The 265,729-nt window shown below is 39.9% G+C and overlaps 9 protein-coding genes across 18 annotated transcripts; 6 read left to right on the plus strand and 3 right to left on the minus strand.

Annotated features, from left to right (window-relative positions):
• Positions 1–1,402: 1,402 nt before the first annotated feature.
• Positions 1,403–72,534, minus strand: dner (delta/notch-like EGF repeat containing). The gene is made up of 13 exons (XM_042486073.1): positions 71,880–72,534; positions 34,968–35,315; positions 34,739–34,836; positions 26,685–26,848; positions 23,903–24,051; positions 22,411–22,564; positions 21,080–21,193; positions 13,422–13,655; positions 6,446–6,568; positions 6,129–6,242; positions 4,948–5,079; positions 4,580–4,826; positions 1,403–2,664 (listed from the first exon to the last, which is right to left on the minus strand). Exons 1-13 carry the CDS (start codon positions 72,288–72,290, stop codon positions 2,553–2,555), a joined length of 2,400 nt encoding a protein of 799 aa, XP_042342007.1. The 5' UTR covers positions 72,291–72,534; the 3' UTR covers positions 1,403–2,552.
• Positions 72,535–77,562: 5,028 nt separating this feature from the next.
• Positions 77,563–108,318, minus strand: trip12 (thyroid hormone receptor interactor 12). Of its 5 annotated transcripts, none has more exons than XM_042486030.1 (42): positions 108,236–108,318; positions 104,931–105,077; positions 104,390–104,515; positions 102,904–103,691; positions 98,195–98,300; positions 97,248–97,384; positions 96,160–96,243; positions 95,857–95,952; positions 95,623–95,774; positions 95,380–95,415; positions 95,188–95,283; positions 94,997–95,089; positions 94,741–94,902; positions 93,236–93,304; positions 92,938–93,103; positions 91,845–91,962; positions 91,218–91,374; positions 90,747–90,900; positions 90,020–90,248; positions 89,699–89,817; positions 89,015–89,222; positions 87,878–87,978; positions 87,479–87,653; positions 87,166–87,307; positions 86,729–86,920; positions 86,489–86,640; positions 86,236–86,393; positions 85,611–85,684; positions 85,215–85,414; positions 84,291–84,418; positions 83,985–84,136; positions 83,688–83,830; positions 83,372–83,528; positions 83,027–83,125; positions 82,808–82,922; positions 82,338–82,492; positions 80,963–81,127; positions 80,592–80,756; positions 80,373–80,486; positions 80,159–80,253; positions 79,962–80,065; positions 77,563–79,047 (listed from the first exon to the last, which is right to left on the minus strand). In XM_042486030.1, the coding sequence occupies exons 2-42, from the start codon at positions 105,026–105,028 to the stop codon at positions 78,851–78,853; spliced, it is 6,177 nt and encodes a 2,058-aa protein (XP_042341964.1). In that variant the 5' UTR covers positions 105,029–105,077; positions 108,236–108,318; the 3' UTR covers positions 77,563–78,850. The 5 variants fall into 5 exon arrangements, with proteins under 5 accessions (XP_042341964.1, XP_042341963.1, XP_042341967.1 ...); XM_042486029.1 differs by lacking the exon at positions 108,236–108,318 and adding an exon at positions 108,070–108,204; XM_042486033.1 differs by lacking the exon at positions 108,236–108,318 and adding an exon at positions 107,744–107,787.
• Positions 108,319–108,650: 332 nt separating this feature from the next.
• fbxo36a (F-box protein 36a) lies at positions 108,651–111,391 on the plus strand. Its single transcript, XM_042486199.1, has 4 exons — positions 108,651–108,746; positions 110,562–110,670; positions 110,866–111,038; positions 111,216–111,391. Exons 1-4 carry the CDS (start codon positions 108,651–108,653, stop codon positions 111,363–111,365), a joined length of 528 nt encoding a protein of 175 aa, XP_042342133.1. The 3' UTR covers positions 111,366–111,391.
• A 649-nt stretch (positions 111,392–112,040) lies between these two features.
• Positions 112,041–122,836, plus strand: zbtb38 (zinc finger and BTB domain containing 38). Of its 6 annotated transcripts, XM_042486624.1 has the most exons (4): positions 112,041–112,260; positions 112,817–113,097; positions 118,364–118,500; positions 118,599–122,836. In XM_042486624.1, the coding sequence occupies exon 4, from the start codon at positions 118,599–118,601 to the stop codon at positions 122,271–122,273; it is 3,675 nt and encodes a 1,224-aa protein (XP_042342558.1). In that variant the 5' UTR covers positions 112,041–112,260; positions 112,817–113,097; positions 118,364–118,500; the 3' UTR covers positions 122,274–122,836. The 6 variants fall into 6 exon arrangements, with proteins under 6 accessions (XP_042342558.1, XP_042342559.1, XP_042342556.1 ...); XM_042486625.1 differs by having other exon boundaries at positions 112,661–113,097; positions 118,364–122,836; XM_042486622.1 differs by having other exon boundaries at positions 118,364–122,836.
• A 3,598-nt stretch (positions 122,837–126,434) lies between these two features.
• Positions 126,435–159,605, plus strand: rasa2 (RAS p21 protein activator 2). Its single transcript, XM_042486996.1, has 24 exons — positions 126,435–126,499; positions 130,768–130,891; positions 137,340–137,443; positions 137,528–137,622; positions 139,615–139,691; positions 142,244–142,327; positions 143,753–143,825; positions 143,904–143,980; positions 144,509–144,610; positions 148,167–148,320; positions 148,477–148,625; positions 149,212–149,326; positions 149,910–149,984; positions 150,201–150,324; positions 151,118–151,224; positions 151,323–151,406; positions 151,578–151,655; positions 151,762–151,835; positions 152,137–152,243; positions 154,572–154,654; positions 155,506–155,714; positions 156,365–156,468; positions 157,618–157,798; positions 158,660–159,605. The coding sequence occupies exons 1-24, from the start codon at positions 126,442–126,444 to the stop codon at positions 158,688–158,690; spliced, it is 2,469 nt and encodes an 822-aa protein (XP_042342930.1). The 5' UTR covers positions 126,435–126,441; the 3' UTR covers positions 158,691–159,605.
• Positions 159,606–168,833: 9,228 nt separating this feature from the next.
• Positions 168,834–191,119, minus strand: LOC121942747 (transmembrane protein 255B). The gene is made up of 9 exons (XM_042485990.1): positions 191,045–191,119; positions 189,728–189,867; positions 189,004–189,066; positions 184,422–184,511; positions 182,087–182,167; positions 181,900–181,985; positions 181,621–181,780; positions 172,190–172,297; positions 168,834–169,123 (listed from the first exon to the last, which is right to left on the minus strand). Exons 1-9 carry the CDS (start codon positions 191,106–191,108, stop codon positions 168,974–168,976), a joined length of 942 nt encoding a protein of 313 aa, XP_042341924.1. The 5' UTR covers positions 191,109–191,119; the 3' UTR covers positions 168,834–168,973.
• Positions 191,120–195,101: 3,982 nt separating this feature from the next.
• Positions 195,102–197,238, plus strand: rnf7 (ring finger protein 7). The gene is made up of 3 exons (XM_042487053.1): positions 195,102–195,306; positions 195,448–195,495; positions 196,746–197,238. Exons 1-3 carry the CDS (start codon positions 195,141–195,143, stop codon positions 196,862–196,864), a joined length of 333 nt encoding a protein of 110 aa, XP_042342987.1. The 5' UTR covers positions 195,102–195,140; the 3' UTR covers positions 196,865–197,238.
• Positions 197,239–200,354: 3,116 nt separating this feature from the next.
• grk7b (G protein-coupled receptor kinase 7b) lies at positions 200,355–204,901 on the plus strand. Its single transcript, XM_042487103.1, has 4 exons — positions 200,355–200,954; positions 201,610–202,047; positions 202,937–203,208; positions 204,574–204,901. The coding sequence occupies exons 1-4, from the start codon at positions 200,355–200,357 to the stop codon at positions 204,899–204,901; spliced, it is 1,638 nt and encodes a 545-aa protein (XP_042343037.1).
• A 48,325-nt stretch (positions 204,902–253,226) lies between these two features.
• On the plus strand, positions 253,227–256,272 carry fzd9b (frizzled class receptor 9b). The gene is made up of 2 exons (XM_042487266.1): positions 253,227–255,629; positions 256,186–256,272. The coding sequence occupies exon 1, from the start codon at positions 253,717–253,719 to the stop codon at positions 255,472–255,474; it is 1,758 nt and encodes a 585-aa protein (XP_042343200.1). The 5' UTR covers positions 253,227–253,716; the 3' UTR covers positions 255,475–255,629; positions 256,186–256,272.
• Positions 256,273–265,729: the final 9,457 nt, after the last annotated feature.

The following is a 265,729-nucleotide window of genomic DNA, read 5'->3' on the forward strand; positions in this document are numbered from 1 at the left end:
TAACTATTGGGTAGTAATTCTGTGTATTTTCTGAAAAGCGATACTAATTTGTAATGAAACTACACAGTTGGTTTAAGCCCAGTGAGAAGCCTTGAAAGAGACGATGTGTTTTGAGAGCTGTGTCGAGCCAGACAGGGAATACTCTGAGCCTCCAGGGCAAACAGAGGGCAAAGGTCACACACACAGACTCCAAAGCAGACCATAAGCAAAGGTGAGAGCCATCAATAACATCTGGTACTCCTGCGATATATGTGTGTGTGTTTGTGTGCACACATGATATATGTAGAGCAACATGACTCCGCAGTCTGAGGCTGTATTTAGAGATGTTTACATGGGGAACATCTGGATAAAGCCTGAGGTCACTGAGGTTGTTCTCATTACAAACACTCCATAAAAGGACTTTCCCACGGCAGACGCTGCAGTCTGGTGGGTATGACCTTGGGACACTGCAGAAAGATCAGTGGTGGACAAAGTATTCAGATCCTTTACATAAGTAAAAGTACTAATACTACATGGTGTGATGCATGCATTCAAAAACAAACAAACAAACAACATTCCTATAGAATTGTTTTGTTGACCTTGACTTATCTTTGGAGCTGTATGCAGATCTGAAGACCCTCTCCTGTGTCTTCCTGTGGCTTTGACAAAAAATTAAACGGAAATGAATAATGGCTATTTTTTTTGTTTTTTACATTTTGATTTTTCAGTTATTATTGTTGTACACCTAAAAGGACTTTAAATTTTTTTTTGTAACATTTCGTCAACTAAAATGTGATTCCTACATCTACAGCCTGGTGCCTTCTCCTTTTTCTGAACTTCAATAACTGGTGGCTAGTCTTGAGTGTAGCCATACTAACTATGGACTCCAAATCTAAAAAAGTAAAAGTCTCGGAGAAAAACAGAGAATTTTAGTGTCTTGACAGATTTGTTTGCTTTCACCAACAGTGGCGTGAAGTTTAAGTACAAAATTATCATCTATAGCCCACTGCAGAGTAGCCACCTTGCAATAAAACATATTAATGAATGCTCACGCAGACCCATTAGAAAAGTTGATTGGATAATTTAGACTTGATAAGCCTTAATATGTTCAAACATGCTTTGCGTCATCATGCTTTTTTTTTCCTTTTTCTGATAGTTACTGCTGCAAACCCCCTTGTTCAAAACAATCTTGCTTGCAATTGTTATTGATTGAGTAGTGATGATTCAGCATGCATAAGTGAAAAAAACATTTTCGGTCATGTACAAAAAAACCCAGTTACCACTATTTACAGTCGTCACTGCAGGGAACAATAACGTACTTTTAGGCAGAATTCACATGAGACAGCAGGCGAGCACTGTAGATTATGTTCACTTGAATCTTTATTGTTTACATCATTCAACAGAGATAATAGTAATCATGTGGTTGCTGTGTTTCAAATGAGAGAAAAATAATGTGAGGATTAGCTGAGCCTAAAACACTGCTTGACCTTGAGAGGAACAACACAGCTGCACGGACAGTTTTCCATTGGCAGGACACAGAAGCACATATATTCTGGAGTAGATATCGTTCCTCTCAGTCTCCCCGTCCTCCCTCGTCTCCACCCTGAAGCCAGCAAAGAAAACTCTCACCCAGAAACTATTCAACACTGTCTATACTAGAGGTGAATTTGTACACTGGCATAAACAGGTACACTGAGTAAAACCAACTATTTTTCTGTCCACTGAGCAATATACCTACCTATTCTCCTAAATATCACTGAAATACATACAGTAGGATGGTAGGGTCACAGAATTCCAGTAAACCCACTTTCTTTTCTATTCATACACCATTGAGAAACTTGCATGTAAATAACAGGACAATATGTATTTTAAAAATGAAAAATTCTGTGACTAGTATTTTATACGTGTGTGTATTTCATCTACTAACCACAAATTACCCAAAGAAAATATTTGGCACAATCTTGACAGCGAGAAATACAACTGCAATGAAAAGAAACCAAGTACAAAGGGTTTTAAAATAACGCAGAGAGAACATCTAATCTAACCATGCACGAAGTAAGGCAACCTACTGCAGATTTTGTCTTTTAGATATAGAAAAAGATACAGTGTATGCACAAAGAGGAGTGCACCTATTTCTACCACACCTGTAAGGACTGCTGTCAGCACTGTCTGCTGAGTTTACAAATTTAGGCTCGTGGGTTTCTGGCCCTGCCGACAGACAGACAGTCTGGTGCAGACTAAAGTCATTGCTCTTGTACAGCAGAGGTTACTGGTGGTGTCGCTCATCATCAATAACTTAATGCAATGAATGCTCTTATGCTACAATAAAGCCTTATCGTGGACTTTGACAGGAAAATAGATGTATCAAATTCCAGATTTGTTCTTTTGAAACTACAGAGTATGTTTTTTTTTTCTTCACTTTACATTCAATTTTATTTTGCTGTTATTTTTTTTCTTAAGAAATACTTCAAGATTTATGCTGACTTTCTGTATATATATGTATATACTGTATGTGTGTGTATGCAGATGTGTACATGTGTGTACAGCTCGTGACGTGTTGCGATGGTTGTGTTTTACAAATCCTTCGTCTTGATGAGGGTAACCAAGGGCTTGTCGTCAGGACTGTAGTCTTCATAGGCGATGGGAGTAGCATCGTACATGGCAGGCCTGGACTTCTTGCCAAATCTGGTACGAAATCAGAAACACAAACAGTGCGTCAGTACTGCATCATTAAATATAGTTTGGCAATGTAGTCCCTCTTTTGTTGGTACAGGTATAGTGATAGGGTAGATGGATAGATGGATTTATTTGACAAAATAAAAAAAAAAAATACATGACAGGATGTTCACAATGGCAAACTCCATATTAGGTATTTAAAATGCAAGATAAGAATACACAAAAAGCCTTTTTTTCACCATTGTTTGTTTTTTTTTTTTCATCTTCTATCGCAGTACAAGATGGCAGATTGAATACCAACGTGTAAAGCATGAATGACATTAAACTTAAAAAACACAAACAGACAATAAGACATTTATATAGCTGCAACTGTTTCTTGAGATCTGATTTAAAACCTCCCTCAGCTGGGTTTAGTTTAAGTGATATCAGCTGCTTGTTCCACTAACATGTGGCTGTGTATGAAAAAGTTTTCCGCCAAAAACATATTTCAGATGTCATAGTAATTAAATTTGTTAGACAGCCCCTCCAGGTGCTGGAGTGGCTGTTTTTTTATTACCAGGTTAAGATATTCAGATAGGGAGGTGCAGATTTGTTCACAATGTTGTGGGAAATACTTTGCACCACCCTTTTATCCACAGTGGCAAACAAACATGATCTTTTATTAAAAGGGCATTTTAGTGCTTAATGTTACACTCTGTAAAGTTAAGGGGCCTGAGATATACTCGGTTTGAGCTTAAAACCACTGGATCCAGTAATGCAACTCAATATTGTGTTTTTGTTAGACCCTCCCTGCCTATTAAAGGTCTAGTGTTGGCATCTAGCAGTCAGGTTGCGTAACTGAAACTTCTCCGATGTGCAAAGTGTGTAGCGGAGCTACGGTTGCCAACGTGAAAGCACAAATGGCTCGATCCAGAGCCAGCGTTTGGTTTGTCCATTCTGGACCACCGTAGAACAACATGGCAGATTCTGTGAAAGAGGACCTGATCTGTACGCCGACATAAACGGCTCATTCTGAGGTAACAAAATGACAACGATTCTTATTTTCAGATGATCATAACCAATGAAAACATAGTTATGAATATTATATTCAATTTCTGCCAATAGATGGCCCTAAATTCTACACACGGGACCTTTAAATGCCCCTGTGTTTTTAACATCCACAGTTTGTAAATAAGTCTTCCAGCCAGAACTGAGAATATAACCCGCAGAGAAAGCTCCTCCAGAGTAACAGAGCTGTTTTCAGAGACTGAGTCGTACTCTCCATGACTTCTAAACTGAGTATGGAAACAGCAGTTGACTCACTCGCCTATTTCTGAGTTTTCGACTGTATGACATGGACCACAAGCTCCGGAAAAAAGGGATTCAGGGGATCTTAAGTTAAAATTGTGAGTAATAACTGACACTTATTGGTAAAATTGGTGGAATTATCCCTAAAAAGTGCACCACCACATAAAAACTTACATAAAGCTGTTAGGGACATTAAGCTACCACAACACATTGCCTTTCACAAGCATCTAAACATTTACACTTGAACAAACTGGTGCGATTTCTTTCAAAAACACGGAAAATAAAGGCAATGAGCAACTTGGTAAGAAATGTTCCACAAATTGCAAAAAATAAGTGTATTTTAAAAAATTATTATTTTTTAAAAAAAAAAATCCAATCTAATCTAATTTACATTATGTTAGAGAATTATTATAATTTTAAAGCATTTTTTTACTTCCAAATTCTGTTTGTCTTTTTTTCTGCTTGTTTTTGTTTTTTAATTTTTAATTTTCAGGTAATTTTCTTTTTTTTTTTTGGGTCATTTCTTCTTCTGTTGCTCATTGCCTTCTTCTCATGTTTTTGAAAGGAATCAAGCCAAACTACTCAGGTTTCAAAGGGTTAAGACTTTAATCAATATACAACAAACCCTGGCACTGACCTGGCGTGGCGGATGGAGGCGATGGCATTGCTGAACTCGCTGTCAATACTGCGGCAGTTGTAGAACTCCTGGTAGGCGTGGCGTGACGAGCCCTGGTACTCAATGCGGCTGATGCGGCAGATGCCCACGATGAGAATGATGAGCATGAGGACGAAGGCCACACACAGCGCTCCGATGATGATGTAGAGGGAGTGGCGGGGCATGTTGGTCAGCGTGTCCTCAGTGTGTGCTGGCTTCCACTGCAGGTCTGAGACACACACACACACACACACACACACACACACACACACACACAGAGGCATGTGGCTTTCCGCATGTCAGACTTTAGATTAATAGCTGAGCAGAAGTTCTCCGACATGCTGACTTACGGATCTCACAGCCGGGCCCCACCCACCCAGGTTGACAGTGACAGGTGAAGCCGTTTGACTGGTCAATGCAGGTGCCTCCATGGTGACAGGGGTTGCTCTCGCACTCGTTGATATCGACCTCACACTTCTCCCCTAAGTGGACAGGTAAGGTTGCGTTCAATAACAAGCAGAGCAACAAAGCTGGGGAGCAGAAACTGAGGCCGGTATTGTGACTCCTGATGAAATTGTTTTCGAACACTTTAGGGTTTAACAGCAAAGTGCAGAGATGTAACGTGTTACAGTTTATCACAAACTGTAAAGGATGGACAACTCATGTTATTCTATGTTAAAGGGACACTTCAAAATGAAACTATAGATTGTAGATCAACAATATACAATAAACAATATAGATTGTTTTGGTGTGAGTTGGAGATATCAATCCTCTCTCCAGTATAATGGAACTAGTTGGCATTTGGCTTGTGGCGTCAACAAAAAAATCAATTTGAAAATCTGAACAGCAATGCCTCTTTCCAGAAATCATTGCCCGATTGTTACCAAACTCCACCCACCAACCATATCACAGCACAGAAGGAAGCGTGCATCTACTCGTGGATGAGAGGCACCTGCAAGTGATTGCACGAGATGTAAACATTAAAGGCGTCCTCCTCGGCTGAGCTGTAACGTGAGTTCGCTCAGTGGTGCTTGGTGAGCTAGCAGTAGATGAACACCACCTTCTGCGCAGTGATACGGTTGGTAGGTGTAGTGTAGAAAATAGTTCCTACGTTAAACTGCTCACAATAAGGTCTGTGGGTTGTCTTGAGTAACAGGGTCATGATTTCTGGGAAGAGACACTGCTGTTTAGTTTTTCAAATGTATTTTTTAAGCGCTTGAGCACCACAAGCTGAATGCCATCTAGTTCTATAATTCCAGAGGAGGCAGACATCTCTACAACTGATACCTCCAACACTTGGCTACTCACACCGAAACAATCGAGATCGATAAAAGCACTACAGGTTATGTAATTCAGGGGTGAAGTGTCCCTTTCAGCATGAATGCAGTTTTTTTTTTTTTTTTTTTTGAAATTCAATCTATTACAAGCATCATTTACCATAGCGTCCAGCTTTTCTAACTATATCATGTGAGTCATACTAACAGACAGTTAGTCTGTTAGTGTTCAGTCTGATTATGGGACCAGTGCTCACCCAGGTATCCAGGGGGGCAGACACAGGAAACGTTCAGCCCTGAACTCTCGCAGTGGCCTCCATTCTGGCAGTGAATTTTCAGACACGGATCCTTGTAGATTTCACAGTGTCTGCCTGCACAACACACACACACACACACACACACACACACACACACACACACACACACACACACACACACACACACACACACAGAGAGAACATGTCCTATAAAACCGTAACACGTGATAGTCTATATAGAAGTAAAGCAAATTTACATATGTGCGCCTGCATCTGAAAATAATCCCTCACTCACTCATACATGTGTACATACTTACCTTCAAACTGTGGTGTGCAGACACACTCATAGGCATTGATGAGGTCCCTGCAGGTGGCGTAATTTTGGCAGGGGGCGGACAGACACTCATTGTACTCCTCTTCACAGTAAAGGCCATGGTAGCCTTAATAAGACAAGAAAACACATAAATTGCACCCCAGGTGATGTTTCCACCTTTATTTATCTAGAAAGGGTTTTGCTGGAAATTGAAGCTCTTCAAATGTGATCTGCTTTAGCCAATTTTAGCCTCATGTAGTGTCGCATTGGATGGTGCTTTGGGACTTGCATGTCTGTTAAACTACTAAAATCATGAACTTTAACCCTCTGAAACCTGGACTGGCATTAGTTTTCTTGTGCTATGTTCAGACACCTTCCACAAGCATTTAAACCTTTGAAACCTTAGCAAATTGGTTTGATTTCTGTTGAAAATGTGGCTAAGAGGACCCCACTGGTAATATTGCTCTGTAACTTACCTATTTTATTTTTGTGACTGGCTATTGTCGACTAATTATGTGGCAGCGGAGGCAGGAATACCCCCCCACGTTTTTTGTACATTGTTATGTTATATTAACATGTTATACTAACTGTTCTTGCTCGCTTTAAACCATGCCAGAACCTTCTACAAGCGAACCTGTGCTTATCTATGGACTCTATCTGTCCTGGGCTTTTAGTAAATCCAGGCTTTAAGTGAAAACTGTCTCCACCTGTGCTACCTCAGTGCACTTATTTATGTTACCGCATCACATTAATATGAGGAGAGTGGATTCTGGAGGGGACTGACACCTGATCCACAATTTGAGTTTATCCTTCTCTGAACTTTGATGCCTGGACGATGGATGTCTCTTTTTATTCTGGTCTAAAACAAAAAAACTGGAATGCCACTTGCTTCAGTTTTTTCTAAACGATGTAATGCTGTACTTGTTTGTTCATTCCAAATAAACATACAATTTAAAAAAAAGAAAATGTGGCTAAGAGGGCATCAAGCAACAGGGAAAGAGATATCCCGCAGATTCCAAGAAATCAGGAAAAGCTGACCAGACGATGAACTGAAAATAAATGAAAAAAAGAGAGTGAGAAAATGATTAGATACTTGCCCAGTAAACTAAATAACTGTAATTATACATTACATATCTTATTTATTTACATGTTAAGCTCTTTTTTGCAGGTAATTTCTTTGTTTCTTTTAGTTTTTTTTGTTTTTTTTTTAAAATCTGCTACTTTTTAGGTTATTTTAGGTTACTTGGCTAATTGCCTTCACCCAATGTTTTACGGGGTTAATGATCATGAAAATTATGATTAGTGAAACCTTTGTCTTTCTGTGTGTGTGTGTGTGTGTGTGTGTGTGTGTGTGTGTGTGTGTGTGTGTGTGTGTCTCACCTTGTTCATCTGTAAAGAGATTAAACATGCGTGCAGGTGTCTGTATGTATCATATTACTGGCATATTACTTTCATCACGGAGCTCCTACATTAATTTTCTTTACAACTGATCCAATGTAAAAAATCAGACAAAAATACAATTACGCTTTGTTCAGTATGTGTATGAATATATTGTGAGCCCAATATTTTGCCACTGAGTTTCGATGGCATTGGGCAGAAGGCCAAATGGCATGCAGTGCACTTAGTTTTCCATAGGATGGCAGCTGTGTACTGAGGCAGAATAAGTCTGCGACATCAGAAAACACGGTCACTGCATGAGTAACAGACCATCGATTACTCTTCTGTTTCTGCAATATTCATTAGTGGAAAAGTCAAAAATGAAGCGTAATGTAAAGATTGCATCTGTTTTATTAACGTTACCTGCCAGGCTTTGGGATCTAGTTATATACACGGCACGACACTGAGGCCTTTATTTCAAACACCACACGTACAGTCGATCTGGGTCCTGGCGTACTGTGTAAAGCACATCCTGGGCTTTCTAATGATGTAATACACAAAGAGGTGTGACCTACAGAGCGTACCTTCTTTTTCAAAATGGGAACAATTGCAGCAAGTTATCGAATTTATAAAGATATATTGTTTCTCTTCTTAATAAGGATGTTTTTTTTTATTTGTTTATGAGAGTCTTCACTATATTATATCAAGTTTTTAAAAGTGTCAGTTAATTTAAGCCTTTGAAAATACACATTTTAACCCCTGTCCAAAGGGACTTGATCCGTCTCATTTTCAACCGTTTTCTATCCTTCAGGAAACAGAGCAATGAGTGCAGCACAAAGACTGTTCAAAGTAATCAAGAAAGCATAAGATGTAGATTACCTGTATTGCAAACAGGTATTCTGATCCCTGTCCACTACAATGAACATGTTATAAAACATAAATCAATGGCATCTTTGCTAAAAAATTCTTTTCATTATGTTTCTTATATCCCAATTAATTAACCCTTTGACACTTGAATTGACATCACTTTACTTGTGCTGCTTTTAGATGCCTTTCAAAAATATTTAAACCTTTGAAGCCTGAGGGAATTTGTGCTATTTCTTTCAAAAAATGGGAAAAAAACAAGAAGCAATTTAGTAAGAAATGTTCCACAAATTGCAAGAAATTAGCAGATTTAGAGAAAAAGCTGTGGAAAAATGCGCAAGGAAAAAAGGAAAAGCTGGGGAAAAACTATATCTGTAATTATTATAATTACATGTTAAAATTATTCTACAAAATGATAATGTTTGATGATGATGATAAGCTAATGATAAGCAGATTTCCTAAGTCTTGTTTGCATTGTCTGTTTGTATCTTACTTACTTTTTCTTTTAAAAAAAATTCACATCATTTTCTTTTACTTCTTTCCTTTTTTTCTATTTTTAGGTCATATCGTCTTTGCTGATTGCCTTTTTCCCATGTTTTTTTTTTAAGAAAACTAGGTTCAGGTTTCACAGGTTTAAATAAAAAAAAAAAAAAAATAATAATTTTCCTTGCGGGTCTCAGGTGGAGATACAACTTTTGGAAACAGGAACTGAAGGATAGAGTGAACGTCAGTATTTGTTTTGTAAGTCACTCCCTGTGTATTTAAATCTTCAGTAATTAGGCTGACAAATCGTTGAAATGTATGTGAATGCACATATCGTTTGATTTATCTTCATGTACCTGCTCACCCTTCGAGCTGCATTACATAGAAATGCTCCACTCTCACCAAAATCACCAGAAGACCAATGTCTCTCGAGTCCTTACATGAGTAGCAGTCTGTTTTCATTAGCTCCTCTCCCTCTTTGACGACCTATCTCAATTGGGTCCCAGTGCTGACAAAGTTTCAGCAAACCCTCCCTGGGCCTTAGCTAACGTGTGTTTGGAAAAGGAGAGAGGGGGAATTAATGAGGAGCCCAGTTAGAGCCTCCGGGGTCCTCTCTGTGAAATGCCAGTGAAATGTCAAGTGCCTTTCCAAGACTCAGTCTGCTTTCTGTAGGCTGGCTGCTGCGCTGGCAGCCTCTCATGTGAGCGGGATTACAGGAAACTGGAGGACGGATCATTCTACATATCAGCACCCCGACAGCCTTCTTTCACACAGCCAGCAGGCATTTACACCATGTACACTTATTAACACATAAGCACACTGTATTTGTGAGAACACACACACACACACACACACACACACACACACACACACACACACACACACACACACACACACCAACTGGCATCCTGATGAGGTGGAGAAAAGGCCCATTTTTGTCCAAAACGTGTGTATGTGTGTGTAAAGTCTGCAATGTTGATTACAAATCACCAATTTTACCTGACTGAATGAGACATTTGATTGGATGGTAGCATCTGCTCAACCAGCGTAGTCACAGACACAGACAATTGATTGGGCGCCCATGACCTCCCTTAACACACACACACACACACACACACACACACACACACACACACACACACACACACACACACACACACACACACACACACACACGTGGGGCAACCGCTTCACCATGGCAACCAGACAACAGAGGATGAAAAGCGAATGAGGTAAGGTAAATGGCAGGAAGATAAAGATGAGGGAGGACAAAGGGACAAGCAGAAGAAGAAAAAAATATCAAAGAAATGCAAAATAGAAAAAAATAAGACTGAGGCTGTTGGAAAGAAAATATAGATATCTGAATAATTGGAAAACGACGGATGACTGCTCTGCACACCAGGACACAGCGAGAGTGAAAACATTTGAATAAACAAGAACAATGTGACTTGTGGAGGGATTATCAATTCAAGCAATAACTCTTATTATTCACATTTTTAGGAAACTGGCTTCAGGCTTGAAAAAAAGCTGTAAAAAAGCTCATACATTGTTCAAAGTCCTAATCAATATGTGAAAGTACAGCGGTGTAGCAATTTGTTTGTGTCCTGCAGAGACTAATCTCAAAATATTATTTGTTTATTTAACCTTCACTTTACCAGAACAGAAAAAAACCTAACTCCTGAGATTAAAAATCTCTTTTTTAAGAGTGTCATGGCTAAGACAGTAAGCAACATAAGTTACAGGCAGACAACACACAACAAAAAATACAAAATCGAAATATACAACTCCAAAACAAGCAATGAACAACGCAAAAAGAACAAAAAATGAAGTTACTACAAAGAAGGACTAAAATGTATATTAATATGCGTTATAAGTGAACAAAAAAAGAGAAAAATTAAAATTAAAACACCAGCTAAGACGCACTCTGACATTAACATGTAGAAGATGATGATGGTCTGGAGGAACCTACGAATGCAGCTTCAAGTCTCTCTGCAGAGGAATCCACATACATGAAGCTGCATACATAAAGGCTCCGCACGAACCCTAGGTATATGAAATATGTCTATAGCATCCTGACACACTCATAGCCGTACTGCAAAAGAGAAAACACTGGAAGCTACAGTTGAGGCTGGCGATGCGTGAGAATGGTGAATGGTGATTGGCTTAAATATTCGACTGACAGACGGTATAAACAGAGAGCGCCGGGGCAAAGTGTCAAATTATGTTTATGGGCCACTGGGAAAGTCATCTATCTCACCATCCCAGCTAGGTAATTGCAAGACAATGGATAATGATAAGTCATCATTCCACTCAATTGATTTCATCACAGAGGCATCGGTGCGAGCGCCATGATCGTCTCGTCTAAAAATAACTCATCAGTCAGCCCGACGATATTTACTGCTACTGTGATTCTGAGCCGATGCTAAACGTCACCGTCTTTTTACTTATCACGAAACTTTATGTGCTGGTGGTGAAGACAGATTTAGACAGCGGTGAATTCAGAACAAGATCCAGACGCTACAGTATCTTATAGTTATGGACGGGAGTATCTGGCCAAAGGGGTCTGAGGGCTCAGGGGTCCCAAATGCATTAACTAGCTAGTAGTATGACTTTGAGGTACTTGTCCTTTACTTGAGTATTTTGTTTTCATACTTTTACTCCACTACGTTTCAGAGGGAAATATTGTGCTTTTTACTTCACTACATTTATCTGACAGCTTTTCTAACTTTTTTTGCATTAAAATAATAATAAGAGTTTTATGAAACATGATGTTTTGTTATAAATTAAATTACCACAGTTACCCAAGTACAGCTGCCATGATTAGTTGATTTATTTATCAGTCGATTCACAGAAAATGAATTGCCAATTGTTTTGATAATCTTTTTTTTTTCAATCATTTTGAGTTTTGGTGGGTGTTTAGTTTTTAAAAAAACAATTTTTTAGTTTTTTGGATTTTCTTCTTTTTTTCATACATTTGAGTTTCAGAGTGTTTTTTCTACTTTATATATTTCATATATATATATATTTTAAGATTTGTCTGCATGACTATATTTACTTACTTTTACCTAAGTACCATTTTCAATGCAGGAATTTTGCTTGTAACAGAGTATTTTCACAGGGTGGTATTTGTTCTTTTACTGAAGTAAAGGATCTGAATACTTCTTCCACTACTGCTAACAATGGTGGTAAATCAAAAAAGTAAGAATAACGTGATCTTTGCATTTTGGCTCTTGATCCTTAAATATTAAATATCTGTTCAATATCAAGGCTGATCAGATTTCTTTTCTGCTTGACAAACATATAACCTGCACCACAGTTGTTGCTTTTTTTAAATTCTTTTGAAGGTTTTTGCATAATGTTTGCAGAGAGGGGTGTCAGGGTGGATCAGTTGTGGCAGGACAATTTTGACAGGCTTATCTCAACACGAACAAAACACTTCAGTTCTGCATCTTTTCTTTCAACCAACAGAACAAATCTATTCTGAAATATACCAGAAGAGAAAATGAAAGATGCACGACAACCACAAGTGACGCTGAGGGGTAGCTGCTGTAGCAGTAAGGAGAACATCAGGATCAGGTAAGTGACTGATTATTGTGATGGATTAATGAAGGGGCCTAACATGTTGGGGCCAATGTCAACCAAGATGAGAGTCAGAGCGACCTAAAAGTAACAACTACAAAGAAACACAACAAGACCACAAAGAGGCACAAAATACCTACAAAGAGATGCAAAACAGCTGCAAAGAGACACGCTATTACTATTAAAAGAGGGAAAACAACCTAAAAGAGACAAAAATGAGAATTAAAGAGAGAGACACAAAATGACCGCAAAACCACAGAGAGACGTGTAACGATACAGAGATGCAAAACAACAACAAACAATACTAAACAACTATAAAGTTTTTGGGTTTGTCTACGTAGAAGACGTGGTGGTTGTCTCATAATCTGCTCACAAACACAAAACTGTATCTTGAATATAAATTTGGATTCGGTACAGTGACATAGTTATTTCTCTTTAGCTAAGAGAAAATTTGCAGTTATGGTCCAAGGATTCATAAAATAATTTAAATTTGCAGGGACATGCTCCTTTTACTAAACTGCTCCACAAATATCTGAATCTAGGTAAGCTGTCCCACCTCTAATTGACTTTGGCTAAATTTGGCTCTTGATGCCAATGACGCCTTGACAGTTGACCACAGCACCCTTAACCTTCCGCTAAAAGCACCAATCACTGAGATGACTGACACTGCAGCTCACCTGGGACACACAGACACCTGTAGCTGTTACCCACGCTGCGGCAGACCCCGTGGGCGCAGGGGTTTAGGGCACAGAAGTCCACCAGCTGGGCACATGTAGGGCCGGTGAAGCCCGCTGTGCAGCTGCATCCGAACCCCAGGGGGCCGGGGCCCTGGGCGTAGCATGTCCCATTATTGTGACAGGGGCTGGAAGCACACGGGTCCACCTTCTGCTCACATGTAGCACCCTGGTAGCCTGTGAGAGGGAGAGGCAGAGACAAGGGACAGAGAGGGAATATAGAATTAATAATGCAAAACCAACACAAAAATGATAATAGTCCTGATATTCCTGGAAGAAAATAGACCCACTGGAAAGCTGGCCGTACCCTTGATATTATTTCTCAGTGTCCTAGGAAAACATTAAACAACACATAGAGCAAAATGCTGAGGTGCAAGCACAGGCCCATTGCCAATTCTGCAGGCAAAAGTCAGATGAAACTCCTCTCAAGTTTTGGTCATTTTAAAGCTTTAAATGAAGCTACTTGTAACGAGGCGGGCAGAGTGGCACAGCAGGGGTTGTGCTAATGCAAATCAGGTGGTGCAGTGCGATATGTGACATCCATTTTGGTATGAATTTGCACCTGCTCTTGTGCCCACAAAGACTGCCTCTTAATGCAGATAAGCTCACAAAGAAATGTTTGCGGTTTTAGCTGTCAGAGGAGCACACAAAGACCTCCTCACTTCATTGTTTGTTTGTTTTTTACTTTGATTTTTAAAAAAATCATTTACACAAACATTTAAATGCACATTAAAATATGATTTTTATGCTTTTAAGGTGGAGTTTGTACTAAAATAAATGACTTTTTCCAGTAATGTCACCAACAGCTGCTTGTAGTTTATTTGAGAGTATGAATCTGTGCAACCGTCTGAGGGCAGCAGCAATGTGTTTGTTGCATCTGCAGCCTCTTAGGGCCACTTCACTTAAGTTTTATGCCGTGCACAAATGCATCATTCAGTGTGGAGACCTTAATCGAATCTCATGACACAGCAAGAAGAGGTAAGAAATTTGTACACAAAATGTGAGCAACTTCTGACACATTTTCTTTTCACACAGCCAGTACAATAATTTTACATAGATTCAAAGTTGTACAGCACAGAACCTTAGGATGAAATTCACTATTTTTCTCGAAACAAAAAAAACAAAAACATTCTCTGGAAAAGCAAAGAATTATCTTATATAATGTACACAAGTCAATTATATAGAAAGTGCATGTAATATTTAGACTTTTCATCAAATTATTTTTCTTATGCACTTATTTCAGCCTATAAGTTCTTCAACTCATTTCTCACAGATCCTGATTATGGTTTATAAAGGAAAAGTTTGCTATTTTATTTTGGGGAAATACACCAAATCACATTACATCATTTGTCAGGAGCTGAGAGAGATAAGTCAACACCACCTGTGGGAGGGGGTTCTGGTTTAACTGTATGAAGCACTTTGTGTTTCAGTCTGTTTGAATGAAAAGTGCTAGACAAATAAAATGTGAATGACTGATTTACTGAATTCTGGGGAAGTTACATGCTTTGATAGAGCCAAGCTAGCTGTTTCCCCCTACTTCCAGTCTTTATGCTAAGCTAACAGCCTGTTTGCTCTAGAGTCTTATTTTAATGGACAGGCATGAAAGTGGGATGGATGTTCTCATGTAACTCTCAGGAAAATGCAAATTCTTTTCTTTAAGCCTCACGACTGCCCGCTTTTGTAGAAGCAGATCTGCGGAGAGTGACAGCGCTGATCAAAGATAATATGCAGAGAAAAAAAACAGCAAGCGGTTTAGTTATGTTATCATCCACCACCCAAAATCACCATCTAATGTTCTTTCTTTTATGCCGTCCTCCTTGTTAGAGACAGAAGCAGACAGTGAAAGCAGCTTGTTGCTGCTGGAGGAAAATGGTTCTGTGAGTTTTGTGAAGACCAGTTCTCATTGTGGGGTTACTTGTTTTGTGTTTCTTCTCCACGTCCTCTCATTAACGTGAGAGCCTCTGCTACTCTCACCTACTCCTCATCTAAAAATAGCTTCCTCCCTCTTTTCTTCGCCCCTTCTCCTCCTCTGTCTTCACCTCCCCAAGAGAGCTGCTATTGTACTGCAGAGTGGAGAAAGACTCTACGCACACACGCCTCGCTGTGAAAAAGTGTGCGTGGGTCCTCTGATTTACAGTAACACTGTAGTAAATCCCCGTGCTGACTGCACCGACGTGCACACTCCATTGAGCTAATGAAGAGATCTCTCTCAAGCATCCATTGATCTGCAAGACTTTATTTCACTGTGTGGGGAGGACATTTATCATCGAGCAGCAGAGAGGCAGGCATCCTGCTCCTCTGCCTCCTTCCAAGCTCCCTCATCTCTTCTACCTTTCTATCATATGCTCGAAAACACACAGATGCTAGCAGCCCACACAGACACACACGACACACGCTCTCGCACAGATTTAATGTTATGATTTCTATTTGTTCTGTCACGGCTTAATCCCCCGCTTTTCCTCTGTGGTCTTTGCTCCACGTAAGAACCTCTGCATCTTTAGCTCGACATTTTCTCTTTGTTTGTCTAAACAGATATCTGTCAAATACGGCAAACAAACACACACTGTGACAGGGGACCTGGCAACACAGACGAGTCTGTTGGTTCTTGCTGCTGGCATTCAAACCTGCCAACATTAAAGCAGTTAACAGTTTAAATTTAGCTGGCCCGCTCACTCCCCCGCCCTGCTTTTCTGACTGGAGGCAGTCACAGTACTGACACTCACACATCCTCTCCTGTCAGTGTGTGTGTGTGTGTGTGTGTGTGTGTGTGTGTGTGTGTGTGTAAGTGAAAGAAAGTTAATATAAGTGTGTTAATCTCTGTTAAGGAGTCAGAGTGCAAAATTAATGTGAGCACATCTTTGAAATTCGTATTGTTAATAGTATTCATGAGATTTGACTTCATCATCGCTTTGAAGTAAAAGTAAAAACTGGAAGGCAGGCTGAGACTAAAAACATTTCAGCCCATTCTCATTCCCATCTCGTCAAATACTCGGTGCGCAGAATCAGCCGCGTTGTTATCATACACCGGCGGACGGCCGAACGTCACCGGCCACATCGACCTGATACACGGACAGGCGCCATCGCTTGAGAACGTGGCCGAACGGTACCTGTCGTGTGCGCATGATATACAGAATGGTGTGCGGTTAAACTGCTGCCAGTAACGACGTAATACAAGGAGTCCAGGCATTGAATGCCATGTGCTTGTGTTGTCTAAACATAACCATGTACAGCGTCATTTCACCATGTGCATTTGTTTACATCACAGTAGCAGCATCCCCGAACATAAAGAGCAGACGCAGTAGGATACCTAGAGTGTAATATGTACATGCAGAGGTTATTGTTTCTGGCGAACAGTAATTATGGTTCGTTCTTTCAGCACTGGATTGTGTTAATATGTTGACAGGCTAACTAATGTTGGTCTACCAGTTTCCCTTTTGAATGACAAATACAGACTCCCTACCCCACTGCTATATTTGTCTACTTACATGTTCACTACTTCATTTCATTAAAGCAGGATTCATATTACTGTTGCATTGGTGGGTTTGTCTTGTACTGGCAGGCGTAGTTTGTGGGGGCGTTTCGTGTAGGCATCAAACAGAGTGTGGCTGCAGTTTAGGTACATGTCTCACTCAAGTGAACATTATATTGTAAGATTGTCTAATTTAGTGAAAAAACAACTGGAATTCATGTAAGTGCAAATGTTTTGCTAATAATTTAAATTCTTCGACTGAATATTTTGCTGATACGTTCAGTATAAACATTTTTATAACTTGCCATATCAATTAATTAGCAACATTTCGTTATTATGTTAATAGAAAACTTAATTTGCTTGGCATTATAATTCCTCAGAAAGTATTTGCTGTTTTAAATTAGGTTATTAACGCAATTTCATAGACACAGGGCTGGAATGTCTGTTTCTGCAGTTGTTTGTGTCATATACATTTCTATTTACAGTTAAAATGTGAACATGTCAACATGAATGGCTAGGAGCTCTGATTAACCCCTAAAAACCTGATCAAACTGGCTTACTCTCCTTTAAAAACACGGGAGGAAGGCAATTAGTACCTACACAAGAAATTACCCCAAATTAGCAAGGAATTAGTAAAAAGTTACAAGAGCATTACCTGAAAATTAGCACACAAGAAAAAAAAATAGAAATGGTAAAAAAAGAAAAAACAAACAAACTAGAAAATGGCTTGAAAAAAGTGCTAAATATGTAAATGTAATTAACTTTAAATACAGAATTATAATAAAATAATTATTTTCTGATACTTCTGTCTCTCTCATTTTTTCTGTCTTTTTTAAAAACTAATTTTCAGTTAATTTTCTTGTTAGCTTTTCCTAATTTCATGCAGTTTGCTTTTTTAGCCATGTTTTCAAAAAAAAAAATGAAGCCAAAAGACTTGTGAAAGGCAGCTGAATGCAACGAGAGAAACAGGTTTCAAAGGGTTTAGGTGATGTTACGAATATTTTTTTATAATGTGGTTGGGTAGTGGTTCTCACACTTCTTCCTGAATAGCTGAAATCTGGGAAATCAGTGCAGCCATACTATAGTTTATTTATTTGTTTGTCTCTTTGGTCTTTGGTTGTTTTTTCTCTCTGGAAATCTTTTGCTTTTTGAGATATGCTGCTGACAGGGAAACAAACAGGAGTGAAAATATTACCTTCTCTCCCTGCAGGGTGAATAAACATCCCTGCCTCCCTTGTGATGTAGCAAATAAAAATGCAGCTTTTGCTCTCATAGTTGGCCCAGTGATCACACAGTTGATGCGTTTCTGATGACAGCTGCTACAGTTGTCATGCCATCCATCATTCTATTTATTGCGTCTGTCTGTGCAGGACGATTGTGAGAAAACTCGGAGGTGATTTATGGGAGGTGGGAGGGTGGATGTGTATCTAGCCTCTGTGCATGATCATTTGGCTGTTTAAGTGTGCTTACATTTCTTTAACTGCATTAGGAGGACATAATGTACAAATGAAGTCATAATCATAACATACTGTGTAGCATCCTACTCTTTTCTGTATTTGACAAACATGAGCAAACAGACTGAAAAGAACTCGTGACTTCTGCTCCAAACAAAGAGACAAGGACTTGGTCCTGGGGGAAATGAATGCAGGAGGAACCACAGAGAACAAACTTTGTATTCTCCTTTGTTTTTGTTATCTCTCCCCACTCTACATACTGAAAGATTTAACACAAACATAATGCACTCATGGACTCTGAGTGTTAATGAAATCCTTTTTTTTTGATACAAGATGAAATGTTTTCTTATACTTGAAAACTTTACATTACTGTTGAGGATCTTTTTCAGCATCCACAAAAAAAATCATTCAAACATCATTCTGAATGAAAAACCTCTCTTCTGCTTTTGATTACTTGCCCAGAGGCTGTGTTTTCACAGAGACATTTAAATCATCCTCCTCTGATGTGTTCATTGCACATCTCTTCTCCTCTCTGTGTGCTTCTCTAACACACAAAAACTTGTTTTTGTCACTAAGGAGGACATTAAAATGACTTGCATGCTTTTATGCATTTATTTACGGGAGTCCTATTCCAACCTTAACAACAAACGCTATATTTTTTTCTGATTTTTTTATCTTGGAACAGACAAAACATGCACTGGTGTCATCTAGCAGTCACATAAACATTTACCTGTACCCCGTCCTTCCTCTAAACTGTCCCCTGACTGAACCTGAGTCCCCACAATGCACAATGTGCCTGACTGAAAAGATTTATGAAAAGGAGGATTTTTCTTCAGGCAGTGTGTATTTTTCTGCTAGAGTGTGTTCAGCATTCACATTCAGTTATTGACTGAAAATTTATTAAATACTGTGTCCTATACCAAAAAATTCCTTTTCGATGGATTTCCCATTTTAAGTTTGTATGAGTGGAGCTCTACTTTTTTCTTTGTCGGTTTTGTGCCCTGTCTTAAAAAAATTCAGTGTTTATTCCACATTACCAAAATATTTCACACGACTTTCACTGCTACAACATGAAATACATCATTTTCTCAGCTTTGAATTGACTGACTCTCAATAGCATTACAGTGTTCATTAGAAAAAATAAATTATTTATTTTATTTTATTTTTTATGCTTCCTTGTTAGCTCCTGTGACATCTTAAAATATCTCCTGCTACATGTAAATAAATGCAGACAAGTATTTTTTCTGAAGTTCCCTCAAACAAAGAATACTCTAATAACCTCAATACATTTTTAAAGCCTTCTTCTGATAAAATCTCCTTGCACTAATCAAAAGGTGCCGGCATCTTTCTCACCACTTTTCTCCTATTTTTATTTTAAGTTACTACACAAGTGGTGGATTATGAATTCCAAGATCTTGTTTTTTTTGGCAGCTGCAAAATAACAATACAGTCAGGTGTTGTGTGAATGAGACCTCCTCCAGATTTACAATGAACTAACTGCTGGGAGTTGTACCTGGAACAATGAAACAACCTTCCTGCCAGCTTTTCAACCCATCAGCTGTTTCTATATTTATGTGTCGAGGTCCATTGTTAGCTAATGTTTTCCCTGTGTTTATTATGTGTGTGTGTGTGTGTGTGTGTCTGTAAACACTGTTGCTGGTACATTGTGTATATTAAACGCAAACTAGTGCACTCTTGTTGAGAAATGCTGTTTCGGCAGAAGTTTTGCGGTCACAGATTTCCCCGGAGAGGCTGATGCAGGTCGCTGAGGCTATGAAGACTAATTAGAATAGAGGAGGAAGGTTTAAATTAAGCATCTCAGTGGCACAGATACTGTTTAACACGCAGCAGACACAGAGAGTATAAAAACTGGAATTATACAGCTGAAAAATACACACAGTATTGCAGGATTCCTATAATATTTCCATTTGGATGTCCCCATTGTTTTCTCTGCAAAGAAATACAAACATCACAAGCTGTGGAAGGAGGATTTGGCAGAGTTTCTTGCGTTATACGTTTATGTATTTTATTAATTTCCTGTCCAGATGATTTCTTTTTTTTCCACAACAAATAACTGAAAATTTTAAGATAACTATGCTGTGCAATCACTTCTAATTTAAACATACAAAGCAATTATTTCTGTCATTCTCACCACCATACATCAACATGTCATGGGACGGGCTGGGATGGGACAGGATGGGACTGGATGGGAGGGGACAGCATTTTTTTTGCATTTTTGGATTGATACATGAACACCAACTTCGTATTTTTTAATCATATTAATTATTATTAAACTACTAGAATAATAAAATCAACTGATTTTCTAGTCCACTAGATGCATTTTGCTGCAATAAAAATGACTTAAGTGAGACAAACAGATTGGAAACTTTATCTTATTAAATAAAACTGATGTTGACAATCACAAATAATCACAATGTATGTTATTGCATTACTCAGTATTGCACAAAATGTTTAAAATCACAATAATATTGTATATTGGCCTTAAAAATTGTAATAATATCGTATTATGGGGACCCTGATGACCCTATAATTCATCCTGAGGGAAATCATTGTGCAGCCACAGCAGTACAAAGTAGGAAGGAGTGCAAATATATAGAGTGCAACTATAAAATATCAATAAAGGTGCAAGTAAAATGATCAATAATCTGGGCTCTTACCTTCGGGACAGTAGCATCTGGGCCCAGCCAGGCTGCTGAAGCAAGTGGCTCCATTCTTGCAGGGCTGAGAGAGGCAGTGGTCAACCAGCAACTGGCAGCGCTCCCCTTCATAACCTGAAAAACACACCGTATGCAATCAGTGTTTGATATATTTCATTATATTTGGTAAAAATCGTTGGCTGTACACTGCAGTGGTTTGCACTGTCGCCTCATAGCAAGACGGTGCCAGGTTTTAACACACAAGCCAGCTGGGGCCCACTTGTATGGAGTTAGCGTGTGCTCCTCGCAATAGCGTGGGTTTTCTTTGGGCTCTCTGGCCTCCTCCCACAGCCCAAAAACATGCAGGTAATTCGGTGACTACATTAAATTGCCTGTAGATGTGAATGTGAGCCTGAACGGTTGTCTGTCTCTCTGTGTCACCTCTGTGATAGTCTGTCCAGTGTGTACCGCGGCTCTCACCCAGTGTCAGTTGAGATAGGCAATGCAAATTTTTAAATTTTTTTTTTGTTATTTTACCTGTACAAAATGACTGGTGTATGTCTCTAATGTAAGATGCATCAGAAACAAATTGCAGTTTAACATTTGTCCCCCTCATGGTTTATTTATGTATATTTTGATCCAATATTTAGTTTAAAGAATGTATCTATTGATTTTTATCTGTTTTAGTTTTTTAACACTCCAAAGGATGTTCATGTTCATGTGGTTAAAATTTTATGAAATTTTTTTCACTTTTCATTTAAACCAAAAAAAGTAAATACAACAAAGAAATACAGTAAATATTTGTCCGTCTAAAACAAAGATTTTTTTGTGACCCTAAGGAAGTATGCAGTGGCCAGTAATGGGAATCTAAAGAAAAACAATAGTAATGTGAAAAAAAGGGAAAAGAGTCATTTATGTCTAAAAAATGCACTAATGTGAGCCACCTACTTAAACTAAACTGACTTACAATCTGTTTGTATTTTTTCCCCATGTTTTTCTCTGATCAGCAGCACACACAGGGCTTGTTAGCACAGTTCCTTAATGGGAAGTGACAATCACTGGTCACCTCTGACATTTACCCTCGTACCAGAGACCCTCGCTCAAGTCTCTGTCCTAAAATAAATCTGAAGAGGTCAAAAGCTCAATATGCTCTCTGTTCCTGTGCTCTTACTGTGATATTTTCTAAAGCAAAGAATTATGGGCTCAGTTTTTACGTCTAAGCAGCTCTAATCAGACTGACCAAAACCAAAAAGTCGAGCTGAGACTCCTCATGAACCCATATGTGAGGCAGTACATCACAAACAGCCCTAAAATAAACACCACCTGCATATTAAACACATGGACACACACACCTGGTGGGCAGGTGCATGTAAAGTTGCGTCCTTCACCCCCCTGCCTAACGTCGGTGCAGGTGCCGTTGTTGCGACAAGGTCGGCGGTGGCAGGCATCGAATTCCTCACAGAAGATCCCGGTGTAGCCGTCTTCGCACTCGCAGAAGAAGGTACTCTGCAAGACACATACACACAAATTTCACGTCAAGTTGATGAGCCTTGAAGGTGAAACGACGGGTGATAGCGTTAAAAGGAGGAGAAACTTGTGAAACAGAATTAATGAGATTGCAGATTGTAAAATAACTCAGTGACATAACAATGCTATAAACAAGCAGCAATGACACGGTTTGGTTTGCTCAAATAAGGAGGGGGTGGGGGGTGGGGGGTAATGTAAAAGTGAAAACACAACCTCCGTCTCCACAATTTTGTTAACTCAGTGGAACCTGAGCAAAGTGGTTTGATTTCTTAAAAAAAAAAAAAAAAACATGCAGAGAAGGCATTGAGCAACTTAAAAACAGATGGCCAAAAAAAAGCAAGAAAATGAGAAAAGTAAAACAAAACAAACAAAAAAAAAACGGAACAAAACATTTTTTTCAGTAACATAATTAAATTATAAAATGATAAAGATATTTTTAGAAATATCTAAAACTAATTTTCAGGCCATTTTTTTTGTCACGTATTTTGCATTTTGTGGGACATCTATTGTCGGACATGACCTTTCTTCCGCATGTTTTTGAAAGAAACCAAACCTATTTGCTCAGGGTACAAAGGGTTAATTTGCCTGTAAGAGGCATCTAAACACAGCGCAAGAAAACTGATGTTCAACCAGGTTTTGAAGGGTTAATTTTCAATCTCTCTTAGTAGAAGGCATACATGTAGAGGGTCTCATGAGTCTCAGGTGGTTTCTCCTTCTCCTGCAGCGTGTTTTTTCTCTGTCTCAAAACGTGCAGCTACACCAGACCATCGACCCGCATGCACTTTTCACCATCAGATAATGAATGAAACTATAAATCCCCACCATTTAAAATTGATCATGTTGCACTGCTGTAATTTGTGGTGCTGTTCTGTGTTGGTCTGTACTGTTCTAGCTTTTTTTCTGCTAAGTAAAAACCCAGGGAGAAGTTTTTTCTGCTATGCTTTTGTGTATTATGATCAAAAGCTGCTTGCATCAATGGACGCAATGCTGTAGCTGCACTGATAATATTAGGTTATAATAATAATAAAGACTTTGCTTTTGCTAATTTTGCAGTTCCACTATTATTATGTTACTAGGTTGTTGAAACCAACAAATGATGAAAATAAACACGACTGAATGAAGATGCTTTATATTAATAAATATCTGGATGATGCAGTTTTAATGAAAATATGTTGCCTCACCACCAAATTTCTATTTGAGGGCTGGTGGCCTCGTTAACATTTCATAATCAAGTATAAAATAATACAGCAGACTTTTTCAGCTTTATTCACACTGATGCTCAATGTTGTCTCGATAAGAAAAAACATTATTTCTCACCTCAGAGGGCTGTGTGATACATTTGCCTTTCCCGGAGCACTGAGGGTCACTGAAGCTGCTGCCAGGCTCCACACAGCTGCTGGCTTTCACCGTCAGGTTGAGTCGCAGGGTGACCTCCGGGGCTGTGGGGGCGCCCACACGCAACACACCTGTCACAGAAGAATTGAGGGTCTTAAACTATTCATATAGTGTTTTTTTCTGTTATATTTCAGGAATATGCACTGCATAAGCAAATATTGTTAAATAAGTGATCACCACGTCTTTGGAAATGTATTTTGTTTTTAGCCATGCTAGTGGCCCGGCTCCTGGGATGGCAAATTCGGTTTGTCATCACTGTCTTATCAAATACTGAGTTCATTGAAATTAAATTTTGTACAGACATTCATGGTCCCCAGAGAATGAACCCTACAGACTTATGGTTTTCAAATGAAAAACTTAACAGATTAAATAAATTACATGATATTTCGGTCATTCATGTCACTCTCATGATGAAATTGTCACTTTGACTTTTCCATTTACATTTTCTTTAGGTCCAAAGTGACATAAATTTAAGGGCAGGGCTGCGTCAGAGACGGGCTCTCTGCAAGGCATCACCACAATTCATGACTCAGAGACCACTGGTCAGATCCAGCCTCTAATTCAAATATGGTCACTTCTGCCTACAAAAAAAAAAACCAAAAACAAAAAAAAAACAAGATGGCGACAGCTGAAATGCCTAACTCCATGTTTGAAAATGGCAGTCCACAATCCAGTGGGTGATGTCACGTAGCTACATTATTTATACAGTCTATGGGTAAACATGATACCTGTCGTAGACTGTCGTTAACAAATGTTTTAGGGACAGATTTTCAATGATTCCCTGCCTGTGAAGTACCTTGCTGCCAAAAAAAAAAATAAAAATAAAAATAACCCCCATGTGGCTAAAGGTGTCCAGAACAGAAGTGGTGCTGGAAGCTTTTCACTACGACCAAAAATAGAGTGTGTGCCTCTCAGTCTTGTCTCTCCGGGTCTATAAGTTCAGACCATCTCTTATTATATCTTCAATCAAAGCTGACAGCTACATGGGCGCTTGGATAAAAATAGCCCCATAGTGAATATTAACAGCCATTTTTTAGAGCCCGATCTGATCCAATGAGCTGTGAGTCCACCAATGACGACACACTGACAATGCAGTTTCCCCAGCCAATCAGGGGGCAGCCATAAAACGACTCGTGCTCCTCTGTCACTCCTGACCGGATGACATCAAATGTTGGACCTGCAGAGTCACCGCTCCATCAAATTGTGAGAGCACATTGCCAACATTCAGACACAGTGACGTGTGAAGAGAGAGGGAAGTGCAATGTCACCGCTCCTCCCTCCTTACTGATGCTTTGCATGCGTCTTCTTCTCACAATTTGACCTTCACTCTTCCCTCCTTCTGCATCCTCCGTCCTCTCTAATCCCTTTCTGTCTTGTCATCTCTTCTTCCCCGTCTGTCTCCCTCCTTATCTGACTCTTCCTCTATCCCACCCTCCATTATCCTTGCTCCCCTCTGATTTAACTCCCCAATGTCATCTCCCTGTGGTCCCCCCTCTCTCAGGCGATGCGGAGGCTGTGCTGCCACAGTTAGAAGACGTGTCAAGGTCACAAGACAGGCAGCATAGTGAAACAACATCAGGTATGTTGAGCACACACAGAGGTCAACAAGCCTTTCAGTCTGATAGTGGGACTCTAATTACCCCCCCTCCGACACGCAGTGGTGTGAATACTCGTTCACAAAATCTGTGTGTGTGTGTGTGTGTGTGTGTGTTTGAGGCTCAGTATGAAAATACAGATGGAATATCAGCATAAATATCTGTTTGTTTTTTTTTAAATATGCAAATAAAACATTCTGACTCATAAATGCAAATATTATACGACTCTCCCCAATGTCATGTCAGGAAAAAAGGCTGTAAATACAATTTATTTAAATTCATTAATACTCAGATGTTTTTTGGCTCAGTTGTAAATGAGCTATTTGGAGGTATTTCAAACAACATTTCCTGTTTAGCTTCTCTACGGTTGTTGGATGAACGATCACACAAATTAAATGGAAAAAGAGAGATAATTAAAGTATAATTAAAATGATAAATTGTGGGTATGGTTAAGAATTTCAGTTTCGCTAATGAGCTTTTATAAACCCGACAGCCTCTCACCCATTTGTTTACAACAAGGGCGTGGGTTTCACTCATAGACTGTGTAAATAATGGACGTAGCTACCACGATGTCGCCTATTGGTGAAGCCTTGAGTTAGGCATTTCATCGGTCGCCATCTTGGTCTTTTCGGAGGCAGAGGTGACCGTATTTGGACAAGAGGGTGACAGCTGCTTGTCACTCAAAACAGCCCGCCCTCAAATAATGCATAACTTAAAGCTTAAGTAAAATGTTAACTTATATTATTTTAACATTTATTGTGAAAGGACATTAGCTATTGAGACCAAAACATTTAGAGGTCCTCAGGAATTCTGAGCATCAAAAACGTATTTTCCTGCATTCTGGTAAATTTTTATGCATTATTTTTGATTTTCTGTATCAGTTTAGGAGGAAATGTCTTTGAGTCTGTCAAAATAAAAGTCCTACTAATTTCATATTTGTATTGGTGACAGAACGAATACACATGTACTAATTGTTGAGGGGGACATGTCTGGCGGGTCTCCTAAAAATCTACACTTATGGTTTTCAATGTAAAAAAGTAAGTCTGATGTGATTTACATCTGATGAAAACTGATTCATTTGCTTGTGTAGGACACTGGAATCGTCTTACTGAGGAAGTAGTTCTGTCCAAGAGGTAACGAGTGGTCTGGCACCACCAGTCCGTCAGGGGCCTGCAGGAACGACATCGTAGTGCCGTTCAAAATGGAGGAACGGAGGAAGCCCTCTTCATTCACGCGCCACAGCACCGGAGCTCCACTGGCATTCACCACCACCCTAGTTGGAGGGACAAAGTAGGAGGGAGAAGGATGGGGGACAAAGACATTTAAACATGGACTTTCTGTTGTGGACTTTCTCTGAAGATGTCTCAAACCACATTTTTTTTTTAAAAAGGCAATGAGCAACCAAAGAAAAAAATACCACAAATATAGCAATGACTAATTAATTGCTAATTTTGTGGTATTTATAAGTAAAAGAAAATGACCTGAAAAAATAAATACATGATAACAATTCGGACACATAATTTAAAATATTTAATTATGATAATTATAAAAATAGCTTTCCTCACTTTCTTCATCTTCTTCCTCATGTTATTATTATTGTTATTAATTAATTTATTAATGTATTACTTTTATTTTTTTGGCTTTGGCCTTGATGCAACAAAGTACTGCAGGTTTGAGTCCAAACTGTGGCCGCTGCAGCGAGGACGCAGCCTAAGTACACGGCACTCTGCTCTACTAGGTGAGCTACCGGGTGCCCCTAATTTTTCACCTTTTGTGGAATATTTCTTAATAAGTTGCTTATTTCCCTCGTGGTTATGAAGGAAATCACACCAATATGCTCAAGGTTCAAAGGTTGAAATACTTGTGAAAAAAGTCTGAAAGCAGAGCAAGAAATGTGACGATGCTCCAGCTTTTGTACTTCAGATTTGCAATACTGCTTAAATAATGAATGGTACCAGAAAAGGATACATTGACTGCACAAAATAATAGAAACACAATCCATAAACGGCACCATTATTATTTTGTACATCCAGTGAACACTTGATTTGTCTTAAACAGCATTAAAATATCAACAGAATCAATACCAAAGTTAAGAAAAATCCTTCAAATGAACTTCTCTTCTTCTAATCCTTCTTTGAGTCAAAGTAAGAAGCTTAATAAAATATCACGCACTATCCTCTACTCGTGTCGGTCAGCAGCTCCTCAGCAGGCTGACAGTGTCATCTCTTACTAGTAGATTAATTATTGATGACCACAGGACGGTCCTTCTGTTTATTAATCCAACCTGGCATCACAAGCAGGTCTGATGAGTAATGGCAGCCGGGGGTTTGACTCAGTGGGGTGACGTTGCTTCCTGTGGAAACACTGTGACCCTCATGAACGTGAGCTGTGAAATACAGCCAGGGTGGTCGGAGGCTTTCATCCATCAGGACCTCAAACAGTTTGTACAAAATAGGCACAAACTAAGACAGAACAACAGACGAGCTAAGAAAGCAGCAGGTTCAACATGAAGAGAGACAAATAGAAATAACAGGGTGCAAAGTGTATCGATACTGTATTAAAATACTGATTACAAGATTGCTTTGCATTTATAAAGCCCTATTCCAGTGTATTTGTATAATATTTGGTATTTTTCAAAGTCAGTCCCCAAAACAATGTTGATAAAGTCACACTATTCACCATTTTTTTAAACAAATATCTTAATTTTGAGCTCAAAGTTGAAAACTAATGTTGCTAAAATGGGACAGGCTTTAATGCTGCTGCAAGGTAATGCTCTTTATGTTGGTACGACTTCCAAACACTGCCATGAAGAAGTGATCATTCATTCATTCATTCATTCATTATTCATAACTGCTTCTGCTATCCAGGGTTGTAGGAGGACAACACAGCTGACTTTGGGCAAGAGCCAGGTTACATCCTGGACAGATCTCCAGACTATTACAAGGCTGACACAAACAGACTGACAACCATACGCTCACTGTACCCCTAATAAACCGCACCTGCATGTCTTTGGGTCTTTGGACTGTGGGAGGAAGCCGGAGAACAAACAGACAAACTCCACACGAAGGGGCTCCCAGGTGACCGGCAGGTTTGGACACTGAACCCCCTTGATGTGACAGTGGTAGCCACTGCTGCACAAACCAAAAAAGCAATCAACTGGCACATAGTCACGAAATAGAGCGCCTCGGGGAAGACGTTTTTCTGTAGGCAAACCTGGAGGCTAATGTCGCCCTGGTTCCCTCATCAAAAAGCCTATGGGATTTTTCCATTGGATTCTGGATCACTGCAGAAAATGAGCTCTGTGGTAAACTAACGTTTATGATACCTACACGTTTTGTTGAGCAAGATAATCCTCACAAATTAACACGACTTTCAGGATTTTTTTGAGGTCAAAATGCAATTGCCAGAAGTGAAAAGTTATTGTTAGGCTATAAACAAACTACATTACAGGCACATCTGACTTTGCGAAGAGGGAATCAGAAGTGCTGAAATGTTAACAGTTTTTGGGGTTTTGGTATTTATTACTGGGGTTCTCCATTTACTGACTTCATTCATGATCCCTGTGAGTTAACCCTCTTCTGCTCTGGGCACTAGATGGGGATTCTTTCAATGCCAACCCTGTGGTTGTCAAGAGGTTGGTGAGCAGTATTCACTTAATCTGATATAATACCTCTAATACGGCAATTGATACATTTAGGTAAAGAAACTATGCTTATTAGACATAAGTTTTTCAAACAGACAAAATTAGTTTCTCTATCTGGATGCCTTATGCAGACTCAAAAGGATGATCTTGAGGAGACTTATGACTGCGTCTGTAAACATTTGAGCAGAGCAGCGCAGTCTCCTGCTGGGCAAAATGAGAAGAACAATGCAAGCCATGTTTGCTGCCAGAGACACTAAGCTCCAACAGCTGCCAGCCCGCTGAGGAGCAAACACCAGAGGCGTGCCGAGTTACCACGCTTATGAACGAGAGGCGGTCGGGCACAGTGTCAGCCAGGGCAGTAAGAGATGCCGAACAGTTTCAATGAGGCTCCTTGCTAATTAAATGCTTTCAAACATGCCTCTAACCTCACTCCCACATCTGAATAATCAGTTTCATATTAACAAAAACAAATAAAAAAATCTGTGATTATCCTCTCAGCCTTTGCGTGTCTGTTTTAATGACTGCTTGCAAAGCTAAAAAAATAATCATCATTATTAACTCTACAGCACTTTCCATCCAAAGAGCTGCAGCTGAAAGTGCTTAGCAGATTTAAAATAACTGACGCATGACTTGTGTTAAAAATTTTAAGGGACAGTTCATCCCAAATCAAAAACACATATTTTGTCTCTTATCTGTCATGCTTTTTACCAATCTAGACTGTTTTGGTGTGAGTTGCTGAGTATTGCAGGTATAGAGATGTCTGTCTGCTGTCAAATATAATGGAACTAAGTGGCACTCAGCTTGTGATGCTCAAAGTGCAAAAAAACTCACATTTAAAAAACTCAACAGTAATGTCTCTTTCCAGAAATCACCACCCCATTTCTCAAGATAATTTACAGACCTTGTTGTGAGGAGTTTTATGTAGGAAATGTTTTCTCTCTACCAAATAACACCTGCCAACCATATCACGGCGAAAAGTAATCATAATAAACTATATTTGTATTGCACCTTTCATACAAGAAATGCAACCCACCGTTCAATACAAGAAAGATATTATATGCACCAAGTGCTTCACTTGAAAAGAAATATATGACAAAGACATAACAAAACTTCAATACATTAGAATGTATCTTTACATGGATAAAACCCACATGATAAAATTAGCAAACGTACGATTATAAAAGGATAAAAACTGAATACACAGAATGCATAATATTTGTATTGAAACTACATTTTCAACTACCTTATTGATGAAGGGGAGGTTGGGTATTGGCCTATAGTTTGTTAGTGCATTACTGTCTAGGTTGGGTTTCTTTAGTAAGGGTTTTACACCAGCTGTCTTGGAAAAATGCCTGTTTGGAGAAATGTTTTTATAGTCTTCAGGACATGACTTGAAACACTGTTGAACACCCTCTTTAGAAATGCTGTTGTCACAGGGTCAGTGCATGAGGTGGAGGAGTTACAGTCGGTGACAGTCTTGCAAAAATCCTGTAATGTGATACAGGTGAATTTCCCCATGGTTACATCTGTTTTACAAGGTTTGCCGAGGTCATCTGCGTTTACATCAGCAGTAATGCTGGCTCTAATTGAAGTTATTTTGTTATTGAAGAACAATGCAAGTTCTTTACAATCTGATGCAGATCACTGTGGTCGAGTTGGGGCAACGTCGAGTAGCTGGTCAATAGTGGAGAAAAATATTCTAGAGTTTCCAGCATTCTCCGTAATCATCTTGGAGCAGTAATCTTTTCTTGCCAGACATATTGCTTTGTTGTGGGCAGTTATGGCTTCTTTGTATATATTACAGTGAACTATGAGCCTAGTTTTCCTCCTGTGTGCATCGACTCATGGACAAGGCTCAGGATTGTGACAGCGTGAGATGTTAACATTAATGGCGTCCTCCTTGGCTGAGCTGTAATGTTAGCTACCTTAATCAAGCAGTCAAAGCACACCTTCTGTGCAGTGATACGGTTGGTGGGTGTAGTTTGGTAGAAAGACAATAGTTCCTACATAAAACTGCTAGTAACAAGTGCTTTCTAGTTACATTATATTCAAGAGAAGGCAGACATCTCTTCGGCCAATATCTCCAACTTACACCAAAACAACCTAGATTAATGAATAGCGTGACAGGTAAGAGTAAAAATTGTATTTTTGATTTGGGAGTGAACTGTCCCTTTAAATGTGTTTCTTAAAATGGAAAATTAATAATTAGATAACTGGAATCACACAAGTGGAAAAACATACGAGTGTTAGCCACAAGCTGTTTATTTTGTTATGAAAAATGAAACACTCGCACCAACCTCGCCCTGCACTCCTGTAGAAATTAGATAATGACTATTTAGATTTTTCCTTATATAAGCAAACTTCAGACCTTCAGAAAAGGCACCATTAGGAATTATTTTTAGGTTGTGTTCATGAGTGAGCGCAAGTTAGAGCGTCACAGGTGAATCGGCACAAGCTGAAGAGGGAGCTGAGCTTGAAGGTGAAGCTGTGAGCAGTGACCGAAATAATAAGAAGGTGGACAGGCTACTCGGAGCTGAAATGAGTTTTCCTTTGCAGTGCGTCTGGGCTTAGCCCGAGGGACGACACAGGGAGCTCAGATTTCAGAGGAACTACTGCCACTTCAAGCTGAAATGAGCCATGTGCTATATCAAGAGATAGTTATTTAAAATGATGCTCACATTTTATGTGTGGTAGGAAAATGGAATTCCTTGTTTAATTTTATATTTTTTCAGCAGTTTTATTTCATTTCTCATAAAAGCTGATTTAGTTGCTTGTCAGTTAGTATAAACTCAACTCAAAGCTTTTGAACTAATTAGACTATTATTTAAAACTATGTTCTCATGAGTGATATTCAGCATCAGTGTTGATAATGCTACATAAAATGCTTGTATCAGTAATCACCTGCAGCAGTTTAACAAGCTCTCTCTCTCCAGCCCCTCTAGGATTCAAGAGCTTTACTACATTATTATCAGCCTCTTAATCGATGTCACTTTCGGATCACTGCTTCTTTTCAAAGTGTTGCATGCGTGTTTGTTCATAAGTGTCCTTCACTGCCTGCGTTCAGGTGTTGTGTGCAATTATACAGTATGAAAACAAAGCAGCAGCAGTTGATTAACTCGCAGTTCCCAGTGTGCAATCGTGATCAGGGCCCTGAGTCGTGCCTACCATCTATAATGAGGGGCAACATCGAGGACATCCAACGTTCACCTTGACCACAACCTCTGCATTATTCAATGACCCTTATTTACAGAGCTACTGCAACTCTGTTCATGTGCAAACATAATCTGAAAACACGGAGCACACCTGCAGGGGTGTAATACAGGCGATACAGCGTCACAGGTCCCAGAGGTGAAGAGATTCAAAAGGAGAGTTATTAGTCATAAATGACAAAAACTAAAAGCTATGTTAAGTTACCAACGTAAGTTGCTGCATGGAGGGTATGCAGATAAAATGCTGAGCAAAGTAAGTTCTATTTTTTTCCTTATGGCAAACAATAGCCTAAAATGTACTGCTCTGTTTTTATTCTTGCTGATTAGGATCTAAAAAAGCAGGGCAGATTCTATTAATTAAGGCAGTTGGTAGGTTAGGTTTGCGTCCAGCACCAAGCTGTAAACCACTGTATCACACTGGCAGCTTCAGGTAAAATTTTTCATGTGTACACTTCTACATCAAAAAGGTAATTCCACTTTCAAACTATATAGTTTAGACTGTAACAATAAGCGGAGACATAAAATGTCAGTACACAAGCGGCCAAGACGTAATCACATCACCAAACCGAGTTGTGATTTAGAGTCATAAATAGACTATTGGGAATTTCCCACTTGGTGAAAGTAAATACACGAGTGTCAACATAATGTAAGAACATAAGATTTTCTTTTGGTGCTAACATTACTTTTTATAAAAACTCTTTTTAAAGGAATACTTACCCCAAAACAACCCTTTGTTTATCAGTTACTGACTCTGTGGTACACTGAATTCATCAAGAAAACTGTTCATCTTGCATGCCTCTCAAAAAGCAACACTATATCAGAACTTCTGTTTACAAACTTTCACACAACTTGTGCAGTATAATACAAGTCTAATTTATCCGGTCATATGCTCAGTACTTCCTAAACAGACAGCCCTTTCCTATGAAGAACTGAACTGAAAGTGAAACTTATACTGTACTTGCTCTCTTCAAAGCCAGAGTCCATTAACAAAAGCACAAATTGTACCTCACTGAACACAGGAGCTTTGCATAATTGTGTGACTTTGCTGAATCCAAACAAACCCTATAAACACCAAAGTAACACAATAACACAAACCAAATAACCGACTGAGGCTTCAATAGACCAGCAGCTCCAGTGCTTATTGAGTTAAAATTATTGTTTTTGTCAACAGAGTCTGGTTTTGAAGACAGCATAGATAAATGGAACAACTGGATAAACTTGTATTATACTGCATGATTTGTGTGAGAATTTGTAAACTGGTGTTTTGATATAGTTTTGCTGTTGTTAAATGCCATTTGATTTAGGTTAATCAAGAATTATCTCCTGTGGATTCTTTATTCCCTGCCGAGGCATGTGAGAAAATCAGTTTTCTTCACACACAAGTGTTTTCAGCTGTTCTGGCTGATTACACCTCTGATAAGGTTGGAGTTGGGCAAAGCTATGCTTGTAATTATTCCACATAATAATAGAAATATTTACAGTTTAACACCCAACAAGTGTAAGAACAGGAGAGTCACACAGAGCTCCATCAAGCACAGTGTGTACACACAGACACAGTCCTTAAAAGCTGTCCAATTAAGTGAAAACACCTGTTTTTGCAGGGTAACATGGTGTTCGCCTTAAAATATCAAAAATTCACTTTCTGATTAATGAAGTTTGACACTTTTTTTCCTTCTTTTTTTTGTTTTTTGGCACGACTCTGGTTTAATATTTGAATCTACTGTAATTACTGTTAATCCAAGGAAGTACGATACAGACCCAGAGCCACCTTTCAAGCTTAAAGAAAGTGTTTAGTGACAATGTGGAAAACTGGCCTCTAGACCCTCAAGCTTGCTGAGGGACAATTAGTTTGTCGAAATTTGATTTATATATTTTATCCAAATTTGCCAGGGATCAGGTACCACTAAAATACAAATCAAAAAACATGGTCAAGGAGAAGCCCAGTGTCGAATTCTCGTATTAATACCTGTATTATTTCAGTTGATAGTGTAGTCACATGATGTGTATTCCTTTGTGATTTTAATTAAATTACCTCAAACTGACAAACCTGTAGCAGGATAGTATTAAACTAAAGCAATATTGGTTAGTTTCTGGGTCCCTGGACAAAATATTATGAAGCTGCCATCTGTAGTCTGCTGTCTAAACTGCAACAGATGTGTAGCAACAGGCACAGGATTAACAAAATGCAAAGAGAGTTGAAGAAACTGGGGCTAAACAGGGGCCCAAAACTTCATTTTGCCCAGGGGCCCCAGTCTGGTTTAACTGGCCCTGCTGTAGGGGAACAGCGGTCTGCCAAAATAGTTTCTCTTACTTTACAGCGGTCTCTTCAGGCACTTCCAGAGACAAAGTCAAAGTTCCTGACGTCAGCTCACACAGCTCAGGACTCACACAGTGCAGACCCTCCGTCACCTGAAAATCACACACACACACACACACACACACACACACACACACACACACACACACATCAACAATCAACATGTCATGCATTTGAAAGACAAACCCACGGGAGCTTAAATTTAGTAAGGAAGTCATCTCACCCTGTCTGCCTCCCACGGCACCACCAGCAGCCTCTGCCCGGGTTTGGGTTGCCATGGCTGCAGGGTGGGTGGTGGCGGCGGCGTTGTGGTGGAGGGGATGGTGGTTGGCTGTGGCTGCTGAGTGGCGGCTGCAGTGGTGGAGGCGACGGGGGTGGCCAGCTCGGGGGCGGAGGGGGTGGCGGGGTCCCAGTCAGCAGCCGGCAGGTCCAATAGGATCTGATCGCACCTCTCCCCCTCGTAGCCCTCAGTGCACTCGCAGGTGTAGGCCGGCTCCCCCTCCTCTCCACCGTCACTCCGGCTGCAGTTTCCATGGAGACAGGGGCTGCTCGCACACGGGTCTGTGAAAAACTGAAAGAACAGAGAAAATAAATATAAACAGAAAGACACAGAACAAAAACATCATTATCTAACTGTGTTTTCCACCTCTGTCACCCTGCCTGCACTGCTGTCCTCTGTCCACACCAGGGGTGTTACAAGCCATCAATCTGGATTCATATTTCGATTTAATGATCAACGATGCAATTTAATCAATGCAAAGTAAAAACATTGATCCGAATCATCCTCTTTAGGATACGCCTTTATTTTGAAATTCTGTGTCACTGTCAAACAGCAGCAGACAGATGGCAAATAGCCAATACAGAGACGATGAGGATAATGTTATAAATCAGCTGTGAGGAAATATTTTGGATTTCAGAGAAAATACCGACTGTCAACTGACAAAGCACACGCCGTATGTAAACACAGAATCTCACTCTGCTAACTCCTTCCTACAGCATCATTAGCGTCTTTGTTTCAGCAGTGTTAGGCTGAAACAATGTTCATGCAGGCTGAAATTCAATGTGCGGTTTTGTCGGGAGATGCGGTAACTAAATCAAGCAGTGAATAAGAAAAAGTATATATAAAATACATGTAAATTGCCAAGCTATTGGTAGAGATAAAGTCTGCTAGTCGCTAAGCTAATTTATGCAATGTGAAAGTGTTTAAGCTAATACTGTGACTGGCCAAAAAACAAGTGTTTCGTCTGTGTGAAACACCATATCCTGAATACAACCATTACATTTCATGGATAAGCCTCATAAACAAGTTATTCATGTACTTTTAACCGCACTGAATATGATATTGTGATGAAACTGGCGATTTGCACCCCTGGTCGCTGTCTGATTACCTGCTTTGTGACACGCTGAAAACTAAAAATGTGAACTTTTGATCCTGCTTCATTTGAAGTGCTGTGAATAGTGTGACCTTAGAACAGTGTGATGAATGAGAAAGTGGAGTTTACACTCTTACTGATCGTTTCCTCTCTCATGCTACTCAGCTACTTTTATTGCCCTCTGACTCAGCTTCCCTTTTAACACCCTCCTCTCATTTATTTTATTACATTTTGTCTCTGCGTTCCTAATGAATTGTTGCAAGTCTGCATTTCTTCCTCTTTTGCTCCATTTTTTTCATTCTTTCACACACACAGATTACAGAATGAACGTACACATACCTGCACACACACATTTCGTCCCCAAACAAATTTTCCCTCGTCATACAGCAATGAAAAAATCAGCCCTGACAACCTCCTTCATGCTGGTTTCCCCCCCCATCAATAATTGATCATATTTGGGGAGAAACATTCCAGTATAGATGCTGAAGGTGAAAAAGGACAAAGCTGAGCTTATGAAGCTTACTGCCCGACACCGTGCTGCCTTTTGCTTGGTTTTCAGAGTCTTCTTAGGCTTAAGAACGTCTATAATCCTGCTGCCTTTTTTTTTTTGGCAAATTCCCTGAGACTAACTCAGGTATCTGCAGCTCCAGCTGTCTGATTTAAATGTGTTCAGATAACAGTTTTAATAAAACCCAGAGAAAAACAAAAAGCCACGCAGGCTGAAGAGAAGGGGAACAGAAGGATGGTAATGATGCTCGAATCAAATCCCCCGCTGCATAGAGACGTGCATGTGAGCATGTGAACGTGCATATGTGTGTCTGCGTGAAACAGCGAGTGGCAGAACAACAGAGCGTCATTAACAGTCCGCTCTCTCCACGACCGAGTCACAGCTCATTAGTGCTAATCTCTCACAGGTTTTTTACTCGCGATGCCTCTATCAAACTTTCTCTCTGCTCTGAAGCACAGCAGTCCCAGTCGTCCCGGAAGGCCACTCTCCGGTTCTTACACAGTCTGCTGCTCTTATCTGCACTCAAACGGCACCAGGGATTGAGTTTATCAACTTTTACAGAACAGCAGCGTTGGCGTGTCTGGGTTAGAGGAGGCATTAGAGTCAAGCTCATGACCTTTTTCATCCGTCACTCCTGATTCTCTTCCATCCTAACAGGCTCCGTCCAGACTGCACAGAAAGTGCTCTAACAAAGGACAGCAGGGAGCACGACAGGGATTATTAATACTTTGTAGCCTTTTGTACGTAACAAACTATTTTTTTGTTTTACTTTTTATGTGTGTTGGGAAAAAAATAACATCTATAAATTCACATTCACTGCACACTTCTTTTCCTCCCTTCCCCCTACCTATCCTTCATCACACACTTGCGCATAATAGCCAAAACGTTAAGAAATAATACATAAACACACACACACTACTACAAATTATTTTATCTGCATTTAGAGTTTCAGTGTGAGTTACAAAAGGCTGCCAAGCATCAAATAATTGCTGAGTTGACCCCTTTAGAGTACATCAAATCCTCTCTAGTTGGACATAGTACATGACCTCTCTCAACCAGGGTCCGAATACAGGTGGCAGCGGCTCTTTACATTTAAGAAATGTCATCCCTCTCGCTAAAAGAGTACAGAAAGCTATCATGTTGGTTTATAGCTCAGCTAAGCTGATATTTCGAGTCACTCCTAACAGGGCCATAGATGGACATGGTTCTTAGGGATTTAAAGATAAATTCCCAAATACTGCTCAGGTCTCTTCCTCTACAAAATGATCAAACCAGGTGATTCAAACCAGAGAAAGCACTAAATAAAGCAGTTTCATGTTACAAAACATTGTTTCTCTGACGTTCGTGGAATGATGGGAGCCGCTGCTTGCCGTCAGCTGTAAGGCAGTGGGGAAAAACAGCGCATTTCGTGGCTTCTGAGCGAACTGTGGCCTGTTGGAAACTCACTGGAGACCTGCTTCAGGATCACATAGATAAACTGGAATAAACAACCAGCAGGCTGAGAGGACAAATGATCACTGAGTGAGTATTTTTGTCACATAACGCTGTGTTTTAGCCAACAAAATAATAGCTTTTGGCTGTGGCGTTATAAACAGCCTCCAGGCGCTGTACAGTAAAGCATGTTGGTTGTTGAAAACGCTGTAGTGATATTAGCTTCATGACTTTTTTTACTCTGATGTTCTGGTCGAACAGTGAAATAGGTTGTTTCAGACGCCTTTACCTTTTGTAAACAAAGTTGGAGATGTTGGAGATGCCCTCCTCCAAGTGCTTGGCAGGTTTGGGGAGTATTTGGGGGGTTGAACATCAGAAGCTCGTATACAATGCGTCTGTGTACATGTAGTTAATGTACAAAGGGCTGTGCAGGAAGACAAACTCAGATTCTCAGTCGCAGTGAGGAATTCATTGCTTCAGTTGACTGCATTCACTATCAACACTAATTGAATATCCAATTAAAATATGGTGAATTTCTCCTTTAAGGAAGTTTTTACCAGGAGCTGAATTATCGGCAGAGGTCTCTTCCTCTCTGAAACAAACAGACCTGGAGATTTAAACACATAAAAGTACTGAATAATGCAGTTTCATGTTTAAAGATTTCCAACGCTCTCGCTGCGGAGGGGATGACACTAAGATGTGAAAACATGAAAGGCCCTTTCTAGCGTCAGTGTTTGTCTGTTCTGGGCTACTGTAGAAACATGGAGGTGCAACATGGCGGACTCTGTGGATAAGACTCGCTGCCTTTGTAGATAGAAATGGCTCATTGTAAGGTTACAAAAACGTGATTCTTATTAACGTGATTACAAACAAAAGAAAACATACTTTTATTCCATTTCTGCAAATATATCCTCCTAAATCCTACACACTGTCATCAACGCACTTTCATTAACGTACCGTCATTCACTGGCCCCAGCACTTCAGTATTAGAGGGCTGCTGCTTTTCTCTGTATGATATTTCCTTAAAATATAATGACTTAAGATACGGTGATTGGTTGACATCTTGTCACCTCGGGCTCTGAGAAACTCTGAGGGACATTTTTACTTTTTTTCTGACATTTTATAGAAACTTAACTTATTTATTCAACAAAGCATGCTCATTATAGTGACATTTCTTTGGGCTAACTGGCCTCCTTTGATTGTTGTGGCTACTCTTAATTCAACTGTATTACATTCAAATGATTAAATATCAAAAACTGTCATTTAAATCAGTAATAGATTTAGAGTGTCACAAATTTTTTAAGGCCTAACATACCATGGTCTACACCAGGGATACTCAATTTGTTTTGCTCGTGGGCCACATTTCTAGGTTTTTAGGGGCGTCTGTAGGATTTTGGGAAGTTTGTAGGACTTTCGTACATTTCTAGGACTTTAGGATGTTTCTAGGATTTAAGGACAATAGGGGCTTAGTTAGGACCTCTGTCGGGGGTGCGGAGGATCCTCCACCGGCACTTTTTTTGATAAACAAACTCTATTTTGATGCTGTTTTATGCACTCTGGCACCTTATGTATACTAAAAGTACAAAAAAGTAAGTTGAGAATCACAGGTATTTTCAGTTAATCGTCTAATTGGGTTTATTTTCAGGACATCGGAGATGTGTGGCCTGATAACTTAAACTTTTATCACTCCTATTTGTGAGATGGGGAGCTCATATAATCCCCGGGTAAACTGAGAACAGCTTTGTGTGTGTGTAGAGCCCTTAAAAATGTTGTTTATCACCCAGCCCTAACTTCCAAGTTGGTGGCATTATTATTCAGAGTTTATGGTGCCATCTATGGTGCTTGGTGCCATTAGTATTCACATACTTAGACACATCTTCCTGCATGATCTCGCTTGTTACTCTCTGGCACCAAACCGCTCATATGCCGCGGGCCCTGGCAACCATGCGAATCAATTTCTTCTAAGCAGCTGATAATAACTCACATTAGTCCCTTTATCTATATTCCCACATGGACCAACAAGCAGAACAAAGAGATCCTCTCAGGCCAAATTAAATGCTTCACAAGGTGCTGTGATGTATTTGCTCATTTAGGATGGCCACCCTGAGGAGGAAGGATCAATACAGCTGGATGGACGGAAACAGCAACGCTACTTAAACTATTAGCATCATCAATTTAACTTGGTGGAGGAGTCTGTTGCTGCAAACATGCAAGCACACACACACACACACACACACACACACACACACACACACACTGTGGTAGGTAGACACATTGATGCAACATGAAGACATTCATATGCATCTTTGCACGTTGTGTTTTAATTGGACTCGATTTCCGGGATGAAGCAGACACACAGCATTGAAAGCTTAAAAGAAACCCACAGTGTGGAAAGCTATCAACATTTCAGCTGTGGGATTATCCATTTGTGACATAAATTAAACTTGGAACTCTGAAATGGATAATTCAATTTAGCAGAATAAACTAAACTCACTAAATTACATCTCTGTCTCCACACAGTTAGATAACACTGAAAGTGGTGGTTAACACATGAAGACGTAAATGTGAACGTAAATGAAGACGTAAGACTCATACAAAAGGCTGACTAGGCCCAGTGAGGATGCAACTGGACATTGTTAAGAGTGTAAAATGCTCTTTTGTTTCAAAAAACGGTTTCAAAGTTGACAACATAAATATTCTTGATGGGTTGATGTGTTTTTCCTGTCAAAATGTTTTGCAGTGTGAATGACATCAGCTGACAGAAAGTAAATACATGAACCCAAGCTGCCCAACACATACGGAAATGTTATATATGTATACACTAAATTTCATTTTTTATTCATTAATGTTCTTTAGCCACCTACGCTTTTAAGGGTCATGGGTGGGGGGGCTTTAGCCTATCCCAGCTGACATTAGGCAAGAGGCGGGGGAGACACACAACCAATCACACTCAAATACACACCTACAGGCAATTTAGAGTCACCACTTCACCTAAACTGCACATCTCTGGAGGAAGCTGGAGTCACAGAGACCACGCAAACTACACACAGAAGGGCCCCAGCTGACCACCATATACGTCAAATATACAGCACTGTGCAGTGTCTTTATTAAGATACAAACAAAGAGCGTGTACAACGCATTAAAACACACACACACACACACACACACACACACACACACACACACAAATCAGAACAAAATGGCTTTTCAATATTTAATGTGACATCCCTTGCACCTCTTGGGGAGACTATCTTGAAGTTTTGTTAAATAATCTTCTGGCATATTATACAAAGCCTGCTTCAGCACTTCCCAAAGGTCTTCTTCAGACGTGGGCTGTTTCTTTATTCCTTTCTCTGTCCAGGTGATCCCGCACTGCCTCTATAATGTTCAGATCTGGACTGTGTGGCGGCCACTTTATCATTGGCCCAGTTTTATCAGCTGTTTTTTTTCTCCAAATATGATTTCACTGAATTAGAAATGTGCTTGGTTTTCTTGCCAAATATACACCCTGAAAAAGGGCGGCCGAAATGTCCGTGTTGCAATAATTAAAAAAAGAAAAAAAAAAGAAAAGCTATAATCGGAGTGCTGTCCTATTTTTCACTGCATTGATATCCACTTTGAAGATTCAGCACCCACTCTCAAAAAATGTAATTGCGAGTGAGCGTGTTGAATTTTACTCTCTGCTGTGATCTATATTTTGTGTATTTTGTGTTCATTTTTATGTGCTTTTAAATAAATTCCAAGTTAAAAAAAATTAAAAATAAAATATATGGTAGAAATAAACCATATAAAAATCTTCATATGGATATTTTTTCGTAAATGTCATAAACTTATATTGTCATACTGTATATCCAGAGGATGTATGTGATAATAATATATCGCCTTATAGGCTACATCTGCAGGAAAAATCTGGAATTCCTCTGAAACGGTCCAAAACAGCTGAAGGCTCAGCTGCACAGTAAACGCTGAGCGTGCAAAAACAGCCAAGAAAACTGAGCAATGCTTGTTTTAGGAGGCTGTTTATCTGTGCTCCTGACATCCTCAGACAATTAACAAATGTAACGGTGATGTGGTGTCACCTTTTTGCAACATGACAGGAAAGGAAATATTTATACTCTAAGGATGCTTCCAACAGATCTGATGCAATGTGTCACTGAGCTGTCGCTTTATTTATGAAGAAAACTTGAAAATGCAAACACATTAATGTTGTTAAATTTCAGGTTTGCTTCAACACAGTCACACAGTGACATTCATAAGGGCTGAAAATGAAAAGTTCTGCTCTTTAAGACTTTATTCTGCTTGTCTAATTTCCTCAGGAGATTTTTGTAATGTGATTTTTCAATAGGTTTTTAGTCCGTGTACAGGATGTTGAGTGAAACACGAAAAAACAGGATTATGTCTGTATTGAAGCACTCAAACAAACACACATGAACAGTAAATTAATAATGAATTAATATTTTCTTGGGTATAAATTCTGCGTTTCTTTCAAGAAAACTTCTATTATCCATATCTGTTTTATATGTGTGAAATCTGTAAGATCAGTTACATGTTTGTTACTGTTGTGTTTAAAGCGTTAAAGAGCAGTCCGCTGGGCTGCAGAGTTAGTAATTAATGAGACAAACCTTTCATAGGAAGTTGAGATAGGAAGACTGGCAGAAGTGTCCTTGAGCAAGTCATTAAAGTAAATCCCAACTAGCTCAGCAGATCTAAAGTCGCCCTCTGACCTCTGAGAGTTAAAAGAGAATTTCTCCACACAGATTAATAAATGTTTTAAAACTGCCTTCTGGCTTCATTATATTACTTTATTCAGAGAGTGAGTAGAGTTATAATGCAGCCTGCAGAAGGTTTAAACTGTGATAATACAAAGTAAGTGGGTGGTGATGATAAACAGAAGGATTTATTTGAAAAGGTGATGCACTGAGGGAAAAGCAAAGCAACGTATGAGGATTTATCTATTACTGAACGCCTGGTGACTCTACAAACTGTTGTGGCTGCCAGTTTATGAGAATTAAAAAACAAAAACAGCAGACTTGTTTGTAGCATGACCATAACTGAGCAGTGTGTAATCCTTCAAGTAAAGCTGAAGAAAGATTATTAGGAGTAGAGAGTTTTCTCGTGTGGATCAGCTCAGGGAAAGGCTAAATGCTGCATGTGTAAAAACAGCACCAAAGATATGTTTTGCTGGTCAGTTATTAGCCGGAGGCTGCATCGCGAATTTTAAAGGAGTTCTTTTGTAAAAGGCTTTTGTCACCATTTAAATGGATACGTGTGCCAAAATTAAAATGGAAAAATCCTACAGCATGCAATATCTCAGGCCAGAGATACTCAACTTTACCACTTTTACAAAATGACAGGAGGCCAGGGGCAGAAGCCCCATACATGTTTTTAGGATTTTAGGGCGTTTCTAGGACTTAAGGACACTTCTCGGATTTTAGGACGCTTCTCAGATTTTATTATGTTTCAAGGATTTTAGGTAGTTTCTAGCACTTTATGGATGTTTCTAGGATTTTAGGACATTGTGGGCATGCAGGGAATCTCTCACTGGCATTTTGTTTTGTTTTTTTTTTTTTGTTAAACAAGCTCTATTTTGCTGCTTTGTTCACTCTGGCACCTTATGTATATAAACAATTTCCAGTGTGAATCACTTTATTTTTACTGCAAATTAGAAAATGGCTGGGGGGCCATTAGACATCCTGTCGGGGGCCAGATTTGGCCCACATGCTGTATGTTGAGTATCACTGTCTTGACAATAGTGTGCTTCCAACATTGTAGAGACAGTCTGGGGGAAATTATTTCTTGTTTCAACCAAACAATAACCCCATACACAAAGAGATGTCTATGATGCCACTGTTGTCCCTGTTCTGTCCATAGACTGTATATAAAGATGGACAACATGACAATTGGGCCACTGGGTTTCCCTGTTTACTGTGAAAGAAAGTGACTGACCTGCACAGAGCCCTGACCTCAACCCCATCCACCAGCTTTGAGATAAACTACTAAACCGACAGAGACCGCCAGTCCTTATTGCCTAACATGATTGTCACGAGTGATTTTTTGGCTGAATGGGGACAAATCCCTGAAAAAAAAGGTCCATCCTATGACATTTATACCCCAGTTTTGTACAGATGAAGTAAGAGACCTTAAACTCGCTATATGTGGCAAATTGACAAAGTCAGAGATCGGCTGTTGCACATAGTGGAGCATTTAGCAGCAAAAGAGGCAGCTATTTCCCTAAGGAGGTGGTGGAGACCAAAAACAGAGCAAAAGGGAGGTGAATATTGTACTTATAGATTCACTAAATGGCTGTAAACAGGAGTCAAAATCAATGATAATGTTGCTCTGACTACACTGGATGCATAAACAGTTAACAAGCAACTGGTGCAAACAAAATCACCGCATCAACTTAAAAGGTCAGGGTTGTGTTTACACTTACACTTTTACACCACCATTGCCCCCCAAAATGACCAAGTTATTGTAGTGTAGTGAGTAGACAGCAGCCAGGTTTTCAAATCTTGTGTTTAGCCTTCTCAGCGGACTGGAAGCTGTTAACTGCATATTAATGGTCGTGCTTCTGGAATAAGATGGTCAACAAACATGGGCGCAATGTTTGGGACTTCCCTTCGTTTAAGTCACTTTAAGAACTTCATTTTACTTGAAGAAACTTTGCTCTGAACAGGTGGATCAGCAGCTCAGTTCAACAAGCTCCTGTGAAGCTACAACCGTGATGGAGCTTGTGCCGTCAGCTGTTTCATAACAGCAGTTAACTGAGCGCTTCATTTCACCAGTTTATCAGCCACTTACTGTTTATGGGAGGCTCATTTTGAGCGGTAGGTCATAATTCTGCAGGGGTTCATTTTAATGACCCAATCGTTCAGCTAATCACACACATAAAATTAGTTGGAAGGGCAGTGATGACTCACACTGCATATGGAAAAAAACTGAGGTGCACATGTGAAATAAACGATAAATTTAATAGAGTTACAAACTAAAAGAAATTTTAAATTTAAGGTAGCATAACAGAGGAAGATACAGACATCTGCACAAGGACACTGATACACACACACACACACACACACACACACACACACACAATAACAGGAACCAGTACAAATCTCAAACGATCACGCAGGTTGCCTGAAATTTTTCTACAGCCCCTTTATAACGATCAAGATGTGTTGCCATGGCTACAGTAGCTAGGTAACATGAGCGCAATTAGCACACAGTACTACACACAGAGTGTGTGTAGAGTGTGTATGTCTGTTTTCACACCCCCATCGCACCTGTTCCCTGCACACACACAGTATCAATATTTGCCCAAAGAGTCCCATCATGCTGCAGAGAGACAATCCATCTTATAATCCACTTACTTCCTCGTCTGGGCTGTTTATCACCATTTTGCCTCCCTCTGTCAGGGTGATAACACCCCCAGCTGTGGAGGGAGAATAGATCCAGATAGCATTTGCTTAATCACTCTCTCATGAAAACACTCGCTCGCAAGTAAGGAAAATATCTCTGCAGGAGTTCAGAGAGGATAAATTTGTCTCGTGAAGCCCAAACGGAGATGAAGGAACACAGTCTGGTTATCAAAAACATCATCATTAGAGTGCATTTGCTGTAATGTAGTGATTCTGCAGCTTGTAAATGAGCAAAAATGTAATGAGAATTATTTCCAAAGAGAGTCTACATTGTTCAAAGTTTAGTATGGCTATGTCAAGTGGTAGGCATAGTGATTTGCCTTAAGAAAACATTGCTCTTCCTAACATACAGCGAGCGGTCTGTAGCGGACAGAGTGGTAAAACTGACCAGATATACGATGAACAACAGCAAAAGGAGCCTGTCAAGCCCCGAAAAAAACCTTAGCGATGGCTTACTGTTGTTCTGAAAACAGGTTCGAGGTGCGCAAAGCTTCTTAAATATACTTTCCTATGAAAAGTAATGCGCCAAAATATCCTACCTTATCATGAGCAAGTTATTTTCACTTAACCCATGTACTTGGGGAGATTGCAGGACTTTCCCCAAAGCTTCAGTTTGTAACTTTTTATAAAGTATAGTAGTACATATGGATAGGACTCACAATGGCCCCACAATACGATATAATCGCAACACTTCATGATACAATAGTATTACAATATCAATAATTATCATTGCAAACTTAAATTTAAATATATGCCCATCTATTGTGATTTATTATCTAATTTTCCACTGTGAATTAAGGACAAAGTTTGTCAACAACGGTTTTTGTCTAAAGTTTTTATCATGCCTCAATCATTTTTATTGCAGCAAAATGTATCTAGTGGACTGAAAAAGTGATTTTATTTGAACATAGAGGATAAACCATTTTTCTAATGAAAAAAAAAACATCTGTGTATTGACACATTGATATTGCCTCTCAAAATATCACAATACTATTGCTGTATCGATTTACCCATACTCCTTACATATAGCATGTAAAGAATTTGCTCTGGCCGGTGGGTCGTGCTTGGTTTTGGCTTGCCTGTTTTCAACATGACAGCCGGGTCACAGATATTCTCATTGTCCAGCTAAGCAATATACTAAAATATGTTTCGGAAAACAACAGGCGAGAAAAAGGCAATGCAGTAAAAGAATCTCGAATCATATTTGATCAGCGCCGCTGAGAAATGCCAGAAGGATCAGTGAAAACACTGCTGGGAACCTGAAACTTGGTGTGTTAGGGCATGTTAATCAGCGTATGCACAGCTGCATGTGAAGTGGAATATTCATTATCATTAACTATGTAAACAACTAATTGTCTTTTTTATAATAATTACAAAAAAAGAATATTTTGTGCAGCGTAGTCACTGAGATACACATAAGTTAAAGATAATTACTAATGATGCTATTTCATATAAAATAGGCTAGCCAATTAACTGAAAATGGAGAACCATGACTTTCCAGTACCAGCGTTTTAGGTTATGATACTGCAGTCTGACTATCAGCAGCAACTTCATGTGACGTGTTGACAAGGGTTTTATATTTCATATTTTACTAATGAGAAATGCATTTAAAAATTGATGTGTCTGATGTAGATCCATCTTCTTCTTAAGACGGGGTGTGTGTTTGTCAAGCATTCGCGGTTTGCTGAATGCAAGGCTACTGAGAGAAACTGGAGCATCTCTCTGCATTGCATAATCTCAGAGGAGCAGAACAAATATGAGGAAATATACGGGTGGAGAGAAAGTATAACCCCGCAACATACAGATCATGTACCTCACAACACACACAGCTATAACCACATTATTCTCCATGGATCGATAGCTGTGAAACACACTGCATCACCATGGTTAGGGAGCTACAACCACAACTATGTGACTGTAACAGCCAGGGAACAAATACTGTGTAATTATATAATCAATCACACAGCAATTAGCTAGATGAACCAAATTAAACTTTCATATAGCCAGCAGTAATTTTTATCTCGAATGTGCAGCGCTTAATGAGCACCCGCAATCCAGCTAAAACAAAATATTTAATTCATGATAGTGACAAAATAATTCTTGAAAATCATCCCTCAATAGAGTCATTTTCCACCCGCAGTATTCTCTCCAGTCTGCTCCCAGGAGGTTTGAGCCCTGGGATGCAATCTGATTATATAAATAACCACAAAAATAAAGATCCGGGAATGAAGTCAATACTTTCACAAAAGTATAAAACTTGCCACCAGTACATAATTAACTGTACTAATCAAGTGAAAAAATTCATACTGTGGAGATATCAGCTTTTATATAGCCACAGGAATGTGTGGAAGTACAGTACACAACTCTTTGAGTTTGTGTCTTTGGATCCAGACAATATAAGTCCCAGGAAATGTTGCACTTTCCCCCAGTGTATCCCTGATTTATGAGTCGAGTGACTCAGGGATTCAAACGCAGCCGAGCAGGAGAAGTGCACTGACTGAAGCACAGGACTGTACAAATAAACCGATGACAGAGGAATCGACAAAGCAGAGAACTGGTAGAGACGGTAGATGAGGAAAAACAAATAATTACACAATTGTTTTGTATGGATTTGCTCTTGTAGACAGTTATGTCTCGTACAGTAAAGTGACTGTAATCAGAGGAACAAGCTCAGTTCTCACATCATGATGCAAGACTGTGTAAAACATTTCTATCCTTTGCAGAAAAACTGATGGTTTTTGTTCACAGGCCATGGCTGCAAGAGGATCAACATTTTTGCAAGTGAGTCTAATCTCTGCTACTTTTCATAATAAAAAAAAGGCTGATGGAAACCCAGCTGAGTAACTGCCTAAGTGTCAAATAAAATTGAAAGACTTGATGAGTCACAGGCACTGTGAATATTTTAGGATCTGGCTGCTGGCTGGATTTAATTTCAAACTCTGGTAATAACACCTTTGCTTAGTTTTGTACTGTACTGTAGAGAAGATAGTTAAATTGTTAGGAGGTTGTTGTCGTCTTCCTGTACTAAAAGGCCTAATTTACTTCAGCCCAAAGCCAGTGGCTCATAAGGGTGGCAAAAAACTATGTAGTTAAGGAATCGCATATACTTTGATTCTTATTTATAGTTAAAGTCACTAATTATCTAATGTTTATAGTCTCATGCTGACACAGTTAAAATTCTGAGTTTCACAACAAATCTGTTTTAATGTGTTATTTATCTTAGTGTCTGATGCCTTCTCCCAAAATACTTTTCACAACCAAACTGCACTTTGAAAGCAAAAATATATATATACATTAAAAACATTAGAGGGCAGGCTGATAGTGCCGTAACCTCGAAATGGACAAAAGATCAAACTTGGCTACTGAGAAAGGAACTGTATTTACAGACCATTAGACATAAAAGGAAACACTGGAATAAAGCTCTTATTGGGATACTGTATATTTCTGGTTATCAGAAATACCAGCAAATACAAACCATACTGCGACAAGGCTCTGATACACAATTAACCACCTTCACAAAATGAAATATGAAGCCAGTTTGAGTAGTCTGAGATGCAAGGATGTAGGTTTCTATGTAACATTCACAGAGGACAGGACCCATATGAGAGAGCCCTCAAACAGTAAATTCTGAGCGCTTAGTCTCCTGTTTTTTTAGTGTTTTTGTTCTTATGCACCAATTTGTGCACTTCCTCCATTCATTTTGTGTAAATGTCAAAATAAAAGTCCATTGTTACTTTTATGATTTTTATTGCGGGGGATAAATGCACATATTCTAAATAACGTCAGTGGACTTCCTTGTCCACATATGATGCCACAACCAACACTGGGATGCCAACAAAAGCCTGGATGTCAGGATTAGGCAACAAAAGCATGTGGATACCAATGCTGGGATGTTAACAAAAGTAGGTATAAAGAAAAAAACATCATGACATGGCGGTACATTCATACGGGAAGCAAACACCAGAATCTCAGGTGATAGTCCAACTCCTTATATTACGTCATTAACAGCAGCATTTCAACCTGACGCCATCCTGTGGTGTATTATACAGCCGTAACAGGTTCTGTCTGGCTGCGCTGTCAACTAACTCTGCCTGTCCACGTACAGTATCACACTGCCATGCCAGATGCTATCTGGTCAACCAGCGGTGTATCATAACACCACGAAAGGTTCAGTCTGGCTGCATTACAAAGCGCAAAAGGTGTCTTTTAGCATTGGTGTCTGAGGCTGAAATCACTGACAAAGCTGTTTTGGACTGAAGATGGGCTTGGTGAGATGTTTGTGTTGACATAGAGCAAATTAGTGTTTTGCACCAACATGTTCTTAATCCAAACTTATTTGTCAGTGACCTTCCACATAAACATATTATGTTTTAGGCATCCTTGTGCATCAGCTGATTACGCTCCGGGATGCCGCTACAGTGATGTCAACAAATGCATGTTTTGGGATGACGCAACGCGGTCCGTATGTTCACACAACGACGAGTTTGGAGCGAGTGACCGGTTTGTCATGGCACTGATTCCAAATGTCCTGTTATTTTCCCACAATCCCGAGAGAGAAAAATCACGTGAAATGGAGACTCCAGTAATGTGGGTGTTAAGTAAGATTGTCTGTCTACACAATATTAGCCCTGTGATTTTCTAGCAACCTGTCCGGGATATGTTTTTGCTAGGATTTTACTGAAATAGGCTCCGTTACAAATTCCTGAACAAGTCAGTGTGTGGTTGTTAAGTCCTGACACACTTTGTGTTTTTTGAAGCTTTTCAAATAAAAAGGTATTCACCTGTCTTACGCCTTCAACTGCATCAAGTCAATGAAATTTAAAGACAGGGAAACGCAGTGTATGGAGCTTCTGGTTTAGCATTTAAGCAGTATCAAGTCAGTATCCCAGACAGACATTATTGTTGTTATGATTTATTACACCCGTCAGTCAGAGAACCACCCAGCATTAAACCCCTCATGATCCAGACTCTTCACTTCTGCTGTCAGCACAGACACAACTTTAAGACACCATTGTCGATACTCTACCAGAGACTGTTTTCCATTTCCATCAGCGTCATGAACGGAGGAGCAGGTGATTGGTAGGATGTCAGAAAACTTTTATTATTACTTAGCAGATTCTTTGCGACTTTTACTTTGCTTTAAGCCTTTATCTGTCACAGTTAGTAAAACTGAGACATTATTTTTGGACAAAGACGAAGGACGCAGACAGTCTCATCTTTCCAAAACATTTTAATCTTTTCAGCCAGAATGTGAAACTGAATAACTGTGTTTTTGTTTTGGAACGCGGGAACATTAAAAAATATTGATGCTCTTGTCATATGAAGAACCAACAGAAACAGACCACTGACCCATTTTTGGGGCTGCGCCTTAGTAAAGAAACAAAACAGTGTAAAAAGTCCTTAGGCTTTTGTCTGTTCAGTGCAAAGCAGAGGGACACGAATGAAATCATCAACTAAGAAGAGACTGACAGCTGTCAAGTGACATTAAGAGTGGAGGTGTAAACAAGGCTGTTCAGATAAAAAAAAGTTTCAGCTACTTCAAGAAAACCAAATTACTTATATATTGTAGTAAAAAACATAAGTAAAGGAACACAAAGTGAGACAAGTGAGACAAAGAAGTGTGTAAAAAAATGTGACCAGCAGACACTTTAATGTTCTCACTGGGAAATTCAGAACTGAATGTTTTTTTGATGTTGTTGCTTTTTGAGTACGATTTGTAATATCAGAGTATTGTGAAATCAAAAAAGGTACAAAGAGAAAATGAAAAGAAAAATGATCCACATGTACTCAAATATTTTTCGCCAAGTTTTTCTGGTGATCCTGTGACAGTATCTTTTAAAATAAAAAAAATATAATATAATTATTCTACTGCACTGATCTCCTTTTACTCTCATCAATAAGAAACAAAATTGTTTTCAGTATCTTCACTTGTATGTGTTCCAAAAAGCTGCAGCCGGTTTTAACGTGTATTTGTTCATGCTTTAACCATATTAGGTGTGAAATGAAACTGGGATGAGGATTGTCAGCTGTCAGTCCTGATTCCTGTGAGATGATTGACGAGTCTCAGGCAGAGCTAAAGCAGGAAGAGGTGGTGATCTCACTGAATGCAACCAGAGGTTAAAGCTGGATTTAATGACTACCTGTGTGACAGGGATCGCTCAATGTGACAAACTCACTGAGAATTGCAGTTCTCCTTAGCTCTATGAAGCATTTTTGAATCTCAAAATTCTGCGAGACGATTACAAATGAATGCTTATGTTGTTGCCTGTCTGCTGTTGGCTGAGACGGCCCTGTAAAAAAACTTGGTGATAATTTGACTATGCTGTATTTTCAGCTGATTTCAATGCCCCTAATCATGGGCTGACTGTGAGACAATGGGCCCCTGAGCTCAGACATGCAGAGGGCCCCACCACCTCTGCTGTGTAGGAGCAAGAAACACAGGTTTAAAAGTTGTTTTGCCCGTTTTATGTCACATTGTAGTCGTGCATTTCTCCATTGTTTTTTGTCTCTTTGTGTTCATTTTGAGTCTCTGTATTTGCTCATTTTGAGTGTCTGTATTTGCTTTGTGTCTCTTTATCATACCTCTCGAACAGGAAACAGTTTGTCACCATCGTCAACCCACCCCCAGCCCCTGTCAACCAAGGTGTGCCTCAAGGCTCTGTGCTCGGTCCCCTCCTCTTTATAATCTACATGCTCCCTCTTGGGCAAATCATCGGACAACATGCAGTTTCCACTCCTACGCTGATGACACCTTATCTGTGGACATGCTCAAAAAACTCTTCAAGCGCCATCTGTTCACCACAGCCTACAACCTCACCTAACTCTGCATCCCTACCAGTCACTTGTCTGTACCTCTGTTCAGTTTGTTTGTTTGTTTGTTTGTTTGCTCGTTTTTGTTACATTTTTTATTGAATTGTGTAGAGCCTCCTTGGGTTTCTTGAAAGGCGCTATATTAATCTAAGTTATTATTATGATTATTTGTAGTAATTTTGTTTCTTTATGTAGTTATTTTGAGTCTCTTTGTTATCATTTTGTGTCTCTTTGCAGCTGTTTTGCATCTCTTTGTAGTTGTTTTGTGTCTCTTTGTTGGCATTTTGAGTCTCAACTTGTCTCTTCAGGGATTTTTTTATTGAGCCAGTTCTCCTGTACGGTGTTTTTTCCATATGCTCACAGTCACCAATAAAAATAAACTAAGGATAACTAACATAGCCAGCAAACTCATAGGTATTTCTACCTCTAAGTTTTCATCCCTGAGCTACAAAGTATTTACTATCACCCAGATCATCCACACCACCTGTACTTCATCCCCCTCCCTCCTGGATGTAGGTATAAACTTCCCATGTGCAGAAAGGCCTGTGTCAGTAAGAGTCAATTGCCTATTTACACATCCAACAGATACAGAGCAACATAAGCAATGATTTGGAGGTTTGTTTTTGGCAACTTGCTGAATGTAAATCAAATATTCACTTTCCTTTAAGCTCTGTTTTTGGTCTTCTCAAACTCCCAAGTGATATATCTGGAGCTTAATACTCCTTTAGTGTCTTACTTTGTCTGTCCTTTGGTGCAGGGTAGGTAATATACAACTGAAAACAGATGCTGATGAGAGCAGAAATAGCAAACCAAAGTAGAAATGTTAATGGAAATTAAAAAAATTAGCTGAAAGATGCTATAAATACATTAATTATCCTTACTTAAAACATATGTCTTTCTTTATTCTAACCATCCAGTCTTATGTAAAGACTGGACAAAGAGCCGGATAACAGATATTCAAAGATGATGAAAACATCACGTTGCTTATAAAGCCAAGCTCCCATAAAGTTTGTGCAGCCTCATAAAAGCAAATTATTACTTATAGCAAAGCTCGGAGGAGTGCAGCAGGACAAAGATGGATTACCATCATTCACTCACTCCTACGAGCTGCCCAGTACCACTAAACAGACTTGCTCAAGGGTACTGAAAGTACACCTTTACTGCAACTAGAGGAAGAATTACATCCCTGTTACAGATTTTCCAAAACATTTCTTTAATATCCTGGCTGTCACTGTACTCATTACTGTATCAGACTGAGCTGTGCCATGCTTATTGATGAGTTGCCATCTTTCAGACAGCAAGAGAGACTGAAAAAGAGTCAGGACACAATATTTGTTCATCATCTGCTAAAAATGAAACCATGCATTCCAAAAAAGGATAAATTATTGTTGTAAAAAAATTGGCTCCCAGAATTTGTATTGTCCTCTCTTGCACAGTAGGCCTACATTTCCAAAAATCATATCCCAAATCATTCTAGGATAAAAATCAATCTCCAACCATCTGCTTCATATTCATCCAAGTTGTTGTAGCATCCAGTAACACAGGACGATGCTTCTGTCGTGGCCAGAAAGTGTGTTTTTGTCAGCAAGCCTTTAATGTTATCTATTTCTGCACATCAAAGTGCCTGCCGCCCCTCCTTCTCTCTAAAACTTCCCCATCACTTCCTGGCCCAGAGGCTTCAAAGAGCAACTCCTCTTTCAAAATGTGGATCCACGAAGCCTACACAAACATGGCCGAGCACCTTGCTAAAATTCAATCTCGCCTTGATGCATAAATAGATGTAAATGGAGGAGTAATGGAAAGATGGATGGGAAAATATGCTAATGAGGTGAAACTGTCCTTCCTGCTAATAATTTCCCATCTGAATAATACATCCCCCGTTCATACACATCTTTACTTTTTGGTTATCATACTTTATTGGAGCTTCATTCTGTCCGTCACTCAAAAGCTAACACACAGCCGCAGGACACTTTCTTTTCTTCATGAGGGTCTCGGTGCTGTCATCAAACAAATGACATTAAATAACCTCCCATGATTGCTCAACATCATCCCTCAAAAGACAATTACCTCTTAACTCTGCCGAATGCCAAAATCGACAGATATAGAGGAGGACTGATGCAAGAAATGAGAGGAGGAGGAGAAGAAGAGTAAGGAGAATACTAAGTGAGAGGAGAATGATTTAAGAGAGGAGGTGCTGCAAGGCTCTATTTATACCTATCCAAGTGGAGCCGGGGCTGCAGGGGACTAGGGCGTCTCTTCTCGAGGGCTGGGACACAGTTGTCTGTCTTCTTATTCTATCAGACGGGAACTAAAATGGATCAGGAGCTTTCAGGCTCTTTGTGAATTTATCAGAAGCTGCTCTTGCAGCAGATGCACTGACAGATAGACAGTTTTTTTGCTTGGTATTACATCTTTCCTATGCAGCTTTTTCACATTACAATGACAGCTAGTCTGTCGGCTCGATACTCCAGTTATTCTTGATTAGCCGCGACTTTAATATCAGCTCTGTGTCAGTGTTGAGACTACAGTATTTTTAGCTGTCACAAGTAGAACAGATTGCATCACTTGAAATATTAGGCACTTTTCTGCAGTGAGATATAACCCCTCTGTATTTAAACTATTCCTCCTTTAACTTGTAGCTTGGAGCCGGACATGCAATATGAAATATTACACATTTAAACAGACCCTAAAAAAGACTTAAAGCTGTACTTGCTAACTAAGTTTTCATTATTTTCAACTAAATGTGCTTTAGTTCACTATCTATTTGGGACCAAAGCATACAGAGTTGTGACATGCGACACAAGTTGGAAATGAGAAGACTCACACTGATAAGACACAGCAAACAAAATCAAACAGTAAACAGCAAACAAACAAAAAACAGCTGTCTTCACACAAGCAAAATGGCTTACATCAAAAAAATAAGGAAAAGAAAGCACACAACTACTCAACAATGTTATGTGATCGGCAATTTATGCATATCTGTGCCCCAGTTCTAGACTTCTTGTGAGTTCAAAACAGTTTTTGAGTATGGTGTGTGACCCCACTAAAAGAGTGGAAACTTAAATTGTATTCCTGCAATTTACTACTAAACATGGATAAAATAAAATCGTAAAGACAAAGATTAAAACAGAACAAACAAAGAGAACGGCGAATTTCAAAAGAGCAGAGCAGAGGTGGAGACATCCTGACTTTAGTTTGCAGCTGTGTTGTAGTCGATAACACCTAAACTGAGACCAAGTCATGACCAACACCAGAGTGTATCCAGCTCACACCTGATCAGTGAGTCCCACACTGCATGACACACTTACAATAAAATGTCAAAAACACAAACTACAGGCACTCCTTAAACTGATCTGAAAGAACAGCACAGTCCCATAAAAAACACCCACAGAAAACAAATGAGGAGTCTTCTTCATTCACCTCTTTTATTGTCATTCTGTATTTATGTGTTTACATAGGCGCACCATTAAAAAATGTCTTGATAAAATGATCAAAAGGCACTGCAGAGGTATGTGTGGGGATTTTCCTTTGTTTTCTATAAGCAAGCAAAAACAAACACTAAAATCAACCTTCAACAGCCCTCCTTTGCACAGGGTGATACATAAACAAATCTCACCTCCTCTTTGTCTGAGACCGGGACAAGACTAAGTGAAAATGTGGTTGAGTTAAAGACAAGACCGAGACCTTCAAAAAGTGGTCTTGAGACCCATCTTGAGTACTACAATGATGGGTTGTAGTATGGATCAAACCGCAGAAACACTGGATCCTACACTTCCCATAATGCCACTCAATAGTCGCTATCATTAGATAAATGTCACTGACATTTTGTTACTGAAAAGTACACATGCTAATGTTGGCAATAGCCAACACCACCACCACAAACGACAAAAAAACCCAAAAAACATCACTTAACTGTGCTGTCAGCTTTAATAGCCTCTTGTTGAGACCCCCACAAAAATCAAATCTTTGTCCCATTATCTCTGTCTGCCAATCACAGGTGCGCCATATCATACAAATCACTGTCATAGGTGACTGAAGAAACTGACTCCACAGCATTTCACCTAACAGGTTCATCGACAGCCTGGAAAATCTCGTAAACACAACTTTTTACACTTTGATCTGACACAGGTGGGTTAGGTGGGTTTCTGTTAGCCCTCAAATTGTGCAAATTAAAACTGTGAATGCAAAACACTCTATTGGAAACACATACATTTTTTTTTTAAACTCCCATTTATCACAAAAAAGTTTTTACGCTTGCATGAGGTGTTATTTCAGGTGATTCCAAAAGGCCATATTTTGCAAAACTGCAGTGGAAACACTTTTTTTGCTTTTATAGGTCACATGTGCATTACACCCTGAAGAAGGCGCAAGCCAAGACGCGTTGCTGTATTTTTAATGTCTATAGCCCTATAAATTAAATGCCTTTTATGCTTTGAAAACCGTCCTGAGTGCCTGGATCTGGATCTTTTACACTACAGTTTTTTTGGTTACAAGTTCCTGCCTTTTTTAAAAAATATTTGATATATTTTTGCTGTCGTTAAGTGTGGTCCCAACTTACTTCTCCTAACTCAACACCACGTGTCAGCGACTAAATCTATTTGATTAATTTATTTCTGTCCTATCTGCCAGCCTGCGACGTGGCGTGATACAGGGCGACGCAGTGCAACAATTTCAGCAGCACTTTTGTCACAAGTTACCCTCAATAACACTGTTGTGAATATGAACAATGAAGAATTAAGTTCTCGCACATATTTTCAGTGGTTATGTCTCTGAGTATGCTCAGAGTGAACTAATGACAGGTATGTGGTTTGTTTACATGTTGTGACGGAGTTACATTTTAATGGTTGCAGTGTGGACAGAGTGCATGCGATGTGACACGACGGAGTGTGATATCTGACACTCGTGTCCAATTAGGACACAGTGATAAACAATGTTTGCTGATTTTGGATTCTTTACTCATCGGATGCATGTGAGAAAAATAAAGTTTACTTCGCTGATTCAAAGTAACACTGCATGCACAATAGATATAAAAATGGTCATTTTGTTGGCGAAGTATTTCCTTTAAAACACAATCCATGCATAATGTGACAGAGTCATGGTCATGGTGAGGGTTTGTCACCCACAGTATTATTTGACAAATGAGTCGGATTACATCTCTCTCTGACAGTGACAGGCAGCTGTGGTCTGACAGCGGACGTTTGTATGTGTGTGTGTGTGTGTGTGTGTGTGTGTCACTCATACATTATATATCAAGGCCACTGCAGCAACAACACCACTGGCTCAGCAGCTGTAGTTTCTGTATTTTCTCTGCCGCTGCCTTCTCTAAAACATTAAATCAGACGCAGCCTCTGCTGTGCAACACAGAACACTTAATGATTTGGATGGAAGCCCTCCTCTTGGCTTTTAAGCTGTCGCTCTGTATGACATGCTGTTTCATCATTACTTTCTGCATAAAAACTTACAACCCACTGCGATCCGACTTAGTGAGAAGCAGGAGCATTAATAGTTATACAAAATAGTAAATTTTGTGTAACAGGTTTGGATATGGGGTTATGTGTGGTTTATGGTTTGCGTGTTAAAGGGGCAAATTATGGTATAAATAAATGTCTCTCTGCAGGAGAAAAACACTATAATACAAAATAAAAGTCCACCTCTCAGGCCACAGCTGGTAGAGATGGATGTCATTCTGTGTAGTAATCTACGAGCTCACTGCTCGCTCTGACCTACATACACAGAAGGTTTCTTGCACAACAAGATATCCTCTGTATGAAAAAAGGTGACACCTACTGCTGACACCATTAAATGGGCGCCGGCATGAAAGCAAAACAGTTTCTGGAGCTATATCAAAGACATGACGAGGCGTCTTGAGGCTTTTGTTGCCTCTTGAAAACTGAGTGATTTTCAGGTCACTTTTTATTGTTTTAAAAAGGTCTGTCGCAGATGTTAAAATAAGCAAAATCCCTCTTTGCTTCGTGTCAAGCTACAAATGGGTCTGGATCTGGTCCTGCTGCCACAGGGAATTAGTCACCGAAAAATTGGAAGTGGAACACCGTGTTCCGATTGTCACCTAAAAATCTGTAAATTATCACCACTCACTTAACCTGCCTCTCAGAAAGTCGAATAACAGCATGAGGGCTACGGTGCACAAAATGATTCTGTAAAAAACTCGACCGCACAAAAGGAGAAATATAGAAAACACGTCAGACCTCCTACTGACTTCTTTGTGCCTAATGTGGCCCACATGATTTGTTCCATTCCCATCTCTGAATCAAAAAAAAAAAGTCACACAGGAAGTAGCTGACATTTTCCCGTTGATCTTTTGGCTCCCCTCATCCTTGCACTGTTGCCATGGAGACCCCAGAAGAGGCATGGGGGCATAGCAATGGAAACTGGGGCTTGTAGTGGGAGGTGACACTGGACATGTATCATCGCTGTCCTTTCATCGGCTTTCTCCCTGAAGAGGAGGACGAATGTTTTTAGACGCCACAACAGTGAAGACGCAGCTTTTCATTGTGTTTAAGGAGTTCAAGATCTTCTCCAACAACGCCTACAAAAACATGTTCGAAAGATGACAGAAGGAGGGAGAACGACGATAGAAGGGATGATCCAAATCAATACCGAAAATGACTCAGGGGATTCTTTTCTGAACATAGCTGTAATGTGTTAATTTAAAGGATTCAATGTGTTTCCATTTGTCCAAATAAAATAGATGTGAATGATAATACTGTACTAAGATGACAGTTTTAAAGCACATTTAAATGATACTGTTGCAAATCAACAAATTGTATGAAAAGACTAAAACAAAAAGTTTTAATCCCAATCTCATTGTTGTCTGATTCTTTCTGTGGCACACAACAAAAACGCCACGCTCTAACTGAAGATGTCTAAAAACAAGTCACAAATGTTTAGTTTCATTATTTAAAAGTAGGGGTTGAAAGATTGTCGGCCTGGTTGAGGAACTTTTACTTTTCAAAACCTCACGGAGTTATTTGCATTTATTCATTTTTTTAATTACATTTTTTCTTGACTTTATTTTTTTAAAATGCTGTATATGATGCTGAAAGTTTAAGTTTTCATTAAACATTTGCCAAAAGCATTTAAACAAAGTTTTTTGTTGGAGTTTGTTGTATTCCAATTTGTAAATATTGACAGTATGATTTTCATTTTTATTGTAAATGTATATCGGTTCAAAATATCGGTCATCGGTCTCATTAACTACCAACAATTGGTATCGGCGCTGAAAAACCAATGTCAGTCGACCCCTATATAAAAAAGGCTCAGTATTCTCCTAAGATAACCGGGCACTGTAGTTTTTAGCAAACACTCTCAAACTAAAACTGGAGGAAACAGTTCATTTATCAGGGATTAGTGGTGGATTGACATGTTTGTTGTACTAGTCAGCGGCAGAGCAGTGTATTTGGGAGTGATTCAAAATAAATTACATGCTCAGTGTAATGACAGAACATGTCACCGGTGCAACAGTGTGACTCTTTTGGGACTTTTTAATAGCTTTTGGACAACAATGGAGCTCAATGGCACAGAGGAATAAGCTATAGATGCTTATGGCACATTCACACTTGAATACATTAAAATAATCTCCGAACACACAAACATTTTAGCATTGTTTCAAAATAAATCTCCATTCTATTACATCTAAAAAAAAAAAAAAAAAAACGCTTTTAACATGACCATTCACGTACACTGATCATGTGCTCATAGGTGTAAAACAGATAGCAAATTGTCTAATCTGCAGTTGGTAGTGTAGTTGCAGAAAGTACTACGGAGATTTTATTGCTTGGATTGACGATGAAGTGAAGTGTTACTGTAAGTTACATACGAGTTTAAGGCGGTCAAGGCGGCGGAACAGATTGGGAGTCCTTACAAAGCAGATACAGGGACATATCAGAGCAGTACCAGGAGCATTATCAGTCCCCAGATGAAGCCCTGGCAATGAGAAAGGGGCACAAAAAGTATGTAGACCGAGCAACAAGGTGAACTGATAACACCCAGTCACGAAGTGAAAGTGGGTTTCTGCATCACTGTTTCCAAATGTCTCCGATTTCGTCCACACAATACGGGGTAATACATTATTTTCCAACTAAAAGCATTTTCAAAAGGTCTCCATTTTCAGGCTTCCATAATGCAAGAGAAGTATGGAGGTAAACTGAAACGTAGCAATAACCATGCATTTTAAAATGAAAATGTATTTGTGTGGAAGAGGCCTTAGCCTCAGGATAAACACACAATAATAGTTAGCAAGATCAAGTCAAGTCTTTGTTGTTTTTTTGTTGTTTTTTGTGCTTATTTTACTCTAAGACAAAGATTTGGTGTTAAAATCTGTTTAATAAGGCATGGTGCACACTATGCCTGGTGAGATCTGCTAAGTTGTTGTGATTCAGTGAAATTATTGGAGTTCAATATTTGTAGTGGGGTTGAATTACAGTTTATTTTTAAAAAGTTTCACCACTTTCATGAAATATTGGGAACATTTTCAAAAAGCCAAGAGAGGGCAATCTCATAAATGTGTAAACCCCCGCTGATAAACAGCGATGGACTGCTGATCAGTGAAGATTGATGTGATCAGAGCGGAGCTGTTGGAGGCGGATGAATCAGCGGGGGACTTTGCTCCAGACAGGATCGATTTCTCCAGGCAGCGAGCTCCGCTCTCCCCCACAGCTCAAAGAAAATGCTTAATGCACGTCACTGCTCATAAGTTACCCACACACTGAATATATGACATAACTGAATCTGAATTTAATGTACAATACATGCCAGTAATTTAGTTTTATTTGAACATTATGAATTCCATGTGCATGTTTGTGTTACCCCTCCTTCCACTATGTTAATAATTGCGTTTTACAAAAACTCAATTTTGGCTGAACTTCATTATTTCAGGCTAAATTTTTACTTTTTGATGAATACATTTCCAGCACAATCCCCAGCAGACAGACAAATTTTCCACAGCGTCTCTCCTATCAACTGGCAGACAGGCCCAGCTGTTAATACGAGCTAATCTGTTTCGAACGCCTGAGGCTGGTGACTGCGCCTTGCTTCTCTCTCTGTCGGAGATGCTCTGCTGGTCCTGAAGGGATTTTTTTGGGATTAAGCTGGCATTTATTGTCTACAGCTAAGAGAAAATGTTCGCGACACATAACAGTTCACACACATACACACACACCGCAGCATGCTGGCTTGTCTCCCAGTTGGCTTCATTAAATAACATATTGTCAGATCAACTTAACTGACAAGTTGTGTGAGTGCCTGTGTGAGGAGGAGACAGCAGGAGTCAGTTCTGCATCTGTTACTGAGTCACCGTGTTTTGGAAGGAAGACGGGCAACAGAGCAGAGGACGATACACACACTAACTCTGCTGTCAGCCCCTCCTCTGCACACCCGAACACACTTCTATGGATCTGTGTCTGTTTCCTCCAACCCTAACCAACTGCAGTGCCTCACCAAGACCTAACCCAGCCTCTAACCCCAACCATGGAGGGAAACACTTCCCAAAAAAGGGGACAGGCCACCTCAGAATTTTCCACTTTGCAATAATCCCACTTACAGCTGATCGTGGAATATCTAGGAGGGAAGAAATTTCACAAACTTACTTATTGCAACGGTGGCATCCTTTTACAGTACTACACTCGAATTGAGCAAGCTCTTTAGAACGACTCATTCTTTCACAAATGTTTGTAAAGACAGACTGCATGGCTAGGTGCTTGATTTTATACATCTGTGGCAATGGGACTGAATAAAACACCTACATTCAGTGATTAAGAGGTGTGACCCAATACTTTTGTCCATATAGTGTATGTTATATATCTATATTTATTGATTTTTGCAACACTTGCTTTTGTTTTAATTTCATTTTCTCTCATTATATTTATACTACACACAAATACACCAAAGCATATTCCTTGTATGTGAAAACCTACTTGGCAATAAACTGATTCTGGTTGAGATTCTGATTGTTTGCACTGCAAATATGCAGAAGCACACACACACACAAACACACACAACATTCACGCAGAGAATTAAGAGTTTTTTTAAACCCAGGAGTCAGAGCATTAAAAGCATAGACACAGTGCAGTGTTTGTACAGGTTAGTTCTGTACTGGACAAGAGCTTAGACTAGAGACAGACAGAACCTGAGCTGTATAAGCAGTGATGCAAAAGCCGAGCTTAGGAAAAAGAGTAAACCAACTACAAAGTCAATGAATACGAATCTTTAAACTGAATTAAAGGAAGTGATTTTAAATCAGCAAAGTGTTTCATAATTTGCAACTCTAACACACACGCACAAGAACACCTCCTGACACATACACTCATGTTGACAGCAACGACAACGAGACCGATCATTAGAAGTGACACCACAATGATGGTGTCAGAGCAGAGGGTTATTATAGGGGTGAATTGCCGCTGAGTAAGAGCGGCTCTGCCCTTTCTTACATTAAACTGCAGATGGTGACACAACTCGCTGCTCCATTAAAGATATAAATAGCAACGAGGGCAGACAAAAAGCAATAAAAAAAACACCTAAACTAAACCACTGGGAGAAATGTAATGACTTTTTTCCTATTCAGGACAGACAAGGGGAAGTTTCACCACCAGACTCAAGACAAATGAAAGAGCCAATGACACAGAGATCGTGATGATTGGTGGCAATTAAAAAAAGAAATAGAAGCTGGATGCGTGAGCAGTCAGGAGTGCTTTAAAAATGCAGGAACTGATTAGACTGTATTCAAGGAAATAAGAAAAAAGAAGCAGAGATGAAACATGACTGTAGTCTGACATATTTTATTATTTTTCCTGAGTTGCTGCAGAGCTGTGTGTACTGTACACACTGCCTTCAAAATGAATTCTGTGCTGTTCTGTAACCAACTGTTTTGTGAATAATATTTTCTATTGCCTTTCACTGTCTCATGGTTAGACAGTACATATGACATTTTTATTTTTAGGGATTAGTGTGAGTTGTACTGTAACCTAATATATAAACTTAGTCTACAGTTGTGCAATATAGCAGCTCTGTAAAGATGTACTTCTGCTGAGCTAAATGCTGACTTCAGCAGGCGAAAAGCCAACTCCTTTTTTTCCACGTTCACACGTTTGCAAGGGTCCGTGCGTACATTTATGTGCAGCCCATTTTTTTGGGACCACGTGGACTTTACACATAGCAAGTGCACCACCTGTGCATGCAACAATTACAAAATAAAGTCTTTAGCTCCACACTCCAGTGTAGTCCAAAACACTGCAAACCGCTGCACATCGGCGCGAGTTTTCAGTTGAATATTACATTGAATATTATTATTTATAACATGCAGTTGTTTAGCAGGTATAATATTTACCATGTTCAACATCTTAGTTTGATAGGATCTGCCTGACTGTACAAAGTGATAATACGACTTGATGACGGCACTACATTAAAAAGTTAAGGGATCACATCGCAATTCATGAGTGATGATGACTATTCCTTAAAAGTCCATCCAGTAATGCTGTATTTCGCTCTTACCCGCAAATGTGAATCTTACGGTGGTGCCAGAATAAAAAGTCAGGGGATCACCAAATTCAGTAGTATTCATCCTCTGGGAACAAAGACTGCCTGTACAAAAGTTCACTTCAATCTATCCCACAGTTGTGGTTAAAAAATGTGGACTCACTGACCAGCATCTCTGGCACTTCTCTTCTAGTGAGGCTAAAAAATGTTGACCAAAATTGATATTGAATCCAAACGCCACTTAACAAGCTCCCCTGCTCAAATGCATCAAGCGAAACTAACTTGAATATATGACTTTCAGCTGCCATAATGGACACTGTTACTGTGACCATAGTGATCAATATGCAGAGCATGAGCCCTCGGTGTTGAGCCACTCAGGTCCTCTGCAGACCATCATCAATATGTATCAGGCCTCACTAACCCATCATACCACCGCCTCCTCACGCGCTTTCCGCAGATCAAAAGGCCGAGTGATGTGTGATATGGAAATTACAAAAGTGATTGGCCGCGGGCCCTCCCGCTCAAAGGCAGCACGGTCCGCCTCGTAACATCTAAGGACATCAACATGAATAGTGATAGCTCAGTGATAATAGCTCAAAGGAGTCTCTTTTTTAGAAATGATGGTTAGCTGTTGTATCACAGGTAGCGGCAGGGTTATAAGCAGCCTGTTACCAAAGTGACTTGACAAGCTTTCACTTGAGCCACCCTCAGGCCAAAGACACATTTCCCCTCATGCTGAACTGCTTCGATTTTCATGATCCCACATATTTTCCTGTGGCTCCAAACAAACTCATATTTAGCTCATCAACATTTTCTGCCCAGCAAAAGTATATAGTATAATGTAATGAACATTGCAGCCTCTAAGGGCTGCTACTATAGCTTTATATAAAGTTTTCAATTTCCTTAACAGTGATGTCATTATCAGTACTGCATGGTGTTTGAAGTGCAGTGAGAAAAACAGTAATGTTGCGGTCGTGAAAAAATAAAATTAAACATTGAATTGCCTCTCTGTTCAGATAATGAAGGGGGAAGCAAAACAGAATAAATAAGTATCTGACAGTGTAAAAGCCAATTAGACATTTATTCATTATCTGTAATCTGTAATCCTGATACAGGGTTGCAGGAAAGAGTCAATTTGAAAATTAGAAATTTATTTGTCAAATCAGTTAATGTCGAATATTTTCTGGTTCCAGTCTCTCAAATATGTGAGAATTTACTACTTTTTTTCGGTTTTGTATTTATTTTGAGTAATATTAATTGATAATGATTACTAGAGACTACCTGCGTGCTCAGTCCACAACAATCTTGAACTCAACCCTATTTTGAACCGAGACAGCTACACATCTGTGAAGTTTCGTGACTGACAAAATCTGCCCACAGATAGACGCACAGACGGAGAAACAGACACAGACATATAGACACTAGGCAAATTTCTCGAAAAATTGTTTGCTGCAGCCCTAACTGATTTTAGAAGTACTGAAACAAAACAAAAAAACACTGTTGCAAGAGCTGAAATTGCCTTTTTGGGGGAACACCACCCCAGACCATATGGATGATCTCCTGATCAACGACACTGGTGAGTTTAAGAGAAATGCTTCAATGAACAGTGCAAAAACAAGTCCTTCGAAGAATCCATTGACACACACACACACACACACACACACACACACACACACACACACAACATGTCGTATATGTGCACTTTATATAAGTAGAACCATGTTTCTTGTGGCTTGTATCTCTCCTCTGACTGACAAGCCAGGGATATCAAAGAGACCAAAGGCTGGTGATGAGCTTTGAGCTCTGCCTAATTGGATGCAGCTCAGGCTGTATCTGTAGCAGCAGAGTGAACAGCCTTGGGAGATGAGTGCTGACCGCCACACACACACACACACACACACTGCCTGTCCTCACAATTACAATGAAACAGCTTCAGGACGTGGCTCTGTGTCCTCTCACCATGTCCTGTCATGAAGTTTGGTTTTTTTTTGTAATCCAACAATTTGTGTATCGGGCAATGGTTACATCTCCAACTGGGAAAGAACATTTATTTACCATATTCATTTTTTCCTTCTTCACTGCACATTTTAAACTGGCTGCATTGCAAGTGAAAGGATCTCAGATGTACGTAAATAGCAAGTTTCACGCTGGGTTCTACACCTTAACGTGTAATTAACATCTTTAGTCTGCTGTTGCATCTTGTGAAAAATAAAAAAAGCTGCAAAGAGTGAGATCATTTAACTTGTTTCCAAAGCAAATCGGGTTATTTCAAGAATCTGGCTAAAGTGCATCTAGTGTTATGATACTGAGGCGGTGCATTATATGTCAACAAACTGTCACTCTAGCCGAGTTCATAAAACATACGGAACTGCATCAAAAACAAGAAGCCTACAATGAACTTGGATTTAAGAGTCATCACCATCATCTTAGATAGACATTAATCCCGCAGATGATGGCAGATATAAACACAACAAATTAGGCAACAAGATCAAAGGAATATTTTGACATTTTGGGAAATACTACCTTGTTTTCATCCCAACTCATTGGGATTGTCAATGGAACTGCAAGCCAAAATATGACACCCTAGGTACCCTTCTGCATCAGTTTCGGATGTTCACGGGCTGTGTGTCAAAACGCTTGTTATGTCTTTTAAAATACATTTCCATGTTCTGAGGAAATTTACAGTTTCTGCTTGTTACATGAATACAGTCTTTTTCAAAATCAACTTCTATTGTAGGTAAAACATTTCGTTTTGGGGTTAAATGCCTTTAGTTTAGGCAACAAAAGCCCGTGGTTAGGTTTAGAAAAATCATCATGTTTTGAATTACTGAGGTAATATGTCACTGACGTGGCATGCTACAAAATCATTGTAATTAAAATGACTCCACTGGCTTTTGGTTTCACACAGGAAACGCTGTCAAGTGAAAGTCCAGAGTTTGCTTGACCCATTCAACTCTTCTTCTGCCCTCCCTGTATGGTCTTTATTGCAGTTTACTCTAGAGTAGTTGCTGGTGGTGTCACAACTTGCTGCTGCCCGGTGGGTATCATATTGCTGCAAACAGAGTGCCCCAGGACTGCTGTTTTTCTGTAGGCCAACCCGGAAACGAATGCCGTCCTTGTTCCTTCATCAAAAATCCTATGGGATTTTTCCATTAAACTTTGGATCATTGCAGAAAATAAATTCTGTGGTAAATAAAAGTTTGTGATACTTACACAATTTGTTCAGAAAGACACACAAACACTGGTTTGCTGGACTACATTGAAAGCATTGTGCTCAGTAAGGTGATCTGACGTTAACGTATCAACGAAACTGATAGCAGTGGCACCCCCATTTTATTCTTTGTGTATGTTTAAACTGAAAAACCAATGCATATAAAGTTTTTCAGAAAAAAAAGCTATTGATACGCTAAAACAAACTACACTACAGTTGCATCGCCAACCCTACGAGGCTGTAAAGCCATGTTCAGCACGGTTCGGTGTGATGACGTTCTGCAGCCTTTTATAGTCACTTGTTAGCAGCTGTCTTTTTAAAGACATATTAAAGCTTCAAAGTCTGCAAGTGGAGAATTTACTGACGTGCTTTTTGTCGTAGAACATAACTCGAAAGTCTCTTCAGCTTATGTTACCCACAGACCTTATTTCAGGCTTCCAACCAAAAACTTGTTCAAAAAAACCATTGACTTTGTGACGAGAGTGCTGAAATGCTAATTCATTTATGGCTTTTAGTATTTGTGACTGGGTTTTCTATGGTTCTCTGTGCGTTGGTGCCTGACGCTGACATCACTGACAAAGCAGAGTTGGCAGTGAAAACAGACTGGAAATATAGTTATTAGCTTTCTTTTTGAGAGTTAAACGAGGAGATCAATGTCAAACAGGTACAAATCTTCTCATCTAACTCTCAAACTCTCTAAATATCAAACTACTCCTTTAATATGTTTTTCCACAGAGCCACTGGTGAGGAAGGGATAAGGGGAAACATCCAAAAATCCCAGTGAGCTATAGCCTCAAGACTTTTAGATGCTTATAAAAGAGTAAAACACAGGAAACTGTGAGTGAGAGGGCACCTGTACGTGTTGAGAGAGGAAACAGTGTTGAGCTGAGATCTAAAAACCATCATCACAAGGATCAAAAAGCCTCCAGTTCATCACAGCTCCGACACACTCTGTGCGAGCTTATTAAGCCGAAGCAGAACTATCAGCTGCAGGAACAGCTAAATTACTTCTGTGCTTCCTTAGAGATATCACCTCTTTCACCACCGTTAGTCCCACATCCCCTCTCCAAATAACTATAAAATAAAAAATGCATCTCGTGTTCATAATGCCAGGGCTGTAAACTTCAGTCTGCAAATTCTGCTATGATCCACTGCTTTCATATAGCTGAATGGCTGAGCAACCGAGCAAGAGCGCCTTGGACTTGCTTCATGACAGATGGCTGTTTTGCGTTGCCACAGCCCTATTGTGTTGTAGAGCAAGTTACCAAATCCATCAGGGCGCACAACAGGCCTTTCAATAATGAATAAGCCAGAGGGTGAGAAGCTAATAACTCAGAGAAAGGCCAGTGGCAGTAAATTCCAACAGGACAGCTTACAGGCGGCCGTCCAGAAAAGGTGCAGGCTGATATTAAAACTCGGCCAGTTAAACAAGTAGTTTGTGCCCGCTGCTGTGGTTTGCATTAGGCTGCTTTGATTTCTGCAGTTTAAAACACAAGCCGGGGGAGGGGGTTAGTCACAAAGCAGGATTAGCAGCTTCACCAAATAATTTTTAAAAAGTTACGCTGAAATCAACAGGCATTAATCCTAAACCTACAAGTAAGTCAATTTAAGTTTAGTTTTAAAGATTCTGCTTGTTTTTTGCTTTTATCCTGCTTTGAGTACAGCGCTGCAGGTTTGACACACAATTTAAGAGGAGAGAGGAGTTCATGACACTTGCTTACAACATAATTTCTTCACTAAGCTTGACTTTACTCTCTTCAAGAAGACTTCCTTCTCACTCTTCTCTTTCATTTTCCCCCAGACTCTTTCTCCCCTTTTCCCCATTTAACTAATTTCTCCTCCTTCCTTCCTTCCTTCCTTCCATGCCATTTCTTTCTTCGATCTCTCTTCCTCCTTTCTTGCTGGACCATCTGTGTTGTGACGCATGCAGAGGACAGGGAATGCAAACCAGCACCGCGCTCAGCCAATCAGGTCATTTACCAAATCTCAATTGACTGCCGCTCCAGTTTCCATGGAGAAGACACAACCAGCGGGAGGGGTCTGAGGCAAAAATCAATAATTCCCCCCGGGGCCCGGCTCTGGGCCTGTGCTGGACCTGTGATTTGGTGCATAAGAGGGATAAAACGGGAGTGGATGTTGTTTTCTCGAGACTTCGCAGCAGAGGAGGACAGTGGGCAGTGTGCTCAAGGAGAGATGCTTTTATTGCTCCTCTTAGCATGAAAAACATGAAAATTGTGTGAATGTATTGTCCAACCTCAGCCGAGGCTGTGTGACAACATCGTCCTCTGTGGTTTGTGTGGAGCACAGAGCGCAGTGAAGTGAAGCAGGCTGCAGAGGTAACAAACTGCAGCTGCTTTCTATTCTGAGACATGAAACCAGGACAGCCAAGGAGACAGCGAGCAGGTCCATGGCTAAATGCTCCAATAAATGCCAGCACACCACCAGCATGCTCACCTGGACATATAAGTCAGCATGAACGCACGAGATAGGCAAATACAATGTATAGACATCATTACAAGGGGGGGGATATGGCTGCCACCTGTTGGTGATTCTGCTAAAGTTCACCCAGTCACCTTGCCGTTTCCCTCTGTGATGCTGCAGCAGACTCATTTATCCTCTCTACTGCTGGCGGACGCTCTCATTCACCCCAGTATGACTCAGAGGCCTGGCTGCCCATTGAGCCTAATGCAGGCGAGACTGAGCCACAGTCTGTTTGTTGTAAAGCTCAAATGAATTACACGCAGCCCAGCAGAAGAGCGGCTTTACGTGGACATCAATAAAGTGCTGAATCAACATGAGAAAGGGCTGTTTCAGAGCTTTAAATGTCCTTGAATAGAGAGATGTGTAGAAACGATGCATGAGGAAGAACAAAGGTGCTTAAGTCAACTTTGCAGTAAAGTGTAAACTAAGATATACATCAGCCTAACTGTCCCTTCCCAAATAATTTCTCAGTGATGGAAAACATCATCATATGGAGTAACAAGAGCTCAAACACAGTCCAGTAAGGTGATAAAACACAGACTGTATAAAACAATGGTTTATACTAATGTGATTTTATAAATTGGTTTTCTGGACTTTTTGAAGCCTCAAATTTGAAATTTTGGCTGTTGCCATCTTGGATTTTTGGAGCCAGAAGTGTACAGAGGTTGCAAAAAACAGGCTTTAAAAATGAACAGAATGGTCATACCAGAAAAAAACTGAATGTCCAACTCCTTAGAAACACCTTTAGTGTAACCAAGTGTTTAACATGACTTTTTTAGATGTCAAAAACGTTATAATTAACTTTGATGAGCTGAAAACACACTAAAACAGCGACAGCTATGGCTAATATCTATGAATCGTGGGTTACAGCATGGCTATATTACCTATCCAACATTGTAACTCAAAGCAGGCACGTCCTTAATTATGGATAACAATGAGAATTAATAAAATGTAAACGGATGAGTTATTTAAAAATTCACAATCCTGCAGCTATAAAGACCAACACCTTTTTCTGTGCCAGGCTGAAAACATATTTCAGGGCATTTTATCATGGGGGTGTACAGAGAGTGACTTGTTTTGGAGCCAGCATCAAGTGGCCATTAGAGGAACTACAGTTTTTGGCACTTCCAAATTGGCTTCATTTTTCAGCCCTTCAGGTTGCTGCTTGGATACAACTACAATAATCCTGCAAGTGTAATATTTGACTTTTAGCGATATATGCTTTTTTCCAAGGACTCTGCTGAAAATTTGGGGTCTCCTGATTCAACATGATACTTGGCAGAACACAGAGACACCCAAGGGAGCAGAATGCACAGAGGAAAAAATAAATAAATCTGAGGTCAAATATGCATTTTTCACTTCCATCAAACAAAACTGTGTATCAAATACCTAAACCAAATCTAAACATGGTGAAGGCCACGAGAAGCAGTTGAGAACACAAAAAAATTTAGTAAGTCCCTTTGATGACCAAATCTACCTTTGATTTTTGTGTTAAGTTTATGATGATCTGTTATTTAAATGATGCTATCGTGCTGAATAATATTCAAAGAGACCGGTTTAATTGGTAAGCTTCACCCGGACAGACATAAATAACTTTAAGAATATGAAATAATGCAGAATCTGCAACAGAAAACCACTCATCATGACTGTCCAGATATTCCGATTAATGAATGCAGAGTGGAGACTGGCGCCCGGATCTGATTCACCCCAACTTGAGTTTTTATCTTACATACAAATAAGAGGACAGCATAGGAATGCAATTAAGATAAGCACAGGGTTTACTCTAACTTCGTCCTTCTTTAGTTTGCACAAAACTATGGGGTTGGGGGTGTATATCCAAAATACTCATCAACTAACACAGTACATGGTTATACACTCACACACACATTTACAGTTTTCACTTGCATCTCACTGCTGCCGCTCTTCCCTCCTGTTGCCACAGCAACGCAGCACTCGTCTCCGTGTCTCAGTGACAGCACATGCTCCCATTAAAAAGACATCGGAGAACAGCAAAGAGCAAGAGATGCGCTCACACACGCCGTCATTCACTGTATTGCTCGCATGCAAACCAAAAACAACAGACTGGATGCACAAACACCAAACACCTACCGAGGTGAACCCGCAGGATGAAGATCATGAATAATGAATGATAATGGATCCCGGGGACTCTAATTTGCTCAGTACAAAACAAAAAGAAACCCACATTACTGTCGAAATACAAATAATGAGCTAAAGCAGCTCTTTATCCAATGCTTGATGAAGTAATTAACACATGAAGCAACCCTGACATCTACTCCGTCTTAGTTCTCGACTCCACGCTCACTCAGCGTCTGTCCTCTCAAGCAAAAACCAAACACACTTTGCTCCGCATTAATCCTTTGTTCATACAGGTAGATGACATTAAATGTTTCCATACCTCACAGTTGCGTCCGGTGAAGCCCTGGCTGCACGTACAGGTGTACTCCCAGGTGTCCTCTGGCCTGCCGGTGGATGGCAGGACCAGGCAGAACCCCCCGTTGAGGCAGGGTCGTCCCTCGCAGGGGTCCGGACGCGGTGTGGCCTGGGTCGGGGTGGGCTCGGCCGGGGCAGGGGTGTCCGGGGCCAGCTGGAAAGCAGAGGGGACAGCTCCAATGCTGCTACTGCCGCTGCTGCCCAGGAGCAGGAGGAGGAGAACCAGAGGGGGGGTGAAGCTCCGTGAGATCTTTGTGGGACGGCAGCAGGGAACTGCCGGCACACTGCACACACTCATCCTCATACTCTGGCGTCTTCTTCTTTTTTTGTTGTGTCTTTCTCCTGTTTCCTCAGAGCTCGAGCAGCTGCTTTTCATGGAGCAGCGGAGAGGTATGTGAGCGACAGTGTGTGTGTGTGTGTGTGTGTGTGAGTGAGAGAGAGAGAGAAAGGCTGTTAGAGGATGTAGAGCCTGAGCTGTGCGCAGGCAGAATGACTGAGAGTAGACTGGCTGATGGTGTGGAGGCTGAGGGAGAGAAGGTGGGGATGCGGGAGGAGAAGGGGAGGGTTCTCGGCTCTTTCCCGTCTCCGAGTCACAGTGACGATGATAGCTGACGACACCGCCCCCTCGCACCACCCCCACCTCCCACATTAAACCACCACCTTCACACACACTCCCTCTCCTCTCTCATTCCTGGCTTCTCACACACACACTGTGCAGAGTAGCAGGAGAGCTCTGCACCCTCCTCATTTAGAGTCTCATCATCCATAACCTCTCCTTGGAGCCAAGGTGGGAGGGAGGAGGCTGTAGTTGGGGAAGTCAGAGGAGGAGGCGATGGTTGTGGTGGAGAAAATCCTCATCAGCTTTGCCAAAGATTAGCAGCTTTCCGGTGATAACAGACGGTATTATCACAAAGGAGATGATGCACTCCAGGTCTGAAAATAGCAGAATGATGCTGATAGAGGCACTCAAAAGGTGGTTCGAAACAAAAATGTCCAAAATTATTCACAAAACAGATCCCTATAGAAGCAGTGTATGTATGGATTGTGCTGTCCCAAAGGTCAGAGATCAGCAGCTCTCATTTACAGGGTCCCATCACGTGGCAAGCAAAGTCGAAATAAACGTACGGGTTATACATTTCCATGATGAGTCAAACTTAATTTATATGGGATTGAATCACATATTTGGAGTTGCCGGTTAGGTTATTATGAATTCTGGATTTTCCCTGGAGTACACAAAGTCCTTAATCTGATATAATGCTCCTTTGTTACCCAGCAGTGGGTGGTCACTGAGTTTTTTGTTTGACTTATTAACCATTTACAAATCAGTACCAGTTTCACATGTTGAATTCACCAGTCAATAGTAGTTTGAGTTAGTTTCACCTGAGTTATTCAGGGAATACAAATATACACTGAACAAAAAATTACACACAACTCTTATGTTTTTGCTCACATTTTTCACAGGTTTAAGTTAATAATCTAAGACTTTTTTATGCACTCAACAGGTATATTTCTATTAAATTTTGTTCAAAATGTATTAATATCCATATTGGTGAGCACTTCTCCTTTTCCAACATAATCTATCCACCTGACAGGATTGGCATATCAAGATCGAGATGATTAAACAGCATAATTACTACACAAGTGTGAAATGGGACGGTCACAATAAAAGGTCACTCTAAAATGTGCAGTTTCATCACACAACACAATGACAGCGATCTCCAAAGTTTTGATCGAGTGTGCCATTGGCATTCTGACTGCAGGACTGTCCACCAGAGCTGTTGCACTTGACGTGACGGTTCATTTAACGACTATAAGCCTCTTCCAATGCAATTTCCATGAATTTGGCAGTACACCCAATTGGCCTCACCACCGCAGCCACCAAATCAGCCACCATAGTTCAGTTTCACTTCTGCTACTTCACCATTGGATGGCACTAAAATCCTACACACTAGACCTTAAACTCAGACTACAGAACTACTACAAATGTTTGCACAAAACAAGGATTTTGGATGCTGTCCATTCTCTCCAATATTGGCATGTTAAGACAGTAACTCTGAATGGTCAGTATGAACATAAGGATGATTACAGCAAGCAGAAACTGACTGATTCAGCTTCGCTGTCGAAAGGACAGATACAGGAAATCTTTCCTGCCACAAGCCATCCACCTGTACAATAACTCACCTCTGTCTGCGCTTTAAACTCCGGTCTTAGCTCCATGTCACTCTACACTGCTGACTTTATTTTTATTTATATTTATTCAGATACTGTTCCGCACTTTACACATGTATATATGTAGATATGTACAGTCTCTTAGTTTTTTTTTTAGGTTTTTTTAAGCATATTCCTTTATATTCTATTAATAATGTGTGCTCTTTATTCTCTGTTCTTACTGTATGGTGCTGCTACATCCCAATTTTTCAGTTTTGAGATCAATAAAGTATATCTATCTATCTATCTATTTATTTACTTGTTTATTTGACAGAGACAAATGCACAACACATTGCTTTATAAAAATACAAAGTAGATGTTTTTTTATCTTTTGGGTCAAGACAGAAAAACTAAGCCCATTCTCTATTTGTCTAACATGTCCCCAAAATTATTAAAATGCAGTATTGAAGGGATAATTCACTCTGATAGAAAAAACATACATACTTTTCCTTTAAACTGTAGTGATATGTATAGATTACTTCGGCGTGAATTGCTGTGTTGGAGATGTCTGCCTTCTTTCAAATATAATAAAGCTAGATTGCCTTCAGCTTAAAAAAAGTATATCATTGGTGCAAGGTGATTATTATTACCGCGCATGAGGAAGCGTGCGTCTACTCATGGAAAAGAGGCTCGTGCCCCTGACAGCTAACATGTAAACATTAATGGCGTCCTCCTAGCTTAACAGTAATATCAGCTAGCTCAGTGATGCCAGGTGAGCTAGCAGTAGCTGTACGCTTCCTTCTGTATAATTGTGTTAAAGAGAGTAATGTGGTAATTACATATACTGACCTGAGACAAAACAGAGTTTTTTAAAAAAGTTAACACCGACACAATAAACGACACACCCAACAAAAACTACCTTACCTTTTCAGTATGAAGCAGAAGTTTTAGCAGTGAACAAAAAAAAAGAAGAAAAAAAGAAATTTTAGGAGTCCTTGTCTTTGTCTGTATCACATCTCAAGGGCTGCTGTGAGATTTACAGCCTCAATTTATGACATTTGAGTAGCTGCAAGTTTCAGAGTTGCTAATGAGATGTCGACCTCGCGCTCTCTGGCCTCAGTTTTCACGAGCTGTCCCGCCGTCCAAGCAGTCACGTCACAGCCTCCCGTCAGCTCACCTGGCTCAGGTACTGCAGCTGACTGCACTCACAGACACTGCTGATGGTTGTGATAATCACCAGCAACACACAGCATGTACACCAGTGACACTCAACTGCAGGCCCGCGTGCAGTGGCGTCATTACGCTCGAGGCCTCAGCCCCTAAAGTTTTAGAAATAGCTCCGCATCAGGGGCGTATCCAGGGAGCGGCCTGGGGTGGCACAAGCCCACCCCTGAAATCTGATTGGCCACCCCATTATGTATGGCTATCTGTCCAGCCAGCTTGAACTTTTCAAAGAGTAAACTAAAATATTGTTTATAGATGCAATTCAGCCTTAAATCTGACAGGTAGTATTGTGTCAGAGTAGTGTCCGGCTTGACTTATTGTACATTCAAATAAACTGATCAAACTGTCGAAAAGTTTGTTCACACAGGCTTATTCATTTTAATTTTTTGGTACTTTAATTGTGTTGGCACTTTATACTGGTTATTGTACAATTTACTTTAGGAGGAAATTTCTGTAATAAAGTAAGGAAGCGTTATTTTACTTTTGTGTGGTGTCATTCTGATTGGTAGGCCTATTTATCATTTAAAGTCAAACATAAACAGGAATGTAAGACACTACAATGTTAGTAATTAAAGTAGGTATGGGGAGAGGAGACAGAAATTGTAAATTAAAGCTATGCTGACAAATGTGCCCCCAGCAGCACCCATATTTCATGCCACTCCTGCATAAGTCAGTGCCCCACTTGGGTAAAACTGAAAAAAAAAAAAAAAAAAGTCTGGACACACCTCTGCTCCGCATCTAAATATGTAGGCTACATATGCTTTTTTTTTTTTGTTTGTTTTTTTGAAAAAAAGCCCTGGATCTCATAATTTGTCACTCCGTTTTTACTTGTTCTTGAATAAACATACTTAGTTACATTTGACCATTGTTACCACAAATACATGAAATTAATTATTTTTCCAACTCTAGTCAATACATTTTTCATGACAGCAGTTGTAAAGTATTGTTTCTACTCAATACTAATTACCAATATTTTTTATTAACATGACATTTTATTATTAATCTGGAATTTTAAAAAAAAGATAAAAATAGCAGAGTTTATAAAAAGCATGAAAATAGAGCTTGATTATTAAAAAGAATTTGCAGGCAGGTATCCGCACAACCCGCCCTACAGAGGACCCCGGTCTGCAGGCCAAAAAGAGTGCTGGGTGGCCCACCTACCATTTTCTAATTCACAATTAAAAAAATTAATTCACAATGGGATTTTTATGTGTGTGTGTGTGTAAATAAGATGCCAGATTGCATTTTAAAAAGCAGCTCGTTTATATAAAAAAGTGCCAGGGGTAGGGTTGCAACAGTTTGAGATTTTCACGATATGATAACCATCTCAGAATATATCACAGTATTACAGAATTATGATAATCAGACAGAATGACACCTAATGGAATGAAAACAGAAGGGTTAGTTTTGATTAAACAGATTTTTTCACTATAATTAAGATTTGAAACATTTTTTTTAATGAAAGTGTGTGTAAAAAGTGTCCCTTTTGAAAATAATTAAAGGTGAGATTCTCTGTCCAGTTTTATTTATTTACTTTGTTAATGTCGTAGATAAGCAAATATACACGGCATGATAATTGTCAACTTTCATATCACAGTATACCTTAAAACAGGTATATTGCTGCAACCCTAGCCAGGGGAGGATCCCTCTGACAGAGGTCTGGGCTAAACCGCAGATCAAATCTTAAGACACACTCCTGCTTACACCTGACCCGTGCAGGTACTCTTAAAAAGATGAGTGAGGAAAGCAAATGTAGAAAGCAAGTCGAGCATCTGTGATGTTGACCACTGAGAATCTCCTAAGAAAAAGTTGATTTTTTTTCTTTTTGTTCACCATAGAGACCAGTACAATCATTCTGTTTGTCTCAGAAATTCAGTTTTGGCCATCACAGTAAAGTATTCCAGGAATCAGAGTATTGATCATTTTTGCAACACCCACACACATTTTATGTAATGTTGAGTCCAACGCTAAGCTCTCTCGTATTTAAGAGTCTAGAAACACAGCGGAGGGTTAAGATTCAGCTCAGAGGGCGAGAGCTGTTAAACCCTGCTGAGATCTAAAGAGCAGCATTCCAGGTAAATCAAATAAACCACCTTTGTTTCTGTCTCCATGCCAACTACCTTAAACCTGCCCACAGTTGAGGACTGAGGTATCAAGATTTACCCTAAATTAACTTTAACTGATTAATAAATCCACTCTAACAGGACCAGCTGTGAAGGATTCACAAGAGCAACACGGCAAAGCGATGGAGGGATGGATAAATAAATGAACAAAGATGAGTCAAACAGTTACTTTATTTATGTTCAGGTAAAAACATGAACCTGATGCAGTAAATTATTGCAGATCTTAGAAACCAGCACATGAACGATTGGGCCAGGAGAACATACAGTGGCGCCCTCCCCTGGCCACAGACTGCAGGTGCACACCACGGTTTGTTCCAAGCCAGCAGTGCAAAGAAAAAATAATAATAATCAACTACAGCAAGAAATAAAGACAATATAGAAAATTAAAAAAAAAAGGTAAAGCAGACATTCCCACCTCAAACAGGGTGTGAAACTGCATATAAACTTTATTCCATAAATGAACTTGAAATGCTATCTGGCCATGAAACGATAAAATGAGACCAGCCAAATTTTGTGCCCAGCTACATTATGTGTTGAGGGTTGCTTAGAGCTTGGTCTACCAAGATAACCCTACACATCAGGTAGGACCCAACAGAAAGACACTAACTCTATCAAAATAAGAGCAAAACAAAATTTACCTGATCAACACATTGGTTACATCTCTTCATTTTGAGCTAAAGCTCTCTATAATAAAGGAGGCCAGAACACAATCTCAACTTGGGTAGAGGGGAAAGAAAAAAAAAAAAAAAGATAATATGCGCTCATCACTACCCGCATTCAACCAACTGCAACTCTCGTTTTCCACAACTTGAAGCAAAGACACACAGGGGGGGGAAGCCGAACCAAAATGCAACACACAAACTGGGGCCAATATAATACAGAACAAAATGCAAACAGATGAACTGAGGGGAAGAGACATGAGAACAAAGAGCTATTCTATCAAATGTGTAGAATGAGCAAAGTCTGCAAATTTGTCTGTACAAATGATCTTTGGAGCTAAAGTAAACCTAGTTGCGCGAGGGACCCCCCCCCCCCAGCCCCCCCTTCCCGCCCCGACACCCAGTGACGTTGTCCACCACTCTGGAGAGGAGACATCCCTTTTTTAAATATCACATAGCAATGCAATTTAAAATGTCACCCAGATGTTTTCATCTTTTTTTAACATTACTCAACTACTGATATAAGTTTTACTCTCTCTTTTTTTAATATTTTAAGTTCTGTGAGTCATGGAACACCTTTCCATTTTTTTATTTTTTATATTTTTTTTGAGAGACCGGGGCAGCAAATATATATTTAAAGTCTTAATTTTTCTGCAAGCTGCTTTCTCTAACAAGAAGGCTGTACATGTAGCCTTAATGTATGTGGTTACAAAAAAACTAAGAAGGAAGTCATGTTTTCATCAGTCGCTGTAGAAGGCATTTGAATGTGAGATGTGGAGAGATCAGGAAAGGTGGAAAGACTGCTGCCCCTCGCGGGCCGCAATCAACAGTTTCTCTCGCATGATCTCTATGCTGGAGTAGTCAGGCAGCTTCAGGTAGTTGACACAGGTCATGACTGAGGGGAGGAAGTCATCCGGGTTCTCCGTCGACTCGAACGTCTTCCTCACAATCGTCAGAGGGGGGTTCAGGCTCCGGAAACCTGAGACACGAGATCAGCAACAGGTGTCAGTCAGGCACAGATATAGTAGACAGGCAAGGCTTCATGTTTTACAGTCACATGGGCTAAAAAAACATCTATTTTGGCTGAGGATGCCAGTTTTGATTTACTTAGCTTTTGAAAGAAAAAATGGCCAAATGACATCAAATTAAGGAGGCCTTTCCTTTCAGTCCGACACTCATAGCCTCACTAAGCTTTAAAAATGCAATTCCTCACCCTATCCATTTAGAAGTGGTTAAATTTTGATATTTTACAATATAAATGTCTTGTCATTTACTTTATTTTCTGTTAGCTATGCTGTCACACAGCAAGCTAGCCACATTAACATGTGAAAGGAGCCCACAGTCCATTGGTTTCCACCATAATGTTAGCCTTGGCCAATCGGCAATACACACTCTCGCCGCCACCAGGATGCCATTTCTGCAGAAGCACCGGGGTCACCCTCTGGTCTTCCAACAGGTAAGACGGGTGATTGAGAGACTTCATTCTGAGCACCAAAACTCTTAAGCATTGTGCAACAGTGTGAGCACCGTAAGCACCACTATCTGTGCTGACACTGCTAACAGTATTAACGGTGATAACAAAAAGTTTCCACAGCAGGTCGGCATGGCATTACTAGTAGTATTCACCGAATGAGCAGCACAGCTAGCAAGCTCATGCCAAACCTGAGTGGTGCCTAAACTAAGTAGAATTCATTTATATACCAATGAGCGTAACCGGTAAGAAGTATTCTCTGCCATTAAATGATTAATGGTTAACAGCTGACATCCCCAATTTTGCCTGCTATATTATTTAAAGTCAAGGATCTGAGTATGTGTGTAGACATGTCTGTTTAGCAATCTGACCTGCTCTGATGCATTTGATGAGTTTATGTTTGCGTGTGTTCAGTAACTCACCACCGACAGGCAGTCTGGGGCTTCCTGTGACAAACTGAAGAAAGAGTCTCTGCTGCTCGGCGTCGAAGCTGCTCAACACCTCGAACAGGAACCGTACGGCACGGCTGCAAAAACATGGGAGAAAATACACATCAAATGTCTGTTTTCTTATACTGACATTGTGTCATGTGGGGGCTGAAATCAGAATTTGATCATGCCTGTCATGTGTGTAGCCGTGGTCCGGTCGACAGCACTCCATCAGCGTTTTGACGTCCCACGTCTCTGATTTACTGCCACACAGCAACTGGTCAAGCTTGAGCAGGAGAAGAGAGATGCCATTAAATAAATGGTAAATTGCCATTATGAATGAAAGGAATGAAAAATGAAAAAAATGACAAAAATTAAGGATAAAAAAACAGAAAATTTGCTCACCTCCTCTGGATAAAAATACTGCAGGTGATGCAAGGGGAAGACTGACTCAAACCCTTCCCTAAACGACTCAAATTGTCTGGAAACGCCTTCATTTAGAGTCCAGTACACCACCAACTGGAAGGAGGGAAAAAATGATTAATCTTACGAGGAATAACATCAAGACAGACAAATGATTAAAAACAGAATGAGAATTTAAAAAAGAAAAACTTTATCACATACCCTGAGGTACTCCTCCAGGTTGTAGATCGTGACTGGGACGTCTTTGCCGCCCTTTTTCAGCTCAATGTTTGGGAATCCTGGAAGGGTGAAGTCCAAACCCAGGTCCTCCACTGAGCAGCCGTTCATGTTGAGGCTCTCCAGTGCCTGCTGTAGGGTCTCCCTCGTCTGTTTCAAAAAATACAGACAGTTTAACAGAGATAGACAGAAAAACAGTTAGCGAGACTTGCTTTGAATGTGACATCAGTCTACATGGTGACTGATGTCGGACTTTTAGAGGACAATGCTTTTATGAAACCTGGGACACCACCAGGAGACCCCAGGAACACTGGTACCAGTGCATTAAAACAAAAGTCCTCTGTGCTGTGCTTCACCTGTGATCGATCCTGTTCCAGCCTCTTCTTCTGGCGGATAATATCCTCCAAGTGCTGGATGGACTTCGCCACACCGGGGTCGATGTTCACCAGGTCATGGGAGCTTATAGACATCTCGTGCCGGAGCATCCACTTATAAAATGGCAGCCCCAAGGGCAGGTCCAGCTGGGGAGAAGAGCAGGAGGAGAGTAGTTCACAAACTCAGGTAAAATTAAAGACATATTTGGCAACACAGGTATATGAAAACATTTTGGGGCATTTTCACATTTGGTATGATTGTAACACCCGTTAACATCTTGCTTTTTAACACAACAACCTGGTGAATGTACTAGTTTCAGCTCTTTAACCAACGAGATGCCATGACACGCTGCCGCTGATTACCGTCTGTCTCTTTCTAAGCAGCGCTTAAACATCGATCCAAATTAGTCTGCAAAGAGAGACTGAAACAGTAAGAAAAAGCCTATTTAAAGAAAAGTAACTACCATAAAGTTCTCAAGGACCGGCATCCATGCTGGTCTCTGCTCTTAACCTGTTTTTCGGTCTGTTGGTGACGTCAAACAGACACACCAAAACAACCCACACACATGTATTCGCCTGCTGCAGTGCCATGTAAAGAGCTGCGCTCTCCCGGCAATGGGAAAGCAGTCTAAAGCCTATTTTTAGCAGATTTCTCTGTTTGAAAAACCTGTATGCATGCGCAAATATTTTACAGGGGTATATATGTGTGTGTGCTTGTCTAGCAGTGGTACTTGGCTTTTACTAAACTAATATAGAAAATAAAATAGACCAGACACCGAAACCATTGCTGCAGTTAAGCGCTGCAGCAGTAACTTATGCCTGCTGTCTGACGTTGACCCTGGCAGCTGTAACAACCTTTTGCCTGCCTTTCCATTTTATTACCCATGGCCGTGCAGTTCAAATGATGAGATTGAGCGGCACTTCTGTGAAATTATTTTGCAACTTGACTTGTTGATGGCTATTTGCATTAAATAGCGGTGCGTTGTGTTTGGTACAGTTGGATACATCAGGTGTGAAAAACCCAGTTCACATAAACCATACTCAACACCACCTTGTCAGCTGGACTTGGGCATAGACTGATGCACAGTGCCCATGTACAGTACACAGAGTTTAGTGATAATCAAACAAACCCACTTTGAAACCACGTGTACTTGGATCTGGGCCAGTGTACCTGATGGCAAAGCCTTCTTAAATGCTGCAACATGTAAAAGACCGCTTCTTTTGATATTAACAATGTATTTGACTGCCACTGAGCGGACACTACAGCACGTCTCAATACAAATAATTTACAGCTTTGCTGCTCAGTTGAAAATATGAGTCTATTAACAAAGATAGGACAGAAAACAGAGGTCGTTACCAATCTGAAGTCCATAATGGCTTTGGCCATTAGCTTTCCTAAGAAACGGAACTTCATTTTGATTTTGGCTATGTGTGCTGGTTTGGTTGTCCTGCCGAAGGGAACAGCAAACAGTCCTCTAGAGCTGAACATGTACTTGGTTCCCTCTTGACTTCCTGTTGGGGCAGAGACAAAAGTATGGTCAGTGTAAGTCAGATAAACTCACTGCATATACTTTCACACAGGCATTTATATTTACACTGAATGCAATCATATTCAGAGTGAAAAATTGTCTGATCATGGCCCATCAGTGAGGACCTCCATCAAGTAAATTTTATTTTTAATTTCTGACCAAGAATAAATAATCTGAAACGTGATCAGTGTGGGACAAGGAATACTCTATCAGTTAATTTCAATGTCCCATGTGTGTAAGTGACAAAACATGGGAAATTTTTTTTAATCACATCCAGTGTGTGTTTGAGAGTTTATACCTTTAGGATTGGCCAGCGTGACCTCTTCGCCTCTCCACAGGCCGAGATCAGCCCGCTGTAGCTCCTGAGACACCAGAGCGTAGAACTCTAGAGTGGGGCCGAGACCTGTGCCGACCTAGAAGACGAAAAATAATTAGAATTGTTTTTCCAAAACACTGGAGTGAAAAGCATTTTACTGCACCAAATGTACAAGTCATGATTCACAGGGGCCAAAGGTACCTCATTCTCATACTGAATCTCCAACATTGCCCTGGAGCTGCCAAGGTCCTGCATTACAGACTCGGCCTGTTTTAGCAGCTCGTCGCGGTTTATCGTCCTCTGTAAACACAAGACAAGGGAGGAAAAAAATGAGGTTCAGGCCAGGTGAGAAAAAAAGTTTACAGAGCAATCATTAAAAACAAAAAAAAGGTATCAAAATGTTAAAATTTCAAAAAGAAAAGGGGCAGAACACAAATTAAACTCCATTCAGATACAGGTCAAACTGTTAGTACAGAAACTGTGCGCACAACAGTAGACTCCATAAGATGTAAAACTTGAACAGTTCAATATGGCAACACAATGTACCTTCTTCCTGTCGAGACGTGGTGCAACTCTGCTGTCCTGAGAATCTGATTGGTTGATCTCAGGGTTTGTGTCCAGTAGGCGTTGCATGGCTCTGTCGCGGTCGAAGGCAGTAACGTAGAATAACATCTGCCGGGTGTCGAAAGGGAAGAAGAAAGGACTGTAGAGAGAGAGAGAGGAAAAGAGAATAACGTATGTCAGAACCAAGTCATATTAGCCAAACATCAACACCAATGTCAGTTTTGTAGACAAGATTAACAATACAGGTGAAAGATCAAATTCCAATTCCTCATTTTGACCTGAAGTATGAAGCATTTACCAAGTCTTTCCAAGCTCAATGAGCCAAGTGGGGATGTTCCCCGTCATGATGACCAGCGGGTCTTGTAGCTGACGGTTAGCTTTGGCTGTCAGCTTACTGTTAATGAACTCACTGGTAGGGATAATTTCCTTACACACAGCATTCTGCAAAACAACCAAAAAAATTCATGTTACTGATACATTTTATATTACGTGACTCCCTTCACAGTTGTAAGATAAAAAGGTTCAGACTTTTACAGAAAAAAAAAGACTTGAAATCACAGACTTCCTCTTGTAATTGTTTAGGAAAGAGACTTACTTCATACAAGTAGAACCAGTATCTACTGATGGAGTGCAGGACCCTCAGCAGCAGGTTGACCTCTAAAGAGGGGTCATCAAAGGTTATGGTCTCTGGTGGCTCCGAAGTGAGGTATGTCTCTAAGGGATTGGTGACACTGGGACACACACCATCTGGAAGTGATAGGAATCAACAGTGGTGATAAAAGTCGACAGATTCAGACTTGCAAGTAATAATATGATGAGAAGTACTGGACCAGCAGCTGGAGCTTTTACAGCTAATAAGCGACGTTGAAGCTAGTTCGAGGAGTTGCTCTCGCATTCTCACCATGCCACAGCTCATCCTGCTTCTTGGCGTTGCGAGGTGAGGTTTTGGTGGGAGCAGTCTGGGCTCGGCCCCTCTTTCCACCAACAGCGTCTTTGCTGCCGTCCTCGTCCTCTCTCACAGGCTTATACCTGTCAGGAAAACAAGATGGGACATTTTATCTCTGTGTGCTTTGATGAGCATATAATTCAGCTTTTACACGAGAAACCTCACATTACCTTTGTGACAAGACTCTGGATATGAGAACAGTTTAAGGAGTATCAGTACCAAGGCTAATAATAATTTATAATTCTAACTGGTGATGAGCACATGTGTTTATCACATCCTGTGTACTTCATACTTTACTATCTAGTATATCTCAAAAACTTGGCAGACTTATCTGAATGGCTATTCACTAATAGCGTAACTGATGAGATTACACGATTTTTATTTGTCTGACCCTTCCAGGGCAAACTAATATCAGTGTTTTCCATTAATAACAAAGACTATGGCGGGCACTATTGTCTAATTTGTCCTGCTGTAGTCTCAATGGAGCTGGACTGTTAATTAAGAGCTGTATTAAAACACCTTCGGGTAATTTAACACGCCGTAGAGGCAGAGAAGCGCAGCAGAACGTCAGGCGCATTAAAAGTGAAACTAGTGGTCTTACTTTGGTCCTATTATAAAACAGTGTTCTGTGGTTCATTTGAATTTGAAGGATTTTTAGGCACTTTCTTAAAAAGGGTCTATTTTCAAGGTATTCCAGTACTTCATTTTTCCCCTTAAAAATTCAAGCACTTCGAGGACCTTATGCAGTCTTGTCTCAGAGACAAGAGATGTGTGGGGATTGGAAAGTTTTCAGATGCAGACACATTAAGAGAAGCAAGAATGAGAAAAAAAAAGTATACGTAAATACCAGTCGTGAGTTTTTCGACAAAAGATTTTTACCATATTGTGTGCGTTTTGGTCCAGATGCCAGCTCTCCCAAGTGGGTTTGCCTCATCATCCGTCGACTCTCTTTCTTCTTCTGCCTGAAGACTGTACTGCCGTACAGCCTGGTATACGGTCATGTTGTACGGTAGCAGGTGGTCGCCAATGTAAAATTGTAGTCTGTGACGCACACTGCCAGAGTTCAGGAACTGCGCCGCCTGGGTAACCAATAAATATCACACATGGTTAACTGATAATACTGAGATTATAGCAGGATTTAGCTCTCAACACACATCAGCACAGAATTAATAGTTTGATAAACCGGAAATACTCCAGTGTGCGCTGGATGTCTGCCTCTGAAGTGTGGAAAGATTTTAAAAAATTGTATTATTTGACATGAACGACATCACATACCAGTGATTCATCGATTTCATCATCTGACCCATCGTCATCACTGTCTTCGTCTTCTTCTCTGATTCGGCCATACCCTATACAAACAAGATTTAGAGTTAGCAGCACAATTAAAGGAACACAGAAAAACTATTTTTAATGAAGTATTTTACTGCTGGCATGATAGTCTGTTCATAAAACTGGGCGGTCTTTACAGCAGAAACACAAATATCACTTCTAAAAAGGTCTCGCCTCCTCTGTGCTGCTGCCTGCATCTCCCTGCACCAAAGAGTAGCTTAAAAGTCAAGAGCACTCACTCCATAGCAAAATCTGGGGATCAAATTATCCCCAGAAGTACACTGCAAAGAAAAAAAATGACTGCTCGACTTGAAGCAATCTCAGCTGACTGTGGGTTCTCTGACTGATGATTACGATCTCCAATTTTTAAGTGGCATAGATACTTCCCACACTATTATAATATAAAGCTGGTGGAAAATCGGCAAAGTGTCACTTTAAGAAAGACAACTTTTAGCATTTGGACATTCTGGAGGAAAAACAGGTGCAACAGGAAAAATCCCTGTTTAAAGGAGCTGCTGGTGGCCGCTTCTGTCTTAAAGGAGGCATGTGGTAGTGCACGTCAGTCCCTCACCTCTGACAACAAGATATCTCTCGATGGCTTGCACCAGGGCCAGGGGGTCTATCTTCACAGGGCCGCCTTTCCACTGTTTAACATTAGTGCAATCTGGGTGTCTCTGCAGCTGACACTTGAGCTGATGCGTATTGAAGAACTTCAGTGCCTGAGAGCCCCTGGAGAGACAAATTTAAAAATATCAGCCTATATGGTTTCATAACTGATTAAAAGTGAAGTTATTTTGATCAAAACAAATAATAAAGCCACAGACCTGCTGCCATTGCCGTTGCCACTGGGGAAATCATGCACTTTAACAGGGAACTGCTCCATTTGGCTCAGGCAGCTGTTCATTTTGTGCACCAGTCCCAGGTAGGGACCATTCTCTGCTGGGTCCAGGCGACCTACAGGCTCCATTCCTGGAACCTGCAAACCAAACGTGTGGAAAAAAGAGATATAAAATAAATTCTGAATATTTAGACGGCCAAAGATAAAACATGCTCTAGTCTCTTACCGGACAGCCAGCAAACACATGAAGGAACCTCTTGAGTCGCACATCACGGCTCAGCAAGTCCCTGTCGGTGCTGGAGGTCAGGTAGACCAGGAGCTGCTTCACCAGCCCACTGTGCTGGATCTCAAACGACGACACATCAGATTCTGATACAATACTGGAGATCTCCACCAGGCACTCCATACCACCGTCCACCTGGGAAACAGCAACATAACACATCATTAGCAAAATGTCTCAGTGCTGGTGTTTAACTTTGTACATGTAATTTTTGCTAAATTAATACATATTTAGTTTCTATATTTCTGCTACAAAAGTACTACAAAAATGACAACTTTAAGGACAATATCAACAACAGCAATACATCAGCAAAATGTCCTTATGTTTGTTAAAAATTTTATGTTCTGCTTTGCTGTTCAATAATGGCAGAGTGGATGTTTTACCTGCAGGCTGAGCTGCTCAGTGGCTGTGCAAAGTCTCTGGAGTACATTCAGTGCAGGGTTACTGCCATCCAAATTTTCAGAGTTGAAGTAGCGCTCCACAAACTTACTCGCCTGTTCTTTGATCCAGGATTTTATTTTGTCCCTGCAAACCAATAAAAACACATTTTCCTGATTACATATGAAGTCCACAAATCACTCATCACATCATCTCATTCTACTTCAACACTTAACGTCAATCACAAGAAAAAGCCTGAAGTTTGGACAATACAGGAGTGAAAAATAGGGAAACTTTCATCTTTAACTTTCACCTTACCTGTTATTTGAAATTGAGTCCTTGGGAGGCGCCCTTGCCAGGCCACTCACCCCCGCTGTGCGTGAGGGCTCTGAGTTGGCATTGTTGGTCTGGGCACCCAGCTTGCCCCAGGTTTTGGGATTAAGACTGGCCAAGAAAGATGATTTGGGTGACTGAGTACTGGTAGGGCTCTTGGCTGTAAAGAACCCAAAACGTAGATTAGCAGGGTTTCTATAGGTATCTATAGGTTCAGAATATATCCAAGACCACAAAATGCATTTTTAATCCATGACCACTCAAATGTGTTTCAGGGAATCTAATAAATCTGACAAATGTTGAAAAAATGCCACAAGTTACTCAAAAAGTGTCCAGTGGGTATCTTTAAACATCACACACAAAGTGAGTGACATCTTAACTTACCCTGATTGTCTACTTTATCATCATCTCTTGGGGGAGAGTATTTGGGCCTTCTGGGCCCTCTTTTAGGCAACCGTTTCCTTTTTAGGACATCACTTAACCGCCTGGATGGAAGAGAAAATAATTACTATGACAGTGATGTTGATTGTTTTTTAATGTAGTGAGTCCCTGGGACCCACTGGTGGTTATCTGAGTGGGTCCCCAAATAAAATGAGTGTTTTGTTTTTTTTGACAAATTGTAAACCCATGTATGATGTTATATGGTTATAATTATGGTTACACTCTGCATGTTGAAAATGTTTCTCAAAGTCAAATAAACAAAATTCTAAATCTAAACTTAATTTCCAAATACTAATGCCACATCTTGAGTCAAGTAAAGAAAGCAACAAAATCATCTGCCAAGTATAAAGTAGTTTTCCACACATTTTACCAGATCAGAAAATCAATATATTTTTTAAGACTAACTATCTATATTAAAATGAACATTTTGTCATATACATAATTATATTTTTTTTTGTGATTCAGTCCATAATAGTTTAAATAAGCTACTCAATAAATTTAATATCTATAATATTTGTATTAACAAAATGGGATCTCACGGCGTGCCCCGTGGACGGCAAAATTGGTTCATCATCGACATGAGTCAATAATACAGCATTAATCAGTTAATTTACCAAGATTGCAGCTGTCATTGCGAGATCTAATCTGTGCTGGATAGATGTGTGCAGATGGTAAGAAAATGGTAAATGGTGGATTATTTACTTCTTTTGTTTGTTTTTTCTTCTTCTATGTATTCATCACTGATTTTTTTGTTTACAATGTAGAATTATCAGTGAAAAAAATAGGTTGCGTCCCGTAGTAAATTTACTGCGTATTTTTGGATTTCAATGCGCCACAGATGCAGGACACATACCTATCAACAATACAGCTTTAACGCTCTTTCAGGGGGGGGGGTTAAGAGCAAATGTGTTTGTCTCATCCATTACAATAAAAATTAATATGCATACATACATGAGTATACATTTAGCATATTGTACATTATTAATGCATGTATTAAGCAATTCATGTATGCTACCGTTTTAGTTCACAAGAGAATTTGTAAACAAACTGTAAACAGAGGGTGCATGGCCACATACTCACCCCTGTGGGCTGAGGTCCAGTGAGTCGTCCATGCTGTGCTGGAAGCTGGGCGAGCCCAGATCAGGAGTTGCATTATTAGCAGATGTTGTGGATGCAGTGCTGATGGTGGTAGTGCACAAACTGGCGGTGCCACTAGGGCAAGCCTTTGGGGGACTGGTGACTAGAAAGCTCTCAGACTCTGAAAGGTTCTTCACCTGGTGCATCACACCTGGAAGAGAAAGGAGAGAGGCCGGCATTAGAAATTTTTCAGAAGCCCTCAAAAAAAGAGAGATCTGTCTGAGGACTTTGGATAGATGTAAAACGCACGCAATAAGAGGAATAAAGCATTGGATAAGAGATAGAGGAAAACACTGGCAGAAACACATCTGACTGTCAAAATGACATTTAAACTACAGAAGACCTTCTGCCTAATGAGGGCTTTAGATAGAGAGGGCATTATTGTCTACAGTGGAATGGGATCTCCAGTTGAACAAAAAAAATGATTGTCAGCAACTAAAGCTTCAAGGATTTCAATGTGAATAAACTGCAGCTTTCAGCCATTTAATATCTCACCAAAGATTTCCTAAAAAATGACCTCCTATACATTTTATACGATTCTCAGGCAAACACTTGTTTGCTCCCCAGAGTGTATGACCGACAGTAATTCCTGGTGGTAACTGAGTTTTCAGTGGGTTTATGCACTACCTTCTCTTCTGAAATAGACACTGAAGACATCAGGCAGCTTCTGCATGAGGATCTCAGCCATCTGCAGAGAGCCCACTACAATCTTCAGGTCCTGGCTGGATAGCATGGAGGCAATGTGACTGCAGAAAAAAAAAGAAGACATAAAAAAGCAGACAAAAGTCAGTTTGCACTCAACTCAAGTCAGTGTCACAAGTGAGTATCTGGTGTTTCTGAAATACTTCTACTTTTTTTTTAAAGAAGTTATTACCCTCCATTAAAACAACCTACACTTCCTGCTTTAATCTCTGTGTTAAAAGTAGCCCACAGCCCAGGCAGTGTTACCTGGACACAGCATGGTTCCTCAGCACATCCTTCAACAGCTCTGCATCAGCAAAGTAGATGATCCTGAGGATGGCTCTAAGGCACTTGTGTCTGACGGCAGGGCCGGCTGATGAGCTGTACACCTCATACAAGACCCCAAATAGAGTTTTGATAAAGCACTTTGCCAGCTCAGGGTCCTCCTTCATCAACTGGGCTCGTGCATCTTCTCGACGGACCTCCTGGTGACTCCCTGGAGACAGATGGGGACAGGTCGGGTTTATTTCCTTAGATACACACGCACACAATCAAAAAAGACACGGTAACAAACTGACTGCAGCTTGCTCCTCCGTCTTAAATAAAAGCAGTGTAATCTGCTTTCCACACACACACACACACACACACACACACACACACACACACACACACACACACAAAAAAGTTGGCAAAGTAGCAAGAATCTGGGTGACAAGTCTACTGGCTTATACTCAGTAAAGGCATGGCAGTTTAGCTGATTATATAAATACTTCAGTTAACAATAATTATCTTTTATGCATTTTGCCATAAAACTGGGTCAGTTTTGGAGATGTAACTGTTGTGAGTCCAAGCCAATTACAGCTGCCATCCTACTCTGTACAGCAGGCTAAAAAAACACTGTAAAGTGCTTATGGCCCCTCTTTTATTTTAAGATAAAATACAATACACCGTCATCTCTACACAAATCTCTATAATTTGAAAAGATCTGTATTACCTGTATTAGGGTTGGCAAGAGGATTTGGTTTCCTCTGGATACCACGTGCTGTTCCTGTGTCTTCATTGATCTGCTGCATAGAGTTAAAGTCAATTGTGTACACACGGCCCAGGGTTGACAAGCTGATCTCATCCTCCCCGTTCTGGTGTGCTGTCTGCAGGGGCAAGATAATCAACAGATCAGCATCCCATACAGATCAGCCCCGCATATTTGCTTGTGTGTGTGTGTGTGTGTGTGTGTGTGTGTGTAATCATATTGAGAGATGCTGACATACTATAAATAGACTGAATGTTGTCAAGATATGTAATGCAATATTTTAATATATAAAATCCATTTTTCATCCTTCAAATAGTTGTCTTGAAGTATGAGAAAGGTTCAGAATGACTGACTAGAATATATTCTAATATTTATATAATACTGATGATATGCATTGTGATTCAACAATACAGAATGTGGGTAATGCATTTGTACCTCAATGATGCGGCTGTCAATGCGGTTGTATGGATGCCACAGTCCCCGGTCATCTCTCCACTGCCAGATTGCTCCCTCTGTCGTCTGGGCACTGCCCTTCTTCAGCATTACATCAACTGCAAAAATGCCCTCTCTAGGCAGGCAGGGCATCAGTTCACTGTAAGAAGAAGAGTGGTTTGAAAAAGCTACAAAAATCTGTAAAATCTAAATTCAGTTTAATTGTTGTCATGTGAAACAGGTTTGGTTTTTCTTTTAACAACTTTACTCAAGTGACAGTTTCCCCTTCAACTGTCTGCTGCAGCAAAACAGCTGTATCTGTGGTTGAAGGTCTGGGAGAAGTAGGACTAACATTTGTGACACTGTTGTAGGCCCCACATCAGAGTATACTTGATAGAGTTTTGTAAATTGTGCAGGGGACCATGTAAGTCCATTCAAAAAGCTTCTAAATGTTGTCATAAAGTAGTTATTAGAATTTTTTAATTCAGTAGCCAGCATTTCTTGCTGCCAACACAATTTAAAAGGGTAAGTGCCCTCAAATCCCCCCAAAATTGTAATATTTTTGCTGTATTTTCCAACATGACCTTAACCCATACCACACTTAAAAGAAGTCAGGCAAATAAATGTTACCATATGAGGGAGGTCAGTTCATAGAGCTCCTGGGGGCTCCGGGGTACCAGTTCAATCTGCTCCTGGCAGCTGCCATTTGATGCACCACACAAGAGGAAACGCAGAGTTTCTGCTATGTCTGTTTAGAAAAGGTAACACAAACACATTTCTATTTTTAGTTACCCTGTTGCATCCTCAACATGTAATATTCTTTCACAACTGCTGAAAGTCTGTTAAACCTGTATGCAAAACAAAGTTGAGAGGCCGTCAATGCAATGTGAGTTGATGTGAGCACAGATTAATGGAGTCTAGATGGTGAATATTAAGTCACAGATTTGTCAGCACAAGCTAAAAATGTTTTGAGGTGTGCTGTTGGCAAAGCTATGGCATGTGCACACGGAAACACACAGCTGATTGGTGTTGTTAGCTAGCTACAAGCTAAATTTTGTAGTGTCACAGAATCTCATTACAGACTGTACATATGCCTGAAATATTGCTATATATGTTTTACTACAATTGTGAAGGTGTCCAATACGTGAACTCATTACAGAACTGAAAAACAACTGAACAGTGTACATTTACTCAGGTTTCACTCAAATCAAACCAGGTCACTGACATTTCTGACATAATAGGGGTCAACACCTAAAATGTAAATAGTTCATTAGAGTGCCATAACCAATGAATAAGGAAGTCATTTTGTAATCTCTATTTTGCAGCCTCATTTCTCCTTAGGGAGAATAGGACACAATCAAATGTGATGTTTTAATTACTACAACACACAAAGAGAGGTTACACCCGTGTTATCATTTATTTTGTTTATAAGGACCACAGCTAATAATATGTTGATTGACAGCAAGATAACATGAATCAGTTTGCGTGCAAAGCTTACTCAAACAGTGGGCAGGACATCGGTGTTCCAGTGGGACTGGTTGGTTTAACAACATTATTAATGATTTGCATCTACTAGTAACTATTTAATTTAGTCAGTACAACAAGTGTTGTGAGTACACACTGTATTCCTGTATACAAGTATGCATGGCAGTAATGACAGGGTGTAAGTCATAAATGAGTGTCAAGGGTGTGACCAATTGATGTGTGTGTGAGGTTTACTCACTCTGTTTCATGAGCTGGACCGCCAGGCAGGGGCAGTTAGAGCACATCAAGGAAAACATACGCACAACCATGATAAACATCCCCGAGCTGAGCACAGGAGGGGTCACTACCAGCAGCTGCTGTATGTTGGTCAACAGGTCCCGTGACGCAACCTCCTGCAGCAGGTTCTGTTGATTTAAATGCATGTATGCACATTAGCTGAGGAGTTAGGTGGCAAACAGCGGGGATAATACAGAAATGGAAAACAAAACAAAAATAGGAACATGTTGCTGTGTCTTAAAAACAATTGTGGTACAAACCTCCTCGTGTTGAAAGTTGTCCACCAGTCTGGCGAAACAGAGGCAAGTGCTTTCGACTGACTTTTTATCCTAAAAGGATAATAAATAAATATAGCCATTAGTTAATCTCTACAATATGTTACATTTACAGAAATGACTGAAAGAACATACTATCTGAAGCACCACTGTATGGGTATTATGATACAGAGAATTTATTATTTTATTATTTTTGTGCTTATAAAAATCAGGCTGCGTGACTTATAATCTGTTTCAGCATCAATACATTGCAGTAGCTTGTACTGCTATGAAATTATGGCAATAGGTACTTCTCAGACACTGAGAATAATGTGCTTTTATACTGGGACAACAAGCTAAATTCTGTACAAATAAAACATGACTCATCTAATGATTGACCAACACACTATAAAAGTTGCACAACTTCTCTAAAAAAATACTTTTCTGTTTACAAATTGTCTACAGTTAGAAAAGCATGTTTTTCCCCTAAAGTCAATCACTTATCTTTTTCTATTACTGTTTATAGAGAGTAACACAAAACCTAGGTACTTTTTTCATTTCTGTTGCAAATCTCCTGCATCAATATGAAAGTGATTTGGAACAAAATCAAAACAAAAAGATGTGTCGTTGACATGATCTTTGCTCTGTCATGAGCTGCACTGAAGCACAAAATATGCACAATTTCACTGTCTGAATTTCTAGAATACTTTCTAAAAACACCAAGTATGGATGGTCAACATGTTTTTACAATTTTTAAATGTATATGTTTATAATATCCATTTGGATTAATTATTTAATCAGAAAAGGTACCCTTACCAAGCCATGTTTAAGTCGCAATTTGTTGGTCGACAAAATTGGATTTGGCTGTTCAATATAAACAGCCATCAATGTTATATGGCAAATAAGGCAAGTTAGCCCCCCATGTAAATGCAGGCTAACTGTGCAAATGATGAATTTGAAATCTACAACATTTTTTGCCATCAATAGATATCAAACAAAAAACAGAAACTATATCATATTATGTTGCTGTGAGGTGTTAATTCCACACTTCTAAGAAGAAGGCAGAAGATAACTATTTTGGAGCCTAGCTGGGAAAAACCTGTCTTCTTCTGTTTCTCTCAGATGCAGCCTGTACCTGTCCAAGACATCTTCATCAAGCAGACAGGACAAAGTAATGTAGTGTAATGATTTTACCCCAAAGTGTGAAAGCGAGAAGCGCTGAATCCGCAGCTAATTCTGAGGACACTGCACACTGACTGACAACCCCACACCCTCAAAAAACGACTGCTCAACTTGAAGAATGTCAGGTCGACTGAGGGGTCTGCGATTATCAACTCTACTCTTTGACTATCAGTGGGCAGCCTGAGCTGAACACTGTTTTAAGAAAATCTAATTATGAGTAAATGAGTTTATTTTCAATACTATCAAGATCAACCGCATTTGAGGCAAATTCCTGCCGTGATGGTGATGCATTTTATAGTTCTTTATTTTCTGACATACGGTAAACGCACCTGGTGTGTGAGTCTCTGAGTCAGCAGCGGCAGAGAATCAGCAACAAAGTGGAACTCATCTGGAGTGATGCTCTGGCAGCAGTTGGCTGCGATGGCCAGAGCGTTCCTCTGAGCATTGATGCTGAAGAACTCTAGGTAGAGGAGGCAGTCAGCGAGCCCACCCTGTTACGGATGAAATGATAACATTGTTGTGGTGAATAATTGTGGCTAACCAGGACAGGACGATTTAAGGGTATGACAATAACACAAAACTCACAGCCTGCAAAATGGCTTTGCTGTGTCGCCTTGACAACATCTCCAGGGCAGTCAGGGCCTGCTCTGCTACGTCAATGAACTGGATAACCTGAAGCTGCACACAAGAAGGTGGAACAATGCATTAGCATATCAAAAGGCCGACATTGCGAATAAGCAAACGATTAGGGACAGATAGAGAGCACAGTGTCTTACCTTCTCCAGGAAGACAGGAATAGCATCGACCACCACAGCAGAGGATCGAGGGAGCGCCTCCATCATATATGTGAGTGCACGAGAGGCATGATTCATCTGTGTATGGAGAAAAAGCATGTAGAGTGGCTTTACAAAACAGAATGACTCACCCAAAGTCAACTACATAAAGCAATACAACATCATCATACTCACAATATCAAAGTTATGCTCCATTTGTAACAGTGTAATCTGTGAAAGAAAGTTGAAAGTATGAATATGGAATCAGATTAGTGGAAAATCAAATGTCATTGAACAAAAAAAAAATTCTTCATGAAAATGTATGTTTTTCATATTGCACAAAACAAACCCAGCTAATTAATGTGTAGGTGAGGCATGGGACACACAGAGCAGCCAAGAATAACATGGAGATTAATGACCAGACAGAACAGGACTAACCAAAGCAGGAACCACACTCTTGACAGGGAATCCACCAAGCGTCTCCTCATTGCCCATCACCAGCAGCTGGCACATCTCGATAGCAGCTTGGAGCTGCTGAGACTCGTCACCTGTGGCCTGAAGGCCTTGTAGTAGCTGCTGAGCCTTGGAGCCTGCAGACAGGGTTTGCAACAGTTATTGGGGGCTTACTGTATGTGAAGAACCCTGATGTAAAGGTAAGAAGGCTGTACTCACTTGCTCCACTGCCAATGGTCCTGTGAAACAGCTGTGACATGCGGGGCCCCAGGGGCCCAAAAAGATGTGGGGGGAGACCCCTGGCCTCCAGTAAGGCTAAAGTGCCAAAGACAAAAATCAAAGTTTAGAGAGCACCTATACATAGGTTAAACTGTTTAAGCCTTTATAACGGAGGGCATACCACTCAAAGTGCTATAAATTATATTTATTTACTCATTTATTTATGCCCAAAAATATAGTTAGATGGTCTGATCGTGAACATTAGCAGGGCTGAATGGAATTTCTGAGATGGGATTTATATACCTTGAAGCCTTCCCATTTCAGAGTCATCAGATTCACTCTCTCCAGACGTGGTCATGCCCACTGCTCCAGCAACAGAGCTTGAAGCTGAACACAGAAACAATAAAAAATCAAAATTCATAGTTTAAGTTAAAACAGTAGAAAAAGAAATCAGTCTTTTAACTTGATTAGGCCATGAAAAAAAGCTTTTAAACCCCTTTGGGCTTAAGGAGATTTAATCCCCACACAATTTAAGTAGACATTTATTGATGATCCATATATATTAATGAATATAAAAAGGATAGACGCTCTACTGTCAAACAAGAATTGAACAAGACTAGAGCTGTGCTCCAAACTGTCCCCTATCACGGATACAGTGCACTATATAGTGTGTTCGCCATTTTGTAGTGGTGTTCGAGTCTGACAAAGTCTGACTTAACCTGAAAATGAAACAAAATAGTCTGTATAAGTCTAAAGAAGTCACTTTCTACTGCTGAATATTTGGCTGTTTGTTCATTCAGACACTTTGGTGCTGTGAGGAGAAACTCCACTCTGTTTGTCTGTCTGTCTCACTGCGCTGCTATTGGACCATCAGCTGTCTGTGTGGCACGACCTAATCCAGCACTGTAACACATTATATTCACTTCAATTTCAAACAGTGTCTGATTTTTTTTCTTTTCTTTATAATGGCAGCGGCAACTGTTCTGACACTGTGACATGTATCAGTTAATAAGTTCAAATAAATGTGGGCTCGTGTCTTACAGACAGGGCTGTTCCTCAACCAAACTGATGAGGTTTTCCTCTCTCTCTCCTATGTCCAAAAATGATGGCTCGTTAGGTTGCTATTTTTCCAACATGCTGCCATGTTACATGGGTTACAGAGAATGAGGAATAACTTTACAGTAATACAGGACTATCAGCATCTGTCAGCATGTTCACCGTGCCCGCGCCTATTTAATTTGAAAGAACAACAGCCTAAAGGGAAACCGCTACGTCACATCCACAGTCACACTGACCAATGGTGCAAACTCTATCACTCACTCACAGACAACCCCATGTCGAGCACTGCAATCGCATGCTGCGGTCCAGCCAATAAGTTGCATGACACCTACCGGAAGCCCCTTGTGATGCCTCATCAGTGCGAGCGGCTGATGAGTTGGCCCCATCCTGGTTGTTGTCGGAGTCGGCCATTTTCTCTTGTCGGCGAGCGTCGGCTGCCCCGCGCTTGCCCAGGCCTGAGCCCCGCCGACTGTCATACAAGGAAAAATACATGGTATGAGTGACAGCAGAGTAATCACAGAGTACAGCACATTCACTGGTGCCCCTCTTATTAATATGAATACAGAGCAGTGGTTCTCCTGGATATTTTTATACTTGATGTTAAGGATTTTAAGACTGTAAAGTTGGTCAAACAAAAGCATGACCTAAGATCCATCAAGACTTCTGTGGGACCTTTTTTTATCATTTCTGATGGATAAAGGTCCATTCAGTGAAGTCCAGTCTTCTGTGAACTTTATGTCATTGTCCATATAGCTGATATATTCATTAAGAATTAAACTTTATATAATGATTATGACACGTGGGTCACCCCATGGCTCTCTCTAGGACTTTTGAGTATAATGGGAGAGATGAATGTGAGTGACCGTCTAAACAATAGCCTCACTCAATTTGTTTTGTGAAATAGCTTCATCAACTCATCATCTTGCCTGAAAAGCTAGTTAGCATGCTGTGATGGCTGTTGGGATTGCTTGTGTGGAGTGGAGTTTTACATAAAAAACAATAGCCAAATTTCTCACATCCTATAAAACCTAAATATTGTGCAACTTTTATTGTGTCTTCTTAAGCAAAGGCAACTGTCTCTGGGTCAAGCATGGATAGTAACTGGTAAATGGACTTTCGCTTGTTTAGCACCAATTTTAGTCTACCGATCATTCAAAGCGCTTTTTCACTCCATGTCACATTCAACCAGTCAGACACACATTCATACATATCATACATAAATACATGCACATCAATATTTACACAACAGTCTAAATTAGGTCATCACTGTAATGTGTACCTGGTGCTGGCACAGGAGCCCGTGGTCTTCTGGCGTGTGCTCCGCCGAAAGCTGGGGAGCTCTGCTGGAGGAGACTCGCTGCGCTTCTTAGTGGATTTCCTCAAACCTACGGTGATAAAAATCAACTTATAACCAACCTGTGGACTGGGCACCAATACTGGTTTCAGGTACTTTTGACTGGGATAATTTCCAAAACAGCATAAATCAAAACCAGTTCATGTCTAGGCCAGATGATATAAAACATGTCATTTACCTACAATAGCTATCACAGGCATCCACAACAGGTTTCAGAGAATATTTTGGTTGAATCACAAAACACAAGAGAATACGATGAGTATCTTATTCTGGCTATGGTACCTCATTAGAAAGCCTCCCTCAATAACATTATTATTGCTCACAAGTCTGTGAAAAATTCAATACAGCTGTTAGAGCAAAGACTGATGAGTGTTACTTTTCAATACAGTTAAGGCTCCAGTGTTGCCCGTTTAGAGCCCTGTAACACTGACTAGATGGGTATTAATAGTAACCCAATGATGGCCCTATGACAGGACAACCTTCATGCTAGATCTGTGACTCATAATTCAGAAGTACAAAAATAAACATTGAGAAAGTTAAGACCAAATGAATTAAAGATATAAGAATTACTTCCATTTAGTACTTTATTTGATTTTACCTCTGAATTATACCAGGCCAAATATGAATCCCTCACACACATCACAAGTTTCCCAGAGCTTCTTAAAAGTTAAAACTATCTAAAGCCACTCCATGCAATAATCAATATTTCCCTATTGTTTGGGTGGCAGCAACATCAAGTCAACATGATCAAAAAGCATGGTGCAGTCTGAAGTCATACAGACTCACAAGCAAACTGCAATGTATATACATACTCACCATTATAGCTGAAATTGGCAAAATCTATGTGTTAAAATATATCACAGACTGACAGATGAAAATATGTTGAGAGAGATGAAGTTTTTTCCTCTTGACAGAAACAGCTTATGAGTCCTTTGCTGCCTTCAAACACTACCCTGGTCAGCTGGTGGGCCAACAAGCTAAGCCAACTTAGGAGGGGTCTCTCCATTTGGGCCCAGGGCCCATGGCACAGAGCCCACCTCCGTTTCTATCCTTTCACCTACCAAGAAAAGCCTGACCCCACACTGACCTGCACAGCTCACACTAGGGGTGTGCGATATGACGATATAAGATCGTGAAGAATCAGAATGTGTCCACGATCCGCCATTATGGAGAGATCGTTGCATCGTGCTACAGTGCACATCCTAGCTGTTGTAGTTCTACGGTCACACACGCGACACAGATGCTGTAAAGTTATTCCTCATTCTCTGTAAGCAGTGTAACATTGCAGCGTGGTGAAAATAGCAAGACAGCTAACGAGCCATCCGCGGTCTTTCTGTCAGTTTTGGAGGGAGGAGAGAGAGGATCACCTCATCGGTTTGTTTGAGGAACAGCCGTGTCTGTAAAACACGAGCCCTTCAGTTATTTAAAGTAATTAACTGACAGCCTACATGTTACAGTGTCAGAATGGGTGGTGCAGCCATTATAAAGACAAGAAGAAAATCATGAAACTGAACTGAATATGCCGTATGCTGTACAGTGTTGGACCAGGCGTTGCTGCAATGACAGTTTCTCCAATTCTCCATTTGTTTATCAGCGGTGATAAGACAATTCACAAACTATTGGTATCAGCAGAGCTTGGCTCTGATGGCGGCTGCGAGCAGTGCAGTCTCCGCCAATAGCACGGGGACATTCATCCCCAGGTCCAAGCAGAGCTGCAGAGGGAGGATTTGTTAATGATCAGCGGTACAGCTCCAGAGAAAGCAGCTCCCCTCCACTGTGTGACTGTGTCCAATATTATAAGTCTATTATTCTGCATTTTAACATGTTTCAAGGTTGCCTGCTCCTGACATTTGACACACGCTTTCACTGTCAGTTCCACACTCTACTGACACCAGAGGTAATTGAACGCCAAAATACTGCCACAGCAGAGGTTTTGAACAATCATGTAATGCAGTGAAGTACTAAGTGTAGAATACAGCTGAATTATTTGACAACCGAGCAGTGTTTCATTTTCGCGGATCAAACAGCTGATCTACCGACAGCGCAGCACGGTTAGAGAGAGATAGACAAACAGCAGAACTTCTCCTCACAGCACCAAAGTGTCTGAATCAACCAACAGACAAATATTTAGATGTGGATATAAGAAATTAAAGATATAAGTTAACCTCTAGTAATATTCCTGACCAGTTATACATGTTGCTGTACACCTCCAGTCTCTTCAGAATCTCCCCAGTGAGTAAGAAGCTCAATTTTGAGCCGTGAAACCCCTTTAGCATTGTTAACTGTGTTTTCACTGTTAACTCTGTTTGCACCATTAGCAGTCTCAACACAGCGAGTGGTGCTAACAAAGTAAACAATTCTTAAGAGGTTTTGCAGCTCAAAATCAATCTGATTACTCACTGGGGTTATCTGAGGGGAGACTGTGGGGTGGCCACCATGTTTCCACAGCAACACTGTCTCTCCACAGGGAGAAGCAGCGCCACTAGCCAGCTCCCACTGCACCCAAGTGATGGGCAGTGCAAAGTGGCCAAGGCTAGCTAACCAGTAGGTGGTGGGCACTATGTTTCCACATATTTATGCAGCTAGTAGGCTGTCTGTCAGCAAAGTCAACAGAAAATAAAAGGTAAGACATTGCCAACATTAAAACATTACATTCCAACCTCTCTAAATGGGGTGCTAAACCAAACAGACTTTAAACTGACATCTTAGACAAACACCAGAATACATCTTAAGGAGCTTAAAATGCTAATCACACACACCATGACTGCATCAAAAGAAACTAACTGCAATTTTATTTCATAACTCAAGAATCTCGCACTCATAGGATGCATCATGGATGCAGCCCTTGAATTAATGGTCCTGTCGCAAGACTAAATATCAGGGTTAACACCACTTCTCTAAAACGTCTTTCTGAATTTGTCTACCATACAAGCGAAACCAAACATTTGCTTCACACTGACAATTGAGCAACCAGCAGTATTTATGTATTTAGCTATTCTCAAGTTTCAGGGCTCGTGGTACTTAAGTCTGAAATATGAGCCAGTTCACCAGCTCAGTGAAGCCCACACTCAGCACATAGGAACTAGATACGATGGTCAACAAATACATGCTATATTGTATGTTGTATTTCTGCATGATGCATGTATATTCTGTGAGTTACATAAATGTCTGATGTCTGTGTATGAAATAGTTTCCTATTTACTACATGGTGAACTATATTTACTGTACCATCAAATATGCCACAAGGGAAGAAAAAAAGTTATGACCATGACATGTTAACCAATTTCAACCAACAGCCCCAGAATACAATGCATCAGAATTTCATAGATGCTAAAATTAAGGCTATGCCTATTTTATCAGAAGTTAAGCATTTACCTGTATGGTTTACCTCTGTGGTGGATGTGTGCTGTAACGCGCCTCAAACGGGCAACAGTTACACCAAATATGTTTGTATCCAGCTACGGATGGAGATCCTTCAGTTGTATTAATATTGATACTATTATCGAGACTCCTTAACAAGCCGAGTCCTTCTCGATAACACTAACAATACTTTTCTATTATTTGGTGGAAAGACAAGGCGACAATACATTTTTAACAGAACTGGTTTTACTGTCACTTGCAGTCACCTTTTTAGTGATTAGGAAATAAATTCTTGTATTTTAATTTAAATACTTACTGTGAAAAATCTTGGCATCAGTGATTTTAATTATGTATTCTAAGATGATTACAGCTCATGATAGGACAATAAACAGGTTATAATTCCATTTCTACCATCCCATTTTAGATTGCTGGGAAACAAGTTTCTCATCCAAACAACTGTATTATTGAGGTTTCTCACCAAAACATTTTTCTCTTTTTCTTGACGTTACATTTGAACACATTATTTTGACATTTTATTTACCTTTAGCTAATAGTCATGTTACTGCGTCAACCTTGAATACATCACAGCTAACTAGCTCTTGCCGATTTCAACTCGGACTTCACTGGATTATTATTTTTAACTGACAGGACTTGCTACAAAGTTTGGACAAGCTTACCGCTGCTGTGTGTGGATGATGATGCCGGCTGTGGAGCAGCAGCTGACAGAGTTGAAGCACTTTTGTTTTTAAACCGAAGACATTCGAAGGTCCCGCATTTAGGTTTAATATGATGAAGCTACAATGTATGTATGCGGACCAGTGATTGAATTTAAATGATGTGACTCGACTTGAGATGTAATGTTATGTTATGTTATGTTATAAGACCCACGGGACATGATAGCAGTATTGATAAGCTTAAACGTTATTGATTTTCAGGTTTTGAAAAAAGCAGAACCAGGTCCTCAATAGAACCGGGTTTCGATCCCTACACCAAACTGAGTGAGGTATTGTAAGTGACGCTGTTTGGATCATAGGCCCTGTGACATTTAATCCAAGAGGTGTAACCTTCTTGAAAGCACATGTGCTGACCCTCTACAAGCCAATCATAACCATGTTTAAACCCCACAATCTTTTCATGCAGTTACAGCCCCCGTTAGACCAAACCCTTGCAGACACTTCCTTCACCCTACACAGTTAAAGAGAAGTCAGCTCAGACCTAGAATAAGCTTTTCAATTATCAACAAAGGGGATCCATACACAGGTAATGTGACTCACTTGCTAGTTTAGCTTGTAATCCTGAAGGCCCAGGTTTGGAGGTCTCAGTTTTGGAGGATCCGGGCAAGGACAGTTTGGGTTTTGGCAGGTTGACTTTGGGGTTGAAGCGTGCTGCCCACTCAAACTTTGAAGAGCTGGCGGCTTTGGCCTGCTCCTTGTCACGGGTACTACGACGTGGGGAGGGGCTTGAGGCTGAGCGAGAGCGTCGTGCCTTGGTCTGATCTTTTCCCTGTTTGACTCGGGCGCCCTGCGTGGTGGCACTGTTGGTGCCTGTGGTGGAGGAAGAGGAAGAGGTGGAAGCAGAGGAAGAGGAGTCCGTCACGTTGCTACACCCAGCTTTGGCTGAGGCGGCCGATTTAGACGCCAGCTTGGTGGGTTTTGCAGTTCTGCCCTCGGTACGATTGGGGAGGGACCCAGCGGTGCTACTTAGACCGGGGAGCAAGTCCGCTTTCTTCCGTTTCTGGATTGGTGAGGCCCCAGCGGCCCCGCTTTTTTTGCTCTGGCCTCGACCTGACGATGCAGGTGGTTCTGAAGCAAGTGACCTCTTCTTGGACTTTGCTGGGCCTTTCTTGGTCTCTGAGGTATTGTCTCTGGGTGGTGGGAGGGATTTGGGCTTCTTGGCTGGGGTCGGTCCAAAGGTACTAATTTGGTCAGGAGCTTCACTTCGCTTCAGCCCTCGGGTGCCTTCACTCTTTGACTGGTGGCCTGGTCGCTCTTGTTCAGATGTCCCTGCAGCCTCTGGCTCGTCTTGCAACACAAATGAAGCCACGGACAGAGTAAGACCGCTTCTGCCAAGGAGCAAGAGGGACAACAAAACACCATCTCGTAAAACTTCTCAAACCTTCAAAAAAGAAAAATTACAATGCCAAATTCATTGTTCTCATTCAGATTTCGGCTGCATTCACATGGAATCAGGCAGACGCCGGACAACAGATGGAAAACAGCTTTGGAACAACACAGGGAAACAAAAAGTCTAATGGAATGGCGGGACAATCAAACAAAACATATATGACTATATGTTGCTTTGGCAATGCTGTATTGTTTACAAAGAACTGAAAAAAATATATTAAATAAGATGACTTTCTATTTACATAATGTCAGGTAGTTGCCCAGATTGTCAGTGTTTTCTCCTTGTGTGAAGGAGCTACAGGACATCCCGCTGTAAATCCTGTTGCGGAGAACGGCAAAAAGTTGTAATTACAATTACAACTTTGCACAGCAATGCTGTTTACCGTTATCGTTATTTTCTGCTGGCCTCACCTAATTTTATCATCCTGCTCTTGTCCACTAAGATGAAATACGATTTACCAACCCCCTCATTTCATGTGAATGCAGCATTAGAACAAAACCCAAACGGCGTACAATACTGTATGTTTTTCTTTACTGTAAATGTGACTTAGTAGGACACAACTGGATAAAGATCAAACCCTACATACACACATGCGCGCACACACACACAATAAGCACCAATAGAGAGGAGGGGTACCTTCTTGAGCTGTGCCCTCTGGACTGGCCAGTGGCTGAGCTGGCTGTGGCTTTGGAAGCCTTAGAATTAGGTCTTCTACTTTCAGGTGGGGAATTTGCTTTATGTTTTACCTGCTCTGACTGCAACCTGTAAGGTTGGAAATTAAAGAGCAAGAGATAGTGTGGGTTTCTTTAATCAAGCCACATAAAAAAGATTCTTGATCAATCCCAAAATCAATTTGGTTGTCAGCATCTACATATCCTTTGATCAACATGTCTGGAGTGGCAAGAAAAACAGCTAAAACAATTAATCCGCATTTGACTATGATAAAAGAACACAAGATAAGCTTTCCTTTTAATCAAAGAAGCTAATAAAATCATTTTGCATTTAGCAATAATACAAATTAACTACAGACAAACACCTCCCATGAATTTTGCAGAAATATCCCTCTACAAAGCACCCCTCATTTGTTGCTCCCAACTAATGTTCCCCAAAAACCATGACAAGTGCCTCTTACTTTGGATTGTGATTTTAACTAAAACTGGACAGTAGGTGATCTTACCTTCCCGCGACTGTGTGGTCTTGTGGCTGGGCCGCAGCAGTGTTCCTCTGTGAACGGCGCAGTGACCCCCCTGGATTGGAATTAGGCCGGTTGGACATTGGCACCTCTCTCCTGAAGGGACATACCCTTTCTAGACACTACCATTCACTGTAATAAAAGAGAGGAAGAAACCACATAAGAATAATGACAAACGCTATCTACTCTTTCTAACAACTACTGGGTTGTCCATGGTTTAAAATGAGTCGCTGTGTTGTAGGTGACAGCTGATGGACCGTTTGCATCATCACGCTCACCTCTCTAGCCCATTTGAGATGATGAGGGGAAGGCCTGTCTCATCAATTTTAGTAAGATTGTACATCACAGGATACAAACTCCCACCAGAAAACAACTGACAAATCCTATTACTTAAACAACCTATCATGTAGGGGCAAAAGCAGGGTACCACAAAGACCATGAGCAAGGAACCAGGGGATGCACTTTTGATGCAATGGAAAAAAATGTGGACTTCAGTTTAGACTTCAAATAATTTTATAAGCTATATATACAGTACATTTCAATAATCAAAATATTTCCTAAAATCAATAATATGCTTCCTCAAACAAACAAACCTCTCTCACTTTCTCCTGTCTGCAAAAAAATGTACACTTATGTGAACCACTTAAAGTAAACCACTAAATGACCTTTAATCATTTACTCTTACTGTCTGTATCAAGTGATAATAAAACAGTTTGAAGAGACGGCACTTACAGAAAGTCCACTGTTTTGTTCCATAAGTATAGTTTTGCCTATAATAAAAAGCTGTATTCTATGAATACGGTATACTTAGCTTTTTTCTAATATACATTTGGATGTGTGGCCCAATAACGGGAGCTAAACTAGTCAGCTAAATACATCCAATAACAATCTTCAGATTATTACTTTACATTAATAATACAACTGCCCAAGGATTTGAATAATAATGAGCAAGGTCATAGACAGATCAAAATAAGCATATAATTAAGGAGATGAGACTGTAAGTCACACAAACCACACAGAGAGAGACTTCAGACTCAAAATCTTTTTAAAAAATATCAGCAGTAACTGATACTTTTGAAAATGACCATAACATTTGGCTTGATACCTTATCAACAGAAGGTAAGTTGTACTGATAACGTTGGTCAGTGTGTGAAAAATTATCTTTTACATATAAAATAGTATAATCTATATGTAAATCTCATGAGTCAATGGCATGTGGATACTAACAACAGCAGTAATTGATATAATTTGAACACAAACACAGTAGGATGATTTGATGCACAAAGACTACTGAGTCGCGGCCTAAATACTTTAAGCCATCTAGAAACGAATGATCACTAATAAATCTAATTAGTAGGGGTTTATATCATAATATCAGTCATCATAAAAATACGCCACACTTGGCAAGCTCACAGGGCCATTTTAGGCCTGCACTGACAGTGCATCCTAGTCTTTGTTTATTCGTCCATTCTGACAACTGGTGCACCACACTCGCGTATAATGTGATTAGTTAGGCACATCAGATGATCGGGAGCTTGAAACACTCACCGACACTAACTTTCTTCTACTACATCACTTTACAAACACGCAAGGGTCCAGTTTTTACACCAATGATTTACAGAGGCCTGCATTTCTGACGTAGTTCTCTACCACAGCCGACTAGCATGTTTAGCCACTCATATCCTAGCAAGTCCCATACATTTTGACAGTAGCTTAGTCGCATACGTATCTGTACAAAAAACTCCCACATTCCAAAAGCGAAGGTTGAAACATCTGATTATTGACTATTACAATAAGAAAATACTAAAAAGCTAGTAATTACATACCAGAGACTCGTAAGGTAAAGTTACGTTGGCTAACGTAGCAGTGGTTACATGGAAATGCGTAGTTGGCGTACCGGCGTGTCAACCTCTTTAGCTCCCTGAGTAAACGCACTGCCAAATTCAAACAGCTACCTTGTTTACACCTTGTTTTATGAAATGGCGCTTTTTACTGAACGGCCAAGACGAGCCCCATTGAGGGGCAAACAACAATTAGCCTGCGTTCATCTAAGATTAGCTTCAAATCGAAAATGGCAGCATCGGCTGGACCGTCTTTCGCAAGGGGTTTAATGTAATATAGCTAGCAGGCTACCAGTAAACCAGCGTAAGCTAACTTGGTATTCTGACTGCCATGACACACTGATCTGTGTTTGGCTGACGATCAAGTTTAAAGAAAAACATATACAAGTCTCGCACACAAGTTGTCTCACGTTCTGTACTATTGACGAGATGATCGAGTCCAAAATACACAACTGTCAAGCCTAAAGGCTACCAGACAGATCCAAGTATCACTATTCTTAGCAACTGTCAACGGAAATGTTAAGTACACAAGTAGAGCTAACTAACGTTAGCTAGCTATCAGGATCACTAATGTTTTCTAAGCCAATGGGCCAATGCCTGCCTCCCACTACAGCGCTAGCTAGCCTGTTAGCTAATGTTAGCCAGACAGAAACAAGTAGACTACTAACAAGCAACGTGTCAACAAAGTACACCCCTCCTTTTTAGGTAAAACGTACCAAAAAACGTCAAGCATCTTATTTACCTAAGCACCTTGGCAAGAGTGACAAGTCTCTCGGCTAATTATTAGCGAGCTAATGCTAGGTTAGCCAAATAAGATAGCAAATGTTTCGTCAATGACCGTTCACTCGCAAACACAAGGCTGACAAAAATAAACACTAGGCTATTAGCTAGACGGGCTATTGTCACTGGCTTCTGTAGGTTGAGCTAGCTATCCCGTTGACAAAAAAAATCACTGACCTTAACAATACCGAATTAGCTACTGCAGGGCAGTCACGTAGATGACGTTAAGCGTTGTCAAATCAAACAAGAGCGTTTTAGCTATAACCAGCTAACCTTGGCATGCAAGCTAATTAATATTAGCAATCCTTGTTGTCGCTGGTTTACGCTCTGCCAGCTCGACATGATGGCAATGGTATCTCTTTGACAAACAACATCTTCGTTACAACTCACAGATTCAGCCTTCTGGGAACAATTTTGTCAAATTTTAGGATTAATTTCTCAAGTTGTCTAGCTAGCAGTTAGCACGTCAGCGCTAGCTAGCGAAAAGAAATGGCCTCTGATACCTTTTAGACACAAAAAACAGGCAAGCAGGAACGGGATTCGAGATCTTTTCGCAACACTGAATGATAATTCCTCCGATGTATTTCGATACTGAATAATCTCGAAGGTCCACGAGACTGTTGGCTGAGATGTCACTCAAAATTTCTACCTTTTGTATAATGTTGTTACCTATTTGTTCCAGTGTTGTAGTTGTAACAGACAGTGCACCAGCTCCTCTTTTCTCTCTCTACCACTGCTAGTTTCACATCAGCTGAGGGGCCTACAACTGCAATATACATCCGCGTGATTCATCCGCTCAGGGACTAGCTGACGCTACCTCTGATTTTGGCTGTCTGCTCCTTTTTTCGCAAACAATGTCGCTGCGAGTTTTGCTCTGTAAATTTGTGATTATAAAGTCAATTGACAAAAGGCGCTATATTCAAAGGTAATGACTGAAAGACTTCAGTCATTGGTAACATTAGCTTGTGAAAATATTAAGTATCAATCCGCTGGGTCGTGACCCCCCCCTCCTCCCCCCACCAGTTAGTAAATACTGTTATTTAAGTTGCTTTTTGGTCGTCATGGTTACAATTTTACATCCAAAATGGCCTGTTTGCTTGGGGAGCATCTTTTTAAAATTAGCGGTCAAGGCCCACCTCCTTCAAAAGATTTTTTCCAACTTCTTATTACCAAAACTGAGGTTGAGTATTTACAAAAGTTTCTATTTAATCTCAAAGAATATCTTTGAACTGAACTGTGTAACTAATCAATAACTGAGGCTATCTTAATTTTTACCTTTACAGTTTGTGAGCTAGCTAACGTTAGCTTTACATAACAACCGCACTGCTCTACTATTATATAATTTGTAGACTACTTCATGGCAAGTTGAACAAAGATTAATGTACCATCCAGTAAAATTTTACATTTTATGCTTTATTCTCACTGCGTGAAAAAACTTTGCAAACATCTGCCTTTTTAATGCAATGGGAATTTGTACAATCAGTATTCACACCTGGGTCAAATGACTTGGCAGTAGACATAGGTTTTTATGATCTCCGGTGCCAATTGGCACTGATTAGGAACACACAACACCTGGGTGAGCGTGCTAATTTCAGCTCTTTAACCAGCGGGATGCAATGACGCTCCAAAATAGCCTGCACCAAGTTTGAAAGAGAGACTGAATAAGTAAGATATACATAAAGAGAAGTAACCACCGTTGAGTTTTCACAGTCCTCTGTCCATGCTTCTTTCTACTGTTTCCCTGCTCTCTGGTCTGTCTGTGACGTTGCATGGACACATCAAAACAAACAGAAAGGCACGCTTGTCTGTTATAGAGCTGTGTACACAGCTCCGCTCTACTGGTAATAGGAAAGCAGTCTGGCCTATTTTTGGCAGGTCTAGTATGTATGAAAAACTTGCACACACACGCTAATTTTTGTGGAAAAGCGGTACTAAATTGAGTGATAAAGTAAACAGTGAATTGATGTTGAAATTATATAGTAACATATGATTAGCCAAAACATTAAAACCACTGGTGGGTGAAATTAATAATATTAAGCGTCTCATTACATTGTATTGTTCTGCTGGGAAACCTTGGGTTCTGGCATTCACATGGATTCTACTTGACACGTCTCACCTACCCAAACACCACTGCAGACCAAGTACCCCCTTATGGCAATGGCACTCCCGGATGGCAGTGATTCAGTAGTATAATGCACTGCACCGCAAAAACTGCTCAACAATTGCCCGAGGAACATGGCCTGAGGAACATAACAGAGAGCCTGGCCTCCAAGTTCCCCAGATCGAGGTGATGTACCCCAGAGGTCCTACGTCCATGCCTCAAGAGGTCAGAGGTCCTACTGTAGATTGGACATGGCTCTAATCTGTTGAGGTCTAAACTGAGGCCGTCTAGGGGGTGTCCTGTGGTGTCTGGTACCAGGGCATCTGCAGTGGAACCTTTGAGTCCTGTGGGTTGCGAGGTGGGGTACCAGCACATCCTAACAGCCCATGGATGCTCAATTGGATTGGGATCTAGAGAATTTAGAGACCATGTTGATGCCTAAAGCTCTTTGTTACATTCCTCGGGCAATTCCTGAGCAGTTTTACGGGGTATCATGGTGCATTGTCCTGCTGGGGGGGACCACTGGCATTCCCGAAGAGGGCTACTTGGTCTGCAATGGTGTTTGGGTGAGATGTGTAAAGTGGCAGCCACATAAATGCCAGTACCATATCCAAGGTTTCCCAACACAATTGAATTGTAAATGATATGATGAATGTTATTTACTTCTCCCAGCAGTGGTTTTAATGTTTTGACTGATTGGTGTATATGACTTGTAAAATTAATCAATGAAAAAAAAAAAGGATCCATTATGCTTCAGGTCATTTGTCATTACAGATATTATTATACACAACCTAAACTGTCCTTTGGATATGCATGCATGTTAAGGTTCTGCTGGAATAAATTCATAATATCTTCACTCTTTCCTCAATGTTTATTTTATTTCTCGAACTTTAGGTAATATGGAGCAGATGGCAGATTTCTGTGCAGCATGTTGGCCGGGCCACTGCACCTGAAGAGCTCAAGATATCCCATCATGACTTCCTAGATCATAAAACATTACAGCGTAAGAGTTCTTCATCAGAATTGCAACCTAATCACTACCTAGTAGCCTTACATTATGTCTGTGATACTGAAAATCTTTTCACTTGTCCTTTATTTTGTTTGTTGAAGTGTTACAGTACTTTGTTCTGCCTCAGTGTTTTTTAATGGAAACCTATCATTTGACATCTAGACTGTGCTTTCCACCCCTCATCTGTAGGACAAATTGGAGCTGTTTTCGGGCAGAGGATCCTGGAATACACAAGATCACTTTGTCAAGGAAAGCTTGATTACCTGGAGCGCTTGCCTGATGACATATTGCTCCAAATCCTGTCCTACCTGGAGCTGAAAGATATAGCACAGCTAGCACAAGTTTCAAAGAGATTCAGAAAGGTGAGAGCTTCTAATAATGAGAATTTCACAACAGTACAGTAGTTTCCATATTAGATGACACAGAAATGGTGTTATTTTCTATTTTGCTCTTTGTGCTCAAATGTATGTGTAGAGTGAGAACCAAAACTGTTAATCTGCAGTGTTTTGTCATCTTGTGCTCTGATTGAACTCTGCCAGGTCTGCAACTCCGAGAGGTTTTGGGAGCAGTATGTGAGGAATCGCTGTGCTGACTTTAACAGTGACATGGAGAACATAGCAAATGCCAGGAGCTGGAAGATACTGTTTTATGACTTTCTCCACACCAGTGGGAGTAAGAAGCAGCAGTGACGCAACTGATCAGTTTTTTGACTGTGTCAAAACAACTATAATACATATGCTTTCACAGTGACTCAATAATTGGTATTCATTTTATACTTTGTGAAACAAGAGTTAGTGTTTTTAGTGAGGTTTAGTGTTCTTAAGTTTAAAATTTACACTTCAGATATGTGATCTACAAAAGAATTTATATTTCAATAGTTTTAAAGTGCCAAACCTTCTTCAAAAAAAGCCAGTATTTTTATGTGTTGCTGCTTTCTTGTTAAACTTTGAATAACAACAATCACCACCAGTATTTAATGGGATGATGCTGTTACTTGAAAGTTATGCATGTTACAAAGAGTTCAGTGTTAATGATAAATTCAATTTGCAAACCGTGAAATACAGCAGTGGCCCATCTTGTTTACTGAAGGATAAACGTGTACAACATGTTTTAAAATGGCTTGTTACCAAGCAAATGTCAATACTTAAGCAACAGGAGTCATGCTGACATCATATCAAGGTCAATGGTCAATTTCAACACACACTTCCTGTTTACATTTGCCAGAGAACTGTTCTTGCGCCCTCTGCTGAAGGCCCTCGGCAGTCATCGCTGTCTCTGCCTCCAGACCAGCCTGTGTTTGAATATGGTCTCTGTGCTGTGTTCGCTTGTGCAGCCAGCAGAGGGAGCAACATGGCAATGAAAACTAGAGTCAGATGATGGGAGGAGGAGGATCAAGCAAATAAACCCTTGGGTAACGTGTGCAAAACAAGTGCTGTAATTCTGGTCACCATATCCAGGCCTAAAGACTACAACACACTTTTCCTGGATTGAAACCTTGTACAAATCTACTGTAGGGGCATCTGTCACACCGGTCCTACCTCACCTGAAACCTGTGCAAGCAAGCTACAGTAACGTAAGACAAAGGTATGCACTGGCTTTTTCTTTCTGTTTCTACTTAAGTGGATCAGGGACAACATATTGTACATATTGTATACCACAATACTGTCCTTGTTTCTTACTGTCACTTAAGGATGACAAAATAGAAACACAAACATTTCAATGTCCTGTGTTAAGGGATGAGATGAATGTGTCCTTTTCCAGTATGTTATTTTCCATTAATGTTGAAACTTCCCTCAATGTTAAATATTTGTCCATCCAAATGATAGCTGGGTGTTGGAATGATCTGACATAACCGCATACAGCCTTGACTGGTAGCTACTATGGCCTATTATTAGCCACTGAACACTGGATACCGCCTTCTCAGCTGAGTCTGGTCTAGGAGGAAAAATATTCATTACGTAACAATAAAGGGTCTGTCTCCCAGACCCACTTCCTGAATACCACAGCAGCAACTAGGCCCCAAGCCGAGGCAGAGCGGAAGCCTCATCCATTTGTTTGCTGGAGCAGTGTAAAGCGGTGCCGGTTGTTTCCTGCTTATCCCTTGCCTCCACACATTCACCACGCCACCCCTCCTTCACAGCTCCTCTTTGTGGGTCAGTGATGCAGCGGGAGTGACGCAGCAGTGGCAGCAGCCTCCAGAAGACAACTATACACAGCAGGAACAGGGAGCCTCTGCCAGAACTGGTCCACAGGCAACTTCCAGACAGCAGTGAAGAGGGAAGATGGTGAAGGCCTGATCTAGGCCAAAGAGAGAACCGGAGCGGGCGGTCACTGTCCTTTCCTCCTCCTAAACAAACACCAGAGAGACTTCCACAGTGGCAGAGACAGGCCCGGCAAGACCTTCCGCACAGAGACATTTTGGTAGGCAACTCAAAGTATGAGTGCATGTTACGGCAGTAACATAAGTGCTACCAGGGATGAGTGTCTTTGTATGCTACGAGTGTGAATGTTTGAGAATGAGGTTGAGGCCTACTCAGCCTTGTAGGGCGGTCTGTGCCTCCCTGCTGATCTGCGTCTCTACAGGGCGCAGCTGAGCCTACTGAGCATCAGAGGCCAGGATATTTTGTCCTGTGGTTTTGAACACATACTAGCTGTGATAACAAGGGTGGGTGACAAGGTGCTGCTTACAAATATTTCATATAATCTACATCATGGAGTAATATCTAAGTAGGGGCAATGACTTATTTGTCGTTTTGATTCCATTTAAGCTTGAGATCTTGCGTATTTATAAAAGGAACAGCTTCCCAATTCTTCAATAAACATGAATAATGGTTTCCAATCCTGTGAACTGCAAAGCGCATTTGCCAGATTATGGATACTAGGGATGACCTCAGCAGTTAAAAATATAATGGTTAAAATGGTCCACTATGTTTTGCCTTTAAAATGATTAAAACCATAAATTTGATTGGCTTAACACAAATGCATTTTGCATTTCAGCATGCAGTTCAGACTGTACATACAAATTAATGGTTGTTTTATGTTAGGACTAAAGAAAGACCACGAGGTAGATGGCTGCACGAAAAAAACAATAGTTTAGAATAATTTGTCTGCCCGCCGTCAAAACCTGCATTCACTTCGTCATTGGAGTAAGCACGGACATACAAATTACAAATGTTATAAAAAAAGAATATTCTCTTTAAATATCACTGATTTTCCTTCCCTGCTCCAGAAAAAAACCCAAATACACTGCAGTCAATAAAACCCCTCCAACTTCTGTCTTTAAATATAACAGCACTACTTATAGTTCACAAGAATTTGGGGGCTTATTAGTTAATTTTACTTCTTGGTATGTTTTCTACTACTGCGTATTTAAGCACTTGATATCTCTTTTTATGTTTTTTTGTTGTCACACCAACATGATCCATAGCAGAGGAAGTCTTAAAGTTTAACTGCCTGACATTGTGGTGCACTGGCTGCTCCCCCAGGCTAATGTGGGGTCCTCGAGGAAGCAGATCTTGCCTATGGCACTAAAAATAGATGGCTGAGCCTGTGGTTAATTTTGTATTTGTTAAACAAATATAACATGATGTACCAAACTCAGAAAAGGGAACAGGACAATAGAACAGCTAATATCTAGGTTGATCATTGAGTCTAATTTAAGAGGCTGAAATATAGACTGTCCACGAATAGCACATTGCCTTCCTTTAGGGCATTTAGTGTGTGCTCGCATAATGATATGGCACCTGCTATTTCGTCTTTTGAAATTAAAAGTGCATAAAATTAAAAAGCTCTTCAACTGATTTAAAGTAGGTCTCAGCCAGCACAAAGAGAAGACCCTCACAGTCACATGACTTCACTCAGTTGTGTAAATTAAAGAGCTGCTTCCGTCCTCAGAGGCTAGCGAGCAGCTCACAGTGCCATGTGAGGGTTCAGCCTCCTCCCATCCCCCTCGTCTGCAGTGCTGACGCATCTGCTGCTTTTGCATCAGTCAGCAGCCTCTATATAGGTAGACCGAGAGTCCCCGCTGATAGCAGGACACTCTTTTTTTCCTCTCAGCCTTGCTCTCAGTTTGCACGCTCACTGCGATTGTGAGAAAAAGCACCGATGAACATCTGTCCTGTGACTGCTGTGTACACAATAGGACAGTAGTGACTGCCATCTTCTCTCGGGTTCTGCATTACCTAACCACAGTGACTATGTAAGCACAGACGAAAGGCTTTGCTGTTATATATCGCTGCACAGATAGAGTGTGTGTGCACAAGCATGAAACAGATGGTGCAGCGTTATGCATTCGTGGTGCATGTTCAGATCATTTTGTTTCATTTGAGACATTTTTCCTTTTGGTCAGCATCGATGCATCAGGATCGAGCTGCCGTGGTGCTGAGGAGATTTAATACGGCATTTGTAGAGAAAGCAGAGCAGCGCTCACTCTATGCTGCTACCAGCAATGCAGCTCAGCGTTTTCTCTGGCTATAGCATCGAGCACTGAGCTGGTGTGTGATGTAGCACCCAGAATCTCTCCGCTCTCCCTACAGCCCTCTGCCATGCTTAATAAAAGTTGCCGCTTCCTGCTCAGTGGCTCCAGAACGAACGCTTCAGTTGCCCAGCTAGCACAAAGGCAGACCCATACTCCGGTTTAGCTACATGCTGTACAAACTGAGATATTCCTATAGCTGAAGAAGGACAGAAGAGGGACAGTCAAAGGAGGGCAGGGCAGATCTAGCCCAGGACCTGGGCTGCAAGGATAGAGGCGAAGGACGTTGGAGCTGGAGTCATCTGCACACAGAGAGGGAGGGAGAGGAAGAAAGACGTCAGAAAAAGCTCTGCTTCTGACAACACCACTGTTCAGCGACCATCATAGAAAAAAAAAACTACTTTCGCCTTGTCCTCGCGAAACTGTTTTTCATGTATAGTTGTGTATATTGAGGGCTGTAGAAAAAGGATACTGCATGACACTGTTTCCTGTTCGCCCTGCATCATTCTCTCTGTTTTACTAAGGTATGTTTTGCATGGTTTCCCTTAATTCATAACCTGTTTTTTTGCGGAAGTACACTTTGCAGAGATGCGTGAAGTGGCTTTGGCTTTGACATTTCGCTCTTTGTTTGACGAGACCGTGTGCTATACTGTCATTTCTTGGTTTGTGGTTTGGTATGTGGGGTTTTTTATTTTACAGGTTGAGACGTAAAAAAATAATATCACATGAGCTTTGAAGGTAAAGAAAGGTCGGGTGTGGCAAAATCATACGCACTGATGACAAATTTCAGATTTCCGCTCAGCATGCGGTGGCAATAAACCACAACAATTGGTATAAAATGTGAAAAACAAGAGTAGTAAAGTAAAACTGTAACCAAGAAACTGCTCCCGTGAACAGCACAAACTGAGAAATTGGTGCAAAAGCCGTGGCTGATCACTTGCTGTTATCAAATGAGAAAGTCCTTTGGGTAGCATTTCTGCTGCAGACAAAGACACAGACCAATACACACAGTACATTCATGCTGAGACAAAAGCAAACCTCAACTGCTCTGTAGACTGCTGCATGTTGCAGGTTCTCAGACAGGGCAGGATGTTTGTGGGAGAGAGGGGACCGAATACCCCAACAGCTAGTACAGTCACTTGCCATCCAGCTGAATCCCAATAAGCGCTGCGCCATAGCATGTTGCCATGACAACGGAGGCCTGTCTGAGGAAGAAGGCAGGAGGCTGGTGGTGTTTTCAACAGTCTGAGAGGCTTCAAAGAACGACGGCCATATTGCATTTGTTGCACGAACACAAATTTGGAAGTGAATGGAAAAAAAACAAACACACATAACATGACATCACTGATAAATGACCTAAATCCCTTTGAAGTAAACAAAAAGTACTGTTTATGTATTGCCTTTTAAATAAAAAAATTTCAACTAATTTTCAAACGCGTAACGGTCAAGACAAAAATTAGAAAAGCACTAAGCAATAATGGAACTGCCTGTTAATCTAATATAATTTGAAACTATCTTTGCAGCATCATTTGCAGACTAAATCTCATAAGGATCACAACAAATTAAACGCTTGTTTTAATGTTCACCACTAAGCAAGAACACAACAAAGTTTACAACAGAGACACTAAATTTTGGAAGCATTGCCTCTAGACTAGCATTTAGCCAAAGCATCTCCAGATAAAGAAAATCATGGACTAATGCTAAATGTTATGGTTGCTGTAATTCTTTCCCTTGCAGCTCTAAATGAAAATGAAAAAATAGTAAGAACATGAAGTACTAACTTAAGTTGGTTATTTAAACATTTATGCAGGTGTTCATCACTCACAAATACAAGCTGAGTGTATCTTTGCAGATATAGTCAGCATGATACGTGAGACATGCTAAATGACTCAGTATAGAGTCAAACCACACTGCCTCTGTTATGAGTAGGCCACAGTTGGAACAACATGCTAGGTGACACATCCTCTTTCCAAAGTGAGAATGAATGAACTTTGACTTCCTCTGAGAGTTGCAGATCATTTAGTTTACTGTCAAATTAATCCACAAATGGTGCTTTGTCAATATCAAAAAACTGTAATTCCCTGTCTGACCAGAAATCTGTGCACGTGTTTAATATCCATACAGATGTGTGTCTTTAAGATACAGTGCATAGTACAATTATTAGCAGAGCAGCTACCTTTAATAGGCCAAAGAATATAAATGTTTCTATTTTTTATAGCAATAATTATTGTGCTTCTGTGCTACATTACATTGTATCAATGGCCCTTTCTGGCTGCCATTTCCATCATCAGGCATTAATAACTCTTCCCTGCAGTTAACAAAGTAATGTATGTGGGACAAGTGAAAGGACGTCTCTGCTGCCGACTGACAGACAACTGAAGAAGGGAGCGTATGAGTCATCAGTGCGTAAATGTCTGCATGCCATTTTCATAATAACCTAGACCTTGAGAACATCAAGAGCTATGGTTGCACGCTCAATGGATTACCACCAAAACAGAATTATTCTAAACAATAATGTCAAAATAATATATGGCTGACGGGGTCACAGCATATTTTACAATATGCAGGCAGTTGTTGTTTTTCAGTAAGATTTCTCTCTCATGTCCTAAATACTTCGTTCTGGGATTAGTGCATCAGCACCTTGGGCTGCTCATGACAAGAATATTCCATGTATGATAAAGCAGGTCAGAACAGACCTGAAACAAAAAGGAAATTATAGGGCAGACAAAAAATACTTGCATATAGGAAGTATATAAGAATGCTATACATCTGGTTACTATATTCAAGCGTTTTTCCTCCTAGAAATTAAGTTCTGAATTCTAATATTTCTGTTCCTGTTTTGTGACTAAACCTTAATTTCTGCAGCATTTCTACTTATCTGCATAACACACTCCCAGCTGGGTATTTTCTACTAGAACCCACAGGTCACTGAGCAGCTCGCTGTTACTGAAATATCGAAACAAATGTATTCTTATTACAGTATTCTATCAATAAGGTCTTCCTTATAATAATCAAACAAAAGACAGGCTTTTAATTGTCTGATTTAGCCTTTAGAAAAGATTACGAGAAACAAGAATAGGAAAAAAGGAAACAAAAGAACAGAAGAGCCTGAGGATAGTAGTGGCATAATCCTGACTGTTTGATAAAAGTGTTTGCACTTTACAGTAGATTGTCTTTTGATGATCATATAGTGTGTTTTATTTATTTTTTAAGAAACAGGATGGAGATTATGATGGCTTGAGTCACCACAACTGTTGACCAGACTGTTGGCACTGGAGCTCATCTGTCAGGACACTACTGCCATCTAGTGTTAAAATACCGGAACAGCTAAATCACCACATGTACAAAATGTACACACATCTTCTTGATTTTCAAAACAATATCAAAACCATCACATCCACCATTTTGTAATAATCTGATAAAATTATTTTTTTCTTTATCTTTCTAGATGACTGTGGTGTCCCCGTGCACTCAGAACCTGATGGATAGTGCTCACCCTCAAACTGTGCTTAGCAAGCTCAATGAGCAGCGCTCGCAAGGCCTCTTCTGTGATGTCACCATTGTGGTGGAGGATGTTAAGTTTCGAGCCCACAAGAACATCCTGGCAGCCTGCAGCGGGTACTTCAGGAACACTCTGACAACTCCTGAGACATGGAGCTCTGGCCAAGTGGTGGAGCTGATGGACCTTAAGTCTGAGGTGTTCGCCAGTATCCTCAACTTTATCTACTGCTCAAAGGTGACGTCAGCTAGTGCAGAGGACACAGGGGGACTGGTGGCAGCTGGAAAAAAACTTGGAATTCCTTTTTTAGAGAAGCTTGCAGAGCAAGAGAGGCAGGACAAATGTGTTAAACCCACTGACTCCAGCACAACCCCAGTGTCTAAAAAAACTAAGAAGGAAGCTCAGAGGCCTGAGGACCTAGACAGAGGGCCGCGCATCACCAATGCTTTCTCTATCACTGAGGTGTGTCCTGGGAACAATCTTTTAACCCATCTGGTTCAAACCAATGGGGAGAGACAGTCACCAGATGTGGGACAGCTCCCATCAAGTTGTCCCACGACCTCCTGCCTCAGCGGGAACAATGAGACAACCCACGCCCTCTCAGAGCACTCATATGCAGTGAGCAAATCTACTGAAGGCAAAGACAGCAGTCAGTGGGACAACAAAAAGGTCTGTAAGCCAGCAATACCTCATCCAAAGCAACTCATTTACAGGAACACAGGCCCGCTTAAAAAGCGCCACAGACTGCGGGGCACTTTGTGTCGAAGCATACTTCCAGCACCAGCTGAACCACAAGCAGATAAACCAAATACAGTTACCCCCACATTAGCTGATGGTGTTTCCGCAGCACCTGCTGTATCCATGACACCACCTCCACTTTTTTCAGAGGCAGAAACACAGAAAAGAACAGACCCAGAGCTCCCGGTAGCCGCGGACAGTGGTCTAATGGAGCTAGGTCCACCAACCCTATCCCCTCACCCAGAGGACAGTATTTCAATCTATGGATGTGACCACTGTCCAGAGATATTTGCAAACAAAGCTCTTCTTACCATTCACTCAGAGGTACATAAAAAGCGTTTTGTCAGTCATTTGTTTTGCAAGTTTTGTCACAGAAAGTTCATACACCTCAAACGGATGCGCAACCATGAGCAGGTCTGTCCAAAAGCTGTACGAGGTCCGCCTAAACTGCATGCCCCTGACATATCAACCAAAGATGTGGAACAGATTACAGATGACAAGCCCAACACAGAGAGTATGGTGACTCAGCTACCTACTCCCAAAATCTCCTCCCCTTACACCCCAGAGCCTCTTCAAGCGGACCAATCAGAGCCTCCACAGGAAGAGAAGGTAGTAAAGCTAGGTAGCAGTCAAAGGAGATACAACTGTAGCGTGTGTAAACGGGTCTATGTCACCCTGTCCAGTCTCAAAAGGCACGAGAATGTACATTCGTGGCAGAGGGCTTATCCCTGCCATTATTGTAATAAGGTGTTTGCACTGGCAGAGTACCGTACAAAGCATGAAATCTGGCACACAGGTGAACGTCGCTATCAGTGCATTTTCTGCCTTGAGACATTCATGACATATTATATCTTAAAGAACCATCAGAAGTCTTTTCATGGCATTGATCCCAGTCTAGCTGTGAAGAAAAAATCTGCCAATGGTGGTCTTAAAGCCAGTGTTTATCCAATCAAGCTTTACAGGCTTCTGCCTATGAAGTTCAGAAAGAGACAATACAAGACATACAGTCAGACATATTCAGAGAGTGTTGAAAGAGGTGACGAAGCCCCACCAGACAATAACTCTCTCATCCCTCCATTTGAAGAGAACGGTCTGATCAGCCACCCTGATACTGTTTCATTCCCTCTGACATTCATGGCAACAACAAAGATGGTGGCTCCTGTCATTCCTCACATCAGCTTTGGCAAGCCATGTGACCAACATGTCGAACAAAGTCTCAACAGTGACTTGGAAATTCAGAAAGGCACAAGAAAAGAGGCAGAAAACAGAGATTCACCCTTCAGTGACTACAACAGCACCTTCTCTTTGCAATCCGAGTCTCCTGCACTGGGTTACAAAGACGATCCTCCAGTGCTAAGCAATTCAGAGCACATCGGTCGTAATGTGCCATTCTTTAACTCTTTGAACACTGTTAAAAAGTTAGGTGAGCTATCAGCTTCTGCAAAAAGAGTTGAGGATATGACCAAGGAGATACTTCAATCGAGCACTGAGAATCTGGTGCGCGATAAAGATGTGAGGGCAAAGACTGAAACGTATATCGCCAAACCTGCATGCCCGGGTCCATCTGTGGATGGTGCTGCCATGCCGCTCTGTCAGATAACAGTGAAAATAGGCAATGAAGCCATCATTCGCCGCCGAATCAAGGGATCTAAGCTCTTCCCGAGAAAGAAAAGGAGAATCAGAGACCGGAGTGAAGAGAGCCCAAGTCGGTGCCCTCCAACAAGGGAAGACTCAGAGAGCCCCAGGCTCCGCCTGCGACCTGAAGCGACTGCCGCAACAGAACCAGAGACATACGATGATCCCAATGACTGTGACACAGCTGATATGCTTTGGCGTCCCTACTATTCGTACAAAGCTAAAAAGAAAAGGAAGAAGTTGAGATTGAAGCACAGAAAGGCTTTGTTTCACGGTTATCCTGACATATCTGCAGATAGAACTGCTGCCGGTGAAGCTCATTTTGATAAAAGCAGTTGGCTGACAGAAGAGAGCATGTCGGGTGGTAGTGGAGAGGTGAAACGCAGTCTCAGCAAGAACTCCAGCCCGAGGGCCACCTACAACTGTGACATCTGTGACAGCTCTTTCATCACAGAGACTGGTCTGAGAGCTCACGTTATTGGTTCCCACCCATGTTTCTGCAGAACCTGTGGTAAACAAGGTCCCCCTGGTGAGGCTCCTGCCGGTGGTGATTACATCTGCAACAGCTGTATGGAAAATGGCTCCTGTTTCGATAACACACCTCGGAGCCCCAACCCAGAGAAGAAGTATCGCTGCTCCTTCTGTCCCCAGCGGTTTCTCTACCTTGCCACCAAGAGAAGCCATGAGAAAAAACACCAGGAGACAAATGAGGAGGGATATAACTCTGACAACTTCTCACCATGTTCTAAATACTCAGCACACCTGTGTGAAGACAATAAACAAGACACCATCAAAACAGAGGAGAGTGACAATCAAGGAGCCACTGACATAAAAAGTGAAAGAGTGGAAGAAGGACATTTTTCCATTGATAAAATGAAGCCTAAAATCGAGGATACATCTGACTTTATGTCTTTAGCTGCCTACCAAGATGTGTCATATCCCAACATCAAAAGTCCACTATCACCCTGCATTGACCCGTTGTTTTCCCTGACACACTCAAAGCTGAAACATAAAACAGCGAAAAAAAGGATCAATGCACAGCATCCTATGCATCTCATCTCAAAGAAGCAAACTTGTGACAGAGACAGTGATAGCAACAAGGACACTTTGATGGGGCCAAGAACAACAGGTCACAATGATCGCGAGAAGTCCTGTAAACTCTTAAGGAGAAATGACTCTGAAACTAAAGGTGCCCACATTTCTATACACAAGCCAGAGAAATGGGTGTGCAAAGAGGAGCCATTTTTCTAAAGATCTTTGACTGTGGAAAATAACAGGAAAGAGAAAGTGAATCGAACTTCACGCGGCTGCTTTAGGTTAGAAAATATGAGAGTGTTATCTTTGCAGCTGAGCTCAATAAAATGTTTTGAATGGACAGTAAAATGAGGATCTAACATCAGTGCAGGCTGTTATCTCTTTCCTCCCATACTCAACGACTGAGCGATTTTTCACCTTTGTAGAGCATATTTTTTGGGGGTAATATAGGTCTTTCTGACACAGACTGTACCTTGTCCATTGTCTATGCATATATGGCAGAATCAGTGACATGACTGTAAGCAGTTTCAGAGCAGGGGTAGGATGTGTTGGACAACTGAAAACCTGCCTAGTGTGGTTACAACTTCACTTTTTAAAACATGTCTGTGGGAAAACAGTATGAATTTCATAACTGTCACATTTCTGAATCTCACGTTCGGTTAACTGGCTACGGTGAGTTGCACTTTATAGTTAGACTATGCGGATGTGTTGGATAAAATCTTTGATAATTCAATATAAATTCTAAGCACCATATAATTTTAATTTCTAATTAACAAATGGCACCCTTGAGATTAAAATTACTACTTTTGTGTGTTTAATATGTATAAAACATGTAAAAATATTTAAATAAATGTTGTTGATATTCTACACAGTTACATCCTGTCTTCCTTTAGCCTAGTTAGAGATCCGGTACACGCTTGACTACGACAGAATTCAGTGACCACTAACTGATAAGCACACTTACTGATTTTCTGATACTGATGCTAAGGGAATAGTTACAGAAATCATAAACATCATGCGGTTGAAGTGTGGAGTGGAAAAGTTAAAATAGCAGGATTTAAAAATTCAAATAAACCTGCCCCACAGCAAAAAAAAAAATCACTAAATTTAAAGCCACATGGTTATCTGGTCCTTAGGAGACCTGCAGCCCATCTGAGAAGCTCATTCCCTCATTCTTCCACACTAACTGCATCTGTATTTAGAGTTAGGCCTCAAGACACAATTTCCAGATGTGTCTAAATTCCTCACTTCTTTCTAAGACTGGGTTTGTGATGTAACAGATGGATCATAAGTCGAGGTATAAGGCCCTGCTCGACACACTAACTACTCCATGGAGTCAACATTTTTCAGTCATTAAATTAAGGACAATTACATACTGAAATAACACTGATGACAACAATTGATGTAGTGTTACTGATGCTATTCTGGATTGAATGTGAGCAGCATTTTTAATTACTTTACATTCATGACCTGTAAGCATATGGCACTGAAAGCCATAGCGCTTTAAAATATGTAAAGATTAGTTACTTTAATGTAAAATTTTGATTTGATTTCACTTCATTGTCAGACAAAAGTCTGAAATTTGTCTGGCATCCCAGGATGTTGACAGTTTCACATAAATACACATAAATATAAAAATACAGAATATTTAACCGCATAACAAACCCAAACTACAAATCACAAATCATTACGAAAAGTGGATGACGTGAAAAACACAAATCAGTGTTTGACCCTGGCACACTGAGGCGACTTAAAAGCAACACTCTGTTTTAATAAGTTGATAAACTAAGGAAAAAAAGAGTTTCTTAAACCATTCAATTGAGCCTGTGGGACTCTAAATCTTCTGTGTGATGACAAAAGCTGATATCTTAATATATATGCTTCATATGCTTGCAATCACTTCAATGTACAGCCGAAACTATGTTGTACAATAGCTACTATTGTACAATATAGCAATAATATTATATACAATATTGTACTATTGTACTTTAATGACATGAGATACAAATCCAATATAAAACTGATATAATGATGACTAGTTCTTCACTTCAGAAAGATTTTCTTGATCTCATTCATCACTAAATGACTATATTAAATAATAACACATTAATGTCTCAATGTCACAAACTTTGATGGTAAATAGCAGAGACTTTTGTGACATAATGTGCACTTTAAAAGATAAATATGATGTTATCAATATATGGGTGCTGTGCACTTTTGTGAGCTACCAGAGATAATCTATAGAAACTGATCATAAGAGTTATATTGCATACCTGACTGCCCTTTCAGGCTCCCTGCTACCATCAACGATGAAGATCAGAACTGTGTTTTCACCTAACCACAACCAACATCACCTGGAAAGACAGGAAGAGGACACAGGATGTGTGTCATGTTTTTATCCAGAAGAAACACGATGACACACGGTGACATGATCTTTATGAATAAGAAATCCTGGAATATTATATTTGGAAAAATGTAGACACCTGTAGCATTCACACCGATTCATTCCACTAAATTATCCTGTTAAAAGCTGTCAACCAACCTAATAATAATTTGCAAATATTACAGGATATACTTTACACCGATAGGTCTATGTATGAAATTGCTGCTATCTGAAGTTCAATCTGGCATTCTTATTAGGAGCATGAGACCACAGCTACTGCTTTTTCACACTATATAGTTTGCAGTGGTGCAATGTAACAAAGTAATAAAATTTCATACTTGAGTATTTTTTGGGAGTATCATTACTTTACTTGAGTTTTTTTTGTATTTCTGTCTACTTTCGCTTTTACTCCACTACATTTTCTAAATAAAATGTATACTTTTACTCCAATACATTTCCCAAAAAACATTGTAGTTACTTACTACAAAGTAAGGAATGAGGGGAAAAGGGAGGAGAGGACGAACCGACAATTAGAGGAATGGAAGAAAAAATAAATTTTGGTCTTTAAATCCTTTCAGTTGTAAAAAAAAAGACCTCAATTTTCTTCAAGTGTAATGCACGCTCTATTTTTAGTGTGGTCTATGTTGCTATGTTGTATCTAACTTCATAATTCTCCATATTTTCTGATTGGTTGCTTTTTTAGTAACAGAATTTACTTAATTTTGATACTTTGATACTAGTAAACATCAGATACTTTAAGACTTTTTACTCAATTAATATTCCAATAGGTCATTTTTGGAAAGACATCTGTACTTTTACTCAAAAATGGTTTTCAGGGACTTCACTTACCACTAATATTTTGAGAAGCACTTAAATCTTTGAAACCTAGATAGACATAAGTTTTTTTGTGCTGCATGCAGACACCCTCCACACGCATTTAAACCTTTCAAACCTGAGCAAATCCACCTGATTTCTTTTATAAAATCATGACAATTCAATAAGCAAGAAACTGGTAATACAATAACAACCTGGAAATTTGCTTTTAAAAGGAATAATGAGAGAGAAAAAAGGGGGGAATTCTACATAAAAAGTGGAGGAAAATGTCCAGAAAACATTTTTTTTAAATTTCTTTTTCCTGGTCATTTTCTTGTTCATTGTTGTTTTTACTTTGGCTTTACTGAATTGAAGGTAATTTCCCTTAACCTCTCTTTTATTGCTAATTTTCTTGTAACTTTCTATTCTTTTTTTGTTTTTGTTGCTGCAAATTTTTGGGTAATTTCTTGTTAAGTTGCTCTTTGCCACCTTCCCTTGTTTTTGAAAGAAATCAAGCTGATTTTCTCAAGTTTCAAAGGGATAACTGCCTTACTTTTAATTGAAATAAAAATGGGCATTTCATTAGCCCGCGAACTTTTCCAATTTTACAGTCACTAGCTAGCTGTGACTTGTGAATGCGTATGTTTTCAGACATTTTAACACGGCAAATCTCCATTTAAATATCACGTTTGTACATTTCTTTTGCTTAACTTATGTTGTAGAGCTTTGTGTGGTTCGTTTTTGAAATATCCGTCAATGTGAAAAGTTCTCGCCAGTCCTAAAAACCTCCGAAATTGACAAATGTTGACAAATTCACATGTGCCTGACACAAGCATGTCATACGGGGTTAACTTAAAGCACTGCTGTGTAAAGTAGATTAGCCCGCTAAGCTAACTAGCCCCACAAGTCAAAGTATCAGTTCTCGGTGAGCGCTGTCGTTGCATAATGAGCGACAGCACAGAGAGACCTTAAATCTTCTTAAAAGCTCCTACCATCTCCAGACTGAAGTCAAAGCAAGGCTCGACTTTTGAGGAAGCTCTTTCCAAACGTTTTAAGGCACCAGTGTGTACGGGACCTGACGTGACGCGGCAGTGGGGCTGGCTTTCCTCTGCTCTGCCTGCATTCATAAAGGGATATGATAACCCAGCGCTGAATGCACCGGAGCAGCGAAAACAGTCAGCTCTGACCATGGCGGAAGAGGACGACGCGAAGATACGGATTTTACAGAGCCTGCGGGGTAAAATATGTAAGTCTGACTGGCGACACGATGTTTTTCGTCTCTCGCAGGGGGGGGAGAGAGGCTGGTAGACCTAGCGAGCGGCGAGAGGAGAAGCCGGAGGGGCGCGGCGTGCCAGTGCCATCAACAGTCGACCGTGTGGAGGCAGAGGCGGTTCATCTGGTCGGTCTGCTGGCTGTTGGTTAACGTCAAGTTAGCTTAGCATGCTAGCAGCAGCTCGTAGCTTTGTTGTGAATGATTTCATTCATCGGGCAGGGATCCTCGATTGTCCGCGAGGCTGATTCAGCATACTGGGTGTTTGTAGCGTTTTAGAAATTTTAATTTTCTCAAATCAGGGCGTTTTGTGTGGATCCGAGCTGCCCTGTGAGCTAACGTTGGTGGCAAAGTAGGCTAGCTGCTACCAACCGCTTCAGTCACTGACCCATTCTGCTATAATGTTTGTCCCCGCAGGCATCTGATAGTCAGGTAACTTAGATGATGTTAGATATTTTCAGCGACAACACAAAATGTAAACGTAATGCCTGTCAAATAAGGTCCAAAGCAGCAGTGCTCATGGTCACTTAGTCTACAGTGGCGTGTCCAGACCTTTTTTATTGGGGTGGCCCAAGTGGGACACTGACTTATGTTGGGGTGAAGTATTAGCACTGCTGCGGGCACACGTGTCGACATAGCTTTATTTTATCATTTTGTCTCCACTACCCATACCCACTGTAATTACTAACATTACAGTGTCTCACATCCATATTTATATTTTAAAGATAAATAGACCTACCAGTCACAATCACATCAGATTTTACACAAAAAGTTTATTTTCTCAAAAGCAGGGGGTTTTTTTGTGGATCTGAGCTGCCCTGTGAGCTAACGTTGGTGGCAAAGTAGGCTAGCTAGTATCAACCGCTTAAGTCACTGACCCAGTCAGCTATAAGGGGCTGATAGATGCATTGCACCAGGTGCAACTGCTCCAAAAAGGCCATGGACGCGCATTTGGAAAAACAGCTAGGGGCGCCTGTAGACTGTAGCTGCGTGCACATGGCCAAAAGTGACATTGACAAGCGGTGCAACTCGGCGCCTTGAATGGAAAAGTCGAAAATATTTTAACTTTTATGCATGCTCAAAACTGCCAGAGAAATGCGTAGCGCAGCAGCAAGAGAGGAAATCCCAACAGGTGTGCTGGCAATGCTTCTCTAGCAATGCATCTTGGTGTGATCCGCCCTTAATGTTAGTCCCTGCAGGCATCTGACAGTCAGGTAACTTAGCTAATGGAAGATATTTTCAGTGACAACAGAAAATGTAAACGTAATACCTGTCAAATAAGGTCTAAAGCTGCAGTGCTCCTGGTCACTTACTCTATACTGGGGTGTCCAGACTTATTTTTACTAGGGTGGCCCAAGTGGGACACAGGCTAATGCAGGGGTGGCATGCAGTACGAGTACTGCTGCGCACACACACATCAGCATTGCTTTAATTTACCATTTTTGTCTCTACTACCCATACGTACTGTAATTACTAACATAGGGGTGTCTTACAGTCCTCTTTATAATTTAGTTTAAAAGATAAATAGACCTAACAATCTCAACACAACAGAGTGACGACGCACAAATGTGAAATAACACGTCTATACTTTGTTAAATACATTTTTACTGTAATAGTAGATATTATAATGGAAAGTGTAAAGTGACGATAAAATTAAATAAATAAGCCTGTGGGAATAGACTTTGTAACAGTTGTATCGACAGTTGTATTTTCTAACCACTGCCAATCATTGCACAAGGTTGTATGTTGATTGATGGGTGACTTGATGGCTTGAGTCGAAGTCCTGTCTCAACACACATTTCAGCTGGTCTCTTAATCGCCGGTCTTTGCCATTTGACCTGCATGTGGAGGCATTATTAATCGAGAATCATTCTAATGCAATTATCATGTCTCATCATTTTAACACCACATGAATGATTAAAGCATCCGTGGGAAAGAGTTTGATGTCTTGCTTGCAGTCATAGTATAGTGATACGCTAGTCATGCATGTGATAAGAGTCCAAATCGGAAATGTTGGCTTTAAAGTCAAAAACTCACAAGCCAGTTTCCTCATACTCCCTCAGGCTTGGCTGGCGGACCTGCCAGGAGGCTGTGTGCCTGTTTGAATGTGTGATTGTTTTGTTTTGCCAAATTACTCAACATCAAGATGTGTGTGGCTGCTTTTCAAAAAATTCAGCCATTACCAATATTTTGAGATTCAAATTACACAAGCTGTACAGGTTCCCATTATGTACTTTTACTCACAGATATGCTGCAGCAGATTTGATTACTCTTAGTATTAACATACATCCATTAGTGTGCAACCACTCCTCTCTGTGTTGGTGTTTGAGGGAATCGATTATGGTTAGGACTCACTTTGCCCCAGCGCAATTGCTTCATGTCAGTGGGGAAAGTATAATACAGTGCGGTCAATCTTCAGAAGAAATCAGTTTAAAATAATCCAGCAGTAAATCATTTTTCTCTTAAAGAATAATAATGATTAATATTATTATTATTATAAAACATGTTATATTTTTGACAAACATTATTTTTAGTGTGCCTTTGGGAGACATTTTCTGTTTCCAAAGCAGGTGTAGATCATATCATGATTAGTTATAAATCTGGCTTAACTGTATGTATTTACTGTAAGGTGAATATAGGCTAACTAGTATGTAATGCTTGTGCGCATAGGCACACAATAGGAAGACAAATGTCAGTTTCACTACTATGAATTAATGAGAAAACAGTAAGCAGAACAAAATAGAGGAACTATTGTGGCATGTAACTCACTTTGCAGTCTTACGAAACTCCATTCTTCCTCGTTCACACTTTGTCCTTTTTCCTTTAGCCTACATCAATGGAGGTGGCATTTTATAAAGATGTATTCTTATTATAATAGGTTTTTTTTTTAGATAGCCAGTGTACTTTGATTTATGCCCTTGCTTGCTTAATTGTCAGAATAAAATCAGGAAAAGGCCAGTTGACTCAGCAGTTTTCGGATGTAGTTGGGTATTGTCTAGGTTTACTCTCTGACCTTTCGGTCACGGTTTTCACAGGATGACATGCTTCTGTTTCAGTGGAAATGTTACTGAAGAGAGAAGATGTTAGTAGGGTAGGTTAGCCAAATATATGTGTTTGTATCTGTATGCATATGTGCTTTTGCGCTCTACTCCCACTAGGTCGTCCTGGTCCAAGATTAGCGACAACTTGGCTGTTTTCACTAACCGTTCCTAAGATTAGCCATACACCATTATTAATAGCCTGTTAAAAAGCTGATCTCACAGGTGGCTTTTCTTAATTAGGTCCTCACCTGGGCTTAGGCTACCTATCCAAAGCTAGAGGACCACTTTAGACTGCTGCCCTTCTAATCCGACAGCCTAAGTCTGATTCATCGTGAAGTTATTGATAGTGCTGTGCTCGAGTGACTGCCATTTAGCTGTTCCGAACGTTCAAGTTATCTGGCTTTGATTTGGTGCTTTTTTTAATGTATGTGTTGCACAAAACCACATGGCATGTATTCTGGGCAGGGTAATGGAAGTGTGTGCATGTGGTGTATGTTACAAAGGTGTTTGTCATTTGTGAATCAGCGCTCTACCATCGTCATTGGTTATCCTGAGGAAGTCGATGTTTCATGTTTTTAACCACATATGAGCCTCAAGTCTACTTCAGCTACATCCGCTCTGCAGCTTGCCCAAACAACTGGCAAGAGCCAGTGTCCCCATATGAACATGAGGATGTAAAAGTGTGCTGTTTATGACTGCAATCGCATGTGCTTATATTGATTACAATGAGCTTGTACAGAGTCAGATTCAGTGAACTAAACTCTTACTTTTATTTCAGGACATTTCTTTCCCTTTTTTGATTAAGATTTGCAGTAGGATCTTACTAATAAAAAAAAACATTATTTTGATTAGCTTTAGCTTTAGGACTGCCTCTTGTGTGTTGCACTGAGTTAGCAGAGTAAAGCTTTTTTCAAGATCTGAAACTTAAACACACGTTCTCAGAACCTCATGAAGTTTTGTTGACATGTCATTCATTTTAGACCTCAGTCAAGTACTAATATTAGTATTCATAACTGTAGACTGGTGGGAGCAATATAAATAGAGAAATGTTATCGATAAGTAGGGGTATTTGTTGTCCAAAACATGTGTTATTAATAGGCCAAATACATCGTACACATATGTAATTTTCTTAAATTTGGGAAAGACTTCTGTCATTTTGATGCCAGTAGAGATAATAACGATGTACGCCTCTTGGTTTTGCAGGTGAAGCTAAGAACCTGGGCCCTGTCTCAGGTCCAAATCGACAAAGGGATCTCTGCACGTTTTGCACCATAAGTCTGGATCAGGAGGAAGTGTTCCGCACCAAGGTGTTTGACAAAAGCGTCAGGTAGGCAAGGTTACCCCTGCATCTTCTCCCTGTCTTATTTCCAGTTGGTGTTGCCATTTTACAGCCATTACTGTACAGTAAAGTGTTGATTACGTTAACGTTACAAGAAACGGCAGGCTGTCAAACATTATGCTTTTTTTACATTTCATAAACACTGACTTATATATCATGCATACTTTAGTGACGTGGGATTAAAGATGTGCAAAAGTCCTTTTTTAGGTAGTGGTCGATGTCCAAACAGAAAGAGCTGTATTTATTATTTTAATGTAGCATATCCGCCCTCTTTATTATTTGCTCTCATGTTGAATATGGGACTGGATGTCTTCTAGTGTTTACCTGTTGAAAGATTTCAACTAAATAATTGAGTTTTATTGTAGAGAGCTTTTCATATCTTTCTTAAAAGTGGTAGGATGGAAGTAATTGGCAAACTAGAGCTGGGCAATGTAGAGAAAATCATATATCATATACCAGATAGCTCGACATAGGGACGATATTGCAGGTTTAACTTTTGGTGCTTCACAAAATATTTACATAATGAAATATTTAATAAATTATCACCTGTAATGTGGATAAAGTGACTATGTGGGTAAAGGCAAATAATAGAACAGCTAGAACAGTCTAGCAGGTTGTGTAAATCACATCAGTTTACTGTAATGCAGTCTTTAAAACCAGGAAAAGACAGCACTTACAATGTTACTATAAACAAAATCTAAGATGATATACAGTTTAATATCACAATGTTGAGAATATATCGATAATATTGCCCAGCTCTATGACAAACTAAATATTACTTTATTTGACAAATAAAGAGCAGTAAAAAAAATTGCAATTAAAATAAAATATCTGTCTAACACAGAAAAGCAGATAGAACGGGAAACTACTGCTGGGGATATAGTATAAAGTGTACACTGACACACTTACAGTCCACATAAACAATGGTTCATATTAACAGTTGAAAATTAGAAAATCACAGTTGAATATTAGAAGTAAAATCAAAGTTTTCAATGGTTTGTTTCCCGTACAGCTTGATACTTAGAGGATGGACTCAGAGGATGAGAAATGATTGCAGTTGTGTACAGTATTTCAGGGTCTTGGGTTTCATCATGTTCAGTCTTCACACACCTCATCTATAGCAAGTAATGTTGGCAATACAAGAAATCCAAACATCCCTCTGTTTATATGCGGGCCATGTTTCGGGTTCAGTATGTTATTTGTGCCGTTTCCTCCTCAGAGTTGGTTTTTGAGCTAGTAGTGAACCTTCTCTAAGGTTTTGGATGTGTACCGTACAATCCAGTCAATCAAGTGAAAATGTCAAACCTTCATAGTCGAGGTTTTACTGTCGTTTTCTAAATACTGTATATCATACTGTACTGTATTTAAAGCCTTTCAGTTGTTGAGCGTTCATTTGTTGGAGGGTCATTTGTCATTTCTTTAGACTTAATTTAATGCATAATGGATATATTAATTGATGGAAATAAACATTTGTTATAGTTTTATTTGTACTAATTTAGAAAAATGTAAATTTGTTTGGGAGGGCTCAAAAAGTGCAACACTTAACACGGGAAGTTTCCTGTAAGCATGACCTGTATCTGCTAATGCAACATTTTTTAAGAGCCATTATAACAGAAATTAATACCAAGATAATGTGCAACATCCCATTTTAGGAACGTTGTTGAAGTCAAATCAAATCTAAAAGAAAACGGAAATAACATGTTGAGAACATCTCTCATGTGGAAGCAGTTACAGTAAACTCTGGACCATCTCTGTTTGTTGCAGGCTGATCATGTGAGAAATGTCTGGTTTGGAATCCGGCTACTTGATTACATCTTACAAACTGTCAATATGTGACTCAGAGCTGTATGCGTGCAGGGTACCATTTCAGCTGGCAAACATCAAGTGATTCAGACCGAAATTAGCTATTTTACCAAAAGCTCCATGTTCACAAGTGTTTGAGAAAAAGGTGTGGGAGACGGCCACCAGGAAACCTTTTAGGGTTTCTATCTACATCATTGCACATCTCACTGTAAACATGGGCCTGCCTTCTCGAGGTATTTCACAACAGCTCTTTTTTTTTCTCTCCTGATTTCGGTGCCGTTCAAAAGGATTTTACAGTCTCTGAGGAAGTGTGTCCTCCCACGCTCTCCCCTGTCTTTCTCTCTGTGTCACTCTCAGCTACCTTAGCCCCTGTTTAGCACATCTTAATAATCACTCAAATCTGGCCTGCTGTGTCTTTTTTTTCCATTTGATGGTGCTTGACTCATGCCTGTTGCTTGTGCTCCTGTTTCTAATGGTGTAAGGCTGTAGGGAGGCTCTAATGGCAGCTAATCCCCTGGATAAAGCAGTCATGTTCAAACACTTGTGGTCAAGTGCTTCTACACTTTATTATAAGCTGTGGTGACAATAGTAAGGAAGGTAGTATGGTGGGTATATGTTTGAGTGTGTGCAGAATAGGGAGCTCATAAGTGTTCAATTCCATGTGATGTTGAGGCGGATGTGTGGGTGTACACTGGATGCGTTGGCCACACCCAGTGAGGAAGTGTCAGGCAAGATATTTCACCATCCAAAATGCATCAGCTGTAAAGAAAGGCATCAGTGAAGTGGTATAAGAGTTACAGGGCCAGGTTAGCGCAATACTAGCATTGGATATGTATACAGATATGCCTGTTTATAAGGCTAAAGTATAATTCACTAAGGCACATGAGTCATAAACTCCAGTGAAGTTTGACAGGCATGTGCAAGTGGTATTTCTTTGAATTTATTTCATTTTTGAAACTGGCAGACATATACACCAGGCATCTACCAAGTTTTGTATATACCATCCACGGTTCCTGTTAGTCGTGAAAAACCTGGAAAAGTGATGGAATTTCACAGTCATATTTTCCAGGCCTGGAAAAGGTAATAGCATTAGTCAGAATCCTCGAAAGTTTTGCAAAGTCATGAAATTTCCTCGCGTATGATGAAATTGTAACAATAAGCTTTTGTGAATATGCGTCACCGTGTGACAGTGTTTTGTTTACCATCACCATCATCTCATACGTTTCGTCATTTTCTCTTTGGGTTTGTCTCTCCCCTCCGGTTTGCCAGCTAGCTGAATATGAATCAGTTTGAAGAACACCGGGCGAGTGGGGCATAGTAAAGGTTCTTTATTATGGGTCCTTGAAAAGTCATGGAAGACTCTGGAACTTTCTCCATGAAAATGCGAGGAGACCGTGGCCATCTGCCTATTAATACACCTTCAGATATGCCTTCCCTTCCCAGCACGACTGTAATCTCAACTGTCAACTGTAATTTGACGTTTCATTTTTGTCCCCATATCAACAGACCCCCGAACTTTGTCGGCTTAACCGAACTATGATGGCTCGTAAAATTCAAAGACAGCGATTTGCAGTTGGACTTGAACATATGAACAGTTAATCCAGTACACCTTTATAAGTAGTGATCAGTCTGTTTGGGACAGGTGGTCCATCTGCTGGCAGCACGTGCATCGAGGTAGTGCTTAACCTACAATCGGCTGTGTCAGATCAAGCTGTCTACCTCATGGTGTTGGTGTTGAGGTAGTCATGTTGGCAGGACTGAGTGGTACAGGTGCTCTGAGTGTGTGTGCCAGCTCCTACAGGGCAGTAGGTCCCCGAGATGTAACCACTTTGCTGCTAGGATATACAGAATTGTAGCGCATGATGGTTTAATAATTGGACTTGCATGTTCTCTCAGTGTCTGCATGGGTTTCTTCGAGGTGCCCACGTTTCCTCCCATAGTCTACTGTGAAGTCATTCAGGTGTTAGGTAGATTGGAAACCCTAAATGTTTAGGTGTTAAGTGAGTTTGAATGTGTTGCTTTTCTGTGTGTGTTACCCCTGCAGTGAACTAGCAACCTGTCCAGGCCTCTCACTAGTGCTGGGTGATACTAATGAACACAGTATTGATAAGAATCAGGGTTCGTATGGGTTCTTGAAATCCTTAAAAACACTTAAATTTTAATGTGGTGTTTTCAAGATTTGAGAAGTGCTCCAATTTTGAATTAAGCTTTTGAAAATGTAATTGCATTACTTTCAGAATAAATCACTATCTGACTGAACAGTTTGTATTTTAGAGAAAGAAATAAAATGAGTTAGATTGTACTTAAGTTTACAGGCGTACTTATCGTTTAAAAAAAAATACAATACCAGTACCCTTAAAGTAGTACAGATATCAATTGAGCTTTCATTTAATATTATTTTAACTTTGTTTAGTAGTCAAGTGAATGGAAGCACTCAGCTGTGCCACCAGACGCCAAAGGCATGTAGTATAGCTTTTGAAAGTTTTGGTGGCGTCTGGTGGTAACCGTCAGATACACCTTGCTGGACCGTGTAGTAGTGAGCCAATCACTGTTATAATTAACTGAAGAACGCTTGCAGTGATTGGCTGCAAATAAAAACAAACAGTCTTTTTTTTCTCGATCTGGATACAAAAATGATTGAATGCAGGTGGACTGCAGAGGTTTTCAGACTATTACTTGGTACTGGGTTATTTTGGTTAATCCTTTATATGTATCAAGTACTGTTATTGAGCCCAAGCTATACTTATTAAAGTGGCCGCTCAGTGATTGTGTTGTATATAAATATGTGATTTACCAAAGCTGAAAGGTGCTGGAAACAATTGAGAGGTCTTGAAAAGTGTCTGAATTTGACTTTAGAATAAGTGTAGGAATCCTGAAGAATATTTTTCTAATAGTGATGTATATGCAGGCATGACAAATATCTGCCAAATTACTTCTAAAATAATAAAAATAAATGGTCAGTGCAATGTTTCATTCTGCATAACATCAGACAAAACACTTCGCATGTGTAAAACAAAAGACTGAATAATTAAATTTGTGCATTTTTAAATATAATTTCATTAAAATCTTTAATTTACTAGCCCAGTTTGATCAAAAACTGATGCCTCGAATGTCTATATATGACACTGCACAGTATTCGCATTTGTTCAGTGGATTGTTGTTTATTATTAATAGCGGGAGGACAGTTTGCCACAAGAATAAAAACTTCTCGGAGGAGATTGTTTTTCCCTGAAGGCTTTTAGGTGTATTATCTATCTAAATGTTCACTTTTTAACACTTAAAAAACCCAACTCATTCTGCCCTCTTTCATTTGAATTTCCAGATATTTTTGTCACATTCCAGATCTTTTACTCATCCCAGCTCTCACTTCACAGATTTTATTTAAATTCCCCATTTTATTTGATGAGGGTTGAGGCATAAAACATAAAAGAGTCACATATAATTATTAACTGGGTTTGTACACTATGTGACTATTAAAGAAATGACAAGAATTGGTTTTGGAGAGCATGGACGGTAAAAGTGACAGATTTAAACCCACAACATAGCAAGAACATTCCCCACAACCTCGATGAGTCATAAGGGCACCCTGTGTTGTCCACCTTCTGCTCAGACAGTTTATTTCCCAGGAAATTAACAAATCCTGTGTTTGTGATGGTTATGCACAAGGCGGTGGACACCAAGTTTATCCAGTAATTTTCTGTTTTTTTTCCTACATAATCTAGGACCATAAACACAACCTTGTATCATAGTAACTACATTATTGTTATAGCCCAACAGCTGTACATTACACAAGTAGTTGGATTAACTGATCATAGGATTTCACAGTACAGTTTGAGGTCAGGTGGACAGTCAGTATGTTCCTGAGGAAATTACAAATATAAAGTAGGCTACATGAAGTTACTGTAATTGTTTGCAGCATGCATGCAGCAAGCAATTTATCAGTCACATTACTTTATCATGTAGAAGCTATTAACAGCAGCTACTTTATGTCCAGGCAGTTTCAGAGACGGATTTCACATGCACACCTGCTGAATACAGAGATAAAATACTGTAGAGCAGCAGACATTTATGTGGTGGGTTATTTGCAGGAGTCAAGGGCCAACTAGGAAAGAGAAGTTAAAATAGCATGTACTGCATTTTTAAAATACACAGGGCAGCGGTAAACTTTGGTAATGAGGTCATCCTGTTGCTCATATTTTCTCATGTAAGCATAAAAATACTTGATCCTAATTCTTATACGAGTTCATCTACATTGGTAGCAAGTGAAATAACTTGTTTTACGTGAATTTTTAGACTCAATAAAACACAAAATTAATATCATCATTTATTTTTATTGTCCAGTGTGGTGATTACCACAGAGACAATTAAAACTTTTTGGACACTTCACCAAATTAAGTCTTTTAAACCAGATAATACTGGTGTTGCACACACTCGAGTCCAACATCAGTCTTAACAAATCATTAATTAAGCCAACACGTGTGTGTCATGGCTCAAAAGGGCCATGGCCACTAATCTGGTCACAGTTTATCACACATAACACCACCACCTACTACACACATTCTCAGTCATGTCCTTTTTTTCCACAAAAGATTCAGCATTGTGTACTAATTTAAACCTCTGCCTTAATTTACAGCCCTTTCTATGGAGAGGACTTCTACTTTGAGATCCCACGTCCATTTCAGTGTTTATCCTTCTATGTTTATGCCAAGAGCGTTTTCCAAAGGGAGCTACCTGTTGGTAAGTTGCTTTAAATTGGGCAGTGTTTTTTTTTCCCATCTGAGTGGAGGAGTTGTAGTTTAATGTGTGTTTGTGTCTTTACAGGCAAGGTGTCAATCCGGAAGGATGACCTGTGTAAATACAGTGGGAAGGAGCACTGGTTTGGCCTTCATCCAGTCGATCCGAACTCAGAAGTCCAGGTAACTTCATGTACAGTTTAATGTTTTAAATTATAATATGGTTTTAAAAAATGCACTTTAACTTCAAGCATATCTCATCCTGAATGTAATGTAAAACACATTGGTTTTGACTTCAAATGACACATGCTTGGAAGTTGCCACTAAAGTTACAGATAATGAGAAGGGGTCGACGGATATTGTTTTTTTTAGGGTCGATACCAATACCAATTATTAGTAGTTAATCAGCAATAACAGCTATAGCAATAACTGATATTTGGAAATGCAAACTCCAACACAAACAAAACTGACACTTTCTTTGCACATTTTCATCAATTTATTTTATCGGTAGTCGTTAAAATTAAATGCTGATACAGATAATCAGCAAAATGCCAAATATCGGCCCAGGTAATCAGTCAGGCCGATAATCTGTTGACCCCTAATTGTTATTGTTATGAAAGTCATTATTTTTGCCACTTGCCAGATTGAAATTTAAACAAAACCTTAACCTGTACACCTAAAGCACACATAGTGTTTTAAAAGTCTGGATAAAATTCATAAAATATCTGTCACTAAGTCACTCCCACCATTTTTATCATGCAAATATCGTCTGTTGTTACAATTGCATAGAAGACAGCTACTTATAGTTTGCATACTGCCTAAATTCAGGTAATCACTGTTTTATACAACCAGTATGTCAATCTGCCCAAGATGAAATATTAAGACTATAAGACTTTCAAAATTGATTGTAGTTGATTTAAGATATTAGTTTTCTGCTGTAATAACCGCTAATGATTATGAAATCACAACTGTAGTCTTGACTTGCGAGATGTTTTTGATCCAGTGTCTGCTGCATGTGTAAAAACTTTCCAGCATTTTATTGATCTTTTTTCATGGTGCAGTTCTGGTTTCTTTCACATATAGGCAGTGCATGTGGGTGGTTCCGTTTCAACTGTACATTTCTTTGATTAGATAGTTTTTGTGGTCTGGTTGCATTTGGTGAAACTAAAGCACACCACCACTTCTGTGCTGCTGTAGCTAACGTGTTGACTCTAGCTGCCATTAGCCCACGCCAGACTATTCTGGGTATGTGCTGCTACACTGATTCACTCACAAGTAGACACTTTCAACTGCAAAGTTACATCAGTGAGTGATGAAGGTGTTATTGAAATGCCTCTCTGGCTTGGTTTGTAGTCAAACAGGGGCTGTGTTTGTACCCTGTGAGCAGCTTTTATTCCAGTGAACCAGCTCTGTTAATAGAGAAAACTGCAATGGCAGGACAAACAATACACACTTTTTTTGGACAATATTTGTTATTCAGCAAATGAACACTCACATTACAGCTAGCTGTCTTTCCTTTTAATGGTAAAATATGCACATTTGGATCGTTGCAGAGTAGTATAGTGGCTTAAAGGCCTATCTTGCATCAGAGCTACTCGCCATCTCAGCCAAGTGCTGAATTGCAGAGACGGAGTGCAAGTGTGTGGGCGTTTTATTTAGCTCTCTCTCTCTCTGTTCCTCTCTTGCTCTCTCTCTCACTCTCTCACTCTCTCTCTCTGACACTTCCCAACGCGAGACCAGCAGCCCTTACCACATCCGACCCCTTAAAGATCTTTTATGAGTGATGACAAACTTCACAGCTGCTGTGGCTCTTGTCAAACATGATGGAGCCTCCTTTAACCTAAAGAAACATGAAACATGAGGTTGAACCAGGACACATGTCTAGGACTCGTCCTCGGTGGTAAACACACAGACGGAAATAGTGATTTAAATAAAAGTGTGTATATTTAGTGAAATAATAAAAAAATGTTAGCATTAGGTGGAGGAGTTCGGTGTGTTTATTTTCTCACTCGCACATACTACAGCCCACATTTTTATCTCATTTAACAACCCACATATTAACTTGGGATTTGACTTGAAACTTTTTGTGCGACTTGTGCCCTAATGTAAGACTGAGATCTCATTTTTTGACTAATTTATAACATTGCACCCGTCTCTTCTTCTTATGTTCAACAGGGTAAGGTTCACTTGGAGATGAAACTGAATGAAGTGATCACAGAGAACGGCTCCGTAGGTCAACACTTACTTGTCCGGTGGGTACCAAGATTCCCCTGTCAGTAAAGTGAGGTCTAATCCAGTTGGTTGTCTTGTAAACTGGGATGGTTTTGCGGGGAATTTGAAATCAGTGATGAATTTAAAAGCTGAGAATTAAACCATGTGAGGTGTCAGAGGTTAGGTTTATTTTTACAGCACTTTTAAAAACAAAAAAAGTGCCTAAGTGCTTTGTATAAGAGGGTCAGGTGCATTTATGTGTACCTTACGTGTACTTAGATCCACCCATGTTAAAATGCCCAACTTTATTGTAGAAATAAGCATGTTGACAGCAGGGTAAGAAAAACAACGGTTTTGATAAGATAAGATAAGATATACTTTTATTGTCCCTGTAGGGAAATTTACTTTGGACTCTGTCCTGCAACAGTGCAACATAACAGCCATACATACGCATTCACATCAAATAAATCTATTTACATAATTGTTGCATGTCCTAAAATAGATATTGCACTTGTGGAGTAATTGCACATTTGCCAGTGTTGCATTTTAAAGTATTGCACATGTGTAAGTATTGCATTAAAGGATATTGCGAGAGAAAAAAAAGGGGGGGGTGGGGGTGTGAGGGGGGTGGCTGAGAGTAAATACAGAATGCAGGATAATTATCAGCAGGTTTTTACGTTTCTCAGACTTTTCTCTTCTGGTTTCGTGGTTTGATGGGCTAATACATTAACTCACCGTCCTGAAGAAATTAAAAGGTCAGAGAGTCTTTGTCCACACTACTCTGAAAACAAACAAAAAGTGTATTGTAGCTTCAGATCGGAGGCAATAACAACAACTACAGATCAAAAACGTTTCCTCCTCTCCTCTAAGCTGCAGTGACTACAGCCAGTCAAATGATTTTCAGTCCTATCTGTTTTCTCAGGAGTTATAGATATGAGTTTAAAACATGTTAAGTAAAAAAAAAAAATGTCCGGAAAACTATAACAAACGCAGTATTTGTGTCTTACCTAGTAGAGACATTGGAAACCTTTTTGCTCAGAAATTCAGACAGAGGAATATGTGCCAGACACAGGAAATAAACTTGTCTCAAAAAGGTGTCATCATTGATTATTTATTCCTATCAAAAATAAGAAGACGAAAGGAACGTGCTTGATCTATAGGTGTCATCACTGATAAGATCATGCCATTTGTCAATCTTAACTTTCAGTGGGTTGTTTTCGGTTTTGTGTGTGTCACAATATTACTTTATCTGTCACCTCTGACTTCCCAGCTGTACGTTTGACATCAAAAAGTCGTCACTGTTAACGAGATAAAAACTTGAAAGGTGAAAGGTGAGGTCTGCTCAGTAAGAAAGCTCTCATTGAGGGATGAGGTTGAGCACATACGCATATACATGCAAGTGAGTGTGTCAGACCTCATGCTGTTTACGTACGTTGTTTTGCATCCCCCCCATTCATACTTGGAGAGTGGGGTAGTGTGGAGGAAGTGATGGCATCTGAGCAGGAAGCCTGCGCTTCTCACACGGCAACCGCTGTGGTTTTCTGCTGCCGTCATTCACTTTGTCTTTCGTTTGCTTAAACCTTCACCTGTTCAGTGTCAGCTCTCATCATACGTGCATAGATGATGATACTTTTGACCTACATCAGCCTGACCAGGTGGTGTTGCAAAGTTAAAATGAAAGATTTTAACCTGATCATTTATGGTCTTAAAGCCATCCTGTTGCAGAGTGATTAGAGATGGTCGGAGCGGAGCGAGATGCCGCTGAGATGCAGTTGAGATGCGAGATGTAAAGGAGTCTGTAGGGAATATTGTCATGACACCCTGGAAGATGATACACAAACATCCTGACATTCGCTGTGCTTGGCTACTCCCTCTGGCCTCACTTAGCGATGGGCTCAAGTCAGTCTTATTCTCTGGTGCCTCCTGCTAAGCAGCCACATCCTGTTTAGGGTGCCTACAGTGTCTGTTTGTTGTCACCTGAAACACGTGAAAAAAGCAGTGGTCCCTGTGTGACAGGAGCCGAACATAAGGGCAAAGCACTACTCCTAAATGAAGACCATAACACCACTTCATCAGTGCATGGTACTTTTTTAAATTGTTGGCAGAATGTCTGTTTGAGAATTGAGGACTTGGCGGAAATGTTACTTTTAAATGGCGATCCTGACAATTGATACCAGATTAATCAATTGCCAAAACAAAACTTTTTAAACTCAGCTCTGTACTAATGCAGGCTGCAGAGGGTTAACAGCATTAGCATTTCCACTCAGGCGTGTGTTGAACCAACAAGAAATTATTTACCATTTATGCACTCAAAAAGACACAGTGTTTAAAGGTAATCTCTCCCAAGGTCTGGGTCACTCTAGACTCTGGTGATTTAAAAGAAATGCTTGAAATACTGACAGCTTTGTGCCAAGATGGTTACTCTGACAGTAACATGGATTAATCACCTGCTGCTGTGAATCTGAAAAATATTTTTTAAATATTACTTTAACTGATGATAATGGTGTAAATCAGCACAGTCCTAAAATCTTGTCCCTGCTTGCAGTGTATTTATTTTCAATAATTGTTTAACTCCCTGTCTTTGTGTCTCCAGGATAATCGAGTGCCAGGGACTGCCTCTGATCAGTGGACAGAACTGTGACCCCTACGCCACCGTGTCACTGGTTGGACCTGCCAGGTAACTCCATGAATGCCACACATATGCTAAAGGAACATGCTATTCTTTGCATGTTTTAAGTGTAGAAGCAGCAGATTGTTTGCTCCTTTACTGTTTTGATTCACTCTCACATTCGTGTCATTTTTGGCCACAGAAAGCAGCTGTTATTTCCAGTGAAAAAGCTTTTAAAAACTCACTGCACACGACATGCTCAGCACCAAGCCGCAGAAAGATGCCGTTAGAGACAAACATAGTACATAGTGACGCATTTAGCAGCTAAAGCGTCAGATATTTTGCTCAGGAGTGTATATGGACTAAAAACAAACCACAAAGAAAATAAATATTGAACATTCATCAGTTGGACACAAACATGGCTTCAAATGAATGATGATTTTGCTCCATAACTGCAGATCTGTTTTTCCAGTCGGTAATGCAGAGTGTGATGCAGCATGGATTCAGTGCATGTACAGTTAACTCTCTGTCCAGCTAAAAGCTAAACTGGACAGACTTTTACGTATCTGCTCAAAGATTGTGGTTGAAGAGCTTCCAAGAGTCAAGTTTCCAAACTGCATAGACTAAAAGAATGTTGTCTCTGGCTGGTAAAATTACGTCCACTTGCTCTCAAGCGTTATTTGAAGAATATCAGCTTTTGCCGTCACACAGGAGATTTAGAGTCCCACAGGCTCGATTGAAGAGGTCGAGGAATTCTTTTGTTCCTCGGTCTGTTTACCTTTTAAATCGGAGAGTGACTTCTGAGCAGCCTCAGTGTACCTGAGTGTAACACTGACTTTAATGAGCAATATGTTGCATCGCATCTACTTTTTCTAATGTCTGCTGTGATTTGTAATGCTTGACGTATGATTTTGGTGCTCGGTTAAATATTGTTCTTATTTTTGTATTTATGTGAAGCTGTTGACGTCCTGGGAGGCAAGACAAATTTCAGAATTATTTCTGACAATAAAGTGAAATCTAACTAATCTAATCTAATAAGTTTACAATGCTAACACATTGGCTAAATCCCCTAAAAAGCTGTTTATATGTCAGTGTTGAGCATTTTTGTTTTTTTGCTCTCATATCATTAAAAACAAATACCGGAGGATTCATGATAAAATGAAATGGGTGATGAACACCAGTGTGATATCTATCTTTGATCCATTTTGCAGCAAACTGCAGCTGCTAAAGGAAATTGAGGCGAAGGCACAAGCATCATGACTTGCAGTGATCTAATCTCGAGAGAGCCGATTGAAGCCACAGCAACTTTGTTCACATCACGAGATAAAGAAGACCTCATTTTACTGAGCTCCCACAATTAAGATTTTGATAAATGGCTGTAATCATGATGCAAAGAAATAAAAGTAATATTTAAAGAGCGACGGTAACCGCACATAAAAAAGATGATGGGGAAAGTTTTCAGTGTATCAAAGTTTCTGCGATGTATCTCCTCAGGTCTGACCAAAAGAAAACAAAGGTAAAGAAGAAAACCAGCAACCCTCAGTTTGAAGAGACCTTCTTCTTCGAGGTAAATTATTTTTTGGCTCGCTTAAACGCTGTTTGTAGATCTAATCCTGTAAATAAGCCTTGATATGTTCACGCTCAGGTCACACGGTCCAGCAGCTACTCTAAAAAGTCTCATTTCCAAGTGGAGGAAGAGGACATCGAAAAACTTGAAATCAAGTAAGTTTTCTTTCTTTTTTCTGCGTTTCACTTTCTGTGTCTCTCCCTCCCTCCCTCCCTCCCTCCCTCTCTTTCCCCCTCTATAGTCTTGACAGAAGAAAAATTATTTCTTAACAAACTGAGGACAAAAAAGTGAATTTAGATCTGGTGTGTTCTGACTACTGATAGAGAGCCTTGGTTTCTGGTTAAGGATATGTGGGGCTTCCTTCACAGTGGACTCATAGCTCACTGGGTAAGACTAGACAGATTCAAAGGTAAACACTCATGCATGGGTTTGAGGTTTGGATTTGAGTTGGTGTCCTTGCACGGGTATTGTGTTGGCTTTGATGCACCAAGCAGGTAAGCACCACTCCAGTAGTGATATTTATTTGTCCCTTTTTGCCATGATGGAATTGGGTGTTTATGTGTTTTGTGCTGAACACACACAGCAACAAAAAAAAAAAAAAACTTTCACTAGATGTACTTGTACTTGTTGCCATATATTCACAGATGAAATGCTTGTCTCACTTCCATCCTCCACCTTTGCAGAGTCGATCTGTGGAACAATGAGAATCTGGCTCAGGATGTGTTTCTGGGGGAGACCCGGGTCCCGGTCAAGATCCTGCGAAATGACCACATCCACAAAGCCTGGTACAGACAAAAATGTTATTTGAAATTTCTAATAGGAATGTAACAAATGAGATGGGCTCTAAACAAAGCAAAAAATAACAATTCTGTGTTATTTTTTCTCCTGTAACAAGATTTACACAATTTAATACAAACATCTGCTCACTTTTTACTGTGGTGGTGCCAACGGCCCATCTCAAATGTCCACCGGGAATAAACATACAGAAATCTGTTTAGAAATTAAAGAGAAAAAATGGGTTCCTTTTAATCCCAGATCATTAGTAATATCCATCAGCCATAATGAACTCTTATGACTTTTATTTTCCCCAAACTTCCAGTTCTGTTTCTATACTTTTCTACACTGACCATAATATTAACACCTGTTAAACTGCTTTTGTTTAGACTCAATTTACATTTTTTAAAATTTCTTTTTAAGATGGCGTTCCAATACAAATTGCGCTTTAAAAAAAAAAAACTGATTTAATGCAGGTACATCATAAAAAATGTCATTTGAATATTCTGTGTGCAGCTGAATTTGTATATGTAAGTTAAATCAGTGAAAATATTGTTTTGGTTTTTTTTTTTTAGCAAAAACTGTTTATTCAAATTTAAACCATTCACAGTTCAGCAAACAAAGAAACAAATTATAAACCGTGCATGCACATAGAGATAAGCCTCCCATAAATACAATAAAATAAAAATAAATTTAAAAAAAACCATTGGTTTTGGCCCAAAAATTAAATAAGTACAGCACTTTATAACTTTGGTAGTTTTAAAATAAGCAATTAAAGGAGCCCATAGATTTAAAAACCTGTATGTTTTACGTAGAGTCTTGCTGTTACTTTTTTTCATTTGATACACTTTCAGTAACCTTTAACCTTTTTTGCAATTTAGGTCAGGTGGGTGCTACTGGTCTGAGTCAGTAGAAAACATTTTATACAGAAAAATAATTAATCTAGACAATTTTTGACAATTTCTGAGGGAAGGCCAATCTAACTCCTAGTGTACATATATAACTACTGTAATGAAGCTATTATTGTAAAATAAACAGATATTAGCAATGCATCACTCCTCCTGCGTTACTGTACTATACTGTACTACTTTAACATAGTTCCATTGATCACACAGATGTTTAACCATACAAGAGCCACATTTTTATCATACAAACTCCTCATATTTCAGGCACTAAAACTGCCAATCTGACACAATCACATTTAACGTCAACCACAGTATCGTGAAATTAGTAAATTAGTGAATAAAGTTTTCACACACGTAGACCTGTTGTTTTCCCCAGAGACTTGGGTGTACTGCCATGACTGAAAATGAATAGGCCCATTTTAGATTTCCAGGTGAGATAATGGAGGACGACAGGATCTGTGCTGCATACATTCACCACTCCTGGATCATGTTTATGAACCACCAGAGATATGATTTTCTGTGGGTGTTTTTAAAATAAATTAATATATATATGTATTTCCTAGGTCAAATAGGAGTGGCCTGTTTGTTTGATTGAGTTTGTTGACCTTTGGAGACATTGGGGACATTTATGGAAATAAGTCCAGGGCTTTCTTGTCCTCTCACTGCTGAAGTCTGATGTGTTTCTTAAAAAACGTATTGGATTATTGTCAATCAACAAAAGTGAGCCAGACACTGAAGTTGCTCTGACGTGACGGCCTGGTCACCTTCTTTATGTTAAGAGACTCCACCCTGCTGGTCCATAAAACTGAACTGTTCCAGTTTCCACACCTTTAAGGTGATTGGAAAATCACTCCGGCTTTCTCTGTGTTTGGCAGTTTCTCCTGTGAGTGGGTGTTTCCTAGCTTTGCGTCAGTGTAGGTGATATGGGATTATGCCAGATAGCAATCTGTTAGTACATGAGGGCTGCGAGTTGAGTGCGTGGGTGGCTTTTTGCATGGTGGCAGTACCTCATGTCCTGTGTTTATGCTGGAAATTGTCCATGTTGCACACACATAAAGGCTGTTCAGCCTCATGAAATCAGTGCAGGTGATCTGTTCACTTCTTCCGAGAAACGTCTCTGTGCCCGTGCACCATGAATACAGATCAAGCACGTTATTGACAAGCCTACTGTATGTAGCTGCAGCTTTTGAAGCACTGCAGCTCAACTCGGCATTTCATCATTTTGTGTTTTGCTCCACCTGTTGGCTTTTTGGGAGATGTGCATGCAGCAGAGACGTTAACATACTCTCTTAAACAAAGTTAACACATTTGTTAATCTTGGCTGGAAGTTATCCAGTCCACCAGAATTATTAGAACAGCAGCAAAAATAACTAGCAAATAGTAAATACAGCTATATATATTTTATACTATGTGTACAGTAGGCATTAGCTTTATTAAGTCGTTTTTGGGACCCTCCTTACGAGGAGTTTGAGCTGCTTCCTTCTTCGTGATGCTTCAGTGAAACAGCAGCAGCAGTAGAACATCCTTTATGTGTATTGGTGTCCTTATTAGAGCTGCAACAATTTGCCCATTAATTGATAAAATAAAAAATAAATGGCCAACTATTTTTATTATTGGTCGTTGTAGTATTTTTTAAAGCAAAAGCATTAAACATTTGCTGGTTTCAGCCTCATAAATGTGGGAAATTGCTACTTTTTTTTCATAATTTATAATAATAAATGAAGAGCATTTGGGTTTGGAACTGTTGGTTAGACAAAAGAAGCAATTTAAAGATGTCACTTTGGGCTTTGGGAAACTTTGATGAGCAATTTTCACTTTTTTTTATTTTTACATTTAGTAGAATAAATGATTATCAATTAATCATGACGGTAATCTGCAAAATAATTGATAATGAAAATAATTATTAGTTGCAGTCCTAATCTCTAATAGTCTCTTGAAGTATACACTAATGCTTAATGTATATGAGGGATTTAAACACATTATTCAAGAATCTGTCATTTGGTTTTATGTTCTGTTTACCATCACAGAGCTTTTCCAGATCGACTTTTAACATGTTTACTTAACGAGTACGGAAACTCCTTGTAATGTCTTTCCAAGGGCAGGATTATCCTGCTTAGAAAACAAGAAGATATAAGCCTTAGTGTTTACATAAAGTCTGTCTTTTTATAATGTATATTATGACCTGCTGCTCCATAAGGGGCTTATGTATTACTGTGGTGTTGAGCAGCTGTATCCAGAAACATGTTCAGATATTGTTTTTTGGGGTGCAGAAAGGCAGATGTATGCACAATACATCCTGTATTTTCACATGGTTTTCCACTGAACAAAATTTTAACTGATGGAGATTTTATGTTGTTTGTTTGTTTCATTTTGGGAACTTAAATCCAATGTGCAAGTACTCTCAATGTTTTCCTTTTAGCTGTCCATAATATTGGTACATTAGTTTGTGATGTGTTGAGCAGGTGGTTTCAGGATCAGCTGTCCCATCAGCCCCTTTCTTCTGACTGTGTTGTTGAACTTAAAAATATTTTAAGAAATGTTTCGTATGTGTTAGGTTGACTTACTTTCATATCATGTTGGTTAACAGTGACATAGGAAATCACTAGTTTTTGCACACGTCACAGCACAGTAACACAAGGTCTGTCTTCCTGTTGTCTAACAGGTATCTCCTCCAGCCTAAAGGGAACGGCAGCAAGTCCAAGTCTGATGATTTGGGATCCTTGCGTTTGAAGCTGACCTACATAGAAGACACGGTGCTGCCATCTGCCTGCTACACACCACTCTGCAACCTGCTGCTCAAATCCCCTGATGTGAAGGTAAGACGGTAGCTTCAGCTTCTTCTGTGGCTCAACACCCCACTTTCTAAAATGTATTGAAATATTATCATGGAATGGATCAGTTGCATTTCGTTTTCTTCTCTCAGTGTTGTCAGTAAAATTCACCCTTCAACTTCGTCTCTCTGCCTCTTTCAGCCCATCTCGGCGTCAGCAGCACACATCTTGGGGGACATCTGCAGAGAGCGATACGAGGCGGTTCTGCCCACGGTTCGACTGCTGCTCCACCATAATCGCTTTGTGCCTTTTGTCTCTGCGGTGGCAGCACTGGAGCTGGACAACACTCAGTGAGTACTCACACATGCACACCTGCAGTACAGTACAGTATAGTACAGGTACACAGTGGCATGTAGATACTTGGATACATACATACAGATAATGTCATGGCCCACACTGTTACCTCTCTTAGACTGAAAGCATTAGTTTCTTTTTTTACTTACCTGTTATTTTTGTGACTGACATCATTCCTTGGGGTTATGATGATGATTTAACCAAAGTTTAATTTGAAAGAGGAAGCAGCTCTGAAATATACCAGACGTTTGAAGGCAGAATAAGGATTATTTTCATATTAATTTTATTTTTACTTTGACAAACTTGTAAAACTGTTTAACAGTGTTTAACTGTGTCAGGACGGTGCTTAAAATTTGATTTCCAGATGCTAAAATTGAAGAGGGGAAAGACAGCAATAGCTACAAAAAAGACCTAAAAGCTCTTTTTTAGTTTGTTTTTTTTTTGTCTTTTTAATGGTCAAACTTTCAGATGCTCTATCAAGGATAAATCCAAAACTAATACAAAAATATAATAAAAAAAACTTGTGAAATAATCTTTTATCAACAAAATGAGGTCAATGCTGATATTTCTGCATCTATACAGGGAGGCTAATACTATATTCCGCGGCAACTCACTGGCAGCACGCTGCATTGATGACATGATGAAGATTGTGGGGAAGAATTACCTGGCGGTTACCCTGAAGCCTGTAATAGATGAGGTATGAGTAACAAGGACACACACACACACACACACACACACACACACACACACACACACGCAGGCACACAGTGTAGATGCCAGAACTAGTATGAGTCACTGAGGTCAGTGTGGAAAACTACACTTGGAACAGCTGCTTTTCCACTAAAAAGCAGATGTACTGTAATTGGTGGTTTTGGACCTCTGACAGGGCACTGCATTGACCGCTTCTTTTTAAAAACTCTGTCCAATAGTTTCTTCTTAATCACTCCCATTAATGAGGATTTAAATTGTGTTTTTTTGTTTATTTGTGGGTTTTTGATACCAACATTTGCAAAAGTTGCCATATTTTATTTTGTCTTTTTTATTCTCATCATCTTTAGATTTTGTATTTTAATATTACCATTTATTAAATGGCTCGTTGAATACTAATTTTAGTTCCTTGACATGTCTGAAAAAAATGCTGTACTCCCAGTCAATTATCTTCTGTTGTCATCATTTCAGGCAAATAGAAATAAATCCACACAACACAAAATTTAAGTCACTTACTCATTAAAAGGTCGGGCCTGACTTTAATTTTTTTTGTCCTTTTTAATCTTTGATAGATTTGTGAATCCAACAAGACATGTGAGATTGACCCTGTTAAGCTAAAGGAAGGTGACAACGTGGAGGTCAACAAGGTAAATGCACTTGTTTTGTTTTGGTGTAGTGAAGTAGTAAATGTATGCACAAATCGACAATATATCAAAAAGCTAAATTTCTTACCACCTCTTAACTTCCTATTGCATCATCTGTATCGTCAGGGATTTCAGTGGCCTTTTACCTTCAACGTATGAATATTCCTGTCTTAATCAAATATGTGACAACTGGCACTAATGTTTTTGTTACGTGTGCAGGAAAACCTTCAGGGTTACGTCCAGAAAGTCTTTTCCTCCATCACACAGTCCAGTTCCAGCTGTCCCCCACTAATGTGTGACGTCTTCAGGTCGCTGCGACACTTGGCCTGCAAACGTTTTCCAGGTAAACTCTGAAGTCTTTAGTGTATTTTTTTAGCCACTTTTTCCAGATAAAATATCATTAAAAAATAAAAAAAAAACAACTATCTAGACCCACTGAGGGCACATGGATTGGGGTATCAGTGTTAATGTGTGTGCACACGTTTCTTTTGTTGCTGAAATTGTGATTAAATTATTGAATTTAAATGATTAAATAATTGAATTATTTTTCTGATGTTTTCATTGCATTCTGTGTTGTAGTATTTACTTCATTTGGAAGCACTTAGACTTCCACAATATCTATCCCATTGAAAACTTATAGTATTTGCTCAGGTTTTCTGTCCCTCAAAATAATATATATATTTTTTAAAACAAGGAAAGATAATATTCATCCTGTTGAAAAGTTATAGTATTTGCTCAGATTTTCTATCAATCAAAATAAAAAAATATATTTATTTAAAAAAAAACAAAAAAAAAACAAAGACAGTATGTTTAGAGAAATGAACACAGATCTAATGCTGGTGCTTTTACTATTCAGCTCAATATCAGTATATTGATTTACTAATGAAATATAAACAAGACTGGGTAAAATTAAAAAGAAATCTTTGTGGTTACGATGAAAATGTGACACTTGCATCAATAAAAAGGCGTCATCAATTCTGGATTCACTACCTACAGTATAATACACAATAATGCATTTTTTCCCCTTTGTGCACTCTTGTCCTGTGTGAGGTGACGCCCCCTCCGTCTACAAGATAGAAAAAATACAGAACAAAAAGAAAATGAGGTTGTTGCTACCATGTTCTCTCTCTTTCCAGCTGACCCGCATGTTCAGTACTCAGCTGTCAGCAGCTTTGTGTTCCTGCGGTTCTTCGCTGTCGCTGTTCTCTCTCCACACTCCTTCCAGCTCCGTTCGCACCACCCTGTAAGTGCACAACATTTTTAATAAACATACTGGAGAGCAGCTTTATATATGGCCTTTACAGTATATTGTTCTCCTTGTACATTTTTCTTTAATTCTAGGACCCTGAGATTTCCCGCACACTCACACTCATCTCAAAAACAATCCAGACACTGGGCAGCTGGGGTAGTTTGTCAAAAAAACTGGTAAGATGAATTAAGATGAGGAATCCTATTTAACGTCTTATTTATGTTTGTATATTCATGTAATTACTTTAAAATCCAATAAAGTGTGTGTGTTAAAATACTCTAACGTACAGTGCACCAATTGCACTGTTTTAATATGTGTCAGTGATTTTTTTCCTTTATCTCTTTTAGTCTAGTTTTAAAGAAACCTACATGTACGACTTCTTCAAATCATTCCAAGAAGACAAGTGTATCGAAAAAGTTAAAAAGGTATTTTGTTCATATACTCAATGGTCCATAACAAATGCTAGCGTTTATGTTTATTTCTCATTTCAAAATGATTAAAGCTGAAATCTTTGTCAATTCTGTTTTCCAGTTTCTCGATGAGATCTCCTCAAACGTCAGCAAGGAGTCCAGCGGGCTCGAGGACGCAGTGGTTCTCAAAGAGGGGTGAGTGAGCCTGGACAGGATCAATAGGAAGGAGACCTGAAAATAAAGAGAAAAGACTTTTTGGGAAAAAAAGTGCAAAGAAGCAGTCACTGACGTCGGTGACGGTCAAGTAGAATTTAGCAGCAGACTCAAAACGTCCATGAAATAAATAATAAATATTATTTTTCGGTACGATTTGTGTGAAATCAGAATCATTTTTTAATCAGTTGGACAGTTTAATCCAAATCAAAGGAACAAGTGTTTACCTCCAGTAAAACATGGGTTAGTGTTTGAACCTCAGTCTTGTGTGTGTCCTTTATAGGGAAGTACAGAAACGTGCGCAGGGCAGAAAACGCCTCGGGAAGAAAAACTTTAAAAAGAGATGGCTCAGAGTGACCAACAGGGAGCTCTCCTACCACAAACATAAAGGTGAGACCTGTTTCTGTCATCTCAAACAAACACAATCCAGAGCGTGGACCATAATCTCAATCTGAGTTTGTAATCTCATATTACACAGTGCGACAGCTGAACTGACACGGAGCGTGCAGGTGTGTTAAGTTTAGGCCAATCCTCACCAATGTAGTCCAAGGAGGGAGACGAGGGATCAGCTGTTGGGGTTGAATCAGGAGAATGCTTCACTTTTAGAGATATTAATAATATTAGATTACGTGGTTCAAAATCAGAGCGGATTTTAGTCAAATAGCAGGCGACTGCCATTAAATGACAACCAGGGCTGATGAGCTGTGGCACTGTGCCATATTGAATACAAATACATCCATTATGAGAACACGTTTAATATGTAGTTTGTTATTTACCAGATAAACTACAAGACTTTTCTAGACTGTTATTTTTCACGATGAGTGTTTTTGGATGATTTGTGATATATAATTGTAGCTTTTGATGTGTTGTATTTAGTATGGTGTACTTTTGAACGTTCGTTGAGTTGTATTCGGTATATTTTTTTAATAATATTGGTTTCTTTTCATGGAGAATTGTTCTGTCCCCCATGTGGGACAGTTAGAGAGGGCCTGTCAGCTCTCCTCTGATTGCCTCAGCCTGAGAGTGCATTGTCTCTCACAATCACCTGAGAGATGAAAGTGCTTGTGTCTTTATATTGCCTGCTCTGCTTTGTGGTGATGATTTTAAAATGCCTCACAAAGATCTCTGTTAGATTGTTGCGAAATTTACTTTATTTACTAAACCTTGCTTGTTCGTATCATTAAATGACAACCGTGGTTGATGAGTTGTAGCATTGCGCCATATTGTATGGCAAAATACATCCATTGTGAAAATACAAATATGTAGTTTGATATTAACCAGATAAACTACAAGACCTTAACTACTGAAAAATCACCTGAGATCTGGATGTAGTTAAACGGCCACCCTAACTACTGCAAATATGAGTTAAACAAGTAACTGAATCCCAAACGCTGCGTAATATAAGATCAAACTATCAGAAGATGGCTGCACGCAGGGCTCTCTATCACGGTGCTATTATTAACACTACCAGAAGATGGCACCAAAGTAAAAACCTTTTTTATTCTTGCACACAGTGGAACTGCCGATGTTTTGGTTGGATTTGTTTTCCAAAAGTTGAGATGTAACAATGTTATGTTGTACAAAGTTAAATAATTCACAGGGTACACTTGTGATTAAAGAGCCCAGTATGAAATATCTAATTCCTCATTGTCACATATGATATCACACAGTTTTAGGGCTTTTTAAAGTAAATGTCATCTTCTCAAGGGAGAGGGTGTGCTGCAGCGCGATTTATTAAAAATACAGAGTGTGATGATAAATTAGAGTAATTGTCTGTCACTTTGAGCATCCAGATGTTTCAGGCTGAACTTGTGTTACTATTTGACTGCTTAAAACAAACATGTTTTAGAAAAGGTAGAGGATTAATATTAACAACTGAAATCAGTTTGTGCAATGAAGAACAGCTTTTATGCTCCGTGGAGATATTTGTCATCAACAGAAGTTGGATATTTGATTGGTGCATCACATTCTGACTTCTCCATCAAGAATAAATTGTCAGAATTTTGTATTGAGAGTTGCGTATTTGTATTTGTCTGTATTTGAAAGCTGCATACAAACCTCTGGAGTTGATGTTGTTTTCATGTTTCCATCAGACCTCTTAGAGACACTGCAGCTAGAAGAGCAAACAGCTAGCACTAAGTTTACAGGTCATAGTTTTTTAGCGAAAACAATATCCACGTCATATTCACAAAAATGTGTTGGAATCTTTTTGATGGCACCATTTCTGTTGTTTTGGATGGCAGCAAACGCCGCTGTCTGGACGTTTAGACAGCAACTGGCGCCAAATGCAGTGCTTATTTTATTTTTTTTTTTTGGGATACTAACCCGACATTTAGTCTGAGAACTCAATAAATTTGATAGTTTGAAACATATTGCCATCTTAAACATTTATCATTGGAGGCAATTAGCAGATGCTGATTTCAACAGAAGAAAACAGCTTTTATTACCGTCAGGAATGAGAGATTTGTTTTTTCAAAAGTTGCCAAAGAATAAATTGTGTGGAGCACTTTGGCTCACACTGTCAGACGGCTTATCGAAAGGTGTGGAAGACACAGAGCTTTCATTCATGTCTTCTTATATTTGCTACTTTTACAAGGAGCACACAGTTTAACAAACTAAAAACCTAAAACATTGATTGTTGATACCTCTGACCATCACTGTTTGTTACTCTTGATATAACATATGTATGACATATTTGACAGAGTGACTGTTTTGTAGGGAAAGAGGCCCTCTGCATCATCAACGTCAAAAATATCCAGGCGGTGGAGAAACTGGATGAAAGTGCCTTTAATCGCAAAAATGTAAGTAAACTCCCATCAGACACACAGCCATCACTTTATAAAGTATGGCCTCTTTGTAATGGTAACTTTTCAAAATGTTGAAATTTTGATTTTAGGTACAATTCACCACCACTAACTCTGACTACCATTAGAGGAGATGGAGGTGATAATGAAGTAGCTTCCCTGGGATCAATGTGCCGATTTATCGATATAGTCAACAGCTCATGTATTTCCTTAGAAAACAGAACTTTTTCAATACTCATGGTAAAATTTTACTAATTTCCAAATCTTGTGTTTTCATAGAATTAGAGTGTGTATGTGGAGGCAGCTGCAACATTAAACATATATATATATATTTTTTTTTAAATGCATGTATCTCTTTGTGTCACTCTGTGTCCCCTCTGTAAAATCTGAAGTTTTTATGGGTCTGTGCAACTCAGGCAGAGCTCCTCTTTTTTTCCTCAGCAGCAGTTTGTGAGTTGTCGGTATATGATTGACCTGTCAGTACCATCAGAGCTGATCACGTCAATCGGTGGATAAGAGGAGCAGCTGTTGCGAGTGAATGCAAACTTTTAGATTTTCAGAATAAACGGTTCAATTTCACTTTCACTGTGCCTGATGCTCTGAAATAAACCAGGACAGATTGTAAAGACCTGTGAAAAGATCATACCGGTGCAGCAGTGTGATTTGCACCACCTGCACCTGATCAGGCTGAAAGTGCAGGCAAACAAGGTCTGCCTTGTAACAACCTTTGGTCCGCTGTCATCGTGAGCATAGACAGACCTTTTGTTAGTCTTTTAGGAATTTGAAAGTGTCGTGGAAATAACCTGGGAAATGATGAGTGGTAACTCTGTCTTTCTGTCTTTCGTCAGATGTTTCAGGTGGTCCACTCTGAGAAGCCTCTGTATGTGCAAGCAGGAAACTGTGTAGAGGCCAGTGAGTGGTTGGAGGTCCTGGGTCAGGTCAGCCGCTGCAACGAGGGGCGCCTTTCCACCTTCCATCCATCAAACTACACCAGTGGAGCCTGGCAGTGCTGCAAAAGCCAGAGCAACAACGCAGCGGGCTGTAAGCCCTGCACAGCGTGAGTCTTTGCCCACATCACTACCACCATGACAACAAATACGTCATCTAGAAAGTATTTAATATTCTTACTGCTGTTTTGTGGGACATGTGTTGCAGATCACAATAAAGACTTAATTAAAAGTGCACACCGCTGTTTTGAAACGCTGCCACTGGTGGTTAATTTCACTAACCATCTTGATAAAACTCCAAAAAACAGAGCTGTAACAAAAAAACAGTCACATCGAGTACAAAGAGTAGAATTGAGACCCAGCTGATATAAATTCTCTAAAATGGCAGGTGGGCTGTTCAACAGTAGCTGGCAAAAGCTTGTGTTGATCAACACACAAGCAACACTCTTAACATAGCGCTGAAGAAACGTAGGTTTAAGTTTGAAGCTTTCAACAAATTATCTTTGTAAGCAGATTTACATGAACACAGCATCCATCTCCTCTAGCTGTTTGATGGCACTTAATATTCACGTTCTTCCCAAATCTAAATAGAAACATTTCTATGTTCACATGTTCACTTTTACTTTTTGTTTTCCCTCTTGTGTATTTTTTGTTAATCCTTTAATTGATGGAGCTTACAGAAAACGTCCAGGGCTCAGCTGGATTTCTGTTTTTCTTCTAAACTCCGCTCTTCTTACTCTTTTGTTGTCTCCTGTTTCAGCACCGTGCTGGCCAACCTGCAGCTGGACATCGACTGTGACCGGGAAACAGAGAGGATTTTCTCCCTCCTCTCCTCAAACGATACCAAGCTCCAGAACATGGAGGGTCAGTATGTGTTCATGAGACACTGAGTTTATCACAGTGAGCAGGATTTGACGATCACACTTGTTGTCAGATGTCATTAAAAAAAAAAAAAAGTTTTAGTTTCTCAGATAACTGTTGGATTCTTGAGTATTGCACCGTCGTTTGAGGTCATGACCTGCAGTAATGTTTTATGTATGTGTCTGTTAACGTCACTGTGATGTGAGATAGAGCGGAGGTACTGGTTTTTATTGCTTTGTCTTGACTTTAGTATGTTGGAACAGCAATTAACTGTGACTGCTGACTTTCAGTTTTAGGGGTGTTAGCTATTTTTCCCGGTTTCCAAAAAGACCAGAGTTCAGACTCTGTTTAAAAGCGGCTACAATTTAAACACTGTTAATCTGAGGTGCACACTTCTATAAAAATGAAGGGACAACAAATATTATTTCCAGTGCGGTGAAACAACACACCAGTCGGCCAGTAGTCTGTGTCGTAGGTGAGCGTCCATCATCTTAGTTTTTTGCGGTTTGGCCTGCATCGTTGGCATAAGGTAGACCTGTCAGTTTTTTAGCATGTCTAATCGATTGACGGAGCCTGGCGGTGAGCTAAATCACCCTTGTTTGGCATTTACTCAGCTCAGAGCATAAGACGAGAAACGGACGTAAGGAATGTAAATGAGATTTTATTTTTTTTAGCCACTGAGCTCTTAAGTCGACACAGTTCATATTTGCTCATGCTGTCAGTCTTTCGGTATCAAGGATTCAAGCGTTCGGTGTCATTCGAGCCACGTAATACATGATAACAACGAAATAAAAAACTCAGGTCTCATAAAATAGTAACATTATAATAAATAAAAACACTGTGATAGCAAATAAATAAACAGATCAAGTTAGCTGTGAAGTATGTAAATATTAAAATCCTAAAATCTTTTTAAATGATGAATACAGACTACTGCTGCCGGCTGGTATGGAGAGTTATTTCCTCTCACGCAGACATTAGGCAGTAGTTGCTTGTTGGCTGTGGTCTTCAGTTCAGCTACTTTTTGGTGGAGACACAGGAAGTTATGTGACGCAACGGTCGGCCTTTTGTGGCCACCCGTTCACTGATGTCAGGTTGGTGTGTCTGTGTCTGAGTTTTACGTCTTCGCTGTATAATAGTGTTTCCTCATTGCAGATGCATGTGCCAGCATGGCGGTGTACCAGGGCCCTCAGCGAGAGCAGGAGGAGTACTCCAAGTTCACCATTCAGGAACCCAAAGAGACGTTTCAGACTCTCAAACAGCTCCGAAACATCATGGAGGAACTTCAGAGGCAGCACAACATCAGGAGTGACACCACAGCGCAGTACGGGAGCCTGTAAGTCTGGACCGCTGAAACCACGTGTTGTGTTTGTACTGTAATTCATATCTAACGTGTGTTTGCGTCTATGATTTGATCTAAAATTTTATTCGAGTATTTTCACCTCATGTGTTTAGGACTTTTTAATGTGTAAATTTTAGTGCTGGGCCGTTAACGGCGTTAACGCGGGATTCTTATCGCGCGATAACTATTCACTAAGTTGGGTCTATACAGTGAGCGAGGCACCAATTTCACTGTAGCGCGGATGTATACCTGGTTGAATTACGCGGAGGGGGCGTGAACAAGGCGGAAGCTGGTCTGCCTGTGTGACTGGAGTGATTGGCTCAAGCCGTGTCACAAAGCTGCTGACTGTTAATGGTCTTCTTCATGACCTCTAATGTAGGCCCACAGTTCAGTTAGGGTCATGTTATCAGAGGCTGCGCCCTCTGCTGTTCATTCCAGTTAGCAGGAAAAAGCTTTTTCCACATGGAGACAGAACCTGTGTTCCTAAATGTCTGTGTTTAACAAAAAAAAAAAAAGTTAAACACCAAAGTAAATCTTATGGAACATTATTTTTCTTTGCCAAATATCATAACGGAACAGCTTTCTCAAGCAGTTTGTGATGCATTTTCATCATTTAGATAGATAGATATTATTTTGAATGTCTTTGGGAAAATTCAAATCTATAATTTTTATCTAGATTAATCTAGATTAACTACAGGATTGCAGTGAGATTAATCTAGATTAAAAAAATTAATCTATGCCCAGCACTAGTAAATTTTCTTTTTTTTCCCCCTTTTAAATCACACTGACACACAACTAAACTGTTTTATTATTACAGCTGCGATCACTCACGCATCTTTATCTTCTCTGTTTCAGGGACAACCCCATAGTTGGAAAAACCTCTTAACCCGGGCGGGAAGGTGTGGCCTGAAACAGCCATACCAGCAGGTGCTGGTGCACCACAGAGAGCCTAAACGGGTCCTAAAGGAGCCCCTGGAGTTGTCCCAGTGAGAACACCCACTGTGTGTCCAGGAGAAGAGCGAACGATACACGCTGACCTCCATTATGAGTCCACTACAGCAGTGACCACCTAAGAAGGGAAACCGGAACGAGCTTCTCTCCTCGGCCCTCAAAATGAACAAACCCTTCGGTGTTGTCTTTGGCATTATGTTGCCTCATCTCCTCCCCTCCTCCGGTCCCTTACACAGAGACACCCTCCCTGTCGTAATTTATGTCCTCTTTGGCGTCATCAGCTGTGTGAAAAAGGCATCATTAGATGGTGTGTGAATAGGCTGCTAATTGTTTTTTTAATTCACCCATTATTTTATATCCACAGCTGTGATGATGCTCTCCCGAATCTTTTACGGTTTTGCTCTGACATCGGTTTTCAGAGCGGATTTAATAATCTTTCTGGAGGGTCGTCCTCGATTTGTGCCCCTTCTATCTTTCTCTACTCTTAGTGTCCTTCCTTCTCTGAACAAAATGTGTGTTTATATTTTCAGAGTTCAGTGAAGTAGATGAAACCGATCTGCCTTACTTTGATGGATGTTTCTTTCACATTAAATGCTGAGGGAATAATGCAGAAGCACTTTAAATATTTGGAGCACTCCAAATGGAAATTATTAGATACTTGGTATCAGCTTCCCCCATTTTGATCAGTTACATGATCTTCAGTACGTTTTGTGTTTCATTCCTGTACAATAACATTTATAGCTTGTAGATTTTAAATATTTTTCTTGACCAAAGACAATTTCATAGGTTTGACTTGAAAAAAAAATAATAATTAATGTATTTTGAATACAAATGTTTTAAAAATGGAGACAAATTATATATAAATATATATTTGGTTTCTGTGTATGTTTTTGCTAATATGTTCTTTTACTTTTTAGTGACTTAAAGGCTAACTTTAGCATTTTTCTACCTGGAACCTATTTTTCCATCTTTTCCCGTACTGAGCGAGAGCGCCGCTGTCGCAGGCTGCAGTGTGACCACTCAGGGCATTTGTGCACCATCAGATCTGTTCACTAAAACTGCTTGTTTTTGACAATAACTGGCTCATATTGATGTAACGTCTGAAAACATTTAGGAAAGGAGATAGACCTTTGTGTTAAAGAGGAAGATCCATTTTGTTTAACCAGAAACAACCCTGAAATTGACATCACCAAAGCCACCAAACTTAATTTAAATAAACACTAATATTAGCATCCATAGACCCAGCATATTTTCACATCCAGCAGTGTGAATTTAGGGTTTATTTCAACGAAAACAGTGGTCTAATGATTACTAGAGCAGTGAAAAGACGAACCAAGACTTTTTTTTTAATGTGTGCTGCTGCTGATGATGATAAAATTACTGTTTATTTAAATTACGTTTGGTGGCTTTGGCAACAACAATTTCAGGGCTGTTTGAGGTTAAACCAAAAGGATCTAATGTTTAATAAAAAGGTCTATCTCTGTCGGGATCCTCTCCATAATGTTGTCAGACACAGAAACAGTCTGAGCCTGTCAGTGGCAAAAACAACCAATTTTAGTAAATGTAAACTGACAGTCCCCAAATACCCAGCGTGGTTACATTGCAGCCTGTCCCGCAGCTTTCGGCTGTAGAACTTTCATTCAATAATTGACAAATACAAAAATCGTTATTCCCGTTCGTTCATTCGGCAAATGAAAACATGGGGGAAATGGGGTCCATGTTGAAACTGAAGTTGGCCTTTAAAGCGAGCAGACTGCATGCGTTCAGTGTGGAACCTGATAGCACATGATTGTGGTGTAGAGTTGTAATTTCTTGTCATTGTGAATCGTATTGGTACGGTGTACATCAGATCTGTGCTGTCATGTTGAGAGCATTGCAACATATCTGTAGTGGCTTATGTGAAAAACGGAGGAAACGCAGAGAGGAATCAATCAGAATAACAAATTATCCCCCACGCCGTCTCTAAAAATCAGTCCAGACAATCACGGCAACCGACAAACACAGCGTTCTTTTACTTTTCAAACCAGCAGCGCTCCAGCTGCTGTTGTACGTAAATGTTTTAGAGAATTTGTGTGACTTGTGGCACAATGTGGCTTAGTTACTCACAGTTAGCGGCAGCCCTCCACTGCCAAAAGTCTTGTTTTTTTTTGTTTTTTTTTTTTATATTAATTGAGATAATTATCATGCTCTTGATTTTACTCATATCCTCGACACATTTTTATCCCAACAATCATATCTCGCAGAATTACTGCTGCATCTGATCAATACTGTTAGAGAAAATAGTCCATGAGCTGTCAAAGGGAATTCAATTCTTAACACAAATTATCAGAGCCAAACATGATATCTTGAAACTGCTTAGCATTTTTTTCAGTTAAATATATGAAACTGATACAAGCAGCCAAATCCAGCAAATTTTTTATGTTTTTACTTATTTTTCTGTTGGTTGACTTATTGATTAATCTAGATTTTTTTTTGCGGTGGATAATAATCCTACTTTTTTCGATCCAGTCCTTGTTTTTGTCTTTTTGTTTTCCATCGTATGCCCATCTGAACAATGAAGTGCGGAAAAGATACAAAAGAAACTTGAATTTATTTTAACAAAAGTTGTACATTTAGTGCCGATAATACAGGGTTAACCATGTTTGGGTTTTTTTTTTTTCCCTGTTTAGTCTTTGGTCCGTCATTTATTTCTAACATGCATGTCTTGTGTATTTAACATTATATTTTTCTAGGAAAATGTTTTTGTATTTTTTCTCTCTCTTTTTTTTTTTTTACACTTAATTGTGTTGCTTTCCTGCTACGGTACCTTGTTCTTTGTCTGCAGCACTTCTTTGAGGTTTTTGTTTTTGTCCCCGAGTTGTTCCCTTTACTGACTGTATGTGGTTGTAGCTGCTGCTACTTGTTGATAGCTTATCGCAGTGTTACTGAAGTGAATATTGTGTATCATGTCCCACAGACCTGCAGCTGGCACTGACTGCATCCACATGCAGGTTGTAACTTAATGAGCTGCCTAATCAGAGCCAAAATACAACTGTAAAATGATTGATTTTAAGAAATTGATCATGGGATGCCTGTATTTGTAAAAAGTTTTCAGTTGGACAATGTTGGAAAAAAAAGAAGACTGGACCAAATTTCATCAACAGTATGTGGATCGTAACTAATCACAGCATAAAATTATTGTTCTTGTATAAGCTTGCATGTCAGCTCCATTGCTAGTTTCAGTAAGGGCCAGTAAATAAGCGGTTAATGTCTTCTGGTTGTGCTCATTTTCATATAAAGGTGAACACATTTTGGGTTGTTAAATCACATTCATTGGTCAGTGAATTATGTTTTTATCTGCTTTTAAAAAGGGATTCGTTTTTCCAGGTCGGCAAATTGTCTAAAATAAAAAACAGTCCTTGTTAGTATTTGGATTTGAGATGCATGTTGAGACGCTTGCCGTGGCCTGGATGTAGTTGAAGTGCATTAAGGCAGCTGTTTTCTTGACATTAACTATCTTATTAAATATTACCTGAAAGGGACATGTTCATATTTGCTTTGAACTATCAGATGAAAATCATAAATCAAGGTGGCAGCCAATTTTGCACATGTGCTGTTTGTTTCTGAGCACTTAATATTAATTACAGAAACTAGAAAAAGTCCAGGGTAATGCGAGAAAAAGAAACCGTATTTATTTTGTATTCTGTAAATCAAGCTTACTTTTAAAGCACGACAACAATATACGGACGTAAAATTGCAAAACAATCGTTTTGTCCTGCCAATCAACTTAATCTGTTCTGTAACAGCACAGAGTACAATATCTGTTTGAAGATTTTATTGGGATGTTTTTCTGAAATCTAAAAGCTTCTTCCTGTCCAGCGAATCTTCTCATCCTCATCTCATCTCTTCTGAATGTCTCCATACTGCTCCAGTGCAATGTCTGGTCTTTTTATACACATTAAATCTTTTTATTTTCCATACACGGTCTTTTTTGTGTCCATTTGAAACAATTTACAATAAACACTTTGCCAATGCTTCTCATATTCATGGAGTATTTGTGCTTGCATTGAAAAGCCAAAAATGTTTTGACTGACTTGAGTCGATTTCACATACTGTCGGGAAAAAAAATCTGAAATTTATCTTGTGTGTTAGGATGTCAACTGTTTTGCATAAATACAAAAATACAAAAATCAAAACAAGATTTAAAGGTCCAGTGTGTCGAATTTAGGGGGATATACTGGCAGAAATTGAATATAATAAACATGTTTGGTGTATAATTTTCCTTAAAATACAAAAAGTTTTGATCTTTAATACCTTAAAATGAGCCATTTAAATGTAAATGTGCAGCAGCTCCTCATTTACGGAGATCGCCGTGTTTCTCCAGCAGCCCAGAATGGACAAACCAAACATTAACTGCAGAATGGGCCATTTGTGTTTTGCATTTTCGTGTTGGCCAGTTAGTTAGAAGCTCCTCTGCAACAAGAGCAAAAACAGCAACAACAGCATCTACAAAAAGAGCTGATTTTTTTCTTGTATGAAACTGCTCACATTAACTCAGTTCATCCTGCTTTCTCCTGAAAACAACCCAACACAAACAGCTTCAGAGTTACACTGACACGTTTTTTAAAAGGTGTAGAAACATCCAGCCTTTACTTCTCTTCCGCAACCCAGCTGCTTTAAAATAAACCTGCTGCACTTCAAAGCAAAAAGCTGCGCACAATGTGCGTGTCATGCATAATGTATAGAAAAATTATACAGTTTTAATTGAAATTCAATAACCAGCTGTGAAATATTGGCCCATTATTTCAGAACCCTTTAAGTTTTGTTTGCATTTAATTTTACTTTTTACTTTAATCTGTGTTTTTGTCCCCAGCTTTGGCTCTTGTGAAACTTACAGGCATTATTATATTTAAAGAAAAAAAAGATGTGCTGCTTTGCTTCTTCCAGAGTCTTCTGAGAACACAAAGACTGATGGAAAAAAAAAAAAAAGCTGCAGCCGTTTGGCTTTGCTGATAAGTCAGCAAAATCTCCCTGTTAAGAGAATAAAGGCTTAAGGCAGTTTTTGGATGATAAACTCACATTTAGCTCTCTGAAAAACACCTAATAAACTACACACAGCCTGTCCTTCTCTGTCAGATCTGCTCCACTTTTATCTTACACATTCCTTGAGTTTTGAGCTACTTGTGAGCAAAGCTGCAGGGGAGCTGACGAAAAATGGGATGTGTGACGGGGAAAAGGAAACACTCGGTGAGAACGTAAATCAGAGGCCTCTTGTGATGACAGCCTACTCAGCCACACCAAAAAAAGGGTTGACAGGAGCTTCCAAACTGTAATAATGGCCGACACAGCATTACAGCTGAGCGTTGCATACTGTACACTGCTATGACTTCATCTCATGGTTTTCTTTTGTAAACTATGAGAACTTTCTAAATCTGAGTTCGTCTCATACTTTGCTTCATGAACAACCTGCTGCATATTCCCGTCAGCAGGCACTGCACAGACAGACTCCACGTGGTGTCAGGTGAAAATGAGCAGGTTAAACTGTTATACCAGAGGCTCAAAATAATCATACTTTGAGAAAACTTTCCTTACGCCAGTCACAATCACAAGAACAAATAGGTTGATTTTATAACTTTAACTAACAAGTAAAGACTTTTTGACACATCTACAAATCTACTAATGCCAACTGCCTTAGAGAGACGTTTTTTCTCAGTCCACATGGCTAAACCCACAGCTGATGATGAATGAACGAATGCCTTTATTATCGTTGTCAAAGATTTACTGTCTTTCCTTAAAAAAAACTGTTCCATTCACTCTGCTCAAACACACTCACATACTCACACATTAAGATAAATACCTGTTAGATAAGATCAATATAAAAAATGAAATGCCGTGCAAATGATAAAGAGCATATGCAGTGAATTAAGATTATTGTGTTGGTGTTAGGGAAGGGAGAGGGATTGGGGGGTGAGAGTTCAGTTCATGTATTATTTTTGTACTTATTTTTTTGTGGTAGCCTACTACTAAGAAATTAAATTGCAAAGCATTTTGATTCTTTGCAAGTATCACAAGTTGTCACATTTTGGTCATGTTCACTTCATCATGGCTTACACCAAACACGATTGGCTGATTGTCATGTAAGAAGTGATACGTAAACAGATGTAGGAGCCAGGAAATGAGTTAAAATGAGATGTGTAAACTAAACTTAGTGCTTATTTTAAGTGTCACAATGGTCAAATTATTGTACACTACGGCAATTTTGGAATTGTTGATTGTATATCATATAGAGAGCAAAGTTATTATGCAAATATGATAATAAATGTTCATTTGGCGCTATTGGGTGGATTCAAATGCAGGAGACAACAGGAGCTCAAAAAGATGAAAGGAACAGCATCAAAGATTAAAGACTCATCAAAGGTAAAGGAACAACTACACTAATGAGGGGATGAGGCGCAGGTGGAGAATAAAAGCGGAGATGCTCAGGTGAGGGGAATAAGGTGATGAGACGCAGGAGGGACTAACGAGGCTGATGCAGGACAGGTGTGCTGATGGGTAAAAAAGGGAAATTCAGCACAGGGACACAGAAGGGGGAAAACACAATACCTAAAACCCAAAAAACAAGAAAGACAGTTTAATTAATGGATACAATTTAAATGAGTCTTACATGATGGATTAGTCTTCCAAAAAGTAATCAGGATACAGACTGTGACATGTGGTGCTCATCCACCTGCCTTTTAGGTCTCAGACTAGATAAGTGCCTGTTTCCATGTCTTATGGCAAACATCTATCAATGTCCAGTGATGCTGGCAGCCAGCTGGATGTTGGACAGAGACAGGCTACCTGTTTACCTCATAAAGCTTAGCTTAGCTTAGCATAGAGACTGATATTTACTGTCCAAAAGTAAAAGTCACACCAGTCTTCTCTCAGCTGTCACTGCAGAGAGCCAACAAGTGCATTTCTAAAAATGAGGTCAGCAGAGAGAGCTGATTTTCTTAAAAGCAAACTCAAGACCTACCTTTTTAGTTTGGCTTTTAATTAAACTTTAGCTTTGTTTTTAATTGAACCTTATTTTCTACTGACTATTTATATAGTTGAACAATTTCACTACATCATTTTATTATTTTTAACATGTTTATTGTTTTAGTTTGTGCCATTATTCTTTCATTTACCTCCTATTTACAGTGAGTGTTTAATTTATTTATCTATTATTTGTTTTTATTAATGCAATTATTATTTAATTTATTTATTTTTTATATTTATATTTATAGGTTTTATCCTGCCTCTAGTCTTCTATGGTATTGTTTCCCAGCTGATTAACTGTTTTTGATTTTTATTGGGTTTTTTTTTCACACGCTTGTGTGTGTGTGTGTGTGTGTGTGTGTGTGTGTGTTGGGGTGTTATTGTATGAAGCAGCACTTTGTTACAGTTCATTTCTATGAAAAGTGCTATACAAACAAAGTCTGATTGAACAAAGTGCTCAGTCTGCTATATCTTGCAAGCGTATGTAATTTCAACAAAGAACAGTTACAATTCACAATAGAAATAACAAACAAAGATGACAAGTGAAACATAATGGAGAATTATTAGAGCACATGTAGACAGAAACAATCACTGAGCAGCATCTATCAGTCAGATTTTACCGTACGGTAGATTACATTCAGCGTCAGCATCGTTACATGGGGCAACACGAACCGTCCTCACTTCTGTAAGAAGGAAAATATTTCTGTTTTCAGGGTCAAATGTTGGCTACGCCGCAGCATGAGATGTCGTCACGTTACAAGAGTACAAAGCTTCATCCGTAAAGAAAAACAGACGCTGAAAAACGTTCAGTACAAGTTTAATGCAGAGTACACATGTCACACTGAGGCCTGCTGCTCTCTGATCCCTGAAGCATGTGTGCAGTCCTTACAGTGGACGGATGAACGTGCTTTACGAGTTGTTCATGAACTTCCTGTCCCCTGTCCCCCTGCTGCTGCATGACATGGCTGAAAGGGTCATCAAATCGCAACCAAACACACTTAACTGCTGATAGTTAAAAAAAAACTGTGTGCATGTTTTGACATATCTACCCTTGGACACAAAACAATGGAGAGGAGATGTTTTTTTCTGAATCTCAGAGGCGCCCTGCTGCTGCTCTGACATCTTTTTCACCGCAGTGTGGCTACATCACCGTCTGCACGGTGAAACCATAAGCATGTTTTGATTTTACAGACTGTGAGGCCTGGTTTGACCCTCTTCATTCAGCAGGACTGCTTTTTCAGTCCACAGAGTCTCAACTGTGTCACTCCCTCTGAGTTAAATGCTCCATAATGTCCTCATTTATTTTTGACCCACAGTGGCTTCCTTTCCTCTACTGGGTTCCTCTGCTTGTTCTGTGTTTTCTCACTTTAGGGCAGCAGACTTGATTAGGTGAAATCAGTGGACATCAGACACACCTGGGTCCAGAGCGCTGCCTGCACACATGACACACATCAGCCGTCAGTCTGCGCTGGCAGACCTCCTCAACACTTTTGCTTTGTCTTTGTGTCTATTTTCTCATCTACTCCTACACTACTGAGTCTAAAGATTCTCATATTTATTTGTGCAACTTGTTTGGCTCTTTTTTGTTTGTTTGTTTGTCTGTGTATAACCCCCTTTTGTCCAGCATATGACAGGGGCACATGAACAAAAAATTGAATAACAAGCCACAGATTTGATTTAAATTGTCATCACTCAGGTTATTAATGGTGAGAAGTAGCCAGTACTTTTATCCAAGGACTGTAGTTCAATTTTAAGTACTTGTACTTGTTGAGTACTCCCCGCATAATGACTGAAAGGACTTACTGCAGAGAGCGTTAACATGCACACTCACTTGTTTTTGTTTGTTTGTTTGTTTGCGCCACTATTAAAGAGTCACCAAACTGACTTTTGTTGTTTTTAACAACAAAAATTAAGATTGCATATATCATATCTATTTTTTTCTGCTACTTTATACTTCCACTCCACTACTTTTGAGAGACGAATGTTGTGTTTTTCACTCCACTTGAACTTTAACAACTAGTTACTTTGCAGATTCATATATATATATATATATATATACACCTCATTGTTTAACACAGGAAAAGTAACCTGTGTAATACAGAGCTGTCACACTGTCACACTCCTCAGGCTTTGCCATGCTCTATTTTGTGTCTCATGCTTCCACATAAATATGACATGTGGTGCAGAAAACAAATCAAACAGGGCTGTGCATTTACTTCCATCTAGGACTGAAAATATATCAGCTGTATAATGACGCTATTGTTTTTGTTCATGTTGTTCAGAGATGTTTGCGGATATTCTGGTGTATATTAGTTTATATAATTTAGGCCCGGCACTGCATCATCAGCATACAGTACTTTAAAATTATAAGTAATCAAAAGTTGCATTGTGTTTGTGTAGTAATGAAGGGTGAGCTGCTGTGGGCCAATTATATTTAAATGCACTACCAGTTGATGCTAATACATTAAATGGTTTTAGCCTTAATTTTTTTTTCTGTCTCAAATTTCAACACATCCTCTCACAAAATAAAAAAAACCAAAAGTGCTAAAATGACATAATTTCATTTAATCTATATGATGATGTAAAAGTTCCACATTAATCTTTGTTGATAATCCATTTATTTAATCAATTCAATGTGTAAAAAAAGTCAAGTTAATGCTAAAGTTAAGTTTCACTGTCATTTCTGTTCAGCGGCAACACAGTCAGTCATCAGTCAGCAGCCTTATAATGTCACTATGATAAAAGTAAATTACTGTTACAGTTTAGAAAGACACATTATGAGAAGTTCAATCAATGTAAACACTCACAGAACATAAATCAACCTTCAACAAACCTAATATTACTAAAACTACACAAGTGGTATCAGAGGCTGTGCCATTGATATTTTACATGATACTTTTTATTATATGTTTACATGAGGTTTTACCTCCAGTTTGAGTGGCAGCCTGTATAAGCTCAGTCAACACATTTATATTACATCACATGTTATCGACACACATTTTACAACTTGAAATGTTTGTTTTTGAGCAAAATACAGTAAAATATGTTATAATCTTTGCATATACAATGGAAACGCCCGCCTTTTCTTTTTTTACCTTTATCTTTTTTTTTTCTTTTTTAGTTGTACCTCCTCCCTTCCTCACTCCAGCATAAACAAGGACAACAAAATATCTATTTATCCCTTCTGCATTTATTTTCTGGTCAGTTTTTTGCTGGTGTTTATGCAGAGATGCCGTGGACCCTGTAAGGCAGCAGGCTGGTCACAGGGTAGATGGGAGGAGGGTTGGACTCAGAGCAACGAGTCGATGATGAAGGAAAACTCTGCGAGGCAGCTGTTCCTTCTGCTGCAGGGAAATACATCGAGGCCCCCTGAAAGAGCAGGACAAAGGTTTTTGTAGCTCAATCTGGGTTCTTACTTTAGTATTTTTTTAACACTCGTGTTGTCCTTGGGGTCACTCTGACCCCAAATGAAATCTTTTGCCATCAAAATGTATTTTTTTATACTTACGTAAACAAGGTCTATTGGATGTGTGGTAATGGGTTGGACTGAGGTAAGACTAAAGGTGTAACACAGAATTGATCGACAATTTATATAATATGCGTTAAATAAAAGTCAAAACAGGGCAGGGTCAGAATGACCCCAGCAGACAAAAGGTGTATGGCAATCGAGAGGACATTAAAGGCCACTCAGAATGAAATTATAGACAAATTTTACAATCACCCAAATTGAAAAAAAGAGCTGACATCTGTTACTCACAATTAGAGGCAATTTTGCAATTTTGTTAATTAAAACATAGCTTTCTTGTCTTGATGCAGAGACAAGGATAAGACAGAACTGGGAAATATCTGGCGTTTTCAGTTTTGTGTGTTTCAGTCTGCATGTGGGATTCCAATGAGTTTGAAAAACGTTTTGAATAAAAGGCTGAAAATATGCCAAAAACATAATATGACTGTTGCGGGTTCCACTATTCTAATCTGCAGGATGTAAATGTGAGAATCCTTCAGTAGATTAAACAATAGATAAATGTTAATGCCTATTATTTTGAGATGCAACATCAGAAAAAAGCAATTCATAAAATCTCACATCCCATGTCTTAGCTTTTTCAAGACTTTTGTCAGATATATTTGAGACATTTTAATACTGTTGGATAAATGAATTCAATGCCTTTTAAGACTTTTTAAGGATCTGCGGGATCCCTGTATATTTAGTCCATCCATCCATCCATCCATTTTGATCCACTTATCCTGTCATTGGGTCGTGGGAGCAGCAGGCTGAGCAACGTATTCTGACCATTTTCCAGCTCTTCCTGGCAATCCCAAGATATTCTCAGTCCAGATGATAAATGTAATCCCTCTAGTGTGTTCTGAGTCTGCCTCTGGGCCTCCTACTAGTATGACGTGCCAGGAAAACTTCTAACTAACGGGAGGCACCCAGGAGGCATCCTGATAAGATGCCTCGAACCACCTAAACTCCTCTCTTTAGACCCAAAGTAGCAGCAGCTCTACTTTAAACTCCCTTCAGATGTCTGAGCTCCTCTCCCATTCTCCAATACTCAGCTCAGTTACTCTACAGAGGAAGCTAATTTCTGCGGCTTGTATCTGCAAGCTCAAGTTTTTGGTAACAGCCATAGGTGAGGGTTGGGAGGTAGATAGACCGTCTTATTGAGAGCTTTCTCTTCACCATAGCGGTCTGGCACAAAGCCTGCATCACCACTGGCACCGCACTTAACCGCCTGTCCATCTCACGCTCCAGTTTCCCCTCACTCATGAATGACAGCCAGAGACACTTGAACCTCTTTGCTTGGGCCAGCAACTCTCTCCCAAACCAGAGAGGCAATCCACCATTTTCCAGCAGAGAACCATGGCCTCAGATTTGGATGTGCTGACTCGCATCCCAACCACTTCACACTCAGCTGAAAACCACACCAGTGCGTGCTGGAGGTCACTGTCTGATGATGCCAACAGAAACATATCATTTGCAAAGAGCCGAAATTTGTCCCCAAACAGGACACTCTCCTCCACCCCGTGTTTTCCAACAAAGACATATTAATATATGGACTGTCAAATCAATTATGTATAATCTATTTCAAATTTCCAAACTTCTGAACACACCAAGTTCACAAGATCTTTACAAGCCTTCACCCACATCTCACTGATGTTTTAGATCAAAATTGAACTTTCCCACAGTTCCTTCGATATGTCTCTACTGATGTGAATTCCAGTAAGCAGCCTTTCTGAGGATTATAAAAGTCCGTTTTATTGTTCTGATGAAATTACAGCGTTCCTGGTGGCTTTATCATAAAGACTGAAATGCCACAACCAAATATGTTGATCAGATGTGGGTTGTCGACTGTGGAGACCTCAACGGTCTTTTTCCACAAACACTGTGGAAAAAAGCAGATTTTAGTTCTCTGACACCCTGTGGAGATTTCATTTAATTTTGTTTTTCTTCCATTCATAGTTTCTCACTTAAACAAAAAATCCGTGTCCTCAACATCCAACAATAACAACAAAATAAATTTCCCACTTCATTTAACATGCATAAAGTGTGTTTCTACATACATAATCATTTGGCAACACTTGTGGTTTTGTGGCTTGTGTGTATGATGGTAATTTGAATCCGGCATGGGAAAGGTGGACCACATCACTATAAAGAAAAACCTCCACCAAAGAGAGTTCATTCATCACTTGTGACCCACTCTCAGGGTGTTATGGTGTATTTATCTACAGAGACTCTACCTCTCTGCCTGTATTTTCTTATTTTCTTCTCATTTTAGAGCGGGTAGGAGCAGCACGCATCCAGGAGAAAGCTTCGAAAATCGCAGACATAGTGCTGAAAAAATGCAATGTGAAAACATCTCTATAGTAACAAACTTTGCGCAGATAAAAGCCAGTGAAGTGAAGGTCACAAATTTTGGGTGACATAAACAGGAGAAAAAACACATTTTTGAGTGGAAGGGGGCTTAAATGACAGTTATCCATAAACAGTATCAATAATAGCTTCAAGGCCTCCATTGTGTACATCGGATTGTGGCCCTCTTCCCTTTTGTAATGCTGCACCACTTTTTCCGGCACATTTAACACCAAAATGAGGGGTTTTTGAGTGTCCTGCAGCCAAACACATGAGCCTGCTCGTCCAAATGTTGTAATCCAGAACTCGTGGTCCAAAACTCCACAGGCCTTCTCTGAAAATTTGGAGTGCTTTGCTCTGTTTTGAGGCGAAAATGCTGTTATTGATGTTTAATGGATAGATGGTGGATGGAAATGGGAACGTTAGGGACGACTGCATGACTGAAAGATGGTTAGTCTCAAAGGCAGAGACACACAGAGAGAGACAAAAAAGAAAGACAAATTAGGTCAAACACATTAATACTGTATGAAGGGTAGCTCGTATGCGTGTGTGTGTGTGTATGTGTGTGTTGCCTGCACACTGACTGGGTGGAGCTGGTGGACTGTGTGTGTGTTGGCGTCCATCAGTAGTGGAGCTGTCGGGGAGGAAGATGCTGTAATCTGAGAGGGCTCCGTCACAGGGCTCCTACTCCTCTGTCACACACAAACAGAAACACAAACAAAAGTGCACACACACACATACACGTTGTTGACACTGTGCTCTGGTTTTTAAGGTGCACACATGTAAAAAGTAAAAATGTTAACTGTTAGAGAAGAAATGATAAAGATGGTCCGATGAAGAGCGCTCTCTGATTACATTTTTTGATGGAAAGTCTGCAGCACAGACAGTGTGCAAGGGTTATCTTGGTTACATGTCAGATGTCTCACCTCCAACACGAAGGCCAATCTGAATACATATATGTGATCCTATAACTTGGAAAACTGAAAACTGAACAGAGACGACTGTAATCTGCAAAATCGTTTCAGTCAGAGACACTTATGTCAAGGCCCTGACTTATCATAGCGAGTAGTTATTCAGTTAGATTTGGCAGAAAAGGCTCTGGATTCTGCTGGAAAATATAATTCCTCCTTAATCAACTCTGTCTCATGAAAATTTACTTTTGCATAATACTAAATTGCTTTCATATTAATGTGGTGTTGACAAAGAAAGTGCAGGACTGTGGCACCAGAATCCTGGGTTTGCGTCCAAACCTCTGTCTGCGTTTAGGAAACAAAAGCACTTTGGTTAAGGTTAGGGAAAGATCGTGATTTTGGATGTTAATAAAAAACAATAATAATAAAAGAATAATGCTGTAATCACAAGTGGATAGTGTATTGCCTATTTTAATCTAAAAAAAAAAAAAGAAATATGTTGTCAGTGAACATTTACTGATACGTTCAGTATCAACACTTTTGCGACTTGCCTGGAACTTTAATAGGGAACAATTCCTCATTATGTTAATAGAGAACATAATATGCGTCATTCCTTTTACCTCAAAAACGTATTTGAACGAACACACATGAAAACTCGATTTTCAGATCTTAGGCATTTTTTTGTAACATTTAATGCTAATGACTATAAAAAGCCACTATTACAGTATTAAATCTTTAAAAAAAAACATCCAGTTGTTCTCTATTGCACAATGTAGTTAAGCAATGAGCCATGAGACGTCGGGCTTGTAGTGACTTAAGAACAACTATGGGGCAAAAAATGTAGCACTTGAGACAGAGTTTTCACCGCCATCCCATATAAAAGGCAGACAATGTTTTTTGGCACCAAAAAACTTTTAATGGGGTGTTATAGAAGTAGGGCCATAAGCAGGAGTAAGTGTAAAGAAGGTGGTATTTATTAACATTGAGTGCAATGCAGCCTTAACCCTGGCAGGCAGTATTGTGTCAGAGTAGTGTCGGGCTTGACTTATTTTACATTAAAATAAATTGATCAAAGTGTTTGCTCACACAGGCTTATTCTTTTTAAATGTTTTGTATTTTAATTGTGTTGGCACTTTATACTTGCTATTGTACCATTTACTTTAGGAGGAAAAAATTCTGTAATAAAGTAAGGAAGTCTTATTTTACTTTTTATTTTAGCTTCAGGGTTCAACAACCAAAAGAGCGCAGCTACCAAGGTGGCGCTTCACTTTTCCAGTTGTTGACACCCCTACGAACCCCTATTCTAAACCCCTATTAATAATATATTTTAGCTTCTGGGTTCAACAACCAAAAGAGCGCAGCTACCAAAGTAGCACTTCACTTTTCCAGTTGTTGACAATCAAACCAACCCCTATTGTAGGCCCCTATTAATGAGATATTTTAGCTTCAGGGTTCAACAACCAAAAGAGCGCAGCCACCAAGGTAGCGCTTCACTTTTCCAGATGTTGACACCCCTACGAACCCCTATTCTAAACCCCTATTAATAATATATTTTAGCTTCAGGGTTCAACAACCAAAAGAGCGCAGCTACCAAGGTGGCGCTTCACTTTTCCAGTTGTTGACACTCCTACCAACCCCTATTGTAAGCCTCTATTAATATGATATTTTAGCTTCAGGGTTCAACAACCAAAAGAGCGCAGCCACCAAGGTAGCACTTCACTTTTCCAGATGTTGACAATCAAACCAACCCCTATTGTAAGCCCCTATTAATGAGATATTTTAGCTTCAGGGTTCAACAACCAAAAGAGCGCAGCTACCAAGGTAGCACTTCACTTTTCCAGATGTTGACAATCAAACCAACCCCTATTGTAAGCCCCTATTAATGAGATATTTTAGCTTCAGGGTTCAACAACCAAAAGAGCGCAGCTACCAAGGTAGCGCTTCACTTTTCCAGATGTTGACAATCAAACCAACCCCTATTGTAAGCCCCTATTAATGAGATATTTTAGCTTCAGGGTTCAACAACCAAAAGAGCGCAGCTACCAAGGTAGCACTTCACTTTTCCAGATGTTGACAATCAAACCAACCCCTATTGTAAGCCTCTATTAATATGATATTTTAGCTTCAGGGTTCAACAAACCAAAAGAGCGCAGCTACCAAGGTAGCACTTCACTTTTCCAGATGTTGACAATCAAACCAACCCCTATTGTAGGCCCCTATTAATGAGATATTTTAGCTTCAGGGTTCAACAACCAAAACAGAGCAGCTACCAAGATAGCACTTCACTTTTCCAGATGTTGACACTCCTACCAACCCCTATTGTAAGCCCCTATTAAAAGGGTGGGGTGCAGGGTCTTTTACATGTCTGTGCTCAGGGGCCCAAAATGATAATAACCTATTCATGCTGTGTGGGCTTACAAATATCAGATGACCCTCTGCTAAAGTCTGCTCTCTGACTGTGTGTGCACAGACTGTGGGACACAGATATAGAATGCTGGGGAGTTTCATAGCTGTGATGTCACACTCAGGCCTTTATGATGAAACGATGATGAAATGTGTTCTAATCCCGCCCAGACAGTCAGGGGCGTATCCATGGAGATTTCAGCACAGACTATCCCTGAAATCTGATTAGCCACCCCAGGTGCCACCCCACTATAACTGACTATCTTGAATTTCTGTAATAAAATACGGAAGCGTTATTTACTTTACTTTTGTGTGGTGTAATTCTGATTGGTAGGTCTATTTATCATTTAAACTCAAACATAAACAGGAATGTAAGACACTACAATGTTAGTAATTAAAGTAGGTATGAGGAGAGGAGACATAAATTGTAAATTAAAGCTATGCTGACACGCAGCACCCATATTTCATGCATAAGTTAGTGCCCCACTTGGGTCACCCCCAAAAAATAGTACTGCAATATTTTTGTGTGGCAATATCATATCGTTACAGGGACACCAAGTATTAATTTTTTAATATATTAATCATTATATCACAAACACAAATTAAACTTTTGGTAGCCCACCAGAATAATGAAACCAATTTCTTTTTCAGTCTGCAGTGGTGACAGTGGTGTTGAAACTGTGATGAATCTGCTTTGGTTGTGTTGTATGTTTTTGTATGTGTTCTCTCGCTCTCCCTACCCTTTCTGTTCTCCATTTGTTTGTTTGGTTATTAAGATCCCCATTAGCTTCTGTTTTAAACAGTAGCTACTCTTCCTGGGCTCTCCATTCATTTACAAGATTATATAAATAAACATAACATTCATCCTTACAGTTTGACTAAACAAAATACACCAATACAACACACAATAACAAGAAAAAGTAGATAGATAGCTCAAAGTCGATGTCATATCTTCAAGACCATCAAAAGTATATATCATAGAAAGTCTTCTACACTATTCCTTGTGTAAATAAGGTTCATAATTGGTGATCCTTACAGTATCCACCACTGCCATCTTTACCAAAAGGTTGGCTGGCCTCATTTGGCCAGGAGGTGTGACCAACATTGGTTTTTATTCATCTATAAAACTTTGAAACCAATGCTTCCTTCCTATATTTCATCCCTCTTAATTCTAAAGTCACATAATCTGGGTACTCGGTCACAGAGTAGCTTGTTACTTCACGTTCCCCAAATCAGAACTGAACTCTGAAAAATGACATTGTCTTACGGTGCACCTTATACATGAAATAATCTGCAAAGGAACTTAAACTTGGACAATTATAATCTCTACACCATACCATGTTGATTTTTCTGCATTTCTATTTTTAGCTATTTTCATTGCAATTATTGTTTGTTGCTTTGTATGATTCAGTTTTGTTTCTTTTGATTGCTTATGTTTTAAATGCGTTGTCTCCCTCAATGATTTCCCGAGTCTTAAATAAAGGTTTGAATGAATGAATGAAATCAATACAATCATAACTTTTTGTGAAAAGGTATTGTATTACTTTCAGAAAGCAAAACTTGGTAATGAATTCAAATGCCACATTTGCTCAATAACACACTGTCCTCTGTATTAAACTAGCTCTACAGAGAGACAACAGAAAACGACTCTCTGATGACTGTCGAGTAGAGTAATGATGTATGTCTGGAAAAAAAGGCAGCTGGCTACAAAGTATTTCTGCAGTAATGCAGCCTACTCATACTCTTTTTCTATGGGCAGCGAAGAACTATGCGAGCTGTTTTGTTCTCTGCTACTTGCAGCTCATTCAAATTAGTTCCTGTTGTGTTGGGCCAAATAACTGAACAAAAATGTTACTGTGATAATACTAATGCCTGGACTTCTATGTCTCCTGCAGGGCATGTGTGTGGCAGGAGGTGTGGCTGGCTCCTCCAGCAGCAGCAGCAGACGAGGCACACCTGTCTCCACCCAGCTCATCAACCTGCCTATAAAAGCCTCGTCTTCACTTCACTACTCTGCCAACTCAAACTCCTAGATGTTGTTTTAAAAGTAATGTTACACAAAGTTAAAGTAGAAAATTGTATACTTAGAAGTACAGCATTCAAATGCGCCTGGGAGATGCCCCCGCAGTAATGGCTACTTGTTTACTTCCACTACTTTGCCAGATTCATTTTTAGATCCTAAAAACTGAAGATAATAATTCAACCAAGCCTAAAAATAATAGACAAAACATTAAGTCTGACTAGATTCAAGTCCCCTTTCCTGCATAAAAGTCCTGTGTTTCACCCACTCAACCACTATGTCATACTTCTGTCACATCCTGGCTCTTACGCCGGACAAAAAAATTAAAGAAACATTACAAACACTACTGACTAACAAAGTTATTTATTAACTAAAAGTAATCCAAATAAGTCAAGAAGTCAGTAGTGTACGGGGAGGATGAGTGAGAATTTGCAGTATGGGTGTTGTGCTGTAAAAACAAGGAAAGAGGACACAAAAAACACAAAGCAAAGAGGTGTTTTGAGGAGGTCTGCCAACATAAATTGACTCGTGTGCATGGAGCACACCGGCCTCAGGTGCATCCAATGCCACTGATTGCACTCAAACTGGAATAAGAAAACACAGCAGAGGGGCCTTCACACGCTCCCCACGGACTGGGTCCCTCTTTATACTACATCACTGGACTTTCTGGCAGTACAGTTGGGTGTTTTTTCATGTAAATTTACCACTTTAATCTTAGAAAATATCCAGATTGGCTAGCTCTAACCATGACATCTTTGCCTTAATTCCAATAGTGTGTTCACACTGAGCACAATGCGAGTGTTTCACACGGCGAGTTTGCACGCAAAGTCAATGCAAAGATAGATGCAAATTAACACTGACACTGTGTCACGATGTCGTTGTCTGTGGACACAGAAAGCTTAAATAAATAAACCTGGGACAGAAATCTGTACACTAGGTGTAAATATATTGGGAATTTGTTGAAATAATATATGAGTTAAAAGACAAAAAGTGAAAAAGGGGTAGGGATATTTATGTTTTATTTCTACCTACTCCTTTTTGGATTCTGTACATTTGTTTTGCTTGTGTGTTTATAACATGTTTTATTTTTTGGTTGTAAATAAATTAATTAATTCATTTAAACCTTTACACAAAATCCCAGCTGCTGTAGCTTGATTTCATTCACTTAATAACTAGAAATATATCACGTAACATCTGAATAAATCAAGCTTTGATGCAGGAAGTCTGAACTCAAATTAAGGGGGTTGCTTCATGAAATTTTCACACACCATTAGGTGCATTTGTAACCGGTGCATACAGTTAATCCTAATTGGCTCATTTAATTGATGCAGCACACAGCCTTCCCTGCAAAACCTCTGATACATTAGGACCTCAGAGTTGTTCTGGTCTCCGTATGGGTGGCCTCTCTGTAGTGTGTCTCAACATCTCCCCAGGGGTCGATTAAGTGTTTTGTAATCTTAAATCCAAAACTGCTGGAAACTGTAAATCTATAAATGACACAATCTGTTAGTTTCCCTATCTTTTATGTAATGTATTGCAGACAGACAGGGAAAGAAAACATGAAACATCTGCAATCTGTAAATTTAGCAATGTAAATAAATCTTGTCTCGTAGGTATGTACAGATCCTACAGATATGGAAACTTCCTGGACTCTAATATTAAAAGTCTCCCCCAGCAGAAACATCTTCCGTCACACATGAAAATTTATCGACAGTATATAAACACCATAAACACAAAAATGCGGGGTGTGAAATGTGGGAGAAAAATTAAGTGATGGATGATTTAAGAGTTGAATCATGTTAAATTTAAGAACATGAGGAGGAAAATCCTAATAAATTCCCAGGGTGAGAACTATTACAGTTCAGTGAGTTTAATCCTTAAATTGTTGCGGACAATATTATTTATAAAAGGAGCACGATCATGCAACTTCAGACAGAAGGATGGAGGCTGTGTGGTCTGTTGGCAGTCATCTCCTGCAGCACTCCAGATCATTTAGGCCAGATCGGATGGATCACTGGCAGCATAAAGCTCAATGAGCGCTCCATAGCTGACAAAAATATAAAATCAGTAGTGTTTAAAAGAAGTATATCACTGCTGGAAAGATAGACTTTTTTATTTACTTTTTTATAAAATTGAGCTGTCTATACGGCAGAAAGACGCAAATTCCTTTGAAACTGGTGCTACATGACCTGAGAAAACACAGAGAAAGGACTGAGGCATTCACTTTTGCTCAAGAGGTAGAAAGCCTACAACTACCAGAATGCATTGTGCCTCACCAGACCAATAAACAATCCTGCTGGTGGGTGACGTAATGTGAGCTCAGAGGTTTTTCCCATCAGAAACAATATAGTGGCGACAGGTAACAAACAATTGGGAAAGTTAAATAGTAAGCTAAAATATGTTTCAAAAAAAATTTGTAAGCAAAGTATAGGCAACGCTGTGATAGAATTTTGGTTTATTTTTTGATCAGTGCTGTTTCGTTTTACCGTTTTATCTCAGTTTGGTCTGAGTTTTAAACAGAGAGAGAAAGAGGCCAGTATCTCACTCAAACAGAGACCATACTGAGATCAAGAACAATCTATGGTCCACGCAAAGGCCACAAATTACCTGCATTGTTGTTATACAAAGCAGCGTTTGTTTCATCTGTTCTGCGCTACTGTAGAACAACATGGTGGACTCCCGTATGTATATAATATAATCATTCTAAGGTAAAAAAAAAAAAAAACCCACAATGATTCCACAGTTTTAAACTCATAAAATCACAATAAATTAATATTCTATTTAAGTTCTGCAAGTATGCCGCCCTAAATCCTCCACACATGACTTTTAAAGCCAAATGGGCTTCTAAATATTTCAAAGGACGTGTTTGACCTTGTGTATTTCCATTTTTCCAAAGAGACCATAAAAACATGACAGGACCAAAAGATGCTTGTTTTAAAATACCAGTTGAGAGCTATGGGTAACACACACACATCACTTGCTTTGTCTCCTTTGAGGTTCAGAGAATCTATTTATCAAACATGTATCTTACCTTATCACTTATCATCTCTGTACTGATTTATTAACAAAGTGGCGATCTTTATCAAGACATTTAAAATACCACCTAACCTTCTAACATCTCCGTAAAACTGAGTTATGCTCACTTTGCTTCTATTTCACCTCTCTTCTTTATCTGCTATCTGAGTCATGATATTCAGAGATTAAGCTAAACTGTTATTAGGCACTTATTAAATACACAGTAAAACAGGCTGGAACCTCCTGCTAACAAATATGCTATGCAGCCAGACTCAGGCAAAGCACTTAGTTTACTTTTGTATGAATGAATTAAGTCAAGGGATTTGCAGTAAAACTGAATATTTGAAGTACGACCTCAGACGAGAGGTTTCTTTGTCTGCTCTGTATAAAGGCTTTGTTGCTGTGTAACTTCTCTGAAAACAAACCTCAGGGCTCTCCTGAACCCACTGCTCCACTTATGTTTTCACTTTCATTTTCATGTAGAGTTTGCGGTACAATCGCAACAACACTATTGAGTTCCGCTGTTGATTTTGTGTTCTGTAATCAGGGCGTCCTTGCAAAAGAGAAATTGCTCTCAATGACCTTTCCCTGTTTAAATAAAGGTTGAATAAAGGTTCAGGCTTTACGCTGTGTTAGGGGGTTATCAATTTTCACTGTTATGGCAGGCTTTGTGCAACAGGTCTTCTATGTGGTGCGGCTGGCTGGATGTGATCTGCCATTTGACTGTCACTTCAATTTGATCCGTGGCTCAAAAAAGAAACGGACCCTGTCTCCTACACGTCATGCAGAGTTCAACGTGACAGTAGAATGAGCAACAAGCGTCCAAGAAATCTGAAAGAGTGTACGTGACTGATTTCTGATTCATTTGTTCAGCCATGTCTAATTATAATCATACACAAGTAATTTCAAAAACAGAAAATATGTTTTTGAGGGAAACCAAAAATGTTGATACTGAACATATAGGCCAAATATCCACTATCATTATATTTCATCTGTTTTCCACCAACATAGGCAGTCTTGTACTATACTACTCAGTGGTAGAGGATGTTTTTTTTAATTAACTTTTTTATTGACGGTTAACCAAAATTCTAATCTTACTCTAATCTTTACCAAAGTGCTTTTGTTGTCTGGACCTGTTGTCTCAGTCTCAGTACTTTATGTCTGCCATGCTCAACCACGTTATTGCATAAATGTCCTGTTTTATTAATTCAAAGAAATGTCATCTCTGACAATAATCAAGGCAGAGATTATGTTGCCACCGCAACAAAATTGTGAATGTAATTTAGTAACATACAAACATAATGTTTATGAGACAGGGTTAAATTGTGGGGTTTTCCGTGTTTGTAAAACTGAGAGGTGAAAAAACAACACCAAAGGACAGAAAGATTGCTTTTGCTACAGTGCGTAAGAAAATAAGCGTTTGGCAATGAGGTCAGCACAAAGCTGCATTTAGGTAAAACTGTTACCTGTGGCCTATCGACAGCTTTAAAGTTTAAACAAAGTTTGTGAAACTTGTGAATTTTTGTTAATAGTGTTTTTTCTTTAAAATGTAATTGAAAGGAATTTTCTTTTTTTGTTATTTACTCTTAATCGAGCTTACATGTACCAAAATTACCACATTTACACAATATGGACCTTTGTAAGTACCTCTCAGTGTGTGTCTTACCACGTCCTTGATGCTGCCCAGCACCGCTGTAGTGAGGATGCCTGTGAATGAGGCCACGAGGTTTAGGCCAGTGAGCACCCAAATTAAAATGTACAGCGTGAACACTTCCTCACAGCTTTGCACACCGACAAACTCATAGTAGTTGCTGAGGTAGCCACCGCTGCAAAACAAAACAACAGCTTATTCATTATACATGATTTTTAATTTGTTGGACTAGAAAATTAATTAATTTTGGTGACAGTTGTCACATGGTAATTAGGATATTTGTCATTGACTCACTTGGCGCAGTCATACAGGTCACAACAGTAGCAGGTCCCACTTCGTACTGTCATACTACAAGTCTCCGTTGGACTCCAACAAGACACCTGAGAGAGGAATGCAAGTTCAGAATCTGTTCACCTGCAAATACGACACAGACAGGTCTAGTTAAAGCTGTCCTGGAAACCGTTGGTACATCTTTACTCACAGAGGTGTAGAAGTTCTCATAGACGTAACTGCCACCGCTGCTGTAATACTGGCATCTATGCGCTTTCAGTGGACGCATGTCCTGTCAAAAATTAATTCACTATATGAGGACATATAATCATCAGCAGGATTTAAAAACAACACCAATCCAACTTTATAGAGAATAACTGTAAGATGTTAAAAAACAAAATATAATGAATGTGTCTGTCTGTACAGAGCGACAAAAGCACATTTGAATTAAAAGCGCTGAGTTTCCAAAACTCCCTTTTAACACAATAATGTTTATTGTTCTTTTAAACTGGTGAAATAAGGTTCTTAACCCTGGAAATGTTTTCTCTAGTAAAAACTCATTGTAATCATGTGTGGCTTTTTGATTCTGGTTTGGTTTATTGACAGCATTTTGACATATTTTATGAAATACAACATTTAAAACTTTAAACAACCCGGACGTAACTTCTATCACTGTCGTGCTGTGGGAGGTGTGTGGTTTGATTTGGATCAACGTTGATGTTAACTGCAAAACTGAGGAAAACCTTTCCCATCTGTAGAGTGGTGGAGGGATGACATATATTTGTAGACCAACCAGGAAGTTAGCGTTGCATTGATTCCCTTATGGGATTTTTTAATGGGATTTTCAATTATCGCTAAAAATAAGCTCTGTGACGAACACAAGTTTATAAGACTTACAGGTTCAGGATGATAATGTTCACAGATGAACGCCACTTTTGTGTGTTTTGAAGCATAAATGAAATCGCTATAAGTAAAAAGCTTAGGCTATACACTGCTACATTGTGGTCTCACGACCTAGATGTCACAACTACAAACACTGTAGAAACACATTAAAACACAATCAAAAACTATTATAAACAGATAAATCTACAAGTTTGAGTGCGAGTCTGTAAAGCTGTAAAGGTGGACAAGTGAGTTTAATGAGTTTCTGTGTCCGGTGTGATGTCGTCTGGCGTCCCCGACAAACACTGTAGTCCCATTTAGCCACTTGTTAGCAACCGCCTTTTTTAAGACGAGTAAAACCTTAAAAGTATTTTATGTTGCAGAAATAAACGTCTTAATATCTTTACCCTGTGTTAACCACAGACCACATTTAAGGTATTTTACTGAAAACCCATTCAAAAACCCCATAGACTTTAAGAAGAGGGAACCGGAAGTGCAAAAAGGACTTCTGCGTTTTAGGACTCATTACTTCACCCCACTCTATTGTAACACCGGTGGAAATACACACTTTTTCTGTTGATTATGATTCTCCTTCTGTGGGAAGTGTTGCACTATTCTGGTCGATGATGTTGTCTGTGGCGTCTTTGTGTTATGGAACCTCCTTTAACATGAGATGGTACATCTGAAGGCGTTAATTTTAAAACTACATTGTATGAATAATACAGTACTTTTGATCCAACATTTCACCCTTGGTGCAATAAAGTACATGAACAGAAGAACAGAAAAGAGTAAGTACTAAATATAAGATGAGAAGATCAATAACAATCTCCCGTTTGTGCACTAATTATAAAAACTACAACCAGCAGCCAGTTAATTTAACATATCATAAACACTGGAAACAGCTCGTCAGGTGCTTTTAAAATGTAACAGCATCCACTGACCAGAGCCTCTAAAACTTACTAATTAACAATTTGTTTAAAAAAAGAAGTGTAAAAACCACAAATTGTGTTGGGTTTAAGTGCCAGATTATTTCTTAGCCAAGCACAGTAATTCCTGGAGTTTCCACTGGTAACATGAAATGTCAAAGTATTTCGTTAAATCATTACAGTCAAAATGTGGATGATTAAAAAGCAGACGAGGACAAGAATGCATTGCTGTTAAAACCACTTATAAATCTGGTTACTTATAAAGGAGTCTCCTCTGATTGAGCTCATCAAAATTTAATTAATCTGTCTTTTATTTAGAGGTTGGAAGCAGGAATGAAACTTTGCTTTGTTAACCTGTTTGAACTGTATTTTTTTACTGAGCTGGGCACAACTTCACGTCCTCCCTCAACGCTTCTATACATATGGTGCAGTTCAGCATGTTTGTTTTCTCACATTAGGCTTTCACAACTACTAATTTACTTGGTCAAAAACAAAACAAGCTAAGCGGATGAATGTTATAAACACTGAGCTGTAACTTGTGGGAACTCTTTTCATGGACAAAATTGTGTCAATATTGCCAACAGAGCAATGTTGGCACCCACTGTGGACCAAGAGGCTCACAGTCAGCCAGCACAGTGGTTTGTTTTTGCTGTACAGTCTCAGATTACTGCTTTGTTTCATCATCCAGTCCAATCAAAACTGGAGTCATCGTATACGCATGAAGTGCAGGTAACTCACCATGTTAAAGACAATACAGACGCCATCAATCACCAGGCACAGAAAAGAGGTGATGATCCCAAAGCTGAGGAATACAATCGCAGCCGTCAGCTGGAGGAGGAACGAAGAAAGAGCTTAAATAAGAGAATTTCCACATAAAGATAAATAACTAGTGTTATTTGATTATAATGAGAGCATAGTTTGACAGGAATGCAGATTATTATTGATTTTTTTTTCTTTCCAACTGATAAACGTTTTGCATGCCAGTCACAGCAGTAACTGTTTTGAAAATATGCTTATAGTTTTCATTTGTTTGAGCCTCGCTGTGAAGTTATTTGGTTTCTTTACAGGGCAGCTTGTTCAAAAAATAGCTATAGTTTTACAGCATTTTTTTTTAACTCTAACCGATGAGAGTATTTCTTTAATATACTTTTTTACATTTAAAGCTGTATTTGGTAACTTTTACAACTTTTTGTCATATTTCCTTAATCTGCCACTACGTCCACATGGCAGCACACAAGACAGATAATCTGTGAAAATAACATGCTTCTGATGGCAACACACCATGTAAATAAAAAAACAACCAATCAGAGCTGCAGAGTCACTAAAGCAGCTGTCAATCATGTTGCTGTTAATTAAGATTCAGTTACTACATTGCCTATTTGTCAAATCAGATGTTTTCAGAAACAGCTTTAAAAATGAGTTTCTTGGTCTGGTGTTTGGCCCTTTGCTTGACTGTTTCTAACATTCACAAACTCTCTGCCTGGTTTGACAGTTTGACTGCAGTTCATGAGCAGTGATTGACAGCTGAAATAGAGACTTCTTGGCTCTGATTGGTTGTTTTCTAGGTGTCCAGTAAATACCATTAGAGGAAGCAGGAGGAGGAGTGACATGATTTTTTTTTCATCTGTCTTATAGGCTAATTCTTTTACCAGGTTTGGACTGGCCATTGGGAAATTCTGAAAAAGGCCAGATGAACCGCCACCATGTCAAAGAAAAAAACTGCTGGAAAAAAAAAGAAAAAACATAGACAATCTTGCTGCAGCCCACTTTGTGTTGGGACAGATCATCTGATTAGAGATTAAATGGACCCAAAACCTTCAATAGCCTACTTATACAGCCCGTTCTCATTCCAAAGTCATCAAATGCTGTCACTTGTGCAGTGATTGCAGCGCAAGATCCTGATGCCAAAAGCCACCTTTTGCTACCGCAGCATACGTGGATGGGCGGCGACATCTGAGAACAAGGGGGTTTCCACATGATACACTGTTGGATGACTTCGGGTTGAAACACTGCTGATGATGACGTAATAGGAACATGAAGGTCTCTATAGGGTGGGCGGGAGGGGAGGTGAATGGATCAAACAAACCCCCGGTCTTTCATGCGGGAGTCCGGTGTTTGCTTCCCATTTGAATGTATTGGGTTTTTTTTACACCTTATCATTATGCCCCTTTTGCCTGAATCAAAGCATCAGTACCAGCATGTGCTTTTGTTGCCTAAACATAACCGTGTGCTTGTGTTGACATTAAGGTAGCGGCACCTTTTTGAGTCAATAGCAGATGCAGAAGGATACCTAGAGTGTAATGTACGATGTCCGCTAAATGTCCGCTGCAAAGAGGCAACATGTGACAAGTTGGGGCGAAATTGTGTGGGTAAGGCCGGTGCAGTGGTGCTGGCTGTCATCACCTCCCCACACCCCTTCAAGTGCATCGGTCTGTCAGTGTCAGGTTATGACACATTTGAATAATGACAATAATGACTATCTTTGATTACACTATTATGAAAATATTCACATTTAGTAATCATCAGTTTGTAGGGGCTTCCTACCTTTTCTGTACCGGCTCCTGTTTACTTTTAATTTTACGTATTTGTGAGTGTATGTATGTTTTGTGCCATTGTGTGTATATCATATCTTTTATAATATATACATAATTTATAATTTGCAAACAAGTCAAATAAAATATGCGGTTACTATTAGTTTGTGCCTGTGTGCTTTTATTTGTGCTTGTGCTCATGTTAATTAATGTGCGTTGCCTCATTAAACAAAATTAAGATTAAGAACATTTCAATATTTATGACCAATTTGGTCCAGATATTTCAATTAATATTTGTAAAACTTTTTTTTTTCCATTGCAGCAAACTGTCAGTTAAGTGTAGTCCAACAAAAAGGAGGAGAAAGTCTTGCACACATGGGCTGCTGAAAAACTGATATCAGTCTCAGAGCAGAAATATTTCTAAAACAGGTCTTCTTTGTTTTTACTGCAAATTTTCCAAATCATAATCATAATATTATTCATGCCTATTTGAGGGCAAACACAACTGTGTTCGCACTGTGTAATGTATAGGTGCTGAGTGTGCTGTGTCTAAACAGACTCCTTCATTCCTGCTCTCCATTAATCACAATCTCTACTCATCACATCCTAGAAATATATTACACGTGAAAGGCACATATGAAAACTGAAAATTACACTATCAAACATTATTTTGTACTAAATTAGTTTCCTGTGTGCTCCAAGGTTCTTATCATAAAAACCATCTCAACAGTGAATTGGATAAAAGCACGACAGCAAATCCAGCCACAACCGGCTCTTTCCAAGAATTTTCAGAACCTGTCCACAAATGCCCTTATGTCCACTCTTGAAAAGCATGATCTACTCTTTTCTAACATTTTTGGCATAACTCCTGGTTTAATGGCAGTGATGGATGGCGGGTTGGAACAGGGGGTCAAAGAGATCATAACAAGAATCGTCCGCTGGGGTTCCTGAGCAGCCAGACCCAATAAAGAAAGTACACGCTGTTGATACGGTGCCCATAAAGACTAGAAATCTGTATATGTCATATATTGGCTTAGAAGTTTAAACATTTTACTGTTCTGCAACATGAAGCCAAAGCAGATTTATTGTCATTTTATTTTTACACTGATCAACAGAGAACTATATTATGTATTGCTACAATACAGACTCATCTGGTTAAACCAATTGGTGACAGAGGTGATCTCCATTTAACTAACTGAAATATGTGACTTCTCAACTGGCAGCACCTGTAATGATTGAGGTGTGAATATTGACACTAACATTAATTTTTGATTTCATTTCATGCATATTTTTTCACATTGTAGAGATCTGTTTTCAATTTCACATAAAATGCCATTTTCTGTTGATCAGTGAAATAAGTACAGAAAGGTATGTTATCGGCTCACACATCAGATCAGTAAATATTTGACCTGCACATGACATCTGATACGAGGAAAAACAATTTGGAATAACATTATTATAGCGGGCAAGCACAATTACTTCAGCAGCATACACAGTTCTTTGTTTAACAAATCAGATTGCTTAATTTCCAGTTAACATACTGTAAACACCAGACAATAGTACTCACCATCATAAGCTTATGTACCTCTTTAAACACAAATACACAAATACTTGCTATATTCTACACAATAAATGCCAGGCGTTGGATTATCTTTGTGCAATAGCTGTCTGTTTGTTTGATTTAATAAACAGTGCATTTATTAATACTCATGTAATGTAACTACTGTTGCCTGTATAACTGCACACGTGCACATGTGTGCTCTACTGCACACAGTTATGCAGGTCACGGTGATACTGGGGCAGATTTATGGCTCCTTTACTAACGGATGTGATTGCCAAATGGGATTCTATCTTGGATAATGTTGGCTTGGGTTGTTGGAGTGTAAAATAATTTATCTGTAGTTTCTGTAAACCACAATTTACGGGACATTTTCAGCCATGTTTGTGGAGACAAAAAGACAGTATTTAAAGCCAAAACATGATGTTTTCCTCATCCTAAGAAAGCTGTTTTTGTGCCTGCACGTAACCAACACGCAAAATTAAATTGAAGATCAAAAGTGATGTAAAGTTAACATATCTGCGGTTTGCAGAAACGGCCAAATCTAACATTTATTCTGGTGACTGGGCTGTGTAAACTAAAATTATAGAGCAGAAAATAGCTATAAACGATAGATTTCACACTAACATTATCAGGCATCCATGCAATGAAATGATAGGATGTGCAAGTCATAATTTGAGCTTTTTTGATGTAACCTCCAAAATAATGAAGTTACTAATATTAAAAACATGGTAATATCCATTCATTACACACTTTTTTTTTTTAAAAAAAACACCACCCTCTCCTCAAGCTCTTTGAATGCAGAGTATTGCTTTTATTAAAGCCATATGCACACTGTTGTCTAAAATCACAACCTTTTTACTGTTTTATATCGTGACTTTACTCCCTGTTTTTAGTGTCTGTCCTCTAACTGCCAACCAGGATTAATATAATGGTCTTCCACAAATATTGAGACATTTTAAAGAGTGAAGGCTGAGACATGACATGAGAAGAGCAGAAAAAAAGGAGAATTGCATTCTCCTTAATGGTACACTTTAAAAGTCCTAGTTGTCACAGTGGGTGGTCACATGACGTATGTTGCATGTTGCAGAGCAGCACTGCTGGTCACCGTGCTAACGCATAAACTATTGGCCAAAAAACACTATCTTTTGGCAGGTCGCGGTTTGGGTGTGTACAGGGAAAACAAAGGAAGAATTATGACAGAGGATGTAGGTGTGTGAGGAGAATTTACCAGCTGTTTGCGGTTTTCTTCCAGGCAGAGTCCCAGAAGTCCCAGGAAGGATCCAAGGGTCAGCTGTAAAGAACATAACATAATGACCACAGTAATCGTTATCCAAAATAAAGAAATATGGTTAATTTTCATAAGAACTGTGATACTTTGTTATGATTTGGTTCTCTTCCAAGGAAAAAGCTCAGCAAGGTATTAGCACTTTTAACAGCTATTAAAGTGGCTCTTGTGGAGGTCTGCAGTATGTTTTATAGTGCATGCTGTTGCAAAGGGTGATCGAAATATGAAAGAATGATGCAATAACTGCATGGCTCAAATCTCTAGAAACTGACTCTGGTGGGTACAATTAAGGATAAGTTTGACATCCAGGAGACCCTTTTTTTCTGTGGCTTTACAAGAAAAAGAAAACTTGAATGCCAGCCACTGTTGGACAAGCGTGCGTGAATTTCTCACTGAAGCAAAGAACTGTCACCAGTTTAATGGCCTACCTAAAATGATTTCCGTTTCAAACAAATGTTTATTGGAAGGCCGCAACAAGTGAAGCTAAACGTTTGGCATTGTAGCTTGAATTTCATAATGGATATCACATGCTGGACAGATTTTTTATATGGGACCTCCATCTGATTTCCTTGTAGCTGCAAAGTTATAAACCCAATCTGTCATCTCGCTGTATCTGAAAAAATAAATCATGTTGTGGAATCTGAAGAGAGACAAATAAAAACCTTACAATAACTCCAGAGATGTAGCCAGAAACATTCAGGCTCTCTGTTCGTGTCGTCGTGTAGACTCCCAGCACCACCAGCAGCAGAGACAGACTGAGCATGCCCAGTACCAACCACAGCGCTCTCCTGACCCTCACCATTATCTCTGCCAACAAGACGAGCAAGAAACATGTCATATAGGATGAGTAAAACTCAGTAACTCAATAAAACTCAATAAACTAAGCTGCCAGTCTGCATATTTCTAGTTTAAGGTCGACAAACATACCTAATTTAGTTTGATTTAATTCAATTCAAACTAATTTAATTCTAAAAAAAAAAAAAAAAAGATCCAAACCCTGTGTCTCCAGTTTGTTCAGTTCAAATGTCATGAGTGTTTCTTTGATGCAACTAACAAATGGCATCTTTACTGCTCTGTGTGGAGAAATATTGCTTTAATATTTAATACTGTAAAAGATAAAATACCATACAGTTACATGTCATCAGTATTTTCTCAGTATTGAATATCAAAGTCACACTGGTCATTTTAAAGTGTCGACCCAAATACGACACTCTAACGTACACATGCAGTCCTCTGATTATTATTTTTAAATAGTAAGAATACAAACTGACACAAAAATAGTTCAGTCCTCTGTACTCCAATCATGGACACAATCATCAAGCTGCACATCATTGAAATGTTTTATTGTAAAACTATTCAGCAGTCAGGGACACAGGAAACAAATTACACAAGTAATGATGGCAACAATTAGCTTTTATAATAAAAAGTGTGTGCCCCATATTAAAAAATACACCTGTCTGTATATACTGTAAAATATGTCACCTGATTCTTGGATATTCTTTATTTAAAAACTCTTAAGGAAAGGATAATACTACAGCATAAACAAATACTCAGTTACAAGAAGTCCTGCATTTACGTAAAAGTACAAGTAGCCTATTAGCAAAAAAAAAAAATTAAAATTAAAGGTAGTCATTATACAAAAAGACTATGTCCAGAAAATTGTTTATTATGTTAGTCTACCAGATCATAATAATGGTGCATTACTGTGTAAACATCACTTACGTTGCAGCTGGTAAAGGTGAGTCTAATTTCAACTAATTTATTTAATGCTGGGTAGCTTCATTTATAACAATATATATATATATAATTTGATTCATTCATTCATTCATATTATTAATCTATGTGCAAAAAAAGGTCAAATTTACCTTCAAAATGTAGTGAAGTATTAGGTTTAACCATTTGAAACCTGAGAAAATTGGCATGATTTATTTTAAAAACATGGGAAGAAGAACAGAAGAACAGAAAAAAAATCATTGTAAATTACCTGTTGCAGGTCTCTTTGGCGTTGGTTTGTCCCGGCTTGTCGCTCCCTGCATCCTTGCAGTCATGATAGATCTACTCTCAGTCTGTTCAGCTTACAAACCCCTCTCTCACAAGCAGTGTGAATCTTGAGTTGCACTGGCATCTAGCCTACTATGTATTTGAACATCAGAGCAGCTCCATGTGTACAGCTCCAGCCCCTGATGCATTCAAGGGCGGTCGGAAATGTGAGCACTACTGTCAAAACACTTCTTAAAACATAGGACCTGCAACACCAAGTCAGTGATGTTTCCAGTTTCCAGGGTGGCATGAAGTTTGGGGCAGCATAGTTTTAATTTAGCATTTTTGTCTTCACTACCCACACCTACTTTCATTACTAACACAACAGTGTCTTACAGTCCTGTTTATAGTTTAGTTTAAAAGATAAATAGACGTACCAATCACAACACAAACAAGTGGGACCACACAACTAAAATATTGCTTCCATACTTTATCAAAGAATTGTTTCTCCAAAAGTAAATAAAAGTACAATAGCAAGTGTAAAGTATCAAAAACTTAAAATAAAAAAGCATGTACAAACAAACTTTTTAACATATGTATTCATTTATCTATATAATTAGTCAGGCTAGACCATGGACTGTATATAAAGATGGACTATGAGCCCCCACTAACCCCAGTGATGCTTAAGTGAAGCTAAAATATGCAAGATACAGTTTACAGTACGAGTAGTGATTTCCACAGTGGGGGAATTCCCACCAAAACACCTGTCTAATCACTCCCGAGCAGCTCCATTGATGCAAGTGCATGGATTGGCTGTCACAGCTGTCAATCACCACAGAAAATCCCTCTTTTGTGGAATTGAATAACTAATTTGAACCAAACTTATCTAAAAATGATCACTTGAACACACATCATGATGATGAGACTTACTTTAGCAACAGAACCCATATTTAGGGAAATTTTTGTTTGTCCCGTACTTTGAGTCTAATTTTTTCGACTCCATGGTTCCTTTCTGCTAAAGCACGACTTTTCTATGATAGAGAAGCTGTTATCAAAATTGGAAAAATTTCAGTTCGGACTGAATGCAGCAGACTCCCCATCAATGGCATATGCCGAGCGCCAGTCAGACCAGAGGGGAGAAATGAATCTGAAAGTGCCAGACGAAGAGAGAGAGGAGAGCCAGCATCAGGGCGAGGCTGACCCAACTTGGACCGAGAGCTGCTCCTCTACAAAGCCTTCTTCTGGCTAATGTCCGGTCACAGGAGAATAAAGTGAAGGAAATGCGATCGAGGCTCACTTAGCAGCGGGAGATCAGAGACTGCTCTGCAAACATCTTAACAGAGACATGGTTAACCCCTAACATCCTGGATCAAGCTATTGCACTGGATGGGCGGACCTTGTTCAGAGCCGACAGGACACAAAACTTGAATGAAAATTCAAAAAACGCACCAATGGAATTGTATGATGCCATCAGCAGCAAAATGCAAGCGGACAGAAATTTCACAGTAGCTGGTGATTTTAATCAACTCCTCCTTCAACTTCAAAGATGTAGCAGGACCAAGGACAAATTTTAATGTCATTTTTAAAATTTTGTTTAAATAATGACTGGCAAATTGACCTTATACATTGTATTTTATGTAATTTGAGCTATGTCTCTTTACAAATTTTGATAAAATACATTTGAAATGCACATGAAATGTATGTTTTTTTGTAAGTCCCCCCCGTTCTCTGTATCCTGCAGGGCATGTACTGTATGTGGCTGGCTCCTCCAGCAGCAGCAGATGAGGCACACCTGTGTCCACTCAGCTCATCAACTTGCCTATGTAAGCCTTGTCCTCACTTCACTACTCTGCCAGATCGTTCTGTGTGGTGCGGTGCTCATGTGTGCCTTGCTGTTTTGCCAGCCTTTGTGTCTTCTGTGCCTGAGTTATTTTTTTTCCATGAGCTCAGCTTTTACCAAAAAATTTTCTACAAGTCAGCCAGCTCCCACTGCAGCTCTTCACTGCCTGCTCCTTTTTTAATTGCTGTTTTTACAATAACTCTTTTTCTACATACCTGCCAGCATCAGTCTCCACTTTGGACTCCAACAAAACCAAAACCCAACAGAAGTCTCACAACAGTTGCCTATTTGGCTCACTAGGAAATCATGTCTAAGACATATGTACCAAGCAGCTAACAAGATTGTTTTGATCATGTCTTTTCAAGCTTGTAAAAAAATATATTTTACAAACATTTCACAGACCATTAATGGTCATGTTTAACCTCAAGGGAGAGAGATATACATATTAGTGACATTTCATCCTTTCCCCCCGACAATCCAGTTTTCAAGGTAATCAGTCAAATCCTTACAGCCAGGTGGGCTAAGTTACAGGGAAACTCTACTGGGCAAATTTATTGTGTGCAATAAATCACATTTTTTTCATGTGTTGACATACTGAGATAAGAAGACTCAGCTCTGGCTCCAGACATTTGAATTTGTGAATTGTGTGTCCAGTAATTTAATGAAGTGGAAACCATTTGTTTTGGTTTTCCTACTTAATTATACTACTTAATTATCACTCAATAAGATTAATGTAATATTCAAATTATAACTTCATGATTTCCTTTCATTTTTGTATGAATGGGACTTTGATCTAACTAAATATAGTGTTCCTTTGTTTGGCACAAATGATCTGCACATTGGCACGACATGCATCTTGCAGCTTTGTCAAATGTTGTCTGCAAATATAAAACATACATAAGAACACAGACTGATGGAGCAGTAACCCGGTGAACTTCCCTTGAGCGCTAACTCTAATCCTGGGTCTGACCTGCAGATGCCTTGGGGAAGCTGCACATTGACTCATAACATAAAATAAAAAAAAAGTCTTGAACATTTGGTGTACATTATTCGAAGATGAATCTCCAGACTATCACTTCTCATAAACACACACAGGATTTTATCTCATATGTATACTATTATTTAAATCAGGAGAGAGCTCATTCTGAGTGAATTGAATATTTATTTACATGTGCACAAAATAATGACAAATGTGAACTTTCTTTCGGCAATAAGACCTCACTATGATGTCGTATATTTTAGGAGAGTGGTGAAGCTGTAGTAGAATAGCGAACTCCCGACCCAGGACACTGGTGGTGGCGATGGGATTAGACGCAGAGGGAACTGAGGGTTTGAAAAGAAAGACGGCTTTTGATGAGTTCGTCCTTGGCTCTGGATAGGATGACTAGATGCAACAATTCTTCCTAAAATGAAAGCTGACAGCAGAAGAGAGAAGAACAGATATAAAGTTTTAAGTAGCAACACGATTAACTGATAGAGATCATGGTGAGATGAGAGAAGAATTGTGAATAAATGATGCATAAAGTCTGCCTAAGTAAACTAACACTGAGCTTCATATCTAAAAAAAAAAAAATGTTAATCTACTTAACATGAATTTTTGAAGAAATGTGATTTCACTGAATACTCAACTGGAAGGTGGCACCAGGCCTACAATTTAGGAGATGGAAAATTCAATAAGGAATAAGTATCCACATTACATCCATGATGACTTGTCCCCTCTGAACTCTGTGTCTGTTCAGTGACCTTTTACAAAATCTTAAAAAATAGAAAGAATTAAAACTGCAAGTAAATAAATAAATAATAATAATATAATAATAGTAATAATAATAATAATAATATTAATAATAATAATAATAATGTTATTATTATTATTATTTTATTTCATTTTTTCATGTTTTTGTCTTCGTATTCTGGTATTTTAAGTTATTATAACAGACAGACTACATTCTGGATAACAGCGCCATCTTTCGTCGCTATGGAGACAAGACGTTTGCTAACCCAGCTAGCATTAGCATAGCATATTATTTTATTTTATTTTTTCATGTTTTTGTCTTCGTATTCTGGTATTTTATCAAAGTGTGTTTGTGTATATTATCGTTATCATAACAGAGAGACTATATATTCTGGATAACAGCGCCATCTTTCGTCGCTATGGAGACAAGACGTCTGCTAACCCAGCTAGCATTAGCATAGCATTTCATCCATTTTGTTTAGCTTAGCTAGCCCGTGCTAGCGTTACCGCAGATACCGGACAGCAGAGATGGATGACGGTGATGAGCCGGGGATCGTCCTCTCTCACAACACTTCTTCAGGCTCTAAGTCGGGCGGGGACAAGATGTTTTCCCTAAAGAAGTGGAACGCTGTGGCGATGTGGAGCTGGGACGTTGAGTGCGATACTTGTGCCATTTGCCGGGTACAAGTGATGGGTGAGTCCGAGAAACAGACGCTGTTAGTCTGCTAGCTTAGCTCGGGCACTGGCTAATGTAGCTAACGGGGCTAATGTTACCATTAATACCTGAAGTCACCGGCACAGTGCCTCTTTAACATGCTTTTCTTTATTTTTGTAGACGCTTGTCTTCGATGCCAGGCGGAAAACAAACAGGAGGATTGTGTTGGTAAGACAATGTGGGCCATGAAATACACCAAACTGGAGTTTAATAACGAAACAAGCATTTGACGTTTGGTTAGCAGGTTAATCCAACAAGCTAATATTAGCTAGTTTTTGGGGAGCTGTCAAAGAAACAGCTAGCTAATCAGAGGGCGGGGTGTTTAATTGTCATGTTTTATGCAAAGCAAATGGATGACAATAGCCTGAAGTTGCATTGAATTATAGTGTCATTATATTGTATGCATGAAATATATCAAACATATCAATAAAGTGAGTAAATTCCCTCCTAACAGGTGTATTTAGCATGCTAAGTGTGACAAGGTCTGACTTCAGAACTGCTGAAATTATATTATTATATTAATATCACAAGAAACCTATCCAGCTAACAGTAAAACACATCAGTGCTACATTCAGTGTGAATGGCCCTCTACAGTTGACTTTCTCAAGATTAATATTTATTTAGTATTTGTGGGTTTTTTTTTTTAGAAAACATACGTTATTTAATTACAGGAAGGATGACATACACTAGATACCAATGATTGTGTCTGTAGGAGATGTTGTTTTTTAAAATTTCACCATTTTTTAAGGTGAAATGTGAAACATGTTTGCATAAATTGCAACCAGCTGAAACCTTACCCACGTTACAATTTCCTCAGTGTTCATTGTTCAAGAGGTTTTTACCATGAGCTGAATTATCTGTAGTTTCCAAAACAAACTGGTGACTTCAAGAAATGCTGAATAAAGCAGTTTCATGTTAGAAATAATCTTTTTTTCGTGAGATCCAAACGTAGAGAAGGTTTGAACAGGAGCCTAATTATCTGCAGAGGTCTCTGCTTCTCCAAAACAAACTACCAGGTTATTTAACCTTGTAAAAGCACTTCATGTTAAAACCAGTTTAACTCGACGCTGCTAGGTGCAGATGGGCATCTTACTACAGCGGCTGATGCAAAAATGCAAATGTTTGGTCTGTTCTGTAGAAACATGGCAGTGTAACATGGTGATTTCCATAAATGAGGACCCACTCCTTATGCAAATATATAAGGCTCATATGGAAAACACAACACTAATTATTTTCACGTGAATATACACTACATAAAACATAGTGTATTCTATTTCTGCCAATATGTCCCCCTAAATCCTACACACGGGACCTTTACAATGAGTAAGGTTGTACTTTAATATTTTGTATTTTCTAAGCTGTTCTCTGTTTATACTCATTCATTGTCTTTCCCTTTGTCCTCTGTCTTCTTCTTACAGTTGTGTGGGGCGAGTGCAACCACTCCTTCCATAACTGCTGCATGTCCCTTTGGGTGAAGCAGAACAATCGCTGTCCCCTCTGTCAGCAGGACTGGGTCGTTCAGAGAATCGGCAAATAAGCTCCATCTCCAGGTGGTCTGACTCTCTGACGACACCTGTAAGCACCCGAAAGTGGTGACAGACTTGACAATGATCACTGCAGCGTCCTGTGCAGAGAAACACTGACACCGACAACTCTCTGTCCTCCTACTTATGAATGCATGTTCCAGTAGTCCTGGTGTCAAAGGAGGACGATGGACAAAATTAAAGCAGCACAGGTCGGTTGGTCACTGATTGGTTGATGTGGCTGGATGGATCGTGAAGAGAAGGACGGACCTCGTTGCAGTGTTTGGTCAGATGTTAGCTTTACTTTATTGTCTGTGGTGGTATTCAGCACATCTTGAATATGTGACTGTCTTTTTAAAAAATAAAGAATTGTGTATAGCTGTAAAAATATGCATTCTTTCATCCGGTAACATGAATGAGTTTGGTATACAATTCCTTTAAACAAGGGAAATTATGGATGTTTGTGTGTCGTTCTAAAACAAATGTTTTATTTCTGAAGGAAAGCACACATTGGTTTGGACTTTTTGCTACTGATGAAAATATGTCATCACCAGGAGCAAACATTTGCAAAGTTCCAAAATCTAGAATTAAATCTTGCCAAGTTTTATACAAACTTTCACTTAGTCTTTAATCAGACAGTCTCTAATTTAAATAGCAGACTGATTTCTTGAACTGCTGCTTGGGTTCAGACAACATTTCTGATTCCAGAAGTTTAGCCTCTGTTGTACAGTGAAGGAAATGTCTTGTGGAAAAGCATGTTAATGTTCTTTACGCATCTAAAATGTTTTATTATGATGCTCAGGCTGGGCAAAACTTAGACATTTTACAGTGATACTAATCTGCTTTTTTGGAAAAAAAAACCTTTTTATATCTGAACATCATCCATGAAGTTCACAATGACTTAGCACCTGCTGAACATCGATGTCCGGTTTAGGGATCGAGTCCATACTCCTTATGTCACCTTAATGCCGTAAGTCCTTCGGCAGTCAAAGTGAACTACCTGGACAGCGGCCACGCTAACCACTAGCAGTTGTTATATGTGTATGGTGAGGCTGGCCTTGTTCCAGTTTCACACTTAACCTATTCAAATCAGCAGTGGTGGGATGTAACTAAGATTTCTCAGCCTACCTCTTACTCCACATTTGTCTGACTGCAATAGTTACTTTTCAGATCAACATTTTATCCATTAAAGATGAATAATATGCATTGTTTTAAATGAAATTAGCAGACAGTGCACATTTGTCGAGATAAGATCCACCTTTACAACATTTTCATGATGCATAGATCGATGACGCAGGAATAAAATCCCAATAATAGATGTATAATTAACACCTGAGCACATACACCAACAGAAATGTTTCACTGATTTTCTGCTGTCACATTCATGTAGGACAACGCAGTGTTCCCTCTAAAAAAAAAATAATACTGATCACAGCCTCCTTGTCAGGGAATGTTGTAATTGGGTACGACTGATCGGGGTAATTCACTTAGACATTAGGCTAATGACTGGAAGGTCGCTGCTTCAAACCTCTTGACCGCGTGGAGGAAGTGAACGGGAGGCACTCCCTCTCTCAGTGCCGTCAAGTCAAATGAGGACACCTGGCGTGATATTTTACAGGTATAAGGGCTGCAGCTAATGAATATTTGAAATACTACCTGACGGTTATTTTTACATTCATTTGTTCTGTAAAAGTTGAGAAAACAATTTCCTGGAGCTCAAGGTGATGTAACCAAATACGTTTGGCAATACATTTGCTGATAATAAAATAGAAATACCTGTCAAAGACAAGAAGGTCAAGAAATCTATTTTGTCCCCAAAGAGGCAAATTCTTGTGCAGCTAGCAGAAGTACCTGTGCCTGCTGATGCTCAAATATTGTCACTTGATACTGCAAGTGACAATCACTACATCTGTAAAGCTTATATTATTAAATATTAAATATGTCAGAGAGTTGTTCATTTAAAGGGACAGCTCACCCCTTAAATACATATTTTACCGGTAGTGCTATTTACAATCTAGATTTTTTTTGGTGTGAATTGGTGAGTGTTGGAGATGTCAGCTGTAGAAATGTCTGCCTTCTCTCCAGTATAATGGAAGTAGATGGCACTCGGCTTGTGATGCTCAAAGTGCTCAAAAAGTACATTTAAAAAACACAAAAACCATGTCTCTTGGCAGAAATCATAACCCAGTTACTCGAGATAATCAAAAGAGCCTGTTGTGAGCAGTTTAATGAAGAAACTACTCTCTTTCTAACGAAACTCACCCGCCAACTGTATCACTGTGCAGAAGGAATTGTGCATCTACTACTAGCTCATCTAGCACCACTGAGCTAGCTAACAATACAGTTCTGCCGAGGACGCCGTTAACGTTTACATCTCGCACTGTCACAAAGACAAGTTGTTTTGGTGGATATAAGTTAGTTCCTACCTGAAACTGTTCACAGAGAGGCCTGTTGATTATCTTAAATAACCGAGCCATTGTTTTTCGAGACGTTGCCATTTAGTTTTTTTTTCCAATTTTTTTCTTTTTTGGCACTTTAAGCACCACAAGCCAAGTGTCATCTAATTCCATTATACTGGAAATATCAGCCAAAATCACGTTGGCTGATATCTCCAACACTCAGCAACTCACACCAAAACAATCTAGACTGATAAATATCCCTACAAGTAAGAGGAAAAATATGTAGTTTTGATTTTGGGGAGAACTGTCCCTTTAAGGGTGCAGCAGGGAACGTTGTATCATTTCAGCTCTGCAGGTGTAAAGCAGGTCTATTGTAAGGAACTGCAATATTTGCATAGGTGCTCAGGTGATAAGTGATTTTTAAGAGGTGTTTAGTACAATTATATGGTTAAAGGGATCACAGATAAAGATGTACTTTTCAAAATCGCTCCCCATACAAATATAAGATTTGTCATGCTTAGTAACTGAGTGCACAGCTTTCACTCCCCTGACAGCTTTTTCAAAAGTCAGTCAGGAAAATTAATATCTTAGGCAGCTTACTTAACCAATTAGGACTAATTTAGCAAAGCCTTCACTCCCTCTCTCTCTCTCTCTCCAATAATAATCTATGACATGTGCATCACTTCATTACTGCACGTATCACACAAACACAGCTTCCTCTGTGGCTTCTTTGTCTCAGAACGAGCTGCTATCAGCCAAAACTTGTGAAGGACAGTATCTGCCACCTCATCGTGTAATGCTGGCAGCACAATCAATGCACTTTGCATCTTCTAAAAATAGACGAGCTCAAAGCCTCTTAAGTTCAGACCACATAAGTTGCTTTCCCTTAGTGCTGTCTACGAATAAGCATGTAAAGACGCTTAGCTGACGACACATCCCAGAGGACATTGGTACTTTTAATGCTGTAGGAGGCGTGGCACAGGAGATGTAGGATGTTCAGGAAGCAGGTGCTCAGTTGTGCCTCGAACATGCAGATGAGTCAGTTGTAGCATCATGATTGATCAGGCCCCAGCTACCTGCAGGTATGTCCCAGGACACATCCAAAATGGATGACCTGCCGGGTTTGGACAACCTGGTGGCCAACACTGCTTACCTGAGGGCTCAGCACATAGATCATGATAAACTGAGGAAACAGAGGCACTCCCTGATGCTGCCCAAGCCAAGGATGTCCTCTACTCTTGTGGCAGCGGTGGGGAGGAACTACGAGTCACTGTGTGAGCAACAGCCTATTGGGAAGAAGTTGTTCCAGCAGTTTCTCCTGGCCTCCAACCCGCAGTACAAGGTCACTGCAGAGTTCCTGGAGGAGCTGAATGACTGGAGCTTTGCTGAGGATAAAGCCCGGGAGAAGGCCATGCAGAGTCTCGTTTCTAAGTTCTGCAAGCCTGAGTCCAAGAGTTTTCTCTCCTACCTTACTGCAGAGGCAGCTGACAGATGCAATGACTTATCAAACAAGAACTGTGATGAGGAGATATTGGATCAGATAAGAGAAGCCACAAGAGACTTCCTGAGGGGAAAACCTTTCTCGGAGTATCTCAACAGCCCCTTCTTTTACAGGTTCATGCAATGGAAGGAGTACGAGAAGCAGAGGGTCACTGACAAATACTTTTATGAGTTTAGGACTTTGGGAAAAGGTGGCTTTGGTGAGGTGGGTGCCAGAAATATGAATAAATGTGTAAATCTCTGATCTAAAAGGAAGTGGAAGTGATCTAAAAGTTGAGTATTTTGAAAAAAAAACATGATCAAAAACTAGGGAAAACTGTCCAGGAAATTATATTTATAATTTTCTTAATTATTATTATTATTATATTATTTATTTAAAATGGGGTCACAGAAAAGCACTTTCTTTCTTTTCTCTTTTTTGTTGTTGTCTGTTTTGTTTTTTGTTTTTCACTTTTTTTCTTTGCTTGTTTTTAGGTAACTTAAGTCGCTCCTTGCCCTCTCAGTTTCCACATTGCATTTTGAACCGCTCAGAGCATTTCGACCAAAACTAAATTGCTTTGGAACCCGAAGAACTAGAGCTAGTTTTGTGGAAAGGCGTATCAGGAGTTTTGTTTCTACAGGCCTTACTTGGTCTTGTATGATGAATACCTTTCTGATGTTTATGTTAGCACAGTTAAGTTTAGCACAGTTTAGTTTGATATTGCTATGTAATGTGTATGTGCTATTGCTATGTGCACTGAGCTGACCTTAACATTTTCTCTATTTGTGCCACTGTTACACTATGTTTTTAGCATTTCCATTGTTCAATAGAAGTTATAAAAAGTTATCAAAATCTAAAGTCATGTTCCTCTGTCTTGCAGGTGTGTGCGGTGCAGGTGAAACACACTGGCAAGATGTACGCCTGCAAGAAGCTGGATAAGCGGCGCTTGAAGAAGAAAGGAAGCGAGAGGCTGGCACTTCAGGAGAAGGAGATCCTTGAGAAAGTCAACAGCCTCTTCATTGTAAACCTGGCCTACGCTTACGACAGCAAGAGCCACCTGTGCCTGGTCATGGACCTCATGAACGGAGGAGACCTCAGGTTCCACATCTACGAGCTTGGGGTGCGGGGAATTCGTCTGGAGCGTGTCGTTTACTACATGGCTCAGATAACCACCGGACTGCTCCACCTGCACTCCATGGACATCTTGTACCGGGATATGAAGCCTGAGAACGTTCTGCTGGATGCTAAAGGGCAGTGTCGGCTGTCGGACCTCGGGTTGGCTGTGGAGCTGCCGAACGGCAAAACGATCTGCCAGAGGGTTAGTGTAATGACCTGCCCATAGATTCACCTACAGTGCTCGCTGTAACACACTCTCCAAAGCCTCTCTGTGGTTTGTCCTATGAAATCTCTTGCTCTCTTCTACCCTGTGCATTTGTTCCCCAGCCCATCACTACAAACATCGTACCAGGAGTAGATATGGTGGCTCTTAGTCCTGCTCTCACAGACAGATGAGAGAGCATAGCCCTCGGATTAATCCTATTAAAGAGTGCCTGAACTCATCCAAACTTGGCTGCTACACTGATCAAGAAATGTGCAGAAGACTGTAGAGCCTGTTAGCATTAGCTGGTTAATCTTTTACACTACTAATACCAGATATGGCCTCCACGTGTCTATCCAAGGAGATGAGTCAGGAGATTCACAGCAGGCTTCCGCTCCGGATACAGAGCGAACATTGTTTCATTTGTCAGCTGACCGTCCTAATGGAGGCCAGTTAGTGCAGCATTATTTGCTGTAACAGCGTCTCATTGTTTCACATTACATTCTTCTGTCTGTATTTTTGTCTCCATGTTTCATTAATTTTGTTTTCCATCACATGAAAGCAGACTAGAACCAGACTAGAATATTCTGTCCAGCCTCGAATACTTCTATCCAACAGAAATTCTGTTTAAAATCTCTCTCTGGAGGCAGAGTGGGTCGTCTACGAGACAAGAAAGGTGCCATACAAGTGCAGGTTGAATGAATGAATGAATGACTTTACACAAAAGCACAAAAACATACCAAGTGGTTCATTATTGTCCTGGTCCCCAAAATCCAACTCAAGCTAAATAACTACACAGACTGTAAAATTAAAGTTAACCCTAGAAGTAGAGAAAAGTCTATTTGAATTCTCCCTCATCCTCCTCTCTCTTCGCTCTGTGTGTTGACAGGCTGGTACGACTGGTTACATGGCCCCTGAGATTCTGAAGCAGGAGTATTACCGCACGTCTGTGGACTGGTGGGCTCTGGGCTGCAGCCTCTATGAGATGGTGGCTGCACGTTTGCCTTTTAAAGACTTCAGAGAAAAGGTGCAAAACGAGGAGGTGACTCGTCGCACTCTGGAGGATGAGTGCAAGTTTGAACACAAGAACTTTGATGCTCCCACAAAAGATATCATCAGCCGCCTCCTCAAGAAGAAGGTGACTAATCGCCTTGGGAGCCGGTGAGTAAAAAAGGTTAGAAGAGTAGACATCATAATCAAGAAAATGTATAACTTTCTTTGCACCCATGAAAGCATACAGTCCTTAACGAAACAGACCCAGGAGTGCCATGCCAAGTTAAAACTTGAAGGAGCCACAAGAAAGTATATGGTTCTGCTACACAAAAAGGTTGTTATCTGACTCCTCCTGAGTTTCTTTTTTAGTAGAAAAATTATGTAAAATGATTTAAATCTAATAATCCCAAAACGACACATGGAACGGTTCTCAAGTCATCGAAATTTCAGAGGTGAAGGATAATAGAAATGAACTTACACATGAAGCACTACATTCTTACCAGAACCAGCGGATACTGAATTTATTAGGAAAACAAATAAACACACAACCCCCCACCTTCGCCTGTAAAATGCAACTACCATCAAAACTCTAAACGACTAAGGAGAGATAACTACAAAACGGGGCAAAACAAAAACAAACCAACCAAAAAAGACATAAACTTAAAACCACAACCCAACCTAAACATAAAACAACAACAGAAAAGTTTGTTTCTTGTTTCTATGTAGACGAGGCGGTGGGACCTTCTGCATACCAGTGCCCAGTGGCCCATTGTTTTATATTATGCTCATGAGTCATTGTTACATTTTTTCATGCCATTTTATTTCCTTATTAATGCCCTGCACACCGATTAGGCCTCTGACACTGCTCATGATTCAAGGGACAACACTTAAAACCAGAGAGAAGTCTAACTTTTTTGACCCCTTTTAAGGGTCATCTTAAGACCTCTTCGACATTTGACGGAGCTCACGCTGGAACTTTTATGAGTGTACTAACAACCAGGATGTGAGTTGTCCCATCCTAACAGATAAAACAAATACTTTTTTATAATATGCCTTTTTCACATATTTCTATTTTGAGATGTCACAGTAAGAACAGCACAGGTTTAAATAATAAAATGAATGATGGCTGAATTTCACTGAAGCACATTGAATTCAGGATCCTTGTGCCCCACACGCTTAAACACTCCCACTGAGGCTCTCGAACATAACAGAGACGTCTTTAGTGTTATTAGTAACACCTGTGCTTTTTCTACAAAGACAAGAGAGCTAAGTTGCATTCTTTTATTTCTTATTTTAGTGGTTGTTTTGTTCCTTTTTTACTACAACTCTGTTAAGGTGTTGTATAATGAAGCTATTAATATTATTACTCTGTTAAATTAATTACCCAATTTTCTATGCTACATTATATTAACTTTTAATGCCCCATATGAACACTTTTACTGCCCAGATAAATTATTTCACTCGCCTTCTGCATTTATACCCTCATTTTCTCAGTCCTCTCATTAAATGTCTTTTGCGTCTTTCTAATACCAGTGGTGAAGACCCAAGAAACCATCACTTTTTCAAGAGCATCAATTTCCTCCGTCTGGAGGCCGGGCTTTTGGAGCCCCCCTGGGTGCCAAAATCCGACGTGGTCTATGCCAAGGACATGGGCAAGTTCAGGGACTCCTCAGAGATCGAGGATATTAAGTTTGAGGCCAAGGATGAGAAATTCTTCAAGCAGTTCAGCACAGGCGCAGTGTCCATCCAGTGGCAGAAGGAGATGATCGACAGCGGAGTGTTTGACGAATTGAGCAACCCGAAAATGAACAGCCTCGGCTGTGAGACTGTGTGGAAATCCAGGATGTGCATTATTGTGTAAGGCATTTTTTTATAATCATCATAATCTACAACTACGCAAAACAATACAAGGGAAGTCAATCTTAACGGTTAATCGGTTAACTGCTGAAGTTATTTTTGACCAGTAAACATGTTGGTCTTTAGGTTAAATTTGTTACTCTTCAGTTTGATAGCTCGCAGTGCAAGCTCCTTTGGCAATTACCATGAATAATGTTGTCCGGTACCAACAGTGTTGCTGTGAAAACATCGGGCTCATCTACCTCCTTTCTCCCCCCAGCTTGCCCTGGTGAGTAAGAGGCTACATTTCGGGCGTAAACACCTTTAACAGTGTTGACTATCGCTGTTATCATTGTTAGCACCATTAGCAGTCTCAGTGGTGCTCAGAATGCTAAAAGGGTTTTGTGGCTGAAATGAAGTCCCTTACTCGCTGCGGCTGCCTTGGGGGAGACCAGATGTTGGGTACGATTCTTCCGCAGCCATATATTCTGCCACCGTAGCAGCGTTGCTGGTTGTAATTGCCTTTTGAGGAGCACCGCTAGCTACATAGGAGCGACCAAGAAACAAGTGGGGACCAAAGTTTGGGCACCAAGCATGTTTTCATGCAGCCAAACGAAAAGCCAACTGAAAATAAAGTAAAGTGCAAGACATTTACATCACTAAACATTAAAATGTCACCACCTCTAAATGGACAGTGCTTTGAAATGCAGCACTGAAGCTCACTGAGTCAACGGAGCAGCGCACTTAAAGGAAAGGCCTCCTGTAGTTTACGTCTTTTTAAAATTTTCCTAAAAATGATCAGATTTCTGGTCTATGGGTGTCGGCCCATCAGAAGAAAAATTAACCAAAGCTAATATTCCTAAGTCGTGCACAAATGTCCTTCAATTTCTTTTACACTCCCAAAGTATTAGTTATAGCACCAAATGAAGCACCTCATTTACCCTTTTTAGCAGCTATTTTCCTTAATCTGCATGTATTTTCCTCCTAAAGAGGAATCATCTTGATGCCCATCCAAACATGATGGGACACCTGCCTCAGTGGTAAAATAAAACCACAGTTTTTGATTTCAGTGTTATGCCCAGATGGAAACACACGCTGACATTGTAATGTGACTGCTGCTTTATACTTTGCCTTCTATTTCTGGTGAGACAGCAGACCCCAGTGCGTGCATAGTTTCCATTACATCACTCAGCCATTTTGGCAGCCCTGAGTGTTTACATGTGTTTGTAAACAAGCCACATATTGGTTGTATGTCACTGAATAGTTGCAGGATTATTATCAGTATTTGCAGCAATGTGCCACATTTGTTATACGTACATAAATGCCATGAGTGCCTTTTGTGAGTGGAAAGTGTAACATGACCTCAGTGAAATCTCTCAGTAGCACACGTTCACCACTGAGTGCCGCCAGACAACCATGAAGTGCGTTTAACCTCCCGCAGCACTCTTCATCACCCCCATTATTCTGGCTGTGCCGCTGCGGTATTTACAAGCACTGGATGACTCGTTTAGCTTTAACGAGGGGATGCTGGGAGACAAGTTGTCATAGTTTTTCCGCCAAAAAAAGAAAAAAGATGCTAGCACTGAATTTTTTTGGCTTTAACAAGGCAATACCAACCCCTTTATTACCCCCCAAATCAGCTTGTTTACACACTACCTTAAACAGAAATGCTTACTATTTAAAACCGCAATAACATTTAGCTTTCACTGATGGTGCTTGTGTCCATGTGGACTTCGTTTCCCACAGCATGACAATACCCACTGAGCAACAGACGTCATTAAACATTGTCTCCAAGCTTTAGCCTTTGTTATAAACCCGAATTGTTTGGCTCCACGTAACCCAATTTTATTTTAAAATAAACACTAAATATATTAAAAATACATTTTAAAAAAACCCTGTAAATAATTAAGAAAAGCACTGCATACCTCCATGTTTACATTCTGAATGTTTATTTTTTGCCATGTACACAGATTACTCTTTCATCTAGGTTGAGATCGGACTCAAAACTTTCACTTTTTAACCTTGAATAACTCAAATCTAAATGTCAGACAAATAGATGCTCAGTGGACATTGTTTAATTTGGGAGCTTTCGTCTCAGGATGATTAAGAAACTCAGGAGATTTCTTTTTCTGTTTTTTTTTTCTTTTTACAGCTATTTTTGCCTTTATTTGATAGTGACCATAAAGAGGAGGGAAAGAGGGAGTAACCTGTGACAAAGGTTCCTGGCTGACTCAAACCTTAGGGCCCCTGACACACCAAACCGACAGCTGTCTGTTGGTTGATGTTGGGCTGTGGGTGAGCATCTGTCCACCTAGTTTTGGCACTGTGTCCTGCAACATTGGCACTAATCGCCTCTTGTTAGCTTTTTTTTTTCATCTTTTTCGGAGACGGCAGAGCCAGTTGGTGGCTGTTCAGCTACATGCACATCAAGAGAAATGGAAGTGAGGAAAGACACAAACAACTAAAGTCACGGGAGCAGAAAACTGAAACAAACTAGTTATATTAGGTAAGTTTATGTTTTTCGCCAAAAGGATCTTGAGTAGAAACACTTCGTTATGGTTTAAGTTATCATTCACTAGTTATTAATGTGCTAACTGGCTAACTAGAGTCTCAAATCTGTCACGTTAGTCTTCCATTTTCCCCTTTTGGATGACAAAAACAGTTTATCACCGCCTGCTGCTTTAGAGGGATTTTCTCTGTTGCAGGCACAAATCGTGGGTGTCGGTTGGTGGTTGGCTTAAGACTTTGTCATGTGTTCAAGCACAGCTTTTTGGCCGAGATACAGGTGAAGCAACAGTGCAACAGTTAGCCTTCGTCACCACTACTTTTTTTTTTATTTATTTTTTTATGTCTGTTTGGTGTGTCTTGGCCTTTAGACCTCTGGGCCACCAGGTTCCCTCAGGTGTCTGACTGTTTCTGACTCAAATTATAATTAATACCTCAGTTTTACTTTGTCCCACTCCTCCAGTCTTAAATGACGATGTACTGTGTCACACATGTCTTTTTAGTTTTGCTCTAATAAAGAGCAGCATTGTCAGAACAGTGCCAATAATTTTTTGTAATATCTGAATGATTTTATAATACTAACATATCATATCATTTTCTAATATTCTATGTGACCTTTTTGGTTTGTAATGATTTTATATACTATTTATAGCTTTTTATATTTTCTTGGTGTTCTTTAAAACACTTCAAGCCAAGAGATTTTTTATGGGTTGTAATGAAAAAGAAATGCAAGGCTTTTGCAAATAAAGTAAGTCTTTGTGCTACACTGCTGTATGGTTTCTGTTTACAAATAAGTCTTCATAGTAGGGATGCACAGTATTAGATTCTTTGTCAATATTTGATATTCTGATATACAAAAACTTATTTGGACGATAATCATTAAATACACTTTTTTCCCATATAATTTTGGTGATCATCAAGTCTCTTCTGTAGTGGAATTAACATCATATTATGCATACTCTTACTGTGATGGCCAACCAGCAGATGGAGACATAAAATGTAATGTTTTTCAGTGTGTGTAATATTCGGTCATTGTGTAAAATGAGAAAAATGCTTAAACTTAGGTTTGATGTTTTTGTCAATAAAAAATCTAAAAAATAAAAATCTGTTTGTCATATCGGCAGAAATCAGCATGTTGGCCGATACAGATGATGTGCCGGTATTATTGTGCATCACTACTTCAAATTAACGCCATTCAAAGTGATGATCTCTGACTGATCTATCATCACATATCCAAACAGCCATTTGGATAAATTATTATTCTAAAAAAGGAAGCCCTCCCTTTATAGTAACCACAGTGCATTCATGATGACTGCGTAACGTCACTTCAATATTTGATTCAGACTGAATCATCCATCACTCAGTGCATCACTCCAAAACCTCAGACACATTAAGGTAATGAGCGACACATAAACATGTGTTGTGCTAATTCCTGCGAGGAGGGGGGTTGACCTTACAGGGCTGAGAAGTGGTTCCATTCACGCTCGACTGTCATGAGATTAGAGGGTGGTTCAGATGGAAATCCAAGACGCAACCTGATCGTAGTCGGCTGCAAAGGCAGAGTGGGGAGTCCACTGTGGACGACGTGACGACAAGACAAACTCGGCAGAAGGTCTCCAGGAACATGTTTTTACCAGGTGCCTACAAGCCTCTGCCAGGGTTTAGTTCCCCACGGGTGGACGCTCCAACTCCTGCCCTCCAATACAGACGCTGTGCGAGCCACTCTGCAACACTCATGCACACACACACACACACACACACACTGCTCGTGTCATTGCACACTTGCAGTCGTGCATACAGATACACACATATGCATGCAGATTTATCTTCATACTTGTGTTAATGCTGATCATGCAGGCAAAGATGTACACACACATTGGACTAAACACACATACACACACACTATCTCTCTCTCTCTCTCTCACACACACACACACACACACAATCTTATTACCTCTGTAGAAGCAGGCATGGGGTTTTAGAGATCAAAGCAGGACAGGGTGTAATTTGGTATCTGCGTTTGTTACATGCCCATGCTCTGGATTCACATCAAAGGCATGTGCCACACTTCAGCTCAGCCCTGGCATCCTCAGGATGGTATCACACCAGAGATATTGCTGCTTTTTCCTTTCTTTGGCTGTGAGTGTGTGTCTGTATTTGTACATTCATGCACATGTGTGTCTGTATTTGTACATTCATGCACGTGTGTGTCTGTGTATCCGTAGATGCAAACAGGAAAATTGATTTGTGTCCATCTATGCATTTGTGTGTGCGCAAGGGTGTGTTTGCGAAAGTGTGTGTGTGAGCGTTTAGTATAGGTGAGAAAGTGGTTAAACAGTAAAGACAGAGGGGCCATTGTCTGCTGAGGGAAAGTGAGAGCCAGCCATGTGGGAGAGAGATTGAAGGAGGAAGAGGGTTGCTGCTCGCTGTCTCGTACTCACTGTTAGTGTGATTTTTGGGGTTCAAAATGTGTTTTTCGTTGGTTGAAATCTTTGTAGATACGTTTGTGTCGAGAGGAACACCATCGTACTGAGCTACCAGGGTGACCCCACTGCCGCTTAGGAAGTGTTTAGTTTTTGGTCAGCGTTCAATTTTCTAAGCTTCATTGCTTGAATTCTTAACATTTCCACAAATACGTGAATTCCTGCAAGGGCGGTCCAACAGAAACAGAGAATGTGTGTGTGTGTGTGCATGATGTTTCTTCCCCACTGAGGCCCAATGGGCAGTTTCCATGGCGCCCAGACCTCAGACCCCTTCCACTGCCAGGGGCTGGACAACGTCATGGATAGAGCCTGATCTCTCACACACACACAAACACACACACGCACACACGTAGACAGTCCCACACTCTGAGCCCTCGTCCTATCTCTGCACCATGTTTGGTCCCTTTACTGCAAAAATCATCTGTCTTTGTCATTTAATCTCATGTTCAGACATCAATATTTATTTTTCTAAAAAAAAAGGAAATCTACCAGTGGAGCCAAAAAATAAATCTAGTTCCCTGTGTAAGACTTTTGATGTCATGAACCATATAATGATATATGACATGTGAATCAAGACATTTACACATGCTGATTTATATTTGAAGCAGGGAAAAAAATCTCACCGCATAAAGAGATTGTTGTCACTTGATTAAATAAAATTGACTGTTATGATTCAGAAACAGATGAAAATGATGCCAGCAATTTTTTTTCAGGAGATTTGCAGATCATCCTAAAAAAAAAGTCTGTTGATGAAATAAAAAAAAAAAAATTAAAAAGACATTTTCCTAGCTGGAACTGATCAAAGCGGGCCTCAGGTTTATTGTTTGAAATTTGATTAATTGCATTTTTTTTTAAAAAAATGACACCATCTAAGTACAATTAATAAAGATAGTTCCTTCATTTCCAGTGTATTCACCAGAGGACAATGTTGGCCTTTTACATTTCTGCAAACTATGTTACATTTGCATATGTATGTATCAAAATTTCTTATGTAACTTAATTCATAGGAGCTGACTTTGTCACTGGGAGTGTTAGGATTGTATGTTTTCTGTGCTGTTGTCTCTCCTGCAGCTCTGCCCAGGTGTGCTGCATTGCCTAACAAGGTGCGCCTGGCCTGGGAAGAAGCTACTTAAGAGCTCCTTCCAGCGGCAGAGGCCTCTGGTGTTGCGCTGCTGGTCTTGCTGCCTCTTTGCCTGGGATTTATCTATTGCCTTGTTTGCCCATCTTATGTTATGCCAAATTATCTTATTTCAATAAATCCCATAGATTTATTTGTAATTAAAGGGGAGGGTGGATGGTGTGAAATATAGGCAAAACTCCTGACAAGCTGCAGACCAACAACATGAAAAAAACCTTGTGATTTAGGGACTCATTGCTGTGCTTCCAGCGACTTTTTAAGTACCAAGCGAGCATGTTATGTAGTGACCTGTCACTGTTTTTCCAGCTAGGATAGTGCCAAGAAACATAATTGTTTTTCAACATGACGGGCTTTCTCACAGCAAACACTTTTTCTTGTCATAGTGGGAAAAGCACAGGTAGCACTAATGATGGCTCTGTTGTATCCAAGTGCCCCACTGAGAGTGACAGTGAGCAAGCATACAGGATGTAAGGATCCTGAATTTGAAGCAGCTAAATGGAATTCAGCCATCATTTATTTTATTATTTACAGCTTTGTTGTTCCAATTGTGACATCAAAATACCTTCTGATAGAAAGGCCTATGGCTGCATTTCCAGCGAGGATTGTGCACCCAAAACTGGGTATTTAAAGCCCGAGCATGATCTTTTCCTGACCATAACCAAGTAGTTTTTACACCTAAACATAAACACACATTAACTTTATAAAACCTGAAAAAATGGTGTAAGTTCTTTGAAAAACATGGGTAGAAAGCAATGTACAACTACGCAAGACATGGACCTTAAATCAAACCAAAAGAAAATTAAAAAAGAAAGAAAATTAACCTGAAAATAAGCAATTTTAAATTATTTTTTATTTTACTACTTGGTTACTATATTAATTAGATGTATAGTTTGCTAGCCATTTCCCCCTAGAATCTTTACATTTTCCTCTTTTTTACACTTATATTCTGGTTTCAAGGGACAGTGTTCGTAAGTGTTGTTGAAGCATAAAATTTCAATGTATTCGCTAAATAAAAATATGTAAATGTAAATTATTTGTCATTTATAGAAATGTATGATGCCAGCATTTTTTTCCATGGCAACTGGGATGTTGTTTCTAAATCTTATGTCCCATGTGCTCACCTGGTGCATATTCCTGAATAAAGTTGTCTTGTATTAAATTGCTTCAACAACTCGCTTGCTAACTTGTTATCATGCTCTCTCAGTCACAACAGGTAGTGTTCAGGTGTTACAGCTGACTTAATATGTGGATTCCTTTTCATGTCATAATTTACATTTTATTTTATTTTTAAAGCCGTTGAGTCTCTCCACAATCTTTCCACACACTCCCTGGCAACTGCAGTATACACACTCGGGACCACCAAACTTTTTAAACTGCTATCCTACTTCTTAACTTTAACGGTTTACGCATTTCCGTCACTCTGTCACATCTCTGCGGTCACCTGTCACTAGGAATAAAGTTCTCTCCCACAAGTCAGAAATCCCATGGAAACGGCTTAAAGTTCAAAAAGTCACAGCATCCTGAAACCCGAGTGTAAAGCTTTCTGATGTTCCTCACCCCTCCACTGCAGGGTGATTGAAGATCAGCACATCAAACGAAGGGAAAGGGATATAATGATACAGAATACTATATGAGGGAAACACTTTATAGCCCCTCATCCTGAACTGGGAAGGAAAAAAACAGTTGTGGTGCATGTGTTAATGTACTTTAATTACAGTACACCATGTTGCCTCAGGGGTCACTGACCGAGCGGGTTTTGGCATCTGTGTTTGTGCAGACCTCTCTGCCTGCATGTGTGTGTGTGTGTGTGTGTGTGTGTGTGTGTGTGTGTGTGTGTGTGTGTATCATTGAATGAGAGAAGTGCTCAGCAGCAGGTATAAAAGCAATCGATTCCACAGTCTGACACAAAAACAGAAATATAAGCCTTGAGGTGGTATTAGTTTCTAAGAGTGTATCCAGTTTGATTTAATTAGCTGGTACTTATTGCATTCTTTGTTAGCGGTGTAATATGACTGACAGTTGGCGAGGCAGGCAGTCTGGACCGAATCCAAGTCCGTCTCTGCTGTTAGTACGCGTCAGTTCCCAGACTCTGTAACCTGCCGCTTCTAGTCTGTCACTGTGTGTCAAACACTCAGTATCACTGTGTGTGTGTGTGTGTGTGACTACACTCACTGCTATCACACCATCCTTGGACATCTGGGGTGTGTTGATACACAGATGTGAATGGATAAAATACTACAGGAAAATCTGCAAAAGTACAGGATGTGTGTGAACTAGTTGGGTCTGTTTAACACTGGGAAGAGACAACTACTCCTCATGCTATGACCAAACTATTTGGTATTTCCTCACAGGTACTCCTCATGCCGTGACTCATTTGGTCCCTGTGCGCTGGCAGGAGGAGAAGGAAGAGGTATATTCAGATTCTTGGCAAAAATGTGTGGACTGTAGACTAAAAGGATGCACCTTGTCCCCATTTTTCATTAATTATGGACAGGATGTCACTGCATAGGTCTGGAGAGTGTCCACTTTGTTGACAGCAGCCTGGCATCTCCACTGTTTGCAGATGATGTCATGTTTATGGCTTCATTAGTCGTAGGAATTCGCCCCAGGTAAGGGAGAAGCAGCTGCCCCAATTGAAAGACTCTAAGTCATAGCCTACATTGTAAGTTTTTAATTAAGGTTGGGTGGTATCAGTGTATTATGGTATACCAGTGTACCTCTAGACGCGTTTAAATCACAGCTTTTCGCTAAAGCTAAAGCGATATTTTTCAACGTGTCAATAAAACACAGTTGTGAGATGACTGTTTTCACTGAGTGATGTCATGCGACTCTCCTCAGGCTAACACTCCAAGAAGCATGGTGACGGTTGTTCAAAACATTATTTTGCAGCCACTGTGCTAGCTGCCATTATTTTCAATCGAAGGCGATGTAAACATGTTATGCGAACGACAATTGAAAAGCAAGCTCCTTATAAGTGAGAGGGGCAAGCGTGAGGTATTTCTGGGAGGTGATAGTCCACGAATTCACAGAGGGATTGTGGATTCAATATTTCCAGATGATCTGCATAACTTTTGAAGAGTTCTGCGATGCAATAACACCTCTTGTAGCGCCTGCTGGCCATGGGAGCCAGTTCTACCAACAAACACATAGCCATTACATTATGTGACCTATAAAAGCAAAAAAAAATGTTTCCATGGCACTTTTGCAAAATATGTCTTTTTTCGAATCACCTGAAATACCACCTCACGTGATGTATTTTATAGTCGGAATTTTAATTTGCGCAATTTGAGGGTTAATGGAAAATTTGACTATTATTCGTTTGAGTTTGAGCATGTGTTTGGAAATGGATGCTTTGATATGCTTTGACTGCTGTTATAGCAGCCCTCTTTTATTTCAATTCATCAACAACTTTATCATTTTTTTTTGGATTCTTTATTTGCCGTGGAGACATGCAAGAAAAACAAAGGTTGGTGCGAGCCTCAAGTGGCCGTTTGGAGGAACTGCAGTTTTTGACAATTCTGTTTTGACTTTTTTTTTCCAACCCTGGAAGTTGCCACTTGGTTGGCTCCCAGATGCAAAATCCAGTTTTAAGAACTCTCTCTGGACACTGCGCCCTCAGAGGCACTATGTCTTGTTTTGACAGGCAGAACTACTTCAGGCTGTTTCTTGTTGCAGGACATCGCTTGGCATTTAAAACCCAACTGAGCTCAAGTTGCCTGTCCAGTAATGGCGTCCATAACTTAGCTGTTGAGAATGCCTTCAGTGGTAACACGCCTCAAATCTAAAAACTCCACACTGTAACCTTATCTCTCTTATTTATATCTTTGTCGATGACGTTTTATACTGATATGTATGATGGATTAATGGGTTTTATCTTGTGACGATCATGAGGATGTGGTTGTGGGCTCACACACACAAATGCACACGAATATGCTCGCGTAAATGCACGCACACACTGCCCCCAGATGTTTCTTGACATGGTCTGCTGTGACTCCAATACATTTGTTTAGCCCTGCATGCATAGTTAACTCTCCGTGCTGCGTTACAGAGCGCTGCACTTTTCCACTGCAACTCTTTTCTACTTGCTCTCTCATGAATCACCACAGAAACACAATGTTTAAAATTATTCATCGGTGCCCCTAAAATGGTCTGGATTACAGCATTTTCTTTGAAACAAAATTATCATTTTTCATCAATGGTCACAGAATAAGATCACGACTGCAACAGCTTTGCTAAAACAGTGTCACACATCTGCTCTCTAGCATGAAACCCCACCAGCAAACCAACACATATTTCTATGACTGCTCTATCAGACGTGCCATGGCAGGTGTCCCAAAGCACTATTCAAATGAGCTTTCATTGATTCTGTGGTAAATGTGGATTTTTATTATACACCTGACGTGGCTTTGTGAAAGTTTGATCAGCACACTGTCTTGTGTTTTCAGCTACATCCTGATAAAACTGTTTGTTCGACCAAGTAACTTGTTGCATCCTAACAGGTGCAACACAGCCAACAGGAGACTGAGGGAGCTGTTGATCAAGTCCACAAAGTCCTGAGAAGAGCGTAATCAGGAAACAAAAGTGAAAACACCTGTGCTAGTGGACCACAGGTGTAGGGGCTTTGACCAATCACCGGTTTGCTTTCAGATTTTGAAGGAAAAGTTTGGTTTATTGTAGCTAGTTAACAGAAAAGGTAAAATGTTTTTTCATTTTTGCTGCATTTGGCTGGACTTTTAATGTCCTTTGTATCGTGCATGAAGCATCTCATTCTGCATGGCTTCCTGCATGCAAAACAGCTTAATTAAAGCCAAAAGTTTATCTCTGAAGATATTATCTATTATCTTATTACATAGGATATATTTTTGTCTTATTTTGTCTTATTTTTGTTCATGTCCATGATTTGTTCTCATTTTGTTTGTACCCATCGATTTCTGGGATTCACATATGTTTTCTTGTTTGTGCACTTAGGCGAGAGAAAATTTCTGAGTGGTCGAGAACACTCATACCAAGATAAGAGAAAAACATTTTGTTTTACAGTCCACAAATGGTTGGTCAGTGCATGGATACATTCATTTTAAATCTATGTGACATTTTAAAAAATTATGAATGTCAAACTTAAATTATTTTTAAGATAAATTGTTCTGATTTGGTTATTGAATTTAAGGGCTAAAGAAATAGGCTACTACTGTGCATGACACATTAATTCCAATTATTGTAATTTGTGCTTCCATCTGATGAGCAGTGCTGGAATGTAATTCCTCAAGTACTGCACAAAAGTCCAAATTTCGGTAATTTTACTTAACCTGAGTAGTTTGATCCCAAGCTGTTGGCTGGTATTTGAAATGCGTGCAGTAGGTTAATCAGACTTTTATGGTGTTGTTGAACAGTCATGTTACTTCATAAAAACATGAATCAGTCTCTCTCTCTCGCTCACTGACTCACTTGGTGAATAGGCTGCATATTTGCACGTGTGGGAATTAAGATGCTGCAGGCGAGCGGTTCTTGTGCGTATAAAATAAAATCCTGACGGTGCCACTGCACAATGCCATCATGTTTTACAGTGAACATTTGTAGTTAGTTAACTAGGAAGGTAAAACCTTTTATTTATGCTGCATTTGGTGAAACGTTCAATGTGCTCTGTATCATGCTCTAAGCGTTTCATTCTGCACATCTTTCAACATCCAAATGAGGCCTAAAAGTTGACCTCTTACGCAGAAGATTTGATATTCTTTGTAGGACATAACATCCTGTACGTAGGAGATACTAGGAGATAATGACTGCAAAATGTTTTATTTTTCATCTCTTATTTTTCATCTCTCTCAGGACTGTAGTACATAACTGATGCCATGAATTATACAAATAAAAAAGTTCTAGTAAACCTAATTTTTCATTTATGCAGTAGTACACTGGTCCACCTCTTACGTTCATTAGAGCCAGTCCCTGAGTCTGATTCAAATACAGATCCAGTCCACAAAGCTTCTCAGGAGTCTTGCTGCAGATCTCATCTCCAGAAAAAAAATCTCTTCATCCACTAAATTCATCACCAGATCTACTCTAGCTCCCACTCTGTCATCATAATATGGTAAATTAACAATGGAGTCTAATGGACCGACTTAAAAGACTCCTCCTCTTCAGAAATGTATTTTGCCATTAAAATCGCATCAATAACAACTTCTCTCCTCGCTTTTCTTTCCTAATCTCTCCTGCTTGAAATTCACTTCCTCGCTCCTAAAGGTGAGAGTTCTGCAAACAGCTGCTCTGGGTCACATGCTTTGTCAGATTGTTAACACATAATAAGCCCACGCACTCTTGTAAACATCAAAGTCTGTCTCCTCTGCTGTTGCTTTGAACATCCCCTCTGTTGTTTCTTTGAACACATATACCATTATTACTCTGCTGGTGTGAGGAGAAGGAGAATTTCTTAAAAGATGTGTACACACAAAATACACATGCAAATGGGCACACACACACACACACACACACACACGCACACATACAGCCAAGGCACTGGCATGTCTGAAAAGAGCCCTTTGATGGTGCGGCCCTCACTCCTCATTTGCCGTTTGAGTTGGCATTGGCAGAGTTCTCCTGAGGTCCCCCGGCCCCTACACACACACACACCCACACACACACACACACACACACACACACACACACACACACACACACACACACACACACACACACACAGCCCTGAAAGCTTCATGGAGCCTGCAGGGAGTCAAACTGCTCTCACCTGTTGTCTCTGGCAGCCTAAGAGGGGACGATTAGCGCCCAGCACTGACAATATGCTCTTTGTTCCCCTCTTTCTCTCACTCTCCCTCTCTGCCATCTCATACTCGCAGTCTGTCACTTCTGCCACTGCTCATTTCTCCCCCTGCACGGCCTTCTGTCTTCTTCTGTTTCTACCTCTCAATGTCTCTCTGTCACTCTTTGTCCATGCGTCAATCTAGCTCGCTTACTATTTCTGTCTCCCTCCCCTCTGTTTCTCGCTCCCTCTGTTTCTGACTGCCTCTAATGCCCTTGTGGCCATGAGAGCAGTGTGTGGAAAACAGTTGAGCACTTTATCGCAGATCATCGAGGTAATCCCTTGCAAATACGCTCCGTGATGGCGCTGCGCACATCTGCTGCCGAGGTCTCATCACCGGACCAATCGCAGCGGCCGAGGCCAGATTTAACTCATTTTGTATTGCACTGATATCAAGACTTGGAGGTCAAATGTTTTAAACATTAGTATCGAGGTACAGGATGAATCAAGCTCCAGAGAAATGTGTGCTTCGCAGCACATATTCCACTCTGAATGCATTAGCATGTATTAGTGAGGCCCGGTCATCCCTGACTGGCATCTGTGGGTGAGAGGGTGTAACAGCGGTGCGTGTGTCCCAGCACAGAGGCCGCAAACAGACCGGCTGTGACATTTCCACAGGCTGGGTCACAGATGTACAGCTGTATAAAGTGGCCTTTATGACCGAAGGGTAAGACCTCTGTGGGAAGTCAAGCTAGCGTTCCTCTGTACACTGAAAACATAGTGGACAGTTTTGGGGGGGTTGTAGAGAGGAAAGGCGCGTCTGTCAGCTCAGTATCAGCTACACTAAAAAATGAAAATAGCATTCTTATGAGGCTCCTTGGTTTCAGTCTTATTCAGTTGGTGTTCAAATAGAGAACTCCACCTGAGAGTAGTTATATTCACCATTAGCGGCAAACCTTTCATTGTTAAAATAAATGTGTTTTTTAGTCTTGTGTACAGGGACTGGCCAAATGTAATGTGACATTACCAGTGCAAATAGTTAACTGCAGAAGCTGTAACATCAATGTTAATGATTTAATAAATGAATTATGAATTTAATAAAATTCAATCACCTGTAACTAAGAATGTTGTGTTTTCATTACCTTTGAATGAGTTGTTTTGATCTACATACAGGTGGACCAAAACAGACAAACCAAATACTGGCTCTAGATAGGGCCATTTGCACTTTTATGTTTTTGTGGCGGCCACCATAGTTCTTCTACATGCCAGCAAGTTGTCATCCAAAGTGGTCACATATTGCCACTTTGCAATGGACTTCAGCGTCTACATATTTTGTTTTAGGTATCCTTCTATGTCTGCTATTCATGTTGCTACTGTGATGTCAACACAAGCACATGGTAGGATGACGCTGCACATGGTTTTACTTAGGCAACAAAAGGACATGACAACCGACGCCAGGGCGTCAACAAATGCATATGCTGCCGTGTATGGTTGGGATTAGGGGAAGGAGGCACATGGTAAAAAATCTTAAAATCAAATGGGAAGAGATAACCAGAATCCTGAAGGAAAAACCAGAGTTTGTTGGACCCACCCACCTGCTGTATAGGGGCCCTCATGCTCCTTATATTACGTTGTTCCCAGCAGCATTTCAACCTGATGTTGCTCTGTGGCATATCATTTCGACGGTTCATCTGCCTGCATTCTCATGTGACGACACACGTCTGGCCGTGTTTTCAATTATGCCTTACAGGGGCATATCATGCATGTGCGAAAGGTGGCTTTTGCCGTTAGGATCATACACCAAAAGCACTGTCAAAGTGGCTGTATTTAATGACTTTGAAATGAGAACGAGCTGCACAAGAGAGAGGTTTCAGTTGGTTGTAATGTGCAATGTCACTGCTAGATGCCACTAAATTCTACGCACTAGACTTTAAGGGGTCATTTGGAAATTTGCACTGAAAAAAAATGAAATACTGAAAGAAGTTAAAGTACCAGCTGAAATGGAGATTACAAAGAAGTTAAAGTGTTTGTTTTGGTGTAAGTCTTAGCAAAGTTGGATTGTTATTTTCAAAGCGAGTGCTGTGAGAAGTTCAAGTCAAAATAATGAAGATTTAGTTGAACTTTGAGCACTGAATGCAGGTGGAAGGTCTATCAAACTGTAGGTGAAATTTGACCTAGATGTGTCAGTAGAAGTGGAAGTCCTGAAAATTAATTAGTGCCAGTTCAGCTGTATAAACTCAAGAAGATATTGAAGTGTAAGCACTGAAAGCAGCTGGAGTAAACAGTCTATAAATGTGTGTGTGTGTGTGTGTGTGTGTGTGTGTGTGTATAGCATATTTGTGAAAAGATTCTCTGCTGACAATCAAAGGGACATTTTATTTAATTATAAGGAAAAAATGCCTCACAGGGCTTTATTATCTGTGCATCATATGACACCCTCTATCTTTAGACATTATTTTTGCATAAAGAGAAGCCTGAGGCTGTGTGACACCAAATTGTCCCTCAGAAAACCTGCAACAGAAAATTAATTCTTCTTGAACATGCAATGCATGTTGTACATACAGAGTACACAACAGTGGTAGACTTATAATATGAAGAAGCAGGAATGGCAGCATTAAGTAAACATAAAAACATATAATGTTTGCTAATAAACTGTTGTAAAAAATCACTTAGAAATACAAGTTCTTCTGTTCAGGCAACCATAGATATGATGTCTGTAGTTGGGAGGAGGACATCCACAAATCAGTCCAACTTCATGGTGTTTATCCGACTGTTGGTCCTTTGTCACACCTGCTGATGATGTGTTTCCGTTCACCTGACCAGCGTGCAAACACAACAGGCTTTGCATGTACAACGTAAATACAAGTGAACAATGATTTTATTGGGAAAAAGGAAAGTAAAATTGTACATAAGTTTTACAGAGATTCTATCAGTATCTGTATCTCATATATTAAATTAAGTCAAGTTGAGTTATTAACAGAACACATTTAAAAGATCTTGACTTACGTGCTTTATGGAGAAATTAAAAGTACATTCATATGATTAAAATGATGAAGGATAAATGTGTCAGATAAAGAAACCCAGCATTAGTCCACAGAAACACTTACTCACCTAACTGCCCTCCTGTTTCTGTTGGCCGCTGTGAAGCTGCAGCGCAGTGACTTGGTTTGAGTTGGCACTGGTGAACAGCTGGAGCACAAACTCTACCTGTCAGCTCCTGGAGGCTCCTATCGTCCTGCCGTGGCGCTGCAAAAAGCAGTGGCAGCCTGAGTTTTTCTTCTACCGGGCTGCATTTCATTTCTTCATATGACTCGCCCCTGACAACATGCGATGCAATGTGAACATGAGCTGACCATGTTGCCTTTTTCAACTCTGAGCTGCAGTGATGACCCCAGAACCCTGGCAGAGAAAAAAATCACATCTGAGCCAAACTCTCTCTGTACTTCTTCCACCGTTCACTGAAGTCAAAACTCATTAGGAGATGACAGAAGAAGCTCAGCTGCTCCGGCTGTTGGTAGTAAGCATTGGCAAGAATTGTCGAAGAAACAGACCTACTACCACTATGACTAATACATGGAAATAAGGTTCAAAATCAAGTCAAGTGTTCCTTTAAATGAAGCATGTCTCGCGGCTGCAGGCCTCTGGAAACACCAAGCTGTGGAGGGACAGTAGGTTCCTTCGAAGTGCTGCCTAAAAGTCACCTGTCAACTTTTTATAGTGAATAATGAGAAGGCCTAGACTACACAATAAAGTCTTTGAGTCTGAGGAGAAATGACTTCTCAAATGTAAGGATCTGCTGCCTTTCTTTTCCTTTACTTATTTGTTTGTGATTTAAATATCTCTGGGTTTTGGACACAAAACAAGCAATTTAAAAACTGTAATGTCTGTAGCCATTATTTACAACAGATTAACCACTGAAGCAGATTTTGACTCAGTCACACCTATGTCATCCTGGAGCTGTTAATACTCACAAGAGCCAAATGTGTATTAATCCACAGCTGAAAAAAGATCTTTTTGTGCACTTTTTCTGGTTATTTTCTTGGTTGTTTTTTGAAATCTTATTGTGCTTATTTTCAGGTAAAGTTTTATGAATTTCTTGCTATTTTTTGGGCTATGTGTTGTTGCTCATTGACTTTTTCCATGTTTTTGAATGAAAACAAATGAATTTGCTAAGGTTTCAGAGGGTTAAGTCATGATTCATTTTTATTTTTTTCAATTTAAAACCTGCAAAAAACAATTTTCTTCACCACCAGTGCTGACAGTCCTGTTCATGTGAAGTTTAGCCCAGTTCTCAGTGTGCTACTGTCTGCTGTCGCCCACAAACTACAATGCACAGCGTTTGTCAGTCAGCATCAGTTGTCTCATACAGTTTAGGGTTAAGCCATATCAGCCGACACAGGACAGGCGTATCGGTCATTACTGCATGTTGTGTTTGTGTGATGGACTGTAGAGTGGAGACAGAGGTAGCAGCAGCATCTCAGTGAGACTCCATTGCTGTGCTTTAGGGCTTCACTGATGGGCCATGGCAGATTGAGTCTCCCCAATGGATCGGGGCCTCTCTGCTCTCAGACACGCTGGAGCTTTATTAGACTTCAGTATGTTTCCCTGTGGAGCCACGTCGCCCAGCATGACCTGGGCTGCTCCGGCCCCGGATTGGCCGAGAGCGTCCCAGCTGTGGGCCACTCTCAGACACATGCTGTAAATCAGCAAGCCAAACAGTTCAGACACGTGCTGTAAATCAACGGGCCAGAACAATGACACCCAAGGAAGTTAAAACTCTCCTGTCGGTGAACATGTGTCATAACTCTAGCCTGCTTAACCTGGAGAAGACTGCTGCATCTGAAGGGGAGTGAGCGCTCAACTCCTGGATGAAAATCTTGAGCCAAACTGTAAAGTTACATTACCTTATATGCACTAACTCAGTCTTTTATGACCACCCCCCCATTTGAAAAATGTTGCTTTCATAATACATGGCTATCTATTAGAGATTCACATACAATATTAATGTTTTTTACAATTCTAGAGACACAAGGTTCTGCGTCCAACAGCTGTGATAGATGAAGCATTCTTGTTAAAAGGATTTATGTGGAGAAGTGAGAGCAATCAATATTTTAGCTCATCCTCCAGCCACTGTCGAGGCTGAGAGAGTTTACTGGAGCTTTATGGGATCAAGAACACAGTGAAGTACATTATTGAATGTTGACAGGCTAAGCTCTGGCTGATAAATGGCCTGCACAGCGGCAGCTTTCCCAAAATCATATCACTACACTGACATGTGAGACAACGTATGTGCAGTGAGAGAATATACTCAGCCATATGCTGAAGGGAGTGCAAATATTTTGGCGCTCTGGCCTGAATTAACACGGATTTAATGAATATTAATAACTTTGCCCTCAAGTCAGAAAGTAAAGAAAATAAAATGTGAGTTTGGCCTTCACTGTTAATATATAGATGAGGAGGATTGTATAGGGAAGCCTCCCTGCAAATATGCAGCTCAAGACACAGACAGTCTTTGGCCATACTAGGAATAGACGGCCGAAGTTTTGACATCACACTCAGGCCAGCTTCTGTTCGGCGAGTTCCTGCACCTCAAGGTAATCTCTCAGTTACCATTTATTTAATCTGTCCAAAAAAAAAAAAAAAATATATCCTCTCTATAGCAACATTCACTACAGGCTAAAACCGTGGTAATTTTGACAAAGTTGAATGATGACTTTGTGGGAACGGAAAAAAAAAACTACAGCTCTGATGAAAATGTACAAGCACAGCAGCACAGGGGCCTCCATCAGTGTAACTTTATTATTAGGGCCCGAGCACTGACCAGTGCGAGGACTCTATTGTAATTGGTCCGCTTTTTATTAGGGCCAGAACCTCTCAGTGGCATTATATTTAAGCAGCAACAAGACACACATTTAGTGACTTATTGTGATCATCAGGGAAAAATGAGAAGTATCATTTTTTCCTGTGCTTGTTGATGTGAGTAAGCCTGCAGCGCTGTCAGTGGCAGATTACATCACACACACACACACACACACACACACACACACACACACCTGCTAAAGTGACTTAGCTCATCTCCAGCCTTAGCACTACCTGGAGGAAACACTAATTCACTGCTGCGTGCAGTGTTGCCTTTTCTCAGAGAGACGCGGTCACGTCAGTCAGCGTCCAGCAAATAGTCCCGACAAGCGCAGCGGTGCAAGGGCCCAATCATCGCTGCTCACAGCTTTAATATCATTATTATAATTTTTAAGATTTTTTTTTAGGTCGCTTTCTTGTTTGTTTCGGGCTTTTTTTCCCCATTTTTTTGGGGTAAATGTTCGGGTAATTCTCTTGTACTTGGGTCATTTCTTCTTTTGCTGCTCATTACCTTCCTCCCATGTTTTAGAAAACTAAAGAAAGAAAGAAAGAAAATTTACCCAGGTTTCAAAGGGTCAAATAAACAATTTAATTGTATTTGCCATCTTTGCTGAGCAACACTTCTGTATGAAAGGAAATAAAAGCCTGCCCTATATAGACACCTGTCCCAAATATAAGCCTGTTAGGTTCAATGATTTAAGCAAATATTAACCCGGGCTATCGATTGCAGTTTTACGGTAGTTCAACAAGTAGTTAAAATATGTTTATGTTAAAATTATGTTTTAAATGTGAGCAAACCTTTGGTTAAACTAAAAAAAAAAAAAAACCGAAGTATTCCTTTATTTTGAGCTTCTTTATTTGATTGGTTAATGTGAGAATCGGTCAGGCCACCTGTGGTGATTGGTTGTACCTGAGGAAAAGAACGTGAGCGTGCGCGAGGGGGAGAGAATGCGCGAGGGCAGCTACATCATGGATGTATTATAGTGAAACTACATCCATGGAGGGCAACGGAAGCCGCAGATGGCAGAGATGCAGTTCCGGAAGAGAGAAGAGGGTATGGAGCCGGAAGAGTTTGGTGTAGCAGGGGATGGTTTCTTGAAAGTTTGAGTAAACAGACGGAAACTGCAGCTTCGGACAATACCGCAAATGTGTGCGTAATTTCAGTTAAGTAAGTCATTAGTTGTGCGTGAGTGTGCCGGTTTTGAGCAAATGTCGGTGAGGATGAGGCCACTGCTGACCGGAGAGGACTGCTTGTGTGCGGACTGAGGAGGACTCACCGCTCCTACTGCACGGATCACGGACTTTTTCTTCCAGACTGACGCCAAAATGTGAGTTTAACTTTGTTTTGTTGCTCTGCTGCGGAAGAGGATTTTGTCAGCCGGTGTGTCTGATTACAGATGTGTTTGTAGGCGTGACCTCTGAGAACAGGCTTGTATGTCTTTCATACCAATGATATTCTACAGTCTTCATATATACTCATTTATCCACATCAGACATGACTGTTATAATCACAAACTGTGCGCCACTGCCTGTGTGTCCTGTGTTTTACTCAACATCCACTATGCAGCAGCTGGTTAGAGAGTTAATACTGAAAATGCACAGAAATAGTTATTGTTTTGTTTTTAGGAAACTGAATACAGACTGTGTGCCAGCTGCAAACAGTTCAGACGTGCTTTAAATCAACAGGCCAGAACAATGACACCCAAGGAAGCTAAAACTCTCCTGTCGGTGAACATGTGTCATAACTCTAACCTGCTTAACCTGGAGAACATTGCTGCATCTGAAGGGGAGTGAGCGCTCAACTCCTGGATGAAAATCTTGAGCCAAACTGTAAAGTTACATCTAACATCCATCATGCAGCAGCTGGTTAGAGAGTTAATACTGAAAATGCACAGAAATAGTTATTTTGTTTTTAGGAAACTTAATACAGACTGTGTGACAGTTGTCTGTGCAACAGCTGATCGATGGTAGCAGCAGAGTGACAGCACGGCGCAGTGACAGAGACAGACAGGCAGTGGTTTTATCTTTCAGCGGCACAGCATCTGAACAGTAAAATGTTCAGCAATGGAAAGTGACGTTTTCAGACTTTTACAGAAGACTTTGTTTTAATCTCAGTTTTAATTCTTTTTGAATATGATGATGCATCGCTCCCTGTCTCATTCAGCTGCCTTCTGCTGCTCTCCTTTTCATTGGGGGCAGGCTTAGTGATTTGGGGGCCTGGTGTCCCAGCCCAACTGGTTTGCTTTGATTTCACCCGTTCTCTAAGTGGGATGATGGTGGGCTGTTAGCAGCTAAACAAGTCATGATGTTCTCTACACCCTTGATGTAACAAATATAGACTAGTGCAGGTGATGAAGAGTTAAAGGAAATTTGTTTTAAATTGCATTTAAACACAGGAGACACCACAGGATGACAGACTTTGATCCAACTTGGCAGTCAGAGAGGAAATACTCTTCCTGGCTCTGCAAGACTTTACTTGGTAAATTAATTAGTTAATTGCTGCAAACACGTGTAAATCCTGTATGACAGATGATATCTACAGGTGTTGTCATTCAGGTGGTGATCACAGGCTGCAGCCTATGATCAAAATTTTTGTGTGTAAATCCTATAAACTACAGATTGTAGCCCATGCGAAAACCTGTAATAGTAACATCAGTGATTTTATTGGACAGCGGTGTCGCGAAAGCGCAGTGCCTACCCTCCATTTCCTCTGTGGTTAACAATGTTAGCTCTGTCAGCACTGTTGCTGTTATTAGCACTGGAGTTAGCACTATTAGCTGCTAGCTACCAGCTCAGCCATTTCCATGTGCAGACAGTCTTTGCCCAAACTCTGATGTGCTCTGAATGTTTAAACCAGCACCTTTAGAGATTTTTTTTCAGGCTATAGTGATCTAGACATGCAAATTATAAGGCAATATTAGCCAAAAATTGTATTAATGGTTGAAACATTTTGACCTGCAATCAAGCATGATCAAAAAAGCCTTTCTCTTAATGAATGGTCAAGGTCTACAGTGATTAAAGTAGCACAAGTGTGAGAAAAAGACTTTTTGTACCCAATACTCCCAACCAAGCATGCAACATAAAGTTTTCGTCGAGTCTCACTGGAAAAGGAAAAACTTTGTTTTCTTTCTGCCTTTTCCGCTGACCATATCTCTCACTCCTCCGCATGTCGAAACCATTCAAGGTTTTTCTTTCATGCCCGCTGCACCGAGGGCGTTGTTATGAGTCAGAGTTACCAACTGGAAACCTGAACATCAGTGTTTTAGATCTTTATTATCTCAGAGATCAGTTTTCTGGTGTACAGTGTGGCATAGGGGCGCTTTATCTCCCATCATCCTCCCTCGGTGTTAGATGAGGGCATGAGGTGAACTTAACACACACAAACACACGCACACACTCTCATAGTCGTGTTAAAAGGTATAAACCTCCACTCTCTGCATAGAACTGATGTAATTACAACCAGATTGAATGTGACTGGATTGAAAACGCTACAAAGGGTCACTGCTCAGACAAGTCACCCCAGATAAAGACACCTCCGGTATTTCTGCTACTTGGAAACATGAAAATAAACCTTACAGTGTAGCCACTCTGTGTCAGTGCGCATACAACTTCTTCTTCTCTGATGCTCACCGGTTGTTATTTGTTCTGCAAGCATGAAAGATGAATGAAGCAAGGTCACTGGCAGATAGTGAGTTTTTACAGTGTGTGTAAAAATTAACAGTGAATGCATGGGAACGCCTGCTCTGTTGCATAAAAAGACTTCTGTAGTTTTATCTGGTTGGAAATCTTATACAAGGATCCAACTGTAGCAGCGATTGTCAATAGTTCTTTCTGAAATGGGCATGAGTAATAGTACACTATTTGATGTGGACTTTATAATTTTTCCACAAAAATAAAAACATTCTCGTTGGAGTAGGTCAAAATGGAAAGGGTTTAGCCAAATGTAAACTTAATGTGTTGTTTTTCCAGATTTTTCATTTTTGAGAGACGGGGTAAGGTGAGATTGGATTAAAATATCAAACAGGCTTTTGGGCCGATTACAAAAGAAACAGGACTTTTATACGTCCTCTTCAGCAAACCAGAGTAAGCTGTGTCCGTTGGCGGCTGGTGAATGTGCGCTCTATGTCCTGACAGACAGAAGAATGAGCTGCTTTATTACCTCTGCACAGGGCTGCCAATCATTTTTGGTATCCCTCACACTGGTGCAATAACAGCCAGAATTTATTAAAATATATAGCTCCATGTGCACATTGCCGTGCTAATGCAGTCGTGCATACAGTATTCCTGCAATTAATTACAAAGTCCTGCACAGAGAGGATTTTTAATGTTATCATGCACTGCTGTCATTTTATTCCACATCCGCCCATCTTTTTCTCGCCTTTATTCGGAGTTCAACCGTCACTCCACCTACTGCCAGTGTCACACTCCCCATCATATCCCAGCTGATCCCATTTTATCACCGTGATCGTACCTGAAAGAATCCTGGAGGCAAGCTTCAATCTGATGGTTTTGGTCGCTGCTTTTCCTCTGACTTTCATCTCCAGTGATAAGCATTAAAAACTATATTCACCTCATAACTACACTGCAAAAGTTTGCTGTTCACTCGCGAGCTCAGTAGTTGTTATCATTTTGTCAGGATTCTTTCATCCATGTTGGTTTATAAGTTTTGTCTTACAGTAAAGTTAATTTTTCACCCTGAATATTCTGTACCAATGTGACAAAATAATCCCAATATGAGCTCCACATACTAGCTATAAGCTCCATTTTGAGTCCAGACTTGTCCACATCCAGTTGACTTAAAAGACAACTTTGCCATTTTTCAACATTTACTTCGTCTTTTTATGTTTGAAGTATAATGAGACATAAAACAGCATATTTTTTACAGTGTTCTCTGTGTCTCTTGGCTGTTGAAAACCTGTTGAACTTCTGCTAAACGGTGACGTCAGTGGTACACGGAAGAATTACAAGCTTTTTCAGTTTGTATTTCTAGTCTGCACCTCTGGTTATTCAGGGGGCTACAGGAGAAAATATGCAAAAAATAAATAAAATAAAATTTAAAAAAGACAAAAATGATCTTAAGAAAGTGCTACAAAAAATTCTTCTGTAACAGAATTTAAAATATATAATTCAGAGAATTATAAATATATTTTTTTTGATATTTTGACATCAAAACTATTTCAAACCATTTCTTAGTCGCCTTTTATTTTATTTTTATTTTTTTGCAGTGTGTGGGATATTTCTTGCCAAGTTGATTTTTCTGTGCTTTGTTTTTTACAGTAATCAGACCAATTTTTTTTGCGGTTACAGAGGTTTCAATGCTTGTGAAACGTTTTGTTTGTGATTTAATGAAGTCGATTCAGGTTTTAAAGGGTTAAACTAGAAGGAAAAAAATAGCAATATATACTAAAGGAAGATATATATTTTTTAACAACATAGCAACTAAAATTCTGTTATTGAAGAGTTTAATAGCTGATCTATAATTAAGCAGCTTGTAATTATAACTTCCCCTCTGTTAAATATGCCACTCGCACGTTGAAAAAAAACAACCAACAACTCTCGTATATTTTTGAAACCTGCAGCTACTTAATGTATGACTGGAAGCTGTTGTAGCCTCTGAAGCATCTGTGGAGGGTAACATCACTCTCCTCAGGGGCCTGTACTTGTCTCGCTGTACTGCTGTTGGCACGGTGGCAGTAAGGTGATCTACAGGCTATCAGCAGGCCATCAGTATCATCCGGGGTATCTGTGTCATCTCTGGCATGTTCCAGCCCAGGAGCCAGATTCTGTCTCCATTTCCATTACTCCATCGCAGAATCAAAGATGACTGATAGCAGACAGCCCGCCATTGGAGAGGAGATCTCCTTCATTTGAGCTTTGCAATTAAGTCTTTGTTTAATCTCTGGCTTCACAGTGTGTTTCCACATGCCACCCAAATTCCATAACAGTGCTGCTTTATGCTGCAGCGTACCCTGCCAGCACTTATCATATCAGCTCATACGACTGGCGGGAGTTTGTTAAACCTCACATTTTCAGGCACGCTCAAACACAAACTGCCGCTCAGGCACTCACTCTGTCAGACGGCATCCGTCTGGTCTTGCATAAAACAAAAACCTCGAAATCTTAGACAAGTATCAGAACAAGGCAGAACTCTGTCTAGCCTGCACCCCCCCCCCTCCCGCCCCCTCTCTTATACACACACACCCCACCCGCTGACCCCCACCGCCATATGCCAAAAATTATCATACAAGTTTCTCTTTGTATCCATATTTAAACATGATGGAGAAGAATTGAGCCTTTATATGAGGGGGGAGGTTGTGTGTTTATCCAGCAGCGCCAGCACCAGGAAACAAGAGAAAGCCCCCATTGCTGCTGGTGGAAGCAGGAAAGGGTCGGAGACTGCGGGGCTGGCGGGAGGAGAGGTGAATGGAGACGAGGAGAGAGAGAGAGGAGGAGAAAGAAACTCTTTGAGTGACAGTAATTTAGGAACCTGGACTTTTTTTAATGATTTTCCTGCTTTTGGGAAAACATACAGCCTTCTGGGTATAGCACTTGGGACCAAATCAAAGATGTCTTTTACCATCAAAAGGGGTGTGTGTGTGTGTGTGTGTGTGTGTGTGTGTGTGTGTGTGTGTGTGTGTGTGTGTGTGTGTGTGTGTGTGTGTGTGTGTGTTTGCATGAGTGATATGTAGGCCTACATAAAGTAAAAACATTTGCCAAACAAATCTTCAAATTTTCTCCTAAATTTTTGTGGAAGGAAATAATAATGGCACTGCAAATATTATGCATATTTTTCATTTTTTTAAGAGTTTGAAAAGAAGGGGGGGGGGGCATTTTTGTTAATAACCCACTGTTTTTAGGCTTCAAGCATATGAGTGAATGTTTCCGGATGACAACGGTGTTGTTAGCAGACCCAATGTAAATTTCTAAGCTGCACTACCGACTTGAGCACATTGTAGAAAATGTTCTCCGTTCTTGTTCTCATTGTCTGTTCTTAGGGTTTGTACAGTTTGGAAAAAGAGTTTATTTGTATGATGCTTCATAGTTGGGGTCTTCCACAGAAGGACCTAAAGCTTCATTTGCTGGTTCCTCTTGGCCGTTTCAAAGCACAGTTGCGTGACTTTTGTATGTCATCTTGTGCATACCAATGTCAGGGTGTATCGTAGCATTTCTTTTTTTCTTTTTTTTTTAAAGTTCACTAATAGCATACACTGACATATTTTTAAGTCCTCTCGTTTTAACTTCATTTTGCGTTCTGTTGATGTTGTTTGTTTTGGAGTAGATTTTGATTTTGTATTATTTGTTCCATGTTGTGTGTCTGTAACTTCTGTTGCTGCCTGTTTTGGCCATGACACTCTTGAAAAAAGAGATTGTTAATCTCAACTCTTTTTTTCTGGTTAAATAATCATTAGATAAACAAATAAAATGAGATGCACTAGTTGGCTGCATTTTTTGATGCACCAAGCAACTGGGTCTAACAAGGAAGAGAAAGTCAACACAGAGATGGTGGGAGGGACGGTCATAAAAACTCTTTCCTGTGAAACCAAAAGTCAGTCGAGTTATTTAAACACCAATATAGGATGCTAGTATGTGAAGCATGCTATGCTGGTGTGTGACACATGTCACATGACGCTCCATTATATTACTAACAAACGTTTTTAACCTTACCACTCACTTTTGGTGCCTTAAACCTAAGGAGGCAAACCTAAAAACAAAGGGTGCAATTTGAAATACTCATTTTTAGTACAAACTGGACCGTTTGTAAACTCAGAGTTCTGTTGGAATGGACTTACAGGTTTTACAGATGCACCCACAGCTTTTACCTGCATTTTAAGTTTATTTTGAAAAGAAACTGTATGGCCTGAACAAGCGGAAACTGTAAACAGGTTTATTTTGAAAAGACACAATGCATGTAATGAGCATAAATTGACCCCTCATCCCTGAGCATCCAAAACTGTTGTTGGAGGGTTACCTAAAGTGTCATAGTTGGACTTGTAGGGCCCCTGATCAAGCCTCGGTATTGGACGATTTGGGAGTGAGAATGTGTTGCAGTAGCTATTGCAAACAGACGCATCCCCACTGCTAGCTAACACTGTGTCTGTTGGAAGTTAAATACTACTACACGTTATTTTTAGGGCCGGTCCACCTCTGAAATGCACCTTTACTACAGACAAACCAAAAGTTCACGTCCCCTAACATCAGGCTATCACTGCAGAAAAATAAATACTTAATGTGAATTCCACAGAAAAAAGCCAACACCAAGGATATACACACTGAAAATGTTACTTTAAACAAGTAAATTTTATCGTATTTGGCTAAACAGCCCAAACAGTTTTTTATGTGTACCACATGAGCCTCATATAGCTGTAAACATTTTGTTTTATTAGACCCTGTTTCCTCAGGCACCACAAGTTCTGGAGCCTCAGTAAAACATTTTTGTATCACTATTTGCAGTGAAGACGCTTTAAGATGCCATCTTGAAAATGTGCAGTGCTTTTTGTGCCATTTCCTCTTAACACTGTGTTCAGGAGAATAAGATCTCTGGGATGTTTTTAGTGTCATAGCCTCTTAAAGCCATGAAACTGAAATATTCTGAAACTTCGGGGCCAGCAAATTATTAAGAGGGAAACAAAGTGCAGGAATGCGAGGGTTTGTAAATGGTCCTATTGATGGATCTGTGTTTTTTCCCGTGTCAAAACAGAGCCGAGACTGAATGGGCCTCCTCATGACCCCCTGGCCTCGATTCCATGTTCAGGCCTCTCAGGAAGGCCTGAGGTTTAGAGGTTTCTAACCACAACGACCTTCTCGCTCCTTTCGCCTTATTTTTTGAGCTTTTTTATTCCGAAATGAGACACTGGATAAATTACGTTGACTATGAAGGGCCCCCTTGTTCACGTAGAATAATAAAGAAAGGATACCCTGGTGGAGAACTTTGCAGTAATTTCGCCTGTAAATATGTCTGGGCTCAAGAGTTGGCTGAGCGAGCAGAGAGAGGAGAGGGAGCCGGGCAGAGCCTGTCTCATTTCCTCCATGATGGATGAGCCCATTAGCTGTCGAGTGTTAGCGCAGGTTTAGCCTTACACCTCGGCCTCGAGACACACACGCTCATTATGACCAGCAGAGCTGCTGAGGATGAGATGACGAGATCGAGTTTGGAAAATGTTTAAATCGAACGACCTCAGATCAGCTCCTGCGCTGATTTATGGTACAGCGAACATTAAGTCAGGCAACGTTCGTCAGGCATTTAAATTAAAAACCTGCATATATTCTGCATATTCACAAAAAACACGAAAAGTAAATCTAAAATCTAATCCATGAGAGGTTAAAGCATCCTCACACCTGTTTCTCGTTGTAGAGGCTATGTATAAAGGTTTGACAGCTGATGTTGATTTAAGCCACTCTGCTGTGCAGCATTGCATTTTTTTCCCTTATTAGTTAAGTTTATTAGTTTAACCCTTTAACACCTTGAGTGGTATTAGTTTTGTGTTTTTGTGTTGTATTCAGTTGCTGTTCACAAACATTTAAACCTCTGAAATCTGGCAACGTAGCCAGAAATATCTGGTAAATTGCAATAAATATGTGTACACACACATATATATATATATATATATATATAGATATATATATATATATATATAAATGGCCCAAACGTTAATAATAGATAGATAGATGATATAATGTGACGAGGAAATTAGCTGGGGTGAAAAACAGGAAATCAGGAAAAAAAAGTCCAGAAACCTATAATTTTAACAATTAGATATTTAAAATGATATCACAGGAAAGAAAACACATTTACCTCTTTCTTTAGGACATTTTTGTCTGTTTTAGTTCTTTAATCTAACTTTTTTTTTTTTTTGCTGATTTTATTTACTTATTTTTCTCTGAGTTTTTGGTAATCGTGTAAGTTTTTATTGATTTCTTATTAATTTTTGGGCCATTTCTTGTTAAGTCGCTCGCCACCTTCCTCCCATGTTCTTGAAAGAAATTCAGCCAATTTGCTCAGTTTTCAAAGGGTTAATTGTCGTATTATTTGAAATGAGTAAAGTCTTATTTCTTATGCAGTAGCGCTTCATCTTAAATAACGTAAAAAGACATATTTGAAAGTCAGCATATTTTTGTGTAATGCTTTGTGGTTTTCTAGAGTGTATTACACCCAGCTAGAGCGGTGAGATCAGATTCCAGAGAGCAATATTTATTTTCGTGCTCTTGTGAAAAGCAGACAACACACCTAAAAGTAAAAACTATTGTCACATCACGAACTGCTCATGGAATGAGACAAGATAAAAACTGCAAAACATAATTTTTGAACACAAAGCAAACATTGGATTGCATTAATCTGCAATAAAAGCCGTGCGTACCCCATGTGAAATTAATCATCTGATGACCTTTCCATGTCAGACAATAGGCCTTTCTCTCAATAGACATTTTAACTTGTAATAGTCGGAAAAGCACAGGTGTTAACAATAACACTAACCATGCTCTGTTGAGTTCAGATGTGCCAGTGAGAGTGGTTGTGAGCAAGCATGCACAATTTCAGTATTCACACCTGTGTTTTTCCCACTGTGACAAGTCAAAGTGGTTAAAAAAGGCCTTTTGGCTGCTGAGGACAGCCTCCAAGTGGAAGGGCCGTCACATAAACCTCTATCATAGTCCTTGCATTCACCACGGCCGAGCAGCACTCCTCCGTCTCTGTTGGATTATTGCATTGCATTATTTCAACAACAATCTAACTGGCTGGAAATCGGAGCAATTTTGCAAGTCAAACTTCAATCAGATAAACAAGGCGGTATCATATTGCAACCAGAAGCGAATCCATATTGCACGGCTGCTCGTGGAAATGAAAGGGGAGTTACATCCGGTGCACCTGTTGTCATACATCATCTCAGCTGTATTGGTTGATGATTGAGAGAGACTAATAACTCTGCTTGTGTTTGTGTCAAGCTTTGACAAAATCTGTGCAACCAAAAGCTTAGAAATCAACCTGCATCGGAGAATAGAATAACTGAAGGACTTGATCACAAACATCATTTTATCCATGTAGGCTTTTCTGTTACATAATTATAAGGACTACTGAGCTGATATGTCAAAAATACTGTCAAAATACTTAATCCACTGATGAAGACCAAGTAATGTGGTTGGAAACTTGAAAGAAGCTACTCAGTGCTGGATCTGGCATATTATTATTATTATTATTATTGACTTTTATATTTATTGTATTTAATAAGAAATCAACACAAATAAACAAATCTAGTTAGCAAACAATAATGATTAATAAATGACAAGTAATAAGAAGTGGAGGCCCAGGATGTGAAAACTTGCCATCTTTTGTCAAGCATCTATTTTTTGTCTCTAGTCGTGGCGTGACAGACACGAAATTTGCGTCCTTGCATCTATCGCACATGTTTAAATTTTTCAACTTGAACAATAAATTCATGTGACGCTGTGTCAGCATTTAGATCTATTCTATCTAGTTGAGATTATCTTCACGTTACCGAGATTCAGAAATGAAGAATGTACTACGTGGCTGTCTGTGGACACGAGGAGCTTTACTCAGCGTCGGTCTTTAGACAGAACAGATGAGGACTTAAAGGGCTCAGAGATCAGTGAGCAAAGCTATAACATTACAGAAAGCTCTGAAAACATACCTGTGTCTTGTGTTGGTCTTTTTGGTGAGTTGCTTCTTAGCAAAATAACCGACTCTATTCACTTCATGGACTTAAATTTTATTACTGAACATTTTGCATTTTAGATGTTAAAGGTCACAGCACTCATTATTCTACTTGCACTGTAAAAAAAAACATCCTGATTCATTTCTGTCTGTAAAATTAGATCTAGAAGAGATTTAAGTTGGTCTTTTATTGTGGAAAGTAAACAACGGAGGGCGTGTAATGTGCTGCCGTAACAGTATGATAAATGATAAAGAGGGTTACTGTTTTGGTTTACTCTGCTTCAGTGCACAAAGATGTTTACATCCAGCTATCTGTTGTGCTTCATTGCAAAACTCTCCTAACTAGCACAATCACAGCTGCTGAGGGCGAATTTTCGCAAGTTGCAAAATGCTCCAAAAATACTCCAGCGGCTGAATACGTGCAAGTAACAAATTGCAAAAATTTTCATCGCATTCAGTAAACAGAAGAGGGATCATGCAACCAATAAAACAAAAAAAGAAAAAAAAATTCTGTGCACATTCACAGGGAAAAATGTGCATGCAAACATCTCACCCTCCACACACACACACACACACACACAAACACCTCCACATTACCACACGCACACCCCCCTTCAGATGTGGACTGTTTCCAGAGGAGAGTCCACCTGATTCCCTCATCTATCCACAGGTTATAAATAGGACTCGTTTGACGTACCAGCGCTGAGGCCTGCAGGGTGGGCAGATGGAGGGGGGGCGGGGTTCTTTGGAAGGCGATGGAGGGTCAAAGATAGTTGATATCCCTGTGCTTGTCCTCTAACCGCTCTCACTCTCTATATAACCCCCCCGCCCCTTCTCTCTGCTGCCAGCTTTCTCTCACATGAAACTCTGCCTTCAATTTCTCTCGTTCTTTGCCCCTCTATCTGACCATGTGTCCTCCCTCACTCACTCTGTGTAACATGTGTCACTCGCACTCTCTCCGGCATGCACTCTCCCTCTCTCTCTCCTTCTCCAGCTGACAGCATGTAATTGAAATGGTCAAACACATGAAAACATGACAAATGGCAAGAGGTATTTGTGCTTCATCATCAACGTTGCAGACTCTCTCTCTCTGTCTCGGTTCAGCTGGAGCTCGGCTGACAGCTTGTAATCAAACTGCTCAGACACATGGTAAGTGGTCGGAGATATTTGTGCTTCATCATCATAATTATAGTCGACCCCAAAACCCCTCCCCCTGAACATATCTACACACTTGGCTGGAGCGCAGAATGAGTCAACATGTGTTAATGTATGAATTATGATTCTTCTTGGCAGGCACATTTCCCAACAGAGAGTCCCTGAGAAACGGGATATGCAGATTAACGAGATTAAAGAAGATCAGATAGATTAGACGCTGAGAATAAGTGAGCGGAGAACAACAAATTGATTCTAAACCCTGTCTTATATGAGCGTATCACTTTTGGCTCACGTTGTGTGATCACTGCTGATCCACCTCTGAAGAGCTGTAAAACCAAACAAGCCTGGATGATCACACTTCCTGGTGCCATGTTGGAGGCTTCTTCTGGTAAGAAAACAGAGATAAAACAGTAACGAAGATAAGACAGGAAGACCCATGCTGGGCTGCTGACCTGTGTTTGATCACCGACAGTCAGTCCGGACAGTTAACACAACACACTGATAAAAATGTGTTTGGTTGGATCACTTGGTGTCACTCTAATCATTCACAAACCTTGATATATATTCATAGAGGAGTTACAGTTACAGAGTGGAATTTCCTTATCTTTTTCCTTATTTATCAATTGCAAGTCAAATTTACAGTATGTGTTGTACGTAATTTATATGAAACATGTATGTTATTGAAAAAAACAGTCTTAATTTGTTTTAAATGTCATAGTCTGCATAACCATATGGATTTTGCTCAGTTGTCATGTCTTACCTGAAAAGCTCTGTAAAAGGTTTGTATGAGAGCCCATAGTTAACCCGTTGAAACCTGGATAGACATCAATTTTGTTTGTCTTGTACTTTGTTCTGAAGCTTTCATAAGTATTTAAATCTATTACAACAGCCCAATTGCATTCTTAACTTATATACAGTATATTGCAGAGATATTACAGTATATTGCTTTGGACTGCAGTATACTATGGGGGGTTCCTGTTATTTTACTCACCATGTTTTTCACATTGCACTGTCTATTTGTGCCTTGAAGTCTTTTTTAGATCAAGGTATCAGCTGAATCAGGATCCAAATAAAGCAAGGCGGTTATGTCTTTTTATTTCACGGTGCAACACAAAGCAGGTGGAGAGAAATCATGCGGTCCTGCTGTTTTATTGTAGCTAACGCTTGTTGATAATGATTTGATAACACGACACTGCAGACAATTACAAGCGCAGGAATGTCGGCAGGGAATGCAACGTCTGGAATATCAACAACTGCCGCCTGCTGCCAAGCGCATAATCGAGTTGTTTTGGTATCTTCAGCTATCTAAAGCAGCCATCTTTCAGCTATCCTAAGCAGCTATCTTATGTCTCTGTCCCCTCCGACATCAGACAGGGACAGAACAGTGAGCAGCAGACAACACTGGATACACTGATAGTGCAGGGGTCTTGTTTTCCCATGTGCGTTGCCAGGATGTGATGTATAAATAGGCACTGAGCTGTTTGTGTGTGAGTGCAGGCTTAAGTTATGTGGCTATAGCTTGATAGGGGCTGTACATGGCTGCAGGGCCGCGGCTGGGCGGGCAGCTATGGCGAGTCGGGCTGTCGGTGTCTTCTCATGTCCTGAGATCTGAGAGGCCCTTCCCAGGAGGTGGTGACGGGTGGCAGAAGGGCACGGATTCAGAGTATTTTGGTGTTAATTGAGCTTATTGGCCTGCTATTCACAGCCTTGACATGTGATTGATTTAAAGGCGAGTGTGAGACTGCGACAGGGCTGACCTCTTCGGTGGCGGCTCCTTAGATATGGCCTCAGGACCGCACAGCTGTGAGGAATAATCCTCTCCCTTCATTTTTTTTTTTTCAAAGAAGCAACCCGCCCTCCTTCAGTATTTTATTAGTTTTCCGACAGTACGGAGAAGAAGGAGAAAGGAGAAGGGAAAGAGAGGAGGGACAAATGTGAGGGCCTGGCAGGGGGCTGGCACTTGAACCTGTTCACCGTGGAGGGTTTTCCAGACGGGTTCACGAGTTAGACCAACAGATATTGCTATCAACAGGACCAGTTCACGATCAGAAGCTCGCTTTAATATAACAATACACTTTTTATTTTGATATCTGATTTCTTTAAAACAATAGGGCAACATTGCAGAGTATTAAAGGAATAGATTGAGATTCTTTTAAATACACTTATTCACTCACTCATCTTTGCACACGAAATCCATATTTTTTGTATGCTTTTTTAAAATCTGCACGCAAAGAAAAATTGTTACACACAGAAACGTTGCACACTAAGTCCAATGTGTATTTGAAGCGAAAAAATCGTATCATATCAATCATATTTGCATCCTGGCTGTTGCCACTTTCTGCCCGTGTCTTTCATTTGGTGCCCTTTGGCACCCAAATTATGAAATTATACTGTGCAGATGTTAAATTTCACTCTGTTCTTAGCATCATCATTGCTGTTGTGTATTTCTGGATAGGTTAGAACAAAACCTTTTCTGTTGTGGAAGACTTCAAGAAGTCTTGAAGTCTTTTCTTGCCCTGTTTCTCTCTCTTGTTGCAGATGTATGCCTTGAAATCTTTCTTGACAGAAAAGGTTACGTTCTAATCTATGCTGCAGGTTATGCCACATTTTCTCCACCCCTTGTTAGCTAAGCAACTCTTGAAAAGCTTTTGACAAATGCAAAAAAAATTGCAAGATGCAAATTTTAGAAAATTGTACCTGTTGCAACAACTTGAACGACTGAGTACAGTTTCAGAGATGGTGTGCGAAGGGTTACATTCATTTGTAAATGTGCAACAATTATGTACAGAAAATACAGACTTGGTTTGCAAATCTTTAGATAGGAAAAAAATTATTATGAATACATTTATAAAAAATACCTGACAAAAACACAGCCAGGACGATGACAAAGTGCGCCAGTTGGTCATCTATTGTTATATGGGATACACCGCTAAAGAGGACACCCGCCAACTGAAACCCAAATCATTTATCACCTGCCAGGACCGGTACAGTCAGAAATGCTGTCACTCAATGAGTGCATACACACACACACACACACACACACACACACACACACACACATACACACACACAAAAAAAAAACAACAATAACAAAAAGATGCCTGACTGAAACAATAAGAGCTTACAGGGATTTACATAAGCCTTAATAAAATGGAAACGAGTAAGTATATCAAATTCACCCCCTGTAGAGCACGCATATTTCCGATGTAAAATTTGAAATTTTAACATGGGACTCTATGGGGATTGAAAGGTTTCTGGAGCCATCCTCAAGTGGACATACAAGGAACTGCAGTTTTTGGCACTTCTTTGTTGGCATTATTCATATATAGCCGCTTGTGCTCTGTTCACCTACCTTTACCTCTAAAGCTCTCTAACTAACGTGTTATATCTTGTTTGTTTAATCTGTTAAAAAAAAAAAACAAAGTGTAGGACAATTTGTAGTTTTACGGGCAAGAAATTGTCAGACGTGAGCCATAAAACTACTTTTACTGGACTTAACTTTCATACTACTGTTTTGTATGGGTTAAACAAAGTGATAATTAGGTGCTACAGGAGGATTTTTGGCCTCCTTTCACAGCAAGTTTTGACTTGTCATAGTAGGAAAAGCACAGCTGACACTGATAACATAAACAATGGCTCAGTTCCATTAAGTTTACCAGTAAGCGAATCCAGTGAGCCAGCCATGGATGTATTATAGTTAGTGTATAGGCCCATTGGGCTGGGGCCCTGTTCATTTCTATGAGAGCTCTTCATTGGCGTGACGGAGTTTAGCGCCTTGCTAGTTTGAATGGCTGTCAAAAAAAATTTAATCTTGCCACTTTTTTAGACTTTCCAAATGTTATCAAACTGGATGACTTAAATCTAGATAGTGAAATGAGTTGTTTCGCACAAAAAGATGCCTACTGTTTTACAGACGTCTCCTGCAGTGTAAGTCAATGGGGAAAAGTCTTTCTGGGCCGGTGTACGTCACGTTACCGACCCAGGGGGTGTAATACTTTTGGCCACTATGTAAAATTTGCATCAGAGCCTGGACCCTGACTATGACATGACAAAATGTCTGCTGTGAAAAAGGTCTATTGGACTTAGCAAGGCTAACCGTTTCCCCACTCCCAATATGCTCTGCTAACAGGCTTATTTAGCATGCAGACTTGAGAGTGATATCTGTTTTCTCATCAAACTCTCAGCAAGAAAGCGAATACTTTCCCGACTATTCATATAAACTGAATCTCAATAGTCCAAATACTTCAACCCCTTCTCACCGTATGAAAGCAAATGCCAAGAAAGCAGAGGATTTACTGAGCATATTTGAAATTCAACCTTCCTTTATCTTTTTTTTTTTGTTCTGTAAGTACAGTTTCCAAAGTTGATTGACAGGCCTTGACAAAATAAACGACAACTGCAAGTGTTATTTCAAGTCAGATATGCTACTTGTTCCTTTAACCTTGCTCCCTCCACCACCCCCCACAGTCCATTTTTAGTCCTTCCAGACCGGCCTGGCCGACAGTCTAAAGTCATTCACGAGCTGCACTCCGACCCATAGTGAAATACAATCAATCCCAGCACTTACCAGCACTGGACGCCTGCTTTGAATTCATATTCTGGGAAAGAAGAATATAACATCTTCTCCAGTTATACAGCCTTGGCAAAAAGACTCTGTTTCTCCTCATATCCTCCCACAGAAATTTAAACCATTTAAACAACTAAATATCATTGTTTAGGCTTCCCTCCTCTAAAAACTTTATCTTTAGATATTTCTAAATCCTTTGACCCCACTTTCCCTCTGCGCAAAGCCTCAGCCATTCAAAACACCCCGGCCCCTCTCCACTACAGCTGCATGACTGCGCAGTAGTATTGCTTTCAACTGCATTGCTCCCCAAGGACATCTGAGAGTGGACCTGAGTGTGCCCAGAAACTCCAGCCTCGAAAAACAAAGCAAAGACATTTAACTGTTGCAAATTGAGCCATTCAGAATTAACCGTCCAGTGCAAACACCCGCACATTGCATGCAGACATACATAAACACACACAGATCAGTAGTCTGTTTCATTTTTGACCTCCTTATTTTTCTCAGCATTATCTGCTTATACAAACGTTGCGGGACACTGTGGACACTTCCATGACTCCCTTTCACAGACAGAGAGCTCATTTATTTTAGAAAATCCTTTGAAAAAAAATGTTTTGCTCTTGTTGGCACCTCACATTCAGGACATATTTACAGTAACTGTGTGAGGACACCGAGTCCAGCAGAACCAGAGGAGGTGTTGACATTCAGACGTCATGATCCTTCGGAAGTACGGATAAACATCCTGAAGTTGAAACATAGTTAAGCTCTGAACTGATGAATATTAGATATGGTAACTTTGCCTTCGTCTGAGATGCTGTGAGAAAATTTTTGTCCTCTCATTGAGGACACTGAGGGGTTATTTGCTCTTCTCTGCAGTTGTAAACATTTGTAACCCTATTTTTGTGTTTCTTTGTTTGCTTTTTTTGGTTGATGATTCAGCTGCAGGACTAAAACCCTATAGACCTCTTTCCCACAGGAGCCATTTAAAACTTATGTCACAGTCGGGGTGGGATGGGTCAGAGTAAGGCCAGCTGTTATGTACCAACTGTTTCTATACAAACTATTATTATCCTCTTATCATAGACGCATTTGTCTGCAGGGATGAATTCACGCAAAAGCTATTACTTTTAAACATTTTTCTCTTTTATAATGTATATAAATTATTAATGATCAGCTAACTTTCACCACTTGGACTGATATTAGTTTTTGTTTGCTGCATTCAGATGCCTTTTAATAGCATATAAACCCCTGAAACCTGAAATTATTGGTTTGATTTCTTCCAAAATCACAGAAAAAATCACAATGAGTAACTAGGCAAGAAATGTCCTACAAACTGCAAAACATTTAGTTAAAGGTGACAAGGAAACGATTTGAGTATTAGCTGGGAGGGATTATTAGATATTAATTAAAGAAAATTAAAAAAGAGAAAAAAAATCCCAAAAAACTGTATTTGTAATTATCTTTATTATTATTTATCTGAAATTGTTACAGAAAAAAAAGTTTTTTATTTGCACTTTTTTGATGTCATGAGCCTCATTCCCACTGCACAAAAAAACACTATCATCGCTAAAATCTGTTTTTTAAATGCAATGGGAATTAAGCCAATTTGCTCAGGTTTCAAAAGGTTTAAGAGTAATCTTAAGCTTTGAGATATGACTTAAGGGCTATCAGAAATATTTCCATAGATTGTTGCACATGCAGTCAAGACTTTGCAGACTTTCAATGTAATATATGTGACACGCTTTCACCAGCTAGTCATTGCCGACCTGGAAATGACTAGTTGTTGCAATTTTTCAGTTTTATTTCTGTGTATTTCAAACACTGAAATCCTCTCATATCTAAAGGCAATGTTGTGCCATTCTGTCAAGTTTCTATTCATAGGTTTGTGTCCATTTCCTGTTTTATTTTGAAATGTGTTCTCATTGTGTTTAGTGCAACTTTTACCTCCTGAATTTTCCCGCCTTTCTCAACTGCCTCGTGTGTTTCACGTGGGTCTTGTTTCACTCACCTGTGTGCAGTCAGTAATCAGTGTTTTTAAAGCCCGGTGTCTTCATGCTCTCCAGCCTTTTCCTCGTGTTTGCTTACCTGGTTTATTGACTCTGCTTAGATTTATGGACTTTGTTTCTTGTGTGATTTCTCTGAATTGATTTTTCTGCCTTTGCTGACTGCTGACGTGTATGAGCGCTGATCACGAAAGTACAGATTTGGATTTGATAAACTGTTCTTGCTGTTTGGTGCATTTCTCTGTATCTGTATCTCAGTCCCAGTTTTGTACTAGATTGTTTCAAATGTGTGTCTTCAGTCAAACACTAAGATTTTGCTAAGACTGTGGATCTTGCAGGGTTATTATTTGCAAGAATACATACTAGATTCCTTTTGAGATGATTTCCCATCCTGCTCTTGGTGGAAGATGTTACACCGAAACTCCCTTTAAGAAATATGACATATCAACAATTCCTTACATGTCCGTAAAAATCCATAACTCTAGAAGTTCAAGATAAAAGGTGTTACATGTCGACAGTATTCTTGCCCATTTGACATCAATATAATCCATAGAGATAAACTTTATTAAAATGCAAACTTAACTTTTTGGATTTGTCTTAACTCGCTCCCAACCCAAACAGCGCAGCTAAGGAATGGTCCTTAGCTGCGCTGTCTCATTTGGAGAAATGAGGCGACCCATTTTAAAAATTAATCTTTCTCTCTAAATTAAGTTCCAGTAGGTGGATCAGATATACACTGAATTAAAATCAGACTTATATTCGCTCTACAACTCCACCAGTTGCTTCTCTTTTTTCACAGTCCAAGAGCACCTTCCGTGTGTCCGCACCATGTTTCCTGTCTATCCGGTTTGCTGCTTCCTGTTTGATGCTGAAGAGAGCACACCTGTTAGCTGTTGGCCATGATACTAGAAATTAGTCTGTAATATTAAAATAAAACCTTGCAAAAATCCTTAGTTCTAATCTTAAACACTGAAAGGGACCACTACGTATTAACCTGAAACCTGAAATTGGTTTGATTTCTTCTCGAAAACATGGGCAGAAGGCAACGTGCAACTTAAGAAGAAATGGCACAAAATTTAAGAAAACTACCTGAAAATAAGCACACACAAAAAACAAAATGACCTTATACATTTTATATATATATATATACACACACACACACACACACACACACACACACACACACACACATACATATCTCTCTCTCTCTCTCTCTCTCTCTCTCTCTCTCTCTCTATATATATATATATATATATATATATATATATATATATATATATATATATATATATATATATATATATATATATAATAATCATTTAATATATTTAAAATTATGTTACAATATCTATGATTAGAAATATAGGTTTCTTGGCATTTTCCCCTATTTTTCAGATATTTTTTAATTATCCTCCCCTCTTTTTATAAACAAATTTTTTCGGTCATTTTCTTGTCACCTTTTACTAACTTTTTGCCCTTTGTGTGACATTTTTTTGCCAAGTTGGTCATTGCCTTTTTCTCCCACTGAAAGAAATCAAACCAAATTGGTGAGGTTTATAAAGGGTGAAATAGCTTGTGAAAGGCATCCTAGCGAAGCACAAGAAAACTGATCGTGATTCAGATTTCAAAGGGTTAATCATATAGCTAAAAGCCACACTAATGGGATCATACAGCTTCTGTTGTGCTACTGTTGAACCCCCTCACTCTGACGAGTGGCCTGCAGAAAATTTATCCTATTTATATGAACCATCATCTGGCAACTTGTTGAAACCTTTTTAGCAACAAGACGCCGCTGTCCTTGAAAGAGGGCTGGCAACACGGCTAAAATGTTTCTTGCAGCCAGCTGGTAGCTAAGACAAATAAGTCAAAATATACAGCAGTGACTGTGTCCTAATTCTATAACATATGCCCGTACTACGAAGAATACATTGTAGCTTCACTGTAGGCTGACAAAGCACTGTTTAGTGGTAAAAAAAAAAAAGTGAGAAATTACTGAGAAAAAAAAACTTTTTATGATCAAAAAGGTCTGCACTGGTTGACATGCATATATATGCATCACCACCACCCAATTAAAATCAGAAAACTTCACAAACAGTTGCCAAAAATACTTTGCAAGGATTTATTACTTTAATTTCTGTGTTTTGAGCTGCTGTTCCCCTCGCGCCACCATTCACAGTTATTTCACCTTTTCTCCAGCTGTGAGTAGCTCCGCTGTGTACTGCGCTGTGGAACCATCAACAGCACAATCATAAATCAAGTGATTATAGTTTGTATGCTGGTATTTTACTTTGCAAGTTTCCAAGTGTGGATATACCACAAAGGAAGTGCGTATGACTAGTGGCCGCCTTGGATGCATTTACATTCAAAATTATTTGTATGCAAGCCACATTTGAAAAGTATCTGGATAGTTTTGAAACTTTGTGGCTAAACAATCCTCTTATTTAACCCTTAGAACCTGCATTGACATCAGTTTTTATTGTGCTGCTCCTCCTTCTCTTTGAAATGTCCCCAATTTTGCAACAAATTAGTAAAAAGTGACAAATTAGTTTTAAAACGGATGGGAGGAGTATTAGAAAATTATCCCTAAAAAAAGGAAAAATGTCCAGAAGATTATATTTAAAATGACAGTATTTTTTTTATCTAAAAATATTTTACAGAAAAAAATAATGAAAAATATTGTAAAAAAAAAAAAAATACGTTTTTATGGATTTTTTTTTCATTTTCAGCATTTTTATGTCATGTTTTTGTTTGTTTTATTTATTTATTTTACATTTTTTGTGCTTATTTTCTGGTAAATGTTTTATAACTTTTTTACCATTTTTTTTGCTGTCTTGTCAAGCTGCTTGTTGCCCTCTCCCCATGTTCTTGAAAGAAATCAAACTGCTTTGCTCCAGTTTCAAAGGGTTAATTCCAGTAATGCTGACATTTTGAGGATATGACAGCAGAGTCGTTCTTGCTACCTGCCACAGGCTGTAAAGGACATTATCTCATTTCAAAACACTGGAGGATGAGGAACACAGATGGGCCGAGGTGGTGAATCAGGCCCATTCACTCAGTCACCTAATGGCACGACATAAAAAATTGCATAACAGTGAAACTGAGACATTTTGTGCACAGTGTGCTCTCATTACGGCAAAGAACGATTTCAAATTGTGGATTTGGAAAGAAGTGAAAAATGTCACATGAGGCATCATAACTCTTTAGTTGTGATTAGAAAACAAGGAAACTACAACTGCTGGTAGCTTTTACTCGTCTCCTGTGTCGGCTCGTTTCCCTGGCGCTGCATAAATTACAGATTATTACTACACAATATGAACAAAGACATAATTACATGATCCAAGCCTCAGCACTTTGCCATTATACTCCCTGTCAAAGGCGGTACACTGGTCCAGATGTATTGCTTTAAGTGTGAGGTGTCTCTTATTACACCCATAACAATCTCAGACAGCCCGTGTCTCTGGGATAGTAATGTCATGCCAGGCTGTGGCAAGGCTCTCCCATTGTTCTCCCCAGGATGTTTATAGCTTTGTGCCTGATATATGATAACCAATAAGTAAGAGGTAGTAATTACAAGGCCCACACTCCGACGGATTGCCTGATGAATGCGTGAAATAAAAGATGGGGGGTTCTTCGTGGAGGCTAGTTATTACAAAGACATACAGAGACCTGACACACAGCAGTATTGTGAGCGGGAGAGCACTAGCAGGGGGAGAAATAAATAGCATATATCAATTTCCTCCACCAAATGGCAAAGTAAATAGCACTGACCTTCTTAAAACAAATCAGCTGCAAGCCAGCAAAATGTCCAAATCGAAATACTCAATTGCACATATTCCTACTCTTTCCCCATTCTCCGTTTAGGTCAAGAAGCAATAACACGATTAGGTAAAATAAAAATACACAAAGAGAGCACAATGGTATCCTATTGTAGGGTCCAGGACACAGAGCAGTGGTGCGGTCAGACCTCGTGTCTCCTAAACTGATCAGTGGCTCAGTGCCAGTTATTCTTCATGGATGTCGCTCCAGGAACCAAAAGCCATCCAAACTCAATGCGCTCAGTTGTTAATTTCTGAGTCAAGCCAGTTACTGGACTAAAGGAATATTTTGACTATTTTTTTTTTTTTTTTTGCCAAGAGTGAGATGAGAAGTTTGATACTTCTTTTAAAAAGCGGTGTTAATGTTCTCATGTCATTCTTGGCAAAAAAGTGAAAAACATCATTTCCCAAAATGTCCAACTGAAATTTTGATTTTGAAATTATGATTTGGTCCACTGGAGGTGTGAAAGCAACCGTGCCTGAATATTAATGTGCCACAGTCACTGCCATTATAATAACATAAATTCTGTCAGTGGTAATTCAACTTTTTCCTATTTTTTAAATGTACTTTTGGTGATCGAAAAAGAAAATTCTGTACAATAACTGATCTGTTTCTCACCTTACAGACGACCGCAAGGTGCAGTCAGCGAGTAGAGTTGTACAGGTATTCCTCAACGCCTCCTGTCTCTTCCAAAACTGTCTTGCTGTTTTCCCCTATTTCCAGTCACTAACCTAAAGTAAGTGCAACTAACTGTTACCCCATATTTAACACACAAAGATGTCTGTATTCGCTCGTTAAGTAAAAGGGGCCAATCACACCGAGGCGCGTAGCATCGCCAGCAAAACCATTGTCTCTCTGTGGTACAGTGCACCTGTCGGGCCCTCCTCTCTTGCTGCATTTTTCTTGCAGTTTTTGGGCGCGCATAAAGATTGAAATATTTTTAACTTGTCCACTGTTCGTAGTTCAACCCTCACCGAGGGTCAAACCTTGATCCACAAGTGCTCCCACCTTAAGAGGCTTTGTGACTTGGATGCTAATGCATCCTGATGTGTGCTGCTTACCTTGGAGAAAGATCTGTGTGATAATAATCTGAGGCCTTCTAAGGGCACACTCAGGCTTCTCCAATGACCCCTTATCTTTGAAGTGTGAACTTGAAAACGTTAAAGTGGAGAGGCTGCTGAGTAGTAATGGAACTTCAGTCAAAGCATTTCTGTTTGATTCACCAAAAGGCTCAGCGCTGACGTACAGTAAGATATCATCTCAGTCTGGAATGTGTTTCCTCCCCCACTCGATCAGGCTTAATTTGAAGTTGGAGGCACTTTTTTTTTTCTCTACCTGATGCCAGATCTGATAAAGCAGCACACAGTGCCTTCATGTAGCCCAATTTGTCATCTAGAAGAAGAAATTTCCTTTCATAAGGGAAAGGAAAATTCATGACCTGATTATACAAAGTGCAGTATTTAGGCAGCAGTATTTTCACACCTCATTGGACAAGATCTAAATATTGTGGGATGCAATCGTCTTGAAAGGAATAGTTTGCCATTTGGGAGAACAATGCTTATTTGCTTTCCTGCTGAGAGCTAGATGAGAAGATTTATTCCTCTTTCATACAGTAAATAAGAAACTAAAGTCAGTAGTTGATTAGCTTAGCTTAGCACAAAGACTGGGAACAGGGGAAACGGTTAGCCTGGCTCCTCCAGCTAGCACGTCTAAAGTTCACTGTCAAATTATATCTTCAGTTTTTCAATATTTATGAAACTGCAAGTTGTGGTTTTACAGCAATGAGTGCACAAACAGGACATAAATTGGCCTGTTTTTTTTTTTTTTTTTATTAAACTAACAACATATAACTTGTTGATTGGTGGTTGTAGTGCTGCTAAAAGCTGAATTTTTCCACTTTTGGAGGGGCCAGGGCTAATGGTTTCCCCACGCTTTCACTCTTGCTAAGCGAAGCTAATGGTTATTGGCTCTAGCCTTAAAGGACGCCATGCTATTGTTCTAGCAACCCAAAATTCTGAAGTCCCATCAGTCAAAAAAAAAGTCCAATCGGACCAAAAGCATATTCATCAGGCAGCCCATTATCCCCAAAACAAATGCTGATTGCTCTGAAGTCCTGTTTCTCTGAAAATACACACTCTCTGCAGCCAGTTTCAGTTTTCTGGTGGTGTTTGAGGCACCAAACACGGGTGTTTTTACAAACTTTTCGCTTTGTTTCCCAGTGGCGTTTGAGCTTCTGATCCCCAGTGTTTTTTTCAGAAACCCGTGCCTGCTTTTCTAGCAACTTTTGTGCCACCAAATTTAGGTGTTTTAAGCAAAATGTGATCTTTTCCTGACTACACCTAACCACACTTTCACCACAGAGTTTACAGAAAGGTACAATCAAAATAAATTTTCCTGTTGATTGGGTTATCTAACTGCAAGGAGTGTATATTTGCCGAGAAACTGAATGTCTGAGCAATGAGGGTTGTTTGGGGGTTTGGTCCAATAGGACATTTTTCGGACTGATGGGATTCAGGATTTTGGGTTGTTGGTACAATGGGCATATTCCCCTTAAGATACATGAGAGTGGTAACCTATTGATCTTCTCTACTGACTTTCTATAACAAAGTGAGTATTATTTCCCAAATTGTTCAACTATTCCTTTAAAGAAGCTTTTTCTGCATGTTTGTTAATGTGCAAGAGGCCACAGCGTCATGCTTTTTCTCAACATTAGGCAGGTTTCCATTACAGTTTTGAGCAAAACTTAAGCAATATTTTCGAAACATTGGTTGAACACAGTTGTGAGATGACTGCTTTTCCACTGAGTGATGTTATGCAACTTCATACACTACATTAGCAGGATTACCTCTATTGCAGCCATCGTACTAGCCGTCATGACTTCCTATCGAAGGTGACTTTGTGTTATGCGAACGATAATGGAAAGGCAAGCCCCTTATAGGTGGTAGCGGCCATGTGTGAGGGATTTCTTGGAGGTTATAGTCTGAAATTTTACAGAGGAATTGTGGATTCAAAACTTCTGGATGATCTTCAACTTTTGAAGAGTTGTGTGATGCAATAACACCTCTTGTAGCACCTGCTGCATCATGCCCGAGGGAGTCCCTACCAACGAGTGCATAGCCATAGCTATAAATAAAACTGGCTACCTGTGCAGAGTGACTCTTTGCTGTACATCATGTGACCTATAAAAACAAAAAAAAATGTTTCCATTTCAGTTTTGCAAAAAATAGCTTTTTCAAATCTCCTGAAATACCACCCCATTCAAGTGTAAAAAACTGTTACGATTAATGGAAGTTTTTTTCTTTAAATTGACGTGTTTCCATTTGGACTATTTTATATTTGCAATTTGAATTTGCTCAATTTGAGTGTTAATGGAAAACCGCCTATTGGTCTTAATGTTACAACAAATAACATGACTCTCAGATCAGACAAGTGCAAAACTGCCTTCAGCAGAGTTTTAACACACGGCCTAATAGAGACAGTATGCAGTTGACAGCCAATTCAGTCCTGCAGGGCGAGAGGCCAAAATCCTTGAGTTCCACCCCTGTTTGAGAAAAGATCAAATGCTCAGTGCAACAGCTGTGGAGCTGCAGGCTCTCCCCATTCAGCCACTAGATGGAAACAATAGTCCTCTGCTCCGCACATTCACTGCTGCACACATTTGTTGCATGTTACTCCTGATTCTGTGCACTGCTTGCTCGTTTGCCATCATGCTAATTCAAATCGTCTTATTTATGTATTCATTGTGCATTTGTCTTTGTGTTTTTAGAAAGACCACCCTTCAGCTGGTCATGCTTAAAGCACCTGCCCCCCTGCTGAAGTGTCCTTAAGCAAGGCAGTGAAACCCCCTACCAGCTGCAGGAGAGCTTTGTTTAACAGAGGAGAACTGACCTGCAGGGCTCAATAAAGTTTCACATTATACTGCATGAAAACATTAGCAGAAAATGGTGACAGAGTAATTATGAGTCAGCAACAGTAAAACACCACTGGGACTATCATTTTACAAGAGGAACTGGCTTTTTTATTCAGCTAAACTATACTGCTGCTTGAGAGGCAGATTTTTATGGATCCGGAGGGAAAGTTGTTGCTTCACATTTTCAGTTGTCCTCTACAGCTCTTATAATTATTTAATAAAGAGTTAAAATACTCTTAGATCAATTTGGTGGTTGTGAATATCACTCTTGTCATTTAGTCAATACTCAAGTAACGTGCATCCGACTCAGAGGTAGGCCTACTTGTACATTTTATATTACTCTGTAAGCTACTTTTACTCCACTGCTTTTTTTGGTAATTTTTGACTCAACTACATTTATTTAACAGCTGTAGTTATTTTGCAAATTAAGATTTTAAAATCCTACGAGGGTATGCAATACACTTTTTTTTTTGGTGTTTTTACTTAATTTAAGTACTCATTTATACTATATTGTACTTTTTATTCCACTTCACTTATCCAACAATTGCAGTTAATTATTTTTTGCAAATTTAAACTTAATATAGCATACATAAGAACAGGTTATAAAACTTCCCAACATTATGTTAGTCCCATGAACACCAGCTACAACATTAACATGATGCTTTGATGTTAATGCATCAATAATAATGATCCACTGATATATATAAAAATATAACAATGACAGGGCATTCTGCTGCATATACTGCTTATTTGCTGATTTTACTTAAATTTGTCAATAAAAATCAAATCTTGATATAAGTGATAAGCGATCTGTGCATTCACAAACAATTTTGTCCTGTTTCCGATTGTTAATTCTTGCAGTTGCCAGCCTGCCTTGCTCTGTAGTATGCACTTTGTGAAAGCCTCTTTTTGATTTTTATTGAGTTAGCCTAAAAAAATAGCCTGTAAGTTGATATTACGTGTACATGGTGCAGATTCTTAAAAAGGCTACATTTTGCATTTTATCAACCTGAGGGGGGTGAGTTGGGGCCTACGGGTCATTTTGCCCCGAGGTCCACAACAGCTTAATCCAACCCTGCTCATACTCAAGTATAACTTTGAATACAAGAGAACCAATACAAAAACTGAGAATATTTCCGCTATCTCTGTGCATGATAATGATAATCCAGCAAAGCCAAGGACCGTCCTACAGGAAGAGTAGTGGTGGTATTCAGATCTTTTACTTGAGAAGAAGTATACCACTCTTGTGAAAAAACCTAATTACTACTACATGTCCTGCATTCAAAATGATACCTTTGCAAAATATACTGAGCAAGGGTTTTGGTTCAGGAGCCTTTTTTTTTTTTTTTTTTTTTTTTTTTTTTAACTTTTTAATAACTTCTTGTTAATTTATTTATTTTCTGCTCATTTTCAAATAATTATAACTTTTCTCTGATTTCTTGTTGCGTATTTTCAGAAATTGTCTTGTAATTTTATGCCACTTTCTCACTCATTTTTGAGCCATTGCTTGTTAAGCTGCTCATTACCTTCTCTTTTTGAAAGAGATTGAGGCAATTTGCTCACGTTTCATCGGGTTAAATTAGCAGATAACTAATATTAATCCTTTATCAGCCATTGTAAACACATGGTTGACATTTTTTTTGCGATCAAATTGCTTTTCTAAAAACTTGGCAAAACCCAATTTCATTTTATACAGATGTTTTTTGTGATGCATTTTAGTATTTTGATTATACTGTAACTCAATTCTATTTTACTATATTAAATTGACTAGATTAATAGAATTTGTTACTAGATTTATTTTCATTTGTATTTATTTTTATTTGTTTATTTTTGTTTTATTGTCAAATATTCATAATATAGTATTGAGAAGGTTTTTTTTACCATATATATTATATCGATTTTTTTTCTAGATTTATTTTTATTTGTATCTTTTTGTTTTCATTTGTTTATTTTATGTTTATTGTATTTTCAAATTTCTATTATATAGCCTAACATTGACTTTTGCACTTTTTCTCCTTAATAAACTGATGTATTTTGTTAACATATTCTACAGTCTATAATGTCGTATAATTTTTTGCAAAGGCATTCTTTATTGAGATAATTTAAGGGGTAAGTGTTGGAAAAATATATAGAAATACTCAAGTGCAAGAACCTACAATGTGCACAGTGACAAGGCTACATAAATGAATGTAAGTTACACTCCATCACTGAAAAAAAGGAGTATGCTTATCTTTTCGCCTACCTGTAAATGGTTATTTTGCATTTTTGCAATTTGACTCAAGTAAAAGGTCTGAATAGGATTCCCTGCAGAAATGTCAGAGGTAGTCCTGTTTGACTATCCTCCAGCATCTGTCTGATAATTTTCCTTGTGTGGTGCTGCCGGTTGAAATGTGAGCGTCACGGAGCGCCCACCCTCCTCCTCCTCCTCCTCCTCCTCTTTCTCCCCCTCCTCCTCCTCCTCCTCCTCCTCTCCGTCTCTCCCCGACTGAAGTCCCACTGAGCGGCTCTCAAACTTCAGTGTCGAGCCTGAAAGCGGAGGACGAAGAGCAGGGAGCCGACAGACACACTCACAGAGCTTAAACAGCCTTTTTGGACCCGCAACAAACAGCGCGAGTGGCCGCTTTGATTTGCGCGTTTGATCGTCGGTTATTCACGGTCGGTTTGAGGATTTACACTCAGCTCTCTGGTGTTTGATTTTGATGATTTTTCCTCCATTGTTTGTCGAAGTTTCCGACTGTCACGTCTTAGTTACGGACCTTTATCGCGACTGTCTGTGGGATTAATCGTTTTAATTCAACACTCAATAATTGAACACATTGCTACTTTGTGCTCGAGGCTGGGTTTTTGGGGGGTTTTTTGACTGTTTTTCTAACGGAGTGAAGGCAACATTTGGATCGCCATGGGGAAATAGCGGGGGATCTCTCTGCAGCCTGTGTTTTTGACTTTTTCATGATCATTTTTAAAAGACAGAGCTCAGTTTTTGAATAAAAAACAATGAGCATGGATGGTTGCCCGCTGAAGGTGGTGATTTTTTTGTGGTGTCTGCTGGTGATTTCTGGCTCCAGTTTTGAGATTGGCTCCTACGACCTGGATCGAGGCAGACCGGCCAAGTGCGAGCCCATCGTGATCCCCATGTGCGAGGGGATCGGCTACAACCTGACCCGGATGCCCAACTTCATGGACCACGACGACCAGAGGGAGGCTGCCATCAAGCTCAACGAGTTTGCCCCTCTGGTGGCTTACGGCTGTGATGTGCACCTCCGCTTCTTCCTCTGCTCCCTCTACGCCCCCATGTGCACGGACAAAGTGTCCACCTCAATCCCTGCCTGCAGACCCATGTGTGAGCAGGCCAGGGAGCGGTGTGCCCCCATCATGAAGAAGTTCAGCTACACCTGGCCGGATTCGCTCGACTGCTCCAAGCTGCCCACCAGAAATGACCCCAACGCCTTGTGCATGGAGGCGCCGGAGAACGAAACCAGGACAGAGGTCAAAAAAGGCGAAGGCATGCTTCCGGTGCCCCCTCGCCCCAGGCAGCCGGGCACCAGCAGCAGTCGCACTCCGGGCACCATGGGCTCCTGCGAGAACCCTGACAAGTTCCAGTTTGTGGAGAAGAGCCAGTCGTGTGCGCCGCGCTGCTCCTCTGTTGTGGACGTCTTCTGGTCTAGGCAGGACAAGGATTTTGCCTTCATTTGGATGACAGTGTGGTCCATCCTCTGCTTCGTCTCCACTGCCTTCACCGTCCTCACCTTCCTCTTGGAGCCACACCGCTTCCAGTACCCAGAGCGCCCCATCATCTTCCTCTCCATGTGCTACAACGTCTACTCTGTGGCCTTCATCATCCGCTCTGTAGCCGGGGCTGAGAACATCGCCTGCGACCGGGAGCACGGGGAGCTGTACATCATCCAGGAGGGGCTGGAGTCGACCGGCTGCACCATCGTCTTCCTCATCCTCTACTACTTTGGCATGGCGTCTTCTATCTGGTGGGTCATCCTCACGCTCACCTGGTTCCTGGCTGCAGGGAAGAAGTGGGGCCACGAGGCCATCGAGGCCCACAGTAACTACTTCCACATGGCTGCATGGGGCATCCCGGCTCTGAAGACCATCATCATCCTCACAATGAGGAAGGTGGCTGGAGATGAGCTGACGGGGCTGTGCTATGTGGGGAGCATGGACTCCGGGGCGCTCACGGGCTTTGTCCTCATCCCCCTGTCCTGCTACCTGATCATCGGCACCTCCTTCATCCTCACGGGCTTCGTGGCGCTCTTCCACATCCGCAAAGTGATGAAGACGGAGGGCACCAATACTGAGAAGCTGGAGAAGCTCATGGTGAAAATCGGCATCTACTCCATCCTCTACACGGTGCCGGCCACCTGCGTCATAGTCTGCTACTTCTACGAGAGGCTAAACATGGACTACTGGAAGCTGAGGGGGGTGCAGATGAAGTGTGGGGCGTTCAACGGGCTCAGCAGCGACTGCTCCCTGCAGACGTCCGTGCCCACTGTAGCCGTGTTCATGCTGAAGATCTTCATGTCGCTGGTGGTCGGCATCACCAGCGGTGTGTGGGTGTGGAGCTCTAAGACCCTGCAGACCTGGCAGGGCCTGTGCAGCCGGAAGCTGACAGACAGGACTAGAAGTAGAAAACCCTGCAGCGGCGTCAGCTGCGGCAGCACACACTGCCACTACAAATCTCCTGCTGTGGTTCTGCACATGGCCAAGACTGACCTGCACTCAGACAACCCCACACATGTCTGAGAGCGAGCATGACACACACACACACACACACACACACACACACACACACACACACACCTATGCCCTGAGTAAGGAGCTGCTAAAGACTTTGTACGATGATGAGTGGTTGAATTGAACTGTCAGTTGCTGCTCTGCTGCTGCCGACGGACACACAGGTACAGGAGTCACTATGAGAAACTATCTATAAAAACAGTATTCAATGCATAAAGGGAAATGTTCAGTATTGTTACCAATATTTTTCTGTTTCATAGTGTTCTGTGCAGTAGACATGCCAGTGTTTTTAAGGAAAAAAAAAGACTGTTATGGGAGGTATCTTGGGAAATATTCTCCTCCCTAAAAGTGGCATGATTAACTGTATAAATTTGTATAAATGTTTTATTTATTGTAAATATATTTAATTTAAAGTTATCAGATTTGTTGTTTAGATGCATTTATTAAAGGTAAAGGGAAATTAAGTGCCTTTTATAAGAACTGGTTCTGGCCTTTTGGAGGATAATAAATTTGTGGAATTCATGTTCAACTTCCTCGCTGCCTGGTGTTATTGTTTGTGACCATCTCACAGAAGCTCATCATGAATATTTAACCATTTTAACAGTCTTTAACTGTTTCAGATTTAATAGTCACAAATGATTGCTTATTTCAGTCTTGTTTTTCCTGATTTCCCTGGCTTTCTTCTTGAGGGATTCATGCTTTTTTTTTTTTTTCTTGCAGCGGGGCTCCCCGCCAAATGTGTTGTCTTCCAAGTGCATGCTACACACCCCAGAGGCGTCCCCAACAATAATCCTCAAAGAGAATCGCTGATGAATAGAGTGACAAACCGTGGCGAGTATTAATGTTTGCATCACCGTCTTCAAAATGCAGCAGCGGAGGAATATATTTAATTAATGGCTGTTTTAATCCTTCCACAAAATCGTTGTTGTTGCCCTCTCGCTGCTCCATTTGATCCCCGTGCAAACACTCAGCACTTTGATCTGAGAGGACGAATCTGGAGTGGATTTCAGCCTTATTGCATGGTTTCACTGACAGATTTGAAGTTAAGCGCAGGCACTCAAAATTGTGGTTGCTCATTGAGTGGATGGATTATTCACTTAATATTTAAGTTTCTAAGCGGTTTGCGGCTCTTGGAAGCTGTGTTTCTGGTATAAATTAAGAGGATTCCACTATATAAATGTGCTTAAATGTTTGAATTTGATACCGCAGGGCCTTTTGTTTGGCTAAAGAAACAATGCAGCTACCAGCAGGTATAAATAATCACTGATTCAGAGAAAATGTTTGCATAACATTACATTCATTTAATAAATGCCCTAAGTTGGGTCTTGCAACTAACATTTCAGTAATAAAGTCCATTTTTATTATGCACAAGAGCCACCGTCCTCTCACATGGTCCATAAAAAAGTGAAAATAAATAGCTTTTACATTACGGGACTTTAACAATTTAAGTGCCAACGTAAATTACAGCCACACACAGCAAGTCATTTCACAGCAAAAACACAGTGGAAATTACAGTGTTTGACAGCAGTGGGATTGATTATTATGTCTATGTGTAATTGTGTGCTGTGTCACCAGCAGCAGCAACACATGGGAGTGATAGCATGGAAAAAATGTGATGACCAGGAGCTTGTTTTCATTACATTACTGGAGCCTCGGCAGTGTGAAGCAGGCGTGTGCTCGCTGACATCTCCAGAGGTTAAAAAGTTGTTTTGTTTTTTCCACCATTTACATTCCAGGAGATTTATAATAATTCATGTACTACAGCACATGCTAGCATTCATTTACCAAAGACACATCAGTCTGAATCAAAGCTGTATTATGTCTCTGTAGTAAATTAACCACATTTCCACTTGGTGCACTGTTATGTGGATCTTTGCAATGCCTCAGTGAACTTAAATTAGTTATTCCTTCCTTCTGCAGAACAAGATGTGGGTTAACTACCAACATCCTCCCCCTTTTTGTGTGTGTGTGTGTTTTCATTACTCAGCCATTGTAGACGTTGTCCATGGCTTGGCAGGCGAGCGTTGCGAGTGCTGGACTCTGACACCGTGTGGATCACATTTAACTATTTAAAAAGGACTGTTTTGCTTGGAGTGCGCTCGCAGCCAGAGTCTCGGCTGGTGGTGTTTCAGCCACATGTTCCAGTTCATGGGCGCCTGAACGGGGGCGCGTGCTTCCTCCCCAGTTTACACTCCAGTGACATGACCCAGAGAGGCCAAACACTTGCTGTGTGAGACACAAACCAGCTTGTCCCACCTGTGCTGAGCTGCACTGATTAGATAGGAAGGAGGTAGCTGCAGAGGGTTAAGGACACGAGCGTAGCACAGAGGGCAAGTTTGTCCTCAGCTTTGTTTTAACTTCTTTTTTTTTTTACACCTCAGCATTTTCATTTTCTTGCCCTTTCTGCACTTCTTCTTTTATTATTTTTCCATGTATTGCAGAATATGACTAAGGCAGGTTTTCAAAAAATCACAAAGGTCAACAGAAATTACTTGCTCTAGCAGCAACAGGATGTCTTTGCTCTGTTTCTTTTTCCACAAATATGAATTCTATCACTACATTTCCAGGTCACTGACAGCTATTTTTAGCTCCTCTCTTTCGCAGAGGAAAGGAATCACAGTGGAGCACAGTGCTTCAGATAGAGAGGCAAGAAAGAAAGGTTCATTCCAAAAGCAGAGTTTGTTTGAGCTGTGGTTCCTTTGGCGCCAGAGATGTGGCTGCCGGGAACACCTTCCCTCCATACACACACACGCACACACCTGAGGTCTGCAGTGCTGGAGCAGCAGAGCAGCCAATCAACACCGAGCTTGTTGCGAGGAAGACCCCACCCCAACTTCCAGTAATGTCCAATTTCAGGAGTAAGTAAGCTCGGTCTCGCTCGAAAGATTTAGTTTGGCTGAGTCTCCGCGCTGTTTTTCTTCTCTTCTGGCTCCGGAGGTTAAATAGTGTCAGTCGCACTGAGCAGCAAGTTTGTCTGGGCCAAAAGTGAGACTACTCCCAGAAAAGGCAACACTTTTCCTTATAGGTTTCTCAGGAAACTTTCATTGTGTTGAAAGTGAGCCTAACAGTGTATTTATTTGTTCTAAAGCAACACAGAACAGCTCTATTTATCCAGGATTTGTACATTTGTTTTTTATCAAAAGGCGTAAAAACACCTTTCCCGCTCTCGCTGCTGACACCATGTTTTTGTCTGCCGAGGAGAAATCCCTCCATCTGGTCATGGGTCTGATTAAAGGCGATCATTATGGCATCAATGCGCCTCCCTCATAGACTTAAACCCCTGCCCACCCCTGAGGGGAAAAAAGAGAAAATAAAGCATCCTTCATTACTCTGCCCTCCCTCCTTCTGCAGTCCCTCACCCCCCTTGAGCACTATCCCTTTCCTGTGCTGTTTTGATGTGTAAATGAGCGTATTGAAAACCTGCAGGCCCCCAAAGAGATGCTTTCCATGAAAATGCGGCAGTCAGAGAGCACCAGAGTTCACACAGCTCGCCACTCCACGCAACCAGACTCCAATCAGACGCCCAGTACACCGCCACTGCTGTCTCGCCTGTTAGAGCAAGACACAAACATCAAATCACAAACACAATCGCACAGACGCATGCTGACTCACATCAGACATAAACATTTACACTGTGACCTCGCAGAAGAATCCGAGGTAAAAATGCGCAGGCAGAGTTTTGAGAATTTGGCAGTAACTTTTTTTTTTTGAGTTGAAATGAGGTTTTTGAGTGTCTGAAGTGGCTGAAGAGATGCAGCAGCTGAGATTTTTCTGCAGCATCTATCACATCAGTGAAATGAAAGCACACAAGCTGAGAGATTAAAAGGCGGCTTCTGAGTACAGAGGATTGTCTGTGTTGTTCGGTGTCTTGGAATTTCAGAGGCATTGCAGAGGAAGAAATACTCAAAGGCTTTTTTTTATTCTATTCAAAATAACATGTTATCTAATCAACAGCAACACATCGAGCAGGAGTTTATATACAGTTAAATGAATCAAAAGTCCCTTTCATGTTCACGTCTTAGATCCGTCCTTCAGGATTTATTTTTCCTCTTGGATTGAGAAAACTTCAGTTGTTACCGGTGTTTTCTAAAAATGAGTGTCACTATCCTAAAACATAACTGGCAATTGAGGTATTTTGCTGCGAAAATGAGCCTCGATCCAAGACAGTTTAATGGAAGCGGGTGAAATTAGTTCACCCCACTTGCAGATTTCTGTCTTTTACTTTAAAAGACAGAGATATTGAGACACACTGATCAGTTAACATGGAGATTTTCTGCAGGATTTAGTCCAAGTTTTAACTGCACTTTATCTGACCTGCAGGACGCCACTCTTCAGTCTCAATTTCCAGACTTCATCCTTTCATCTCAATATTAAAGAGAGTGAAGGCATGAATTGCACCGGAGGAATGTGCTTTTGAATTTTAATCAGAATGAGCTCTTAATTAAACATTTGCCAAAAGGACCCCAAAACATGACTTGAACTTGAATTAAATCAAATCAATTTTAATCGTATTGCGCAAAATCACAAGTCACCATCAAAGGGCTTTACAATCTGTGCAGCATACGACACCCTGTGTCTTTAGAAACAAAGACACTGACACTGTATAACAACAATTTACATGAAATTCAAAGTACTGCAGTTTATCAGCAATCAAACTTATAGATAAATTTCAGGGACCAAGTTGGTCTCACTATAAATAAAGCTGATTACATGAAAGGTTTGTGAAAACACAGTGTGTTGTTCACAAAAAAAGAGCTATGCAAAATAGATATATTTTTGACCAAGAGCAGCATCGCCGGACCTGACACATTTGGCGCACTTGGCAAACTTATCCTGCCGCCCCCCACTCCCACCCCACCAAAATATCTTTTATATCTTTCATATATTGTATTTATTACAACCCAGAACAAGAGCTAAATGCTTGTAATGATAGTCACTGAGGTGGACCATTGCCAGGAGTACAGGCGGTACCTACTTCAAAACAACCATTAGCATTTTGGATCATTTATTATTATTATTATTATTATTATTATTTTACATTCATAAAATTGGGTGTGGGGTTGAGGGTGCCCCCTTATCTGAGTGCCCCTAGGCAGCTGCTTTTTTGTCCATGGAAAGATTGGCGTCTGAAGAATGTAAAGTTCAAGTAAGTGCAAACCAAAAGAAAAGGTGAAGGTTATTTCATTACAATTCAGATTCAGATTCAGAAAATCTAAATGTCTGCCATGACAGAAAATCGTCTTAGACGTGGCTCAACGTACAGTGCAAAACAAACTCAGCCAATAAACATACGGCGTTAAAAACCTGTATTATAAATACCTAATACAACAACTTAGACAGAATAAAAATCACAATATATATAAGTGGCATAGTGTTTATGTAGATGTATGGATCATTACCTCTTATTTAAGATGTTTATGGCAGTTGGAATGACAGAAATTTTATAAGCTTTATTATGGCAAAGGGTCAATGTTTCCTTATGCAGCGGTTCATATGATATCCTACAAATTAGCTCCCCACGAATGACGTTACGTCGATGTATATTTGGTTATGTAATTACCGTAGAGTTGCAAAGGTTAGATTTAGGGGAAAGAAACATGTTGAGGATGTACCTTGAAATGACTCATATTTCACTCAAAGTTCAGACAGTTTCAAACATGGGGCAAATCCCAGAGGACAGTCCTGTGATTTGTGACCCGTCCACCGCTCTCGACCTCTTCGCTCTTTACTCCTGTCACTGTGTTGGTCGTGTGGTTGCAGCCCTCCAAAGCACGTGGGTTATGCCAGAATTTCTGGCTCATGATTGGGATATGTATGAATTTTGGTGCATTACTTGTCTTAGAAAAAACAAACAAACAGATATTGAGAGCAGCCTGAAAGGAAAGGAAAGGAAAGCGATACTGAAGGACAGCAGAGTCAGTCCCCGTCCTGCACCGCAGACTAAAAACCTGCTGTCAAACTACTCGATGCTTCATACTAGAAACGTTCATAGGTGTTTATTTAGAAAAAATGCACTCACCATCTTTGATGCCACTGAAATCTTGTTCCTGCAATGACTGAATGCATTTATTATAAATTACATATGTGAAAATAATCTAATCTAATCTGCCGTCGAAGATGTAAACGGGTCAAAAGTGACACCAAAGGCAGATAATAAGAACATAGTGCAGGAGGAGAAAGAGGAGAAAGTTTCAAGAGAAAGTTTCCAGCTTTTTGCTGTATCTCTTTTTTTAGAGTGTTTTTTTTCATGTCCTTTGATCAATAAGCAGAAGACAGAGAAGTAAAGCTTTCTCATCCCCCCGTACTCATTCCTGTGCTCCGTCTGCCTGTGGCTGAAGGAGAGATGAATCAGTGAACAGAGGGAGGTTCTGCCGCTCGCTCTCGCTCTCTGAAGCCAACAGCATTGCTGTGATCACTGTTAATCTCCTTTGCCACTCTGCTGCCATCTCCTCAAATACATTCATCTCATTTCCAATAGTGCACGCAGCCTCTTCTTCCTTTCTAATTAGGCACCGTCAAGATTTCAGAAGTCACCCTTTGGTGCTCTGCGGCAGGCGAGATTGCTCTTTGAGCGAGGGGGTCAGCAATGGCAAGTATTTGTTTGAGGGTTAAATCACAGCAGGCCTTTCATCATGTTGTTATGTTGCACGATCAGAGGCTTGGGATTATGTAGGTCAGACGTTGGAGAGTGAGAGCGCCCCTTTTGTAGCTGCCATTTTTATTCAGTTGCTAGGCAGCACCCGCTCTAATCTCTTGTACCAAAGAGTCTCTCCCCGGAGAAAAAGAGAGGGAGCAGGAGTTACAAAGGACGAAAAAAAATGTGAAAACAGCATCAACAAAGAACACAAACCCATGCAAGGACTGCTTTTAGAAACACTCTAAAGGGAGGGAGTGGAAAAGGACAGGATGTGGGAGTCTAAGCTTGGCCCTGAAACCTGCTCTGGCCCTCCTGAACATCTTTAAACCCCTGTGGTTTTTGATTGTGCCATTGACTGAATAACTAAAGGATGATCAACCAATCACACAACTCCAACTGCAGGGACGGTTCAGCATCCAAATCTGCGTCCCTTTGCATTACTTAGAGTAGCCCATGTAACATCTTTAAGTCGTCCTTTTTGAAAAACAAGTCGAAATGCTCCAGTGGGTCAGTGAAAGTGGGATCCATCTCAGGATTTTGGCACAAATTGTCTGTCTACAGGTACCGCAGTGGATCAGAACCGCTCAGATCCGGGGGGCTCGGTCGTCTGACAAGTGTGTCTGCTGTCACACTGCCGCAGCACCCCCATCCTAAATGTGCTCATGTCACGCTCCGCCATCAAAGGCTCACCCCTCGGCTCTGTGTTCTGAGAGAGGAGGCACCCCCCCTCACCCCACATACACACACACACACACACACACACACACACACTGATCCCCTCCCTCCCACCCCGGCCCCGGGCTCGGTAAGGATCTGCTATTCTCCGTTGCATTTCACACTCTTTGATTTGGAGTTTTGAAGTTTGTTCTTGTCTGCCTTTCTTCCCCCCTCTTTTCTGACTTGGTTGTGTTTCATTTTGACTGTCTTGATTCATGAAGTTTCCAGATGATGTGCGCTCTGCAAACTTGGCACTGTAGCACTGCTGCTTCTGATGCTCTTGTATCTGTTCGCTAAATCTGAACTTGCAGCCAACAGCCGGTTAGCTAGCGTTGCATAAGTACTGGGAAAAGGGGGGGGTACACCCAAAGGTGCAAAAAAAAAAAGAGTTTACGCTGAAGTTGCGGTTTCATAGGGGGTTACGTGTACTCAATTTTCACGCAAAGTCAATGAATATGATGTAATATGTTAATTAGAAAGCTGTGCTGCTAAGTGAATTTTGTACCTTTGGACAGATTCACAGCACACTCTCGCTCTCTGCTCATCAAAGTCTGACACTTGGTCACTGGTCCATCACGTCAAAATATGCACCAGGTAAACCTCCCGTGGCAGTTTTGGATGTTCAGGGACGGCATGTCAATTTACACTGGTTACTTGCACTGTCTGTTTTTAAAATGAACATCAGTTTTCACAGGAAATGTACAGTTTCTGCTCGTTAAATGCATAGTCTTTCTCAAAATGAAGGTTAAAAACATTGTTTTCAGATTTACTCTTTTAGGTTTAGACAACAAAAGAATGGGGTTAGGTATAGAAAAAAACATGCTTTGGCTTAAAATAAGTAGTTAGCAAGTAGTGTTACTAACATAATAAATATAACATCATGTGACATTCATCAGTAGCATAGTATGCTTAATCCGCAGCTGAATATAGTCCCCAACAAATAATAATAATAAAAATGAAAATAATCTTTATTTATATTGCACTTTTCAAGCTCAAGCACAAGCACTTCCCAATTAAAATGTTTACAGAATAAAATAAATGTCAGACACCTATGCAGCCCCTCCCCTGCCCCCTAATGACATAACCAAAATTTAGAACATTAAGAACATTAAAACTCAAATAATAAAAGCAATATGTACAAAAAACACTTGAGAGGGAAATTTTAAAAATACAATTTCCTGATAACTAAATTAAATGTGGAGAAGAGAATGAACCTAATTTAATCAGATAAAAACTAAGATTAAAAGAATAACCACATGCAGATAAGGCGCTAGTAAAATAAATTATGTTGCATAGAACAGGTTGAATGCCAATAAAAGAATAAACTGTTGAATTTAAAACAGGCAAAAGTGCAAAGTATATGTAGTGCTTAAAATAGTCACAAGGCAAAACTAGAACAGGAACACTATAAAATGCAACAATAGGTTTTAAATGTAACACCAAACAATAATTTTAAGAGAAAGCTTTCTTTTAGGAGTAAGTTTTTAAACAGCTCTTAAAAGTTTTCCCGTTTGGGTAATGTTTGCTAAACTCTACAGTGCTCTACTGGTTTAGGAGTTTAATTCACCCTCCTTTAAATGAAGCCATGGGATTTCACAGGGATTGCAGGGGACACATCCTCCTCAATATTTGAACATTTGAATAAAAACATGAAAGTAGCAGGGGACTTTTATTTTTGACAGAATTAAATACATTTAAACCATGAAGGGATGCAGATAATACACAAATATGTGCATAAAGACAACAAGAATGCAGGAAAACAAATGATTTTCTAAATTTGCTGGAAGACGAACCCCAAACCCCAATGTTTCATATGTGTCCTCCCCAGTGTTGAAACTGTCAAGATCTCAGGTTTTGAGTTTTTATGTAAACTTCTTTTTGGGGGGTTTTCTGTTTGTGTTTACCTTGTTTTTGTTACTCATGTTCTGTTTCCTTTTTAATTTGTATTATTACTCCTCATGTGTCTGCTCCACCCTTATGTTGCCTGCCACACCTTCCCGGTGTTTCCCTCCTGTTCCCAGTGGTGACCTCCCTCAGCTGTGTGTCGTTGTCTTGATTAGTTCCCTGTGTATATATATACCTGTGTTTGTTCCCTGTGATCCTTTGTGTTTTGCTCCTGCCTTCACCTGAGTTCTTTGTTGTTATGCTGGCTTGTTTGAGTTCAGTTTTTGGCAGGTATTTTATTTGCAGTGTTTTTGGTCACTTGCTTATATTTTGGACATTACAATTTGGCACCAAAGCTCACTTTTTGTTTGTTCACCTGGCTGCTCGTTTTTTTCTGCATTTAGGTTCTCATCCTCAACCCGACATCGACAGAAATAAAAACCTACACCCTTGACCCATTTTTAAATAATTATATCTGTAGTAAGGAACAGGCTTGGGACTGAGGACCACAGGTGGGGTAAAGAAGTTGGAAGAAGAGTTACCGATTATAACAAACATATCAAATATCACCACGCTTAAAAGTCAATGGATGATAAAGCATGGGGTGTTTCAAAGAGGGAGATTTTGGGCAAAAATTAACGATGCACACTTTTCTAATGAGTAAGCCTATTTATCTCTGTTTGTCTGTGTTGTGGAAACCAGGCTGGAGCATGAAGCACCTGGCCCAGTTGGGTTCTGGTTTGGGGCTACAGGCCGGCCCCACTAATAGGCACTTGAGTCCCCCCACATCCGCCTGGTACCATGTTCCACTTAATGAGGCTCTACGCTGGGCTGTAAACAAGCCCAGATGCAACCCCAAAACACACACAGGAAATGTCTCATGACCATAACAACACAGGGATCCTGCCAGCTCATGCATGATGGGGTGTGAACAGGAAGGCTGATCCTTGCAGGTTTTCTCCCTCTCTGCTCCACAAGCACTTATTATCCTGAGGGAAAGGGCTGCATGTGGTACTGCTGCTCCAG

The sequence above is a fragment of the Plectropomus leopardus genome, chromosome 5, assembly GCF_008729295.1.
Source record: "Plectropomus leopardus isolate mb chromosome 5, YSFRI_Pleo_2.0, whole genome shotgun sequence".
Taxonomy (NCBI): Eukaryota; Metazoa; Chordata; class Actinopteri; order Perciformes; family Serranidae; genus Plectropomus; species Plectropomus leopardus.

Coding starts and splice junctions, on each gene's coding strand:
- rasa2 (XM_042486996.1), top strand. CDS start 126,442: ATGGCGGAAGAGGACGACGCGAAGATACGGATTTTACAGAGCCTGCGG. Junction 148,321..148,476: donor TCAAATCCCCTGATGTGAAG/GTAAGACGGTAG, acceptor TGCCTCTTTCAG/CCCATCTCGGCGTCAGCAGC. Junction 151,836..152,136: donor GCAGTGGTTCTCAAAGAGGG/GTGAGTGAGCCT, acceptor TGTCCTTTATAG/GGAAGTACAGAAACGTGCGC.
- dner (XM_042486073.1), bottom strand. CDS start 72,290: ATGAAAAGCAGCTGCTCGAGCTCTGAGGAAACAGGAGAAAGACACAAC. Junction 34,837..34,967: donor TGCCGTGGGAGGCAGACAGG/GTGAGATGACTT, acceptor TGTGATTTTCAG/GTGACGGAGGGTCTGCACTG. Junction 13,656..21,079: donor CAGATGCTACTGTCCCGAAG/GTAAGAGCCCAG, acceptor TCCCTCTCACAG/GCTACCAGGGTGCTACATGT.
- fbxo36a (XM_042486199.1), top strand. CDS start 108,651: ATGGCCTGTTTGCTTGGGGAGCATCTTTTTAAAATTAGCGGTCAAGGC. Junction 110,671..110,865: donor AGATCATAAAACATTACAGC/GTAAGAGTTCTT, acceptor CCTCATCTGTAG/GACAAATTGGAGCTGTTTTC. Junction 111,039..111,215: donor TTTCAAAGAGATTCAGAAAG/GTGAGAGCTTCT, acceptor GAACTCTGCCAG/GTCTGCAACTCCGAGAGGTT.
- trip12 (XM_042486030.1), bottom strand. CDS start 105,028: ATGTCCAACCGGCCTAATTCCAATCCAGGGGGGTCACTGCGCCGTTCA. Junction 87,308..87,478: donor GACTCAATTTCAAATAACAG/GTAAGGTGAAAG, acceptor ATTGGTTTGCAG/GGACAAAATAAAATCCTGGA. Junction 85,415..85,610: donor ATGAAATCGATGAATCACTG/GTATGTGATGTC, acceptor TTGGTTACCCAG/GCGGCGCAGTTCCTGAACTC.
- fzd9b (XM_042487266.1), top strand. CDS start 253,717: ATGAGCATGGATGGTTGCCCGCTGAAGGTGGTGATTTTTTTGTGGTGT.
- rnf7 (XM_042487053.1), top strand. CDS start 195,141: ATGGATGACGGTGATGAGCCGGGGATCGTCCTCTCTCACAACACTTCT. Junction 195,307..195,447: donor TTGCCGGGTACAAGTGATGG/GTGAGTCCGAGA, acceptor TTATTTTTGTAG/ACGCTTGTCTTCGATGCCAG. Junction 195,496..196,745: donor CAAACAGGAGGATTGTGTTG/GTAAGACAATGT, acceptor TTCTTCTTACAG/TTGTGTGGGGCGAGTGCAAC.
- LOC121942747 (XM_042485990.1), bottom strand. CDS start 191,108: ATGACTGCAAGGATGCAGGGAGCGACAAGCCGGGACAAACCAACGCCA. Junction 189,868..191,044: donor GCCAAAGAGACCTGCAACAG/GTAATTTACAAT, acceptor TCTTGTTGGCAG/AGATAATGGTGAGGGTCAGG. Junction 169,124..172,189: donor CAGTCCACCAGCTCCACCCA/GTCAGTGTGCAG, acceptor CTGCTCTTTCAG/GGGGCCTCGATGTATTTCCC.
- zbtb38 (XM_042486625.1), top strand. CDS start 118,599: ATGACTGTGGTGTCCCCGTGCACTCAGAACCTGATGGATAGTGCTCAC.
- grk7b (XM_042487103.1), top strand. CDS start 200,355: ATGGATGACCTGCCGGGTTTGGACAACCTGGTGGCCAACACTGCTTAC. Junction 200,955..201,609: donor GAAAAGGTGGCTTTGGTGAG/GTGGGTGCCAGA, acceptor TCTGTCTTGCAG/GTGTGTGCGGTGCAGGTGAA. Junction 203,209..204,573: donor ACTAATCGCCTTGGGAGCCG/GTGAGTAAAAAA, acceptor TTCTAATACCAG/TGGTGAAGACCCAAGAAACC.